We start from the raw sequence: 288,358 nt of genomic DNA on the forward strand, positions 1-288,358 counted from the left end.
AATTGCTTTTTAAAAACCCAGGTCCAAAAGTGATCACCCTACTTCTGTTCCAGTTCCATTGATGAAAGTCATTTCACCTGGATGCAAAATGTCTAGGAAATGTTATCTCTGGCTCTGTATAGCTCCCAGAAACAACTTATGCTATGAAAATGGAAGATAGAGCTTAGCTATATCTGTCACAGAGATATAGCTATACATAATGACAAAATGGAGTGAGCCCAGGATGGGGAAAAAGTGTAGAGTATAGTCTGGTGTGAAACCAGCCATTCCCAAGGCTCCACTTAGAACTCTGGGAGTTCCAAAGTGAAGTGAATGAAAGTTGCTCAGTCGTGTCTGACTCTTTGGGACACCATGGACTATACAGTTCATGGAATTCTCCAGGCCAGAATACTGGAGTGGGTAGCCTTTCCCTTCTCCAGGGGATCTTCCCAACCCAGGGATCCAACCCAGGTGTCCCACATTACAGGTGGATTCTTTACCAGCTCAGCCACAAGGGAAGCCCAAGAATACTGGAGTGGGTAGACTATCCCTTCTCCAGGGGATCTTCCAAACCCATGAATCAAACCAGGGTCTCCTGCATTGCAGGCAGATTTTTTACCAGCTGAACTACCAGGGAAACCCCAAGCCACTTTCAAATCCACTGTTTGTTGTATAATCAACAGAAGAAAATCCTACTTGGTGATAGAGGCAGAAGAGAAATAAAAGTGAAAAGAATACTAGTAAAATCTATTTCAGGCATGTAATTAAAATTATAGGATTCCAAAGCAGTATTCTAAAGAAAGAATTTAAACTTATAGGTTGAAGAGTTTTGACATAATTTTATTTCTGCTCCCCCCTGCTCATTCAGTAAATAAGAATGAATATAATTACTCTGTGTGACTATTCTTGAATAATATATATGAATCCATATATGTGTTGGGTCTGATTTTTATGAATTATGATTGAGTTTTCTGATTTTCATTAGATTACTTAATGTGTGCATGCATGCTTAGTCCCTGAGTCATGTCTGACTCTTTGTGACCTTTGGACTGTAGCCCGTCAGGCTCCGTAGTCCATGGGCATTGTCCAGGCAAAAATACTGGAGTGGGTTTCCTATGCCCTCCTCCAGGGGATCTTCCTGACCTAAGGATTGAACCCATGTCTTCTGTGTCTTGCATTGCAGATGGTTTCTTTACCCACTGAGCCATCGGAGAAGCCCTATCTTGCTTAACAGAAGCTCAATAAAACAAACGTAGCTTTCAGTTAGCAGCACTTGGCTTTTCAGAAGACCTTTTCCCCAAACTAGCTAGGTCAGCAGGATTACTATACAGTTTGCTGTTGCACAGTAAGAGATTCCAAATTCTAATGCTGAGAATGCCATTCAGTGAGATGCAATGCATGGTGTGCAGATATGTTAGAAAGCTTCCAGATTGTTAAAGCATTTCTAAGACCTAATAAACCCAAGCAAATGGCTTATGCCTGGTCTCAGGGTGAAAAAAAAAAAAAAAAAAGGTTAGCCAAAGGGAAATGTGCACCGACCAGCATTAATTTATCTGTGAGCCAGCTCTTCCGTTTTAAAGGGAGTAACTACAAAATGCTAGGACTTAGACTTGGATTCAATTTGAAAATAATTCATTACATTATCTTACTAAAATGATGTCACAGCAGAAGGATAGAGTTTACTCTTATTTCATGAGGAAAGTTTTTAAATTGCATGATTTAACAACATAAAGTTGTTTCTTTTCAAATATCCTTAACAAGTGATGAAATCACATTATGGCATACACTTGCTCTGGCTGCAGTGCTTTCTCATTTATATTCTCTAAATCATTATATTTTTGAGTAATGATTAAAACAAAGATGTCTGAAATTTTATCAGCAAATATTAAGCTTAGGGTCAAATTTTACTCAAAGAGCATGTGAAATTTCTGTGTCTTACATTTGCTTTACAAAATATTTTCTTACTTAATGGTAGTCCTCCTTGATATATGCCATATTGAATCACATTCTTAAACTGCCTAAATATTCCATTAAAGTTCACCGAATAAAAATATGAGCACTATCAGTTCAGTTCACATCAGTCGCTCAGTCGTGTCCGACTCTTGGCGACCCCATGAACTGCAGCACGCCAGGCTTCCCTGTCCATCACCAACTCCTGGAGTTCACTCAGAGTCACGTCCATCGAGTCAGTGATGCCATCCAGCCATCTCATCCTCTGTCATTCCTTTCTCCTCCTGCCCCCAATCCCTCCCAACATCAGAGGCTTTTCCAATGAGTCAACTCTTTGCATGAGGTGGCCAAAGTGCTGGAGTTTCAGCTTTAGCATCATTCCTTCCAAAGAAATCCCAGGGCTGATCCCCTTCAAAATGGTCTGGTTGGATCTCCTTGCAGTCCAAGGGACTCTCAAGAGTGTTCTCCAGCACCACAGTTCAAAAGCATCAATTCTTCGGGGCTCAGCCTTCTTCACAGTCCAACTCTCACATCCGTACATGACCACAGGAAAAACCATAGCCTTGACTAGATGGACCTTTGTTGGCAAAGTAATGTCTCTGTTTTTGAATATGCTATCTAGGTTGGTCATAACTTTCCTTCCAAGGAGTAAGCGTCTTTTAATTTCATGGCTGCAGTACCATCTGTAGTGATTTTGGAGCCCAGAAAAATAAAGTCTGACACTGTTTCCACTGTTTCCCCATCTATTTCCCATGAAGTGATGAGACCAGATGCCATGATTTTCGTTTTCTGAATGTTGAGCTTCAAGCCAACTTTTTCACTCTCCATTTTCACTTCCATCAAGAGGCTTTTTAGTTCCTCTTCCTTTCTGCCATAAGGGTGGTGTCATCTGCATATCTGAGGTTATTGATATTTCTCCCGGCAATCTTGATTCCAGCTTGTGTTTCTTCCAGTCCAGCATTTCTCATGATGTACTCTGCATATAAGTTAAATAAGCAGGATGACAATATACAGTCTTGACGTACTCCTTTTCCTATTTGGAACCAGTCTGTTGTTCCATGTCCAGTTCTAACTGTTGCTTCCTGACCTGCATATGGGTTTCTCAAGAGGCAGGTCAGGTGGTTTTCTATTCCCATCTCTTTCAGAATTTTCCACAGTTTATTGTGATCCACACAGTCAAAGGCTTTGGCATAGTCAATAAAGCAGAAATAGATGTTTTCTTGGAACTCTCTTGCTTTTTCCATGATCCAGCAGATGTTGGCAATTTGATCTCTGGTTCCTCTGCCTTTTCTAAAACCAGCTTGAACATCAGGAAATTCACAGTTCACGTATTGCTGAAGTCTGGCTTGGAGAATCTTGAGCATTACTTTACTAGCATGTGAGATGAATGCAATTGTGCGGTAGTTTGAGCATTCTTTGGCATTGCCTTTCTTTGGGATTGGAATGAGAACTGACCTTTTCCAGTCCTGTGGCCACTAGTGCATTTCCCAAATTTGCTGGCATATTGAGTGCAGCACTTGCACAGCATCACCTTTCAGGATTTGAAATAGCTCCACTGGAATTCCATCACCTTCACTAGCTTTGTTCATAGAGATGCTTTCTAAGGCCCACTTGACTTCACATTCCAGGATGTCTGGCTCTTGGTCAGTGATCACACCATCATGATTATCTGGGTCGTGAAGATCTTTTTTGGTACAGTTCTTCTGTGTATTCTTGCCACCTCTTCTTAATATCTTCTGCTTCTCTTAGGTCCATACCATTTCTGTCCTTTATCAAGCCCATCTTTGCATGAAATGTTCCCTTGGTATCTCTAATTTTCTTGAAGAGATCTCTAGTCTTTCCCATTCTGTTGTTTTCCTCTATTTCTTTGCATTGATCACTAAGGAACGCTTTCTTATCTCTTCTTGCTATTCTTTGGAACTCTGCATTAAGATGCTTGTATCTTTCCTTTTCTCCTTTGCTTTTTGCTTCTCTTCTTTTCACAGCTATTTGTAAGGCCTCCCCAGACAGCCATTTTGCTTTTTTGCATTTCTTTTCCATGGGGATGGTCTTGATCCCTGTCTCCTGTACGATGCCACAAACCTCAGTCCATAGTTCATCAGGTACTTTATCTATCAGATCTAGTCCCTTAAATCTATTTCTCACTTCCACTGTATAATCATAAGGGATTTGATTTAGGTCATACCTGAATGGTCTAGTGGTTTTCCCTACTTTCTTCAATTTCAGTCTGAATTTGGTAATAAGCAGTTCATGATCTGAGCCACAGTCAGTTCCCGGTCTTGTTTTTGTTGACTGTATTGAGCTTCTCCATCTTTGGCTGCAAAGAATATAATCAATCTGATTTCAGTGTTGACCATCTGGTGATGTCCATGTGTAGAGTTTTCTCTTGTGTTTTTGGAAGAGGGTGTTTGCTATGACCAGTGCATTTTCTTGGCAAAACTCTATTAGCCTTTGCCCTGCTCATTCTGTATTCCAAGGCCAAATTTGCCTCTTACTCCAGGTATTTCTTGACTTCCTACTTTTGCATTCCAGTCCCCTATAATGAAAAGGACATCTTTTTGGGTGTTTGTTCTAAAAGGTCTTGTAGGTCTTCATAGAACCATTCAACTTCAGCTTCTTCAGCATTACTGGTTGGGGCATAGACTTGGATTACCATTATATTGAATGATTTGCCTTGGAAATGAACGGAGATCATTCTCTCATTTTTGAGATTGCATCCAAGTACTGCATTTTGGGCTCTTTTGTTGACCATGATGGTTACTCCATTTCTTCTGAGGGATTCCTGCCCGCAGTAATAGATACAATGGTCATCTGAGTTAAATTCACCCGTCCCAGTCCATTTTAGTTTGCTAATTCCTAGAATGCCGACATTCACTCTTGCCATCTCTTGTTTGACCACTTCCAATTTGCCTTGATTCATGGACCTGACAGTCCAGGTTCCTATGCAATATTGCTCTTTACAGCATTGGACCTTGCTTCTATCACCAGTCACATCCACAGCTGGGTATTCTTTTTGCTTTGGCTCCATCCCTTCATTCTTTCTGGAGTTATTTCTCCACTGATCTCCAGTAGCATAATGGGCACCTACTCACCTGGGGAGTTCCTCTTTCAGTATCCTATCATTTTGCCTTTTCATACTGTTCATGGGGTTCTCAAGGCAAGAATACTGAAGTGGTTTGCCATTCCCTTCTCCAGTGGACCACATTCTGTCAGATCTCTCCACCATAACCCACCCATCTTGGGTTGCCCCACGGGCATGGCTTAGTTTCATTGAGTTAGACAAGGCTGTGGTCCTAGTGTGATTAGATTGACTAGTTTTCTGTGAGTATGGTTTCAGTGTGTCTGCCCTCTGATGCCCTCTTGCAACACCTACCGTCTTACTTGGATTTCTCTTACCTTGGATGTGGGGTATCTCTTCACGGCTGCTCCAGCAAATCTCAGCCGCTGCTCCTTACCTTGGACGAGGGGTATCTCCTCACCACCGCCCTTCCTGACTTTCAATGTGGGATAGCTCCTCCAGGCCCTACTGCGCCCGTGCAGCTACCACTCCTTGGACGCAGGGTAGCTCCTCCCGGCCGCCGTCCCTGACCTCGGACTTGGGTAGCTCCTCTGGGCTGTTCCTGCGCTGTTGCAGCCTGGCACTCTCGGCTGCTGCCCCTGGCCTCTGACCTGGGGTAACTCCTCTTGGCCACCGCCCTTCGGGTATGGGGTCCTCCCGGCTTCTGCCCCTGACCTCGGATGTGGGGTAGCTCCTCTCGGTCGCGCTTAGTGTGCCGGTCGCAGCCGCCGTACAAAAAGGTAGCTAGTAATACATGCGAATTATCATATCAAAATAATTATAATGAGAGAGTTGCTAATTGGAGATAATAGTTTATGGTGCTGCTGCTGCTGCTAAGTCACTTCATCGTGTCTGACTCTGTGCGACCCCATAGATGGCAGCCCACCAGGCTCCCCCATCCCTGGGATTCTCCAGGCAAGAACACTGGAGTGGGTTGCCATTTCCTTCTCTAATGCATGAAAGTAAAAAGTGAAAGTGAAGTCGCTTAGTCGTGTCGGACTCTTAGCGACCCCATGGCCTGCAGCCTACCAGGCTCCTCCGTCCATGGGATTTTCTAGGCAAGAGTACTGGAGTGGGATGCCATTGCCTTCTCCGATAATAGTTTATAAGTTACATCAAATGGCTAGCTCTTCTATTTGTTAGTTCAAAAGAGATAATTCAATTTATTTAATGCTCTTTGTCTCTAATGCAACTAAAGTCTTATGTATTTAGGAAGATACAGATTCAGGCAATACAGCAGGAGCCTACCTAAATGGGCCCAGACATTTAGTGGAAGTCTACCATATCCAGGGGCTTTCCTGGTGGCTCAGTGGTAGAGAATCCACTTGCCAATGCAGGAGACATGGGTTCAATCCCTGGGTCAGGAAGATCCAGTGGAGAAGGAAATGGCTACTCACTCTAGTAATCTTTCCTGGGAAATCTGATGGACAGAGGAGCCTGGTGGGCTACAGTCCATGGGGTCGCAAAAGAATTGGACACGACTTAGTGGCTCAACGGCAACAACAAACCATACCCATGGCAGGAAGAAGATGACCTGTTATCAACAGGGAACATCTATATGATATATTATACATGACAAGGATGAAAACTTAAGGTCTGAGAATGATTCCTCTGTCCAGTAGTAAAAGGAGATACAAAACGTACAAAAGTCATTATCACAATCAGGAAAGCTTTAACCAGTCATTTATCCCAAGAGTTCCAAATATTCAACATATTTCATTCCTGGGTGTTAGTAATCAAAAGTAATACCAAAAAATGAGTCTAATAGCTCACAGTCATCCCACTTTATAGTACTGACTTACCTCATTGCTTTAATCTTTGTATGGAAACAGAAGAGTTCAATGGAGAAGGGATTCATTGCTGATCTGAAGATATACAACAGGTGACTTTAGAAAAAAACAGTTATGCACTCTTGGACTCCATGACTGGAGAGGTAGAACAAAAGCTTTAAGTTGAATTACTCTAATCTTTCTTTTGCTCCAGTATTCTGAGGCTCTGTATTTCATTATTCTAGCACTAGGGTTTCCAGTTCAATGACATAAAGAGGGAAGAGCCACCTCTTTCAGGCTAGGTTTGGTACAGCCATCTGAGGCTTCCCAGAGATGCCATATTTATAGTCCAGAAATGAAAGGAAAGAAGTATAAGCTTGTAGCAAAGCAATCACTGAAGCAGGGCCTTTAAAAAAAAAATTGGGGTATAGCTGTTTTATAAAGTTGTTAGTTTCTACCGTACAATGAAGGGAATCAGATATACATATACATATATCACCTCTCTCTTGGACCTCCCTCCCACCCCCATGTCCTGCCCATATAGGTCATCACAAAGCACTAGGCTGAGGTCCCTGTGCTATACAGGAGGTTCCCACTAGCTGTCTATTTCACAGATGTGTGTGAGCTATGTCGCATCAGTCATGTCTGACTCTTAGTTACTCTATGGACTGTAGCCCCCCCAGGCTCCTCTGTCTATGGAATTCTCCAGGCAAGAATACTGGAGTGGGTTGCTGTGCCCTTCTCCAGGTATAGTCCCCATCCAAGGATCGAACCCGTGTCTCCTGCATTACCGAGCAGGTTCTTTACCACTGAACCACTAGGGAAGCCCTATTTTACATGTAGCAGTGTAACAATTCATCCCATCCCCTTCTTCCCTGCCATCCACATCCACATGTCTGTTCTCTGTACCTGTGTCTCTATTCCAACCCTGCAAATAGGTTCATCTGAGCCATTTTTCTAGATTCCACACACATATATGTGTTAATATAGGGTATTTGCTTTCTTTTTCTGACTTACTGTATGACAGTCTCTACAAATAACCCAATTGCATTCCTTTTATAAAAGTATATGGTGCCTGAAACACAACCTCAAAAACAGGTAGGTATGTGGCTCTATCACTGTGGTTTGGATTCAAACAAGACCTTTTAGTTCAGAGCAAGAAAAATTAACCAAATGTTGAGAGGAAACTATTTATTACAGAGAACAGATGATGCTTTACAGAGTTGATTGATTGCTTATATTACATCTCATTTACTATTGCACACAATCATAAAATAACAGTTTTCATACATATTTCCTGGGGATAAGCCATTAGTTTCTGACTCAATTAGGAGACCTGTTTGAAAAATGACTCTGAGAACTATTTGAGGTTATATAAATTTTTTCTTGCATGATAGAGTAATATGGCTTCATATTTACCCAATGTATTATTATATCAGAGCCAAGAGAACTGAACAAATGAATTTTTATTTTATTACAAAATTCAGCTTGAATGAATGAATCTAGGTAGTCTTAAATAAGCATTTTCCCAGGCCTCATTCCAAAATAAATGGTGAAGTTCAAGATAAAGACTAAGTTTAAGGATCCCACCTCTCCTTTACTAATTCAACATGTTTCAAGAGGCTGAAGTAAACTGAATGAAAACTACACATCTGTAGCTTTCATTGTTTCTGCTGGCACTCAGCCCATGCTCTGTTATAAGATGAAATGAATTTTGCAGAGAGAAAACAAATTTGCAAAAGTTTCAGAGAGTTCAATTTTTTTCTCTTATGCTTGACTGCGTGTGCATGTGCTCAGTCGTGGTATAGTGCCCTAGTCTTTGCAACTCCATGGCCTGTAGCCTGCAAGGCTCCTCTGTTCATGAGATTGCCCAGATAAGAATATTGGAGTGGGTTGTCATGCCCTCCTCGATCCAGAGATTGAACCCACATCTCTTGTGTCTCCTGCTTTGGCAGGCAGATTGTTTACCACTGTGCCACCTGCCTGTTTGCTGGAACTTCACTAGGCTGTCAACCAAAGAGCATATAATGGACCCTCCAGCTGAGCGGTCTAACAGTAACAGGACTTATTTTGTGGCTGTTCAAATCCCCAAGCATGAGTGTACCAGTGAACACAACAGAAGCTGTGTCACATTTTCTGATTTAGCCTTGGATGTCATGCAGTCGCTTCTGCATTCTATTAGTTACAAATGAGGCACAAGCTTCCCCAGATCCAAGGAGAGAAGATACTCCAGTATTCTTGCCTGGAGAATCCCATGGACAGATGAACCTGGTAGGGTACAGTGCATAACGTGGCAAAGAGTTGGACATTACTGAAGCAACTTAGTACAGCACAGCACAGAATGATAGCTCTATATTTCCACCTAAATCTGCTCCATAGTTCAATGTAGATGAACTAACAAGTAGTTTATTCTTCCATCCCTCAGAAAATGTTGAACCAAAAGGACACATTTATATTAATTCCTCTGAAATCCCAACCACCTGTCTCCAGCTACTGAATTAATTATGAATACTGTAGTTATTAGGTGAAAATATTAAGAGAGATTATAAGAGTACAACAACATTGATCTCAACTTTTAGATGAAATCTAAACCTCTCAAAATATTGTCTACTCAGCCTAGAATCTGCTGGATCTCTATGGATTTCAACAATTCAAGTCAAAACAAAACAATAAATTTCTTTTATTCATTTACTTTCTGTTTATCTGTGGCTCTTTTTTTTTTTTTTTAATGAATGGAAATTCTTTAACACAACTCCTAAGAAGAACTGTGCTCTTATGTCTTCTCTCCCTGAATCTGGCTAAGCTTGTGCCCCATTTGTAACTAATAGAATGCAGAAGTGACTGCATGACATCCAAGGCTAAGTCAGAAAATGTGACACAGCTTCTGTTGTGTTCACTGGTACACTCATGCTTGGAGATCTAATCAGCCATTTAAGAAGTCCTATTACTGTTAGACCACCATGCTGGAGAGGCCATTATAGACTCTCACTGTGAAGTCCCAGCAAACAGCCAGCAAGTCATTTTCATACTAGTGAACCACATTGGACATCAAGCCCAGGTAGTCCCTCAGATGACTCCAATTACAGCCCACATCTGGATGCACCGACATCAGACAAGGATGACCCCACACAAGAACTACCCTGATGAATCCTCAAATTCATGACCCACAAAATTATGACCAAAATGAAAATGATTGTTTTAATATAGAAATGTTCAGTGTAATTTGTTATGTAGCACTTGTAACTGGAAAATATCTTTTCCTGAAAAAATTTAAGGCAATTTACAAAGATATTTCCTTGAGAAGGAAATGGCAACCCACTCCAGTACTCTTGCCTGGAAAATCCCATGGACAGAGGAGCATGGTAGGCTACAGTCCATGGGGTTGCAAAGAGTCGGACATGACTGAGTGACTTCAGTGACTTCACAAAGATATAAAGGCTTCCCAGGGGGCACTAGTGGTAAACAACCTGCCTGCCAATGCAGGAGACATTAAAAGGCCTAGGTTCAATCCCTGGGTTGTGAAGATCCCCTGGAGAAGGAAATGGCAACCCACTCCAGTATGCTTGCCAGGAGAATCTTATGGACAAAGGAGCCTGGCGGGCTGCAGTCCATGGAGTTGGACACTACTGAAGAGACTTAGCACTAGCACAAAGATATAAAAACAGTAGGTGAGATACATTAAAATTTTTTTTCATTATGCCATGCTTTTTTTTCTTGGACTTAATATTCATGTAACTTTTAGAAATTTGAATGAAAATATTTTGCTTGTCACTGAATGTACAGCCTTGACGCATTTCTTTCCCAGTTTGGCACCAGATCTTTGTTCCATGTTTGATTCTAACTGTTGCTTCTTGACCAGCATGCAGATTTCTCAGGAGGCAGGTAAGGTGGTCTGGTATTCCCATCTCTTGAAGAATTTTCCACAGTTTGCTGTGATCCACACAGTCAAAAGCTTTAGCATAGTCAATGAAGCAGAAGTAGATATTTTTTCTGGAATTATCTTGCTTTTTCTTTGATCCAACAGATGTTGGCAATTTGATCTCTGGTTCTTCTGCCTTTTATAAATTCAGCTTGAACATCTGGATGTTCTCGGTTCACATTCTGTTGAAGCCTAGCTTGGAGAATTCTGAGCATTACTTTGCTAGTGTGTGAGATGAGTGCAGTTGTGTGGTAGTTTGAGCATTCTTTTTTAGCATTGCCTTTCTTCGGGATTAGGATGAAAACTGACCTTTTCCAGTCCTGTGGCCAGTGCTGTTTTCCAAATTTGCTGGCATATTGAGTGCAGCACTTTCACAACATCATCTTTTAGGATGATGCTATTTAGGATTGTCTAACAATCATACTGCCTGAAAACAAAAATTGTATTACTTATTCACTTCTAATATTTTGTACTGCATTTCTTTTTTGTGGCTTTTTGTTGGCTAGGATCCCTTTTTTTTCTTTTTCTCAATTTTGAAGGGAAAAATTTTTATAATTCTCAATTAAGTAGTATAATATTAGTTGTAGAGTTTTCATAGATATCCTTTACCAGATTAAGAAAATTCCTTTCTAGTCCTAGCTTGCTGAGAATGTTTTAAATATAATGAAAATGTGTTGAAGTTTTCAAAATTATTTTTCTGCAATAATTGAAATTTATTATGTTTCTTAATCTGTTAATATGGTGAAACATACTGTTTGGTGTTTTAATGTAGTTTAATCTTATGTTCTTGAAATTAAGGAACTCAATCTCACTTTTTTGTGATTTATTACCTCTTATAAATATGCTTGGACTTAATTTATTAATACGTTGATAAGAAATTTTGAACATATATCTTTTTTTTCTTTTTGATTTTTTTTAATTGAAGGATAAGTGCTTTAAGGATTTTGATGTTTTCTGTCAAACTTCAACGTGAATCAGCCATAGGTATACATATACCCCTCCATATGAAACTCCTTCCCATCTTCCTCCCCATCCCACCCCTCTAGGTTGATACAGAGCCCCTGTTTGAGTTTCCTGAGACATACAGCAAATTGCCATTGGCTATCTATTTTAATATGGTAATGTAAGTTTCCATGTTACTCTTTCCATACATCTCACCTTCTCCTTCCCTCTCCCCATGACCATAAGTCTATTCTCTTGTGTCTGTTTCTCCATTGCTGCCTTGTAAACAAATTCTTCAATACCATGTTTCTAGATTCTGCATACGTGCATTAGAATATGATATTTATCTTTCTCTTTATGACTCATTTCACTCTTTTGTATAATAGTTTTTAAGTTCATCTACCCCATCAGAACTGACTCAAATGTATTCGTTTTTTATGGCTAAGCAATATTCCCATTTGTATATATACCAAATCTTGTTTATCCATTTATCTGTTGATGGACACCTAGGTTGCTTCCATGTCCTGGCTATTGCAGATAGTGCTGCAATGAACAATGGGATACATGTGTCTTTTTCAATTTTGGTCTCCTCAGGGTACATGCCTAGGACTGGGATTGCTGGGTCATATGGTACTTTTATTCCTAGTTTCTTAAGGAATCTCCATACCATCTTCCATAGTGGCTGTATCAATTTACATTCCCACCAACAGTACAAAAGCATTCCCTTTTCTCCACACCCTTTCCAGCATTTGTTTGTAGACTTTTTGATGATGGCGGCTGCGACAGCTCACATAGCGTGGCCAAGAGGAGTTACCCCACGTCCTAGGTCAGGGGCAGCAGCCGAGAGTGCCAGGCTGCAATGGCGCAGGAGCGGCTGAGAGGAGCTACCAACATCCAAGGTCAGGGGCGGCAGCTGAGAGGAGCTACCCAGTGTCCGAAGTCAGGGGCGACGGCCGAGAGTTCCAGGCTGCGACAGCACAGGAGCAGCGGAGAGGAGCTACCGCACGCCCGAGGCCAGGGGTTTCAGCCGGGAGGAGCAACCCCACATCCAAGGAGCGGTGGCTGCGCAAGTGCAGAAGGGCCTAGAGGAGCTATTCCATGTTCAAGGTCAGGAGGGACAGCAGTGAGGAGATACCCCTCGTCCAAGGTAAGAGAAACCCAAGTAGACAGTAGGTATTGCAAGAGGGCATCAGATGGCAGACACACTGAAACCATACTCACAGAAAACTAGTCAATCTAATCACACTAGGACCACAGCCTTGTCTAACTCAATGAAACAAAGCCATGCCTGTGGGGCCACCCAAGATGGGTGGGTCATGGTGGAGAGATCAGACAGAATGTGGTCCACTGGAGAAGGGAATGGCAAACCACTTCAGTATTCTTGCCTTGAGAACCCCATGAACAGTATGAAAAGGCAAAATGATAGGATACTGAAAGAGGAACTCCCCAGGTCAGTAGGGGCCCAATATGCTACTAGAGATCAGTGGAGAAATAACTCCAGAAAGAATGAAGGGATGGAGCCAAAGCAAAAACAATACCAAGTTGTGGATGTGACTGGTGATAGAAGCAAGGTCCAATGCTGTAAAGAGCAATATTGCATAGGAACCTGGAATGTCAGGTCCATGAATCAAGGCAAATTGGAAGTGGTCAAACAAGAGATGGCAAGAGTGAATGTCGACATTCTAGAAATCAGTGAACTGAAATGGACTGAAATGGGTGAATTTAACTCAGATGACTATTATATCTACTACTGAGGGCAGGAATCTCTTAGAAGAAATGGAGTAGCCATGATGGACAAAAAAGGAGGCCGAAATGCAGTACTTAGATGTAATCTCAAAAACGACAGAATGATCTCTATTCGTTTCCAAGGCAAACCATTCAATATCACAGTAATCCAAGTCTATGGCACAACCAGTAATGCTGAAGAAGCTGAAGTTGAATGGTTCTATGAAGACCTACAAGACCTTTTAGAACAAACACCCAAAAAAGATATCCTTTTCATTATAGGGGACTGGAATGCAAAAGTAGGAAGTCAAGAAACACCTAGAGTAACAGAGAAATTTGGCCTAGGAATATGGAATGAAGCAGGGCAAAGACTAATAGAGCTTTGCCAAGAAAACGCACTGGTCATAGCAAACACTCTCTTCCAATAACACAGGAGAAAACTCTACACATGGACATTACCAGATGGTCAACACCGAAATCAGATTGATTATAATCTTTGCAGCCAAAGATGGAGAAGCTCTATACAGTCAACAAAAACAAGACTAGGAGCTTACTGGGCTTGGATCATGAACTCCTTATTGCCAAATTCAGACTGAAATTGAAGAAAGTAGGGAAAACCACTAGACCATTCAGGTATGATCTAAATCAAATCCCTTATGATTATACGGTAGAAGGGAGAAATAGATTTAAGGGACTAGATCTGATAGATAGAGTGCCTGATGAACTATGGACTGAGGTTTGTGGCATTGTACAGAAGACAGGGATCAAGACCATCCCCATGGAAAAGAAATGCAAAAAAGCAAAATGGCTGTCTGGGGAGGCCTTACAAATAGCTGTGAAAAGAAGAGAAGTGAAAAGCAAAGGAGAAAAGGAAATGAATGCAGAGTTCCAAAGAATAGCAAGAAGAGATAAGAAAGCGTTCCTTAGTGATCAATGCAAAGAAATAGAGAAAAACAACAGAATGGGAAAGACTAGAGATCTCTTCAAGAAAATTAGAGATACCAAGGGAACATTTCATGCAAAGATGGGCTCGATAAAGGACAGAAATGGTATGGACCTAACAGAAGCAGAAGATATTAAGAAGAGGTGGCAAGAATACACATAAGAACTGTACAAGAAAGATCTTCATGACCCAGATAATCATGATGGTGTGATCACTGACCTAGAGCCAGACATCCTGGAATATGAAGTCAAGTGGGCCTTAGAAAGCATCACTATTAACAAAGCTAGTGGAGGTGATGGAATTCCAGTGGAGCTATTTCAAATCCTGAAAGATGATGCTGTAAAAGTGCTGCACTCAATATACCAGCAAATTTGGAAAATGCACTAGTGGCCACAGGACTGGAAAAGGTCAGTTCTCATTCCAATCCAATGCCAAAGAATGCTCAAACTACCTTACAATTGCACTCATCTCACACGTTAGCAAAGTAATGCTCAAAATTCTCCAAGCCAGGCTTCAGCAATATGTGAACCGTGAACTTTCTGATGTTCAAGCTGGTTTTAGAAAAGGCAGAGGAACCAGAGATCAAATTGCCAACATCTGCTGGATCATCGAAAAAGCAAGAGAATTCCATAAAAACATCTATTTCTGCTTTATTGACTATGCCAAAGCTTTTGACTGTGTGGATCACAATAAACTGGGGAAAATTCTGAAAGAGACTGGAATAGAAGACCACCTGACCTGCCTCTTGAGAAACCCATATGCAGGTCAGGAAGCAACAGTCAGAACTGGACATGGAACAACAGACTGTTTCCAAATAGGAAAAGGAGTACGTCAAGGCTGTATATTGTCACCCTGCTTATTTAACTTCTATGCAGAGTACATCATGAGAAACGCTGGGCTGGAAGAAGCGCAAAATGGAATCAAGATTGCTGGGAGAAATATCAATAACCTCAGATATGCAGATGACACCACCTTTAGGGCAGAAAGTGAAGAGGAACTAAAAAGCCTCTTGATGAAACTGAAAGTGGAGAGTGAAAAAGTTGGCTTAAAGCTCAAGATTCAGAAAACGAAGATCATGGCATGTGGTCCCATCACTTCATGGGAAATAGATGGGGAAACAGTGGAAACAGTGTCAGACTTTATTTTTTTGGGCTCCAAAATCACTGCAGATTGTTACTGCAGCCATGAAATTAAAAGACGCTTACTCCTTGGAAGGAAAGTTATGACCAACCTAGACAGCATATTCAAAAGCAGAGACATTATTTTGCCAACAAAGGTCCATGTAGTCAAGGCTATGGTTTTTTCAGTGGTCATGTATGGATGTGAGAGTTGGACTGTGAAGAAAGCTGAGCACCGAAGAATTGATGCTCTTGAACTGTGGTGTTGGAGAAGACACTTGAGAGTCCCTTGGACTGAAAGGAGATCCAACCAGTCCATTCTAAAGGAGATCAACCCTGGGATTTCTTTGGAAGGAATGATGCTAAAGCTGAAACTTCAGTACTTTGGCCAGTTCATGCGAAGAGTTGAGTCATTGGAAAAGACTCTGATCCTGGGAGGGATTGGGGGCAGGAGGCGAAGGGGAGGACAGAGGATGAGATGGCTGGATGGCATCATTGCCTCGATGGACGTGAGTCTGAGTGAACTCTGGGATTTGGTGATGGACAGGGAGGCCTGGTGTGCTGTGATTCATGGGGTTGCAAAGAGTCAGACACGACTGAGTGGCTGAACTGAACTGAATTCTGACCTGTGAGGTGATATCTCATTGTAGTTTTGATTTGCATTTCTCTAATAATGAGTGACGGAGAAGGCAATGGCACCCCATTCCAGTACTCTTCCCTGGAAAATCCCATGGACGGAGGACCCTGGTGGGCTGCAGTCTATGAGGTCGCTAAGAGTCTGACACGACTGAGTGACTTCACTGTCACTTTTCACTTTCATACATTGGAGAAGGAAATGGCAACTCACTCTAGTATTCTTGCCTGGAGAATCCCAGTGATGGGTGAGCTGGTGGGTGGCCGTCCATGGGGTCACACAGAGTCAAACACGACTGAAACGATTTAGCAGCAGCAGCAGCAATAATGAGTGATGTTGAACACCTTTTCGTGTGTTTGTTAGCCATCTGTATGTCTTCTTTGGAGAAATGTCTGTTTAGGTCTTTTTCCCACTTTTTGATTGGGTTGTTAGTTTTCCCAGCATTGAGCTGTATTATCAGCTTATACATTTGGGAAATTAATCCTTTGTCAGCTATTCATTTGCTATTATTTTTTTCCCGTTCTGATGATTTGTCTTTTCACCTTGCTTATAGTTTCCTTTGCTGTGAAAAAGCTTTTAAGTATAATCAGGTCTCACTTGTTTGCTTCTGTTTTTATTTCCATTACTCTAGGAGGTGGTCAGAGAAGGCAATGGCACCCCACTCCAGTACTTTTGCCTGGAAAATCCCATGGATGGAGGAGCCTGGTAGGCTGCAGTCCATGGGGTTGCTACGAGTTGGACACGACTGAGCAACTTCACATTCACTTTTCACTTTCATACATTGGAGAAGGAAATGACAACCCACTCCAGTGTTCTTGCCTGGAGAATCCCAGGGATGGGGGAGCCTGGTGGGCTGCCATCTATGGGGTCACATAGAGTCGGACACAACTGAAGTGACTTAGCAGCAGTAGCAACAGCAGGAGGTGGGTCCTAGAGGATCTTGCTTTGATTTATGTCATTGAGTGTTCTGCCCATGTTTTCCTCTAAGACTTCTATAGTTTCTGGTCTTACATCTAGGTCTTTAATCCATCTTGTGTTTGTCTTTGTGTGTGGTGTTAGAAAGTGTTCTAATTTCATTCTTTTACATGTAGCTGTCCAGTTTTCCCAGCAACATTTATTGAAGAGGCTGTCTTCTCACCATTGTATATTCTTGCTTCCTTTGTCAAAAATAAGGTAACCATAGGTGAATGGGTTTATTTCTGGGCTTTCCATCTTGTTCCATTGGTCTATATTTCTGTTTTTGTGCCAGTACCATACTGTCTTGATGATTTTGTAATATAATCCAAAGTCAGGAAGGCTGATTCCTCCAGCTCCATTCTTTCTCAAGACTGTTTTGGCTATTCAGGATCTTTTGTGTTTCCATATGATTTGTGAATTTTTTTCTTCTAGTTCTGTGAAAAATGTCATTGGTAATTTGACAGGGATCACATCAAATCTGTAGATTGCACTTGGTAGTATAGTAATTTACACAATATTGATTCCTCCTACACAGGAACATGGAATATCTCTCCATTAATGTTGTCTTTGATTTCTTTCATCAGTGTCATAATTTTCTATGTACAGTTCTTTTGTCTCCTTCAGTTCAGTTCAGTTCAGTCACTCAGTCATGTCCGACTCTTTGTGACCCCATGAATCACAGCACACCAGGCCTCCCTGTCCATCACCAACTCCTGGAGTTCACTCAAACTCATGTCCATTGAGTCAGTGATGCTATGCAGCCATCTCATCCTCTGTCATCCCCTTCTCCTCCTGCCCCCAATACCTCCCAGCATCAGAGTCTTTTCCAATGAGTCAACTCTTCGCATGAGGTGGCCAAAGTACTGGAGTTTCAGCTTCAGCATCAGTCCTTAAAATGAACACCCAGGGCTGATCTCCTTCAGAATGGACTGGTTGGATCTCCTTGCAGTCCAAGGGACTCTCAAGAGTCTTCTCCAACACCATAGTTCAAAAGCATCAATTCTTTGGCTCTCAGCTTTCTTCACAGTCCAACTCTCACATGCATACATGACCACTGGAAAAACCATAGCCTTGACTAGACGGACCTTTGTTGGCAAAGAATATCTCTGCTTTTCAATATGCTATCTAAGTTGGTCATAACTTTCCTTCCAAGGAGTAAGCGTCTTTTAATTTCATGGCTGCAATCACTATCTGCAGTGATTTTGAAGCCTCAAAAAATAAAGTCTGACACTGTTTCCACTGTTTCCCCATCTATTCCCCATGAAGTAATGGGACCAGATACCATGATCTTAGTTTTCTGAATGTTGAGCTTCAAGCCAACTTTTCAGTCTCCTCTTTCACTTTCATCAAGAGGCTTTTTAGTTCCTCTTCACTTTCTGCCTTAAAGGTGGTGTCATCTACATATCTGAGGTTACTGATATTTCTCCCAGCAATCTTGATTCCATTTTGTGCTTCTTCCAGCCCAGCGTTTCTCATGATGTACTCTGCATAGAAGTTAAATAAGCAGGGTGACAATATGCAGCCTTAACGTACTCCTTTTCCTATTTGGAACCAGTCTGTTGTTCCATGTCCAGTTCTAACTGTTGCTTCCTGACCTGCATATGGGTTTCTCAAGAGGCAGGTCAGGTGGTCTGGTATTCCCATCTCTTTCAGAATTTCCCACAGTTTATTGTGATCCACACAGTCAAAGGCTTTGGCATAGTCAATAAAGCAGAAATAGATGTTTTTCCAGAACTCTCTTGTTTTTTCGATGATACCTTCTTAGGTAAGTTTATTCCTAGATATTTAATTCTTTTTGTTGCAATGGTGAACGGGATTTATTCCTTAATTTCTCTTTCTGATTTTTGATTGTTAGTATATAGAAATGCAAGTGATTTCTGTGCATTGATTTTGTATCTGGCAACTTTGTTAAATTCACTGATTAGCTCTAGAAATTTTCTGATGCTATCTTAGGGATTTCTATGTACAATATCATGTCATTTGCACAATGAGAGCTTTACTTCTTCTTTCCAATCTGGATTTGTTTTATTTTTTTTTTTTTCTTCTCTGTTTGCTATAGCTAGGATTTCCAGAACTATGTTGAATAATAGTGGTGAAAGTGGATACCCTTGTCTTGCTCCTGATCTTAGGGGGAATGCTTTCAGTTTTTCACCATTGTGAATAATGTTTGCTGTAGGCTTATCATAAATGGCCTTTATTAGATTGAGGTAGGTTCCTTCTATGAGTATTCTTTGAAGAGTTTTAATCATAAATGGGTGCTGAATTCTGTCAAAGGTTTTTCTGCATCTTTTCAGATTATCATATGGTTTTTATCTTTCACTTTGTTAATATGGTATATCACATTGGCTGATTTGTGTATAGAGAAGAATCCTTGCATTCTTGGGATAAACCCAACTTGATCATGGTGTATGAGCCTTTTGATGTGTTGCTGAATTGTGTTTGCTAAAATTTTGTTGAGGATTTTTGCATCTATATTCATCAGTGATATTGGCCTGTAGTTTTCTTTTTGTGTGTTGTTTTTGTCTGGTTTTGGCATCAAGGCAATGGTGGCCTCATAAAATGAGTTTGGAAGTGTTTCTTCCTCTGCAGTTATTTGAAAGAGTTTTAGAAGGATAGGAATCAGCTCTTCTATAATTTTTGAAAGATTCTCCTGTGAAGTCTCCTGGTGCTGGGCTTCTGTTTTTTGGGAGTTTTTTTTATTATAGCTTCAGTTTCAGTGCTAGTAATTAGGTTGTTCATAATTTCTATTTCTTCCTGGTTCAGTCTTGGAAAATTGAACCTTTCTAAGAATCTGTCCTAAATCAAATCCCTTAAGACTATACAGTGGAAGTGAGAAATAGATTTAAGGGACTAGATCTGATAGACAGAGTGCCTGATGAACTATGGACGGAGGTTTGTGACATTGTACAGGAGACAGGAATCAAGACAATCCCCAAGAAAAAGAAATGCAAAAAGCAAAATGGCTGTCTGAGGAGGCCTTACAAATAGAAAAGAAGGGAAGCGAAAAGCAAAGGAGAAAAAGAAAGATATACTCTTTTGAATGCAGAGTTTCAAAGAATAGCAAGGAGAGATAAGGAAGCCTTCCTCAGTGATCAATGCAAAGAAATAGAGGAACACAATAGAATGGGAAAGACTAGAGATCTCTTCAAGAAAATTAGAGATACCAAGGGAACATTTCATGCAAAGATGAGCTCGATAAAGGACAGAAATGGTATGGACCTAACAGAAGTAGAATATATTAAGAAAAGGTGGCAAGAATACACAGAAGAACTGTACAAAAAAGATCTTCATGACCCAGATAATCACGATGGTGTGATCACTGACCTAGAGCCAGACATCCTGGAATGTGAAGTCAAGTGGGCCTCAGAAAGCATCACTACAAACAAAGTTAGTGGAGGTGATGGAATTCCAGTTGAACTCTTTCAAATCCTGAAAGATGATGCTGTGAAAGTGCTGCACTCAATATGTCAGCAAATTTGGAAAACTCAGCAGTGGCCACAGGACTGAAAAGGTCAGTTTTCATTCCAATCCCAAAGAAAGGCAATGCCAAAGAATGCTCAAACTACCGCACAATTGCACTCATCTCACACACTAGTAAAGTAATGCTTAAAATTCTCCAAGCCAGGCTTCAGCAATACATGAACCATGAACTTCCAGATGTATAAGCTGGTTTTAGAAAAGGCAGAGGAACCAGAGATCAAATTGCCAACATCTGCTGGATCATGGAAAAAGTGAGAGAGTTCCAGAAAAGCATCTATTTCTGCTTTATTGACTATGCCAAAGCCTTTGACTGTGTGGATCACAATAAACTTGGGAAAAATCTGAAAGAGATGGGAATACCAGACCACCTGACCTGCCTCTTGAGAAATCTGTATGCAGGTCAGGAAGCAACAGTTAGAACTGGACATGAAACAACAGACTGGTTCCAAATAGGAAAAGGAGTATGTCAAGGCTGTATATTGTAACCCTGCTTATTTAACTTATATGCAGAGTACATCATGATAAATGCTGGGCTGGATGAAGCACAAGCTGGAATCAAGATTGCCAGGAGAAATATCAATAACCTCAGATATGCAGATGACACCACCCTTATGGCAGAAAGTGAAGAGGAACTAAAAGCCTCTTGATGAAAGTGAAAGAGGAGTGATAAGTTGGCTTAAAGCTCAACATTCAGAAAACTAAGATCATGGCATCTGGTCCCATCACTTCATGGGAAATAGATGGGGAAACAGTGGAAACAGTGTCAGACTTTATTTTTCTGGGCTCCAAAATCACTGCAGATGGAGATTGCAGCCATGAAATTAAAAAACGCTTACTCCTTGGAAGGAAAGTTATGACCAACCTAGAGAGCATATTAAAAACAGAGACATTACTTTGCCAACAAAGGTCTGTCATAGTCAAGGGTATGGTTTTTCCAGTGATCATGTATGGATGTGACAGTTGGACTATAAAGAAAGCTAGTGCCAAAGAACTGATGCTTTTGAACTGTGGTGTTGGAGAAGGCTCTTGAGTGTCCCTTCGACTGCAAGGAGGGCCAACCAGTCCATCCTAAAAGGTCTTAGTTCTGGGTATCTATCCATTGGTAGGACTGATTTTGAAGCTGAAACTTCAATACTTTGGCCACCTGATGCAAAGAGCTGACTCATTGGAAAAGACCCTGATGCTGGGAAAGATTGAGGGCAGGAGGAGAAGGGGATGACAGAGGATGAGATGGTTGGATGGCCTCACTGACTCAATGGACATGGGTTTGGGTGGACTCCGGGAGTTGGTGATGGACAGGGAGGCCTGGCGTGCTGCAGTTGATGGGGTCACCAGGAGTCAGACACGACTGAGCAGCTGAACTGAACTGAACTGAAGAATCTGTCCATTTCTTCCAGGTTATCCATTTTTTTTGCCATATAGTTGTCATAATAGTCTCTTATAATCCTTTGTATTTCTGCATTGTCTGTTGTAACTTCTCCTTTTTAATTTCTAATTTTGTTGATTTGACTCTTCTCTCTTTTTTTCTTGATGAGCCTGGCTAAAGGTTTGCCAATTTTTTTTTATCTTCTCAAAGAACCAGCTTTTAGTTTTATTAATCTTTACTATTGTTTCTTTCACTTCTTTTTCAGTTATTTCTGCTTGAATCTTTATGATTTCTTTCCTTTTACTAATTTGGGTATTTTGTTGTTGTTGTTGTTCTTATTTTTCCAGTTGTCTTAGGTAAAGTTAGGTTGTCTATTCGATGTTTTTCCTGTTTCTTGAGGTAGGATTGTATTGCTACAATCTTTCCTCTTAGAACTGCTTTTATGCATCCCACAGGTTTTGAGTTGTCCTTTTCATTGTCATTTGTTTCTAGAAATTTTTTTGATTTCCCTCTTAATTTTTTCAGTAACCAGTTGGTTATTTCGAAACATGTTGTTTAATCTCCATGTCTTTGTGTTTCTTACAGTTTTTTTCTTGTAACTGATTCTAGTTTCATAGTATTGTGGTCAGAGAAGATACTTGATATGATTTCAATTTTTTTAAATTTATTGAGATTTGATTTGTGACTCAAGATGTGGTCTATCCTGGAAAATGTTCCTGTGCTCTTGAGAAGAAGGTATATTCTTCTGCATTTGGATAGAATGTCCTGATGATATCAATGAGATCCATCTCTTCTAATGTATCATTTAAGACTTGTGTTTCCTTATTAATTTTCTGTTTTGATGATCTGTCCATCGGTGTGAGTGGGGTGTTAAAGTCTCCTACTATTATTATGTTATTGTCAGTTTCTCCTTTTATGTCTGTTAGTATTTGTCTTATATATTGAGGTGCTCCTATGCTGGATGCATAGATATTTACAATTGTTATGTCTTCCCCTTGGATTGATCCCTTGATCATTATATAGTGTCCTTCCTTATCTCTCATAATCTTCTTTATTTTATGATATATTTTGGCTGATATGAGGATCATTATTCCAGCTTTTTTTTTTTTTTGCTTCCCATTTGCATGGAATATATTTTTCCATCCTCTCACTTTCAGTCTATATGTGTCTTGAGGTCTGAAGTGGATTTCTTGTAGACAGCCTATACATGGGTCTTGTTTTTGTATCCATTCAGCCAGTCTTTTTTCAGTTGTTTACATTTAAACTAATTATTGATATATATGTTCCTATTGCCATTTTCTTTATTGTTTGAGGTTGATTTTATAGATTTTTTTCTTCTCTTGTATTTCTTGACTATATAAGTCCATTTAACATTTGTTGTAAAGCTGGTTTGGTGGTACTGAATTCTCTTAACTTTTGCTTGTCTGAAAATCTTTTTATTTTTCCATCAAAATGAATGAAATCTTTGCCTGGTACAGTAATCTTGGTTGTAGATTTTCCCCTTTCAGTACTATATATATATATATATATATATATATATATATATATATAATCTCCTGCCATTTCCTTCTGGCCAGCAGAGTTTCTTCTGAAAAATCAGCTGTTAAGCATATGGAGTTTCCCTTGTATGTTACTTGTTGCTTCTCCCTTGCTGCTTTTAATATTCTTTCTTTGTGTTTAGTCTTTGGTAGTTTCATTAGTATGTGTCTTGGCATATTTCTCCTTGGGTTTATCCTATATGGGACTCTGTGCCTCTTGGACTTGGTTGGCTATATTCTTTTCCATGTTGGGGAGATTTTCAACTATAACCTCTTCAAAAATTTTCTCATACCCTTTCTTTTTCTCTTCTTCTTCTGGGACCCTTATAATTCAAATGTTGGTGCATTTTATTGTCCCAGAGGTATCTGAGACCATCCTCAGTTCTTTTCATTCTTTTTACTTTATTCTGCTCTTCAGAAGTTATTTCCACCACTTTATCTTCCAGCGCACTGATTCGTTCTTCTGCTTCAGATATTCCACTATAGATTCCTTCTAGAGTATTTTTCATTTCAGTAATTGTGTTGTTTGTCTCTGCATGTTTATTATTTAATTCTTCTAGGTCTTTTTTAATTGATTCTTGCATTTTCTCCATTTTGTTTTCAAGGTTTTTGATCATCTTTACAATCATTATTCTGGATTCTTTTTCAGGTAGTCTGCCTATTTCCCCTTCATTTATTTGGACTTCTGTGCTTCTAGTCTGTTCCTTCATTTGTGTAGTATTTCTCTGCCTTTTCATTATTTTTTTTAGCTAATTGTGTTTAAGATCTCCTTTTCCCAGGCCTTAAGGTTGAATTCTTTCTTCCTTTCAGTTTCTGCCCACCTAAGGTTGGTTCAGTGGTTTGTGTAAGCTTCATATAAGGTGAGATTTGTGCTGAGTTTTTGTTTGCTTGTTTATCCTCTGATGGGCAAGGCTGAGTGAGGTGGTAATCCTATATACTGATGATTTGGTTTGTATTTTTGTTTTGTTTGTTGTTTAGATGGGCGTCCTGCACAGGGTGCTACTGGTGGTTGGGTGATGCCGGGTCTTGTATTCAAGTGGTCTCCTTTGGTGAGTTCTCACTATTTGATACTCCCTAGGGTTAGTTCTCTGGTAGTCTAGGGTCTTGGAGTCAGTGCTCCCACTCCAAAGGCTCAGGGCTTGATCTCGAGTTTTACGTGGGTCTATATATTCTTTTCCGGTGGTCAAGTATTCCTGTCCACTTTCAATTGGTATTCTGCATGTACTTGTGTCGGAAGGTGTATTCCTGATGTATCTGTGGAAAGACAGGTACTTCACATCCACCTGCTACTCCACCATCTTGTTCTCTCCTGTACATATTTCCAATGGGTAATGTTATGATAGTTATCCCATAAATTATTTATGAATTAGTTATTCAATTTCTAAATTCTTAGATGCTTTTCTAGATGCCTTACCATTATTGATTTTAATTTATTCTATTAAAGTCAGAAAACACATCCTGTGAAAGATTTAAATCATTTCAAACTTCTTTAAACTTATTTTACTATTTTGGAGAATAGTCTATGTGCATTAGAAAAGAGTTGATCTCTTGAAGTTATTACTGTAATGTTCTATAATTGGGCATGTTGCTCAAGTCTTCATTTCCTTACTAATTTTTTAGTCTACTTGTTCATCAATTATTAAGTCTACATCTGTAACTGTGGATTTGTCTGTTCTTATTTCAGTTTGATCACTTTTGGTTTCAAGTGTTTGGAAATTTTATTAGGTGCTCTGAAATCCTAATCCATCAGACCCAAAACTCACAGTCATCCTGGGTTAGTGTCATTATCTAATTTCACACATCAAATTGTCAATTCTGTTTGTTCTAACTTCAAAATATATCCAGAATCCAATTATTTCTCAATACCTACAGTGTTTTCACTGTGGTTTAAATTACAGTATGTGTCACCTGGATCTTTGTAAAGCCTTCTGTTGAACCTTCAATTTATGTCTTGGCCACCTTAACATCTATTCTACACACAGTAATCCTTTTAAAATGAAAATCAGACTTGTCACTCTCCTGCTTGAACTACTCCATTGGATTTCTGTCTTTCTTATATAAAACCCACATTCCTTAAAAGGTTCACAAGCCCTCCATAATCTGTCCCCTCTTTCTACCTCATCTCCTATCACTTTCGCTGTCACTAAATCAGCCCTAAGAGTCTCCTTCCTGTTCCTAGAGTACATCAGGCACAGTCTTGCTTTAAACCTTTTGTGTTTGCTTTTCTTTCTCTCCAGAAAGCTTGATTCAAAAGTAACACCTCCTCCCTTCTCCACTCAACTCAAACCTGTCTCCTTCATGTCTGCTTATGTTCTGTTCTGTTTAAACTGGCAATGTCTATCTCCTTCTCTTTGGACCCAGTGGGCATGAATTTGAGCAAACTCCAGGAGACAGTGAAGGACAGAGGAGCCCGGCATGCTGAAGCTCATGGGGTCGCAAAGAGTTGGACATGACTGAGTGACTGAACAGCCACAATTCCTCTCCTTTGCTTTCAGTTTTTTTGTTTGCTTGTTTTCCATTTTATTTATCATCATTTTCAATATTCTATTTGTTATTTGTCTCTCCAACTGGAATGTAAAATATAATGAGAAAAGATAGTTTTGTGGTATTCACTGTTGCATGTTTAGCAATTAAGACCATGCTTGACACATAACAAGCATTCAATAAATATTTGTCAAATGAACAAACATACATTTTTCTTATAGCACAGTGGCTCTCAATCTGATTCTACATAGAATCATTGGGGGACCCTTTAAACATACTGTTTAACATTCTAAATCTGGCTTTTTAGGGATGTAGCCAGAGTATGGATGAGAGTTAAAATCATCTCAGGTGATTTTGATATGTAGCAGAGTGAGAAACTACCTACCTGACAAAGTGCCTGCTGCTGCTGCTGCTAAGTTGCTTCAGTCGTGTCCAACTCTGTGTGACCCCACAGATGGCAGCCCACTAGGCTCCCCCGTCCCTGGGATTCTCCAGGCAAGAACACTGGAGTGGGTTGCCATTTCCCTTCTCCAATGCATGAAAGTGAAAAGTGAAAATGAAATCACTCAGTCACATCCTACTCTTAGCGACCCCATGGACTGCAGCCTACCAGGCTTCTCCGTTCATGGGATTTTCCAGGCAAGAGTACTGGAGTGGGGTGCCATTGCCATGTTAATTGTTCAGTAGACAAATTAAATATTAACTTCAGTCTATGCACTGGAACTTCCAGTAAACTTATTTATAAAGAATCTGAGCCTCAGTTTCTATGTAAAATAAAATATTACATCCTCTTTACCTGAAAGGGTTACATGAAATACATTTAAAAACACCATTGAAACTGTAAAGCATCCCCAAAAGGCAAGTTATTTGATCAACTGTTATTTTATTTCTTGAATGAATTTGAGCTTGGTGACCAAGAGACCAAGATTCTGTTCCTATTTCTCTGGTTATGTGATTTTGGACAAATTATTCTCTTTGAGAATTCTTTCTCTTTGAGAATTCTCTTTGAGAATTCTTACTTCTTGCAAAAAGTAAGAAGATTGGATTTGAAGATAGACCTATAAGGCCCTTCTGGTTTAGAAACCCTATGATTCTATAAATACATCAGTTGACTATTAAAGCATTCTATCCTTCTCTAAGTTTGGTTGACAAGACTTTATTTAGAACTTTTTAACACATGTATGTAAAGTCCATGCTGGCTCAGAGAGTGTACCACATTCAACCAAAATGAACAAGAAAAAAAAAAAATGGCTATAAAGCAGAACAAGGCCCTGTTACAAACTTTCAAGTTGTTATGTATCAGTTCAGTTCAGTTCAGTCGCTCAGTGGTGTCCAACTCTTTGCAACCCCATGAATCACAGCACACCAGGCCTCCCTGTCCATCACCAACTCCCAGATTTCACTCAGACTCACATCCATCGAGTCAGTGATGCCATCCAGCCATCTCATCCTCTGTCATCCCCTTCTCCTCCTGCCCCCAAATCCCTCCCAGCATCAGAGTCTTTTCCAATGAGTCAACTCTTCACATGAATTGGCCAAAGTACTGGAGTTTCACCTTCAGCATCATTCCCTCCAAAGAAATCCCAGGGCTGATCTCCTTCAGAATGGACTGGTTGGATCTCCTTGCAGTCCAAGGGACTCTCAAGAGTCTTCTCCAACACCACAGTTCAAAAGCATCAATTCTTCAGCACTCAGCTTTCCTCACAGTCCAACTCTCGCATCCATACGTGACCACTGGAAAAACCATAGCCTTGACTAGACGGACCTTTGTTGGCAAAATAATGTCTCTGCTTTTGAATATGCTCTCTAGGTTGGTCATAACTTTTCTTCCAAGGAGTAAGCGTCTTTTAATTTCATGGCTGCAGTCACCATCGGCAGTGATTTCGGAGCCCAAAAAAATAAAGTCTGACATTGTTTCCACTGTTTCCCCATCTATTTCCCATGAAGTGATGGAACCAGATGCCATGATCTTTGTTTTCTGAATGTTGAGTTTTAAGCCAACTTTTTCACTCTCCTCTTTCACTTTCATCAAGAGGTTTTTTAGTTCCTCTTCACTTTCTGCCATAAGGTGGTGTCATCTGCATATCTGAAGTAATTGATATTTCTCCCGGCAATCTTGATTCCATTTTGTGCTTCTTCCAGCCCAGCGTTTCTCATGATATACTCTGCATATAAGTTAAATAAGCAGGGTGACAATACAGTGTTATTAAAGCCTATGTACTAGTCAAAAATGTCTAGGGGTTTTGCAGTATAATGTGTTTATCTCAAGTCATGTAAACATATACTGCTCTTGTATATCAATTACACCAAATATTTGTTTTGCCAGATGGTATTCCCTTACAGGTTACTTCCCTGTTGGCTTGGTGGTAAAGAATCCACCGGCCAATGAAGAAGACTCGAGTTCAATCCCTGGGTCAGGAAAATACCCTGAAAAATGAAATGGCAACCCACTTCAGTACACTTGCCTGTAAAATTCCATGGATAGAGAAGCCTGGTAGGCTACAGTTTTGGGGTCTGCAAAAGAGTTAGACACAACTTAGTGACTAAATAACAAACAACAAATTCCTTTACAAGGAGCATGACAAAGGAGAACCAATTAGAAAGTTGAGAAAAATTTGCTTTCATTGATTTCCAGGTGGAGCTCAATTTTGATTAGCAAAGGTCAGAATTTTTGAATACTGCTTGTTGACAACAGAATGGATCCCTTCAGTTCAGTTCAGTTCAGTTCAGTTCAGTCGCTCTGTCGTGTCTGACTCTTTGAGATCCCATGGACTGCATCACACCAGGCTTCCCTATCCATCACCAACTCCCAGAGTTTACTTAGACTCATGTCCATTGAGTTGGTGATGCCATCCAATCATCTCATCCTCTGTCATCCCCTTCTCCTCATGCCTTCAATCATTCCCAGCATCAGGGTCTTTTTTAATGAGTCAGTTCTTCGCATCAGGGGGCCAAATATTGGAGTTTCAGCTTCAGCATCAGTCCTTCCAATGAATATTCAGGACTGATTTCCTTTAGGATGGACTGGTTGGATCTCCTTGCAGTCCAAGGGACTCTCAAGAGTCTTCTCCAACACCACAGTTCAAAAGCATCAATTCTTCAGCACTCAGCTTTCTTTATAGTCCAACTCTCACATCAATACCTGACTACTGGAAAAACCATAGCCTTGACTAGACAGACCTTTGTTGGCAAAGTAATGTTTCTGCTTTTCAATATGCTGTCTAGGTTGGTCATAACTTTTCTTCCAAGGAATAAGCATCTTTAATTTCATGGCTGTAGTAACCATCTGCAGTGATTTTGGAGCCCCCCCAAAATAAAGTCTGTCAGTGTTTCCACTGTTTCCCCATCTATTTGCATCTATTTCCCATGAAGTGATGGGACCAGATGCCATGATCTTAGTTTTCTGAATGTTAAGCTTTAAGCCAGTTTTTTTCACTCTCCTTTTTCACTTTCATCAAGAGACTCTATAGTTTTTCTTCATTTTCTGCCATAAGGGTGGTGTCATCTGCATGTCTGAGGTTATTGATATTTCTCCCAGAAATATTGATTCCAGCTTGTGCTTCATCCAGCCTAATGTTTCTCATGACGTACTCTGCATATAAGTTAAATAAGCAAGGTGACAATATACAGCCTTGATGTACACCTTTCCCGATTTGGAACCAGTCTGTTGTTCAGTGTCCATTTCTAACTGTTGCTTCCTGACCTGCATACAGATTTCTTAAGAGGCAGGTCAGGTGGTCTGATTTTCCCATTTATGAGAATATGACCTTATTCTCTGGGGGAAAATGCCAGATAGTGTCAGGCCAATCCACTCCCCACCTCCAATTAGGAGACATCTTTTATAAGTTGCTATGATTCATGATTCTCAGTTAGAAAATAACACTGGATTTTTATCTAGATTTTTACTTTGGAACACATTTTCTCATTCATTCTCTCATTTCATCTTGGAAGATATTTTAACGATGGCTTTTTATAGTTATGGTTTTTAGTCTCCACATTGGCAAATTCAAGTTAATCATATATGTACCTTCTAAATATATTCATGCACACTTGTATTTTTTAATCCTTATATTTTTTCTCTTATTTTCTGGTCTTAACTCTTTCACACTCATAAGCGTTAGTACTTATGATATTTCAATCAAGCTTTTGCACAGGAAAAATGATGTTAATAAACACTTCTAAGCTTTTCAAAATATTTAATATTTTTGGCTGATACTAAAAATAAACACACTTTTATTTTTTTTTTAATTGAGAACACAGATTATAGAAAAAAGTGAGGACTTCCCTGGTGGCATACCAGATGGAAATTTACCTGCCAATGCAGTGGACACAAGTTCAGTCCCTAGGCCTGAAAGATTTCACATGCCATGGAGCAACTAGTCCCATGCACCTCAATTACTGAGCTCATGCTCTAGAGCCTGTGAGCTTCAAATACTGAGCCCATGCTTCACAACTAATGAAGCCTGCAGACCCCAGGGCCCCCATCCACAACTACTGAGCCCATGTGCTGCAACTACTGAGGTTTTCATCTTTCCATTCTTTAATAAAGGAAGAAAAATAAAGAGGAGAAAGATGAGGGGAAAGGAAGAGAAGAAGAAGAGGAGGAGGAGGAGGAAGAAGGAAGAGCTTGAAGATTATGTCTCTCCCAGTTTAAAGACCATGTATCTGTAATACACCATTTGAATATTTCAGCATCATAGTCCCACTCGGAGAAGGCAATGGCACCCCACTCCAGTACTCTTGCCTGGAAAATCCCACGGATGGAGGAGCCTGGTGGGCTGCAGTCCATGGGGTCGCTAAGAGTCGGACACGACTAAGCGACTTCACTTTCTCTTTTCACTTTCATGCATTGGAGAAGGAAATGGCAACCCACTCCAGTGTTCTTGCCTGGAGAATCCCAGGGATGGGGAGCCTGGTGGGCTGCCGTCTATGGGGTCGCACAGAGTCGGACATGACTGAGGTGACTTAGCATAGCATAGCACAGCATAGTCCCACTTGCCTCAGTTTGATTGGTAAGACCTCATTTCGGATTTTCTGACACACACCTGTAGAGTCTATTGTGTCTGACTTTATTCAATCAACTTAATATTTTGAGATTCATTACCCAAATCTTGAAGAATTCCAGTAGTTCATTCCTTTTTATTGGTGTGCTATATTACACATTATGAACATACTACAGTTTGTTTATTCATTCTTCTATAAATTGATATTTGGGTTGTTTCTGTATTCTTTAATATGATGAGTAACACTGCCATGAATATTTGAATATGTGCCTTTTTGTAGAGAAATTTTGATTTTTCCTGTTTTTTGATGAAGACCTGTATTGCTATGAACTTTTTAAAAACTGCTTTCGTATTCATAGTGAGTGGGGGCCACTCTCCAGCTGTGGTGTGTGGGCTTTTTACTGTGGTGGCTTCTCTCCTTGTGGAGCACATGGGCATGCAGGCTGCAGTAGTTGCAGCAGGTAGACTCAGCAGTTGTAACTCCTGGGCTCCAGTGCACTGGCTCAGTAGTTGTGGTACACGGGCTTAGCTTCTCCAAGGCATGTGGAATCTTCTGGAGTAGGGATCAAAACTGTCTCCTGCATTGGCAGGCTAATTCTTTATCACTGAGCTACCAGGGAAGCCCCCGAGTGACTTTGGGTGAGCTCCTGGATGACTCAGCCATCGTGAACTATATGCCAAACAGAAATAATCATATACTGTTCACAGTTGGTCCCAAGGGTGGTGGTAGCAGTAGTAAAGATAATAATGAAGATAAAAATGGTGTACAGCTTTTACTTTAAAGTCTATTTTGTCTTCTCTGATTACTGCAACTTCCACTTTCTTGTCATTTCCGTTTGCATCAAGTATCTTTTTTCATCCTCTCACATTCAATCTATATGTGTCTGGATATAGAATTCTAAGTTGACAGATTTGTTTTTTTTCACTATCATCTTGTTAAGAATATTGTCTTGTCTTCTAAGTTTCTATTGTTTCTGACAAAAATTCAGCGTTTTCCTCTCCATGTCACTTTTAATTTTTTTCTCTTTATTTCCTTTTTAACAATTTGGCTTTGAAGTGCCTAAATGTAACTTTCCTTTTGTATTTATCTCAGCTTCCTGACTTTGTAGGGCTTTTTTACTGATCAAATCTGGACATTTGTCACCTAGTATTTTTTGCCTCAACTATTTTTTTCCTCCTCCTTTCTGTCCATATTTTTAAACTACATGTACATGATGAAGCTTGATGCTATCCACAGTATATTAAGGCTTCTTTCATTTTTTCTAGATTTTTTTTCTGTCTGTCTTCAATTTAATGATTTGTATTGATCTGTCTACAGGTTTACTGGCACTTTTGTCTGTTTTCTCTCATTGTATTGTTAATTCCAGCTAGTAGATTAAAAAAAAATAGATATTGAATTTTTTCAATCCTGAGATTTTCATTTACTTTTTTTAAATAGTCTGTCTCTTCTGGTATTTTCATTTATTCACTATTTATACTTTTTTGGTAGATTCTTTAAGACACATTTACCACAGCTATTTTAAAGTCCCTATCTGCTAATTTCAACATCTACAGGTTTATGTCTATTGACTGACTCTTTCTAAATTATGTGTTATATTTTTCTGTTTTTTTAATGTTTATGTGTTTAGAAATTTTATATTGGACACTGTAAATGATACTTATGGAGAGTGTGAGTTCTGTTAAACAGCTATTTGTTAAACAAATAGTACTGAGATTTGCCTGAAAATACAGTTAAATTATTGCCAGATTACCTTGATTGAATGGAGGCTCATTTTATACTTTGTTAGGAAAGAACTCTTTTAGTTTGCCCTTTAATCTTATGATGATTAGTTCTGGTCATGCTCTTTTTTTCTAGTCTGTGGCCTCTATAGCATTTCACTGGAAATCCCAAAGAGTTTAACAAGAATATCAGGAACCCAGGCACAGCTTAGCTGGTTGAATCTGGCGTAAGATCTCTGATGAGGTAGCTGTTGGCCAGAGCTGTGGTCTCTTCTGAAGTTTCAGCTGTGTGGATGTGGGGGACACCCATTTCCAAACTCACTTGTGTCAGATTATTGTCACTCATTTGTGTCTGATACTCTTCCCTGGTGGTTCAGATGGTATAGTGTCTACCTGCAATGCGGGAGACCTGGGTTCAATCCCTGGATTGGAAAATCCCCTGGAGAAGGAAATGGCAACCCACTCCAGTACTCTTGCCTGGAAAATCCCATGGAAGGAGGAGCCTGGTAGGCTACAGTCCATGGGGTCATGAAGAGTCGGACACAACTGAGCAACTTCACGTTCTTTATTTCTTTGTGCCTGATAACTGTCAGAGTTTCCCTCCCTATCACATGGACCTCTCCATAAAGCCACCTCATCACACAGCAGCTGGCTTTCCCCAAGGTCAGGAATTCAGAAAGAGGGTGAGAGAAAGCCAAGCCCCAATACAGGAGTCCCAGTCTTTTTATCACTTTGATTTTGGAAATGACATCCCTTCATTTCTGCCATATTCTATCTTTACAAGTGAGTCAATTAATCTAGGTCATACTTGAGGATAAGAATGAATAAATACCAGGAAGTGGGAATCTTTCCAGTCTCCATCTTAATAGTTGCCTACCACATCATATAAGCTTTTATAATAAAACATATAGTAACAGCTTGTCACTGAGTACCTATCTTTAGTTTTTTAGTCTCAGACATCCTTATCCCACAATCATCCTATCAGGATACAAAACCAGTTTCAGAGAAGAGAAAAATCAATACACAAGGAGCTTAAGTGAATTGTCAGTTGAAATCGCAGCTTTGATTTCCTAAAATTCTTTATTGTAAAGTCAAAGAGTGGCACATCAAATGTTCAACTCTTGCTCTTTTTTTTCAGATCTCAGTTTAATCATTATTTTCTCCAAAATAGTTCCCCAGTTCTATAAGACTGAATTTGGTACAAACTTTCGGCATTGTTTAGGTCTCTGTTGTATTTGTAATTAGCATCCTGTACTGTAACTTTAGTTGTACTTCTCTATATAATAACTGCTAACACAAGCTCTTTGAGGGCAGATAGCGTGCCTGATTCATGGTTGCATGGGATTTTTTTCTAACAATCTACTGGAAAGTACCTACCTCAGGATCAAAAATAATTGTTTCCCTTTTTCAAAGCAAAGAAAACAGACTTTAATTGAAATATGGGAAATTGAGCAGAGGCTGGAGGAGAAATGAAAGTGACACTAGGTTCATCCGATGCCTTTGCAGACCATACACAGAGGAAGAGGCTCCAGAATAGGATTTATAAATGTCCCAGAGAGCGTTCTACTTATTTCTAAATAAAAATAAAACTTATGTTGATGTTTCATGAGAGAGGAAAAAAACAGCCAGTGAGAGGTATAAAAAAAGAAGAAGGTGGGGGAAAAAAGAAGAAAGACAAGTCTTTCCTTTGTAACACTTGTTTCCAGATTTGTTCACTCGCTGGACTAAGGATGATTTAGTCTTAAAATATATCTCCAAAAATGAAATAGAAATAAAAATGTTAGGGACAGGTTGCACATTAGCAGGGCAGTGAATTGCTATACCGTGGTTTTCCCTCAGTTCCTGGGCCTTCCTGCTGGGTAATTTGAGAAGCTATGACAGGCATCGTTGGATACTCCAAGAAGGTCATTTTTGACAGTCAGTCGTTAATTTTCTGACTTATGGAGCTTGCTTTTTTTTTTTCCTTCTAAATTTGGAGATGATGTTTCTTTGGTGTACTTTGGCTTTTCACTCATTAGATTCTCCAGGATTGCCAGGGAGGATTGTAGAAAGTCTTTTGAGTGACATTTCAGCACTTTTTCTGAGCCTTGAAGAATTCTGTTGCCGGGGCTTTTGGAGGATGGATTATTTTCTTGGCAGGTAGTGTGGCCTCCGCAGAGCTCATTAGGCTTTCGGTTGAGTCGATCTAAAGTGCACAGTTGAATACTGTCATAAAAAAGAAAGTAGTTTGGGTCTAATTCCTAATGGAGCTGCAAAGACTACAGCTCCTTTTTGATCTCTGAATTCCGAAGTCTTTTACAGTTGTCATATTACTGACTGCTCATTCTAGAACCAGGATTCTTTTTCTTTCTAAGTCTTTTATGCTCAGAATGTTATTTTGATGCTTAGTATACATGAGCAGATTTGGCACCCTGGTGTATTTAATAATATCAACATTTCCTTCTTACCAGCTCTGTGTGTGTGTGTTTCTCACAAAAGAGCTCTTCTTTGCAGAACCTAGTTTCTCCAGGTTAAGCTGTCATGCATCAAAGTCAATTGTCCTTTCTCACTATTCCTGTGTAACCATTAGGTGGTAATATGCCTCATTTGATAACTGACATAAAGTTTTTAATGTATGATGTTCTTTTGGTGATTTGGGGTGGAGGGAACAATTTATCAATTCTGGTGTAATTTGTAAATTTTCTTAAGAATGAAGGCTCAGGGCAAACTCATGTTCTGTATAATGGCAGGACTATACTATTGCCTAAAAGTAAAAACCTGCAATCTGGATAAGAAAGCAGAAAAAAATGACAAGGTCACTTTACACGTAAAGCTTTTATTTATGTTCCATTATGGATATTTCATGCTGTTTTAGAAACTATATAATTTTAAGAAACAGTTTTATTTACTTGTGAAATAAATCATGTGTCCATTATTAATTTTTCTCTTGGTTGCCAATAATATGTATGTATTGAGCACCATATGACATGAGTTTAAGTTTAATAATCACAAAACATTATAATTTTTGTCTGTGTAACCAATTAATAAGTAAAATATGAGTATAAACATTGTAAAATGTGAAGTTTTAAAATGAGAAATATGACTTGGGGAAGAAGTTTTACAATAATTTCAAACTGTCATTTAGTATTTACTTAGATAAATAGATATGAGTGTGACTATTTCTTTTCCCTTTTGCTAATAATTATTTCTCTCTCAGTCTTTAGTATGTCTGAACATCTATAATACATAGCTTATTTTTGTTTTAGAATTATTAAAAATTAGGCACTTCTGAATTTAATAGTCATAACATGAATGAAAACATTTGCTTTTTAATAAGAAGACAAATGTGGTATAAACTGAAGGCCCATACTAGGAACACAGAATCATCTTTCTGTCCTATAAGGACACTAAATGTATTGACTTACCTTTGCCAAAAGAAAAATAAAATGTTGCAACAGTTTTGAGTATAATTTTATAAAAGGAAAAATAGTTACCTCTAATCCTGAGCCTTCACTAGCAATTTTAATTTTTGCGCAACAACTTCCAATCCTTTATCTATTTGCATCTATATTTTTATATAACATATATTCCCCTAAACATTATATCTTCTATCCCTCTACATGTTCTTGAATAATCTCCTAGATTACCATTTTCAGGTCTGTATAACTTTTCAAAGAAGACTACTATTTATTTTAATAGCTAAGAGTTTTATATTTCCTTTTCTAATGCTTAAAGCAAAGAAACATACAAAGTTAATGCCCATTTGCTACCAAATCACTGATGCCAACCTGCCAGCATGATGAAGATTTAGGCAGAATTTAACATGCTGCGTTGTCTGTGTGGAATTGGATCCTTTCTTCCATCAGTGCCGAAAACTATAGATGCCACATTCCTGTTTTCTCATGTCCCCAAAGTAAATATTGCAATGAAAGCCTGAGGCCTGTGAAGGTCAAAGGAGATCCGATTACCTAAATTCTCTTTATAATATTTAAAAATCTATGGAAATATGTTGAATACATGTTTTGAATTATGACATTGGGTTATTTTGTGAACAGCTAAAGTATGAATCAATAACAAAAAATAGTAACATTTTCCTTGAACATGTTATCTTAAAACATTAAATGAAGAGGCTTTTTGAAGGACTTAGTTTTATTAAAAATTTATTGAAACAAAAATGTGTAGGCTTTTGTAACCAACTTTACAAATATTCAAAATTAAAATAATTTGTTATAGTCTACTGATTATGAAACATAATGTTAGCCTTACAAACCTAGTTTTAACTAGAATAAAATTATCATAAAACTAGCAATTGAATGCTAGAGGTCTCTAGGAGACAAAAAAGTACAGTGGAATTAACATAAGTCATTCATTCCTATATTCACGCTATGATTATTTACTGAACACTTTCTCTGAACTTGGCAAGACTCTAAGAAAGACCAAAACTGTCTAGATCCTTCCCCTCGTGAAGCTTAAATTTCCTTTTTTAAAAATAATTTTTAGTGTAGTATAGTTTTTTATAATGTTGTATTAGTTTCTGCTGTAGAGCAAAATGAATCAGCTATACATATACATATATCCCCTCCCTTTGGACTTCCTTCCCGTTGAGGCCACCCTACCACATTAAGTAGAGTTCCCATGTGATATAGTATGTTCTCACTAGTTATAAATTTATACACAGAATTAACAGTGTATATGTGTCAATCTCAGTCTCTCAATTCCTCCCACTTCCCTCTGTCCCCCTTGGTATCCATACATTTGTTCTCTATGTCTGTGTTTCTATTTCTGCTTTGCAAATAGCAGCTTAATTCATAAAGCTTAAATTTTCAAACTGAAACTCTTTGGAAATTGAAGCCTGTTAGAAATATTAGTGACCATGTTGTTCTGTTATTTATTAAATGATTTAGGTGGAAAGAAGAAAGGAATACAGTAAGTATTTAATTGCCTTGTTTTCTGGTAGCAAATTCAGTCTTTCTTACTAAGGCCTGTCTGGAAAATTAAGAGCTTGGAGTGTAAATATGTAAATGGATTATCCTCCTCAGTGGGGTTGGGTAATCTTAATTTAACAAGACTTTCAACTCTGTGGTGGTGCTCAGCTCCCACTAAGATATTCATTTCTGTGCCAGAGTGATCAACTCTAACTATGCAACCATGGCGTGGCTCTACTTCGGGCAGATGGTGAACGGATCTCATCTGCAGGTATGTGTTGAAGAGGCTGCTTTGCTTGCATGCCACAGCTGCACTTTGCAGTTTTAACTAATATTCTCCTATGAATGTATCAACATTGACACTGCAACTATGAGCAAGAAAGCTCCATAGTGATAGAGTGCATGCTCAGTCATGTCCGACTCTGCGACCCGTATGGATTGTAGCTCGCCAGGCTTCTCTGTCCATGGGATTTCCCAGGCAAGAATACTGGAGTGGGTTGCCATTTCCTCCTCCAGGGGATCTTCCCTACCCAAGGATTGAACTTGGGTCTCCTGTGTCTCCTGCATTGCAGGCAGATTCTTTACCATCTGAGCCGCCAGAGAAGCCCCAAAGACTGATGTGTGTGTGAAAGTGGGATCTTTCCAGGGGATCTTCCTGACCCAGGGATCAAACCCTCCTATCCTTCATTGGCAAGCAGATTCTTTACCCGTGAGCCACCTAGGAAGCCCAAGAAAGCTCCATATTTGTAGTAAAGGTGGAGTCAACAATATCTTCTTTTTAGATGTTATCACCTTCTGCCTTTAGCTCTGGGGATCAGCATAAACTTTTGTTTTCATTCCCTACTCCTGTCAAAAAAGACACTGTGCTATTAGTGGTATTTCCTATAATAAATGTCCTTCACTTACTTCCAAATATGTAACTTTTAGTCTGTCTTCCAAAGATGAATATAATTTATTATTTTGAATATTTTTTATCAGATCAGTAGCTTAAAGAGATAATCACATGAAAATCTTCCTCCAAACAAAGTCACTGTTGGGGGATCCCTTCATCCATTTAACCCATATTATTGTTATTTTTCTTCTTGCTGGTAAGTAAAGACATTCAACTGTAAATATATTCCAAAGCACTGTTATAAGATTGAGGAATTACTGGATAGATCATCTGAGAGACGGTAGATGTGTTTGTAATAATAATGACTTCGAAGTTTTATTTATACATTATGCTGTACCTGTTTTTAAATTAAGTTATTATATACCTAGAAATCCAGACAGAGATAAAATGAAGTACAAAATAAGCCCAAATTTTAGTTGAGAGAAAGATAAATATACACCTATCCATGTGTCATATTTAAACCCAAATTGAAGTTTGGTTACTTGCAGGATTAGGGGGTTGAAAACATCCAGTTGGTTGTGATTCCTTTGACTTAGAAATCCCAGTGGAGATGAGTTCTAGATGGGGCAGGTGGAAGAGATCTTGAAAGCTATCTTCTAACATCTCCAGTATCTCTGACTTCACCCTTAGTGTTACACATTTCCATTGGGATTATTACAAAACTCATATAATTTTCTGCTTCTAAATTCATCCGATTCTAGTCTGAATTTGATACCTCTACACTGAAGCCAAAACAATCTCTCTAAAATACTTCTGATTCTTGTGTGCCCCTGCTTAAAAACATCAGTGAATCCCATTGTTTTTACAATAAAGTCAAAACCCTGAGTATAGATCATGGGTCTCTGAATGTCTGGGCAATGCCTGTGTCTCAGCTCATCCCTGTCATGCCCGCCTTCACATCCCACCTTCCAGTAGAAAGGAACACCTGGCAGTCCAGTGAATGCATCATGCTCACTGTTGTATTGGGCCTTTGACTTCCCACATGCTCTCTGTCCTGACACACCCACCTTCAGTTCTTTCCCTCTGCCTGCGTACATGAGTGCTAAGTTGCTTTAGTCGTGTCCTACTCTTTCCAACCGCATGGACTATAGCCCGCCAGGGTCCTCTGTCCATGGGATTCTCCAGCCAAGAATACTGGAGTGGGTTGTCATTGCCCTCCTCCAGGAGATCTTCCCCACCCAGGGATCAAACCCTTGACTCTTACATCTCCTGGTTTGGCAGATGTGTTCTTTACTACTAGCACCACCTTGGAATCCCTTGCTCCTACCTGGTTGACACCAATTAATTACTGGGAACTCAAATTAGACATCTCTTCATTCAGGAAAGGTCTGGGTTAGGTAAACCTTCTGTGTGCGGCTATAAATTCTGTATTTACATAAGCAGCACACTTCTCACATTTTGTTTTAGTATTCTATTCAGCTGTGTACAAGTCTCTCAGCTTTGTGTGGGAAAGGTGTCTGGATACAATGATGGTCAGAAAAAAATGACCATACAGGGAGTGTAGCACAGCTGATGAATGATATAGTTGTAGGTGATGAGGGTACTTCAAGTTCTGTCTTATAAGAAATAACTGAAAATAAAAAAAAGAAGAGTCAAACGCTGTAGGAGATATAGCTAGTCAAAAAGTTTAAAACACTGGGAGCAGCATGTAGCAGATAACACAGAGTTTACCAAATATCCTTGTGCTCTCCTAAATTTCCCAGCATCCCTTGCAGTTCAGTTATGGTCACATAACTAAGCTGGGTCAGTGGGTTGAGTGACGTGTGTCACTTCAGTGGCTTTGCCCCTTTCAGATTTCTTTTCCTTTGGCAAAGTGATCCAGAAGGCCCCATGTTTCAGAGAGCATAGTTACAAGGTTCAGAAAGACATCCTGACCAACAAGAAAAAGAAATAAGCCTTCACTGTGTTAAGCCACTTAGATTTCAGGGTTTGTCTGAAATGGCCACCAGAGTTAACCACCCTGAGTACTCCAGGGAATAATGACTTCCTTTAAGTCATCTTGGACATGAACTTGGGCAAACTCCAGGAGATAGTGAGGGACAGGAAAGCCTGGAATGCTACAGTCCATGGGTTCGTAAAGAATCACACAACTTAGTGACTGAACAGCAAGTCATCTTGAGAACCCAGTCATATGAAGAAATAACAAGGAATTCTGTTCCCTAAGGAATAGAATTTAAGCCAAAGATAAAACATAGAAACAAATATTAAAATAAATATTAAAACAAAATCAGAACTATACAAAGATGAATTTGTATCTTTTCAAACTATACAAAGATGATTCTTTTAAAAAATAAGTACTGCTTGTGAAAATTGTTAAATCTTAATTATGTTGAATTGGTTCATAGTGCTTTTCAGGTCTATGATCTCCTTCTACTTTGTATATTCATTTTATTAATTTTTTAGTTTGATATTGAAACTCCAACTAAAAAATCTTAACTATCTACTTTAAAAAAAGATTTGGAACATATAGTGGAAATACATGTACCTTTATTCCATATTTTCCAAGTCTCCTGTAAATGTGCTGTCATATTTTCATAATTTAAGGAATAAAAAACACTGTTTGTGTTTGGACACTGGGAACATTGGAGAGGGATTGGAGTATTTCACAGATTATTAGACCAGGACTCTAACAGGGAGATGCATCATTCTGGGAGAAACAATAGTTTTTAAGAAGAGGAATGACCCCTAGCAAGGCTGCCTGGGAAGACCTGTGCTACTTCTCTCTAATGGCGGTGAGAATACATGTACAGCCACCTCTCTAGAAAGCTGCCACTCCAAGAGGTTTAACTTCTGTCTCATCAAAACCTTTGATGAACTGGTAAAATTCCCCAGGGTTCCAAACATCCCTACAATGGTCCCTCCAGGCACCAGTATTTGTGGCTCCTGACTTTGGCTTTTCTCAGTTCAGTTCAGTCATTAATCATGTCCGACTCTTTGTGACCCTATGGACTATAGCATGCCAGGCTTCCCTGTCTATCACCAACTCCCGAAGTTTGCTCAAACTCATACAAAGTCAGTGATGCTATCCAATCATCTGTTGTCTCCTTCTCCTGTCTTCAATCTTTCCCGGCATCAGGGTCTTTTCCAGTGAGTCAGTTCTTCTCATCAGGTGGCCAAAATATTAGAGCTTCAGCTTCAGCATCAGTCCTTCTAATGAATATTCAGGGATGATTTCCTTTAGGATTGACTGGTTGGATCTCCTTGCAGTCCAAGGGACTCTCAAGAGTCTTCTCCAACACCACAGTTTCAAAGCATCAAGTCTTTGGCACTCAGCTTTCTTTATGGTCCAACTCGCACATCCACACATGACTACTGGAAAAACCATAGCTTTGACTAAATGCACCTTTGTCAGCAAAGTAATGTCTCTGCTTTTTAATATGCTGTCTAGATTGTTCAAAGCTTTTCTTCCAAGGAGCAAGCATCTTTTAATTTCATGGCTGCAGTCACCATCTGCAGTGATTTTCGAGCCCAAGAAAATAAAAATATGTCACTGTTTCCATTGTTTCCCCATCTATTTGCCATGAAGTGATGGGACTGGATGCCATAATCTTCATTTTTTTAATGTTGAGTTTTAAGCTAGCTTTTTCACTCTCCTCTTTCACTTTCATCAAGAGGCTCTTTAGTTCTTCTTTGCTTTTCACCATAAGGGTGGTATCATCTGAGGTTATTGCATATCCAAGGTTATTGACATTTCTCCCAGCATTTTCTAATCAGCAGCTTTTCTCCTACATTTCTGCCATCGCTGGATCCCTTTCTCTTTTTTATTTTGGACCTTAAGCAATGTGACCTATATCTTCCAGCCTCAAACTCAGATTGACTTGGGCACTACCTGACAGAAGCAGGAAGTGAGAGAATTCAGTGCTTCTGATTTATTTACTTTTGACTCTCTGTCTGTTACAGTGACAGGGGAAGAACTGTTCTGAGGCACATATGAAGCTATCTTTCCAGGCAACATTTTCTTGAGAAGGCAGGCTCAGTTCTTGCCAATTTCATTGATTATTAACTCAATATATTTAAAAATGGATGGACTCAATAGGCAGCAAGATGATATTCACTCAACTCTTCAAAATGTACTTATTGAACAACTATTATGTACCAAGTAGGCTGAAAGTATGCTTGCACAGAAGAAATAATAGGGCTCTCACCTTCTTGGAACTTGCATTTTAATGGGACTATAGAAAATAAGTCTGTGCATGCTAAATTGTTTCAGTCACATCTGACTCTTTGCAACCCCATGGACTGTAGCCCACCAAACTCCTCTGTCCATGGGATTATCCAGGCAAAAATACTGGAGTGGGTTGCCATACCCTCCTCCAGGGGATCTTCCTGACCTAGGGATTGAACCCATGTCTCCTGTGGCTCCTGCACTGCAGACAAATTCTTTACCACTGAGCCACCAGGGAAGCTCTAGAAAATAAGTAAGTATAGGGAAAATACAAGAAGTACAGATAAGCCATGTGGAGGAGATAAAATATCTGCTTTATTCTGGGTGGGTTACTAATATCCTAGAGTAGATTTTGATTTATCTAGAAAGATTAAAAATTATACTCTATGTCCTCCAAAATCTATCTTACAAGCTGCCATATTTCATCAGAGAATTACCACCCAAACCCCAAACGCTTTCATCCATATCGTTGGCTCACAACCAACAAGAACAGCAGTCTGGAAAGCAAGAGAAAATGCAACATCTCTCTTGAATGAGGAAAGCAGAACTTTTGCCAATGCAACAGCCAAGATTTAAAATTCAAGAAACTTTCAGAAAAGGAAGGCCCAAGCAGAGTTGTTCAACCATAACAGCTTATCCCAGACCGAGGAAGGACACAGATGGACAAGGGATTACTGCCATGTGCTACCCAATGCCACCACCCGTGCTCTGGGCCGGCGTGCAGAACACCAAACGCCATCCACTACGAGGAGCCATATGAAAGCCCCCGCTGAAAGGCCGGCTGGTTGTCTCTTTACTTTTAAAACTGGCATTTAAATCACTCTGGCAGATGGGAGAAAAGTATGTAATAAAAGTTGACATTTCATTTTTACTCTGTATGTTTGTTAAGTTAATTCTATTATCATTCACTGGGAGATCAGTACTGAATAGTAATCAGACTGTGGCAGCTTGCAGCTAATGTAAAGAGAGGATAGTTTCTAAGGGCCAAATTGACCCTAAGTGATAAGCAACAATTAATCACATGTCATTACCTTAGGAGGTCCCAGGATGACATAAAAGGTAAAAGCAAAGGTTTCATAGTAAGGCTAAGCCTATATTTGGTCATAGCTATTTTTAACAATATTCCTCTTGGACTTGTACATTCTAAAGAAGGAATGCAAACAAGGGAGGGAGAGAGAGAAAATATCTGTTAGATTTTGCACTTTCTCTTTGTTTCAAAACTCTCATATCTTTCTTTTGGTATTAGAGCATCATTCTCTTTTCTAATATACTTAAAGCGCTACCTTATAAGCAAATAATTCTCACCCAAAGTCTGTTACTTTTGATTCAGAAATGTACCACTTCAACACATTCATCTCAGATAAACTTTGAAATTGACTTAAAGTTCTCACTTATATTATTTGACCTCCAAAGTAACTGGTTTTGCATCCTTCTTAGGAGCTGTAAGAGAATTAATTTTTCTTCCACAAGTAGAAATCCCTTCTTTCTTGTTCCATTTCTGTTAGTCCATCTTTACAGGTTTTCTTTTCTTTTTCCCTTTATCCAATATATCACTATAGTAAATGTTGCCAGAGGCCCACCTGAATATCGGCCCCTACCACAGAGGGTAACTGTGCCTTGGCATGCACTTCTTGTGCGGGTCAATGGCTTTTTATCTCAAGCACCTGCATTCAGAGAGGGCTGGAACTGTCACAGGCAAATGCTCCCAGAATTAACACTCAAACCACAGGCACTAGCATTGATAGCCTGACATTGCAGTATCCTTTGCCTCCTGGTGGGATTATTCTGAAGTGTGTTCCTAATAGCCTTTTAAAGAGTCCCAGATAGATTAAGTCTTTTTTTGTCTATACTCAGAAACTCATCATAGCACCATCCTCTCTTTGGTTACTGAACTCCCTTCCCAAATAAAATACTCAGGGATTGCGTTTGGGAGAGCACAAACTAAGCCTATCCCTGATGGAAGGAAACTAGTCATTAAGCAAGCATTAAACAAGCACCTATGTGCTAGGTACTGTCCAGTGTTTGCATATAAGAGATATATTTTAATTTCTTACTCTAGGAAGTTCTTCCCTTTAAATACCTCACTAGCATAGGATTGTTCCCATCAGCCATAGGACAAATATAATATTCTTATTTTTACTTTATAAATTTTTGCTTTCTTCTATTTTTATTTTCATAGGTGTAGCAAATGAGAGCCCAGAGGACTTGAGTATGCCTGTGCACCTCCACCACAGCACACTTCCGGCGTGGATGCTGGGGTGGCGACACCAGTGTGGTCCATTTAAAAAGCTATTGGACCATAACAAGGAATGTTCTGAAGTAAAAATACTGTCAATGGATATGATAGACACCAAAATTCTCAATGTACAAAGAACATATATAAATCAATAAGTCAAATATGAAGATTGAAAACTAGACAAAAAATAGCTCACAAATAGCCCATCAACGGGAAGACTTTTTCAACAATCCTAGTTGGGGCTGTTTTTTTCCAAAATTTGTTGTAACAATAATTCCCTTTCCATATGACCTTGACACTTCTCAACCAGTAGACTTCAGCTGAAGTGGTGCTATATGACTTTGGAGGCTAGGCCAGAAAAATGCCATGCATTTCTACCTTGTTTTCTTGGAATGCTCAACCCTGGAACTCAGTCACCATGATGTGAGCAGGTCCAAGAAACCCATGGAGAGGCTCACATGAATAGGAATCAAGGCCCCTGGCTAAAAGCCCTGGTTGAACTCCAGTCAACAGATTTCAGTGAGTGAACCATCCTGAAAACGGGTCATCCAGACCACAACATGCTGTCCTGTTTGACACTGGATGGAGCAAAAATGAGCTATCCCCACTGAGCCCTGCCCAAGTTGCACAGTTTTGAACAAAATAAATGATTGTTATTGTTTTAAGCCACTATGATTTGCAGTGATTTGCTATAAAACAATAGACGCCTGACACATAATTTGATATTCCAAAATGAGTGAGGCCATAACAAAAACCTAAATATGAGATTTTGGTTTAGGGATACAGTAGTGGGTAGAAGCTGGAAGGAGCTTAAGACTGTGAAAGCTAGAAGGGACATGAAGGGAATGTTACAGATATATAAAGGATCTCAAAGCCCGAAGGCTATGGGTGAGAAATTAAAGAAAAATAAGAAAAATGTTACTGGAAGCTACAGAAATGGGTTTCTTGTTATGCAGAGGCAGAAAACTTGCCAACACTATTGCCTGCTCTAATGTGAAAAAATAGAAAATGTATTATCATGGAAATAATGATATAGTTAAGATTTCCAGGCAAAATATTAAAATTGCCACCTGGCTTCTTTTCCTAGGTTTTGATAAAATATGAAAGGAACAAGTTGAGCTAAAGGAAAAAACTGTTAAATATCAAAGTCGGAACTTGCTGGGCTCAAAAATAAAACTATTTCTCATATCTAGTCTCTCCAAATGGCACATGATTCTCAAATTAAGTGTCACAACAAAGATCAAATCCTGGAAGAGATTATAGGCTCTTTTCTTGACTTTATAAAGTTCGAATAGAGGTCTTATAAGAACTTCTGGACAAGTCAAAAGCACTTTAAATATCTTAGAGAATGCCTTGCAGATTCTACCATAAATTGGGATTCATAAGAATATTAAGCATTTTGTCATTTAGCTTCCTTTCAGGAAGGCCAAAATAGAAACGGTGGCCGGTCTTAAAGACACTTGTACTTGTGGCTTTGTCAGTGGGAGTGAACCCCAATAAGATTCATAGAAAAGTCATATTTTTATTTTTATTTTTTTTAGAAAAGTCATATTTTTAAAAAGAACTGCTTTGTCACACGGAGAAGGCAATGGCACCCCACTCCAGGACTCTTGCCTGGAAAATCCCATGGATGGAGGAGCCTGGAAGGCTACAGTCCATGCGGTCACTAAGAGTCGGACACGACTGAGCGACTTCACTTTCACCTTTCACTTTCATGCACTGGAGAAGGAAATGGCAACCCACTCCAGTGTTCTTGCCTGGAGAATCCCAGGGACGGGGAGCCTGGTTGGCTGCCGTCTCTGGGGTCGCACAGAGTCGGACACGACTGAAGCGACTTAGCAGCAGCAGCAGCTTTGTCACAAGTACTGTCATCATAGATCGAAAGAAGTAGAGACAGTACAAAATTAAAAGAAACATTTGCACTTAAAAATTTTTGCAGGCAGGAAGCAGACTGGGAAGGCTTCTCAACCGAAACCACAGGCTTCTTGGAGGTGGGGGGAGGAAGAACTCAGAGTACAGAATCAAGTGCTACCAAGAATTCCCATATAGTAAGATTGAACCCTAATCAGAGAACTGGTGAAATGTGTCCCACTGGATTTCAGAACTGCTCTGAGCCAATGAATGTATGTTTTTCATATACTCCTCATTTTGAGCAGTTATTTTATTCATGTACCAGAATTTGCATTTTGGGGTCAGGGAGCTGAAAGCCAGACAATTTATCTCTTTTAATTTACATGTCTTTAGATTGAGAGGAACTGTACTAAACTTGATAAATTTGAAAACTCTTATGAGGAGACCAAATCCAATTCAAATGATGAAATACTGAATTTTGAGCATGTGCTGTAATGAGATGAAACTCTGGAAATCTTGAGGCAAAGGCAGACACATCTGGCATACAAAAGCAATGTGAATTGCTGTAGACAGAGAATAGGCTGTGGCAGATTGTATTTTGCAAAGATGACCATCATCAACATATCTTGTCCCATATGAGATAGGACATCTTATGATGTCGTCTTGATGCTCCTCTCATTGAGTGGTGAGATTTATGTCCCCTCCTAGTGAAGATGGACAGACCTTTGTGATTGTCTCAACAAATGGAGACTGTTGAAGTGACATCCAAGTCTGAGTGAAAAAAATCAATCTAAAGAAAAAGAAATAGAGATATCTTCAAAGATCACACACAAACAAACAGAAAGCAGAAATGAGTTTGGTAGTATTTCTCCATTACTTTCTAAAGAAAGTAGACATGAAGTCTGACAATTTTTTTTTTTTTTATTAGAAAGGGGCAAATCTGTTGTGAAGGGAAGGTTTGTGGGATCTCATCATGATCAGTAAAACCATTTTCAAAATGTTCTACTTTTCATTTATCTGATTTGGTGCCTGCCAAGGAACATTCTGGGGCTTTCCAGGTGGCACTAGTGGTAAAGAACCCACCTGCCAATGCAGGAGATGTGAGAGACGCAGGTTGGATCCCTGGGTAGGGAAGATCCCCTGAAGGAGGACATAGCAACCCACTCCAGTGCTCCTGCATGGAGAATCTCATGAACAGAAGAGCCTGGCAGGCTATAGTCCATGGGGTCACAAAGAGTCGACACAACTGAAGCAACTTAGCATGCACAAGGAATATTCTGGTTGTCAATTTAATACCCCAGACTCTGTGTCTGGGGAGGGATCGACTTGGGTGGAAGAAGGTTATTTGGTTGCTGGAAATGAATATCCGTCAGTCTCAAGCAGTGAAATAGCCATTCAGTTTATTGAAATTTGGTTAGTATGAGTTAGTCCTTATGATCAATGAATCGTGATTATGTTACTGAGTCACTAGACCTCCAAAGGTAAGGAAAATAATAGAATGTGGGGGGAAAGTACCTGGGAAAGCCAATCTGAAGGCTTTCTGTCTTTCTTTTCCATCTTTTCATTTAAACATTATTCAGTGTTTAGACTTCAGGAAATCGTTTTGGAAAATGTACTGTTTATAGAACAGGGTGGGTTGAGATGACAGGCAGTGGTAGATACAAGCCAACTAACAGGCATTTATGATATCAGAGACCTTCAATAATGGTTTAAATATTTTCTCCAAAAGCTTTTGCAGTAAAAATAAGCATCTAAGTATGTAAACTGTATTTATTATATTCACCACCAAAACCTGTCAGATTTATCATTCCAGTATTCTTTTGGTTGGACATTTCTCATAATCTTTGGCATGTGAAAACCGTCTTTGAACATCTGCTAGGAAAAAATTAATTAAACCCATATGGTTTGAAACCCCATGAAAACTTTCAGGATTTAGAAAATAACACCTAGATCTAGGAAACATAATCCCTGCAAATTTTATTTTCTTATTTTGTGATCCTATTCTTTCCTTTTTGCCTTTCTGCCCTCAGAATTTTATATACCCATACCTTAGTAAATGGTCATTAACTATCATTCCAAAATTTCCAATTCAAACCCCAGAATCAGACATTCAGTAAGAATACTTGACAGAAGAAAGCCACAAATTTGCACATCAGCCAAGAGGAGCACATCTCTAGCATCACGTATACCCTCACCCCATGCTCCACAGCAGCCGCCCTACATTCATCAGGCACAACAAGTTGTCTCCTTTCTCTGTGCCTGGGGAAACCCTGCTACCTTGTGGTCTGTTTAATACTTATTCCCCCAAAAAGAGATAATCATAAAAATATCTTGTAGAAACTTCTCATTTACAAGTTAATACCTAACTTTTTTTTAATCTCTCAAAGTGAAAAAAAATATTCTTTAAGAAATATCTAAAGAATTGCCATTCACATTAAAACTTTATGAAAACATCATACCACCACTCTCCAAATATCAAGATTAAAATAATTCCTTCTTTACATATAACCATAATACCCTTTAGGGTTTCATTGGTGGCTCTAGTGGTAAAGAATCTGCTGGCCAATGTGGAAGACATAAGAGACTCGGGTTCCATTCCTGGGTTGGGAAGATCCCCTGGAGAAGGAAACGGCAACCCACTCCAGAGGAGTGGACAGAGGAGCCTAGCATTCTACAGTCCATAGGGTTACAGAGAGTCAGACATGACTGAAGTGACTTAGCATGCATGCATGTATAATACCCTTAATCGAAGTATCAATATTATTTAATTACTGTTTATTAATTCTCTTTGTTTTCTGCAAACTGAAAGGTTCTTAAAGGTAGGAACTCTGTCTTATTTGTCTCTGTTTTCCAGCCTGCAGGATATTTGATATTATTAAATATTTTTTGAAGTAATGGAAATGGAGACAAGGGAAAATAACATAAAGATAGAGTGGAACTAATTTTTTTCTATGTTCTAGATCTTATATTGCAGCCTATAAACAGTGCTTAAAATTACTTCAGCTTTGCATTAATATGGAATACTATGTCAGTTTCCAGAATATCTTAGAGAAACAGCAGCCTGAAGACTGGTTGATTTCTGGGTCACTCGGAACTGTTGCTCACTCTGGATGAGTTTACAGTTGTTTTCTGTCTGAACTACTGATGGTGCCTAATCTGAACACCTTCCAATGGTGGAACTTTCCAACTGAATGTCTCTTTTCAGGTGAAATCTTAAGGTGAAACAATAGCATTTAATGAAGAATAAACACCTACTATGTGGGAGACACTGAAGTAGAAGCTGGGATTTTATAAAGATAATAAGCTCCACTCTTAGTGTTGCCTAGAATTGTTTGCTTAATGATGTTAATGAACATATTAGGAAAGTAAGGGGAAAGCCAGAATCTCATACTCCTTGTCCACATAGCCCTAAGAGCCTCACTGTTGAAAATTTATGAGTTAGTGAGACAGAGGCCTACCAGAAATGTTAGGGTCATCAGACAAAAGTAAGACATATATTCACCATTCAATATGTCAAACTGCAGTTTATTTGAAAGAACCTGTTTTCTGTTACTTAAGCAACAATAATGACTCTACAACTTTCAAATGAAACAAAAACCAAATCTGTGTTTGAATATCTTGGAATGGATTACAAATGACACTATATTTTCTCATTAAATATGGTTTCTGGGTACCATATAAGACAGCAGAAAGCCCCAGATTATCACACACCATTAGGAAAGAATGTCTCCTAACTCACAAAAGGAGGCCAAGCCTATAATCAGGGAACTGCAAATTTGAGAGAATAGCATTGAAACATGTATATTACCATATGTGAAATAGATGACCAGTCTGAGTTCAATGCATGAAAAAGGACACTCAAAGCCAGCGCACTGGGACAACCCAGAGGGGTGGGATGGGGAGGGAGGTTGGAGGCGGGGTTCAGGGAGAGGGGGACACATGTACACCCGTGGCTGATTCAAATCAATGTATGGCAAAAACCCACCACAATGTGACCCCATGGACTGTATAGTCTGCTAGACTCCTCTGTCCATGGGGATTCTCCAGGCAAGAATACTGGAGTGGGTTGCCATTTCCTTCTCCAGGGGATCTTCTCAACCTAGGAATTGAATCCAGGTTTCCTGCATTGCAGGCAGATTCTTTACTGACTGAGCACCACCACAATATTGTAAAGTAATTAGCCTCCAATTATAATTTAATTTTTTTTAAAGTCAGCCCCTTCATTTTTCAGCTTTCAGCTTGACATGGAATTTTCTTCTGAGTGGTAAAGGCCTTGTTTGTTTATGTCTTTAGAGAATAAGAAAGCAGATACATACCAAAAAATAAAAACTCTTTGAAAGAATTTAATATTTCAGAAAATATCAAAGTTGTCATCAGCACGTTGATGGACTTTGCCACATGTATTTTAATGATTATTGTTGTTTTCACCTTGAATTACCATGCTAAGGGCTTTGAGATCTCAGCTGTACTCTGGGTAGTGAAGAGTATAGAGCCTTGTTTCCTCATCTGTAAAGGGAATGTATTTTGACACACTGGTGGTTGGGTGTCTAGCCTACTCTATCTCCTCTAAGCTGCCCCCACCCACGATGAGTTACCCCTAGATAGCCTGTGGCCCCACCTCTTGCTTCACCTTGTCCATACAGGACACTTCAGCTTCTCTGCTCCCTACTCCCATCCCAATGTCCCCCAGAATTTTCAAATTGGAATACAGGGATTCTGGTCATTAGCTGGATCTGCCAGAAGTAGGACAAACATGTGAGATCCAGGGTTAAGGATGAAAACTGGAGGCAGACACAATGACCTCTCTGCAAGGAAAGAGGAAGTTGGAAGACAGACAGGCAGACACTGAAAACTAGGAGACACTTGCAGACCAAGAGAGCAGTGGAGAAGTGCCTGGGTTACCAAGGGCTTTCCTGCTCTGACTCGATACAGTGGGAGCCCTCCCAAACCACCTATCTTTTGGTTTTGTTAGAACTCCTTTCTCTTAGTAACAGATGTTCCTTTAGTTAATCTAGCTTGAGTACATCAGATCTCTTCCTATCAAACAATACCTAATTAGAGATAAAACTATCCACTAAACACACAGTTATGAGACTCAAAGGAAATAATGCTTGGTAAAAGATAAAAGCATGACTGAAAATGTTATTAAACATATTTATTATTACTATTATTATGGCAGTTTCATGCTCAGTGTCACCTCTTTTCTTAAAACAAAAATGGTGGATTTTTACTATTGTTCCTATATGATTAGCTGGTCCTATCAAAAAGAAGGAAGTTCATATGCTTTAAATGATCTTTTTTTCTTTAAAAAAAAAGTATGTGATAATATACAAACACAAACACACAGATACACACAAACACACTCTTTAGTTTAATCCAGTTCATTGCCAGAGTACCCAAGAAAGGGCCTAAGTGAAATAATATCATAAAACCAGAAAACTTAAACCTCATTTAATGGGTCATTCATATATTTCTCTCTTTTTTTAAAGCTTCACTTAGCCAACAAAGAAAGTTTAAAGAATATAAGAATCCCATAATTTCTTTTTTAAGTGTCTCTAGAGAAGATGAGGGGCTTCCCTCATAGCTCAGTAGGTAAAAAATTTACCTGCAATGCAGGAGACCCGGGTTCAATTCCTGGGTCAGGAAGATCCCCTGGAGAAGGGAATAGCAACCCACTCCAGTATTCTTGCTTGGAGAATCCCATGGACAGAGGAGCCTAGTAGGCTACAGTCCATGGGGTGGCAAGAGTTGGACATGACTTAGCGACTAAACCACACACCACCACCAGAGAAGATGAGGCCATCGTATTTCTTAATAAAGATTTAAGATTCTTATACTGAATCAACATCTCTCAAATATGTTGAAAACTTTTTTTTTAATTGTAATCAATACCACCAGTTTGTGCCTACATTTTCTGTTATTTCTAGAATAGATTGAGTGTAAATCATCTATATGGTTATTTTAGTAACCATGAAATTCAAATTCAAATGTCAATATAACAATGTACTTCTTTCTTTCTCTCTCTCCCTTTTTCTTTTATCATTGTGTGTGTGTGTTAAAGCCCTTCACCCTTCATTCTAATGGTCCAAATAATTCAAATCCTTTTATAATTCTCATTTGCCAGTTCTCTGTGCATTTCAATGAAATGTACCATTGAATTAATCATTATTTTTCAAATCTGCCCACTGTGTCAGGCTCAAGGACAGAGCACTTTCATTTTAGATCACAAGCAGAATAGAAAAGAAGTGTGCTCTTGAAGTAGCCCACAACACACTCTACAACACAGAACCAAAGGTAGATGACATACATTTTGAAAAACAAGCAAACCGATCTTGAATGGAACTCAGAAGACTATCTAGGAGAAGGAGTACATACAAAGGTGTTCCACAGCCAGAGATGAAAAACCAGGATAAGTAATCAACTTGAATGAAGACCATATACGATGTTGTTCTTGTTTGGTCCCTCAGTCTTGTCCGACTCTTTGTGACCCCGTGGACTGCAGCATGCCGGGTTTCCTATCCTTCACTATCTCCTGGAGTTTGCTTAAATTCATGTCCATAGAGTCAATGATGCCATCCAGTCATCTCATCTGTCGCCCCCTTTTCCTCCTGCCGTCAATCCTTCCAGGCATCAGGGTCCTTTCCAATGAGTTGGCTCTTCCCATCAGATGGCCCAAGTATTGGAGCTTCAGTTTCAGCATCAGTCCTTCCAATGAATATTCAAGGTTGATTTCCTTTAGGATGGACTGGTTGGATCTCCTTGCAGTCCAAGGGACTCTCAAGAGTCTTCTCCAACACCACAGTTCAAAAGCATCAATTCTTTAGTGTTCAGCCTTCTTTGTGGTCCAACTCTCACATCTGTACATGACTATTGGAAAAACCATAGCTTTGACTAGATGGACATTTGTCAGCAAAGTGATGTCTCTACTTTTTAATATGCTGTTTAGGTTTGTCATAGCTTTTCTTCCAAGGAGTAAGCATCTCTTAATTTCATGGCTGTAGTCACCATCTGCAGTGATTTTCGAGCCCAAGAAAATAAAAATCTGACACTGTTTCCATTGTTTCCCCATCTATTTGCCATGAAGTGATGAGACTGGATGTCATGATCTTCGTTTTTGAATGTTGAGTTTTAACCCGCCTTTTCACTCTTCTCTTTCACTTTCATCAAGAGGCTCTTTAGTTTCTCTTTGCTTTCTGCCTTAAGGTTGGTGTCATCTGCATATCTGACATGACTGATATTTCTCCTGGCCATCTTGATTCCAGCTTGTGCTTCATCTAGCCCAGCATTTCACATGATGTACTCCAAATAGAAGTTAAATAAGCAGGGTGATGGCATACAGCCTTGATGTACTCCTTTCCCAAACTGGAACCCGTCCATTGTTTCATGTCCTGTTTTAACTGTTGCTTCTTGACTTGCATACAGGTTTCCCAGGAGGCAGGTAAGTTGGTCTGGTATTCCCATCTCTTGAAGAATTTTCCACAGTTTGTTCTGATCCACACAGTCAAAAGCTTTAGCATAGTCAATGAAGCAGATGTTTTTCTGGAATCCCTTTGCTTTTTCTGTGATCCAACAGATGTTGGTGATTTGATATCTGGTTCCTCTAAGATGTTAGGAAGTTTAAGACCTGCACTCAGGACACTGCCTGGCACATAAAATATGTTCAATATATGTCTTTTAGTTAAAGAGAGCCCCTATTCTTTCTTTTTTTTTTTTCCAACATATTTAACATGTTCATTTACAATTCTGTCTTGATCCTTCCAGCATATGCCTTTTTTTGAGCCTTTAATTTTGTAGACCATAGGTTCTGTTGTCTCCCAGTTGTGATGACTTGACTTGCATGTTTAGGGAAGCTTCACTGTGCGATCTTTCTGTGCAGAGAAAATTCATGTTTACCTCCGTTAGGTGCCTGGGGCAATGCTAACCATGACCACCATAAAATAAGTCTTTGCTTAGTATGTGGGGAGTCATGCAAGAGTTTCATGCAATGAACCCACCTCTATGATTCAGAATTGTTAAGGGAAACTTCTTTTCCAATGTACCCAGATATCACGAGTACTCTTGCTTTCAAGACTTTGTACCAGCCATTTTCTCTGCTCTAGATTTTCACATTTGGTCTTTTTTATCCTTAACTTCTTAGCTCAAATGTCACCTCCTCAAAGAAGCAATTCTTTACCACCTGACAGAAATGAATCCTCCATTCCATTCATTCCATGAATCCATAGAAACATGCAGTATAGGTCCTCAGAACATATTTGTTTGACTCCCTAAACCAAATAAATGAAATAAAATTCCTGTCTGTGATCACATCCCTCAAAAACAGTCACAAGGATTTTCACCAAATAGAGGGTATATTGAAAAAGGATGAATCAATATTTCTGGATGTGATGTAAGCAAAACAAATTTGGTGGAGTACAGTGTTGCTAACTTTTCCACTTAGTTTCTCTTTTCCTTTTTCCCAGGATTGACTATCAGCATCTGTGTTAGTGGACATGTTAAATAATTTATTTCATATCAAACTTAAAATTAAAAGCAAAGGCCATTTATCTAACTAGGCTAGTATCTAAGAATATTTTGAACATCCTGCCAGCACCATACCTTGACCATGGATGTTAGACCAGCTTATAATTTCATGTACATTTGAACCAATATTTCAAAAATATCTGTCCAATAATTACTTATTGAAGAAAGAGAAAAGTGCCTTTTTATACTTTGTAAATTGTATTTAAGATAATGTAATCAGATGCACTCAAGGTAATATAATATTCTAACATAATATGGAATCATCTTTTCTTCTGTAGTTTTTCCTCACTCATAATTTACACATAGCAACATAAAAGTAAAGATGTTACAAAGTCCTGTTCACAATATCACTGAAAGTTGTAGGGTTCTTTCCTGTCCTTTATGTCAGCAAAAATATTTTCACCTTCTCAGTAGCTCTTTCTCACATTTTAGTTTCTCTCGTGCTTTTCTAATTCAGAAAATACCATTGCAAGTATGTTAAAGGGTTTAAAGTTTAGTAGGAAATTTTTAATTCTCACTAAGCAGCACTATCACATGCATTTTTCGTTTTCAGCTCAAACTGTTGACTTCAGGCACCTGTCAACTGGTTGTTCTCAGAGTGCTTGTCACCCATTGAAAAAATGTTCAAGAGACATCCATCAGTGGTGGCAAGGAAAGTTTTGTTTTAATTTTTTCTCCAAGGTACGATTTGGCAGAAGTCAAGCTATGAAAGAAGCCAACTACAAAAAGGAGTCATGTGCAGAAACCTGAATAAAATGACACTGCATCTTGAATGTGTTCTAGAGTTGTTTTAGAGTTCCTTATACATCTTTCTATGGCTTCTCTAGTGGCTCAGATGGTAAAGAATCTGCCTGCAAAGCAGGAGACCTGGGTTCGATCCCTGGGTCAGGAGGATCTCCTGGAGGAAGAAATGGCAAACCACTCCAGTATACTTGCCCAGAGAATCCCATGGATAGAGGGCTACATTCCATGGGGTAGCAAAGAGTCAGACATGACTGAGCGAGTAAGCACATACTATACATCTTTCTGCTTGACCCTGACTATCAGTCCTTGGGTCCACAGGTTACCTTCCTAGTCTGACAGAATCCTCATGCTGGACTTTCTCCAGAATCTGAGCAATGCATTTAGCTACTGTTGACTCTTCCCCCATCACAGGAAAAAAAAAAAAGCATCAGTGAACAATACAAGAGGCACCAAGTTATGATTGCATACTTTATATCTGGTTGATTTGGAATTGGGTCTAGTAGCATGGAAAGGGAGAAATAAGAATGGACAAAGAAAGAAAACATCTACGCTGAAAGGAGGAAGAGAAAGGATTCTATAAAAGTGAAAGTCCAGACCCTGTCCTCTGACAAGGTAAGTTCTAGATCATGGAGCCCAGCTGCAGTTGGATGGTACGGCTCCCTCTGCTCCAACACTCTCTCATCTCTTGCAGCAGTCTGGCTTGTTCACTGACTTCCTGTCATGTGCCAGGCACTGTACTTTATTTTCAAAAGCACATTTTAAATGCAATGTCAAAACTTAGATATTTCTTATTCCCATTTTAAGGATGAAGAAACTCATGTTAAAAGAGATTCTTTCTCAAAACATCACATCTAGCTGATTTTCAAATCCAGGAATATTTTTGGACTTCCTGGTGATCCAGTGGCTAAAACTCTATGCTCCCAGTGCAGGGGACCCAGGTTTGATCTCTGGTCAGGGAACTAGATCCCACAAGCCGCAACAAAGGAGATCCATATACTGCAATGAAGACTGAAGACCCCTGGTGGGACAACTAAAGCCCTGGAGAGCCAAATTCTCCAGGTAAGAACACTGGGAGGGATTGCCATGCTCTCCTCCAGGGGATCTTCCCCACCCCAGGGATCAAACCTGTGTCTCTTGTGCTTCCCACATTGCAAGCAGATTCTTTACCCACTGAGCTACCTGGGAAGCCCAACTAAAACCCAGTGTGGCCAAATTAAAAATCCAGGAATATTTATCTAAAATAATGAACCATCTAAGACTAAGAGAATAAAGGCCATATCCTTTGAAACCAAAGTCTATCATCTCAAATTGACTGAGATAAATTTACCATCAGAATCAAAGTTGTAAGTAGAAGGAATATGAGTTCAGTAGAAATGAGAAGACTCACTTGTCCAGTTAAAAAAAAATCTCCTATGACCAGTGAGATGTTGAATAGTGCTTGACAGAGGCTGGCAAGTGGAGGAAATGGAGAAGATATTGGTCAAAAGGTAGAAACATTCATGTATATAAGGTATAAACTTTCAGGTATGAGATGAATAAGCTTTGGGGACCTGATGTACAGCATGGTGACTATAGTTAACAATTCTGTATTATATACTTGAACGTTGCTAAGAGTAAATCTTAGGTGTTCTCACTACAAAGGAAAAAAAAGTAATTATGTACGTTGATGGAAGGGTTGACTAAACCTATTACATGTAATCATGTCACAGTATATTTGTATCAAATTGCCATGTTGTACCTTAAATTTACCTGGTTTTATGTGTCAGTTGTATCTCAATAAAGCAGGAAAAAATAAAGATCATTAAACTGAGGTTTAACAAAGTTAAATAAACTTCCCAAGGTCACAGACTTATTGAATGTCTAAACCAGGACTCTAATCCAATTCTTTATGACTCCAGACTTAGTGTTTCAAATATCCAGGTAAACTACTTCTAGAAAGGGAATTATAGCCTAGGTAACCTAAGTCGTCATTCACCTTAGCTGGAAGACAAGCTCCACAATCAGATAATAGTATCAAAAATAAATAAAATTTATGGAGCAGCATTTAGGTTGTACCAGACACTAAGCTAAATTCTTTATTTGGAGAATTTTAATTTTTTCTCACAACGAATCTAAAAGACAGATACTAATATTATCCTTACACTAAAGTTGAAGAAATCGAGACTCAGAGTTTTGTTAATGGTTTGCCAGGACTTAAGTCCTAGCCTCTGGGAACTATGCACTCACAGTCACTTTACTGTATTTCAAGCCATATCTCCATAGGCTGGGAGTTTTAATTCCATCTTTCATAGTACTTACTCCTTAGCTCCCGAGTACCTGAATGAAGCCTTTTACATCTGCACCAGTCTTGGGTGATACAAAGCAAAGTGGATGGAGTAGCCTCTAGCTCCTCCTAGTGGCCAGAATGGCTATTAACATTTACTAAAGGATCGAAGTATTGTCAATCAGTGCTAACCAGGAAACACCAATTTCTGGGTTTATCTAAAGGCCTGGCAAGCATTAAACACCTGCAATCCAATCCATCCTGAGCCTCCGAGGCATCATTAAATGTCTGACATCTGGTATACACCAGGGTACTTTAGCAACTGGGGAAGAACATCAAGCAGATTAAAATGATAAAATTACCCCCAAATTAGTTTGGCAGATGTGGAGCAGAGACACCAGGAGTTTTGTTTTTCAGCTTCTTCTTTGCATCCCATCACAATAAATATCAGTGCTTGTTATCCCAGTTAATTATACAGTTCTCCGGCACCAAGGAAACTCCATTTTCCTTTCTTTTCTGACACACAGCTTTTAGACACATCCCTTCTAATGACCTGCTTCCTCCTCTTTTAAGAACAGTGCAGCAGCCATCCAGCTAGCAATTCAAAACTGAAAGCTACTCCATCCTCCAACCTTTATTTTTTTTTTTTTAGGGTTAATTTTTAAGGCATACCCTAATTACAGGAATTTTCAGTCTTTAAAAAGCAGCTATTTTCAGACCTGTTTACAAGACCATGATCTGAAACATCAGTCAAAAACAGCTTGAACTGATTGCATCCTTCTCTGGAACAGAACATGTAGCAGTAGAATGTCCATTTGTAGCTGGTTCATCTGCCCTGTAATTAAGGTTGCTTTGCAGCCCTGCTCCAAACGTATTTCTGCAAGGGAACAGCTGAGATTGCCCTAGATAAGATGTCAGAAAATGTGCTATCCAAATTCATTGGTTAACATTCTTGGAGCCAATTTAGTGCTGAATTTAAATCACCAGCAAAGTTGGTGATAGAGCAACATATATCCACAGAAGCTCTTGTAAAGTCAGTAATGATGGCCTTGTAAAGTCAAAATGCAGCACCACTTGAAAATATTCTTCATAAGACCCATTCAAAGCTCAGTGAAGGAAACATCTTGCTGTTGAATAAAAAATAAAGAGACTCATTATGCACATCAACTCAGTTTTATGCACTTAAAAGCTATAGAAACCAACCTTTCCAAATCATAAGTGATTTTTAACGGTGAGTTCATTCTTATGCTATTATTCACACAGATGGATGATGTCTTTTGCATTTTAAAAATGAGAAACCAACTTTGGGGATCAGGTGAGTCAAGGATAAGAATAGGCCCAAAGACTTCAAGGCCTCCTCTCAGAGTGAAGAGAGAAACTCTAAAAACGAGAACATCAATATCAGGGGCAAACCTTGAAAACATGTCTTTATTTTTCCTTCCTAAAGCAGGTTTTATGAAAACAAAAACAGTAAGTGTTCTCAGAGGCTGGTATATTTATCTTATGCAAACCACATATGGCTAATATGTTTTCAAGCTCATTTCTCCCCAAAGTATAATTATTAAACAGACCAAAACATTCCTCAAAGAATATAGACTATAAAAGACTGATATTTGCTAGAATTTACTATCTGCAAAACACTGTTTTGCTCTGAGGTGCATAGTGGTGCAGAAAATTTGGCACCAACCACCTGCCCCTCTCTGTCTACTCCTGGAAAATTCTCTCTCTTAAAATGTGGCATCTCTGCTTTCCTCCAGCTGATAGCTTTACACTATCACAGGGTCTCACAGCCTTGGTATTTGGAGTCATGTGTTCAAGTAGCTTAGTGTTCTGAGGGAGAGGCAGGTGAAATAGATCAATCTCATGCTAGTACTCAGGGACACGTCTCTTTGTCACACACACACACACACACACACACACACAAGATTTTATGGCATCAGTCCAAAAGCCATCTCTTAGGATAGTCAAAAAATTAGCTTTCCCTGTTAGCTCCCTCTCTTGAAAAATACATTAAGAATCTAGCCCCATCCAAAAATCCTCTTTGTTTTTTCTCAAATGCAGAACCTGTGAATGAGCATGATTTTAAGTCAATACGGCATACATAATTTATAAAGAGAATTTTTTTTAAAAATCGCATTTCTAAACACGGTTGTTAAGGTTACAGCAAGTAATAAAAAATGCAGAGAGCATCTTGCTGGAGAGACAGGAGGTGGGAACCCCCTACTGGCTTAGCCAGAGGAAAACGACCCCACAGGTTCACCCAGCAACAGCTGTGGGATCCAGATTACAAATTTCTCTCAAGGCAGTATGAACATGAGCGTGAAATAGTCATCTCTTCTTCCAAAACAAATTTGCCAGGGCGTTGCTGTCTCAATATTTCTGTAAACTAAAATGCACCACTTTCGGAGTGGAGTGAGTTGAATCCTAAATTCTTAGGAAATAAAGCGCACAATACTCAAGAGGACACATACGGAAATATTTTTTTTTTGGAATCTCAAAATCAGTTGGCGGTTGGTAGCAAGGCTGAACAAAGACACAGTCAAAGATTCTATCACTATTTTAGGTCCTTGAATCTCAGAAAGTGAACATATTTGTAGCTGGATTAATACTTATCTTTTGGGAACCATCTCCAGCACAATGCAAGCACATTATTACATAATTTAGAAGAATATCATATGTGTTGGCTTATAAATATCACAGCAGAATTGGGCGAAGACATCCAGACTAAACTATTTAAAATCCAAGCTCACAGTGGCTGGAAAATGCCTAATGTAGATGGAAGGTAAAACTCTGAATTGCTGGCCTCATCTGAGATTGTAATAAAAGTGAATGGCGAGTTTGAATTATCTAGCTTTATATTCTAATTTTAGCTCAACAAGCATTGAGCATATTCTATATTTTTAATGTTATACCAAGTCCCAGAAATACAAAGATGAAAGACACGTACTCTGCCCTGCCCCTGGGAAGCACACTGTATAATGGAAAACACATGTGCAATAGAGTTACTGTGACTCTAACCAAAAAGTCTGCCTACAGGAAGGGCTTCTAGGCTGTAGGTAAAGGCATTTAGCTTGTTTGTGCATTAGCCACATTTTTATAACCATAAACAAATAATTATCCTAGCTGTCATTTCTGCATTAACAGTTTATAGCATTTTATTAACAATGTACTTTAACATGAACTATTTGATGTATCCTTCACAAGAGTTCTATCAAATAAGCAGGTAAGGAGAAAACTGAAACATCAATATATCTCAGATTTGGAAGCCATATTAAATAGCTTTAAAGCCCATCTGTGGGTAGTGAACACACGTGTGGTATTACATTAAAAAGGATTCCGAGCTCCTCTTAGGTTTAATGGGGAAAAGCTCACAATTGATTGAGAATGTCTGTTAGGGCTGATAGGGGATGGAGTGGCAGAACCAGTGTCTGTATTTATGAATCATTTTCTATCTTATTCACAGCTGCTTTTAGAAGACTAATGGTAGTAACGACCCCTTAGCAGTTTCCTGCTGAATTCTGAATACTGAAGACTAGATGGCCGTATGTCCCTCCGTCCAGATAATTCCAGGCCTTCACTACAGTCCAGAATAGAATAAGTTCCAGTATTTTTGCTTAGCTCCATTATGTGTGTGTGTGCTAAGTCGCTTCACTCCGGTCCAACTCTTTGAGACCCTGTGGACTGTAGCCCGCCAGGCTCCTCTGTCCATGGGATTTCCAGGCAAGAATACAATACTGGAGTGGGTTGTGATGCCCATCTCCAGGGGATCTTCCCGATCCAGAGATTGAACCTAATCTTTTATGTCTCCTGAATTGGCAGGTGGATTCTCTACCACTAGCACCACCTGGGAAGCCCAGCTCCATTATTCCCTTCTCTAAATAATCAGACATTATTCACAAAGTCCATTGTTATCAAAATTCTCTGAGCATTTCAAAGTGAACGATCCATTTTTAAGCATTTTCAAATGTTTCACAATAGTGAACCAAATAACCCTCAACGTACATTTTAATATTTGTCTTTTCATTGACATCAATATAACATTATTACTGATACTGTGCTTATTCAGCCAGGATTTTAATTTGCCTCTGACTGCTCTTTTTCTTTTTTTTTGTCCTTTACTATATGGTTCATTCTTGCCTACCCAACACCACTAATGACTTTGCAAATATTTCCAACAGCACACTTTCCAATAAAATGTGTTTATAATAAAATCTGAATTCTGTGGAAGTAAGTTTATATACACATTGAAAAAATAAAAATACATCATTTTAATTTTATGAAATTCTCTAATTTTTGAAGTTTATATGGATTTTTTTTTTTTTTGCATACTAACACTGAGCTCAAAAACTGTCATCTTGGTATCATTTCTATGAACATTAAAATCAGCAAGGTAGACATTAAGTCAGGCTTCCTTAGTGGTGCAGAAGTAAAGAGCCTGCCTGCCAATGTAGGAGATGAGGGTTCGATCCCTGGGTCAGGAAGATTGGAGAAGGAAATGGCAACCCACTTCAGTATTCTTCCCTGGGAAACCCCATGGTCAGAGGAGCCTGGCAGGCTACAGTCCATGGGATCACAGCAACAACAACAATAAAAACAAAACCGCAGCCATACTGAGAAGTAATTTTTATTTAGCATATGAATCTATGATTCTAGTTACACTGATGCTAATGGGGACTACTAGGGAAACCCACTCCAGTGCTCTTGCCTGGAAAATCCCATGGACGGAGGAGCCTGGTGGGCTGCAGCCCAAGGGGTCACTGAGAGTCGGACACGACCAAGTGACTTCCTACTTTCACTTTCCACTTTCATGCATTGGAGAAGGAAATGGGTTCTTGCCTGGAGAATCCCAGGGACGGGGGAGCCTGGTAGGCTGCCATCTATGGGGTCGCACAGAGTTAGACACGACTGAAGCGACTTAGCAGCAGCAGCAGCAGCAGGGAAACACCCAAACAGAGAGCATAGAATTCCTGCAGAAGAAAAGATATACAGCACACTCCACCATTCTTCTTCCAATACCATATTTGGTATTTTTAAAATACTGTTTAAGAGATTTCAAATTCAAATTTAAACTTGTTACTTTGAAACTCCTATGGTCATCTCTTCTTCCTTTAGCTTCTGTAGGACTTGACTGCATTCAGGCCCTTATCCTCTACTATATGGTATCTTGCATGGTAAATGCTCAGTAGATAATAATGAATTCTTGAACCAGAAAGAGGAATTTTTAGATTATGGATGTGCTTAAGAAGAGAATGCCATTTCAGAGAATTTTCCCCAAGAAAACAGTTATATGCAAAATGTGAATGATGCAATGTTATCTATAGTAGTAAACCATTTAAAACTACATAAATGTCTAAACACTGGAGATAGGTGAAAAATCATGGTATATCTAAATTACTGAATTTATGACAGCCATTAAAATGTTTAGTATAAAAAATGTCATTTCATATCAAGTGAAAAAAGCCAGTTATATAATTTTATAGAGCATTCTTATATAAATATGATTTTTCATAAAATAGCACTTATAACTATATAGTGTACTTAAAATTCGGGGGAGGGGTATTTTGTAAAATTTTCTATAAGAAATATGAATTTTTTTTTTAATGACAAAAATGTTTCCACAAAAAGTTTTAAACTTCCCAAAGAACAGTTTCTCTGGCAAGTAGCATGGAATAAATTATTCCAGTGCTGAAGAGTTAGCTGCATAATGAAATTTGATTGGTGAGTCATCACAGAGGACGCTTTTCTTCCTTTGGCTTCCAGGGCTAAGACCAGGAGAGGCCAGATACGTTATGCCAGTAACATAAAAAAATAGCAGCTCCAATAGAAACATTCCATTGAAGAAGTTTCCAAGATGATTAAAATGTGTATGCATGTGTGATAAGTGGGTTCAGTCACGTCCGACTCTGTGTGACCCTCTGGACTGTGGCCTGCCAGGCTCCTCTGTCCATGACATTCTCCAGGCAAGAATGCTGGAGTGGGTTGCCATATCCTTTTCAGGGGATCTTCCCCATCCAGGGATTGAACCTGTGTCTCTTACATTTCCTACATTGGTACCACTAGTGCCACCCGGGAAGGCCCTAAAATGTATATATAGAAAGATATTTAACCAATCATCTGTAACATTGAATAAGACAATAGCAATGTTAGGGCTTTGCAGATGGCTCAGTGGTGAAGTATCTGCCTGCCAATGCAGTAGACACGGGAGACGTGGGTTTGATCCCTAGGTCAGGAAGATCCCCTGGAGTAGGAAATGGCAACCCACTCCAGTATTCTCGCCTGGAAAATTTCACGGGCAGAGGAGTCTGGCAGGCTATAGTCCATGGGGTCACAAAGAGTCGGAGAAGACTGAGCACCCACACAAAAATGTCAAAGGAAAACACATATCTTTTATTTTGCCACTGTTACCACTTACAGTTTGCCATCCAAGACAGCACATTCTAAGAGTGTTAACAGGGGTAGTGAGGGATAGAAAAGCTAGGTATTCCTAAGTATACTTATTTTTTTAACTTCTTTATTGATGTTATATTAGCATACAGCAAACACCACATATTTTAAGTGTACAGTTTGATGAATTTTGACGTATGTTTACACCCATGAAACCATTAATATGATCAAAGTAATGAACATGTCCATCATTCCCAAAGCTTTCCTTATGTTTTTATTAATGCTCTCTCCAACCTCTCCTCACTCCACCCACATACCCTGTCCCCAAAGCAATTTGTCACTTTAGATTACAGACTAATTTGTCACTCTGGATTCATTTGCACTTCCTAGAATTTTATATAAATAGAATTATGTTGAGTATACTCTATTTTTACTTGCTTCATTCACTCAGCATAATTATTTGGAGATTAATTCATGGTGTAGAATATACCAACAGTTCATTCATTTTTATTGCTGAGCAGAATTCCATTATATAAATTTTTGCATAGAATAATTATATTAATGTTATACACATTGTAAAATTATATTAATTTTTATAAATATTTATTATATAAAATAATATGTATATAAAATTATATGGCAAACATATAAAATACAAGTTTATCTGTTCACTTGTTTGATTTGTTTAGAGATTTTGGCAATTAAACATAAAGCTTTTTTGAACAGTACTTTTACAAGTCTTTGTGTGGAAAGACTTTTATTGCCCTTTAATGAATACTTTGGAGTGTACTATCTGGATCACATGGCAGAGGTGGGTGTAATTTTTTAAGAAACTGCCAAACTCTCGAAGTAATTGTACTATTTTATATCCTCTTCAGCATTATACGGGGACTTCCCACGTGGTGCTAGTGGTAAAGAATCTGCTTGCCAATGCAGGAGACACAAGAGACACGGGTTTTATCCCTGGTCCAGAAGATCCCGTGGAGCAGGATATGGCAACCCACTCCAGTATTCTGGCCTGGAAAATCCCAAGGATAGAGTAGTCTGGTGGGCTACAGTCCATGGAGTTGCAAGGAGTTGGACACAACTGAGCACTCGGCATTATATAAGAGTTCTAGCTACTCTACATTCACTTGGAATGTTCATTCTTTATAAATTTAGCCATCCTCATAGATATGTGGTGGTTCCTCATTGCAATTTTAATTTGCATTTCTTTAATGATGAATTGTGCTGTGTGTTGCTTCATTTGCTTATTTGCCTCAATAGTATATCTGTTTTGGTCTATTCAAACCTTCTGCCCATTTTTTAAAAATAAGTTATCTTTTTTATTGAGTTTCAGAGGTTTTTATATATTCTGAATATAAATATGAATCATATTTTAGATCATATGAATGATTTAAAAATTTTCTCTTTACCATTAGTTTTCAACAAATGCATCATTAGACAAGCTGTAGTTTTATTCTTGTTTCTTGTACTTGGGATTCATTGATATTATTGATCTGTGGAATCATAGACTTCACTGAATTTGGAATTTTTCAGCCTTTATTTCTTCAAATATTTTTTTAGTCCTTGTCTTCTGTGAGCACTCCATTAAATGTATTAGCCACATAACATTGTTCTACATCTCACTGATTCTCTATCCATTTTTAAAAATTCTCCTTTATTTCTGTTTCTGCTTTATTTCTGTAAATAGACATATTCCCAAGTCTTCATGCTTGCAAATTTTTACATCTGGGATGTTGCTTTTTCACAAACCCCATCCAGTGTGTTATTCTTATCCAACATTTTAACTTATAGAAATGAAATTTTTCTTTTTAATATCTTCTACTTCTATACTTTTTGAACATATAGAATAGGGTTTTGAGAACTATTTAAATGTTTTTATTTGCTAATTATAACATTTATAACATCAGACTTTTAACTGATTGATTTTTTCCCTCTCATTATGAGTCATATTTTTCTATTATTTTGTTCAATCATTTTTTATTGAATTCCAACATTGTGAGCATCACTTTGATAGATGCTGGATATTTTTGTATTGTCGTAAATATTCTTGAGCTTTGTTCTGGGTCACAATTAATTTACTTGGGTACTGTTTGTTCTTTTAAGATTTGTTAGGTGAAGCTGGAGAAGTGTTTTAGATCAATGATATCCTATAATTGATGAAGACACCAGTGAGCCCACCATGATGCCCTACGAATCGGGAGGTTTTTCAGTCTGGAGAGAAGAAAGGCTATAATCAGCCCTATATCCCTGCCAGGGACTGTCATCTTTAACCCATTCAGGTGATTCTTTCCATGGCCTTGGGTAGTTTCCTCACCCCTGTTCACTCATCACCACTCTGCTAAAGAAACAAAGAGATGGGCTCAGATCTCCGGGTTCTCTTTCTGTGCAGCTCTCTCCTCTGCAGCCCTTTGGGTAGGTAAACTCTGGGCAGCTGTTTTTCCTCAAACTCCCAGCTTTGTCTCTTCAACTCAGGATGTTGGCCAGACTCTGTCTTCATATTCTATGGCCTGGAAGCCCTCTCAACATAGAAATATAGGGAAATTCATAGAGCATACCACATTTCTCCCCACTTTTCAGGCATCACTGTCCTCCATTCCCTGATAGTAATACCTTGAAAACCCTTATTCCATATATACTGTCTATTTTTTTTCAGGTTCAGTGATAATTCTGTTCCCAGAAATTACATCTTAGTTGGAAATCAGATCAGATCAGTCAGATCAGTCGCTCAGTCGTGTCCGACTCTTTGCAACACGCCAGGCCTCCCTGTCCATCACCAACTCCCAGAGTTCACTCAGACTCACGTCCATTGAGTCAGTGATGCCATCCAGCCATCTCATCCTTTGCCGTCCCCTTCTCCTCTTGCCCCCAATCCCTCCCAGCATCAGAGTCTTTTCCAATGAGTCAACTCTTCGCATGAGGTGGCCAAAGTACTGGAGTTTCAGCTTTAGCATCATTCCTTCCAAAGAAATCCCAGGGCTGATCTCCTTCAGAATGAACTGGTTGGATCTCCTTGCAGTCCAAGGGACTCTCAAGAGTCTTCTCCAACACCACAGTTCAAAAGCATCAATTCTTCGGTGCTCAGCCTTCTTCACAGTCCAACTCTCACATCCATACATGACCACAGGAAAAACCATAGCCTTGACTAGACGAACCCTTGTTGGCAAAGTAATGTCTCTGCTTTTCAATATGCTATCTAGGTTGGTCATAACTTTCCTTCCAAGGAGTAAGCGTCTTTTAATTTCATGCCTGCCGTCACTATCTGTAGTGATTTTGGAGCCCAGAAAAACAAAGTCTGACACTGTTTCCCCATCTATTTCCCATGAAGTGATGGGACTGGATGCCATGATCTTCATTTTCTGAATGTTGAGCTTTAAGCCAACTTTTTCACTCTCCACTTTCACTTTCATCAAGAGACTTTTTAGTTCCTCTTCACTTTCTGCCATAAGAGTGGTGTCATCTGCATATCTGAGTTTATTGATATTTCTCCCGGCAATCTTGATTCCAGCTTGTGTTTCTTCCAGTCCAGCGTTTCTCATGATGTACTCTGCATATAAGTTAAATAAACAGGGTGACAATATATAGCCTTGACGAACTCCTATTCCTATTTGGAACCAGTCTGTTGTTCCATGTCCAGTTCTAACTGTTGTTTCCTGACCTGCATATGATTTCTCAAGATGCAGGTCAGGTGGTCTGGTATTCCCGTCTCTTTCAGAATTTTCCACAGTTTATTGTGATCCACACAGTCAAAGGCTTTGGCATAGTCAATAAAGCAGAAATAGATGTTTTTCTGGAACTCTCTTGCTTTTTCCATGATCCAGTGGATGTTGGCAATTTGATCTCTGGTTCCTCTGCCCTTTCTAAAACCAGCTTGAACATCAGGAAGTTCACGGTTCACATGTTGCTGAAGCCTGGCTTGGAGAATTTTGAGCATTTCTTTACTAGCGTGTGAGATGAGTGCAATTGTGTAGTAGTTTGAGCATTCTTTGGCATTGCCTTTCTTTGGGATTGGAATGAAAACTGAACTTTTCTAGTCCTGTGGCCACTGCTGAGTTTTCCAAATTTGCTGGCATATTGAGTGCAGCACTTTCACAGCATCATCTTTCAGGATTTGGAATAGCTCAACTGGAATTCCATCATCTCCACTAGCTTTGTTCATAGTGATGCTTTCTAAGGCCCTCTTGACTTCACATTCCAGGATGTCTGGCTTAGGTCAGTGATCACACCATCATGATTATCTGGGTCGTGAAGATCTTTTTTGTACAGTTCTTCTGTGTATTCTTGCCATCTCTTCTTAATATCTTCTGCTTCAGTTAGGTCCATACCATTTCTGTCCTTTATCGAGCCCATCTTTGCATGAAATGTTCCTTTGGTATCTCTGATTTTTCTTGAAGAGATCCCTAGTCTTTCCCATTCTGTTGTTTTCCTCTATTTCTTTGCACTGATCACTGAAGAAGCCTTTCTTATCTCTCCTTGCTATTCTTTGGAACTCTGCATTCAGATGTTTATATCTATCCTTTTCTCCTTTGCTTTTCACTTCTCTTCTTTTCACAGCTATTTGTAAGGCCTCCCCAGACAGCCATTTTGCTTTTTTGCATTTCTTTTCCATGGGGATGGTCTTGATCCCTGTCTCCTGCACAATGTCATGAACCTCATTCCATAGTTCATCAGGCACTCTATCTATCAGATCTAGGCCCTTAAATCTATTTCTGACTTCCACTGTATAATCATAAGGGATTTGATTTAGGTCGTACCTGAATGGTCTAGTGGTTTTCCCTACTTTCTTCAATTTAAGTCTGAATTTGGCAATAAGGAGTTCAATGTCTGAGCCACAGTCAGCTCCTGGTCTTGTTTTTGCTGACTGTATAGAGCATAGGGGACTGGAATGCAAAAGTAGGAAGTCAAGAAACACCTGGCATAACAAGCAAATTTGGCCTTGGAAGCAGGGCAAAGACTAATAGAATTTTGCTAAGAAAATGCACTGGTCATAACAAACACGCTCTTCCAACAACACAAGAGAAGACTCTATACATGGACATAGTTGGAAATGGCTATCCCTAAATGTATTCATTCTTACTTGGAGTGACAACCTATAAGCCTCAGCATTCTGAATAGTGAATAAGCAACCGTAACGTTCAGATGATCACATACAGTCACGGAGTCTCAACTATTCCTCTGTGAAATAACTCATACAAAAAGAAAAGAAAAACATAGATGGCTTTGACCTGAACTGTTGTTTAGTGGGTACTGTTTTCAGTAAATACTTTATACTTTATCTTTTTAAAATTAATACTTTTCATACTGTTCTTGAGTAGTGATATCTATTAAAGTACTGTGTATTAATTTTGGTTTTTACTGCCAAATTAGAGTCCTTTTCAATAGACTATTGGAGTAGGAAATGGCAACCCATTCCAGTATTCTGGCCTGGAAAATCCCATGGACAGAAGAGCCTAGTGGTCTGTCATCCATGGGATCACAAAAGTGGGACACAACTTAGTGACTAAACCAACCACAAAGATAAATTTAGAAATTCTTTATTTTACATCTGTTTTTTCTTAAAATTCAGGATGGGCCTGGGTGCCTTGGAGCCCCTGTCATCAGGCCACAGCCCAGAGTCCCCAGTCATGTGCGAGGCAAGATGTTGAGACTCAGCTTGGGAAACCAGGACGTTCAAACCCAACAATTACAAGATGCTGCCACAAATGTGCAAAAGCATCTTGGAGAGCTGTGCCAAATCTCTGCTGCTTACGTGCAGAAAACTGCCAGACTGTGACACAAAGCAGAACTCCTGGTGAATGACATCAATGTGTATGTCTCTACAGAGACCCCAAATTTAAAGAGGGTTCTGAAGAACTTTGCTGATGAGTTTGCCAGACTTCAGGATTATTGACAGGCAGAAGTTGAAAGATTTGAAGTCAAAGTATTAGCTGAACCTTTGAAAGCTTATGGAACCATTGTAAAAATAAAATAAAATGACTCAAAGCAATATTAACAGCAAGGAATCAAGAAGCTAAACAGTTAACTCACTTAGAAAGAACACATCAGAGAAACCCATCTGATTGACATGTTATTTCACAGGCAGAAACTGAATTACGAAGAGCTACCGTGGATGCTGTCTGAACAACTCTTCATCTGGAGGAAACTACTGACAATTTTCAAAAGCAGAAAATAAAGGATATAAAGACTATATTTTCAGAATCTATCACTATTGAAATGTTATTTCACAGTGAAGCTGTAGAGGTCTACACTGCTATCTACCAAAATAAACAAAAGACTAATGAAGACTTGGAGGTTTTCCGAAATTCTCTGTATCCACCAGATGATTTACCTTGTTTAGATATCGTAAGAGCAAATCAAAGGCATCTCTTCAGAAATCCTGTCAGCTAAATGTTTATCTGGAACAGGACAGCTATCTACCTATCGACTAAGAAATGATAGACAAGCAGAAGATGATTGATGAAGAGGAGGAAGACAGACATTACAGAAGAAAAAATTAAATTTCTTAAGTAAACTTTGCATTTCCATTTTCTATCTTAAATAACTGGGAAGCCAGATCTACTAAAACTGTAAAACTTTATACTGGTTTGATATGTTAAACCTCAAAATGAAATCCTACCGGAAATGGAGAAATTATTAAAGGAAATTTATGCTGACCAATGAAAATATAAATAAATAAAGAATAAAATTCAGGATGTTTCTATGTAAAGTTAACTTTAGAAGAATATACAGGCTAAAACAATAGGGATATTTTATAATAAAGAAAACATAATTTTTGTGTAGATAAAGCATACCAACTTACAGCACTTCATATCAAATGCTCAGACTGTACCTATAGGTAAAATCACTTTAACTGCTTTGCCTGGGTTGATTGCTTGGTTGCTTCAAACTCCCTAGCAATTCAGTTAAATTGGTTAGACCATTATATAATATGAAACTGACAGTTTGTTTCACTGAACTGACTCACAAAGTCAATCAAAAGTTGAACTGGTTTTATATGGAGTCACAGACAATCTGGGAATAATCTCATGTAGAGTGCTGTGGGGTTTGGAGAGCACTGAAAAAACACTTGTGAATCCCTTCTTTTCTTCTAATGTTTTTATCAAAGGATTTTGAAGATACAGTATTTAAGCTCCTTAGAGCTAAAGTGTCTTTGGTATTTGAAGAAATAATCTGTGATTGCAAATAGTCTATGAAATGTATTTTTGCATCACAATATCAAGTGAGGAATCACATTTAGAACTTAGAATAACAAACCCCCTGTTGGTATCATGAATAGAACACTCATATTAACTAAATAAAACAAACACCAGTAGGAAAGTGGTCTGCTGCTGTTGCTAAGTCGCTTAAGTCGTGTCTGACTCTGTGTGACCCCATAGACGGCAGCCCACCAGGCTCTTCTGTCCCTGGGATTCTCCAGGCAAGAATATTAGAGTGGGTTGCCATTTCCTTCTCCAATGTGTGCATGCATGCTAAGTCGCTTCAGCTGTGTCCGACCCTGTGCGACCCCATGGACAGCAGCACACCAGGCTACTCTGTCCACGGGATTCTCCAGGCAAGAATACTGGAGTGGGTTGCCATTTCCTTCTCCAATAGAAGAGTGGTCTGCTGCTGCTGCTGCTGCTAAGTCGCTTCAGTCGTGTCCGACTCTGTGCGACCCCATAGACGGCAGCCCACCAGGCTCCCCAGTCCATGGGATTCTCCAGGCAAGAACATTGGAGTGGGTTGTCATTTCCTTCTCCAAGTCATGAAAGTGAAAAGTGAAAGTGAATTCGCATACGACTAAGTGACTCTTAGTGACCCCATGAACTGCAGCCTGCCAGGCCCCTCCGTTCATGGGATTTTCCAGGCAAGAGTACTGGAGTGGGGTGCCATTGCCTTCTCCGAGGAAAGTGGTCTAATATTTACCAAAGGACCATGGCAAAGCTGGAGTAGAAATCTTGGGTGGCATTCAATAAATAGGTTAGTACATGTATGCTGGATTTACAAAGTATATCTTGGCACTCCTTGTCATTGAAAGGTCAGTAAGCACAACAGTACTAATAGGCCTGCTTCAAACTTCTTCCTAATAGCCAGAATTGAGGTTTTTTCTCAGAATGTCATTTTGTACATTAAGAGACTTTGAAAAAGACTAACTTGGAAGAACAGCACAGTTTCTCTGAAATCTTGTAGTTTTGAGTGGTATTGATAATTGTACCTTCCCTATCCCCATTTCCCTTCTAACTGCATTTTTTTTTCATTAAGAAAAAACACAGGCTGAACTGAGTATTAGAAAGGAAGCAACATGGTCTAAGATGGGGGCTGGGTTAAAAGTAAGACAAAACTACTGGGTTGGTCAAAATGTTCATTTGGGTTTTTCCATAAGATCTTAAATTAAAACCCCAATGAATATTTTCAATTATTGAAAATATTCCAACCCAATACAATCTAAATACCATGTTTCATAGACTCACATAATTTAACATTCAGCTAACACATTGCCTAATTGTACATATGTTTTAGGAAGTGAAGAAACTTTACACAGCCACAAGATAAAAGCCTATCCAAGCACATCTATTGTAAGTTAGTTCTCAGTCCTACCTGGTAGATCACCAAATTCAGTTCAGTTCAGTCACTCAGTCATCTCCGACTCTTTGCAACCCCATGAACCGCAGCATGCCAGGCCTCCCTATCCATCACCAACTCCCGGAGTCCACCCAAACCCATGTCCTTGAGTCGGTGATGCCATCCAACCATCTTTCATCCCCTTGTCCTCCTGCCCTCAATCTTTCCCAGCATCAGAGTCTTTTCCAATGAGTCAGCTCTTCACATCAGGTGGCCAAAGTATGGAGTTTCAGCTTTAACATCAGACCTTCCAGTGAACACCCAGGGCTGATCTCCTTTAGGATGGACTGGTTGGATCACCAAACTGGTTGACATGAAATTTCCTCCTCCTTCCACTCAGCAGGGTTTCTAAAGGGGAAAGATCCTGGCTATGGCCGGCAGCATTGCCTCTTCCTCCTACTGCCTGACACCCTCATCCTTTTCCAAGGCATTTAGCTGGAGAATGCCAAGGCTCCCCACCACTGTAGACCCAATGCTTCAGGGAAATGCCCAGTAACTTGTGCTTATCAAAAACAAAGACCTGGAATTCTCTATAGGGAAGGCACTTTAGAGGAGGGGGCTTCTCTGGTGGCTCAGATGATAAAGAATCTGCCTGCAATGCAGGAGACCTGGGTTCTTTCCCTGGGTAGGGAAGATCTGCTGGAGAAAGGAATGGCTATCCACTTCAGTACTGTTGCCTAGAGAATTCCATGGACAGAGGAGTCTGGAGGGCTATAGTCCATGGGATTGCAAAAGTCAGACATGACTAAGAGCACAGACTTTGGTGTGAATCACACTGATTGCTATGTGAGATAACACACAGAATTTCACTTTTCTGCTTATTTAAAAGTAATAATAATAATTGCTTTGGTCTCATCAAGTGAAGACTTTTATGTGTATAAATTTATTGACACATTAACATTTTTATCCATTATTTAAAATATTATCCATTGTTACTAATAAAATCAACCAGGGTTACCTAACCCTAACATTTTTTTTCCTGAAAGAGGACTGTGATCTCATAGCCTTTGATTTTACTCAAGATTCACAATGGGAAAAAAAAAAGGCCAACAAATTTGTTGAGGCAACCAGGCTTCCAAGGATCAAGTATACAGTATTTAAAACACATAATTTCAGAATCAATATTATATTGTTATCAAAGTTCTATATCAGACTTATTGGGGCCATAAGCCCAAAGAATTATGGGCTTGAAAAATAGCAGTGATGGAACTCTGCAGCCTGTATGCTGGCGAGAGCAGTGACCCGTAAACATCTGGAGTTAGTGGATGACTTTCTCCACCTCTTCACCCTCTGTACAGCATTCTGTTTGATTGTTTCAAGCAAATTGGATTCAAAAGACTGAGAGCCATATGTCTAGTTGATAACAGCTCTTGAAAGTGCAACATAGCAGTTGAGTCAAGAAAAGTTGAGTGGTAAGAGAGAAGAGTCTGATAATCACTGAATCAATCAATGTCCAGTGTCTTTGCTTCCTGTACTGAAACCAGAGAAATATTGTCGGAATAGTATATCAGTAAATTATTTTCCTTTCATATATTTTTAAAGCTCTTTTGATCAATGAATTATTAAATTCCTGAATGAAGGTAAGGAAGGTGGAACAAATTTATTCTTCTCTGTAAGATTTGTTTGGACGTACTGCAAAATGAACGGCTCTCAGCCTTCAGAAAGTGTGTTCTTCCCCCATGGTGTGCCTCCCCTTTGCTGTGGTGCCACATGTGACACAAAACACAATTAGCCTTTCAGTTAGACTTTGCATTTTTCTGATCTTCTAACAACTGGGTGTCAGATATCTCAATGTATTACCACCCACTCACAACAAGATTATACATTAGAGTCTGTGCCATCTACTTTTATGAAATATTTCTGAAAGCTAAAAGGAATAAATTAACTCTACCAAATTTGGGATAAAGTTTCTTTCTCTGATTGTTACTATTTCCATGACTGTACTGTATTTTTTATTTGAAGTAACATTGACCTACAACATTATGTAGGTTTTCATTTTAATGAGCATACACACACACACACACACACACATGTGGAAATGAAGTCACCCAGTCATGTCTGACTCTTTGCAACCCCATGGACTGTAGACTACCAGGCTCCTCTGTCCATGGGATTTTCCAGGCAAGAGTACTGGAGTGGACTGCCATTGCCTTCTCCAGGGGATCTTCCCAACCCAGGGATCAGATCGAACCTGGGTCTCCTGCACTGCAGACAGACACTTTACCATCTGAGCCACCAGGGAAGCCTATATATATACATGCTCACCACCCAAAATTTAGTTTCCATCGGTCATCATATAGTTGAATTCCTTTACCCATTTACTAGTGGTTAACCACTACACTAGTGGGTAACCCTACACTATTCTCTGTATCTACTTATTTGTTTTCATTTGGTTTATTCATTTATTTTATTTTTATTATTTTTCATATTCTACATATGAGTGAAATCATACAGCAATTGCTTTTCTCCATTTATTTCACATGATATAATACCCTCAAGGTCCATCCATGTTGTGACAAATGGCACGATTTCATCTTTTTTATGGTAATATATATATACCTGTACAACACCACCTTTATCCATTCATCCCATAATGGGCATTTAAGTTGTTTCCATATCTTGATATCATAAATACTGCCTAGATGAACATGGGGGTGCAAATATCTTTTTTGATTACTGTTTTCATATTCTTCGAAAACATATTCTTTCATACTCATTTTTTATATTCATTAATATCCCAGAAATGTGACAGGTGAATCATATGGTACTTCTATTCTTAATCTAAGGAGACATCTCCATTCCATCTTCCATGCTGGCTGGACCAATTCAGGTTCCCACCAACGGTGCATAAGGGTTCCTTTCTCCACCTCCTCACCAACATTTGTCATTTCTTGCCTCTTTGAAAATAGTCTTTCTGATAGGTTTGAGGTACTATCTCATTTGGTTTTGATTTGCATTTTTCTAATAATTAATAATGATGAAGACACTGTCCTTTATCCATTGTATGTTCTTAATGTAAATTAATTGTTCATATAAGGGTGGGTTTATTTTTAGACTGTCAATTTAGTTCCACTGATATATATATATATTTGTTTTTCTGTCAATATCATGTTATTTTGATTACTATGACTTTGTGATATAGTTTGAAGTCAGGAGGTGTTATACCTGCAGCTTTGCTCTTTTTTGTCTTTGAGAGCTTTGGCTATTCAGGTCTTCTGTGGTTCCATATATGTTTTAGAATTTTTGGTTCTGTTTCTGTGAAAAATGTCCTTGGGATTTTGATAAGGATTCCATTGAATCAGTAGATTGCTTTAGGCAACATGGACACTTGACAATGTTAATTCTTCCAACTCATGAGCACAGAATATCTTTTTTTTTTTTTTTTTGGTGTCTTCTTCAATTTCTTTCAACAATGTCTTATAATTTCAGATTATAGGTCTTTCACTTCCTTGGTTAAATGTATTTCTAGGTATTTTATTCCTTTTGTAAATGGGACTATTTTTTGCCATTTTAGTTTTTTAATTGAAGGATATTTGCTTTGCAAAATTTTGTGGTTTTCTGTCATGCATCAAGATTTAGTCATAGGTACACCCATGTCCCCTCCCTCCCAAAACTCCCTTCCATCTCCCTCCCCATCCCACCCTTCTAGATTGTCACAGAGCCCCTGTTTGAGTTCCCTGAGTCATACAGCATATTCCCTTTGGCTATCTATTTTACATATGGTATTGTTAATTTCCATGTTACTCTCTCCATACATCTCACCCTGTCCCTCCTCCCCTCCCCGTGTGTCCTTAGGTCTGTTTTCTATGTCTGTTTCTCCATTGCTGCACTGAAAATAAATACATCAGTATTATCTTTCTAGATACCATATACATATGCATCAATACATGATATTTACATTTCTCTTTCTGACTCACTTCACTCTTTTGTATAATAGATTTTAGGTTCATCCAGCTCATAAGAACTGACTCAAATACATTCCTTTTAATGGCTCAGTAGTATTCCATTGCATATATGTGCCACAGTTTCTTTATCCATTCATCTGTCAATGGACATCTAGATTGCTTCCATGTTCTAGCTATTGTAAACAGTGCAGCAATGACCACTGGGGTACATGTGTCTTTTTCCTCAGGGTATATGCCTAGGAGTGGGATTACTGGGTCATATGGTGGTTTTATTCCTAGTTTTTTAAGGACTCTCCACACTGCCTTCCATAGTGGCTGCATTAATTCACATTTCCACCAGCAATGCAAGAGGGTTCCCTTTTCTCCATACCCTCTCCAGCATTTATTGTTTATAGACTTTTTGATAATGGCCATTCTGACTGGTGTGAGGTGGTATCTCATTATAGTTTTGATTTGCATGTCTCCAATAACAAGTGATGCTGAGCACTTTTTCATGTGTTTGTTAGCTATCTGTATGTCTTCTTTGGAGGAATGTCTGTTTAGGTCTTTTCCCCACTTTTTGATTGGGTTGTTTTTCTGTTATTGAGTTGTATGAGCTGCTTGTATATTTTGGAAATTAATTCTTTGTCAGTTGTTTCCATTTGGTATTATTTTCTCTCATTATGAGGGTTGTCTTTTTACTCTGATAGAAGGCAATGGCACCCCACTCCAGTACCCTTGCCAGGAAAATCCCATGGATGGAGGAGCCTGGAAGGCTGCAGTCCATGGGGTCGCTAGGAGTCGGACAGGACTGAGAGATTTCACTTTCACTTTTCACTTTCATGCATTGGAGAAGGAAATGGCAACCCACTCCAGTGTTCTTGCCTGGAGAATCCCAGGGACGGGCGAGCCTGGTGGGCTGCCGTCTATGGGGTTGCACAGAGTCGGACACGACTGATGCGACTTAGCAGCAGCAGCAGCAGCTTGTTAGCACATAAAAATGTTACAAATTTTTGTATATTGATATTGTATCCTACAACTCAACTGTACTTGTTTTTTACTTCTAATAGCTTTTTGGTGGAGTCTTTAGGGTTTTCTATACATAAAATCATGTCATCTGCAAATAGGAATAGTTTTACATCTTCTTTTTCAACGTGGATGCCTTTTATTTATTTTTCTTGCCTAACTGCTCTGACTAGTACTGCCAATACTATGTTGAATAGGAGTGGAAAGAGTGGGCATCCTTGTCTTGGTCCTGATCTTAAAGGAATAACTTTCAAATTTTCACCATTGAGTGTGATGTTAGCTGTGTGTTTTCATACATGGCCTTTATCATACTGAGGTACGTTCCTTCTATACTCTTTATTGAGAGTTTTTATCAAATGTATATTGAATCTTGTCAAATTTTTCTGCATCTTTTGAGATTGCTTTTTACCATATGCTTTTTTATCCTTTATTTTATTAATGCAGTGTCACATGTTGATTGGTTTGAACCATCTTTGCATCCTTAAAATAAATTCTACTTGATCATGGTATATGATCCTTTTCTCATATTGTTGAATTTGGTGTGTTAATATGTTGTTGAGGATTTTTGCATCTGTGTTCATCAGAGACATTGACCTGTAATGTGTGTGTGCACATGTGTTCATGTGTGTGTGTGTGTGTGTGTGTGTGTGTGTGTGTTGTCCTTGTTTGGTTTTGGTATGATGGTGACGTTGGCTTCAAAAAATGAGTTAAGAAGTGTTCACTCCCCTTCATGTCTGGTAGCATTCACTGGTAAAGTCCTGCACTTTTGGTTTGGAGGAACTTTTTGATTACTATTTCAATCTCTGTACTTGTAGTTGATTCAGATTTTCTATTTCTTCAGTCTTAGAAAGTTGTTATGATTCCAAGATCCATCTATTTCTTCTAGGCTGTCCAATTTGTTATACACTTCAGTCATGTCCAGCTCTTTGTGACCCTATGAACTGTAGCTCACCAGGCTCTTCTGTCCATGGGATTCTCCAGGCAAGAATATTGGACTGGGTTGCCATGCTCTTCTCCAGGGGATCTTCCCGACCCAGGAATTGAACCTGCATCTTCTTATATTTACCTGTATTGGCAAGCTGGTTCTTCACCACTAGCACCATCTGGGAAGCCCCAATTTGTTATACAGCTGTTTACAATATTCTCTTACAATCTTTTGTGTTTCTGTGGTCCAACCAGGTTGACTCAAAATCAGCCATCACGAGTCCACTTTTGGTCATCTGTAACCCCTCATCTATCTCCTAAACCATACTTAAGTCCCAATAAAGACAATAACCACATCCTACTTTTGCCTGTCATGATACAAGTATCCTGTGTAGAACAAACAGCATGTTCATCCTTTCCCTAGAAGATGCAAAGCCTTTGGATAATGCTTACTATTCTCCTTGCTATCTTGTAACTTAAACATTTTAATTTAAGTCTAACAATATTTAAATACTGTAATATAGATTCAATACATCCGATGGGACATGGTAAAAGATAAAAGAGGGAAGAAAACAAAGATATTTGCTTTAAATACAGATACACAAACATTAATAACAAAATAAGGAAGTAATACTCTTGACAACGACAGTCCTCATTTTGGTAACTGGTTACATGGTTGTGGTTGTACCTGGTATTTATAACCACCTTCTTCCATTACCTATTCTGTATTCTCTTTACCTTCAGCAAGCAACTTGACTGGTTGAAGTTTTTACCTGGTAGGTGACTGAAAACTTCATTCTTAAAGGGTCTGGGCCATTGGTATCCCTCCTTGAATGGGACTGTCATAGTTTTCCATTGCCATGTCACAGGACATGGTACTATTGAGAGGGTAACAGGCAGGAAGGCCAGAGGTCTCCAAACAGAGGAAATAGGCTGCAAGTGTCAGATATTTTTTATCTCTCTCTTAAGCAGCAGGAGGAAACAACCTAGTGTTATATTTTTTCCCCTTCTCTATACACATTTAAAAAGAGGTTTCTCTTAAAATTCTGTGTTGCCATATTGACACCTGGTTCCATCTGAACTTAACTTTTCTCAAACTTTGAGCTAACCAATGCATTTTTCTTAAGGAAATGTTTGTCTTAAGCTATGTTAATGTACTATGCATTTACCCTAGACTCTATCTTCAAGTCAGTTCTGTCTCAGTTCAGTTAAGTTCAGTTCAGTTGCTCAGTCATGTCCAACTCTTTGCGACCCCATGAATCACAGCACACCAGGCCTCCCTGTCCATCACCAACTCCCAGAGTTCACTCAAACTCATGTCCATTGAGTCAGTGATGCCATCCAGCCATCTCATCCTCTGTCGTCCCCTTCTCCTCCTGCCCCCAATCCCTCCCACCATCAGGGTCTTTTCCAATGAGTCAACTCTTCACATCAGGTGGCCAAAGTACTGGAGTTTCAGTTTCAGCATCAGTCCTTCCAATGAACACCCAGGACTGATCTCCTTTAGGATGGACTGGTTGGATCTCCTTGCAGTCCAAGGGACTCTCAAGAGTCTTCTCCAACACCACAGTTCAAAAGCATCAATTCTTTGGCACTCAGCTTTCTTCACAGTCCAACTCTCACATCCATACATGACCACTGGAAAAACCACAGCCTTGACTAGATGGACCTTTGTTGGCAAAATAATATCTCTGCTTTTCAATATACTGTCTAGGTTGGTCATAACTTTCCTTCCAAGGAGTAAATGTCTTTTAATTTCATGGCTGCAGTCATCATCTGCAGTGATTTTGGAGCCCAGTTCTGCCTACAGGCTCAGATTTAGGCTCAGAACCAATTTGACAAACCAGTATGTCATACTCATATATTGTTTTCCTAATCTATACAAAACTATATATTTGTATAGAAATCTGTCTTTCTTCAAGATACATGTCAATCCTGTTATGGCCCAGGATGACTCACCTAGTGCCATTCTCTGAGTTTTGAGACATTTCTTTTCTTTAATTAGCAGACTGCTGGTAGCTATATAACATCCAGCTAAACACTAGCAGAGGGGCACTCTTTCTGCCCCCTTCTGATGTCTATGTCAGAAGCTTTCTCTATCTCTTTTATATTTTAATAAAACTTGATTACAAAAAAGCTCTGAGCAATCAAGCCTTGCCTCTGGCCCCGGATTGAATTCTTCTCCTCTGGAGGCCAAGAATCCCTGTGTCTTTCATGGTTCAGCAACAACCTTTCACTATCAAGATGTCCTAAGGCATCTTCTATGTTCCAGAGGTGCTCTTTCTTATCTCTATTAAAGTCCACTTTCCCCTTCATAGTCAGACAGCAAGCATAGTAACCCTCTGCTTTGTCTATTGATTCAAAGGCATGAGGAGCCCAAAGTGGTCAGGCAACAGTCTAAAATTCCAGTTCAATGGAATTATTGTTGTGTCTCCTGATGGAAAATTTTCCTCCCTTTGTAACTAACCCCTCTAAGCCAGTAGAGCATGAAGCTGTGAGAACAGAAAGCAAAAATTTTGCTTGTGGGTCACTAGGAGTAGCGAGCAGTGCCATCTCTATTTCTGTCACTTGATTCTTGGACCTGTGAATCCTGGCTATGGGTGAAATAGCACCCTGTATTGGATACTAATTTAGAGCTGGTCCTGACTGAGACCCTGGTTCACAGTTTCTTCATAAACTCAGAGACTAAGTTAAATTTTCTCTACAGCTTTTAGGGCCCTATGTCATGACTATATAATATATTATGCTTCTTAGTTGAAAAAGATTATAAAGTTTACCTATAGCACAGTTTGGGGATTTTTTCAAAAAATGAATTGCCCCCAAATCTTCAAGTATTTGCAGCCTTGCCTTCAAGAGGAGAAAAATACTGACTTCCTAAATGGAATTCTTCGTGGTTTTCATCATATCACTAATGGAACATTCAACTAATGTCACCTGTTAGAGAAAAGGGATCAGTATAAGACCTTCATTAAAAAAAAAAAAAGAAAATGCAGCTATTATATATTTTTCAGTCTTAAAGTTTAGCAGTGGGTAATTATAGTTCTTTGGCTTACATTTTCCATTTTAGTCCTTTCAAGTTTACTGGATGATACGAATTATGCCATCAAGCCATCTTGAGTTCTTTAGGGCTTTGTGATAAACAAAAAAGTTTTCTCTCCAAAAACATATTGATTATTGCACACAATTTTCCTTTCCTTTAAGTGTCAGAATCTGAATTCCTTAGAGTGGAATGCACTCCAATATGACAGAAATACATAAGAGCATGAAACTTCAAAAAAATAATGAGTTTAAGAAAGGATGATAATAAAGAGGAAAAGAGGAAGAAGGGAAAGGGAAAAGATAAGTTACTGTGATGTTTCTCTAGACAATATTCATATTTTATAATAATTTCAAAAAATAAAATTAATTGACTACAATGATAATTTAGAAGAAACAAATAATGGGGAAAGAAACCATATGTCCTTCAAGAGTGACTCTGGTCAAGGCGTGAAGTCTGGGATCAAGCTTGCAAACATTTCAGAACACTTCTTTCAGTCTATGATCTACTGCAGCAAATTCCTGGTGATAGAAAATGGAATTTATTGTAGTATTGCTAGTAATCTACCTCATATCTAGTCTTCCCTTTTTCTTAGTAATGGAACTTTGATATTATTCTATGGAAACTGCATATACAAATAAATATTATATTCTCCAGTTTTCCTTGAAGCTAAGTATGTTATGTGACCAGCTACTGAGTTGCAGTAAATTACAGCCATTGAGTTATAAGCAAAACTGTTTATTATATATGTGTGTGTGTTAATCACTCAGTTGTGTCTAACTCTTTGTGACCCCACCTGGGCTACAGGCTCCTCTGTCCATGGAATTCTCCAGGCAAGAACACTGAAGTGGGTAGCCATTCCCTTCTCCAGGGGATTTTCCCAACCCAGGGATCAAACCCAGGTCACTTTCATTGTAAGCAGTTTCTTTACTGTCTGAGACACCAGGGAAGCCCCTTTCATCATAGTTAGCATTAACTTCCTAGTTGCCAAGTTCAGTAGGTCCATTCCTACATGTTGGCTCTGAAGCAATTCATGTTATTTTGTTTTTAATTTATTCTGAAACTCGGTCCTTCCTTTTGCTTTCAAAACAAAACTGACTTCTTTTTCCTAACATTTTAGCAACTCCTTTCAAATTCTACTGCTACTACTTTAGTTAAGATCTGAGTAATCTCTAATCTGTGCTATGGCAACAAATTCTTAATTAATCTTGCAGTCTCCAATTCAAATGTAACTTCAGTTTGTTATGCACAGAATCACCTTATTTTCTCTAAACACTTTATTAGCACAGTTTGAGGTTGAAAATATGAGGCAGAGAGTTAGAGAATAATTATTATTACTGTGATTGTATTCTCAGGATGACATAGACAAGCAGATTTCAGGAACAGTGGAACAGGACAAGAAATAAACCTTTAAATGCACGCATATATGGTTAATTAACCTTTGACAAAGAAGTCAAGAATGTACAATGGGGAAATGATAATCTCTCCAATAAATGGTGTTGGGAAAACTGAAGAGCCAGGTGCAAAAGAATAACAATGACTACCTATCTTATATGATATACAGAAATCAACTCAGAATAGATTACAGAATTGAATATAAGACCCTAGACAGTAAAACTCCTAGAAGAAAACATGAAACATAGGTTCCTTGCCATTGGTCTTGGCAATGACTTTTTGGATCTGACATCAAAAGCAAAGACAACAAAGGCAAAAATAACCAAATGGGATTGCATCAAACTAAAAAGCCTCTGTACAAAAAAGGAATACACAAAATGAAAAGACAGCCTATAGAATAAAATATTTGCAAGCTACATATCTGATAAGGTGTTAATATCCAAAAATATATAAGAAATTCATACAACTCAATAGCCAAAATCCAAACTATGTGATTAAAAAATAGGGAAAAGACCTGAATAGAAATTTTTCCAAAGAAGACATATGGATGGTCAACAGATATATGAAAAGATGCTCATTATTACTAATTATCAGGGGAATGCAAGTCAAAAACAAAACAAAATATCACTTCACACTTGTCAGGATATCTAATCAAAAAGACAAGAGATAACTACTGCTGGCAAGGAGAAAATGGGGTGTTTGTACTGTTGGTGGGAACATAAACTGGTACAGTCACTATAGAAAACAGTATAAAGTTCCTCACACACACACACAAAAAATAGAACTCCCATGCTGCTGCTGCTGCTAAGTCGCTTCAGTCGTGTCTGACTCTGTGTGACCCCATAGACGGCAGCCCACCAGGCTCCCCCATCCCTGGGATTCTCCAGGCAAGAACACTGGAGTGGGTTGCCATTTCCTTCTCCAATGCATGAAAGTGAAAAGTGAAAGCGAAGTCACTCAGTTGTGTCCGACTCTTCACGACCCCATGGACTGCAGACTACCAGGCTCCTCCGTCCATGGGATTTTCCAGACAAGAGTACTGGAGTGGGGTGCCATTGCCTTCTCCCAGAACTCCCATAGGATCTAGCAATTTCACTTCTGGGTTTATATCCGTAAGAAGCAAAATCACTATCTGGAAATTTAAATGTGTATCTCTATGTTCGTTGTAGCATTACTCACAATAGCCTAAGTGTCGATTGATGGATGAATAGATTTACGATAGAACATTATTCAGCCTTAAAAAATAAATAAATAATAAATACAGGAAATCCTGCCATTTGCGAAAACAAGAATGAATCTTAAGGGCATTATACTAAGTGAAATAAGCCAGGGAATCTTTTCTTTTTTTTTTTTTTTTTTGAATTTTTTTTTGAATTTTATTTTATTTTTAAACTTTACATAATTGTATTAGTTTTGCCAAATATCAAAATGAATCCATCACAGGTATACATGTGCTCCCCATCCTGAACCCTCCTCCCTCCTCCCTCCCCATACCATCTCCCTGGGCCGTCCCAGTGCACCAGCCCCAAGCATCCAGTATCGTGCATTGAACCTGGACTGGCATCTCGTTTCATACATGATATTCTACATGTTTCAATGCCACTCTCCCAAATCTTCCCACCCTCTCCCTCTTTTTCAAATGTACACATATATCAAATCATCAAATGCACTAAAATAGCTTTAATTTTATGTGTAAATCATACCTTAATAAAGTTGAAAAAATTTCAATAAATAAACAAACTCTAGATATAATGTGTCATGGGTGGGTGGAAGGAAATCTGACTCTTGGTGATGATAGGAAAATTCATCAAAAATTGAGTAACATTGAGGTCAGTCTTAAAGGTCGAGTATGAGTTTGAAAGGCAGGAGGAAATAATTCATTAGTAGAAAGAAAAACGAGCAAAATCACAGGGGCAATTTTTGTTGTTATTTGGGCATTAAGTCGTGTCTGATTCTTTGCAACCCCATGGGCTGTAGCAAGTCAGGCTTCCCTGTCCTTCACTATCTCCCAGAGTTTCCTAAAACTCAAGTCCATTGAGTCAGTGATGTTATCTAACCATCTCGTCCTCTGTCGCCCCCTTCTCCTCCTGCCCTCAATCTTTACCAGCATCACGGTCTTTTCCAATGAGTTGGCTCTTTGCATCAGGTGGCCAAAGTATTGGAGCTTCAGCTTAAGCATCAGTGCTTCCAATGAATATTCAGGGTTGATTTCCTTTAGGATTGACTAGTTTGATCTCCTTGTTGTCCAGGGGACTCTCAAGAGTCTTCTCCAGCACCGCAAATCAAAACCATCAATTCTTCAGCGCTCAGCCTTCTTTACAGTCCACCTCTCACATCCATACATAGCTACTAGAAAAACAATAGCTTTGACTAATCAAGCCTTGGTCGGTCAAGTGATATCTCTGCTTTTTATTATGCTGTCTAGGTTTGTCATAGCTTTCCATCCAAAGAGCAAGCACCTTTTAATTTTGTGGCTGCAGTCACACTGCTCCATGTGCAATGATTTTGGAGCCCAAGAAAATAAAATCTGTCTCTGTCTCCACTTTTGCCCCATTCTTGCCATGAAATGATGGGAACAGAAGCTATGATCTTCGTTATATTGAGTTTAAGCCAGCTTTTTCACTCTCCTCTTTCAATATCATCAAGACGCTCTTTAGTTCCTCTTTACTTTCTGCCATTAAAGTGGTATCATCTGCATATGCACCTGAGGTTGTTGATATTTCTCCCAGTAATCTTGATTGCAGCTTGTGATGCCTCTGGCCAGGCATTTTGCATGATGCACTTTGCATGTAAGTTAAATAAGCAGGGTGACAATATACAGCCTTGACGTACTCCTTTCCCAGTTTTGAACCAGTCCATTGTTCTATCCCTGGTCTAACTGTTGCTTCTTGACTTGCATACAGGTTTCTCAGGAGGCAGATAAGGTGATCTGGTATTCCCACCCCTTTCAAAATTTTGCACCATTTGTTGTGATCCACAGTCAAAGGCTTTAGAGTAGTCAATAAAGCAGAAGGAGATGTTTTCCTGGAATTCCCTTGCTTTCTCTGTGATCCAATGGATGTTGGCAATTTGATCTCTGGTTCCTCTGCCTTTTCTAAATCCAGCTTGAACATCTGAAAGTTCTTGGTTCACGTACTGTTGAAGCCTAGCTTGAAGGATTTTGAGTATTACCTTGCTAGCATGTGAGATGAGTGCAATTGTACGGTAGTTTTTGGTGTACTAATATTTGGAGACTACCAAACAAGTCCATGGGACTTCTAAAACTCCTCGAGAAGTTCCCTTAATGGTTTCACCCCAGATATTCCTGTATACTAACAAAATAACATTGTACTGCAGAGTTTTACATACTAATGTTTTTCATTTAATGTCATAGCACAGTATATTAAAATACACTCTTTATAAATACTCATTAGAGTGGCAAAGTAGTCCATGATATATAAACCAAAAATGACTGTACTGATGTTCTATCATTAAACTTTTCTAATAACATTGATAAATAAAAATGATCATTTTTTGAGGGGAAAAAAAAGAACTTTTCTAGAAGTCAGGCCCACTTTTTTTTTTTTTCTCATCTCCCTTTTACAGTTGATCTTGTCCCACTTTACAAAGAAGATGTATATCTCTTACAAAACTGAATTTTACTATGGTTAATTTCCCAGGGGTACAAATCCACTAGTTACTAAACAGTCTATATATGTATAACAATGCATGCAATCTAAAATACTGTATTCTTGTCAATGCAGAGATGTTCAGAATGTTGGGTGAGGTGGAATTACTTAAGTTTTACTTCATGACCTCATCTTATCCATCTCTGGATGATCATGAAAGAAAGCACTGCTCCAGTGTCTATATCACATGAAAAGTCATGTCTGACTTTGTGACCCCATGGACTGTAATCCACCAGGTCCCTCTGCCCATGAGATTCTCCAAGCAAGAATACTGCAGTGGGTAGCTATTCCCATCACCAGGGGATCTTTCTGACCCAGGGATTGAACCTGGGTCTCCCACACTGCAGGCTGATTCTTTATCATGAGCCACCAGGGAAAGCAAAGCAAATAATTTATTATAAGAAATATTGAAAGTTGAGATTTTTACTTTATCCAAATAACAAACTGGTAGCAAGACCAATCTGTTTATCTATCTGTGGACCCATCCTTCCATCTATTGCGTATCTCTCATGTACCTATCTTAGGATTCAGAAAGAAGATGATTACCATAAAAATACAAACAAAACATACAAACATATAAACATATGTTTCTATGTTTCTGTGAATTGAAAGGATTTTTTACAGAAAGTCTAACTGATTTGACCATGAGGGCTGGTTTTGCCAGTTAGATCATATGACAGACATTTACATAAATTGAATGAACTAAGTCTTAACTCCAAACTTATGACAAAGATATGATTAATGCACTTAATCAAAATTTATTGTAAGGGCCAAGTTTTATTAAAATTAGCAATAGTTAAATTTTCCCAAATCTTTCTGTTTAACAAGGTGCCTCTAAGTGAAAGAGTAAGAGAATTAATCATTGCCACTGAATAAGTTTTGGTAAAATCTTATTTTTTATATGTCGCAGAAACTGAAAAGTGAAGGACTCTGCATGACAGTCCTTTACACAGCAGCTAAGTGTGTCACATCGATCTCCTTCCGAAAGCTGATCTGCTATCAGAAGCCTAGTTAGCAGACATCTCCAGATGCTTTCCCTGGGCTGCTCACAGCCAGTGACTGAGCCTGGCAGAGGGACTAGAGCTGGGCTATTTCTGCCCACACAAGACTCTCCAAACAATTGTCTCTGCCCTGGGCTCCCTTCTGGCCTGACTTTTTCAGGGCTGAACTGTGTCCTGAGATCCGTTTCCTTTCCTGCCCCCTCTTAGGTTTAGAGCCACATTGCACTCTGAAGCCTTTCTCTGTTCCTCAACCCTTTATCTCTTATAGGTATATCCTACATAAATCTTTGATGTTTCTAATATTGTCTTGGTGTCTGCATCTCTATCTTTTTTAAATTAATTAATTTAATTGGAGGAGAATTACTTTACAATATTGTAGTGGTTTTTGCCATACATTGACATGAATCAGCCATGGGTGTACATGTGCCCCCATCCTGAACCCCCCTCTCACCTTCCTCCCCATCCCATCCCTCAGGGTCATCCCAGTGCATCAGCCCTGAGCGCCCTGTCTCATGCATTGAAGCTGGACTGGCGATCTATTTCACATATGGTAATATACATATTTGAATGCTATTCTCTCAAATCATCCCACCCTCACCTTCTCCCACAGAGTCCAAAAGTCTGTTCTTTACATCTGGGTCTCTTTGCTGTCTTCCATATAGGGTCATCATTAACATCTTTCTAAATTCCATATGTATGCATTAATATACTGTATTGGTGTTTTCCTTTCTGACTTACTTTGTATAATAGGCTCCAGTTTCATCTACCTCATTAGAACTGATTCAAATGCATTCTTTTTAATAGCTGAGAAATATTCCATTGTGTATATGTACCACAGCTTTCTTATCCATTTGTCTGCTGATGGACATCTAGGTTGCTTCCATGTCCTGGTTATTATAAACAGTGCTGCGATGAACATTGGAATACATGTGTCTCTTTCAATTCTGGTTTCCTCAGTATATATGCCCAGCAGTGGGATTGCTGGGTCATATGGCAGTTCTATTTCGAGTTTTTTAAGGACTCTCCACACTGTTCTCCATAGTGGCTATACTAGTTTGCATTTCCACCAACAGGGTAAGAGGGTTCCCTTTTCTCCACACCCTCTCCTGTATTTACTGTTTATAGACTTTTGGATAGCAGCCATTCTGACCAGCATGAGATGGTACCTCATTGTGTTTTGATTTGCATTTCTCTGATAATGAGTGATGTTGAGCATCTTTTCATGTGTTTGTTAGCCATCTGTATGTCTTCCTTGGAGAAATGTCTGTTTAGTTCTTTGGCCCATTTTTTAATTTATTTTTCTGGAATTGAGCTGCATGAGCTGCTTGTATATTTTTGAGATTAATTCTTTGTCAGTTGTTTAGTTTGCTATTATTTTCTCAGATTCTGAAGGCTGTCTTTTCACCTTGTTTATAGTTTCCTTCATTGTGCAAAAGGTTTTAAGTTTAATTAGGTTCCATCAGTGGCTTAGACGGTAAAGCATCTGTCTACAATGTGGGAGACCTGGGTTCAATCCCTGGGTCGGGAAGATCCCCTGGAAAGGAAATGGCAACCCACTACAGTATGCTTGCCTAGAAAATCTCATGGACAGAGGAGTCTGGTGTCCATGGGGTCACAAAGAATCAGACATGACTGAGCGATTTCACTTTCTTTCTTGTTTATTTTTGCTTTTATTTCCATTACTCTGGGAGGTGGGTCATAGAGGATCCTGCCGTGGTTTATGTCAGAGAGTGTTTTGCCTATGCTTTCCTCTAGGAGTTTTATCATTTCTGGTCTTACATTTAGATCTTTAATCCATTTGAGTTTATTTTTGTGTATGGTGTTAGAAAGTGTTCTAGTTTCATTCTTTTACAGTGGTGACCAGTTTTCCAAGCACCACTCATTGAAGAGATTGTCTTTTCTCCATTGTATGTTCTTGGCTCCTTTGTCAAAGATAAGGTGTCCATAGGTGTGGTGCATCTCTCTCCAACACACCCTAGTACTAGGGCACCAAATCCTTTTCTGATTCTTCACTTTCAAAGATACTTGAGAGAGGACCTAATCAAATGGCCCACTCCCAAATAATTTAAAAATAGCTTTGGTAATAAAGCTGGGAGTGGACTAAATGGATTTAAAAGTAATCTCATTCCCTGTTTGGGATGAATTCAGGAACTCAAACCAAGGCCAATTTTGCATTACTAAACGGACACAGGGATTGGTTCAAGATGGGCATACCTTCCAAACTAGAAAAATGATACACAAGGAGGAGTTTGCTGGGCATTCTGGGAAAATTTTCCTGTTCTTAAAAGTAGACAACCACTGGAAGGCAGCTTCCACTACATATGTGGATATGAATCCAAAAGTCATCATTTTCACCCGCTGAGGAAAGCAGGCAGAGGAAAAGGCCAGCAGGCAAAGTGCTCACCAGCAAGGGGTGAGAACAGGTGGCAGAGGTGGGGGTTATCTGAGTAAGCTGATGCTAAAGCTCTACCCTTCTTCTGAACCTCTTAGTTAAGTGAGGGTATATTTCCTCTCTGTTTAAACCTGTTAGAGTCTATTATTTCCCTGTTTATTACAGTCACTGTGTCCTACTTTATTTGTCAGTGTAAGCCTACCACTCCTCTACTTACATCAGGACCTCTCCTGAGTCCAGCATGGGCCAGTCCCTCCCATATGGAGTGGATCTTGTTTCTCATCCCTGGGATGCTCTCCTGTAAATGGTATGCAATTATTTTTCTCACCTTTGGGCACTACCTCTGTCTGAAGCCTCCAACTTCTAATCTTTTTCTATGGAATGAGGCCAATTTGGATGTGGATTACCTGCCTGAATCAAGGTTAGCAACTGCTGGATTTTCTGCTGCAGGGCTTATTTCCCCTGATACAACTATCTCTAGCCTCTACAACTTTCCAGTCAGTCAACTCTTGAGCTTTAGTGAATGGCTAAGATTTCAGATTATGGCTCCAACAGGCATATAAAAATAAATAAATTTTAAGCTTACCCTCCTAGTTAATTTTTATAATTATATGGGTGTGTATAAACACATATACTGTGCACTTCTAGCTGTATATGCACATAAGTATGTATCTCTCTATAATTATCACATGTAAACTTTTCTTGTGATGATATGCCCAGTGCATTATGGGTAGGTCAATCAGAATGGAGAATAGCAAGCAACAGAGTGAATGCAGGTAACTTACAGCCCCCAGCTATTTCTTAAGCTCACACTTTCAATTCTGAAATTTGGGGGCAGTCTAGGAAAGGTTCCAGGAGAGGTGCCAGCAAAGTGACTGGAGGCCTATGGCCGGGGTTATTTACCAATTGTCATCAACATTATTAAATATTATAAAGACAACTATGACTGGATTAGCTTAAATCACCTTGAATAGCACACTGGTTATGAAAATTTGCAACCTGTTTCTTCAAGCCGTTAATGATTCCACTGATATTGTCATTGATATGCCAGCTTTTTCCTTCTCCCTGTTCTTTTGCAGTTACTAGCTTGGAAATATCCTCTAGTGTTCTCATCTTTTACACATACTATCAAGGAAGTCATCAAACTATACTGATTATATCCCTTATAAGTTATGCTATCCTACCTCAGTATTTTCTGCTAATTACTTAGTTACTAAAAAAAATTAAAAATTCAGATAGAGTTAAAAGTTTGTCTTGAGACTCCTTTTCTCTCATTCACTACACTCTAAGACACGCAGGTTGTGTTTCAGTTCTGTCTGTGCATCAAGCTTTTTCAGACCTCAGGACCTTTGCCTATTTGTTGTTGTTGTTTAGTCGCTAAGTCATGTGACCCTATGGAGCCTACCAGGCTCCTCTGTCCATGGGATTTCCCATGGAAGAATACTGGAGTGGGCTGACATTTCCTATTCCAGAGGATCATCCCAATCCAAGGATCCAACTCACGTCTCCTGCATTGGCGGACGGATTCTTTACCACTAGCACCAGCTGGAAAGCCCTTTACCTATTTGGCTAATTCTTATTTTCTGATTCCTCAGTAGTCCTTCCCTGTTTACTCAACTTAAAATAGATGCTTCATATCATTCTGTTAGTGGTCAGACTACATCATAGCACTTGTCACTGTTCGTAATTGTGCATTGTTATGGGTTGAATTGTGCCCCCTAAAGAACATACGTTGAAGTTCTATCCCCAGTATCCCATACTGTGCCCTCATTTTAAAATGGGGTCATTATACAGGTAATGAAGTTAAAATGAGGTCATTAGAGTGGGCCCTAATATATTATGACTAGTGTCCTTGTGAAAAGAGGATATTTGGACAAAGACAGTAATGAGGGAAAGCAGTATGAAGACACAGAGAAGACTGCCCAGTGAATGGAGTGGACACCTACAATCCCAGGAGCCCCAAGGCCTGCCAGCAAACAGCAGCAGCTGGAAGAGGCAAGGAAGGATTTTCCCCTAGAACCTCAGACTTCTAACCTCCAGAAGTGAAAGACAATCAATTTCTGTTGTTTTAAGCCACCTAGTTTTTGATACTTTATTACAGCAGCCCTAGAGCCTAATACATTCATGAAATTGAGATTTAATTTTTATTTATATATGGTGTCTTTCTCCTCATTAGACTTTAACTTACTGAAGGCAAGTTATGTTTATTTTATTTACCATTACCATTTACAATACTTTGGCCACCTGATGCAAAGAGCAGACTCATTAGAAAAGACCTTGATGCTGAGAAAGACTGAAGGCAAAAGGAGAAGGGAGCGGCACGGGAGGAGATGGTTAGATAGTATCACCAACTCAATGGACATGAATGTGAGCAAACTCCGGGAGATAGTGGAGGACAGGGAAGCCTAGTGGGTTGCAGTTCATGAAGTCACAAAAAGTTGGACATGACTTAGTGAATGAACAACAATTTACAGCAGCACAGATAATGGTATCTGGTCCCTGTTAGCAGTGGAATCTTTGTGGAATTGGTGAACAACAGTATGAGTGGATGCATGGTTGATGGATATTTGAATGCAAAGTATTTCAAAAGGTTTTAGAATCTCAGATTGCTTAAATAAACCACTTAGAAGCAATATTAATTTAATCTTAAAATTAGTAATCATAATACTTCAAGTAGGAAGAGAAGATTGTTTATGCATAATTAACAAATGCCTCATTTCACCAGCTCTGATTAGCTGTTTAATTGCATATTCTGGAAAGACTTCCCTTAAAATGAGAGAGCATTTTTCTTCTGATCTTACCCAAAGATTACCCTAACTGTAATGTTTAGAATAAAAAATATAAACAATGTCTTCAATCTCCATGACTTATATTAAAAGAAATATAAACAGGAACTGTGGAAGTTCAATTTTTCTGTTTTGAACATATGTAAGTACAGCTTTAAAGAAATGCACTAGCCAAAGTGCTGGCAAACACACACAAATAGCTGTCCTATTTTAAAGGATATCATTGCTCAAGAAACTTATGAACATGAACATAAATACATTTTCAAACCTGGAAAAACTGTAACACATAGAAAGATGGGAGGAAGATAAGCAACAGTATGCATGCTGTTGACTTCTGCTCCAATAATTTTTTTCTTTTTTTGGCCATGCCATGTGGCAAGCAGGATCTTAGTTCTCGATCATGGATTGAACCCATATCCCCTGCCTTAGGTGTGTGGACCACCAAGGAAGGCCCATGCTCCATTCATTTTTAACTCACATCATTCCACTAATTACTATACACATTCACATACCACGTACCCATATGCATACATACACACACATCTATGTATATAAATAAAAGCTTAAATGTGTATCTATATCTATCTATATTCACACACATGAATCTTTCTTAATGTAATGCACCTTAGTAACTATGACCATTACCTTGTTTTATCTCAGGATACCCTGAATTCACGGATGGACTGAAAGTCTCAGTGTTTGGATGAGTAACGAAGGAAAGCTAATATAGAATTTTTTTAAGTAGTCAAAGTCAGCTGTGTATAATTTATTCTAATACTTCCTAGCAATGTAAATTTGGCAGATTAATTCCCCCTTTCCACAGATGGGAAATTGGGGCCTAGAACAGTTAACTAACAGGCTCAGAATTTTAAATGTTAAATGCCTTTTTTTTTTACAGTGTGCTCAGAACTTAATTCTACATCTAACAACTCTAAGAGTTTATCCAAAGCCATTATTAAATGCGAAGGAACATTATTTCTACATTTATAAACTGGATGTCAGGACTGAGTTGCCAGGAAAAAATCTGTTTCTGGACAACTTCTGTTTCCCTCTGAGGTTAGGCTGTTCACAGTACACATTGATATAATCCTACATCTGGCTTTTAAAAAGCTAGAAATTAGGAAAGCTTTCTTGATCATTATGTTACCTATGAGTTGGTCAGAACCTAATAGTTGCATGTTTCTGTTTCAGATTAGGTAGCAATCAAAGTGATTTTTTCATTTAGGAAAGATGCCTATGCTGTAAGGTAGGTCTCTCTGGGAAAACTTCTAAGATCCTGTTTTTACCTTTTATGTTTAACCTGTGCCCTTAATATGTACAGCCCTTTACATATATTATTTTGTTTACTACTACATTAATAAAGTACTATTATTAGTCTTTTGATAGAACAGATAAAGCAAGGGGCATGGGTTCAGTCCCTGGTCTGGGAAGATTCCACACGCCAAGGTCAACTAAAGTCTGTGGGCAACAACTACTGAAGCCCATGAGCTTAGAGTCTGTGCTCCACAAGAGAAGCCACCGCAATGAGAAGCCCATCACTGCAACAAAAAGTAGCCTATGCTAGCCGCCCTAGAAAAAGCTGATGCAGCAGTGAAGACCCATTGCAACCAAATAAATAAATAATCTCCAAAAATAAAAAAAAATAAAAATTACTTTAAATAAGATACAATTTCAAAATAACTCATCATGAGAATTAAATTTGGCTATAGAAAAATTATAGTAACTATCCTTCATTTTCTCATTTTAATATGGACCAAATAAAGCTGCCAGGATGAAATGAGTCAGAAAATTGAGGTTTGGAGGCTCCAGGAAGAGTAGGCAAGGGAGTGGAATACTGAAGAGCGTGTCCACTGAAATCCAGTGCTAGTGTGACCAAAGACTTGCTTTTCTGCCACTGAGATTATGAAAGGAGTGATGAGATGGAGAGGGCAACCGAATAAGAGTCATCGTGCCCCTTGGAGCTTTGCTTTTCTCATATGACAAAGGCTGACTGAGACACTATTAAGAACTGGTTGTCAAATGCCATGATTCTGGATGTTCAAGCTAAGTAGATCTGTGAAATGACAGAAATAAAACAACTTGTCAAGAGCTTATACCTCAGAGATCTGGTGAAATACAGTGCAGTGGACAGAAAAATTGGAAGTCATACCATGCCTACCAGGTGGCTCGAGTCATTCGACAGTTCTAAGAAATTCATGATTTGTTCATTTTCAGAAGAAAAAAAGGACTAATTCTATTTAAAAACAAAGCCACATAAAATAAAACAGCAAATTAAATCTAAAATACCCTCTAAAATGCCTGTGAAGAAGGAAACAAATGGGCCTGATTCTACTGTTTTATCTGTGAATGCTTATTCGGTACTGTATGTATGTAAAAATTTCACTTGAGATGTTATGAAAAAATAGCTGCTTTCACATGAACATTTTCTGTGACAGGTGCCAGAATTAGGAGGTTCACTGCTAAAGGGGGTCAGATTATAACATGGTAGAGGAATCGAAGAACAGACTGATTAGTTACAAGATCAATCATGAACACAGTCACTTCAATTTAAATTAAAGGTGTTTATAAGCCATATTTCATTTGCTAACCTAGCTTAAGAGACATGGAAATCTCCACATAATAGACTAGTTTCATTATTCTTAATTTTCAAATCTCCATGAAACAGTGAGAATGCTGAGCTTGATCTTTAGTGAAATTCGGTGCAGCAATCCTTCATTACATCATTCATGTTACAATAATCATGTAGTTGGTTGAATGTATTTGTAAAAGAAAGGATCATAGCTTTGTCATTCAATATATCCTTCACATCAGTGCTTTGATGGGATCTCAATATAGTATTTCAATATAGGAATATATTTTATCCACTGAGCTCAATCAAATCTAATGTAAAGACTATATTTTCAATATATGAGTACTCTCATAACTCTTAATTTCCCAGTCTTGTGCTATTTGTTAGCCAATAAAATTATGACTGACTTCCTATGTAATTACATGTGCTGGACTAATGGTCTATTTATACTTGCAATTTCTAATCCATGTTCCCTGTAGAGCTATTTTTACATTAGTCCTTTCTTGTTGAGGAATTTAGGTGTAAGTACAGAATATTGTTAATTATATGAGGGTATAGAACTTATCCAATTCTAAATGAATAAAAATGTATGCTCATTTTAAAATTATAGTGTGGACATAATTTGTGTTCCCTCAACCTCTTCTTTCTTTTGCTTAAAGCATCCCTTTTCTTTTCGAGGGTGCACATCTAGCATGAGGTCTGAATGAAAGCTGCATGTTCCCTTGACCATAATAATCCCCTTGCCTGCTGTTCTTTGTATAAAAACAAGAACTTAACCTAGGATTTATTGATAATGGCACCCTGGCTTTCAGCCCCAGACTGGCCTGAGACCAGGATGTGGGGAAGAGGGAGAGTTGGCTATATCCTAAGCCACTTTTCTGATTGAAGCTGGAAAAGAAGAGCTCTTTCTTTCCCAGCAGCAAAGCTAGGAACTCATGAGCCAGGAGTTACTAGGAAACACCAGTCTAGCCCAGGATTCTCAGCTTAGGCAATCATGGCATTTTGGGTCAGATAGTTCTTTGTTGTGGGGGTTAGGATGCTTAGCAGCATCCCTGATCTCTATCAACTATATGCCTGTATTTCCTCCCATAATGTGGTTTCAAAAACTATCTCCAGACTCTGTTAAATGGGCCCCCATTTGAGAACCACAGAATAAACCTCATGAAAAGGTTAGGCTGGGCTTCCCCGGTGGCTCAGATGGTAAAGAATCCACCTGCATGCAGGAGACCCAGGTTTGATCCCTGGGTCAGGAAGATCCCCTGGAGAAGGAAATGGCTACCCACTCCAGTATTCTTGCCTGGAGAATTCCATGGGCAGAGAAGCCTGGTGGGCTATAGTCTATGGAGTCACAAAGAGTCAGACACAAATGACTGACTAACACTTTCACTTTTTCACTTTCAAAGGCAGGACTAGGTGGAAGGGAGGTCAACCCATTCGAGCAAAGTAGGAAATAGAAAGAGAAATACACCTATTCAGAACACCCTTTTCCTTCTGGGTTATGTAAGCCCATTATTTCCCATTTTTTTCTAAAGTAGTTTCTTTGGTCAGTTAGAATAAGAATTCTGAAACAATATCACAAAAAGACTTAAGGAGAAACTGGGCCAAAAGCAAAAAAAAAAAAAAAAAAACCCACAATCAATAATAGCTTAATCAAAGCACAGAATCAACTGTGAGTTTTGGGGAAAAATATAAGAACTTAAAAACCTGTTTAAGGCAAAGACAAAGAAATTGATTATAAAATAGATGGTCAACAGCATGAGTAGAAATCCAAGTTTCCAGAGTAATATAAAACTAGTCGAAGTAGTAATCTTGGGATGAGGTGTAAGAAAGTGGAAAAATACTTTTATTTGTATATTCTGGGGATCATACACATGTCCAGTGATAATTTCTTATTTTAAGTGTGTGTCTGTGTGTGCTTGTAGTTCTCTAAAAAAGAAGCAAATAATGTTTTCTAGTCAATCAACTGCCAACAATTTTTAAAAAAGAGTAGGGAAAGTACAAACTAGGAACCAAACAAGTAACATTCTCAAATCATATCTTAAACCTGAGCTCACTGACTCCAAAATTCACAGGAGTCAAACTCTATGATGATGACTTTCATCCATGTACAACACAGGAAATGTTTTTTCCTTCCTAGGACCTTAGGTCAAAACAACAGAGAAATTCACCATGAATGTTTCTGCTTTAAATATCCAGTTGAGGTTAAAAGATTTTAAATTTCCCTCCATGTAACTAGAATGAAAGGAGGGGGTGGAATCCTTAGAAAGAAAGAAACAGAATTACCTGGCCGGAAGCAATTATACAAGATGGACTTAAACCACTTTCAAAATATGCCACGTCTATCTCCAGTTCCATACAAAGGCTACTGGCCTGTCCCACTTGAAATCCTTGCCTTTTTTTTGAAGGCTATGTGCTAGGTGGAAAAATAACTGAACAAGAATTGTTTTCTTCGAGAAGCAGTTGTTGAAAGAGGGCATGAGTGCAATGAAAAGTACCTATAGACTTTAGGGTAGATTTTTTTAAGTAAGAGTCAAATGTCTCATTTTGCTGTTTTTAAAAATTGTTTTTATGATGAGGTATCCAGTAATCATATTTCCATATGCTAACAACAGCCACCACAGTACACATCACACTGGCCAGTTCAAAACTACACTAGGAGTTCCACTTCCAGGATGACAATACAAGGAGCTCCAACTCCATGTTCCTCAGTAGTGAAAATTATGACACAGTCTCTTCAGCAAATAGTGCTAAGACAACTGTATATCCTCTTGTAAAAGAATAATATTGGGCCCTTATCACACATTATATGCAATGACTGACTCAAAGTGGCTATCAAAAGCCTAAAATCTAAAAGTTACAGCTCTTTTTACAAGAAAACTTAGAGGTAGATCTGCATGACTGCAGTTTTGGCAGTGACTTCTTAGTTATGACACCAAAAGGATAAGCAAAAAAGAGAAAAATATATACTGAACTTCATCAAAATTTAAAATTTCTGTGACTCAAAGTGCATTATCAAGAAAGTAAAAAAGAAATATTTGCAAATATAATCTGATAAGAGATTTGCATCTAGAATTATACAAATAACTTTTACAACTCAATAACTAAAATGGGCAAAGGATCTGAACAGATATTTTCCCAAAGAATATATATAAATCACTAACAGGCCCACAATAAAAGATGCAACAGGAAATGCAAGTCAAAACAAGATACCATTCCATCCATTGGGATGGCTATAATAAAACTAAATTTTAAAAATAAATGCTGATGCGGATGTAAAGTAATTGGAACTCTCATACACTAATGGTAGGAATGTAAAATGGTACAGCCACTTTGAAAAACATTCTGGTAGCTCCTTAAATGGTCAAATATAGTTGTGGTATGAACCAGCAATTCCACTCTTAGGTACAAACCCAAAAGAAATGAAACGTATGTTCACACAAACACTTACATACCAATATTTATGGCAGCTGTATTCATAATAGCCAAAGCTGAAAACAAACTAAATGTCTATCAATGAAAGAAAAAACAAATAGAATGAATAAACCAAAATGTATATGTCTACACATATATATGTGTGTGTGTAAATATATATCTGTTCTTGTCACCCTGCTTATTAAACTTATATGCAGAGTATATCATGCGAAATGCTGGGCTGAAAGGCTCATAAGCTGGAATCAAGAATGCTGGGAGAAATATCAATCACCTCAGATATGCAGATGATACCACCCTAATGACAGAAAGTAAAAAAGAACTGAAGAACTTCGTGACAGGAGTGAAAGACGAAAGTGAAAGAGCTGGCTTAAAATAAAACATTCAAAAAACTAAGATGATGGCATTCAGTCCCATCACTTCATGGCAAATAGATGGGGAAAAATGGAAACAGTGACAAATTTTATTTTCTTGGGCTCCAAAATCACTGCAGACAGTGACTGCAGCCATGAAATTAAAAGATGCTTGCTCCTTGGAAGAAAACCTATGACAAACCTAGACAGCATATTAGAAAGCAGTCATCATTTTGCCTAAAAAGGTCTGTATACTCAAAGCTATGGTTTTTCTAGTAGATATGTATAGATGTGAGAGTTGGACTATTAAGAAGGCCTAGTGCTGAACTGATGCTTTCAAACTGTGGTGCTGGAAAAAACTTTTGAGAGTTCCTTGGGCAGCAAGGAGATCAAATCAGTCAATCCTAAAGGAAATCAACCCTGAATATCCATTGGAAGGACTGATGCTGAAGCTGAAGCTAAAACAGTTTGGCCACCTGATGTCAAGAGCCAACTCACTAGAAAAGAAAAACTGAGGACAAGAGGAGAAAAGGGTGACGGAGGATGAGATGGTTGGATGGCATCATCAACTCAACAGACATGAGTTTGAACAAACTCTAGGTGATGGTAAAGGACAGGGAAGCCTGGTGTGCTTCAGTCCATAGAGTTGGACGTGACTTAGTGAGTAAAAAACAACAACCTGGGTTTGATCCCTGGGTCGGGAAGATACCCTGGAGAAGGAAATGGCAACCCACTCTAGTACTCTTGCCTAGAAAATCCCATGGACGGAGGAGCCTGGTGCAGGCTACTGCCCATGGGGTCACAAAGAGTTGGACATGACTGAGTGACTTCACTTTCACTTAGTGAGTAAAAAATAACAACACACTTGCACACACACATATACAATAGAATGTTTTTGGCCATAAAAAAAGAACAAAGTACTGATCAATGCTACAACATGAATGAAACTTGAAAATATTATGTTAAATGATAGAAGCCAGTCACAAAAAAAGAATCACATATTATATGTTCCATTAACATGAAATATCTTGAACAAGCAAATCTGTAAAGACAGAAGACAGATTAGACGTTCCTTAGGCCTGGAGAAATGGGGAGAGGGGCTATAGATATGAAGTGGCAACCAAATGTATAGTGTTTCTTTTTGCGGTGAGATAATAAATTAGAAGCAAAGTAAGTAATTCTAATCAACAAAATGGCTCACGAATCACTACAGATTCACACCATGACATACTGTGCGGCCATTTAAAAAGTGCATAAGAGCTTTCCACAAGATACTGTGAAATGAGAAACAGAAGGCAAAATAGTATCATATGACTTCATTTTTATAAGACAAACCTAAAAACTGCCTGTGAGGGAGTGTTTGTAAGTGTGTGAAGTCTGTACAGGATACTGTAAGTATAGAGCAACGTATGGAAAGATATACACAAATTAACAGATGTAACCTCTGTGGGCATGTGGTGTGTATGTGGGATGTCACTCATGGATAGAATGAGGGACAGAAGAGAGGAAAGATATGTAGAGCTAAAGGTTTATTGAGGTATAATTGATAAATATTAAGTTTAAGACTACCACATAATGATCTATTTATACAGTGTAAAATGACTAACACAATAAGATTAGTTAACATGCATTACCTCACACTTGCAACCAAAACCTTGATGAGAATTTTTAAGATCTACTTCTCCTGTCAATTTCAAATACACAATACTTTATTAACGACTGTCATGCTGTGCATTACATCCCCAGGCCTTATTTATAATTGGAAGTGTGTACCTTCTGACCACTTTCACCTAATTCCCCCACCCCTACTTCCCTCTGGCAGGTGTTCTAAGTTTTCTGTGTCATTTAACAGGCTGTTAGTTGGAGATTATTCCCTCCATTTGAGTTCTAGATTATTATCTCTGGATGGGGAAATGAAGTTTGGGGTGGCTAAATGGTTTGCAAAACAATACAGTTGGAGTCATCCTGATAAATAGGAAGGCTTCTCAACCCAAATTTGTTTTGGATGTCCAGACCAGTGGTGGCACGAACACACAAACAGGGTATGAAAAGAGTTATCACATGATGAGGCTTCCCCATTACAGTTATCACGTAACAGGGCCAACAGGGCAGTCCTCTCTGAAAGTGTCCTGAGACCTGGGAAAGACACTGGCTTGAGGTTTTTATGATAGTTAGAGATGAGTCCCTGTACACAGGGAGGAGGTTGAATGGTTTGAACGTCCTGAGTGCTGAAAGAGGGAACATTCTTTTGGGTTTCTTAGCAGCTTGTCCAGACATGGGGCAGGAGAGGAAAAAGCAGGTGAAGCTTAAAAGCTATCAGCAGCCAAATGTGAAAAAATGAAGGCAGATTCTTCACTACAAATGGTTTAAAAACTGTACATGTCAGTATTTAAGAAAAAATATTTAGTTTTATATTCGTGTGTGTGATTGTGTATCTCTTGTTTTAGTTTGTTGTTGCTGTTCAGTTGCCCAGTTGTGTCCGACTCTTTGCAACCCCATGGATTGCAGTACATCAGGCCTCCCTGTCCCTCACCACTCACCATCTCCCAAAGTTTGCCCAAGTTCATGTCCATGCCATTGGTGATGCCATCCAGCCTTATCCTCTGACACCCTCTTTTCCTCCTGACCTCAATCTTTCCAACATCAGGGACTTTCCAATGAGTCGGCTGTTCACATCAGATTTACAAAATACTGGAGCTTCAGCTTCCTTGCTTTAGTTAAGATGATTTAAATGTCTACTTTGTGTGTGAGAGACACTTATTTACATGCTAATAACCAAATGATTAAAAATAATAAGCAAAGTCTGGGATACAGTGAAGGACAGAGAAGCCTGGCAAGCTGCAGTCCCTGGGTTGCAAAGAGTCAGACATGAGTGCCTGAACAACAACCACCACCACAGGGTACAAGTCATCCATGTAAGGTAATATGCATGACTAAATACCTCACACTTTATTCCAAGTCTTGAGAAATATCTATTTCCAAAAATTGGCAAATGTTAGATAATATATTCAATTTTTACATAGCTATAAAATGAATATAAAATCACTTGTATGATAAATATTACTAGACTGTGAGCCTGGAAAATGAATTGAGGTGTAATGTGTCTCTATTCCTGTTATTGTAACTTGTGTCTTTATCTCTGTTACCATAAGTCACCTGCACTTGTGACTTACAACAAATAAAATGGGAGAACAAATTTGATAAACACTGTGTACATTAAAAAATAAAGCTAGATGTGAGTTGCAAAGAGTATGTAAAAAAAATCCCCCAAACATAAAGTTACTAGTAGGAAAATGACTGTATGAGTATTTCTAAATAATAACTCAAAAATAATTTATATTTATCTTGGTAGCCTTTAAACAATTTTTTAGCTTTTAGCAAACCAACTTTCAAAGTTATCTTTAATTGTTAAAAAATATTTAATCCAGTTTTGCATATTTACTTTGAATTCCTAATATCAAAGTAAATAGTATTTCAGAGAAAATTATGATGAAATAAAGGTGAATACACAGCATACTTATTAATATACACTGGATTCATATTAGAATCCTATTCAGAGCCTTGAGCTACTAATAGGAAAAGAATGCACAATAGTCAGTCATTTCATATTAAACTTTTTATTAAAACTGAGTCTTTACAATATATTTAAAATGACATATTCCACAGACAAATACTTAAGAAAAAAACCTTTTTATGTATAATTATTGGCATACAAATTTAAGAACATAGTTAAAACTAAGCTACATATTTATATGTATGTATATGTATTGTGTACATATATATATATATCCAAATTTATATCAATGATCTGGAACACCTGAGCTTTAAGTTGTTGGTTTTCCAGATAGTGTGAAATACTTTTCATCCACTTTAGAAAGGATCCAGCCCATTGAGAAAGAATAACTTTGGTTAACAGACATTATCTTCCAAAGATCACATAGAGGTCTTCAATGAGATTACAATTTATCTTCAGAGGCTTCTTCCAAGTGGAGATCTGTCTGTGATGTAAGGAAGGATTCCCATGTAGCAAGGCACTAAATAATGGAAACACACCATCAGGAGATCAACAGTAGTTCACTTTCACTGTTAGAAAAATTAGTAAATCCTTATATAACTGTTCCAATAGCAATCTGTCCAACTCCCCTTTCCCATCGGCTTGCCAGGGTCCCTGTCGTTTTTTACATATTTTAACTCTTAATGAGGGAAATTATTGCTAAATAAGATGAAAAGATAAAGGTTAAAAAATTAGCATGGATTAGTTTGCTGAAATAATCTACTATGTCCCCACTGTCAGGGCAGAAACAGATCTAAATTATAGAGGAAATGATGGACCATTTGGATATGAGGCAGGCATAAAGCATCTAGACAGAGGAGTGGTGATACAAGCATGGTTTAATCAGATCTGAATCCTACTATATCATATATGTTTGTGCAAGTTGATTAATCTCTGTTATGGTTTCTTCAGCTATAAATTAGGTTAATGATAATACCACAAAGCAATTGTGAAAATTAAATTTACATAATCTGTATAAATCTCTATGCAGAATGCCTGGCTCAAAGTAAATATTCAAACATCAGCAATTATTATATTATAATGGTCTACCAAGACTAAGTAGTGAGTGAAAGTGAAGTGAAGTCGCTCAGTCGTGTCAGACTCTTTGTGACCCCATGGACTGTAGCCTACCAGGTTCCATCGTCCATGGGATTTTCCAGGCAAGAGTACTGGAGTGGGTTGCCATTGCCTTCTCCAGGAGATCTTCCTGACCCAGGGATTGAACCTGGGTCTCCCAAATTGTAGGTAGACGCTTTACCATCTAGCCACCATTAATGTGTCCAGGAAATGAATCAAGGTGATCTAATTGAGAACTATAGAACAAAAGAGAATACATATTTTTTTTTAATGTGGACATAAAACATACACCAAAACTCACCATATTCCAGGTTATACAATAAGTCTCAATATACTTAAAAAGAATAAATCATATGAAGTTTGTTCTCTGAGCATAGTGAAATTAACTTAAGAATCAGCAATTGAAAGGTATCTGAAAAATCCCCAAATATTTGAAATCTAAAGAAGAAATAACAAGGTAATCTAGAAAGTATTTTATTTTAAACTGAATGAAAATGAAAACACAATATATAAAAAAAATTTGGGATGCCACTTAAGAAGTACATAAAGAGAAATTTATAGCACTAAACACCTATATAAGAAAAGAAAAAGGTCTTAAATGACTTCAATTTCCATCTTAAAAACTAAAAAAGAACAAATTATACTGAAAGTAAGCAGTAGAAGGAAAAAACCAGAAAAGATAGCAGTGTGAATCAATGAAAGAAGAATCACTAGATCTTTGAAAAGATTAACAAAATTAGATAAACTTTTAGCCAGACTGTTCATAAAAGAAGAGAGATGATATAAACTACCAACTGTTAGGGGTTAAGAGAGGTGCTGCTAAGTCACTTCAGTTGTGTCTGACTCTGTGCGACCCCATAGACAGCATCCCACCAGGCTTCCCCGTCCCTGGGATTCTCCAGGCAAGAACACTGGAGTGGGTTGCCATTTCCTTCTCCAATGCATGAGAGTGAAAAGTGAAAGTGAAGTTGCTCAGTCGTGTCCTGACTCTGTGTGATCCCCTGGACTGCCGCCTACCAGGCTCCTCCATCCATGGGATTTTCCAGGCAAGAGTACTGGAGTGGGGTGCCATTGCCTTCTCCATAAGAAAGGTGACATCAGTCTAAATTCTACTGAAGGAAAATAAAATCTTACTGAAAACTTTATACTTATACATTTGAGAACTTGAATAAAACCAATGAAAAGACACACACTACCAAAATTACCAAAACTCACTCTAGAAAAAATAAATAATCCAAATAAATCTGAATTTTTTGTTAAATATCTTTCCATAAAGAATACTCCAGGTATAAATGGCTTCCCTAGCAAATTGTATCAAAAATTTAATGAAGAATCATATTAATTCTACACAAACTTTCAGGGAACTGAAGAGAAAGGAAAGGTTTCCATCATACCAGAGATATTACAAGGGAAGAAAACTACAGATCACTACCCCTCATAAATACAGATGTAAAAATTCTAAACAAAATTTTAGCAAATCAAATGCAGAAATCTATAGAAAGAATTATACGTCATGACCAAATGGAGTTTATCCCAAGAATGTAAGATTGGGTTAATGTTCAAATCAATCAGTGTAACTGACTATATTCAATGTAGTACCATCTCAATTGACATGAAAAGACATCTGTCAAATTACAAATGTCCATTTCTTAGTTTAAAAAAAATTCTCAGCAAACTAGAAACAGATGGGAACTTCCACAACTTGAGAAAGAACATCTTCAAAAAACTTACAGTTAACATCATATGGACAAATGTATTAACTATTTGCTGTTATTAGTATTTTATTTCTTTTGAATGCCAAGAAAAAAATTTAATTCAGCTTTATGGATACTTAAAAATCCTCCCCAAATTTTGAACATAAGAAAGGAAATAAGAAATACCTAAATACATATAATGTTTAAAAATCTATCCACAATGTATACAAAAGTATGGAACAAAAGGGCTAATAGATTGTAGAATCATAGTTCACCTTTGTAAAAAGTCCTGTTTCCTGTGTGAAACTCATTTCTGGCCTCTTCTGCAAATTCATACATAATCTACTATCTGGTAACCCTGCAGGGTAGCCCAAAGCAATTACTGCTTTCAGGAGATATCATATCTTTTCGATAACTCTGCCAAACTATTATTTAAATAAACTTCTGAACATACTCAAGGCAAAACTCAATGAAAATGTGAGCAGTCTGCTCTATTTAGAATTCCTGTCAAATAGATCCAAACTGCACCAAAAATTGTATTAATCCTAATGTGAAGAAGCTTCTATCATTGTCATATTCTTCAACTATCCTAGTTTAATAAATGTCTAAGGGAGATCAGCCCTCCCCGCTGATTATTGCTGTGAATTAATATTTCCATTTCTAAAGAAAATCCTCAGAAGGACAGTGAAATGTGGTAAAAGAAACAAACTAGCTATTTAACCATTTCCTTATCATCCACCATATGAAAGGCAGAAAAACAATTTATGTATTTTGAAATATAGATTATAGAACACTAGCATAGAAAAACAAGTATCATGACAGCTGCTAAATATCTATATGAATACTCGGTGAGGCATCATTATGGTTGTTACCACATATTGGGCTTCCCTTGTGGCTCAGCTAGTAAAGAATCCACCTGCCATTCAGGAGATGTAGATTCAATCCCTGGGTTGGGAAGATCCCTGGAGAAAGGAAAGGCTACCCACTCCAGTATTCTGGCCTGGAGAATTCCATGGACTGTAGAGTCCATGGGGTCGCAAAGAGTTGGACACGACTGAGTGACTTTCACACTTGACTATCACATATTACTTTCTTTAAACTTCACAGTGATGATTATGAATCTTCTTTTACAGATGAGAAAGCTGAGGATCAATGGTTAAATATGTTTGTGATATTACAAATCTGAGAAGAGGTACAGACATTTAATAGGAAATGGGAAATAATTAATATCTTGAATGACCACCAGAGTACATTTAATAAGTCACTGGGCCATCAAGATGAGATAACTTTCTTTTATACAGTGTAAGAAGAACCATTTTGGAGGAGAAGAGGGTAAAAAAAATGCATGATTGCAGGTGGATCAACTTTTAGGAAACAGTATAAATGCAGGTTGAGTGTAGAAACTGATTTTTTACGTATCTTTTGGAAGTTTTTAAGTATTTCCAGCTGTATGTATACTCTTTGAAGATGACTGAGTTAATAACATGCCAGGCAGAAAGTAAGTGTTCAATAAATGCTGAGAGCATAGGGAAGGAATGTACTGAACTGCTGATGCAAATACACTGATCATCAGAAACACTGCACTTTTCAATCTTAATATTAATCAACTGACATCCTGGCTTCTATTAATCACTAAATGTGTTAATGTTAAGTTTTGCCATAAAAACCTGATCCCCAGTCAGGGTGCTGACCAATCAGTTTTCTGGGTCTACAAAGCTGAGACATGGTCCTGAACTGTATAACTCCTGATGCTACCAGTCATCTTTTGGAATTTTGATAGCAGATATTTTTACTAACTAAATATGCTAATTTCCCCCTCCTGCCAATGTTTAATATTAACCTGTTGATATTGATATGTTGCATATTTATCCAGTCAATGTACATAAGTCTAGTTTTAAATAATCAAAGATAACCTCTAACGCTCTTTAAATCTCTTTATCTTTTTTTTGAGTATGAAAAACTAAGTGAAAACTCAAGAAATGGATTTTTTATACCATAAGCAATTGGGATAATTGAATGATACAAAGAATCATCAAAACAACAACTAAAATCTCAAAACCCAGTGTGAGACTTGCTCATAACTGTAAATTATATATATATTTTAAAGTATTTCTATTATTTGGCTTCTCACTGTTTTCTATCAAGGAACTGATTTATTCCCATTTTTAAATCATTATAATTAGTAAAGCAAGCTAATATCTATTAAAATTAAAGTAACAATCAAAAATATCTAGTGTCACAGTTGACTTGACCTTTAATTGTACCCCTTAGCTCATCAATGGCACCCCACTTCAGTACTCTTGCATGGAAAATCCCATGGATGGAGGAGCCTGGTGGGCTGCAGTCCATGGGGTCGCTAGAAATCGGACACGACTGAGCGACTTTACTTTCACTTTTCACTTTCATGCATTGGAGAAGGAAATGGCAACCGACTCCAGTGTTCTTGCCTGGAGAATCCCAGGGATGGGGGAGCCTGGTGGGCTGCCATCTATGGGGTCGCACAGAGTTGGACACGACTGAAGTGACTTAGCAGCAGCAGCAGCAGCAGCTTAGCTCATTCTAGTTTGATTATCATACTGTCATAGAGGATCAATAACAATTCCACATTTAGTTGAATAATGTGCATATTTTTGTACATTTTATTTGCTACAACAATACTCTGAGAAACTGAAGTAATTGCATCTTATAGGTAAGAGAACTGATCTACTGAGTCCAGTACTCTTTTCTATTGCCCTATGCTTCTCACTGCAGTAAAAGAAAGCCCATAAACATGTTGAACATGCTTTTAGGCAAGATGTGGGGTGACTGGAAAGCAAGTATATCACAGATCCTCAATAATTGAGAACCCAGTGCACTTTTTTTTTTTTCCCTAGGTGGCTCCAATTTGTAGCCAAAGACCAAAATCTGTAGCTTCTCTTTGAAGGCACGACTGGGAAAGACTGTACAGTTAGGAAAGTGAGCCAGAACTAGGGCAAAAAGACCCAAAAGGTAAATAAAAGCCCTTTTGTTCTGACACATACTTAATGACTTCTTAAATAGAATATGTAGAAAGTAAGTTTTAATTATAAAATTAGTCTTGAAAGTAAATTTCTTGCTACCTCAGTAAAAACAGTGATGACATTTTGCCCTACGAAAAGGCAAATGTCTCATTAGCTCTCAAAAGTGACAGTGATCCACAAGTAGATGTGATTAAATTTTCTAAAGAATGAATGATGACAAAAATGGGCTTTCTGTTGGTATAATATAGCTTCCAATGAAAGCTTCCACATTTAAGAATCACTGTTTTCTCAAAATGGTGGGATAGAAGGAGGTTCTGTCCCACAGTCTGAAAACATTCAAGCGAATGTTTTCACTTTTCTGGGCCTATTTACCCATTCACAGAAGAGGGGGCTTGAACCACGTGCATGCGTCAACTTTCATCCGAGAGCCTAAAATGGCCAACACAAAAATAAACAAACGCAACCTAGTTATTAACTTAAAAGCTTTTGCACAGCAGAGGAAACCATAAAGAAAATGAAACGACAACTTACAGAATGGGAGAAAATATTTGCAAATGTCGTGACCAACAAGAGACTACTTTCTAAAATACAAAAACAGCTCATACAGCCTAACATAAAGGAAAAAATGGAAAATGAGCAGAAGGTCTAAACAGACATTTCTCCAAAGAAGACAGACAGATGGCCACATGAAAAGATACTCAACATTGCTAATTATCAGAGAAATGTAAATCAAAGTTACAGTGAGGAGTGACTGAGCACATACACATCACCTCACACAGCTCAGAATGGCCATCATCAAAAAATCTAAAGCAATAAATGCTGGAAAGGGTGTGGAGAAATGGGAACCCTCTTACACTGTATAGCCACCATGGAGAACAGTATGGAAGTTTCTTAAAAAACTAGAAATAGAAGTACCATATGATCCTACAATCCCACGCCTGGGCATAGATCCAGAGAAAATCATAGTTCAAAAAGATACATGCACTCCAATGTTCACCGCTGTACTACTTGGAAGAACTAAGGCATGGGAGCAACCTAAATGACCACTGATGAAAGAATAAGAGGTATATATACACAATGGAATATTACTCAGCCAAAAATGAATGAAAAAATGCCATATGCAGCAACATGGATGGACCTAGAGACTATCATACAAAGTGAAGTAAGTCAGACAAAGACAAGTATCTGAGCAATCTAAAAATAAAAAAATACAAGCAAACTTACATACAAAACAGAAATAGGCCCAAAGACATGGAAGACCAACTTATGGTTACCAAAGGGGAAAGCAGTGGGAAGGGAGGGTAAATTAGGAGTTTGGGAATAACATATATATATTACTATATATTTAATAGATAACCAAGAAGGACCTACTGTATAACCCAGGGAGCTATACTCAATATTCTGTAATAACCTATAAGGAAAAAGAATCTGGAAAAAATAGATATATATGTATGTACAAGTGAATCACATTGCTATACACCTGAAACTAACACTGTAAATCAACTTTACTTAAATAAAATGTTTTTAAATTGGCAAATGAGATTGCATATTAATTGATAAATATGCCTTGTTCTATTTGGCTTAACAGAGTATGGAAAGGCATCGAATATAAAATTTTACCTCTGCCCTCAGTATTTGATATTTATAAGTTTTTTGCCTCTAAGACTTTTCTTTGCCTCTGAAAAATAAAATTAGTTATTTTATTATGTACATATGGACATGTATATTTTAATACCAAATAAAATTTGTGATGTGTATACCATTATTTTCAGCACTTTACAGAATAGGATACTGAGGCTCACTGAAATAATGAAAGGTGTCTGAACTTAAAGTCACAAGTTATGCCTATCCAAAGCCCATGTTCTTAGTCACCAGGTGACAGTGCCAACATAAAGTTTTATATCTCCATAGGTAATGCTATGACCCTGATCATGGAACAGCCAGTGGAAAACCTAGTCTCATGCAAATTATCACAAGAATCAAATTAAGAAAACATTATCTATATATCTCTGCTAATGAAGTAAAATAACCACAAATTTGCCTAAAACAATAACAATGATATCTACTAATATAAAATGTGATAAAAGCCAAACCTTACCATGTACTTTTTTTTTAAACCAGAAATTTCCATATTAAGTCAAAAGCTGTGCTTCCAGTTTTCCTATTAACCCCAATGACATAATAACTGCATCTCTCTTAATAAATTAAAACAGAAATATGACTGAGCATCTGTTGGGGGCCAGAGTGAGGTACTCCGCCCGTGGCAAAGGTCATGAGGAAGGAGGCTCGACATACGCAAAGGCGGGATCGAGCCTCAGGAGTCCCCCTGGAAATCCTTGAGCATCTACCCCCATAACCAGAGCCTGCCTACTTTACTACTTTGTGCTCTCCCCTACACCTCTGACTTTACGGGGGGCTGTCTCCCACCATCTCTTTCGGAGAAGAAGTTAACTTAGAGCTCCAGTTAATAATAACTCCTGGGCGTGACAAGAGTGTTTCAACCTACAGACTCCTCTGAAGGTTCTCTAGCCTGCCTGACGGGCTTGTCCGGCCACATGTGATTGCTCACAGCCTCCCAACCATGAGAGGCACGAGATGCTTTAAACCTTCTAAAAACAGGTTCCTTAAGAAAAGTTAGAAAACTATTAGTATAAGTATAATGGGCTGATTAAAAATTGTATTGGTGAAGCGTTTTTCATTTGTTGAGCCAATGTTTGTTGCTAAGACTCCACATCCCCTGCCTTTACACACATTAATGAATATATAGAAGAAATAAGTATTAACCTTTGATATTAATCACGTTAGACCTTAGGCTAAGTAAATTCTTTCCTTAACTAAAACCCACTACACCCTCACCCTATAGGAATGTAACTTTATTTGGGTGGCGTCCGTTTTAAGAATAATCACCCTTGGAGAAAAAAGTGTTCTGGTTGACTGACCACTGTCACAATGAGAGGGTCATAAATTGTCAGCAGGCCCCCTGGCCAGAAGATGATGTAACACCCCTAAGACCTCTGTATACATTTGTATGAAGCACCTGACTTTAATAAAAGTCAGGACTGCTGTCCCCACGTGACTTTTGTATAACATCTCAGTGTATAAAAACAGACTCTGGAAAATAAAGAATTGGGATCAGTTCCTCGAAATACTGGTCTCCCCATGTCTCTCTCTCTCTCATTGTGGCTGAGTCCCATCTGGAGCGCGGAACCCGCCATGCTTACTTTTTATGCCTGGGCTTCTAAGATCCGACCGGGGAGGCCTCAGTGTCTCCTTTCCTTCGGGAAAACGGAAGGATGCCTGCGGCCTACATAAGTGGTGCAAGCTTCTTGTCTTGAAGTTTTATTGGTCTCCCGCGTAAACCAAGCTACTCAGCCTCTTTTCTCCACTGAATTTTCCTACTGAGCTATCCTCATTCTATTACTCTTTATATCTTTGATGAATATTTAAATAGTCGCCTAAGCCGTCTCCCCTTCGAATACCCTGGATCAGCCGGGGCTGGAACCCAGCAAGCATCCTTTACATATTTTAATGCTATCTCAACTATCTCGGGCACAGATGACATCACCTACATGTGAGGAAACACTGAAGCTCAAATACGTAAACATCGCCATACTAGGCCAATATCATTGCAAAATAAATTACATTGTAAAAATTGTAGGTCATACCTAAAATGAGGGCAATGGGGTGTGTAACATTTTAGTAACTGCTTTTTAAATCACCTAGACCTAAGATCCAAATAGTAATGAAAACTTATAGGGGCTGCATATTTAAACATTTTCCTGAAATATAACCAATCTAGAAAAAAAATTAGAGATGATGTTATAAAAGGAAATCAACTTCTATTATTTTGCAATGGCTCAAAATTATTCAATAAATTTCATTTTTGGAAAAGTCTAAATTCAGAATAAACTGCTAATTTATAATTTGAGAAATATCAGTAACTTCAAAATGACAAGATTTGCATTTTTTTCTAAAATTAGTTTTACATATTCCTCAAGAATATAAGTAATAAGTTTGCATTTGTAAATACTGCAAATGTTAATACTGTTAAATGACTGCAACAGTTAACACAAAAAAACTCATTAGCTACAAACGCCATCTTGTGGTCCTTTTAAAAATTATTTTGTAGTTTGCAGATCTCTAACTCAAGATCTTCTAAAGATAGAAAGAGCCTTAGATACAACCAATTCCATTTCTCTCATTTTTACATGTGGAACAATTGAGGCTCCAAAGATCTAATACACTGGAAATCTATAGAGAGAATACAAGAGCCAAAATTTTCATATTTTCTACTCATACTTTTATATATGATATCATCATTCTCTTCTTTTTTTTTTAACTAGTAAAAAGCCAATTACATGAAGTTTGTCCAGTTTAGTACCAGACACTTCAAACTCTGAGCTGATCTTGTTTATCATACATGAAAATACAATAAACTAAAAGAAAAGCACATTTACTTTTGGATTACTGGATGAAGGCACAGCTATGATAAAGCACATTATTTTAAAGCATTTCACACACTTTCTAATTTTATTCTTCTAAAAACCTGTGAGGGATGTGTGTGGATAGGGGGCAGGGGCATAGGAAGACCATTGGTTGCACCTTTTGACAGATTAGAAAGCTAGGTATAGAGAAGATATGACCAAGATTTTACATTTAGTAGCAGGCATCCTGATATCCAAGCTTAATTTGCTTCATTAGGAAATCCACCTTTTTTCTTCAAAGTTTTACAACATGCAGTGTGTGCGTGTTTGTTTTAAGTCATTTCTTCCTTTTCTTTACAGGAACTATTGTATTGGTCCATAGCATACAATCTGTCCTTTATGAAGCACAGTGAGATGTAAGTTCTTGATTCAGAGTCTAGATAATTTTAGAAATGATTTCATTATAAAATGTAATCACCTATTTAAATGTTTGATTAACTTAACTACAGAGAAACTCACCTAATTCAAAGGTTGGGAAAAGACAGACTGTCGATGCTATGGTGTAACTGTCACTTATACACCTAAATTCAACTTGGCTTGTATAAATAATTGAAAAATAACTATATCTCAGAATATAAGAGATTAATGAAAATGTTTTAACATAAGTTTTTAAGAAAGCAGAAACCTATAAAACAACAAAAACTTTAAAACTTACATGAACTATAATAAAAAATGTTCATAGTTATTTGGAAACATGAACTATAGCTTTGGAATATGCAATTTAGAATAGAACTCATCATTTAATAAATAAAATACAGTTACATGATACTTTTGAATTCTAAAAATGATAAATACTTCATTTTTAAGGTTTCCTTCAGTTCAGTTCAGTCGCTCAATCGTGTCCGACTCTTTGCGACCCCATGAATAGCAGCACGCCAGGCCTCCCTGTCCATCACCAACTCCCGGAGTTCACTCAGACTCATGTCCATCGAGTCAGTGACGCCATCCAGCCATCTCTGTCATCCCCTTCTCCTCCTGCCCCCAATCCCTCCCAGCATCAGAGTCTTTTCCGATGAGTCAACACTTCGCATGAGGTGGCCAAAGTACTGGAGTTTCAGCTTTAGCATCATTCCTTCCAAAGAACACCCAGGACTGATCTCCTTCAGAATGGACTGGTTGGATCTCCTTGCAGTCCAAGGGACTCTCAAGAGTCTTCTCCAACACCACAGTTCAAAAGCATCAATTCTTTGGCGCTCAGCTTTCTTCACAGTCCAACTCTCACATCCATATGACTACTGGAAAAACCACAGCCTTGACTAGACGGACCTTTGTTGGCAAAGTAATATCTCTGCTTTTTAATATGCTATCTAGGTTGGTCATAAATTTCCTTCCAAGGAGTACACATCTTTTAATTTCATGGCTGTAATCACTTAATAAATAAAAAAACACAGTTACATGATATTTTGAATTCTAAAAATGATAAATACTTCATTTTTAAGGTTTCCTTAGAAGTATATAAAAATCAGACCTTGGTGCCTTTAAACTGAATTCTATAATTAATCATGCTTTATATACATTATAATACTTGAATATCAGCCAGATTATAAATTTTTAAATGAGAAAAAACACTACCTATGTTAATTTGAAGAGATGAACAAACTCCTAGAAAATAGAAGGAACTTTAGAGCAGTGTTTCTCAAACTATCTGTGGTGAAGAACACATCTTTTGTTGGCTAAGAACCATTAGATCCTACTGAGCTGACTAGTTCACACTTCATGCCACAAGAAATCATCACAAAAGCTGGACAATACCCCATCTGGCCTATACTTGATTCAACAAAAGAAGTCTAATAATCACCTGGACATCATGACAATGTCTAATTGCCCTAGAATATTTCAATTGGTTATATTCTATTTCTGAAATTATGTTATAAATCTGTAATAAACAATTTATGAATTAGGCATTAGTCCACACTTTAAGTGACATAACTTTAGAGACCAATTACCCAAGGTTTCCTAAATTGTGTTCCATGACAGGCTAATGCTATAAGAAGAAATGCTAACCTAGTCAAAGTTATGTCTTAGATTCATAAACCATATAAGAACATGTGTTAAATCACTTTAGTCATGTCTGACCCTTTGTGACCCCATGGACTGAAGCCCTCCAGGTGCCTCTTTCCATGGGATTCTCCAAGCAAGAATACTGGAGTGAGTTGCTGTGCCTTCCTCCAGGGGATCTTCCCAACACAGGGACTGAACTCCTGTTTTTATGTCTTCTGCATTGGCAACTGGGTTCTTCACCACTAGCGCTACCTGGGAAGCCCATATAAGCACATAAAAGGTTCTAAGAACTTCTTTAGTAAACATGCTTGTTTAATTCAAACTTATTTGACTACAGATTCTATCTTTTCTATCAAGATAAACACCCATTAACATTACAAAAATTAATTTCCTATAAAATGCCTAGAGAAATTCTACTTTAAACAGAATTGCTGATGTACATTATTCAACAACTGCTTTAAAATTCCCAGTGGCAGAGAACTAATTTCTTTGCAATGCAATTTAATATAGAGAATACATAGGATATAATTCTTATTTTGTGAATTCAAATTATTCAACTTCCAAAAGTTAATTCTAGATATGCTTTCTTTTTAAAAAAAATTTCATTGGTGTATAGTTGCTCAGAACTATGTAGTTTTCCCAGTAGTCATGTACAGATGTGAGAGTTGAACCATAAAGAAGGCTGAGTGCCAAAGAATTGATGCTTTTGAACTGTGGTACTGAAGAAGACTTTTGAGAGTCCCTTGGACTGCAAGGTTAAACCAATAAATCCTAAAGGAAATAAATCCTGAATACTCATTGGAAGGACTGATGCTGAAGATGAAGCTCTGATACTTCGGCCACTTGATGCAAAGAGCCAACTCATTGGAAAAGACCCTTATGCTAGGAAAGATTGAGGGCAGGAGGAGAAGGGGACGACGGAGGATGAGATGGTTGGATGGCATCACCAACTCAATGGACATGAGTTTGAGCAGGCTCTGGGAGTTGGTGATGGAAAGGGAAACCTGGTGTGCTACAGTCCATGGGGTTAAAAGGGTCAGACACCACTGAGTGACTGAACAACGACAAGAAGGGTGGCAGGAATTTTTTTTTTTTTAAAGTGTCTTCTAACATAACAAGACCTCATAAATCTTATAAAACTTCAATTTTGAAAGAAGCAAATTTCAATGTGGTGATCAAGACAAAGACCTAGTAAATTAAATGACTTAAACTTGACAAAGTGTACTTTCATTCTACATGCTGAAAATAATCTTTTTGCAAAGTACTTTTGGTTTGAGTATAAAGATTCCTTGGTGCTAGGGTTTGGGGTGGGGAGAACCAGTTAGAAGTAGATTTACAACTTGGAGTATGAAAGGACTTTGTCATCAATATAGAGGATAACATTTACCTTATTTGCTATGAGAGAAAAGAATTCCTTTGAATCACTGAAAAGCTGTATCAAATTATTGAGGTGAAACTTTAAAAAGGTAGTTGGCTACAACTGAGCAATTTTTTTTTTTTTTTTTTTAAGACAAGTGGAACTGAAATTTACTCTGTCAAGAGTTCATAGCTACTAAACATTTTCAGATGGTTTTACAATAAAGGCTTTAATGAACATTAGAAGTCTTACATTTTTATCAGTTTCTTAAGTATTTTCTAGACAATAGCTCCATAAATATTTCAGACATGAATTCCATAAATGACTTCTGTGAACAAATAAATCTGAGATCTTAAAAAAGCTGAACATAGTTCTTTCCTAAGGAGTTTCTTAGGAACTTTAAGGTGTTAAGATGCATTGCAACATTCTTCAATAAAATGAAACAGCATAACTTAAGAGGAAGGCACTTGGCTATGAAGTTGGCATACCCAATGACAGCAAAACTAAAATAAATGGGAGCAAATGATTGTGTGATCAAATATGTCCTCAAATAAACAATTAGAGACTCAAAAACTATGCCCAGGGACTTCCTCCAGCATTTCTACGAATTGATTTTTAAAATTTATAAAATGTCTTTAATGTAGCATTCCCTCAGCTCAGTTTATAATTTCATCTCTTCACTCATCCAAGATTCCTGGTACAATCTATCAAGCTGAGAAGGCAGCTTCCCAGCCTCTGTGGTTGGTATTCTCCATGGATGCCTCTTCCACAATCAATCAACTAATAACAGAGGACCATAACAGCATCCCCATGAACAGCTCAAGCAAGAGTTTATTGAAGATTTTGTTTCTATAAGCAGTGGTGAAGCCTCTCATCTGAGAGTAAGAATAAAAAATTTTTAAGTCTTAGGATGCACAAGGTTATTTCCTCTTTGCTTCCCTTGTTTTAAGCATTATTATTATGTACCTTTAGATTCTATTTCAAATAGGAATTGATTGCTTACAAAAAAAAAAAATTTCGATAGCATAAATGGTAAAAAGGACAAGATTAATCATTAAATAATCAATAGTGTTGGTCTCTTTACTAAAAATACAAAGGGAAAAGTTCCTAGGCATTCAATGGAGCATTATGGCATTAAGAAGATGAAAACTTGGTGTTCTGATGAAGATGACTATACCTAAATAAACTGGATGGTCCCTAAATGTGCAGTGTACTGTAGCCCGAATTTGTTAATCTTGACATCAGGTTTCTAATGAGTACCTTCAAGTCAATAACGTGGACAAAAGAATGTAATGAATTGGAAATTCTAACTGGCACAAAAATGGTCAAGTTGAGTAAATATCTAAGCATCTTAGCCTCTCAAGCTGGTCATGTTTACTTTTCAGGAAATCTATCCTATGCATTAATGGAAATCTACTGAATTCACTAGGGTGTATAATGTAGTTTTGAAACATTCTTCCAACAGTTCCAAATAGAAACTGTTCTTTTCTGAAGGGTTGTTTAAACACCATCAGGAGATCTGTCTTCCTGAGTTCTAGAGATTAGGTAAGATATGAGTTTAAGTAAATGCTATGAGGCATGATTGTAAAAAGAAAAGTACCCTGATATGGATTCCAAAATCCCTGTCCTAGATAACACTGACTTATTCTAGCTTTTTGTTCTTATGATTTTCAAAGGGAGTTGAGACACACATTAACCTTAAAGAAATTATCTATTTACTCCATTTCATCTTAAGAGACTGTCAATATAAAAATATAATTTAAATTGCTCAACATAGAGCAACTATTATGCCTCTTTCCCAACATTTAAAAGGAAAACTAAGAAACTGCACGTTATTCTTTGTGACATGATACTAAACAACTATAGCTGAGTAAACCTTCAATCACTTCCATCCTCTCTACAAGAAAGACATAATACTGATGCTGAAATTAAACTTTTTTGTAATTTTTCAAATCACTTTAGTAAATTCTAGGGAATATGACTAGATGGCCAGGGTTTCCTTCCTTTCCTTTTCTTTGACTCCCAGATTTTCAAAATAGTACTTTGTCATCAAGTTTCTGTCTTGTTACATAACAGCTCCTCTTTGTTGGCTGGAGTTAGATCTTGGGAAAGTTATTCTTCCTCACTGCTCCTTTCAATTAATGTAGATGAACAGCAAGTCCATAATTTATCTGAGACCCAATTTTTTAAAAAATTATGAAATTTCAGACAGATACATAAATTCCACTCATCAGAATCTTCTTAGCTGGCAGTTTTATTATCATTATCAACACAGATTAACCTCTTAAAGTCACACTGTTTGGGAGATACCTTTATTTGGATAACGGTGTTTTAAATATTCATGAAAATTTTAAAAAATGTTCCAATATATATAGCACATCACTGAATGTAAAACAAAAAACTCTTTTGCTACAATTTATTTTACTATTCCCCAATATAACAAGGAATATATTTCTAAATAAAAACAACTATACCTGAAAACTTCTAGGAGATTCAATGCTTCTCTGTTACTTACTTTGTAAAAGAACTTCTATGATGTGTATTTTTAAAATTTTCTCTGCTTTTTGAATGGTCCATATATAGCTGGACTTAGATTTTAGGGAAGCATTAGTTGTGTTATTGATTTGGCTAGACTGTGAACTCTTGAAATGATTTTTTTTTTGCTTCTTTTATCTCAGAGAAAACATCCTATACTAGATGCTTTTCTGCTTCCTAGATACCCATGTAGATATAAATATTTTTATTATTCAATAATGATAGAACCCTTCTACTAAGTCAGTTTATTACGATTCAACTAAACAAATTCAAATACTCTTCCATTAAAAAAGTAATATATTGTAAAGCTGTATCAATCAAATGAAACATACATATACTTATTATTCTTCCCTAAGGGGAAGTTTGAATTTGAATGCTGCTTAGCATAAGGTTTTGATGTTAATAGAATCTAAAAGAATGATTTTACATGAGGCAACTAACATTCTTAAATAAGACTGATAGCATTTGAAATGAAGTGACCTCTGTCTTGGCTATTTCTTGAATACCTTATCAAGAAAGATCTTAAGTCTAATGTTCATAATTATTTTAAATAGTATTGTTTATGAGAGCATAAAAATTTACATAAATGTTCAATTATTAGTAGTATTCTTCACTAATAAAGATATATGAACATTATGTACTATATAAAGATCAAGTTATACAGAAAAATGTTTAAACAAATGAAAAATATAGAACTCAAAATAACACATGTCCACTGTAGTCATCATAACACAAATAAGTAATCATGCTTTTATGTTGACATATGTGGAAATGCAGAAATTTTAAAATATTTTGATCAGCACAGAGCAAATTATTTTTCTATAAATGCATTTCAATATACCCCTCTCTAGGAGATAAGGTTATGGGTATTCTTTATTTCCTCTTTATACATTTGTGTGGTTAACTTTTGTAGTTTTTGTACATGTATTAATTCTAAAACCAGAAAATGAGGCCAAAAAGACTTCCATATATTAACTCTAAAATAAACTATGCAAAGAAATAAATTTTACTACTTCAAGTATTCTATTCAGTTAACTACAAATGATTTTATTTGGCAATAATTAATATTATGTGATCTTTTCATGATTATTATATTAAACTTTAAAGAGCATATTACTTCAGTTTATGATATCTACCAAGGATTCCTTCCTTTTAAATTTCTTCACTATCATCATAATTATCAGCATCAGCATCATCAACAATAAAAACATACTATTTTGTACCTTGTGTTTTTGTTTATTCACTAAGTTATGTCTGACTCTTGCAACCCCATGGACTGTAGCCTGCCAGGCTTCTCTGTCCATGGGATTTCCCAGGCAAGAATACTGGAATGGATTACCATTTCCTTCTCCATGGGATCTTCCCAACCCAGGAACTGAACCTGCATTTCCTGCACTGCAAGCAGATTTTTACCACTGAGCCACCTGGGCAGTCTTATTTTGTACCTACTAAAGAACAATTAGAAAATGTCTGTGCACTTTATCCAACATGTCATAGTTTATAGTTTTAGCATCCCTTCACGTTTTAGTAAGAAATAACTTTCTTTGGTTATTTGGATACTAATATACTTTGAAATTATTCACCTATGGTTAATGGGATTTTTTATTTTATTGCTTTGTTCTTATTTTTTCAAAAAAGATTCAAGTTTATTCTTAGTTACTGTCCATACAGAACACAATTGGGAATAGCTTCATTTTACCTATTCAGAGTTTATTTCAGATCCTTGTTTTATATTTGAGGTCAACTGTCTCTAAGTAAATTCACACATCTAAGTACAATATTTCAGTTAGACAATAATGGGCCTTTGATACAGACATATCTCATATTTACAAACTGATTTTCCTCTGTCATTTTAATAGTTAAATTATAAGTTATAAACAAGTTGTAACCATTTAACTTCATAAAAGTCCAAAGACAAATGTTTATACTCTATTTTTTCTATCACACTAGGAGCAAACCCCTTTGGGGGTTTATTATTATTATTTTTTTTTTACAAATGTTGATGAAAAAAGAAGTATTTTCATAATAATGTGATTAAATTAAAAAGGAACTGGAAAGATTCTGCAACACTTTACTTCCTTATATATTTGACATATTCTGAAGTTAACAGATAACAGCAGACTGTTGCTGTTTCAGGCCATACAGTCTGTGTGTTAATTAGGAAGCCTTGATTATATAAGGGCTTCAATTTCCGATTATGCCTGGAATCATGTGCCAAATCAGTTAAAAGTTATTCACTCAGGAAAAAACTCAATAAATAACTTGAGCTGCAGAGACCCTATGAAGTTATAATAAAGAAAACCAATGATTCCTCCAAATATCTCCATCTAAAATGCCGTACACTTGATATAATTTTAGTAAGATTTAGAAATACAATCACTTGGAGGAACGAGTTAAAAACATAGATATAAACTACTGCGAGGGACAAAATTTGCAATACGGCAATATGGCACAGTGATGCTAATTTAACTATTTCTAAGAAGATGGTATTTTGTATAAACTGAGTGCAATCTATCAGAATAAAAAAAAGTGTGCATTTATGTGAGAGGTATAGTCAAAATCCGAACATTTCAGTTGAAGTTCAATGGAACTACTATGAACATTTTCTCGTAAGAAAATTAAAAACCCAAACTTAGAACTAAGTTTTGCAGACATTATCATGAGAACACAACATAGTATTGAGTGTTTGTCACATGATTTTTATAACCTAATATGTTTTATAATCATAATCACTTATAGTATAATGTATATTCTAATTTTCTTAAAAAATTATTTCAATTATTAATTGTCATAGCACTCCTATAACGTCAGTGTGGCCATGTTCTATCATTAAGGAGAGATAAAGTTATTTCTGTGGTTTTAAAACAGTTAAAGTTGTAAAAAAAAAAAAGCATATAGTGACAAATCTGCTTTATCCAAGAGAAATATTTTAAATCATTTCAAAATCTGAGACTTATGGGGAGTTCCTTTTAGATATTTTAATTTACTTAAGGTTGTTAATGTAGAATAAAAAAGGAGGGGAGGCAGAAAACGATCTTTCCAATCCCACTTGCTAAAAAGAAAATCACTTAAATCTGTCCTCCAATCTGTAGCCTGCTGCCACGAAACCTCTATGTCAGTTTACCTCTCTGTCTCTGTTGCTACAGTTTCTAACCAGGCTCAATATGTTTAGTTTTGTTCCACTATGACCCATATATAGCCTGCGTGATCATTCTAAAAGGCAAGTCCAAATTGTCTCTTCCCTGCTGAAAACTCTTTAATGGCATTTCCCATTTCCCTTAGAATGAGAAATAAAAAACAAATCTTATTAAGGCCTTCTTCAGACTTCCGTGGTGGCTCAGATGGTAAAGCGTCTGCCTACAATGTGGGAGACCCGGGTTCAATCCCTGGGTCGGGAAGATCTCCTGGAGAAGGAAATGGCAACCCACTCCAGTATTCTTGCCTGGAAAATCCCATGGAAGGAAGATCCTGGTAGGCTACAGTCCATGGGGTCGCAAAGAGTCGGACACGACTGAGCGACTTCACTTTCACTTTCAGCCTAATAGTGTTCAGGACATACTAACACAAAATATGACACACTATCATATAAGACGAATGAGTTTGAGAAATAGAAGCGGAAGGTCACTCTGACCTTCTTCCAACCCTTATCTCCTGAGGCAAGTCATAAAATCCTCAAGTAAGAGGTGGGATCCTCATCCCCAGAGGAAAGGTGCATCTTTACCTCTGAAGCCAAGGACATGAAAAGACACCTCCGAAGCCAAGGACATGAGAAGACTCTTAACAAAAAGGCCCTGCTAAGTCTCCCTCAGTTTACTGGGCTTACGTTATACTCCTTAACCTATCCCTCTCTACACGACAACCCAATCTTCATCAAACCTAGCATAAAAATACTCAGATCTGTTTCTTCTGATCTTGATTTGTTGATGAAGGCTCCTGTGCCACAAAGAACTTATATTCATTCAACTTGTATGCTTTTTCTCCTATGAATTTATCTTTGTCAGTTTCATTTTCAGACCCAGCCAGGGATCCTATGAGGGTTGAGGGAAACATTTTCCTCCTCTACAAGCCTCATTTTTCAATTCAACACTATCTCTACTCCACCATTCTCCCAAAAGGAACCTCAGTAATTTGAACATGTTCTCTCTCACCTCTCTGCTTTTGTGCATGTCTTCTCTTCCTGGAACTCTCTTTTTCACATCTGAATCTCACTACCTCTCATTCATTATTCAGGACTCAGCTTAAATATATCCTCTGAGGAATCGTCCTCTTTCCTTCTAGATTAGGTTAGATGCCTCTGCAAAGTCTTCCTATCCTGGATCTTATTATACTTTTTATTATAATATTTTGTTTTAATTGTAACCACATGAGAAAGAGATTGTGTTTGTCTTGCACACTGTGGTCTCTCCAGGACCCAGCACAGTGGGTGGTGGTAGTAGGGGCTCAAGTATTTCTTGCTGAATGAAAATATCAGTATTAGTTAGATAATCTTGCAAAATATAAAATATTTTAAAGTACCTTTAACCTGGCAAGCACTACAGAATACAAAATATAATTTTCTTAATGTATCAATTTCATATAGTCATATATTCAGACAGAGATAAGGTTAAAGATGTATTTTAATATATACCTTCTAGGAAAAGTATGTTCAAATAAGCTAGATGAAGCAAGCAATAGCATAAAATTCACTGAAAATAAATACTACTGTGTTCAAAAAAGACAATCATTTGAAAAGCAAAATGTTGATTAGGCATTTTTCCTAGGGTAAACAAAGAAAGAAACAAACAAAACCAACCAAACTAAACTAGAGGGAACCAATGCTCTTTTTTGACCTTTTGAATAGCTACAGAGGAAAGGTGGGGATGGAAGGGACAGAAGGTATAAGATCTGAAGTAAATTCCTGCTCATTCAAACTTCTGTTTCTTTTCTGACTTTGCAAACAATACAAGAAAAGGAGCATGCATGCTCAGTGGCTGTCATATGCAACTCTTGGTGACCCCATGGACTGTAACCAGTCAGGCTCATCTGTCCACGGAATTTTCCAGGCAAGAATACTGGAGTGGGTTGCCATTTCCTTCTCCAGGGGATCTTCCTGACCCAAGGATAGAACCCGTGTTTCCAGTGTCTCCTGAACTGGCAGGAGGATTCTTTACCACTGAACCACCTGGGAAGCCCAGGTAAGAAAAGGAGAGGAAACGAAATTTTAACCAGATAGGAGAATCATTAGGAAGCCTGATCAAATGATTTTTGAAGATGTCAGATCCTGCCAAAACAAGAAACTGAAGGGAATACAAACAAAACAAAATGGTAGCATTTAATTTTTTTTCATATATATGATTCTGTTCAGTTTATTTGTATTGTTTAAAATTAGGGAAATAATAGACAAGAAACCGAAGGGAAGACAAACAAAACAAAATGACAGTATTTAATTTTTTTTTCATATATAAGATTCTGTTCAGTTTATTGGTATTGTTTAAAATTAGGGAATAGGAAAATATGAAAATAAAAAAATCATCAGTGTTTAAATAAGCTCAGTTGTAACATATAAAATATTTGTAGCTTTTTATATAATATATTATGAAACCATTTCAATTTGGCACTGGTCAAAACAACTTCAGTATAACTGCTAAAAGTCATGAATACAACTCATGGTGGTTTTGTCATTTCTTGTCTGCTTCATTAATAAATATTACATTCGGGTTTTTCTTATGGCTACTTCTTAAATCGCTTCCTGTCATCCTGAGTCTTATCTTAAAGTGAAAGTGAAAGTGAAGTTGCCCAGTTGTGTCCGACTCTTTGCGACCCCATGGGCTGTAGCCCACCAGGCTCCTCCGTCCATGGGATTCTCCAGGCAAGAGTACTGGAGTGGGGTGCCATTTGTGCAAAATGGCACTTACTTCTTTTCCCTTCCCCTATATTCTGAGTTTTACATGAAGATAGCAGAATTCTCTCTCACAGCAAGCTCAGCTCAAATTAGGCACTTGGGCATGCTGTGGAGGAAGGAAAGCTCATCACCTTCTTACAGGGAAACACATTTGTGTTGATGGGTGGGTTTAGTGATGCTCTATTAACTGGCAGCTCCACTGGCACTGAGCCACCAAAGAGGATTTTGAATGTGACACTTGGTTCCTGAACAGACTCCTTTAACACAAGACAAACAGAAAGTAAGAGAGAGGATAACTTTTTTAAAAGAAAGCAATACTGTATATCACTAATTACCTGTTCATAATACAGGATGTTTTCCTCAGCCATATTTGTAAATGCTGACTTGATATCATTTTGCATGTTTTGTTTCCATCTTTCCCAATCTGCTTTCAGGGCATTATTAGCGCACTCCACTTTATCTTCCAGTTTTCCAATCTCTTCCGTAAGCTGAATTAGATCACAACGAGAGATCAGCTGATCTATGCATTCCTGCCACTAAGTGAATTCTTTGAATCTAAGATGAATATTATATATCTTTAAAAAGCACAAGAATATTTTTTTTGGAGAGTCGCCAGTATAGTCAGAGATATCATGTAGAGTTCTAAGGTCTGCGACCAATAGCACTTGACTTTGGATAAATCTCTCAAACCTTGGGCCTCAGTTTCACTATTTATAAATCAAAGGAAAATGAACTACAAGTAATCTCAAAATTCTTTTGCAATAACTCTCTCATTACCACTGTTTGTGGTGATAATATTTATGTTAAAAGATACGGTTTCACATCTTCAGCTTGTCTTTCCTGCTTCTCACTTTTCAACTGTTTTGACCAGAATGCTCAATTAACTGACGTGTTATAACATCCATATAGATTATTCAGTCCAACCTGGAGGCCCAGGGGATTAACTAGCTACATTCCATTCAGCTGGTAACAGAGGCAGGTTTATATCTCAGGACATGTGACACCTAGTCCACACGCCATTAGACAAGCTGTGTGTGACAGTCACACCTCCTCCTCAAATCACCCAGCAACATTTGAGCATGGAACCCACCAATGTATTGCTTAAATCTAACACATTATATTTATATAAATTTTAATATATTTATCCATATTTTGTTTATTCCAATATTCAGCATACATATATTTATTAAGTGCCTTCTATGTATCAGGCATTCTTCAAGGGCCTGGAGATTCAATAATGAAGACAACAGACAAAAATTCCTGCTTGTACCAGAACTTATATTCCATCAGGAAAGACAAAGCATAAGCAAGACAAATGAAATATCTATCATTTGATAATAAGTGCCAAAAAGAAAAATGAAGGAGAAAGGTAGATAAGGAGTATAAGAACAATGCAATTTTAGATAAGATGGCTGGGGAAAATCTAAATAAGAAAGTGTCATATCTAAAGCTGATCTTAGAGTGAATCATGCAGTTCTTAGCAGGAAAAGCATTCCTGGCAGAGAAAACACAGGGCATCAGTCTAGAGATAGAAGCATGTCTGGATGGCCCAAGAAGAGCAAGGGGACCAGTACGACTGTAGCAGGTGGCAGAGTTAAAAAAGAGGGAAGGTCCTAGGACACGCAGGCAGAGAAGCAGCTGGGTGACCAGATCTTACTATGCAGTCCACGGTAAAGGCTCTAGGTTTTATTGAGTGAGACCAAAGGCAGGGACAGTTAAGCAGAAATAACACCATTTCTCCCATGTTTTATTAATAAAAGGCGCATTATACATTACTACTATTCCTTGAATCCAAGTATTCAAAAGAGGCTGTCATTAAGAAGGTCCCCATTACAGACATGCTAAAAGGTAATAATGTATGTCTTAGAATAAAAAAAAAAAAATTATTTTACTTTCAATGCTTGCTTAAAATATCACTTTTTATTCATTCATTTTGCTATGAAATTTCACTCTGACTCTATTTCATCGCAGCCATATTTGCTTTTATTTCCCTCAGACTAGATGTTTGGTATTATATAAATCTTTTATTATCTGTAAAATGTAAAGTGTTAATTGCTCAGTCGTGTCTGACTCTTTATTACCTATGGGAGATCTATTTCATATGTAGGGTTGGTTTTCATGGTTTGTGTATGGTGGGAATATGTTTTTTTTTTTTTTTTCCCTTAACTTTCTTGTTTTGTTTGTAAACTATCTCAGTGAGGCCATTTATTACTTTTATGGGTACCTATGAACTGTGGTGCTGGAGAAGACTCTTGTGAGTCCCTTGGACTGCAAGGAGATCCAACCAGTCCATCCTAAAGGAGACCAGTCCTGGGTGTTCATTGGAAGGACTGATGCTGAGGCTGAAACTTCAATACTTTGGCCACCTCATGCGAAGAGCTGACTCATTGGAAAAGACCCTGATGCTATGAGGGATTGGGGGCAGGAAGAGAAGGGGATGGCAGAGGATGAGATGACTGGATGGCATCACCGACTCGATGCACCTGAGTTTAGGTGAACTCCGGGAGTTGGTGATGGACAGGGAGGCCTGGCGTGCTGCGATTCATGGGGTCGCAAAGAGTCGGACATGACTGAGTGACTGAACTGAACTGAACTAATGACTCTATGGGGTGATTATTTTGCTAAATCATAGAGGATGTCTAAAAGGGGGTTGTGTGGGTATATATGCTCAGTTGCTTAGTCATGTCTGACTCTTTACAACCTAATGGACTGTAGCCCACTAGGCTCCTCTGTCTATGGAATTTTCCAGGTAAGAATACTGGAGCAGGTTGCCATTTCCTACTCCAGGGGATCTTCCCAACTCAGAGATCAAACCCGTGTCTCTTACATTTCCTGCATTGGCAGATGGATTCTTCACCACTGTGCCACCTGGAAACCCAACAGGAAATTAATGGAAAGTCTAATAGTGGACTTTGGATGCTGGCGAATAAGCTAAGGTAAAATTACTGACAGGCCAAACTCAAACAGGATCCATAGAAAGCTCATGCGCTGGTTACAAAACCTCATTTCCCTGGGTTGTTGGAGCAAATCTTCCCATTTTCACAGCCAGATGGAAATGATTAGAAAAATGTCTTTTTTATATCTAGGATCAAGAGGTAACTATACCAACTGTAACTACACTTTTTCTCTTCCGCTTAGGTTCTGCAGTCTAAAATTGCTCTGTACTAGAGTGGGATGACCTGCAAAATTCTTTACTGAAAGTAGTTTCAGGAAACAGTATCTAAATCATATGTTCATTTTGCTTCCCCTCTTGATAGAGCTTAAAATGGTGTCACTGCCATAAGGGCTTTACAACAGTCTTCTCTTTACCAACCTGCAACTCCCCATCTTGCTAGCCCTTGTTAGGGTGCCTAGGCTGGCTGGTGCTTCTGCTCTGGCCCAGAGCTACTGCATTCTTAAAGAAGGCCTGTCCTGAAACATGTAAAATATCATGTATGAAACGAGTTGCCAGGCCAGGTTCAATGCACGATACTGGATGCTTGGGGCTAGTGCACTGGGACGACCCAGAGGGATGGTATGGGGAAGGAGGAGGGAGGAGGGTTCAGGATGGGGAACACATGTATACCTGTGGCGGATTCATTTTGATATTTGGCAAAACTAATACAATTATGTAAAGTTAAAAAAAAAAAAAAAAGGCCTGTCCTGTTCTCTGACTTCACTCCAATCCACAGAAAGGTTTGTAGCCTTATCAGCATGGCACTGAGATTATATGACTAATGATAGGTTGAACTGATCTCAGACTCCATACTGGTCTTTCACAAGCTGTATGACCTTGGGTAGACTACTTTTTGAAAGCTTAGATTCTTCATCTACAAAATGAACATAAAAATAATGATACCTATCCCAAAGAAATTTTTATTTAAAATTGCCTGAGATAATGAACAGATTAACTGATGTTCACAGTATCTGACAATTTGCCTACTAAATGTTATCTATCACAAGCATCACCAGCTGGTGAAATGGGAGCTGACTGCCTCTCCTCTTCCAGTATTTTAGTCTCTGGAAATATTCTATTCCTCTGCCAGGATCTAGGTATTAATTTCCAGTGCAATTTCTTGATTTATTCTCACCAATGTAGATGATAATCTATCCAATTCTATACAATTCATTCTAAATATATATTACCAATTCTTATTTTTGCTGCTATATATATATATATATATACCATTTTTATTGATGACTCCATCATGACTTTAGTTTGAAAAACAGGAAAGTGACATTAGGTATTTCCTCACACTGAATCATCTTCCCGTAATTTTAACTTTTAGGAAACTCTAACTGATAATAAGCACAAAATACTTAATTCTGGGCTATAATAATCTGGGCTATATCTTTCCTACCAATTTATAAGGACATATTATTAGATCTCCCTTCCCTTAGTTGACTGCAATTTTAGCAAGTTCTTGCTAAAATATGGACGGTACAAGAAACTGTCCATACAGATGGCACAGTCAAGGTTATGAATATAAATACTCAATATAATTTCACCTAAGTGGGAGAATAACATGTTAGGTGCCTGGCACACCAAAGAAGCTCCTCTAACCACATGGCAAAGTTTCAATAACTCTAAAAGTAGGAAATTCAATTCATAGTTTCTATCGCAAAACAACATAAAGACTGAGTTTTAAAAGATTAAAGTCTGAATCATTCATTTCACAAATACTGGAAAATTGGCCCTCTGTTGGTGGAAAAACTGAAGAAGTAAACAATCCTTTTTGCCAGGAAAATGTTGAAATATCAGAATAAGTAATAAAAGAATGTAACATAGTGAAAATAATGATTTAGATTTAACCACAGGCTAATGTGGTAATCTCTAGCTTCAGTTATATTCAGCTAAAAAGGAGTCACACGATTAAATGAAAACCATTAATACTAAGAGCTCAGGAAAACAAAACAATATCCTTCTTCAATACTTTAGTACTAGGAACAGCAACAATAATAATGAGCATTTATTGTATTTCTGCTACAGGCCACCGTATTAAGCTATAGGCTTTACATACATTATTTCATTTAATCTGCATTATAATGCTGCAAACTTTGTAATATTGTCTAGCTTTTGGGAGACATATACAAAGGAGAAACTGTGAGAAATATACAAAGGAGATCACATAACTTTCTGTGGCATCATAGAGATTCAAACCAAGTCAAAACACATGTTCTTTCCAGAGTGACTAAATAGCCCCAAGCTACCTTGCCTGTAGCTACGTGTAGCAGAAAAGCTCCAAGTTACCATGCCTGTATGCCAAAGGCTTTGACTATGTCTATCACAACAAACTGTGAAAAATTCTTAAAGAGATGGAAATACTAGACCACCTGACCTGCCTCCTGGGAAATCTGCATGCAGGTCAAGAAGCAATAGTTAGAACTGGACATGGAACAACAGACTGGTTCTAAATTGGGAAAGGAGCATGTCAAGACTGTATATTGTCACCCTGCTTATTTAACTTATATGCAGAGTACCTCATGAGAAATGCTGGGCTAGATGAAGCACAAGCTGTATAAATCAAGATTGCCAGGAGAAATATCAATAACCTCAGATATGCAGATGACACCACCCTTATGGCAGAAAGCAAAGAAGAACTAAAGAGCCTCTTGATGAAAGTGAAAGAGGAGAGTGAAAAAGTTGGCTTAAAATTCGACATTCGGAAAACTAAGATGATAGCATCTGGTCCCATCACTTCATGGCAAATAGATGGGGAAACTGTAACAGACTTTATTTTGGGAGGCTCCAAAATCACTACAGATGGTGACTGTAGCCATGAAATTAAAAGATGCTTGCTCCTTGGAATACAAGCTATGAACAACCTAGACAGCATATTAAAAGCAGAGACATTACTTTAACCAACAAATGTCCATCTAGTCAAAGCTATGGTTTTTCCAGTGGTCATGTATGGATGTGAAGGTTGGACTATAAAGAAAGCTGAGCACCGAAGAATTGATGCTTTTGAACTGTGGTGTTGGAGAAGACTCTTGAGAATCCCTTGGACTGCAAGGAGATCCAACCAGTCAATCCTAAAGGAAATCAGCCCTGAATATTCATTGGAAGGACTGATGCTGAAGCTGAAACTCCAATACTTTGGCCACCTGATGCAAAGAACTGACTCATTGGAAAAGACCCTGATACTGACAAAGATTGAAGGCAGGAGGAGAAGGGGATAAGAAAGGATGAGATGGTTGGATGGCATCACCGACTCAATGGACATGAGTTTAAGTAAACTCTGAGAGTTGGTATTGGATAAGGAGTCCTGGCTTGCTGCTGTCCATGGGTTTGCAAAGAGTTGGACATGACTGAGTGAATGAACTGAACTGAACCCTATGGCTTTCAGCTTTAAACTAATTCAGCTCTTACCTCAAAGAGTTGTTATCTAATAGAATGTTGTTGTTGTTGTTTATCCAACTCTTTTGTGACCCCATGGATTATAGTCCCCCAGGCTCCTCTGTCCACAGGATTTCTCAGGCAATACTGGAGTGGGTTGCCATTTCCTTCTCAAGGGGATCTTCCCAACCCAGGGATCGAACCCACATCTTCTGCATTGGCAGCTGGATTCTCTACCAGTGAGCCACCAGAGAAGCCATTCTAACAGAAAATAGATATGCAAAAATAAAACAAAAACCAAAGGCAATCATTCAAAGCAGAATGTGATATATATAATAATGGAGGAAAAAAATTAAATTAGAATATAGAAAGATACAGAATGGAGGATTGATTCTAACAGGGGTAGGGGACATTCCAAGTGTTAAACTGCTAGGCAATGAATGGATGAGGGTGTGGCATGAATAAAACCACAAAGATGTTATGGTATAAAGCATGATAAAAGAATGGATAAGAAATAGGTTTGGAGGTAGTTAAGAAGAAACATGGGCTTCCCTGGAGGTTCAGATGGTAAAGAAGCTGCCTGCAATGTGGGAGACCCAGGTTTGATCCCTGGATCGGGAAGCTCCCATGGAGAATGGAACGGCTACCCACTCCAGTATTCTTGCCTGGAGAATTCCATGGACAGAGATGCCTGGTGGGCTATACAGTCCATGGTGTTGAAGAGCTGGACGTGACTGAGTGGCTAACACATGCATAAGATGAAATATGGGAAATATAGTTGGACAGGCCAACTGAAGACTGACGACTAGAGGGTATAAATGATAATGAGCATAAAATGAATTCTATAGGAAAAAGTAAGCCACTGAAAGATTCTGGCCAGTAGGAAAGGAAGGAGGACAGGAAGAAAGAAACCAATTAATCTGCACAGGGACTGTGGAAACAGCAAGAAAAATTATGAGGATTTGGCTCACTCCCTTTCACTCATCCAGCAGCACTCACTCAGCATCCATCCTTACTTCCTATGTTAAGAACTAAGATGAAGGGTGAAAAACTGAGTCTGTCCCAAGAACTCATGCCTAAGGGGAAAAATAAAAACAACTAGATAAAATGTGATATACATTTCATGTAAAGCAAATAGGGTGTATAGTCCTAGAAGCAAGTTTACTTTGAAGTTTCTAAAAACTGCAAGTGGTTTGTCAAGGTTGGTACCTGGAGTGTGAGTGGGAAAAGAGCAAAAGAAGAAAAAAGAGATACTACTTTGCTTACACAGGTCCATATAGTCAAAGCTATAGTTTTTCCAGTGGTCATGTATGGATGTGAGAGTTGGACCATAAAGAAAGCTGAGCGCCAAAGAATCGATGCTTTTGAACTGTGGTGTTGGAGAAGACTCTTGAGAGTCCCTTGGACTGCAGGGAGATCCAACCAGTCAATCCTAAAGGAAATCAGTCCTGAATATTCATTGGAAGAACTGATGCTGAAGCTGAAACTCCAATACTTTGGCCACCTGATTCAAAGAACTGACTCATTTGCTGAGAAAGACTAAAGCCAGGAGGAGAAGGGGACGACAAAAGATGAGATGGTTGGATGGCATCACCGACTTGATGGATATGAGTTTGATCAAGCTTAGGAGGGAGTTAACGATGGACAGGGAAGCCTGGAGTACTGCAATCCAGGGGGTCACAAAGAGTGTCAGACACCAGTGAGCATCTGAACTGAACTGAAAAGAGGAAAAAGAGACATGCAACTGCCAGATACTAAAAGAATTTCCCAGGGGGAGGGGGAATCTGGATTTTTAATTAAAGAAAAAAACAAGTGGAATCACTGAAGAATTTTAGGGAAGAGGACCAGGAAGGGACCATAACAATCAGGTTCCAGATATGAGGGGATCTGAGAGGAGAAGACCCTGAGACAAAATCAGTAGTGGGTTGACAAGTGATTTATTAAGTGTGGGCACTGGAAGAAAAGATCATCTGGTCTTTTAAACTGGATAACATTCACTGGAAGAACACGTCAGGTAGGGTAAGAGGAAATGAAGGCCTAAAGACAACAGTAATAGTCATGCAGAGTAAGGTATACATCAAACAACTTTTGGGGGTCAACCCGGTGACATATTTCACTAAAAATTTACTCCAATTCTTACAAAGTGTAAAAAAAAAAAAAAAAATCCCTGAGAAGGGACGGGGGTCACAGAGGAAAAAATAATTAAATAACAATGGGAAAAAAAAAGATCATGCTAAAAATAATCCACCATTAATATCAAGCCTTCAACAAGGGCTTCCCAGGTGGCACTAGTGGTAAAGAATCTGCCTGCCAATGTAGGAGATGTTTAAGACACAATCCCTGAGTCTGAAAGATCCCCTGGAGGAGGAAATGGCAACCCACTCCAGTATTCATGCCTGGAGAATCCCATGGATGGAGCCTGCCGGAATACAATCCATTGCAAAGAGGGGTTGCAAAGAGTCAGATACGACTGAAGCAACTTAGCACGCACACAGTATCAACATATTACATAATTACTATACTTCATTGGAAGGAATGATGCTAAAGCTGAAACTCCAGTACTTTGGCCACCTCATGCGAAGAGTTGACTCATTGGAAAAGACTCTGATGCTGGGAGGGATTGGGGGCAAGAGAAGAAGGGGATGACAGAGGATGAGATGGCTGGATGGCATCACTGACTCGATGGATGTAGGTCTCAGTGAACTCCGGGAGCTGGTGATGGACAGGGAGGCCTGGCGTGCTGCGATTCATGGGGTCGCAAAGAGTCAGACAAGACTGAGTGACTGATCTGATTTGATCTGATACTTCATTATTTCTCAACCAGTTAAGTACAGTCTAAGAGGTGGGTGTCAAACCAAAGAATAAAAGATACATGAGGTTCATGTCATATCCCATCAACTTGGAGGTATCCTAGATTTCAGGTGAAGGGTGTTGCTTCTTGTTTTGTTTCTTTGATTAAGTTCAAAGATATCTAGAGAAAGACCTGATGGCTAAGGAGCCAAGAACAGATGTACTTGTTCCATTCACGTCACTTATAGCTCTGAACCGTGGTTATATCATACTGTGTATGTTTGTCACGAGTCAAGGGAACGTGGGTAAAATGATTTGGACGAATCCACCCGGATCATTCATTATTGCTAGCAAAAAAAGCTACATTCTAAGGGATAGCCCTGGGAACCATTAAACAGGTATAAACCATTCCACTCTTTTTAATAGTTACTCAGTGTATGAAGTACATGTCTGCCAAGGCATGCGTCAGCTAAGGCAATCACAGGTGCAGAGTCCCTCAAACCCAATTAACCACCTTGGACTTTTCCTCCTTATTCCCTCAAAGCTGACTTTAGAAAGTGAAATGAAAAAACCTCATAGAATTTTCATAATTTTTGTTAAAATAGGCCTTTTGTATATTTTATTGTTCTATTACATTTAAATTTGTAAGAATATACTTTCCTACAACCATCAGAAATAGATCTAATTTTATAGAAAAGTTATATAAATCCATGCAAATATAGTTTATTACCTTTAACAAATGATTAAAATTTTTCACAGAAAATTAGTATTTTATTAACTTAATAAAAAAGATATGTGATAGAACATTTTAGAATCCTAAAATAAAGATAATTTTTTTCTTTGTGATAAACTGTGGCCCTGAAAATTATATCAGAAATATCTATTTATAAATAAAATAATATAGATAAGAACTGTATGATCAGTTAGGCTAATGAATGAAATAGGATATAATCAAAGTTAGGGTAGTGAATAAAATAGGATTGCAAATAAAATGAAAAATATTTTAAAATATTGCTGAAAAGAGCATATTTCACACAAATAAATTGCCAAAAATATTTTATAATAAAGCTTGGACACAAATTTTATAAAATGGGATCACCTCTGCAGCCATGAAATTAAAAGTTGCTTACTCCTTGGAAGGAAAGTTATGACCAACCTAGACAGCATATTAAAAAGCAGAGACATTACTTTGTCAACAGAGGTCCGTCTAGTGAAGCCTATGATTTTTCCAGTGGTCATGTATGGATGTGAGAGTTGGACTATAAAGAAAGCTGAGTGCTGAAGAATTGATGCCTTTGAACTGTGGTGTTGGAGAAGACTCTTGAGAGTCCCTTGGAGTGCAAGGAGATCCAACCAGTCCATCTTAAAGATCAGTCCTGGGTGTTCATTGGTAGGTCTGATGTTGAAGCTGAAACTCCAGTACTTTGGCCACCTGATGTGAAGAGCTAACTCATTTGAAAAGACCCTGATGCTGGGAAAAATTGGGGGCAGGAGGAGAAGGGGACAACAGAGGATAAGATAGTTGGATGGCATCACGGACTCAATGGACATGGCTTTGGGTAGACTCCGGGAGTTGGTGATGGACAGGGAGGCCTGGTGTGCTGCAGTCCATAGGGTTGCAAAGAGTCGGACACCACTGAGCAACTAAACTGAACTGAACTGATATGCTCATAAGCTATATAAGAGGTATTTACAATGCATCAGTGAGTATGTGCTCAGTCGTTTCAGTCATGTCTGACTCTTCAAGATGCCATGGACTATAGCCCACCAGGCTCCTCTGTCCATGGGATTTCCCAGGCAAGAATACTGGCATGGGTTCCCATTTCCTCCTCCAGGAGATTTTCCTTACTCAGGAATAAATCTGCATCTCCTGCCTGTGTCTCTTGCATTGGCTGGGGGATTCTTTACCACCTCAGCCACCTGGTAACCCTCCATGTATCCAGAGTGTATATATTTGATCTAATACTAAACGTTCAAAAATAATTAGGCTTTTCTTCTAAAAGAATAAAGTGTGCTTAAAGATGATTAAGTAGGACTTTTGCTCTTAAGATTTAAGGTTGATCTTTTAATGCTATTTCTTTCAAAGTTTTTCCAATACAGAGGCAAGAACTTTTATATTTACCAATGGAGACAAGAATTATTTCACTGTATTTGCTTGGCTATACCATGGTCCAACATTTTGCCAATAAAGGTCCATCTAGTCAAAGCTATGGTTTTTCCAGTGGTCATGTATGGATGTAAGAGTTGGACTCTAAGGAAAACTGAGTCCTGAAGAATTTATGCTTTTGAACTGTGGTGTTGGAGAAGACTCTTGAGAGTCCCTTGGATTGCAAGGAGATCCAACCAGTCAATCGTAAAGGAAATCAGTCCTGAATATTCATTGGAAGGACTGATGCTGAAGCTGAAACTGCAATACTTTGGCCATCTGATGTGAAGAGCAGACTCATTAGAAAAGACCCATATGCTGGGAAAGATTGAAGGCAGGAGGGGAAGGGGATGACAGAGGATGAGATGGTTGGATGGCATCACCAACTCAATGGACATGAGTTTGAATAAGCTCTGGGAGTTGGTGATGGACAGGGAAGCCTGGCGTGCTGCAGTCCATGGGGTTGCAAAGAGTCAGACACAACAGACTGAACTGCACTGAACTGAACCATGCAAATGGACTTTTCCCTCCTACCTTTGAACCATTTCCTCATCTGTAAAATGAGGAGAAAGAAAGTACTCACTTCATAGGACTGTTTTGAATAATGTGTTAGCAAAGTGCCTGGGACTTAAGCACTGAATACATGTTAGGGTTAAAGTGGCACTCTGAAGTGATTATGAAAGGACTATTGTAGGGTTCAGAAATGTCCTGACTGAATCTGCCAGTTTACTTATACTACGTTGTTGCTGCTGCTGCTAATTCGCTTCAGTCGTGTCTGACTCTGTGCGACCCCATAGACGGCAGCCCACCAGGCTCCCCCATCCCTGGGATTCTCCAGGCAAGAACACTGGAATGGGTCGCCATTTCCTTCTCCACTGCATGAAAGTGAAAAGTGAAAGTGAAGTCGCTCAGTCGTGTCCGACTCCTAGCGACCCCATGGACTGCAGCCTACCAGGCTCCTCCATCCATGGGATTTTCCAGGCAAGAGTACTGGAGTGGGTTGCCATTGCCTTCTCCTCTACTAAGTTAGGGAATCCTTACTGAGGGCATGCATGTAAAAAGAACAACTTTGGGGAAACAAAGAGATGGTAATAGGTCAGAAAGCTCCCCAAATGCCCCCAAGATGTCTGGGAGTGCTGGTGACTGAAACGGAAAATGTAGTCAGGTTATATAGTCCATGTAAGGCCATGCCATTAGGCCCTCCTCCAAATCAGATGAGCAAGACCAAAAAGACCAGAAATTACCTCTATTTTGAGGAACTAGGTTATCACATCACATCAACACATTATTTCTCTCTAATACAAGAGATATTAGTGTCTTGCTGATTATGGAATGATAAATCCTAAGATAAAAAATGCAGGTGGACCTTAGCCTAACTGACCTTAAAAGTATACTTCCTCATAACTAAAAAAAACCTGTCCAGCAACTTAAGAAGACCCCCTATACTTCCAAACATTCTCTTAAGCCTTTAGTTTTTCTTATTTACCAGAGATTAATTTTTAGAAAATATATTAGTTCATTTAAGAACTATTTGTTGAAATCTGCTGTGTGTCAAGAGTACCTACTAGGCACAGTGCCCCTATGTGAAATATTTTTTTTTCTCACTCAATTTTTGGCATACTGATGTCACAGAGGTAAATCTTCCCTTCAATTGGAAATTCCTCCCAATTCAGATACAGTTTCATGATGAGACAAGTTACAGAATGCCTTGATGGGTGTTTCTTAAATTGGGATTTCTATATCCACATCAATACTCAGTGATAATCTAGAGGATCATCAATGTCATAAAAAAACATGGCATAATCTTGATACAGATATTTTATGGCGATCAGAGAAAAATATTTAAATTAACATAAATATAAATATATTATGGAGTAGTGATATTTATATGAAACTTTAAAACAAGAGATCTTAAAGAAACGTTGAGCTTGCATTGGTCATAGATGTGTCTCTAAGACTACTGGGGTATACATTCCAACTTCCCTGTACCAAAGAAAATAAACACTTTTGATAAAAATGTTTGACCTACACATTGCATTACAATGTGTTAGAAGTAAATCTCCTTGGTTGCTGAACTACATACTTAATAAGGAATTAATACACGTTGGCACAATAATTCTAGGTGAGTTAATTTCCAAGGTTACCAAGTTTTATCAAAGTATCATTTATAAAAATTACAGATTGAAAAAGAAGTTTCCTCACTGTCTATTTCTTCAGGAATAACGGCCAGGATGATAGAAGAAAAGTCAAACTTTTTTCAACTACTTTGATCTATTACTTCTGAACAGCAATTTAGGGAAAATTTCACTTACCTCTCTAAGAAAAAACCACCTTACTATTAAATCACTCACCCTTCATCACTTATGCTTGATTTACTAGTATAGCAAGTAAGCATCCCTCTTCCTCACCCTGTGATTGTCTCTATCCAATACTATGATGGAGCTCCTAACATCTGAACACTTACAAGGGTCTGCTCCTAATGCATTATTGGAAGAGTTCTTTTCCTAATAAATAGTCACAATGTCACACAAATTACTCTAGCATGTTGAAATTAAGGAGGATAGCATGACCTTGATACAAAAACTGACATTTCTAATACAAACAATGGTAATTACAAATCATTCTTTCCCCTGTCCCCCAGCTTTATTAGGGGATGGAAGAAATAACCGGGGTATAATTGACCCCAGAAAATGTATAAGTTTGAAATATACAACATGATGACCAATCATTCTTATTCAGAAATGTAAACACAAAAGTCCTAAATTTTAAGTTGAACTAGCCAAATCAAACAAGGGCCAAGTTGAATTTATCTCAGTGATCCAAGGATGGTTAAAATGAGAAAATGTCTTAGTATAAATCATCAAATTAAGTGAATAATGGAGAAAATCATACTACATTAGCTGGTACAGGAAACCATTCAATAAATTTCAACACCCACTTATGAATCAACCTGTCATCACATAGGAGTAAATAAAAACTGCCTTAGCCTGATTAAAAATATGTAATTTTAAAAGTTTAGCAAGCATCATTACTAATGAAAAAAATCCCCCCAAAATTTACTTTAGCATCAGTAAACCAGTTAATTCTAAAGGAAATCAACCCTGAATATTCATTAGAAGGACTGATGATGAAACTGAAGCTTCAGAATTTTGGCCACCTGATGTGAAAAGCCAACTCACTGGAAAAGACCCTGATGCCGGGGAAGATTGAAGCCAAAAGGAGAAAGGAGCAGAAGAGGATGAAATGGTTAGATAGCATCACTGACTCAGTGGACATGAATATGTGCAGCTCCAGGAGATAGTGAAGGACAAAAGGGTCTGGTGTGCTGCAGTCCATGGGAGTCGCAAAAAGTCGGACATGACTTAGCAACTGAACAACAGAAACAGCATCAGGGATAATACAAGGATGTCCCATCACTAATAACTTTATAATGCATCTTTTAGCCAGATCAATAAGAATGAAAAAATAAATACAAGGTATAAAGATTGAATAAATAAGACAAAACTATTAATATACACCCAAAAGATTTTCTACATAAAAAATTTCAAATATTATATAAAGAAGTTATAAAAATTATTTTTAAATGATTTAGAAGATTGCTGATAAAAGATAAATATGAAAAAGTAAATTATATTTCTATACTCCAGCACAACAAAAGTTAGAAAGAAAACATTTTAAATATGTAGTAATAATTTATGACAAATACAAACAAAATATAAAATACTCTGGAATAAACTTATGAAAAAGTATAGAAGACCTTTATGGAAAAAAACATTCTAAAACTTTTTTATCAAGAGATTATCAAAGAAGACAAATAAAGTATGGTTTCTAAAAATTATTCTACCTTAAATCTTCTATGTAGTACCTCCTTCAATTTCAGATTAAGTACCAGTTCCTCAGATAGTTCTTATCAGAATAGCATTTATGTACAGTGTAGGTATTTTTTCACTATTCTCTCCCTCTCAGTCTGCTGTTCCTCTCCTTAACATTCATTAGGACAATCATTTTATGTATGTTTATGCAATTTCCTGTTACAATATAAGTTGTAACATGAGCCATGTTACATGTTTGACCATTCTATCCTTAGTACTTACTACTTAGAAATGTGATAAGTATTTGTAGAATAAATTAATGATTTCAGAAAGGTGAAATATTAGTAACAAATCTAGTCTTGTTTCACCACTCCTTTCCAAGGACTGTTTTATTACACTGTGAAACACCACAGAAACTTACAAGCTGCCTGTACCTTATCCTAAAGGTGTGTATCACCAAAATTTCGGAGCAAAATAATACAACTTGAGGATAACAGCTATTCTTACTTAAGAATATCTTCACTTTTTTCTTTTTAAATAGTTTCTCTATTATTGCCTTTTACGGAAAAAAATAACCATTCAATCTATTTATTCAAATGCTAAAAATTTCTCTTCATAATCAGAATAGCTGAGGAATTATCATTTTGAAAGTCCTTGAAATAATATACCTAAATAAAAAGGTTTAGATTGCTACTCCATCAAAAGACAATAGAAAATTCTAAAATTCAGTTCTAATCTGACAGCTACCTCTTCTTAACAAGTATTAATTAAATTGCAGGGGAGGGAGAAGAGGGCTCTTAACAATAAAATTACATTATTTTCTGATTTGTGAGAGAGGTAAGATGTGTCTGAAAAATTAGATGCTTGATTATACAATGCTGCTCAAGCATACATGTGATTACCACACGTGCGTACCTTTTTTATATACTTTATAATACACACTTTTCTTTAAAAGTAGAAACCTCTCTTCCTGAAATTCACTGCCAATTTTATTATCCAAATGTAACTTGTTCAGTAAAACACAATGCTTTTTCTTAAAATGACAAATTAAGTCATAAAACACCCACAAACGGAGTTGACACATCACCTTTCAAGTCAGTACCTCCAACACCATTAACATCCTTCAAATAAGGAAGAATCATGACACTGGAGGCAACAGAAAGCCAATTATTTAAACAGCCCCATTTTAGGAAGTATAGTGATCTCCTCTGCACAACAGAAGCACAGTAAAAACATACAAGACAGAAGAGGATTAATTTTTCCTACTGTTTCCCTGAGCCCTATTAATATAAACCTTTAAAAAAGAAATGATATGGCTCCTGAAAAAAAAATTTTAATCAAGTCTTTTAATTCTTTAGGTATAATTTCCTATATTTGTTTCGGAAGAACATAATTGAAGCCTAGAAAAATGATATGCCATACTATCATTAGGTTTCAATAAAGTTAAAAATTATTTCAAAGCCAAATCTAAACATTTCTTTTATAGACCTTCACAGATCAGTTTTCTGCCATTAAATATTTTATTCACTACTTAACCAAACAATATCTCTCATATTATTCAATTCTCACTACATATCCATTAATATAAATATTATTTTCCCATTTTACTAACAAGAAAAAGGAATGCTTATTGCAGTTTGTTACTTTTTTATAACTTTCTCCCAGAGTTACCACGTCCCCTAATTTGTTATCCTACTCTACTATATTACAAAATTCCATAAGGGGTCTATGAATTTCAGGACATACATTATTAGACAGCTCATAGGCTACATGAAGGAACTTCCATTTATATTTAACTCTTTTTTATTGGGGGCTTCCAGGTGGCTCAGTGGTAAAGAATCTGCCTGCAGGAGACACAAGAGATGCAGGTTTGATCCCTGAGTTGGGAAGATCCCCTGAAGAAGGAAATGGGGAACCATTCCAGTATTCTTGCATGAGAAATCCCATGAACAGGGGAGCCAGTTGACAAAAAACATTATATTAGTTTCAAGTGTCCAACAAAATTATTTGATATATGTACATATTGAGAAATGATTACCATAACATGGATGTCTAGCTAACATCCATCACCACACATATTTACCGTATTTCTTTCTTGTGATGAGATCTATTGAACTTTTAAGATTTGCTCTCTTAGCAATTCAAATATACAATAGAGTATTATTAATTATAGTTACCACCCTATACATTACATTCCCATCACTTATTTGATAACTGGAAGTTTGTACCTTTTGACCACCTTCTATTTAACTCATGTAATGTTTTTAACTTACATGCATAGTTTATAATAAAGATAAAATATATAAATATAGTAGTGTAAGTAGAGATAATTTGTAAATTTAAAATATACACATGTGGGGAGATGTGCTCAAAAATATTTAGGTGATAGATCAAAAAGTCTAGTGACTGAAATGTTATCTTTGCTGACGTAGTGTGTACATTAGACTTTTAATCAAGTGAATTCTTGAGTTTTTTTCAGACATTAATCTCTTTTCTGTCTGAATCCCTATCAAAGATAAGAAACAAAGTTGACAAGAAATTAGCTAACTTGTCCAAGACTGAACAATTAATAATGAACTATCAAAACTGAATAGCCTCTGGTTCGGCAATTTCATTTTTAGGTATTTATTCCACAGATCTACTGGCACATTCACAAAATAATGCATGCACAAGGTATTCACTGAAGCACTGCTTATAGTAGCAAAAGGTTAAAAATAAATTTTCACCAGTAGGAGTCAGATTAAATAAATTCTGGTACACGCATATATCAGAAGATCATATAGCTATAAAAGACTAATAACTGAAATTATCTAAGATGTGTTACATTAATAAAGAAAAGTACAGAAATATTTATAGCATATTATTACATTCATTAAAAGTAAAATCAGAATGTATATTTGTATTTGTTGCACATCCATACAGTAACTTGGAAGGCTACAAAAGTAACTAACGGCAGCATGCACATAAGTGGGAGTGGGAATTGGGGAGATAGCATATAAGATGGGAAGGAGACTTCATTAAATGTGTGTTTTAAAATTTATGAATATTGAACCATGTGAATTTATTATGGGCTTTCCAGGTGCCTCAGTGGTAAAGAATCTGCCTGCCAAAGCAGGAGACGCAGATTTGATCCCTGGATCAGGAAGAATCCCTGGAGCAGGAAATGGCAATCCACCCCAGTATTCTTGCCTGGAAAATTCCATGGACAGAGTTGCAGGGTAGGCTAATAGTCCATGGGGACGCAAAGAGACGGACATGACTGAGCGCACACACACACACACACACATTCAAATAAATCATTTTGGTGGGTTTTAAGCAACATGCTAATTGCTTATGTTAGAGATCAAGAAATATATTTCTGGGAACACTGAAATGTTGACATTTTAATATTCTATAAATGAGCACTGGTGGTTGGAGATAACATTTGAGGGACACATACAGGGACTAAAAATGAGACACAGACACAGAGACTCTGAGCTCCCTCTTTCTGGTTGTTGAACTGTATAACTATATCACTTCTTCCAATGAAAAAGAATATTAGATGACTTAAAAGAGTGTTGAAGATGCATGTGGAAGTGCAAAAGGTGATATGTCTACATTAGTAAGTCATTTAATGTATATATTGAAGAATCACACATTCATATATGTATGTGATCTTAAATGTATATAAGTAAATTAATCTAAACATCATAACTAAAAAATTGACATTGGATGAAAATCTTGTCTGCTGGTGTGGGATCATCTTTGGGAAATTTATGCCAGGGTAACCCTACATGTGCATTTCTACATGTGACAGTGATGACCATATGTGGCATACATGCATGCCCCTGTTGCATCCTCATTAATGGGATATGAAGAATGTGTCCAGCATTTTCCTGGTGCCAGGGGCTGTGATAGGTCTTTTAATGCATTAGAGATTTGTTCTGAACCCATTTTTTGTCCTTTCTCTTACTCATTTTAGATTAAAAGCTTCTCCATCAAAGGGTTTTAGTAGCAACAGAACCTGCCTCCAGGAAGGACAGAATCTGCAAGTTTGCAGTTTATTTTGAAACTGCACCTGGGGATCCAAAACTCTTACCCTGCTGCCCAGCCATGCTGCTACTGAGAACCACTGACATACACTGTGCCTCCTTAACTCATTTCACATTCTCTTTTTTTTTTTTTTTTTTTACTGAGAGATAAGCAAGCCAGGTCAATTTACTCTAAAATTCATACCATTAAAACTGCCAACTCACTATCACAGAATATTTCAAATCACCAATAATGTCCTGTGGCAGGCATGGCAACAAGACTTTACATTGAGTAAAAACTCTAAATGATCCATAATAGTCATCTGAAGCATGTTGATAAGGATCTTTTCAGATGTTACCTTAGAATATAGTTTTCAAGTTACTGGCACAATTTCTGGAGTCCTGCTTCAACAACCTCTACACATGCAATATTGAGCCAATAACTTTTCTCTGTACCTCAGTTTTCACATTTGTAAAATGAGGAAAGTTATACTATCTACCTCAATGTATTGTGTGAGACTTAAATAAGGCATTTAGAGTACTTAGAATCCTGCCCAGCAGATGGTAAGTGCTTAAAGAATATTAGCTCTTATTATCATCATCATCATCCATTAGTTTTAGTTTAACATACTGACCTGGTTAAAATAAAATTCTATATAATAATTCCCTGAAAGAAGGAAAGAAACTTCAGCTTTCTGAAATCACAGCTCTACATGCTCCAAATGTGCTTCCAAGTTGCAATTTCTGATTTATTGTGATTCTAAATACATATATTTTGGAAGGGATTTTTTTAAAAATAGCTAGATTCTTATAATTCCTTTTTTGTTTTGATCTTCGTAGGCTATAATTATTATCTATATTCATAGTCTTATACCCTAATAGACTTCAAACTCATCTATTGGGGGGAAAAAGTATTTATAAGAGACCAGGGAGTACAGTGCCAGGTTATAGTTCTGGTTCTATTATTTAACTAACTGTATCACTGTGGACAAATTACTTAACTTTTCTGATCAAAATCTCCCTACTAGCACCTTGGTTTATGCCACTCTCATCTCCTTCCTATCGCACTGGACTCAACAGTCTTTTTGCTTCCCATGCAGAAACAAAGTGAGCACTTGAAAGCAGCTGTCAGTTCTTCCTTTCCCCTTTCACTTCCCGAACAATTCAGTCCTAAAGCTTATTTGGTAATGCAGAGCAAGGATGGTGTCCATGCTGGTGGAGGAAGAGAGGCAAAGGCAAGGCGGCCCAGAGCAGGATGTGAAGGTCTTGGCAAGATGATAAGGTCATCCCTGCAAAGAGTGGTCCAGAATGGGAAGTAACAACCCAGTCAGAGGGAGAAAGTGCATAGTCCATGGGCAGCATGGGGGAGCCAAGGCCAGCATGGAACAAGATCCTAGAGCAGAAAAGAGGATGCCCCTCTCCCCCGTGGTTGCGGTCCAGTGGGGTGAGGTGAGGAGTACCTCCACTTAGGAAGGAAGATGACATGAGTTATGCAAGATGGTTTACAAACAGAAAATCAATCAAATAAGTTGATATGTAAAGGATAATGAGAGTCTGTTTCTCATAGTCAGAAAAGGAACTAACTACAAATATGGAAAGAAAGAAAACTAGAATGAACTCTCATGGTACCAGGTTTAAGTTAGAGGTGTTGGTATGAAATTGTTGTTTTTAATATATATAAATAGACAATTCAATATAGATAGAAAAACATGTGATTATACAGAAACGTTTTGTATCTATGTCCACTCAGATCTCAGAATAATGATATCCAAAAAGCAACGAATATATCTAATGCCAAGATATTAATACTATGCCCTAAACATACTTTTTTCCACAAATACTAACCAGGGCTTGTTAGAGAAATGGCTGATTCCAGGGCTCAGGCAAGAAAAGTGCAAGAAGAGACCAGATTGTCTTGTTGTACCAGAAAGAAACAAAGAATGATGGGAATGTGTCAAAAGGTAATAAAAATGTTTGAAGATGGTGCCATTTGCCAAACTGGTCCTACTAGTAAAACAGGCAATTAATATATCAAAATACATAGGCATAGTAATGGACTAAAATCCACTGACTGAAATAGAAAACCACACACACATACTCACACAAACATATTAATTTAAATTTTAATGTAAGGTAAGGAATCAAGTAATTATACAGCCTCAAAGGTGCACCTGAAAAAATGTTTACTACTTATAAAGAGAAAGGAGTGATTTTACAATGGAGAAGCTGGGCACACACCATCTTAACCAAGTGGAACCAAAGAGTATATTGTTCAGTTCAGTTGCTCAGTCGTGTCTGGACTCTTTGCAATCCCATGGAAGGCCTCCCTGTCCATAACCAACTCCTGGAGTTCACCCAAACTCATGTCCATTGAGTCAGTGATGCCATCCAAACAACTCATCCTCTGTCGTCCCCTTCTCCTGCCCTCAATCTTTCCCAGCATCAGGGTCTTTTCCAATGAGTCAGCTCTTCACATCAGGTGGCCAAATATAAGTTTGGAGTTTCAGCTTCAACATTAGTCCTACCAATGAACACCAATGAACACCATCTCCTTTAGGATGGACTGGTAGGATCTCCTTGCAGTCCAAGGGACTCTCAAGAGTCTTCTCCAACACCACAGTTCAAAAGCATCAATTCTTTGGTGCTCAGCCTTCTTCACAGTCCAACTCTCACATCCATACATGACCACAGGAAAAACCATAACCTTGACTAGATGAACCTTTGTTGGCAAAGTAATGTCTCTGCTTTTGAATATGCTATCTAGGTTGGTTATAACTTTCCTTCCAAGGAGTAAGCATCTTTTAATTTCATGGCTGCAATTACCATCTTTCAATGATTTTAGAGCCCAAAAAAATAAAGTCTGCCACCGTTTCCACTGTTCCCCAATCTATTTGCCATGAAGTGATGGGACCGGATGCCATGTCTTAGTTTTCTGAATGTTGAGCTTTAAGCCAACTTTTTCACTCTCCTCTTTCACTTTCATCAAGAGGCTTTTTAGTTCCTCTTCACTTTCTGCCATAAGGGTGGTGTCATCTGCATATCTGAGGTCATTGATATTTCTCCCTGCAATCTTGATTCCATCTTGTGCCTTCTTCCAGCCTAGCATTTCTCATGATGTACTCTGCATAGAAGTTAAATAAGCAGGGTGACAATATACAGCCTTGACATACTCCTTTTCCTATTTGGAACCAGTCTGTTGTTCCATGTTTAACAGTTCTAACTGTTGCTTCCTGACCTGCAGAAATGGTATGGACCTAACAGAAGCAGAAGATATTAAGAAGAGATGGCAAGAAAACACAGAAGAACTCTACAAAAAATATCTTCATGACCAAGATAATCATGATGGTGTGATCACTGACCTAGAGCCAGACATCCTGGAATGTGAAGTCAAGTGGGCCTTAGAAAGCATCACTACTGACAAAGCTAGTGGAGGTGACAGAATTCCAGTTGAGCTATTCCAAATCCTGAAAGATGATGCTGTGAAAGTGCTGCACTCAATATGCCAGCAAATTTGGAAAACTCAGCAGTGGCCACAGGCTGGAAAAGGTCAGTTTTCATTCCAATCCCAAAGAAAGGCAATGCCAAAGAATGCTCAAACTACTGCACAATTGCACTCTTCTCACACGCTAGTAAACTAATGCTCAAAATTCTCCAAGCCAGGCTTCAGCAATATGTGAAGCGTGAACTTCCAGATGTTCAAGCTGGTTTTAGAAAAGGCAGAGGAACCAGAGATCAAACTGCCAACATCTGCTGGATCATGGAAAAAGCAAGAGAGTTCCAGAAAAACATCTATTCCTGCTTTATTGACTATGCCAAAGCCTTTGACTGTGTGGATCACAATCAACTGTGGACAATTCTGAAAGGGATGGGAATACCAACCACCTGACCTGCCTACTTATAGTATTACGCATTGTATGCATGCTAATTTGCTTCAGTGAGTTTGACTCTGCAACCGTACGGACCAGGCACCTCTGTCCATGAGATTCTCCAGGCAAGAATACTGTAGTTAGTTTTCATTTCCTCTTTCAAGGGATAGTAAATGTAAGCTATTGGCACAGTGCCTGTCATATAATAGGGACTAAACAAATGCTAAATATGCTTCAGAAAGGAAAGCAAGAGAGAGAGTCTAGAACCTCTTTGAAAATTGAACGGAACTTTGGGGCATTCCCCACTAAGTTTTTTTCCCTACTGACTAAGATTTAGTAGGAAGAAAAAGTTTACTTTCCAAAACCAAGAAATATAGTAAATCAAAATGCAGTTAATTTAGTCATATGGCACTGTACTAGAAGAGAATTTCTAGTTCTTTGTAGAAATAGGCTTTTTTTAATTTTTAGAAGTAATATTTAGAAATGATTCATACTTTAAATAATGTTTTATGATACCATTACATATTTTATAGAATATTAGTCTTTTATACTTTCTTCTTCTAACTTACCAAAATTTTTACTGACACAAACTCTAGAATTATAAACATTAATTCATCTTCAAAAAAAGTTTCTTCAAAGTAAGCGTTATTTCTGCATGTTCATGGGTAAAGAATACTAAATGTCTGATTAAAGTCACAAGTTAAGTAAAAGCAAATCAAAGCCCTCTCCAGGCTTCAGACTCCCAGTGTGTTCCTGCTCTAAGCATAATCAAATATTTATTGAGCGCCCAGGCAGGGCTGGGAGTGAAAGAGATATGTAAGATGGACCCTTAGGACACATTTCCTATTAACAAAAAGTCTAAATTAAAAGAAATTGAATCTATTTTGAGTTTCTATATGGGACAGCTGTTTAAACTATTATATCTATGATAGGCAGACCTCCACAAACCAAGTCACGAGTCCACAAGGACACTATAAGTAGAATTTCTTAAATCCTGAGAAGAAATGACTGGAATTTTAAACTATTCCTTTTACTTATCCATCTGTTATTTTTCTGTTGCAGTCAAGACAGTGGGGAGAAAAAAAAAAAAGTTCCTACAAAAAGACACAGAGCTCACAACCCTCCCTTAGAAAGCCGTTTACCATAATGTTCCACTGCCTCTCCTATGGCACAGTATTTCATTTTCTCCTCCACCAACTTCATCCACCCTCACCCACCACAAAGGTACACAGGCCTTATTCATCAAGACCGTAAGTTTATATGTTCCGTTTTCGAATCAGTAAACTTTAATAAAGCACTAACTTCGTTAGCAAATTTTACGGGTAAAAATTTTGGAAGTAGTACAATATTTTCACTTCACCATCAGACATCTCCTGACTATATTTCTGGGTTAATACAGTTAACACAAGTAGTTTGATGTTCAAGTTTGTGTTCACATCAGATATGCTCGGGTTGGAGGATTCTTTAAAAAATAAGAACACATTTTGGAGGTGGGAGGTCAAAAATATGTTTGAAAAAGTGTGATCTTTGAAATTATCTGGAACATTTTACTTCAGTCATTAAATTTATTATTTCTGCTCCATTTTAGATTTAAGATGGCCTCCCAAACTAGATCCTACAACTACTTTAAAGGAGCAGTGAGCTGCAGTTGAGCGGCGCTGGAGCCACTGGAGCGGCAGATAGGAGATACCCCATGTCCAAGGTCAGGAGCAGAAGCCATGAGATACCGAACATCGAAATTCAGGAGCGGTGGATGTGCTTCGCTGGACTGGCTATGAGGAGATACCCCACATCCAAAGTCAGAGAAACCCCAGTAAGATGAGAGTACGGGCGAATTTGCATTTAGAGTGAAACTCGATTCCTACCAGAGATGCTCAGAGGGCTCAAACAAACCTTGTGCTCACCAGGACCCAGGGACCCCACAGAGACTGAGACAGAACTGTGTTTGAGTGTCTCCTGTGGCAGTACGGGTCAGCAGTGGACTGCCACAGGGACAGGGGCTCTGGGTGTAGCAGACGTGGGACGTGGGTATGGCAGAAGCCCTCTTGAAGGAAGCCGCCATTAACGCGAAATAGACTCTTGGAGGGTACAAACAGAACTTTGTGCACCAGGATCCAGGAGAAAGGAGCAATGATCCCACAAGAGACTGACCCAGACTTGCCTGTAAGTATCCAGGACTCTCCAGCGGAGGCCTGGGTTGGTGGCGTAGCAGTATATGCATGGGATCTTTTGAAGGAGGTCACCATTATCTTCATTACCTCCACCATAGTTTGACCCCAGTTAAATAGCAAGGAGAGAACTCCATGAACAGTATGAAAAGGCAAAATGGTAGGATACTGAAACAGGAATTCTCCAGGTTGGTAAGGGCCCAATATACTACTGGAGATCAGTGGAGAAAAAACTCCAGAAAGAATGAAGGGATGGAGCCAAAGTAAAAACAATACCCAGTTGTGGATGTGACTGGTGATACAAGCAAGGTCCCATGCTGTAAAGAGCAATATTGCATAGGAACCTGGAATGTTAGGTCCATGAATCAAGGCAAATTGGAAGTGGTCAACAGGAGATGGCAAGAGTGAATACTGACATTCTAGGTATCAGCAAACAAAAATTGACTGGAATGGGTGAATTTAACTCAGGTGACCATTATATCTACTACAGTGGGCAGGAATCCCTTACAAGAAAGGAGTAGCCATCATGGTCAACAAAAGAGTCTGAAATGCAGTACTTGGATGCAATCTCAAAAATGACAGAATGATCTCTGTTCGTTTCCAAGGCAAACCATTCAGTATCACAGTAATCCAAGCCTATGTCCCAATCAGTAATGCTGAAAAAACTGAAGTTGAACAGTTCTATGAAGACCTACAAGACCTTTTAGAACTAACACCCAAAAAAGATGTCCTTTTCATTATAGGGGACTGGAATGCAAAAGTAGCAACTCAAGAAACACCTGGAGTAACAGGCAAATTTGGCCTTGGAATAAGGAATGAAGCAGGGCAAAGGCTAATAGAGTTTTGCCAAGAGAACTCACTGGTCATAGCAAACACCCTCCTCCAACAACACAAGAGAAGACTCTATACATGGACATCACCAGATGGTCAACACCGAAATTAGATTGATTATATTCTTTGCAGCCAAAGATGGAGAAGTTCTACACAGTCAGCAAAAACAAGACCTGGAGCTGACTGTGGCTCAGATCATGAACTCCTTATTGCCAAATTCAGTCTTAAATTGAAGAAAGTAGGGAAAACCACTAGACCATTCAGGTATGACTTAAATCAAATCCCTTATGATTATACAATGGAAGTGAGAAATATATTTAAGGGACTAGATCTGATAGACAGAGTGCCTGATGAACTATGGACAGAGGTTCAGACATTGTACAGGAGACAGGGATCAAGACCATCCCCCTGGAAAAGAAATGCAAAAAACCAAATGGCTGTCTAAGGAGGCCTTACAAATAGCTGTGAAAAGAAGAGAAGTGAAAAGCAAAGGAGAAAAGGAAAGATAGAAGCATCTGAATGCAGAGTTCCAAAGAACAGCAAGGAGAGATAAGAAAGCCTTCCTCGGTAATCAACGCAAAGAAATAGAGGAAAACAAAACAATGGGAAAGACTAGAGACGTCTTCAAGAAAATTAGAGATACCAAGGGAACATTTCATGCAAAGATGGGCTCGATAAAGGACAGAAATGGTATGGACCTAACTGAAGCAGAAGATATTAAGAAGAGATGGCAAGAATACACAGAAGAACTCTACAAAAAATATCTTCATGACCAAGATAATCACGATAGTGTGATCACTCATCTAGAGCCAGACATCCTGGAATGTGAAGTCAAGTGGGCCTTAGAAAGCATCACTACTGACAAAGCTAGTGGAGGTGATGGAATTCCAGTGGAGCTATTCCAAATCCTGGAAGATGATGCTGTGGAAGTGCTGCACTCAATATGCCAGCAAATTTGGAAAACTCAGCAGTGGCCACAGGCTGGAAAAGGTCAGTTTTCATTCCAATCCCAAAGAAAGGCAATGCCAATGCTCAAACTACTACACAATTGCACTCATCTCACATGCTAGTAAAGTAATGCTTAAAATTCTCCACGCCAGGCTTCAGCAATACATGAACTGTGACCTTCCAGATGTTCAAGCTGGTTTTAGAAAAGGCAGAGGAACCAGAGATCAAATTGCCAACATCTGCTGGATCATCGAAAAAGCAAGAGAGTTCCAGAAAAACATCTATTTCTGCTTTATTGACTACGCCAAAGCCTTTGACTGTGTGAACCACAGCAAACTGTGGAAAATTCTGAAGGAGATGGGAATAGCAGACCACCTGACTTGCCTCTTGAGAAATCTGTATGCAGGTCAGGAAGCAACAGATAGAACTTGACATGGAACAACAGACTGGTTACAAATAGGAAAAGGAGTACATCAAGGTTGCATATTGTCATCCTGCTTATTTAACTTATATGCAGAGTACATCATGAGAAACGCTGGGCTGGAAGAAGCACAAGCTGGAATCAAGATTGGCCTGAGAACTATCAATAACCTCAGATATGCAAATGACATGACCCTTATGGCAGAAAATGAAGAAGAACTAAAGAGCCTCTTGATGAAAGTGAAAGAGGAGAGTGAAAAAGTTGGCTTAAAGCTCAACATTCAGAAAACTTAAGATCATTACATCCGTCCCATCACTTCATGGCAAATAGATGGGGAAACAATGGAAGCAGTGACAGACTTTATATTCTTGGGCTCCAAAAGTACTGCAGATGGTGACTGCAGCCATGAAGTTAAAAGACACTTACTCCTTGGAATAAAAACTGTGCCCAACCTAGACAGCATATTAAAAAGCAAAGACATTACTTTGCCAACAAAGGTTCGTCTAGTCAAGGTTATGGTTTTTCCAGTAATAATGTATGGATGGGAGAGTTGGACTATAAAGAAAGCTGAGTACCGAAGAACTGACACTTTTGAACTGTGGTGTTGAAGAAGACTCTTGAGAGTTTTTGGACTGCAAGGAGATCCAACCAGTCCATCCTAAAAGAGATCAGTCCTGAGTATTCCTTGGAAGGACTGATGTTGAAGCTGAAACTCCAATATTTTGGCCACCTGATGCAAAGAGCTAACTCATCTGAAAAGACCCTGATGCTGAGAAAGATTGAAGGTGGAAGAAGAAGGGAACGACAGAGGATGAGATGGTTGGATGGCATCACCAACTCAATGGACATGAGTTTGGGTAAACTCCGGGAGTTGGTGATGGACAGGGAGCCCTGGTGTGCTGCAGTCCATGGGCTCACAAAGTGTTGGACATGACTGAGCAACTGAACTGAACTGAACTGAAGTAGATAAAGACAATAGCACAAAGGGAAAACAAAAGTAGGGGGAAAACAAGGTAAATCCAGGGGTGAGTTAGAAACAAAAAACACATCAGCCAGATAGAAGTGGATCAGAATTGGGGTTCTCAACATTCTAGAAACTAATGTAAAGAGTGGGATAAAGAGTGTGCTAGGAATAGGTATAAAACTGAAGATGTGCACACACTGAAAACAAGTTAATGGCTCCAGAGAAATTAAATCCTATTGCTGGTGCTGATAAATAAATGAATCATTTCTCAGGGGTCCTCATAAAGAAAAACTTAATTAGTAAGTATACAGTGATGCTGATGCTTATAATAAAGAGATTAATGTTTCTCTTTTTTAAAATGTCCTTTATTACAAATCAATGGTACAATGCCAAATGCAGTTTAGTAAAACAACTGTTGGAGTAAAAATCACAAACTTTTTAAGGGTCAGTATATATTCATATACATTTTAAATTATATATTCAATTGCCCAGTGATCAGGTGGGGCAACGGGAGCAGTCACTATTTAACTCAAGATAATTACTACGTCATTTTTTTTTTAAGCAGTGTAATGATCTAACAAGCAGGATTACAGTTACCACTTTCCAAACTTTGAATGAGACATCAATATATATTTCAAATACACAATATTTACAATCTACCTAGTTAGGTACTAAACTCATAGTATTCACGGGCTGACTTAACTACACTCTAAGGAAGGTATTACCCACAACTTTTATAGTTGAGAAAACTAAAGCAAGGAGAATGTAAGTAACTTGTCCTAAACTATAAAGGCACACACTGCTATGGCTAAAATCACATGCAAGTCTACAACTGGGTTTAAGATCTTTTATTAAACACTTTTCAGATACTGCTCTACTTGCAATCCCGTGAGATAAATAACAGAGGAGAAAAGTAACCTGATAAAATTCCCAATAAAGATCTCAGGCTCAACAGGCTCTTATTCATAGAACTGACATGATTTTTGCTTTTTAATCAAATACTTATTATTACCCTCTACAAGTTTATATAAATAGCAGCACATGGACTTTTTTTTCCAACCATTTGAACCAATGATGCCCTGAATGAGAGGCCTGCCAGTGGTGGTTCAGAGGGAGAGGGATTCTAGGCACTGCCTGGAACTTTGTTCTGGGAGGAGAGGCTACTGAGGGCTTTCATCACTCATTCACCCGGATTCCCAACCAGTAGTGTGTCTACAACTCCAATGTACAGCTACACTGTGTATGTGAGGCACATATTTATTAACTATTTACTTCAAATCCATTCCCCATTCTCCCTCTTACTACATGTAAGAGCCCCAGTTTGTTTGTTTTTATTGTTTAGGTTTTTGCATCAGAGGGCAGCTTCGAGCTGGTCCAATTCAGTACTGATGGTCACATTTCTACTCCAAAGTACTAGTTTGATCATGGTCTCACCATAAGATATGAGAAAAAGTCTGCTGGATATCTTCTAGGATAAACTGATAAAACGAAACATACACAAAGAAAGTCCTTTCTTCTTTCACTGGATAGCACCATGTCTTTCATGGCTGTGTGAGTGTGTATATATGTACCTATGCATATCATCTGTGTTCATGAGAAACCCATGTAGAAGCAAATAGACACAAAAGAAGCGGAGAGAGAAAAATAGACACTAGAAAATGAGGCCTATAGAAAGGAATCAATTTGTTAAAAAATCAGGGGAGAGAAGTGAAATAACAAATATCCAAGAAAAGGTAGAGCCAACCTCTGCCCTGACTACCAAAAAAAAAAAGAAAACTATGTCAATGTTATTTCTTCAAAGTTTAAAAAGCATTGAGTACAGTATCAAGAACATTTCAAGATTAATAACCACAATTTGAGATGGGAGTAAAAAACTGGTTCAAAAATAGCAACTCACAAGAAGCAAGGACCAGATTAAATAAATTTGGTGTCTGTTTGTATCTTCTGAATGTGGCTATATGCAAATCCAAACTGTAACGATCTTATGAAAATGCATTTTTTATTTTTGTTCACATAAATATACTGCTAAACGGCTATGGCATTATATCTAGATCCAACTCTCAGATTCCATGCACATATTGCTAAATGTCAAATGTATTCATATTCATTTATATTTGAATGCTGCTTTGAGTGGCAAATTATAAATCATCCATTCAAAAATAAAAATAAAAATAAAATGGATATGCAGCATTATTTAGCAGCACAGATGAACCTTATTTATCTTACAGTTAAACAGTGAAATGAATAAGCATTTTCAAACAGAAGCTCTGACTCTGAAAACTTATAACTAAACTGCAAAAACCACAAGTTCCTCCAAATATTTGAGTTTTCCTCAAAATCTCAGTACTGTTATACCTTCATCTTCACAGGCAGAGTTTTCCTTACTTTGACTGAATATCTGTTCTTCAATATCTTCTTTATCAGAGCATATATGTCTCAATGTCTATTAAAATATCTTATTATCTACATTTACCTTATTCTGTATCAAATTGTTTTACAAATACCTCATAAACAGAGAAGTCATTAAAAAAGTTGAATGACCCTAAGTAAATCTGTTTGAAAGTGAAAATGCAAGTCGCTCAGTCATGTCTGACTCTTTTGCAACTCCATGGACTATACAGTCCATGGAATTCTCCAGGCCAGAATACTGGAGGGGGTAGATTTTCCCTTCTCCAGGGGATCTTCCCAACCCAGGGATCGAACCAAGGTCTCCCACATTGCAGGTGGATTCATTACCAGCTGAGCCACAAGGGAAGCCCAAGTAAATCTGTTTAGTTCTTCTTATCGGTCAAATTACCTACCTCCAGCCAAAGCTATATAAATTCCCTTTCCTTCTCATAGCTAGCCATCTCATCTCTGATTTTTTTTTTGTTGGAATATATCATGGCTCAATCCTATGAAGTCCTGGGGCCTCTTTTTCTCATCCTTTAGTGATCTGAACAAATGTCATAGCTTTAACTACAACTTATCTGCTAGTAATTTCCAGCTGGGTCCTCCTTGACCTCTGGATTTTTATACAGATTTCCATACGTCCCTGCTCAACACCTCACTTGGTTATCTCCAGGCACACCAACTTCATACACTCAGATCTGATTTACTCACCTTCTCCATGTTCTTCCCAAAGTCTTTGCCATTTCAGTGCCAACACTTAACTCCCACTTGCTTGGTTTGAAAACCGTGGTATAATCCTTGTTCACTCACAATTCATAGTGCACCAAATAGCAACAGCTGTATCTGCAAAATATCCTCAGAATCTGACCACTCCACACTACTTCTGCCCGGGTTCAAGCTAGGGTGTGCCCTGGGATTGGAAGAGCTAGTCTCCAGCTCTGGCCTCCCGTTCCATGCACACCCAACATATGCATTACCTTTCGTCTTTCCCAAGCATGGTAGTCATTTTAGAACAAGTCTTACCATGTCACTCCTCCTTTCCACTGTCATCTTCCTAACTTATTGAGACCAAATCTTATAATCTTACACTATCTGACCCCTGCTTACCACTCCAACCTCGTTTCCCACAGCTCTTCTGCATCCTCATTCCACTCCAGCAACACTGGTCTCCTTGCTTTGCAAGAAACATACAGGCATAACTCCACTTTGCATGTACTGTCCCCACTGCCTGACATGTTCTGCCAGGTATTTACGGAGCTCAAGACCTCAACTTTCTGGGGTTTTACATAAACAGCTTCCTGGTAAGACCTTTCCTGACCCCTAAATTTAAATCACACTGCTCCCCAACATTGCCTCTTCTCCATACTTATCATATGTGACAATACACTATAAATTTTATTTGTTGCTTTTGTCTCTGTCTCCAGAATTTAGGACTCACTAGGGTCTTTCTTGACCATTTTCTCCCTAGTGCCTGGATTAGTGTCTCTTATATGTTAAGTACCCAACAACATTTGATAAAATGTTTCACTGAATATTCTGCCTTAAATGTTGTCTCATCATGACATAAAGTTGCACATCTCCAATTTTCTTCTTCCCTTACATGCTACAGTTCAGTTTATTGAGCCACAATCTGCTTTCCTTACAAGCTAGAAATGTCAAGGGTCACTAAGAACTTGAAACAAGGGCCACTCTCATTCTTTACATGCTTCACATTCTATCTCCCACCTCTCTCAAATTTCTCTTCTCAGCAACTCTGCAACCACTGCTTCAGTTCAGGCACTTGCTGGAACCACACAGTCCAAAGGATAAAGCCCATATGCTTCATCCTGACAAATAAGGCTCCTTTCTGATCTGACTGCAACCCACCTTTAGAGCTACATCCTGCAACAGGATTCTTCTGCACCACATTCTTCAGCATCCTGCTCACTACACATCAAACAAGGTTCCTCACATTGTTTCAGCTTTTACTACTTTTCATAATAGCCACTCACTAGTCTTCAAGGAACAATTCCTTACTCGTTTTACAGGACCCAACTCAAGTGTTAAACTTTTGTAAAGCCATCAAAATAACCACAGCTAACAACCACTGAGTGCTTTCTATTCATATGATCCAAATAACTGACTTGCATTTTATCACTAAATCCTTAACAAGGCTATTAGAAAAGCACTAATAATCTCCCCCTTTATACAAGATAAAATGAGGCTTTAAAATGTTAGGAAACGTGTCTTAAGATTTAATAAGCAAATAAGACAGGATTTGATCCTACATCTATCTAACCCCAAAGTCTAAATGACAAAACACTAAATGAACAGCTGAACTGACCTCCACATGAGTATTCTAGTCTTTATTAAGTTGAGGTCATTTTGAAACCATTAATTTTATTGTTGTGAGACAAGAAGTACAAACCACAACTCTAAGAAGCAGCCACTTTGCAGCTACCCAGGTAATAAATCAAGGAATTCACTCTAAAACAATTATTTTGGTTTGCAGGAAAGCATATAATTTTTGTGGGCATATTTATGTGATGAGAAAAACTAATAATAATGCCAGAATTGCCAGTTTACAGCACATACAAAGTTATAGGCAAGATAAAAGATAAGAGCCTTGCATTCACATGGCACGTAGCCCACATAAAGATCATCTGATATGTCTAACATGATCTCTGGAATGTTAGTCACATCAGGGCTCTATTTCCACCCAATAATTATAATTCCTCTAGTCTTTGCCCTCCTTGGCAGAGCTTCATTTCACTGTCCTTTGCATTATGAGCTGCTTTGTCGGGTTTGCATATAACATCCCACCCAAAGGTGACTTTGATGAGCCTCTGAAGGCATCCCCAGCAGGTCTCCATAGAAATGGCCCCAGGGTTGTCTCCAAAGTGGCCCTGCTTGAGTTGCCATGGTAAACAACCAGGATAGATTGCTCTATTCAGTTCTCTGCCAGGGTCGCCATGGTGACTGCAAAGGAGGGCTCCTTAGAAGGACCTCACAAGGGCACGTTTCCATGGTGACCCTATCCTGCATATTTCTAAGCAACTTCCCTTTGGTTGTTCTGTGACCAATCACAGCAGGTTCATTTTGAGAGTAACCCTGGAAGGTTGCCTCCAAAGATATCATCATAACATAGGTATTTCAAAGTGAGGTCTATAAATAAATAAACGACATGAAAATGTAAGTGGAACCATTCACAAATCATCAAATTAGTGCCTGTGCATTTTAGGATCTGTTTTTGATAGGTAACAAAAAAATACTTGTAATGTCTTTGTTAAACATCTCTGTTTCAAATCTTAATAAAAATTATCTTACAGAATAATGCAGATAATTAAAGTTCTAAATTTCTCCCATCTCACAGCATAGAATCTAACTAGGTAAAAAAATACTTTATAGTGGACATGTCTCTCTCTCACACACACACAATGAAAGCAAAAATACAGATGGCTCATCAGGTTATAACGGGATATCAAGGAAATTTTTATAGAGCAAAAAGACAAAATATTTGCAAGTCAAATGAAAAGAAAAAACGTGTTTTTTAGTTGAGTTGGGAAAGCCTAGCCATATTTGGGCCTAAGCTATGTTTTCCTGTATTTCTGTGGTTGGAACAATCCCAACTACTCTTCCTTTCAATTTAAAATACGAATATAAGCCATTCTGAACAGATGCTTGGTTTTTAAGCCATTTTACTATTCTCCTGAAACTTTAAAATACTGTACTTTTTTCTAGTATCTAGTCAAGGGCAAATTTTTATCTAATCACAAACTTCAACATCTCATGAATTTATATATCTTTAAAAACTATTTAACAAGTTAAAAAATTCTACAGTTCCAATGATACAATTATAATTTTGTATTACATGTGCTCACCCATTTTTGTTCCTTCCAGTTGATCCTTTAAGCTAAAAAATATATATGTACATATATACATATATATATATATATTGCTTATTGTAGAGTTTCCCAAGTGGTGCAGTGGTAAACAATCACCTTACCAATGTATCACATGCAAGAGATGAGTGTTCAATCCCTGGGTTGGGAAGATCCCCTGGAGCAGGAAATGGCAACCCACTCCAGTATTCTTGCCTGGAAAACTTCAAGGACAGAGGAGCCTTGTGGGCTGCAGACCATGGGGTGGCAAAGGGTCAGACATGACTGAGCAGCTGAGCACATCCCTTATTATATTGAAAAGGTTAATCTTGGTTTTCCTCTTTTTTCTCCTTTACTGAGGTTAAAGGAAATGATTTTCCCCTCAAGCACTGGTTTCATTTATTCTACATTTTGTTTCTCTCTTTCACAGATTCCATTCTCCTACTCTGTCCATAACAGCGTACCACTCCCCACTCATGTTCCATTCAGGAGAATAAACTTAAGTTTGAAAAATAAATATAGTTAAGAAAGATGAGGATAATTCATAATCATTATTTAGTGAAATCTCAACATTTAACACAAACTCTGATTTTGTAGAGACATTGTCTCAAGCCTTCAATGTTTTATGAATCAGAGCAATCATTGCAATTCTTATTCATTCACAATTATTTATTCATTGTCCACCATGTACCAGGCATTGTTCTTTGGGCTGAGAATGCTTCAGGAAACAATTAAAAAATTCCTACCCTTAGAGTATTTAGGTTATGGACAGGGAAAACCGAAAGAAAGAGAAGATAAAAGGAAAATCAGTAAGACTATCATCTTTTGTGTCAGAAAATTATTAAAGCTAGAGAGAAAATTAGAGCAGGGAAGAGAGAGGTTAAGCCCCAAGCCAAGTTGGGATGGGCAGTAATAGTACTATGGATTAACAGAGGGGGGGGGGGCGGATTTTAAGGATTCACCCATTCAGATGACATAAGTGTACTCTAACTTCTTAAATTAAAAATAAAATTAGGGAAATCTCTTCCATAGAGAATTCAATGAGCAATTTTTCCTACACTTATACTTGCTCTGAGAAGCAGCATGGTCTGAGGCAGGCAAGTGATCCCATCACCTCCAGTGCTACCACTGTTTCAAGAACTGTACAAATTTGGGCAAGTTACTCTACCTTTCAACCCTCCTCCTCAATTTTAAAATGATAATAACAATTCTGATCAGATAGTGTTACTCTGAAAATACACAAAGACAATAAAATATATATACTAACCTATTCCGGGTGAAAAATATAATGTCTGAAAATTGCTTTCAAATATTTCAGGAAAAAAAATGAGTAAAGAGGTAAAAAAAAAAAAACTGGGTAAAATGTTGGGAATTAATGAAACCCAGTGATAAATATATGAGTTTATTATATTATTAGATCTTTTTCTATGTTTAAAAATTTCCATAAAAACGTATTTTATGGAAAGAATTAAACTTGAAAACAAATATACTTCCTTTGTAAAGATGTTTATAATAACTAGAAAGTAATAAGAATACCAATTTAGCTTATAAAATTTTCTTATAAAACTAGTAAAAAATAGATTTATGTACTGAGTACTTACTAATCATCTGGAACAATGTTAAGTTCTTTTTTCCATACCTTATTCAAACATTTTAATTTTACAAAATTAACTTCATATTTTACTCACTGTAAGAAAAAATGTAAGACAGAAAGGCAGAAAAGCATCTTAAGTTTACAGACTCACATGGTACGCAACGTATAATCAATTTTCAGAAGGAATTTTAGCATCAGTTACTGAATGCTTAAAACAAGCATGTAATAGAGCTAATAAAAATCTTAGACAATGAATTCTACATGATTATAACAAGAAAATTAAAAACTTACCAGATCAGTATCTGCCTTTTTGGACGTCAAAGCTTCAACTTTGGAATCCAGTTCTGCCTGTATTTGGTCTCTTCTTTTCATGACAGCCTTTGTATTAAAACACAGGAAGGAAATAGGCTGTACTTTGTTTTAATAATCTTTGCATAGCAAAAATATACATTTGAGAATACAAGTAGCGTCTCTTCCCCAGGCCATCAGTCCATCTGGGGGTATAATGCCTTAAAATGTTTTTAATCTCTAAAAGCTAAACAGATAGCAAGTACTTAAAAGAAACTTGTTCATAAATCTTCTATTAGTTTTCCCAATGTACATCTTACTGATTTAAGTATTTTATGTACAAAATACAAATGTTTTGGTGGTGTACTCTAGGCACGCACAGTTCTTCAAAAAGACCAAAGAACAAAATAAATTAACAACAACAAAAAAATCAGTAGAAGCACTGGAAATTCATGCTGTGGTGTAAACTAGTTGCAGCTGTGAATGCATATGCACCACACATCTCAAAGTACCTACAATCAGCCTTCTTACCGGACTCCAAAAGCTAATAGCTAAACAAAGTCAGTTACAGTGGGGAATCAAAATGGAAGTATGCATTCACATCTTAAGATTTTATTTTAGCTTAAAATATATGTGTTAACCAATTAGCCAAGCTTTTAAGGAAGAAAGATGGCCTCTACTCTGACTGATAGGAGTTCCACCTTATTTACTTGAATAATCATGATTTTATGTTTCAGTTAAAACACCCCTGTGAAGACATTTAAGTACAGAATTCATCTACATCTTTTACGATGTTTTCCAGCATTTTACAATGTCTTTCCCTTGGTGACTCACTTTTCTTCTAGACAGTCTACCTGGGCTTTGCAGATGCAAAGACTATTTGTACCCATATTTCACTGGTTTTCACAGTATTAATTAAATAGTGAAATTGTAATAATGAACACAAGTGGCCTAAACAGTTCAAGGCAAAAATAAAACTAACCCTGAGTAAGCAAACAGTTCAACCAGGAAGAGTGGAGTTGTAGGACGTATAAGAGAAGAACCTTAACGTGGTACAGGTCTTTTGGGTGTTTTCAGAGGAAGAAAAGAACCTAAACCGCAAATCAGTTAAATGGAACCAAACAAGCTGGCTATATAGTATTTGTGTGAAAATTGAGTCATTAAGGATAGAAAGCTGACTTTCCAAGTGGTGCTGGTGGTAAAGAATGTGCCTGCCAATGCAGGAGATGTAGAGATGAGGGTTTGATCCCTAGGTCAGGAAAATCCCTTGGAGGAGGACATGGCAACCCACTCCAGTATTCTTGCCTAGAGAATCCCTTGGACAGAGGAGCTTGGTGGGCTACAGCCCAAGGGGTTGCAGAGAGTTGGACATGACTGAAGTGACTGAGCACAGCACAGCACACAAGGATAAAAAGCATCCTGAAAATAACTCACCCGACTTTTGTGCCTGGTGGAATCACTCTTAATATGTTCAAAAGAGATTAACATCTCTCTTGTGTTCAAAGAAATGAATAGAAAATTCAACTAATTGTCACAAATTCTTTTATATTTACTTCAATGTTTAATTGCCATTAATGGCAGGAATTCCTTCCTTTTTCTAACCCAAATGGCACATGCAATAATTTAGTCCCATTAAGATCTGTTTCCATCAATATGAAATATTGTGCTTCATATAGATAGAAATATTTTAAGTAAGAGGTGGCTTCAGAAGACAACTAGTAAAAACAGCAAAAATTTAATCCTTTTGTCAAATCATATACTTTTCATTATTTTAGCTCACACTGAAGAAAATATTCAATATAAAACAGAAACAGATCTGCAATGTAAGTGCTACTGATTATACCCTGGGAACCTACAAAATAATACAATCAAATGGGGACTTATAAAATAATTCAATTCTGGTTGCTATTATCATTTTTTCCACACCTTTAATGATACATGATTTAAACTGCATAATTTCCATCTTGACATAATAAAGAGCAAAACACATCTAATTAAGGGAAAATAATATTATATTTTTCATGAAAAAAATCAGATCTCTTTGAATAGCCACACAAGAGGGAGATCAATAATGAAGTAAACCAATGGAATGTAGCCAAGGGAAATTGATGGAGGCAAAGAGGAGGTGCCTCAACAGTGAAACACTAGAGGACTTTGGGAAGCAGGGAGGATGTGCTTATAGGAGGACCCCGACAAAGTCAAATAACAGCAGAAGCCTGAAATACCTACAAAATATTTAATGATTCTGTGAAGGAAAATCTGAACATAATAAACATGAAAGAGGCAGATATTATGCTGAAAGGTTGAGACCTTTTTTCTTACCAAGACAGAAGCAAAAAAAATTTTAAATCCTCCCAAATCAAGAGTACATGAAACCAGAAACCATAGATTCAAGCATAAATGGCAGAAAAAAACAGACCACCAGTGAATGCAAACTGACTTCTTCCACCTCTGTCACCTACAACACCAGAAAGCTGAGGGTGTCAGTTCAACTGTGTGAGGTATTATGCACAGAGAATACAGGATGAAAAACATTAGCTTTGCAGATAACATCACAAAATCCCAAATATCTAGAGACCTAAACTTAACTTAGGAGGTTACATGTAAAACTTTGATATAAAAGGAATAAAAGCCTTTTCAAGCCATGAAAGAAAAACATGGTAATTTGGAGGATTTCTTTTTAGAAGCATCCAGAAGACAGAACAAACATCAAGATCCTACTCAAGCACTTTCTACATAATGATACAAACAAAACAAAACATACAATATCCCCATATTATAGGGATTTTCATATATTATAGGGATTTTCATACAAATATGAAAACAAAATGTAACACAAATGTATATTCATATAAATCCCTATATTATAGACAATAAGAAAAGACCTTATTTTTCCTCATTGTGCACATGTTCCTGTACATGAACATTAAGAATGTGGATATCATCTTTCAAATGTACCTAGAAGCAAGAAAGCAACTTGTCCATGAAAAGAAATTTCTAAAGTGCTGAAAATTCTTAAAGTAAAATTTTAAAACGCTGGAAAAACTAATCATACTCTCTATGTAAATCTTGACTGAGGATGCTTCAAACCTATGTTATAAACTGCTGTTACTACTGTTGAATATGCCTGTCTTTTATTAACATATTCTTCCACTCATCAGTCCATTCATGCAGTAAACAAATATTTATGAGCATCTACATGCAAAGCATCTTTCTACGAGAGGAAGACAGTGGTGAACAAACAGAAACAGAAATGCCTTTATAAAGCTTATAAGCAAGTCAGGGACTCAGGTGGAAGTATAGTTCGGAGTCCTTACCATTAACATTTCACTATAAAGCACATACTCATGTACAACAGGAAGCAGGGCCTCTGAGAATCCAGACATCCGTTTTTCAGTGGCCTTACAGCATTTGTCAATGCAGCTGGCAACACTTTTCAGAGTATCAGCCAGATCTTCTTCCGATGCCGACCACAGAATATGAATTGGGCCATATTCTTTCATTTCATCTAAATATTCTAAAAAATAATAAGTTCTTCAATTTATAATATGCTCTTTCAATATATACTTCAACATAACTTCAATTATATACTTAAAATACATTAAAATTATGTATTTATAAGTTTCACAATCCCTATATTATAGACAATAAGAAAAGACCTTATTTTTCTCATTGTGCACATGTTCTTGTACATGAACATTAAGAATGCAGATACCGTCTTTCATTAAATTGACCTGTCCTCCCAGTCTGCTCAGACCATCCCTTGAATAAAAGCTTTCCAGGTGTAATCAATAATAACATGCTTTTTCATTGTCAAAAGTATCCTGGCTTGGGCGATAAATAAATCACTGTATCTATTGTATCGTGGACTTCTGCCTACCAAACTATACCTGAGTATCTCATTGGCAACATGATGTAAACAAAACATGTCTTCTTTTCCTCTTCTCCTGTTTACATATCCTACCTTGGAAGGAAAGTTATGACCAACCTAGATAGCATATTCAAAAGCAGAGACATTACTTGCCAACAAAGATCCGTCTAGTCAAGGCTATGGTTTTTCCAGTGGTCATGTATGGATGTGAGAATTGGACTGTGAAGAAAGCTGAGTGCCGAAGAATTGATGCTTTTGAACTGTGGTCTTGAGAAGACTCTTGAGAGTCCCTTGGACTGCACGGAGATCCAACCAGTCCATCCTAAAGGAGATCAGCCCTGGGTGTTCTTTGGAAGGAATGATGCTAAAGCTGAAACTCCAGTACTTTGGCCACCTCATGAGAAGAGCTGACTCATTGGAAAAGACTCTGATGCTGGGAGGGATTGGGGGCAGGAGGAGAAGGGGACGACAGAGGATGAGATGGCTGGATGGCATCACCGACTCGATGGACGTGAGTCTGAGTGAACTCCAGGAGTTGGTGATGGACAGGGAGGCCTGGCGTGCTGTGATTCATGGGGTCGCAAAGAGTCGGACACGACTGAGCAACTGAACTGACTGACTGACTGACTGGTAATTGCTTCCAGAGATCTAAGCAAAAAACGTGGTGTCATCCTAGACCCTAAACTGACACCTACAAAGAGACAGTCAATCACTAATTCCAATCTTTCTAAATCTGTATCTATTTATCTCCCCACCCATCCATCCATCTCCCCACCCATCCACCTATCCTCACTTGTACTGTCATCAGCATCCCTAACCTGCGCTCCTGCAAGAGACTTCTAACAATTCTCCCTCTCAATTTTTGTCACAGTATATGAACATTAAAACCTCTTAGCTGAATTAGAAAGTGCTTTAAGTCCTTCAGTCCCTACCTTGCCTCTCCAGGTCTAACTCCTGAAAATCTCCCTCACAGATATTTTAATTCAAGCCAAAATAACAGCTCATTCATGAATCTCATGATTTCTCCTAACTTAAACACTGCACATGTCTTTTAGTTGCCCTCTACCATTTCTATCATCTGACAAACTACTTCTAACACTTTAAGTCGTAACACAAGTAAATCTCTGTTTCTGTTCCAAAGGATTTGCAGATGCTTTGTCCTCAATGAGTGTCATAATTTAATAGTTCTATTAAAGCCTATCATAATTTAATACTATTATCTCACTCTATTATAACTGCTTGCATAACTCACATACTCTGAGGCCATATGCTCATTACAATAGGGCAAAGTCATTATTTTTTTAATCTCAAAGCCTAATACATAATGTATTCAATAAATATTTTCATATCAATGAAAGAATGAACAAAAGACTATTCAATGCTTGATAAGCCATTTATCCAAAAATTTGGATTTCATTTTAAAATCTGAATATTTTTATACATTTCCTTTACACTATCAATGTTTAATGACAGATGGCTTTTTATGGTAGAGGATGCATGAATAGTGAGAATTTTGGGTCTAATATCCACATAAGTATAATTAAATTCCCTATATTTAATCATCTTATTAGTCATTGGGGTTAGTTGAAAAATGTCATATTGCTCTAAATTAAACTTTTTTATTAAACTATTAAATTTTTCAAAAGTTTATATGATCAGGTAAACTAAAAAAGACTTTAAAGATTTAAAAACAATAGAAATACTAGTTGTCACCTAAAGAAGATACTATGTTTGATGACCACTAAGATCCTTCCAAATTGCATCCTTCTGATCTAGGCCTATCTTTTATTTTAGATAATGGCCATGTGACACCATCCCTTTTCCAGGGGATCTTCCCTTTGGACCAAACCCCAGTCTCCTGCATTGCAGGTAGATTCTTTACTGTCTGAGCCACCAGGGAGGCTCCAATATTTCTAGAAAAGAAAACATTCTCCTTTATTTCTTTTCTTAATTTCTGCATATATCAAAGTGTGTTATTTACCCTGTAAAGTATTTATTTTAATATAAAGAGCTTCCTTGAAATTCTAAACTGTGCTTATATAGCACTCAAATTGCATCTGTATGGAAACACTTAATGAGCTGCACTGTAATTTGTCTGTTAATATATCTGTTTCCCCAACTAGACTGTGAACTCAGGGACAGATACTATTTTAACCCTCCTTCAATCTTTAGCACAAAGCGTTAGCACATGATGTGGTCAATACAAATTTGCCTAATTAATTAGGGAACACAAAACAAATGGTAAATACAAAGACCAAGAAGGCATAAATCAAATTATTGTCAGACTTAGCCATCTATTTTAAATGTAGGTGAATGCAATTTTAAAAAGTTGGCAAAAACTCATCATAGAATTTATAGAATTCATAGAACCATGAAATAAAATCTAACTTGAAAATAGGAAAAGAGATCTATTTTAAATCTCTCTGCCATTGCTTGGACAGGTCTAATATAGAGTTCTTGCACCTCCTCCCCAACCCCCACCCAAGCAAATGTGGAAACCCTATTTCCTGAAACATCACTTCTTTGATTAAAATTATGGTCCATGTTGGACATTTGAGACTGACTACACCCAAAATATTAAGCTCTTTATCCTTATTATTTATAAATGGAAATAAGAATGTGTGTGTGTGCTCAGTCATGTCCGACTCAATGCAACACTATGGGTTGTAGCCTGCCACGTTCCTCTGTCCGTGGGATTCTCCAGATAAGAAGGCAAGAACAGTGGGGCAGGCTGCCATTGCCTCCTCCAGGGGATCGTCCCAACCCAGGGATCAAACCTGGGCCAGGTCTCTTCCATCTCCTGCACTGGCAGGCAGGTTCTTCACCACTAGTGCCACCGGGGAAGCCCTGTGTGCTCTACGTCACGTCAGTCATGTCTGACTCCACAGCCCCAGGGACCGTAGCTTTCCAGGCTCCTCTGTGCATCGGATTCTCCAGGCAAGAATACTGGAGTGGGTTGCCATTTTCTCCTCCAGGGGATCTTCCCAACCCAGGGACTGAACCTGCATCTTTCACGTCTCCTGCATTGGCAGGCAGGTTCTTTACCACTGGCATACCTGGGTATACTCCAATAAAAATTTTTAAAAACAAAAAAGAGAGAGGAATACCCAGTCAATGCCCAGGTTGGGAAACTGAAGCTGTCAATGATGAATTGCTGGAGTCTCAGTGTGGACAATTCCAGGAGTTAAAAACTCCAGAGAAACCAGCCATGGGTGAAATCCCACAATATTGTGAGATTTACCTCCAAAAGCCTGCACAGTAAATATCAGGCAAAAATTACTTCTGCTTCCTGCAGGAGATGAGAAAATAAGCCATTCTGTAATAGCCAGGGTACTCTACCTAATAGCCAGGGTTCTTCTTAACAAGGCCTTCCCTTTTGGGAAACTGGTTACCCAGAGCATAACCTGCTGGGGTATTATCAGAGCCTAACTGACCTGGTAGCTTCCCTGGTGGCTCAGTGGGCAAAGAACCTGCCTGCAATGTGGGAGAGCTGGGGTCGATCCCTGGGTTGGGAAGATCCCCTGGAGGAGGGCATGGCAACTCACTCCAGTATTCTTGCCTGGAGAATCCCCATGAACTGAGGATCCTGGTGGGCTACAGTCCATGTGGTCACAAGGAGTCAGACACGACTGAGCGACTAAGCACTCTGAGCTACTGCTGCTGCTGCTAAGTCGCTTCAGTCGTGTCCAACTCTGTGCGACCCCATAGACGGCAGCCCACCAGGTTCCCCCATCCCTGGGGTTCTCAAGGCAAGAAAACTAGAGTCGGTTGCCATTTCCTTCTCCAATGTGTCAAAGTGAAAAGTGAAAGTGAAGTCTCTCGGTTGTGTCCGACTCTTCGCGACCCCATGGACTGCAGCCTACCAGGCTCCTCCATCCATGGGATTTTCCAGGCAAGAGTACTGGAGTGGGTTGCCATTGCCTTCTCTGGAGGAGGGGAAATACCCAACTTGAGCCCACTCTGGTCATCCTGTCTCAACTAAAACGGGGAAGGAAAAACCCTGAACTTCTGTGAGGCTTACAGTGGTCCAGAAGCACAGACTCATGAAAGGACTGAGACCTAACCACAGGTCTCCAGAACACTTCCCCTCCCCACACCTCGCCACCACATTACTAAAGGCCTATTTACTTTTATGTGTACATCATGTCTGGCTACCAGGGGCAAAAAGAAAATTATAAGACATACTAAAAGGCAAAAAACATAATTTAAAGAGAGAGCAAGCATCAGAACCAGATGTGGCGGAGACGTTGGAATTAGAACATGATTTTAAAACAACTATGATGAATATGCTAAGGGCCCTAATTAGATACAGTAAACAGCATGCAATAACAGATGGGCACTGTAAGCAGAGACAGAAATCCTAAGAATGACCAAAAAGAAATGCTAAGTTGATGCTGCCTTACCACACCAGCAAATGGAAAAAGATTCATCAGAAATGCAACAACTTTGAGATCACAGTTCAGCAGTTCTACATACCCCGTTCTTCCTTGTAGATTCTCTGAGATATTTTATCTATCAAATTTATTTTCTGGCTAAATATTTCAATGAAGTTATTCATTTCCATGAACTCCTCGGGGCGACTTTTAACTCCTCTCATTGACAATGCAACCGCTCTGACTGACTGTCCCATCCTGCTGAGTAATCCAGGCCCTTGCTTCTTGTGAGAAGAGAATTCCTAGGAACAAAAAAAATAAAACATCGGTGATGAAGCAAACAATGATATTCTAAGATCCAACAACAAAAAAAGAAATCTAATCAGAAGAATAAAGATGATAAAAAGGTTCCATACACATCTTTTTAATTTCATGTTAATTTGAAGCATATGAGTTAGGGTACACAGTCCTTTCTCTAAGCCTCAACCTCCTTGATAACATTCTTTTCCAAAGTGCTTCTGTGAAACATGTAATCATGTTTTCTCAGAGCATGGCTCCTTCAAAGAACAAGGTGTAACAGAGGGAACTGCACTTATAGAGATACTGGAGAAGATATGAAAATGATATGAGATGAAACCTGTATTTTATTAACAGAAATTTAGAAAAATGATTGAGAAAAAGATCTCTCAGGGTCTAATCTACATCCTAGGAAGAAAAATTGGGAAACTTTGTTAATCCTTTAGTTATAATAGTGGCTAGCATTTATTGAGAGCTTAATGTTATTGGCACTATACTTGCATTTTTATACACATCACTCACAATAACACTGTGAAACAGGTTCTATTATTACTCTCATTGTACAGAAGAAAACGGAAGCAAAGGAAGGTTAAAGAAGCTTGCTCAAGGTCCAAGAGCAAGGAATTGGTGGGTAGGGATCAAAGTCCTGGCAGTCTGACCCCAAGGGCTTCACTGCTAAGCACTAACTGGTCTGCTTTCTTAAAGTCACTGGAATAGTTGGTAAATAAACTCCCTGACCATAGCTCTGCAACCAACTTAATTGGATAAACTTATACTGTCTCCACTGACTGGCTGTCTTTGGAGAAAGATTTTTCATAAAATATGTAATAGATGGTTCACAGTTAATTTAGGAGAGTTAGCTACAGATTTGCAAAGTAGAAATGTTATAAAAGGATACATTGCACGGAAGTATCCCTTCAGAAGTATGGCCTACTAAAAAGAAACACCAAGAAGGACAAAGGATTCTGACAATGGGTACAGCACTTATTGAAACACAGGTTTGAGATCAAAGACGATCTGGAGAAAGATAATGTTATTTAATATTTGGATAAATAATACATAATAATATTTTTATCTGTGGATTTGGCAGTCAGAGTAACAATGTCAAAGAGTAATATAAACATTCATACACCTACAAAAATAACAATGCTGACTACCAGATCTATAGATAAAAACATTATTATGTATTATTTACCCACATATGAAATAATATGTTATCTTTCTAAGATCTTCTTTCTTAAAGGTCTTACCCAAAATAACATATAAACTTGTTAATTTCCAAATCAGTATGATTTTGTGTGCAAAGAATATAATAACAAATGCCACCCTTGACCAGGCAGTACATCTATTCACAAGGGCTACTGCATTTGATAGAGTAAATATTATCAGAAAGAGCACAAGTCACAACTAGCAAGCTGTTATTGCAACTGCTGACTGCAGAGAATGTTTCTAACAGCTTCTAAGGGTCTGGAGTCAGGCCACAAATTCTTCTCACATAAGTCACACAGGGCTTCCAGACACCAAGTACTGTCAAAATTGAGATGAATGGCTTCTTTAGCTTCAATCACTTTGGCAACAATCACTTTGGCAACAACTGAGAGACAGAAAATTCAACATTGGTCAGTAAGTATTTGGTATTGACCAAATATCATCATCTTTCCTGGTGAATTATATCTTAATAGAAGAAAAGAAAAAAATAAAATAAAAGGAATATAAAAGGAATCTGTATTAGAAATTAGAACCTCTAAAATTAGGTAAATGAAGGAAAACTGAGAAAAATATCTTATCTATCAACCCATTCATCCATGCATCTATCTATTAATAAAAAACTTTTATCTTAACTTGAAAAGCCCTGACTCACTATTACTCAAAACAGTGTCAATTTAAAAATGTTTTTATATTTTCAGTATTAGCTATATGAAAGGAGTACCCAGGCATTTTAAAAATGTATCAGCTACCAAGAGAAATATGAGGATGTATATGTGAGAAAGGTACATGATTTTCATAACGTTCATGTGTAGACTTGATACAGGGTTGTATCCGAAGGATAGTTCTTAAATGTCTAAAACTCCATCTTAATTCAAGGTTACTACTACCTGATTTAAAAAGGTAAATAGAGAAAGCATACAACCTACTACATGTACAAATACTGAAGGATTATATGAGTATAAATTAAAATTTTTTACCAAAGCTTGTGCAGTAAGAAAAATTTTAAAGTCTTCATTAAATGTTAGAGTTGGATGGTCAGCAATTCGGTTCAAAAATTTGTGCAATGCCTTCCTTCGTGTCTCAATGAAGTCATCATTAAAGCGTTCCACCATTCCTTTCACTATAAACTTTTCTGGCAATGGCTAGGGCAAAAAAATAAAAAGGAATCTGAGCATTCTGTGGCACGGGATTATAAGGAATTCTACACTTCTTCTTTCTGGAAGACTATTTGAACATGTGATCATTTCTTATAAAAATAATTTTTCAAAATTCACAATGTTAGAGCCAAGTACCAGAAAATCTTAACACATTACAATAGTTTTAAAAAACAAATCTGTACATAGATTGAAAAGTTTAAAAACAAATGTTTCCCAGATAAATGAATTGCATTGAATCAAAGGTCTGAAATTGGGTGTTAAGACATTCTAATGATTCACAAGACAAAATGGCAGCTATTCTGTGGGAAAAAAAAAAAAAAGTAAACGTACTGGAATAATCAGAGTGGGGTGAGCTTCTTCAAGTTTTTCTTTCAACCAAAGGAAATCTTGATAACGTCTCCTAACTTCAAATTCACTGGAGTCAAATTCCCCACGAGATGTCTGAAGAAAGTAGGAAAAAATAACAGCACATGCAATATAAGACAGAAGACATTTGCCTAATGTTATTTTAGACATTCTGAAATAAATGGGTCTCTAAGAAAAACTAACAAATTCTAATTATTCAGTGTTTGTCAGCCTGTACATTTTTTTTTCCTTTGCAGTCATCAATTCATGTAGCAGAAGAAACAAAGCAAACTTTCCAGTATTCCCAGAAAGAAAGCAAACATCATGCTCAAATTTAAAATCCAAACTGAAAAATCTGTCTCAGAGCAACCATCTGTCTTCCACAAGATTTTAACTACTATTATCTTTGGCATGACTTTCTTGCTAACAAGAAAGTGTGTTCTGACTTTAGGTTTCAAATATATTTCATTTCTCAAGATGATCAAAATTCAGAATTTGAGGAAAGTCCTATTTTTGCAACTTGGAAAAATAACCTGAACATAACTGAGAAAAAAAATGTTTCCTTGGAATCTGCTCAAACGAATTGCTTTGCTAAAATTTGCTTTTAGTATTTGAAAATTCTAACATTAACCAGAGTGATTTTACCACTGTTTAAAAATGTTATTAATGGAAATTTAATGTGAAAAGCAAATCTTTCTGTCATTTCTCAAGGAATTTTGAACTATATGCCTAAACTCCTAAAAGTTAAGCAAACACATTAAAATATCTGTTCTCAACAAACTAGAATCTATTCCAAAACATATGACAAGAAGAACATGGGTACAATATCAACCTCACCTCTATTACCTGAATTACAAGCCAAACACAAAAATAGCTTAGACAATGCACACTCACCTCTTATAAGAAAAAAAGTCACTTAAATAGTTTTTAAGAAAATTATACAGAAATATTGTTTGATATTTTCCTGGAGGAGTAAATATGGAATAAATAACACATTATTTCACACTCACCAGAAATATCAATCACCCACACAGATGAACACAATTATAAAATTAAGCAGTTCCAGTCAAAATAAGATGCAATCTTAATTGTCATAAAATAAGGTTCACAAAATCTACACTTGCCAAGGTTTATTCTCATAAAGTGAATGTTTAGAATATCATAAAATATATCTTAGCAAAACACTCCCTTTTTAGTGGGAAAAAGTAGAGGTAAATGAGATGCAGAAGTCTAAGGAACTACATGTTCAAAAAAAACTACAAAATCTATTATGCAAAATGGTACAAATTGTGGAAGTGGTAAAAATAGGCCAACTAAATCTAGTGGAAACACAGTTTAACAATATATATACAAGTTGGTATGTGTACATATATATGCAAATACACACACATGCATACATACATATACACACAAAACATAAAGTGACTCGTTAAACAATACTCACTGACACCTCTACATCCCAGGTACATGTGTACAGGTTTACTACCAATTTCCAAGAAAAAATAAGTTGCCATACTTAACAATAAAAACACTTAAACACTGTGAAGTTAAAATAAGACTGAACATTACATGTCCTTAAGAATTCCCAAAACTTCAAATTGACACAAAAGAAACTTGTATAAATTCCAGCAACAGGAAGACATAAAATCAAGTCAAATAATTGGTTGCTTCTGTCCTCATCACCCTGCCAGTGACTTAAGAGTTCTCTAACATACCACAATAAAGAGAAGAAAGCAGAGAATAAGTGCAAACCTTAAGGACAGCGCATTTGTTCTTCCTACTCTAAGACTTCATTGGCCTTCAAAGGGTTATAAGTTACATATTATTTGTCCTCCAAAATAACTTTTTAGAACACAAGTCCTTCTAAGTTGGAAATCTGTCATCAAATTTTCCTATTGTTTGGAGGCTTTATCTCTTTTCTAGTCTAGAATACATTTTCCTATAGAAGGTAAACCATAAATGGTGTTCAGTTTTTCATGTCTGACCATAAGAGCCTGGGTACTTGAAGTTTAGGACTAAAAGACAATACCTCAAAATGCATTTATTTAGCAAATACTGACCTTCAGTCATGGGCAAGTAGTTACTCTAAAATTTGAAGATTTAGAAAACTGTTTTTCTGAGGGAAATGAATTTAGAATCAAGAACATACTTTTATCACCAACTACTGACACATACTGGCAGGCATTTATGAGTCTGTCTTCATGATGAGGATGTGAGAGGACAAATGTTCATTAAACCTCGTGAGTTCTTACTCCCTCATGTCCTAAGGCAAGGCACACCTCTAGATCTCTGAAACTGAAAGTATTTCTTCAGAGCAGTCACTTCGGATGTTTCAACCTGGAGAATCAGGGTAATTTCTCATAAGGGGAACAGGTGCCAAGAATGTGGGCTTCCTGACACAATTATTTACAGTCACACACTCTTAAGTATTCCTAAGTAGGGATGGCCAGTGTACCTGTAGGCAAGAGAGTATGTGCATTTATCCTTATAATCTTAGTGTCCATGAATATAAATGTTTATAAAACTAAAACTTTCCCAGGGTAGCCATCCCTGAATCTCCTAATTAGATGGAGTTTTTCACCTGCTGTGAAAAACAACCACCATGCTCATAAAATTCTGTATTTTTCTGTCATAATATTTATAACTATAATTAACCAATAAGAAATACAATTGTTTAATACCCATCATCAACACCCCGCGCCCCCATACTGAAAACTCCACGAAGGCAGAGGGTCTGTCTCAATCGCTGGCATAGTCTCAACATACAACATGGTGCCTGAACATACTGGCACTCAATAGAACTTTATTAAATATATCAGTAAATAAATGATACTAAGTAATAACAAAGAAAAGACTGTGTTTGCTAATGTGATATACATCTACTAAAAGTTTATATTTTTGTATCTGTAATACATATTTTAATATATATAGGTACGGTTTATATACTCAGTTCAGTTCAGTTCAGTCGCTCAATCGTGTCCAACTCTTTGTGACCCCATGAACTGCAGCACGCCAGGCCCCCCTGTCCATCAGCCACTCTCAGAGTTTACACAAACTCATGTCCATTGAGTTGGTGATGCCATCCAGCCATCTCATCCTCTGTAGTCCCCTTCTCCTCCCACCTTCAATCTTTCCCAGCATCAGGGTCTTTTCAGATGAGTCAGCTCTTCTCATCAGGTGACCAAAGTATTGGAGTTTCAGCTTCAACATCAGTCCTTCCAATGAACACTCAGGACTGATCTCCTTGAGGATGGACTGGTTGGATCGCCTTGCAGTCCAAGGGACTCTCAAGAGTCTTCTCCGACACCACAGTTCAAAAGCATCAATTCTTCAGCGCTCAGCTTTCTTCACAGTCCAACTCTCACATCCATACATGACCACTGGAAAAACCATAGCCTTGACTAGACGGACCTTTGTTGACAAAGTAATGTCTCTGCTTTTTAATATGCTGTCTAGGTTGGTCATAGTTTTTATTTCATGGAGTAAGTGTCTTTTAATTTCATGGCTGCAGTCACTATCTGCAGTAATTTTGGAGCCCAAGAATATAAAGTCTGACACTGCTTCCATTGTTTCCCCATCTATTTGCCATGAAGTGATGGGACCAGATGCCATGATCTTCGTTTTCTGAATGTTGAACTTTAGGCCAACTTTTTCACTCTCCTCTTTCACTTTCATCAAGAGGCTCTTTAGTTCTTCTTCACCTTATTCCATAAGGATCGTGTCATCTGCATATCTGAGGTTATTGATATTTCTCCTGGCAATCTTCATTCCCGCTTGTGCTTCTTCCAGCCCAGCATTTCTCATGAGGTACTCCACATAGAAGTTAAATAAGCAGGGTGACAATATACAGCCTTGACATACTCCTTTTCCTATTTGGAACCAGTCTGTTGTTCCATGTCCAGTTCTATCTGTTGCTTCCTGACCTGCATACAGATTTCTCAAGAGGCAGGTCAGGTGCTCTGCTATTGCCATCTCTTTCAGAATTTTCCACAGTTTGCTGTGATCCACACAGTCAAAGGCTTTGGCATAGTCAATACAGCAGAAATAGGTGTTTTTCTGGAACTCTCTTGCTTTTTTGATGATCCAGCAGATGTTGGCAATTTGATCTCTGGTTCCTCTGCCTTTTCTAAAACCAGCTTGAACATTTGGAAGTTCACAGTTCACATATTGCTGAAGCCTGGCTTGGAGAATTTTGAGCATTACTTTACTAGCATGTGAGATGAGTGCAGTTGTCCAATAGTTTGAGCATTCTTTGGCATTGCCTTTATTTGAGATTGGAATGAACACTGACCTTTTCCAGTCTTGTGGCCACTGGATGCAGTAAAAGTAGCCAAATATAAAACAAAGGTACATACTTTATAACAGTTAAGCTGAAAGATAGTCTGCCACAACCACGTATGGATGCACAAAAGTATAATGAAAATATATAGTTTTGTTGTTACTGTTGTTTAGTCATTAAGTCATGTCTGACTCTTTGCGACCCTGTGGACTGCAGCCTGTCAAGCTCCGCTGTCCACGGGATTGCCCAGGCAAGAATACTGGAGTGGGTTGCCATTTCCCCCTTCAGGGGATCTTCCTGCCCCAGGGACTGAGCCTGCATTATCTGCACTACAGTCGGATTCTTTACTGTTGAGCCACCAGGGAAGCTCTCTATATAGTGTAAAAATAAACTGTCTAGATTGAAAGCTCAGCTAATGACTATGTTGTGTAACCTTTGGCAAGTTTTAAGTTTCAGTGTCCTCACCCACAAAATGGGGGTAAATCACAAGATCTAGGATTGCTATAAGCTTCAAATGAGTTAATATTATTATGTATCAAGTGGTTAGAACACTGCCTGGCACAAAAAAGTCCCACAATAAAAGTTAGTTTAACACACTATAATATTATCACTATCACTACTACTATTATTACTATAACAGCAGCACATTTAAAGCATGATGCAATACAGATAACTCATAAGAGTTGTGTGTCTATGATCAGAATGAAATCCATGGGATGGCTTATAAAGTGTCTTACTGAAAGAAATAAATGAGGGGAAAATAATTCAGTCACAAAATCTTTGCTGGAAAGGATAATGAAAATGGATGATTATGATTATAATAGCAGTAACAGGAGAAATATGGTTCTGTTCTTAGCAGTGTGTCTGTATTAACACACGGAATATTCACAAAGATCCTATTAGGTTAGTATTATTATCTTATTTACAAATGAGGAAACCAAGCACACAGAGGTTAATTAAATAGCAAGGAAAGGGAACAACAAAGACTCTACTTCATGCTGTTTTGCTCTGCAGCCTTTGACAGGACTCTGACACTATAAATTTCTTCACTCACCCACTCACCGAAAGGTTAAATGACTTAGGAGCTATATCCCAAGGATTGTGTTCAGAATTATGGATAATTTAAGATACAATTACCTACCTTGAGAAGCTCACAGACTCAGTGGGAATAAATAAAAAACACACGTAGTTACTGACACACACACAGGTAGGTAGCAGATACTGAATACTTATCATATGTCAGGCACCCTGGTAAGTGTTTTACATTGATTACCCATCCTAAATTAATTCTTACAGCAACTGTACAAAACCAGGTCCTATTTTCAGTTCAGTTTTAAAGATTAAAAAATAACCTGAGGCTTAGAAGGATTAAGCATAGGCTTTTAATTTCTTTGCTGCACTGTCATATCTCATTTTCTTTAGGAGTTCAGTTAGAACAGTGTGAGCAAACAGTAGAAAGAGGATTTTTAGCTTGTGGGAGCAGAGGAGGTGAGCGTCGTTTCGAATTGCATCTTGAAAAATAAACAGTAGTTTTCTGTCTGAAAGTGGGAAGGGCATACCAGACAGAAGAAGCAGCATATGCAAAGTTATGAGAGCAAGAAATACCCTAGAATATTCAGATAAAAGAGGCAGTTCTATGCGAGTGAAGAGCAGGAGTATTAAAAGTAGGCAGTAAGAGGCAAGTCGTGTACAGTAGGCTGGCTCCAGACTGAGAGGGGCTCTGAATGTCATACAAAGGAGTCTGCACCTTGTTCTGTAGGAAATGAGGAGCCAAGGGAGGATTTTAAGAATCTGAGTGAAGAGCTGAGATACACACATCTTAGTGCAACATAATTAGCAGGCCATACTGAAGGAAGTGCTTGTATGTGGAGAGTCCAAAAGATTTTCAGCTACAAAAGGGATGCACTTCCAGAGAGTGAGATTTCACAAACAAAATGTTATAAACAGAATTCTTAAAGGCTGCTGTTACACAAAGATTATCATCGTAAAAAGGATTATACTATTTGGCTCTTTTGTTAGTGTAAGCCGTCATTTTACAGAGCCTTGTCTAAGGATTAAGGAGACTTGGATTCCAGATCTGTTCTGCCTTTGCATCACTAAACAACTAAAAGCATCTCATACAGAAGATAAAGAGATAAAGTAACCATTTGCTTTTTTTTTTTTTTTTTGACCTTGCTGGGTCTTTGCTGTGGTGCACCGACTCTCTAGTTGCAGAGCATGGGCCTAGGTGCCCCCACCACATGTGGGATCCTAGTTCCCTGACCAGGGATTGAACCCATGTCCCTCTGCATTGGAAGGTGGTTTCTTAACCACTGGACCACCAGGGAAATCCCACCATGTGCTCTTATTTGGAAAACAAATGAAAAAACATTTTTGTAATCTTCAGAAGAAATGTGAATACAGAATACTGCATTATGTTTTGAACCAGTTGTTTTCTTTATTAGCGAAACTTCTTTCCCAGATAAGTTTATCATCTTTAAACTAAAACATTAAAATGTTCTTATTTTAAGAAGCACAATGGCTAAAATACAAGTGACTGGTACTCAAGTTAATCCAAATTCATATAGGACAAGTGAAGGTTAGATAAGATGCAATGTCTTATTCAAAATGGCTGAAAGACCAGCACTTAATTCTACTAAAATTCTCTAACGTGAATATCAAAGTGAACAAAAAGTAGTTCCAAAAGTTCAAAGAAGCAATTGTAGTCAAGAAAATGTTCATTAAATACTTACCTTAGTAATAATCCTATAAGTAATAAAAGTTTCAATTGTAGTAACATGGCTTTCAGGTTCATCGACTGTAATAAAAAGATCTTTCAAATCTGGCTCATCTTCAAACTTGACTTGGTTTATCATTGATAAAGGGGACGTCGGCATCAGAGGGCTAAAGGAATTCATGTCCATCAATGAGGCATCCTATGAATAAAACATTCAAAATTAATGTTTAGGGGGGAAAAGAGTTGAAACCCTCTTTTTCTTAGACAATACAAATACTAATCATATATGTTAAGAACAAAAAGGATAACTGGACTCCTACTTAAATAAAGTATGTGGAAATATATGCTTATTTCTGTTTCATGACAAAATCCCACTTTAAAAATGACAGTAAAGAAAGAAACAAAAACAAGACAAAAATCATAAAAAGGTACAAACCCTCAAAGTAAAAAAAAATAGGCTAAGCATGAAGTAGTCATCATGGTCAACAAAAGAGTCTGAAATGCAGTACTTGGATGCAGTCTCAAAAATTACAGAATGATCTCTGTTCCTTTCCAAGGCAAACCATTCAATATCACAGTAATCCAATCTATGCCCCGACCAGTAACGCTGAAGAAGCTGAAGTTGAACAGTTCTATGAAGACCTACAAGACCTTCTAGATCTAACACCCTAAAAAGATGTCCTTTTCATTTTAGAGGACTGGAATGCAAAAGTAGGAAGTCAAGAAACACCTGGAGTACAGGCAAACTTGGCCTCGGAGTACAGAATGAAGCAGAGCAAAGGCTGAGAGTTCTGCCAAGAGAACGCACTGGTCATAGCAAACACCCTCTTCCAACAACACAAGAGAAGACTCTACGCATGGACATCACCAGATGGTCGACACGGATCAGATTGATTATATTATTTGCAGCCAAAGATGGAGAAGATCTATACAGTCAGCAAAACAAGACTGGGAGCTGAATGTGGCTCAGATCATGAACTTCTTATTGCCAAATTAAGACTGAATTTGAAGAAAGTGGAGAAAACCACTAGACCATTAAAGTACGACCTAAATCAAATCCCTTATGACTATAAAGTGGAAGTGAGAAATAGATTTAAGGGACTAGATCTGATAGACAAAATACCTGATAAGCTATGGACGGAGGTTCATGGACATTGTACAGGAGACAGGGATCAAGACCATCCCCCAAAAATAGAAATGCAAAAAAGCAAAATGGCTGTCTGGGGAGGCCTTACAAATAGCTGTGAAAAGAAGGGAAGTGAAAAGCAAAGGAGAAAAGGAAAGATATACCCATTTGAATGCAGAGTTCCAAAGAATAGCAAGGAGAGATAAGAAAGCCTTCCTCAGTGATCAATGCAAAGTAATACAGGAAAGCAATAGAATGGGAAAGACTAGAGATCACTTCAAGAAAATTAGAGATACCAAGGGAACACTTCATGCAAAGATGGGCTCGATAAAGGACAGAAATGGTATGGACCTAACAGAAGCAGAAAATATTAAGAAGAGGTGGCAAGAATACACAAAAGAACTGTACAAAAAAGATCTCCATGACCCAGATAATCATGATGGTGTGATCACTCACCTAGAGCCAGACATCCTGGAATGTGAAGTCAAGTGGGCATTAGCAAGCATCACTATGAACAAAGCTAATGGCGGTGATGGAATTCCAGTTGAGCTACTTCAAATTCTGAAAGATGATCCTGTGAAAGTGCTGCACTTAATATGCCAGCAAATTTGGAAAACTCAGCAGTGGCCACAGGACTGGAAGAGGTCAGTTTTCACTCCAATCCCAAAGAAAGGCAATGCTAAAAAAGAATGCTCAAACTACCACACAACTGCACTCATCTCACATGCTAGTAAAGTAATGCTCAAAATTCTCCAAGCCAGGCTTCAGCAATATGTGAACCGTGAACTTCCAAATGTTCAAGCTGGTTTTAGAAAAGGCAGAGGAACCAGAGATCAAATTGCCAACATCTGCTGGATCATCAAAAAAGCAAGAGAGTTCCAGAAAAACACCTATTTCTGCTGTATTGACTATGCCAAAGCCTTTGACTGTGTGGATCACAGCAAACTGTGGAAAATTCTGAAAGAGATGGCAATAGCAGAGCACCTGACCTGCCTCTTGAGAAATCTGTATGCAGGTCAGGAAGCAACAGATAGAACTGGACATGGAACAACAGACTGGTTCCAAATAGGAAAAGGAGTATGTCAAGGCTGTATATTGTCACCCTACTTATTTAACCTATATGTAGAATACATCATTTGAAATGCTGGGCTGGATGAAGTACAAGCTGGAATTAAGATTGCCAGGAGAAATAGCAATAACCTCAGATATGCAGGTGACACCACCCTTATGGCATAAAGTGAAGAAGAACTAAAGAGCCTCTTGATGTAAGTGAAAGAGGAGACTGAAAAAGTTGGCTTAAAGCTCAACATTCAGAAAACTAAGATCATGGCTTCCAGCCCCGTCACTTCATGGCAAATAGATGTGGAAACAGTGGCTGACTTTATTTTTCTGGGCTCCAAAATCACTGCAGATGTTGTAGCCATGAAATTAAAAGACGCTTACTCCTTGGAAGGAAAGTTATGACCAACCTAGACAGCATATTAAAAAGCAGAGACATTACTTTGCCAACAAAGGTCCATCTAGTCAAGTCTATGGTTTTCCAGTGGTCAGGTATGGATGTGAGAGTTGGACTATAAAGAAAGGTGAGCACCGAAGAATTGATGCTTTTGAACTGTGGTGTTGGAGAAGACTCTTGAGAGTCCCTTGGACTGCAAGGAGATCCAACCAGTCCATCCTAAAGGAGATCAGTCCTGGGTATTCATTGGAAGGACTGATGTAGAAGCTGAAACTCCAAAACTTTGGCCACCTGATGTGAAGAGCTGACTCACTGGAGAAGACCCTGATGCTGGGAAAGATTGAGGGCAGGAGGAGAAGGGGACAACAGAGGATGAGATTGTTGGATGGCATCACTGACTCAATGGACATGGGTTTGGGTGGAGTCCGGGAGTTGGTGATGGACAGGGAGGCCTGGCGTGCTGCGGTTCATGGGGTCACAGAGTCGGACACGACTGAGCGACTGAACTGAACTGAACTGAACTGAAGCATGAAGTAAACTATCTTTTGGAAACTGAAACTCTGATGGTTGAGTGGTAACTGAAAAGCTACCACTAAAAAAAAAGCTAAAGTAAACCAAGGACAGGATGGTTAACTGGGAAGAAGGAGGCACACAGAGACAGAGGCTCACAGAGAGACGCGAGAGGCAGAGGTTCCAGAAACCTGCAGACTCAGAAAGCTGATAGAGCTAAATAAGGGGATTGGTTGAAAAGCTCATAAAACAAAAGAGATTTGGTACCTCAGATTCCCTCACATACCCCATGCAATCAGGTGACTTTTCTTTCCCAGCTTTGCAGAAAACTGGAAATTTCCTGGAGTGCCTCTGAATTCAAGGACACCAGGTAGGGTGGAGGGAGAGACAGGCCCTATGAAAATACAGATATCAAGGGACAGTCCTACATACTAGATGGAAAGATATCCTGTCCTTTCTCATCATTTGACCCCAAGAAAGTGGCAGCAAGATGGAAAACTGCACATAATAGTTGGAGATTTCCTCTCTGAGCTGACCATTCCAAGAAAACACTGACAGCTGCAGTGCCCTGGGGAATCAGCCAAGCCTCTGCATACTAACACTACAGGGAAGCCCCTTCCTGGCAAAACACTGACTGTCAACGTGGCTTTTCGTTACCTGGTGCAGGAACCACCAAACATCTCAACATGTGGGAAGGCTCGGAGGTGAAAGATTCACAAAGAGAATATGAGAGGCAGACAGAATAGAGAATAGAATGCTTACCAAGAGAGGAAAGCATGAGAGATAAGAATGAAATCAAATTCATAAATGAAAACAGGTGTTATATTTTTTAAGAATTCAGAGAACAGCAGAGACACCAAAAATATAAGAGGTTCATGAAAACTGAAATATGATGAAAGGATAAAAACTCAACAGAAAGTTCCAAAGACAGAACTCAGGAACTAAGCTGGACCAAAAGAATATGAGAAGGAAAAGAAGATATTTTTTAAAAATTAATGATCCAGGTAGACAGAACCTGACTGAAAATAATTCCAGAAAATTGAAGAAGGTAAATCCAAACGGAAATATTTCCAGATTGACAGGGTCTATCAGATCTCCTCAAAATGAACAAGACAATGGTGGGGGTGGGGAGTGCTTCCACAAGCTTCCATTACCATGACATTTCATAATCATAGAGGTTTTTAAATTCCTAAAAGCTTAGGAAAAAAATTTAGGAAAGCCTAAATTCCAGAGAGAATATAAACAGGCAAAATACAACAGGAATGTCAGGAATCAGAATGCCTTCAGATTTCTCAAAATGATAATAAATTAGTATCTTCAAAATTTTTAAAGGAAAGTATTTTCTACCTAGAACTATTTACAGCCAGATAAACAGTCATTCAAGTACACAGGAAAAATAAAGCCATTTCAGGTGTGAAAGATTTCAAAATCTGACTTCCCATGCATCCATTCTTTGGAGGACTTCACTTTTCCAAAATAAGGGCATATACCAAGAAAGAAGAAATAGGACCTAAAAGCAGGAGATTCAACAGAGAAGAGAATTAAAGGAAATTCCTGGGATGACAGTGGAAGAATGTTCCAGGTTGACAGTTCTGCAGCAGACTTAGAGAACAACCTATACAGAGAGGAGCTGAAAGACTTCAGAGAGGCAAAGTTATAAAGAGGAAATAATAACAGAGGGAGAAAGGAAAGAGAAAGAGCAAAGTAAGCAGGGAAAGAGAAAGAGGAAAAGAAGGAAGGAAGGAGACTGACAGAATATCTGATACCTCTAAGCATAATGAATGGAAGCATGCCATGTTAGACTTTGTAAATGAATTAAGATTGATGCAAAAAAAGTGAAAAGGAAGAGAAAACAAGACAGGGAGAAAGGGAGGGCCTTAAAAAAATGAATAAATGAATGAATGATGAACTCTAAGGAAAACAAAAAGAACAAGAATGAAAATGTAATCACAGGTCATCACATCCCTTGACTGTGAATAAAAATAAATTGCTCTTAATACCAAATTTAACTAAAAATGGTGATATAGTTAAATTAAGATAGTAAGAAGAAAAACATTAGTATGTCTGAGACGAGGAGACATGCTAATACCATGATGGAAAAAAAAACGAACCGTTCCAGACTGCTGACAACCATCTAAGAGACAACCACCACGCAACACGTGATCCTAGACTGGATTCTGTACCAAAGGAGGAGAACCTTTGAGAACATTTGTTTTTTTTCTCTCTAAGAGATATGTTTGGTACAACTGGAAAATTTTGAAAGGGTCTGTGGATTAGAATATATTAATAGTATTATGTCAATGTTAATTTCCTGAGTAAGATACTTACACTGTAATTATGTAGGAGAGTGTCCTTGTTTTCAAAAATACACAGAGATTTAATTATGAGAAATATGTTTCCAATTTACTCAATTTACAGAGAGGCAGAAAGCAAATGTTGTGAAATGGTAAATAACCAGCAGACCTAGATTCTTTGTGGCATTCTTGCAAGACTTCAAGTCTGAAATTATTTCAAAATTAAAAAAAAATTATTTCAAAAAAAAAAAAATTAGTTTTCAAAAGTCAAGTTATTCAATAAGGCTTAAAATAAAATGAAACAAATTAAAAATAAAAATGCAGCATCCCATGTTCTGGTATTCGTATTATCAGTTCGTACTCCTTAGAAGTAAATTCAGAACTCTTAGCTATATTTGTTTCTTGTTACATTCTTTACTTCAAAATAACACATATACTCTTTTCCTAATTTTTCAATTTTGATATTATCAGTAGATTTCCTACTAAGGAGAATAAAGAGTATTTATTTAGCCAATTAATTATAAGTATAGTATAACCTATTTTACTCAATGGGTTATAATTCATTAATATAATTCATTTTGATGTTCTAAGTGTCCAAAACTTGCCTAGTAGGAGTCCCTTAAAACTGGCATCTGTATGTTTTTGATGTCTTCATTACCCCTTGAGCACTTTATTTTCAGGCATATCAAAGATATTTCAGATTTACCTTATACTTATTTTCCCTGCCCCCAGTCATGGAATCAGACATTTATCGAAAGAGCTCTGGTTCCTTTAAGAGAAGACTGGTATTTATAATATAAGATATAAATGTTAGAAAATATATGCATGTTAGGCATGATTTAGACCTAGGAATAGAAAACAAATCACAGTTGGGTTGATCAGACACGCAAAAAACATGGAGATAAATGTCTTGCAACAAAAGTTCAGTGAGATAAACTACAGTATATCCTTATGACAGAATACAATAAAGTCTATCCATATAATGGAATACAGTAAAGTGATTAATGTATTAGAAGAATATATAGAAACTTGGGAAAAGGTTCATAGTGTGTTACTAAGAGAAAACGGCAGCTTATAAAATTTGTATTTAACTAGATTCTAATGCATGTATGTGTGCTTGTGTGTTTATGACAGAGGGGGTTCAGAGGGTATGAGAGAAAAAGTAACAAAGAGCGACTCATAATATGCATGTGCTCATGAACTTGGAAGTTATACCAAAAAGTTAACAGAAGTTATTTCAAGTGTCAGGATTCCTCTTGAGTTTAATATTTTCCTGTCTGAGTTTCTGTGTTTACAAATACTCTAAAATAAATGTGTATTATTTTGTAGAAAGACTTTTAATTGTTTAGAGTCAACACTGTATCTAATGTGTTCATAAACAGTAAGAACCATTGTAATAAGTTAAAAGAATATCTAGGGCCATTTTGGCAGAAGAGCTTGGATTACACATTTGATTGCTTGATTTTTTTTCTGAACTCATCAAAGTTGTATAGTTCAAAAGGAAATTTAAAAATATGCCCAGAATCACAAGAAAATGGGATTGTCAAAATTATGGGATGCTAACACAATGGAATTCTAAGCAGTTATTACAACAGAATTTAGAGGTTCCGAATAAACATGCAATCAGCAAGTACAAAAATCTCTCTCAATGTTCATTTCATATAAATAATAGTTTTCTAAGCTGACAAATTTTAATTTGATGGGCAAATGTGCATTAAATTTCACTGACAGTGCATGCAACCACGTGCTCTGGCATTCTTTGTAGTCACCCTTTTGACTTACCACAACCCACTTCTTTTACCTACTACATAATTTAGCATTCTATTTCTTCTGCTTAAAATGCATCCTTTTGTACAGTGGGAAAGATCTGCATGAATTTACAAAGGCTCACAATTCCAATGAGTGTAGTGTGGTGTCATAAAAATATGCTTCAATATCTAGCAAAGGAAGAAAATTACAGGCTGAAATTTAGCAACCTCCAAGATTTCAGTAGAAAGATTTAAATTACTATGAATCACTCAGAAACATTCTTAAAACCTCAATAAAACTGACTATTCAAAGAGTTTTATATTCACTTCAAAGAAAAAGGAAAAGAAAATACACTGACGATACTTAAAAGATTTACATTTGGACATGAATAAGTGAAGAAAATAAGTGTTTGAGAAGATCCAAAGAAGTAATTAACCAAAGAGAACTCCATTTAACCTTTTGTGGTTGATGCTTTTCAGGAGAAATGGATCGTTAAAATTTGTTCTTTCCAAAGGTCTCACCTCCACGATAATGCATGCCTCTTTCTCCTCTAGTTCTCTCTCTTCCTTCCCCTGCCCTCAACTTCATTTATACATTTGTTCATTCTTTGTATTTGGTTATATGTCCATTATCTTATGATATTTCAGACAGTGAAAATACATCTTTTCATTTTTTTTTTCCTTTCAAGAGATTAAAGCAGAGGGGAAATTATTTGCATGCTTAACCTTCTTAAACAACACTGAATACTTATAGCGAGCATAGTGAGCACACAGACACACACTGAGGCATACACCAAAACATCTAGGGATGGTTTCAGGTGAAAATCTGAATATGCACAATAGAGAAGGAAGCCACATTGCTGCAGGAAGTCAGTGCCTGTTTTCTCTTTCTTTTTTGATAGGTCCCCCCCTCCTTTGGAGGATAACTGCTTTACAGTATCATGTTGGTCTCTGCCATACATCAACATGAAATCAGCCCCAGGTACACTTATATGCCCTCCCTCCTGAACTGCCCTCCCACCACCCACCTCTCTAGGTTGTCACAGAGCTCAAAAAATGGGTGGAAGACCTAAACAGACAATTCTCTAAAGAAGACATACACATGGCCAACAAACACAGGAAAAGATGCTCAACATCACTCATGATTAGAGAAATGCAAACAAAAACTACAATGAGGTATCACCTCACATCAGTCAGAATGGCCACCATTAAAAAAATCTACAAACGGATGCAGAGAAAAGGGAACCCTCTTGTACCGTTGGTGGGAATGTAAATTGACACAGCTGCTATGGAGAACAGTATGGAGATTCCTTAAAAAACTGAAAGAGAATTACCATATGACCCAAAAATCTCACTAATGGGCATATGCCCTGAGAAAACCATAATTCAAACAGACACATGCACCCTAATATTCGTGGCAGCATTGTTTACAATAGCTAAGACATGGAAACAACCAAGATGGCACTGTCTTTTATTCTGATTCCAAATTAGCACATTCACTATAAGAAAAACCATGTAGATGACTTTCCCAAAATAAATGGACATTAGCACTGTGCTAGCCTGGAAAATCCCATGGATGGAGGAGCCTGGTAGGCTGCAGTCCATGGGGTCTCTAGGAGTCAGACACGACTGAGCGACTTCACTTTCACTTTTCACTTTCATGCATTGGAGAAGGAAATGGCAACCCACTCCAGTGTTCTTGCCTGGAGAATCCCAGGGACAGGGGAGCCTTGTGGGCTGCTGTCTATGGGGTCGCACAGAGTCGGACACAACTGAAGTGACTTAGCAGCAGCAGCAGCATGCTGCAATTTATTGACAAACTCACTTATGAAATAAGGGTAAGTTTTCCTTGTTTTACTTTTATTTTATTATAAGTATCTGCTGTGGGTTGAACCATGTCCTCCCAAAATTGATATGTTGAACTCTGAACCCTGCCACCTCAAAATGTGACCTTATCTGGGGATAGGAGCTTCACAAAAAAAATCAAGTTAAAATGAGGTCACTGAAGTGGGTCCTAATGCAATATGACTGGGATCTTTACAAAAAGGGGGGAATTTGGACGAAGACATGCATGTTATGAGACACAGGGAGAAGACAGCCATCTACCAGCCAAGCAGAGAGGCAGGAAGAGATCCTTCCCTCACACATTCAGAAGGAACCAACCCTGCTGACACCTTCATTTCAGACTTCTAGCTTCCAGAACTGTGAGAAAATTGTTTATTTCAGACACTTAGTCTGGGTTCTTCACCATGGCAGCCCTAGCAAATGAGCACTTCTGTATACAGAATGGCACAGAATAAATGTGTAGAGAAGAAAGTAAGGGTAGAAAGGAAGGAAGGAATTATAATTAAAACATTCAATCTTTGATCCATTCATTTTTTTTAACCAGTTAACAATCAACTTCAATAATTTCTGAAAAATGCTTTTGCCTCCCTCCTTTAATGCTATTTGATGGTTCCAAAGTTCTACTACTGAAATAAATAAAATACACAGCTGAAATTTAAAACAAACAATGACCTGCCAATATCTGGGTGCTCAGGAGATAAACTCCGTAAGAAACAGGTTGAAAGGTAAGATATGACCTCTCTGAGAAGTGCCCTTCCTTAACATCCCTCCCTAAGATTCGACTCCAGAACATCTCATAAATATAACATGAATTACTCTGATAATACTAAATTGCATCCACCATCTGTGCACAAACAGCTATTTTCTTTTTACAAGCAGAGAGGGGAAAAAATCAATGTGAGAAGTGTGATAAATCAGAATACTGGCATGAAAAGGCCATGCAAATAAAATTGCTGATGTACAAGAAACACGTATACCAAGAGACATCTGGTAAAATGCAACTTACCATGGAAGGAGTTTGAGAAACCATGTTGTTATGAGGGACACTCATCTTGATGGGCCTAAATTTAGACTTACCAGCTGTGTTTTGGTTTACAACTCCTTCCAATCTGCCTGCTTATAATAATAATAAAAATTAGAAAGGCTTTCTGTGGAGCACTGTTGAAAATGTGATTGGGGGAAAAGCCAGCCTGTGTCGGGTTCTATAAAGGGGCATACAACACTCAATAATCTTGTTTGACATAATTTCCAGTGTGATGCAGTATATATACTCTTGTATGCATATATCATAATTTATTTATCCTTTTTTTTTTTTCTATTTTCTAACAGTGTTGCCTTGAATATACTTGGGCTTTTTCAGGGGTTTTGCACTATAAAGTTAGAGACTAACCATAGAAATGTCACAAATAATTTTATTTGATAAAATCTTCCCCTCTGGACAAAAAGAAAAGTGGTAAAAGAAAAACATTAGGCAGTCAAGGTGTTAGTCACTCAGCTGTGTCTGACTCTTTGTGACGGCATAGACTATAGCCCACCAGGCTCCTCTGCCCATAGGATTCTTCAAGCAAGAAAACTGGAGTGGGATGCCATTTCCTCTTCAGGTCTTCAGGGAATCTTCCTGATCCAGGGCTCAAACCTCAGTCTCCTGTACTGTAGGCAGATTGTTTACTCAAGTTTAGACATACACTAGCCATGTGAACCAAGTCAAGTCATGTTACTTTTCTGAGATTCAGTTTTCTCCTTTGTAACCTCAGAGACGTCATATTTCACCTTGGATTTCAGATGATTAAGAAGAGGATAAAAAGAGACAAATGTGATGTATATAGACACTGTCTGCTTGAAGGCTTTATGTGAATTATGCAAATATTACCATGACCCTGTAGAATATGTTCTACTTCTTCCCCTTTTGTAAACTAGGTAATAATACTACTGAGTAGCTGCTAATTTACCTGTTTTCAAATGAGGAACCAGGTTAAATCACTTGTTCAAACTCTAACTGCTATTTTAATAAGTAGAGGAGACAGCATTTGACCACCACCTAACTGCCAGTAGGCTGATCTTAAGGGAGATCAACCCTGAATATTCACTGAAAGGACCGATGCTGATGCTGAAGCTGAAGCTCCAGTATTTTGGTTATCTGAATTTCTGCTTTATTGACTATGCCAAAGCCTTTGACTGTGTGGATCACAATAAACTGTGGAAAATTCTGAAAGAGATGGGAATACCAACCAGACCACCTGATCGGCCTCTTGAGACACCTATATGCAGGTCAGGAAGCAACAGTTAGAATTGGACATGGAACAACAGACTGGTTCCAAACAGGAAAAGGAGTACGTCAAGGTTGTATATTGTCACCCTGCTTATTTAACTTATATGCAGAGTACATCATGAGAAATGCTGGGCTGGAAGAAGTACAAGCTGGAATCAAGACTGCCAGGAGAAATATCAGTAACCTCACATATGCAGATGACACCACCCTTATAGCAGAAAATGAAGAGAAACTAAAAAGCCTGTTGATGAAAGTGAAAGAGGAGAGTGAAAAAGTTGGCTTAAAGCTCAACATTCAGAAAACGAAGATCATGGCATCTGGTCCCATCACTATATGGCAAATAGATGGGGAAACAGTGTCAGACTTTATTTTTCTGGGCTCCAAAATCACTGCAGATGGTGACTGCAGCCATGGAATTAAAAGATGCTTACTCCTTGGAAGGAAAGTTATGACCAACCTAGATAGCATACTGAAAAGCAGAGACATTACTTTACCAACAAAGGTCCGTCTAGTTAAGGCTATGGTTTTTCCAGTGGTCAAGTATGGATGTGAAAGTTGGACTGTGAAGAAAGCTGAACGCCGAAGAATTGATGCTTTTGAACTGTGGTGTTGGAGAAGACTCTTGAGAGTCCCTTGGACTGCAAGGAGATCCAACCAGTCCATTCTAACGGAGATCAGCCCTGGGATTTCTTTGGAAGAACTGATGCTGACGTTGAAACTCCAATACTTTGGCCACCTCATGCAAAGAGTTGACTCACTGGAAAAGACTCTGATGCTGGGAGGGATTGGGGACAGGAGGAGAAGGGGACGACAGAGGATGAGATGGCTGGATGGCATCACTGACTCAATGCACTTGAGTTTGGGTGAACTCTGTGAGTCGGTGATGGACAGGGAGGCCTGGCGTGCTGCAATTCATGGGGTCGCAGAGTCGGACATGACTGAATGACTGAACTGAACTGAACTGATGCGAACAAAGGATTCTGGAAAAAGTCTCTGACACTGGGAAAGATTGAGGGCAGAAGGAGAACAGGGCATCAGAGAATAAGATGGCTGGATGGTGTCACCGATGCAGTGAACATGAACTTGGGCAAACTCAGGGAGATGGTGAAGGACAAGGAGGCCTGGAAAGCTACAGTCCATGGGGTTGCAAAGAGTCAGACACAACTGGGGGACAACAGCAACAACAATAGCCAGTAAGTCATATGTACTGGGCATTATCACGGAATTCACTTTTTCAGTTTCCCATGAAATTAAATAGAAATCTAAAACAAGAATACAACAATTTCTATGGTCAAAACATTGTCATGTAGTAGATACAACCTAAGGCACTACAAAAACATTCAGAGCAGCCCAGAATAGATAGATAAATTGTGGTACACGCACACAAGGTTACGTATACTACACAGCAATGAAAACCAACCACAGGGACTTCCCTGGTAGTCCAGGGGTTAAGAATCTGCCTTGCAATTCAGGGTACATGGGTTCAGTCCTTGGTTAGCAAACTAAGATCCCATGCAGCACAACTAGAGAATCCTTGCTCCACAATGAAAGAACCTATATGATGCAACAAAGATCCCGTTGCCATAACTGAGACCCAATCCAGCCAAATAAATAAAAGAAATCTTTTAAAGAAAATAGGAAATCAACTACAACTTCATATAAGGCCATTGATAAATATAAGCTAAATTATAAGCTAAATATTAGGGGAAAAAGCAAATAAGAGAAGAATTCACACAGGGCAACATCATTTTTTAAAGTCCTAAACATACAATATCAAAATTCAGAAAAATCTTCAACAGATATTGCTTCAAATACATACACAGATCTTCCTGTTACAGTGGGGTTACATCCCTATAAACCCACTGAAAATTGAAAATACTGTAATTCAAAAAGTATTTAATACACCTAACCTCCTGAACATGACAGCTTATCCTGCTGCTGCTGCTAAGTCACTTCAGTCGTGTCCGACTCTGGGTGACCCCATAGACGGCAGCCCACCAGGCTCCCCCATCCCTGGGATTCTCCAGGCAAGAACACTGGAGTGGGTTGCCATTTCCTTCTCCAATGCATGAAAGTGAAAAGTGAAAGGGAAGTCGCTCAGTTATGTCCAACTCTTAGCGACCCCATAGACTGCAGCCTACCAGGCTCCTCCATCCATGGGATTCTCCAGGCAAGAGTACTGGAGTGGGATACCATTGCCTTCTCTGGACAGCTTATCTTAAATATGATCGGAACATTTACATTAGTCTACAGTTGGGCAAAATCATCTAATACAAAGCCAATCTTGATGAAAGTGAAAGAGGAGAGTGAAAAAGTTGGCTTAAAACTCAACATTCAGAAAAGTAAGATCATGGCATCTGGTCCCATCACTTCACAGCAAATATATGGGGAAATAATGGAAACAGTGAGAGACTTTATTTTTGGGGGCTCTAAAATCACTGCAGACGGCGACTGCAGCCATGAAATTAAAAGATGCTTGCTCCTTGGAAGAAAAGTTATGACCAACCTAGACAGCATATTAAAAAGCAGAGACATTACTTTGCCAACAAAGGTGAGTCAAAGCTATGGTTTTTCCAGCAGTCATGTATGGATTTGAGAGTTGGACTATAAAGAAAGCTGAGCGCCAAAGAACTGATGCTTCTAAACTGTGGTGCTGGAGAAGACTCTTGAGAGCCCCTTGGACTGCAAGGAGATAAAACCAGTCAATCCTAAAGGAATCAGTCCTGAATAGTCATTGGAAGGACTGATGCTGAAGCTGAAACTCCAATACTTTGGCCACCTGATGCAAAGAACTGAATCGCTGGAAAAGACCCATATGCTGGGAAAGATTGAAGCCAGAAAGAGAAGGGGATGACAGAGGATGAGATGGTTGGATGGCATCACCGACTCAATGGACATGAGTCTGAGTAAGCTCTGGAGTTGGTGATGGACAGGGAAGCCTGGTGTGCTGTAGTCCATGGGGTCTCAAAAAGTCAGACAAGACTGAGCAACTGAACTGAACTGAATCTTACAGTATTGAGTATCTCATGTACTTTATTGAATGTTGCCTGAAAAAGAAAAACAGAATGTCTGTCCAGGCACAGAATGTTTGTAAGTGTATGGTTGTTTCCACTCGTGATGGTGTGGCTGGCTGGGAGCTGTGGCTTGCTGCTGCTACCCAGCTCCAGGAAAGCTTATCTCCTACTACCCAAGAATAGATCAAAATTCACAGTATGGTTTTTACTGAATGTGTAACACTTTTGCACTGTGAAGTCTAAATATCATACGTCAAACCATTCTTCATTTAGGACCATCACTTTTATGAAAACCAAATGAATGAAAAAAACAAAACCCAAATTATTATTTTCTTTTAAGCAAGAGAGAGAGAGCATCTTGGGAGGACCACACAGAGAATGCAGGTATGCCTCATTTTATCCAGCTTCATTTTACTGTACCTCACAGATACCATGTTTTTCACAAATTGAAGGGTTTTGGCAAGTCTGCATTGAACAAGTCTATACGTACCATTTTTCCCAACAGCATTTGCTCACTTCATGTCTCTGTGTCACATTTGGGTAATTCCTGCAATTCTATTTCAAATGTTTTCATTATTACTATATGTTATGGTAATCTGTGATCAGTGATCTCTTATTGTAATTGTTTCGGGAAGCCACAAACCACGTCCATATAAGATATGAACTTGATAAAAGTTTCCATTCTAACTGCTCCACCCTCTGGTTGCCCCCCCATTTCTCTCCCTCACCTTGAGCCTCCCTATTCCGAGATTCAATACTGAAACAGGTCAAGTAATAATCCTACCATGGGCTTCCCTGATGGCTCAGCAGTAAAGAATCTGCCTACAAGCAGGAAATGTGGGTTCAATCCCACATTTGATCCCAGGGTCAGGAAAATCCCCTGGAGAAGGAAATAGCAACCCAGTCCAGTATTCTTGCCTGGGAAATCCCATGGACGGAGAAGTCTGGAGGGCAACAGTCCATGGGGTCACAAAGAGTCGGACACAACTCAGTGCCAAAAGCCATTAGTCCTTTTCAAGTGAAAGGATGAGACTCAAGACTCAATTTAAATAAAAAACCAGGAATAATCAAGCTTAGTGAGGAAAGCATGCTGAAAATCAAGATAGACTGAAAGCTAGGTCTCCTGTGCCAGTTAGCCACGTTGTGAATGCAAAGAAAAAGTTCTTGAAGGAAATTTAAAGGGCTACTTTAGTGAACACATAGATGATAAGAATGCGAAACAGCCTTATGACTGATATGGAGAAAATATTAGAGATCTGGATAGAAGATCCAGCCACAACATTCTCTTCAGCCAAAAACTAATCCAGAACAAGGCCTTAACTCTCTTTTAATTCCATGAAGGCTGAAAGAGGTGAGGAAGCTGAAGAAGAAAAGTATGAAGTTAGCAGAGGCTGGTTTATGAGCTTTAAGAAAAGAAGCCATCTCTGTAACATAAAAATACAGGGTGAAGCATCAACTTGCTAAAGTAGAAGCTGCAGCAAACTATCCAGAAGACCTAGCTAAGTTCATTAATGAAGGTGGCAACACTAAACAACGGATTGTCAATGAAGATGAAACAGCCTTCTATTGGAAGAAGATGCCATCTAAGACTTTCATAGCTAGAGCAGAGAAGTCAACGTCTGGCTTTAAAGCGCTTCTTAGCAGCTAATGCTGGTGATAACTTTAAGTTGAGGGTCAATGCTCATTTACTATTCTGAATAGCTTAGGGCCCTTAAGAATGATTCTTAAGAATCAATAAATTGATTCTGCCTATGCTCTATAAAAGAGGTTTTTCCCAGTAGCTCAGTGGTAAAGAATCTGCCTTCAATGCAAGAGACACAGGAGACAAGGGTTCAATTCTTGGGTCGGGAAGAGCCCCTGGAGAAGGGCATGGCAACCCACTCCAATATTCTTGCCTGGAGAATCCCATGGGCAGAGGAGCCTGGTGGGCTACATACAGTCCATGGGGTCACAAAGAGTCACGACTGAAGCAACTGAGTATGCACATGCTCTATAAATGGAACCACAAAGCCTAAATGAGAGCCAATCTGTTTACAACATGGTTTACTGAATATTGTAAGCCCACTGTTGAGACCTACTGCTCAGAAAAAAAAGTTCTTTTTAAAATATTACTGCTCATTGACAATGCACCTGGACACCCAAGAGCTCTGATGAAGATGTGTAAGGAGATTAATGTTTTCATTCTTACCAATACAACATCCATTATTCAGGTCATAGATTAAAGACTTCCAAGACTTATTTTCAGACTTATTACTGAAGTACATTACTGAAGCACATGTACTGAAGCACATTCAGTACTGAAGTCTACATTTCACAAGGCGATAGCTGCCATAGACAGGGATTTCTCTGATGGATCTGGGCAAAGGAAAGTGAAAGCCTTCTGGAACAATTTCACCATTCTAGATGCCACTAGGAACATCTGTGATTCATGAGAAGCAGTGAAAACATAAACATTCACAGAATTTGGAAAAAGTTAATTCCAATCCTCATGGATGACTTTGAGAGGTTCAAGACTTCAGTGGAGGAAATAATTGAAAATGTGGTATATACAGATAGAAAACTGGAATTAGAAATGGAGCCTGAAGATGTAACTGAAATGCTACAATGCCATGATTAAACATGAGTAGATGAGAAGTTGTTTCTTATGGATAAGCAAAGAAGTGGTTTCCTGAGATGGAATCTACTCCTGGTGAAAATGCTGAGAAGACTGTTGAAATGACAACAAAGGATTTAGACTATTACATAAATTGATACACTTAGTGATAAACCAGAGGCAGGGTTTGAAAGGACTGACTCCAGCACTGAAAGAAGTTCTTCTATGAGTAAAATGCTACCAAACAGGATTGCATGCTACAGAGACATCATTTGTGAAAGGAGGAGTCAATTGATATGGCAAACCTCATTCGGTTGTCTATTTTAAGAAATTGCCATAGTCACCCCAACTGTCAGCAACCACTACTCTGATCAGTAAGCAGCCACCAAAACTGAGGCAGGCCCCTTAAGCAGTAAAAGGATTATGGTTCATTGAAAACTTAGATTAGGGTTAACATAATTTTTAGCAATAAAGTATTTTTAAATTAAGGTATGTATATTTTTTGCACACGTAACTGCAGCATAAACATAACTGTCATATGCACTGAAAAAAATGAAAACTGGGTGACTCATTTCATGGCAATATTGGCTTTATTGTGACGGTCTGAAATGGAACCTGCAATATCTCTGAGGCATATTTGTACCAAAATTTGAGGTTATGCTTTATTTCCTAAGCTAGTGGTGGATGCAATATTATTATTCTATTACTAAGAGTCTGTAAATATTTTCCATAAAGGGCCAGATAATAAATTTGGGTCTTACAGGCCATCTGGTCTCTGTGATAATTACTTACCTTGGGCACTACACTGTGAAAGTAGTCACAGACAATATGTAAATCAATGGGTGTGGTTACATGCCAATAACCTTTATTTGCGAACAAAATGCAGACCAGATTTGGCCACACAGATTGTTTGCCCCTGTAGATATCATATAGTTATAGATATTATTACATCAATAGTTATATTACCTATAGTGATAGATGTAATATGGATATATATGTATATATACATATTCTTTTGTATACATGAAAATATTCTATATTAAAAATAATTTTTAAAGTTTTATAAAAGGCAGTTCAAATAGGATAAGGATATATTCTTGATTATTGAAAACAGTCCACTAATTTTCTTTCCACAATTTTCTCATGAAGCTTAAAACTAAAAATTAAATCCTCTTCACTTTTGGTATACATATGCTAAGTCGCTTCAGTCATGTTTGACTCTTTGAGACCCCATGGACTGTAGACTGCCAGGCTCCTCTATCCATGGAATTCTCCAGGCAAGAATACTGGAATGGGTTGCCATTGTCTACCCCAAGGGGTCTTCCCAACCCAGGGATCATACCTGTGTCTTTCGCGTTTCCTGCATTGGTAGGCAGATTTTTTACCACTGCGCCACCTGTGAAGCCCACTGCATAGCGGACACACCAAAAAATTTTAGTGAGATTTTTTTCTTGAAAACAGCCATACAACCCAGGGATTGAACCCACATCTCTTAGGTCTCCTGCATTTGCAAACAGGTTCTTTACCACTAGCACCACCTGGGAAGCCCTTTGGTTGGTACATAGAAGTCAAAATAAGTTTCAGATTTTTAGCATCTGCATAACTTTTAGGGATTTTTTCTTAACACTTGGATATGTATACAAATATACTCACAAAATAATATTTTTATCACCTCAGTAATGATTACTACATATGAAACAAGGACAAGTAAAAAAGAAAGAAAAAAATAAGTAAAACATGAAGACTGAAAGACCGTTGAGAATCTGCCACTGTGTCCTTCAAATCATAGATGCATTTATATGTATGGCTTCGAGATCTGTCACATCATTCCACGTAAAAGACATTTAAAGCCATAAATGTCAAATCCATAAATGATAAGTCTACTAAATTTGTTTTAAAATAAGTCTGTGGTAATGGATACATATATGAAACATAGTATCAGCCAACTATTGCTACTACTAATCTACTATTGTTCTACTATTGTAGATTCCTGTGATGACTAACTGGAAGCAGAGCAAGCCAAGAAAAAGCTATTATACTAATCAGAACTCCCAAAGAGGTTGAAAATATGTCCCATGGGGAGATAACACTGCACACCCAACTCAGGGATATAATAAAAAATGATTCCCAAGAAGTACAGTTGCTTCAGTCACATATGACTCTGTGCAACCCCATGGACTGTAGATCTCCAGGCTCCTCTGTCCATGGGATTCTCCAGGCAAGAAAACTGGAGTGGGTTGCCATGCCCTCCTCCAGGAGATCTTCCCTACCCAGGGATCGAACCTGAGTCTCCAAGGTCTCCTGTATTGGCTGGCAGGTTCTTTACCACTAGTGCCACCTGGCAAGCCCAGTTTGTAGTATAGGGATAATCACTTATTTCTTAACTGGAAGAGCCAAGATTCGGCTACCACTACCCATATGCACACATAAAAAGCACCTAGCATAGCAGTTTTATTTCCTTTAACAAAGGTTCATTGAATGTCAACAATGTGTTAAGCGCTGGGCTGGGGATTCTATAGTGGTCAAGACTGGCTGCCATGATGCCTTCTCTCATGAAGCTTACACTGTAATTAGCAGAGAGGGTAACAGATAATAAACAAATAAAACTACAGAAAAATAAGATAAGTCCAGATACAAAGAAAGAGAGTAAATTCTGGAGAAAGTAGAGTGATTTGCTGGAGTGTTTAAGGCAAGGAGTGAAAAGAATGCTTTTGAAAGAGCTATCAGGGAAGGTGTCTTTAAAGAAGTGAAGTGAGAAGGAGTCAGCCATGAAATACACCGAGGAAAGTGGATTCCGGTCCAGGAAACCAATAATGCCTACAGCAGGAAAGCACTTAGGATGCTGAGGGACCAGAAAGGAGGCAAACAGGTAGAACAGAGGCTTTGATGAAGGTATAACCAACAAAATTTATATTGACATTTACTGTGGCAGAATTTGAAGTATTCACATTTTCATCTGATAGGTCTTGAAAAGAAGGGAATGGAGAACTCCACGATAAATGAACGCTGCACCTGAAATCCAAAGTAAGGCGCCAGTTGCACAGCTAGAGGTTGTTAAGGATCTGTATGATCTTCCTCAGATTATTCATGAGCATTAACCAATTGCAGGTTATTAATCATGACTAATGTCTTTCCATTCATCTCAATTATGGTTGAGTAATTTCTTATCTAGTGGAAAATTGTCTTGCTTGTATTTAATACGCTATAGAAAAAAATTAGCTTTCCTTATTCAGAAAGGTTCAACACGCCATTTACACTAGATTTGCCACAAAACCTTTGTGGAGATGGCATGATTGTTCCCAATGATCTCTTGTCTTTCTGTGAAAGGGATATATCTCCTGGTCAATTGCCAGGTAACTTTCAGTGCCTCCTTATGAAAGCAAAATTGTTCCCCATCCCAGTGAATCTGTGGATGGTGTCATGTGTCTGGACAGAAGATCCGGAAGCCACTGCCTGCTTCCGCCAGTCCTCGTATTCTTTTCCCTCTGACACAGGAATGACTTGACCTAATTAGCATCACTTCTTCAGTCTTTATCCCCAGATGAAGTAGACCCAAAGCCTGGACCAGACTCACAGTCAGACACAGTTGACATATACACGAGGAAGAAAGAAGTCTTTACTGCAGATAAGCCACTAAGAACTTGAGGCTGTTTGTACTAGAGCATTTTCTAGTGGAACCTGACCAAAAATACCATTCAACCTTCATTCAGGTTAAATACAGATGTATTCAAGAACATATGTATTATGTATGTATGCACACAGATGCACACACCTAACCTTCTCAGCATTAATACGAAAGAATGAATGAGGGACTTTTTTCCCCCAATTTTGAAAACCCATATACCAAGAGTTTACCTTTTGTTTTTGGTCACACATAATAAGGTTTCCATTTTAATTCTAAACAGGATTTCTATTCCTAATGTTTTATTTTAAATGAACAAGCTCTGATTCTCATTTTAGAATAAAATTTTTATCTTATAGCAAAAATATTCAAATAATTAAAAAAATAAAATATTATGCTAAATAAAAGAAACCAGACACACACAAAAATGTATGATTCTTTTTATGTGAAACATCCTAAAAAGGCAAATTTATAGAGACAGAAAATAGGAGATTAGTAGTTGTCTATGGCTGGGAGTAAAAATGGGTACTAACTGAAAATGGAATGACAGATTTTGGGTAGAAGATGAAAATGTTCTAAAACTAGTTGACAGTGATGGTTGTACAACTCAGTAAATTTACTTAAAAAAAAATCATTTACCCAAAATGGATGAATTTTGTGGTATATAATTATATCTCAATAAAGTTAGTTAAAAATAATTTTCAAAGGGTATGTCATACCAAAGAATTTCTCAAGGTCAAAAAAAATCATTTCAGTATCAGTTTTAAAAACTGCCAATTTAACCTTCTGTTCTATTTTATCATAGGTGTGTTTTACTGATTTTTATATCAGTATTTGCTAATAATTTTGGTTGTCTGACATCCTTTTTTATTAATACTACAAGTAACACTGCATTATCCAGGGTGACTAGATATAGGTAGAGTCAGAGTTAATAAAATATTCTGTTTAAAACAGACAAAACCAGGGGAGGAGCTAAGATGGCGGAGGAGTAGGACGGGGAGAACACTTTCTCCCCCACAAATTCATCAAAAGAACATTTAAACGCCGAGTAAATTCCACAAAACAACTTCTGAAAGCCAGCAGAGGACATCAGGCACCCAGAAAAGCAACCCAAGTCTTCGAAAGGAGAGAGAAGAAATACAGCTCCACTCACCAGAACACCGACACAAGCTTCCCTAACCAAGAAACCTTGACAAGCCACCTGTACAAACCCACACAGAGCGAGGAAACGCCACAATAAAGACAACTCCACAAACTGCCAGAATACAGAAAGGACACCCCAAGCTCAGCAATTTAAACAAGATGAAGAGACAGAGGAATACCCAGCAGACAAAGGAACAGGATAAAAGCCCACCAAACCAAACAAAAGAGGAAGAGACAGGAATCTACCTGATAAAGAATTCGAATAATGATAGTGAAATTGATCCAAAATCTTGAAATCAAAATGGAATCACAGATAAATAGCTTGGAGACAAAGATTGAGAAGATGGAAGAAAGGTTTAACAAGGACCTAGAAGAAATAAAAGAGAGTCAATATAAAATGAATAATGCAATAAATGAAATTAAAAACACTCTGGAGGCAACAAATAGTAGAATAACAGAGGCAGAAGATAGGATTAGTGAATTAGAAGATAGAATGGTAGAAATAAATGAATCAGAGAGGATAAAAGAAAAACGAATTAAAAGAAATGAGGACAATCTCAGAGACCTCCAGGACAATATTAAATGCTACAACATTTGAATCATAGGGGTCCCAGAAGAAGAAGACAAAAAGAAAGACCATGAGAAAATACTTGAGGAGATAATAGTGGAAAACTTCCCTAAAATGGGGAAGGAAATAATCACCCAAGTCCAAGAAACCCAGAGAGTCCCAAACAGGATAAACCCAAGGCAAAACACCCCAAGACACATATTAATCAAATTAACAAAGATCAAACACAAAGAACAAATGTTAAAAGCAGCAAGGGAAAAACAACAAATAACACACAAGGGAATTCCCATTAGGATAACAGCTGATCTTTCAATAGAAACTCTTCAAGCCAGGAGGGAATGGCAAGACATACTTAAAGTGATGAAAGAAAATAACCTACAGCCCAGATTATTGTACCCAGCAAGGATCTCATTCAAATATGAAGGAGAAATCAAAAGCTTCTCAGACAAGCAAAAGCTGAGAGAATTCTGCACCACCAAACCAGCTCTCCAACAAATACTAAACGATATTCTCTAGACAGGAAACACAAAAACAGTGTATAAACTCGAACCCAAAACAATAAAGTAAATGGCAACGGGATCATACTTATCAGTAATTACCTTAAATGTAAATGGGTTGAATGCCCCGACCAAAAGACAAAGACTGGCTGAATGGATACAAAAACAAGACCCCTACATATGTTGTCTACAAGAGACCCACCTCAAAACAGGGGACACATACAGACTGAAAGTGAAGGGCTGGAAAAAGATTTTCCATGCAAATAGGGACCAAAAGAAAGCAGGAGTAGCAATACTTATATCAGATAAAATAGACTTTAAAACAAAGGCTGTGAAAAGAGACAAAGATGGTCACTACCTAATGATCAAAGGATCAATCCAAGAAGAAGATATAACAATTATAAATATATATGCACCCAACACGGGAGCGCTGCAATATGTAAGACAAATGCTAACACGTATGAAAGGAGAAATTAACAATAAAACAATAATAGTGGGAGACTTTAATACCCCACTCACACCCATGGATAGATAACTAAACAGAAAATTAACAAGGAAACACAATCTTTAAATGATACAATAGACCAGTTAGACCTAATTGATATCTATAGGACATTTCATCCCAAAACAATGAATTTCACCTTTTTCTCAAGCGCACATGGAACCTTCTCCAGGATAGATCACATCCTGGGCCATAAATCTAGCCTTGGTAAATTCAAAAAAATAGAAATCATTCCAAGCATCTTTTCTGACCACAATGCAGTAAGATTAGATCTCAATTACAGGAGAAAAACTATTAAAAATTCCAACATATGGAGGCTGAACAACACCCTGCTGAATAACCAACAAATCACAGAAGAAATCAAAAAAGAAATCAAAATTTGCATAGAAACTAATGAAAATGAAAACACAACAACTCAAAACCTGTGGGACACTTTAAAAGCAGTCCTAAGGGGAAAGTTCATAGCAATACAGGCATACCTAAAGAAACAAGAAAAAACTCAAATAAATAACCTAACCCTACACCTAAAGCAACTAGAAAAGGAAGAAATGAAGAACCCCAGGGTTAGTAGAAGGAAAGAAATCTTAAGGGCAGAAATAAATGCAAAAGAAACAAAAGAGACCATAGCAAAAATCAACAAAGCCAAAAGCTGGTTCTTTGAAAGGATAAATAAAATTGACAAACCATTAGCCAGACTCATCAAGAAACAAAGGGAGAAAAATCAAATCAATAAAATTAGAAATGAAAATGGAGAGATCACAACAGACAACACAGAAATACAAAGGATCATAAGAGACTACTATCAACAATTATATGCTAATAAAATGGACAATGTGGAAGAAATGGACAAATTCTTAGAAAAGTACAACTTTCCAAAACTGGACCAGGAAGAAATAGAAAATCTTAACAGACCCATCACAAGCACGGAAATTGAAACTGTAATCAAAAATCTTCCAGCAAACAAAAGCCCAGGTCCAGACGGCTTCACAGCTGAATTCTACCAAAAATTTAGAGAGGAGCTAACATCTATCCTGCTCAAACTCTTCCAGAAAATTGCAGAGGAAGGTAAACTTCTAAACTCATTCTATGAGGCCACCATCACCCTAATACCAAAACCTGACAAAGATCCCACAAAAAAAGAAAACTACAGGCCAATATCACTGATGAACATAGATGCAAAAATCCTTAACAAAATTCTAGCAATCAGAATCCAACAATACATTAAAAAGATCATACACCATGACCAAGTGGGCTTTATCCCAGGGATGCAAGGATTCTTCAATATCTGCAAATCAATCAATGTTATACACCACATTAACAAATTGAAAAACAAAAACCATATGATTATCTCAATAGATGCAGAGAAAGCCTTTGACAAAATTCAACATCCATTCATGATAAGAACTCTCCAGAAAGCAGGAATAGAAGGAACATACCTCAACATAATAAAAGCTATATATGACAAACCCACAGCAAACATTATCCTCAATGGTGAAAAATTGAAAGCATTTCCTCTAAAGTCAGGAACAAGACAAGGGTGCCCACTTTCACCATTACTATTCAACATAGTTTTGGAAGTTTTGGCCACAGCAATCAGAGCAGAAAAAGAAATAAAAGGAATCCAAATTGGAAAAGAAGAAGTAAAACTCTCACTGTTTGCAGATGACATGATCCTTTACATAGAAAACCCTAAAGACTCCACCAGAAAATTACTAGAACTAATCAACGGTTATAGTAAAGTTGCAGGATATAAAATCAACACACAGAAATCCCTTGCATTCCTATACACTAATAATGAGAGAACTGAAAGAGAAATTAAGGAAACAATTCCATTCACCATTGCAACGGAAAGAATAAAATACTTAGGAATATATCTACCTAAAGAAACTAAAGACCTATATATAGAAAACTGTAAAACACTGGTGAAAGAAATCAAAGAGGACACTAATAGATGGAGAAATATACCATGTTCATGGATTGGAAGAATCAATATAGTGAAAATGAGTATACTACCCAAAGCAATTTATAGATTCAATGCAATCCCCATCAAGGTACCAATGGTATTCTTCACAGAGCTAGAACAAATAATTTCACAATTTGTATGGAAATACAAAAAACCTCGAATAGCCAAAGCTATCTTGAGAAAGAAGAATGGAACTGGAGGAATCAACCTACCTGACTTCAGACTCTATTACAAAGCCACAGTTATCAAGACAGTATGGTACTGGCACAAAGACAGAAATATTGATCAATGGAACAAAATAGAAAGCCCAGAGATAAATCCACGCACATATGGACACCTTATCTTTGACAAAGGAGGCAAGAATATACAATGGATTAAAGACAATCTCTTTAACAAGTGGTGCTGGGAAAACTGGTCAACCACTTGTAAAAGCATGAAACTAGAACACTTTCTAACACCATACACAAAAATAAACTCAAAATGGATTAAAGATCTCAATGTAAGACCAGAAACTATAAAACTCCTAGAGGAGAACATAGGCAAAACACTCTCCAACATACGTCACAGCAGGATCCTCTATGACCCACCTCCCAGAATATTGGAAATAAAAGCAAAAATAAACAAATGGGACCTAATTAAACTTAAAAGCTTCTGCACAACAAAGGAAACTATTAGCAAGGTGAAAAGACAGCCTTCAGAATGGGAGAAAATAATAGCAAATGAAGCAACCGACAAACAACTAATCTCAAAAATATACAAGCAACTCCTACAGCTCAACTCCAGAAAAATAAACGACCCAATCAAAAAATGGGCCCAAGAACTAAATAGACATTTCTCCAAAGAAGACATACAGATGGCTAACAAACACATGAAAAGATGCTCAACATCACTCATTATCAGAGAAATGCAAATCAAAACCACTATGAGGTACCATTTCACGCCAGTCAGAATGGCTGCGATCCAAAAGTCTACAAGCAATAAATGCTGGAGAGGGTGTGGAGAAAAGGGAACTCTCTTACACTGTTGGTGGGAATGCAAACTAGTACAGCCACTATGGAGAACAGTGTGGAGATTCCTTAAAAAACTGGAAATAGAACTGCCTTATGATCCAGCAATCCCACTGCTGGGCATACACACTGAGGAAACCAGAAGGGAAAGAGACATGAGTACCCCAATGTTCATCGCAGCACTGTTTATAATAGCCAGGACATGGAAGCAACCTAGATGCCCATCAGCAGATGAATGGATAAGAAAGCAGTGGTACATATACACAATGGAGTATTACTCAGCCATTAAAAAGAATACATTTGAATCAGTTCTAATGAGATGGATGAAACTGGAACCTATTATACAGAGTGAAGTAGGCCAGAAAGAAAAACACCAATACAGTATACTAACACATACATATGGAATTTAGAAAGATGGTAACAATAACCCTGTGTAAGAGACAGCAAAAGAGACACCTACGTATAGATCAGTCTTATGGACTCTGTGGGAGAGGGAGAGGGTGGGGAGATTTGGGAGAATAGCACTGAAACATGTATAATATCATGTATGAAATGAGTCGCCAGTCCAGGTTCGATGCACGGTACTGGATGCTTGGGGCTGGTGCACTGGGACGACCCAGAGGGAGGGTAGGGGAGGGAGGAGGGAGGTGGGTTCAGGATGGGGAACACGGGTATACCTGTGGCGGATTCATTTCGATATTTGGCAAAACTAATACAATATTGTAAAGTTTAAAAATAAAATAAAATTTTAAAAAAATTAAAAAAATAAAATAAAATAAAACAGACAAAACCGTTCCTGCCTATAAATTTTTATTTGTTCATTGAGACAAATTTAAAGTATCTTCTTAAAGTAATTGTAAATGTTTAACTTTTAGTCTAATATCCTCTTTGAAAAGTGTGTGATACAGTTTTAAAATGCATTAAAAAATAAATTTTGAACACTACAACTACATAACTGTTCAATCTGTGTTTCATTTTGACCACACTAGCCACTTGTAAAAACTAGCAGGCTATCAGGGTTACACTAGAACATCCTATCAGAACCCCCGAACTGCAAAAATAAAACACCACCTTCAAAACTCAATGGAATAAAGTATATTAAATTCAAATCTGGTCTTCTAATATTATTTTCCTAAAATACTTGTAATAATTTTCCCCAGTGCCACTGACCAATAAACAAAATATTGTTATCTGCACAAAAGAACTATATAGTTCTTCTCCTAAAGGTTCTCGTGGATTTTATTTTCTTTTAGCTACACAACATTCAATCTTATTTCCAAATATAAAACTGGGTATAGATTCTGCTGTTTCCCTGGTTGCTCAGCGATAAAGAATTTACCTGCAATGCAAAGGATGCAGGTTCAATCCCTGAGTCGGGAAGATCACCTGGAGAAAAAAATGGTAACCCATGTTAACTCTTGCCTGGGTAATTCCACGGACAGAGAAGCCTGGCAGGCTACAGTCCATGGAGTTGCAAAAGAGTTGGACATGACTTAGTAGCTCAACAACATAGATACTGCTAGAGCATGTCCTTTTCTGCATCTGCATTTCCAGCCTTCAAATCTACTCTGTGAACTACTATTTCATTCTTCCTGCCAGAGTTGATTTCCATTGCTTGCAACTAAGCCCCCTGATTGAGACAGGTGTTATTGGCTTAACAGGATTTATTTTCCCAAATAAAAGGTTTCTAAATGATTTCTTTGGGTTTTTAAATTCTTTGTGTTTATCTCTCCTAATGAAATCTAAATAGGAGATTTTGTTAGGATTGATGCTCAACACAGCTCTGTGTCATCCATCAATAACATTTACTCACCATTTATCAAGACAAATTTATTTTAAATTCTATTTGGTCTAGTAACCTGACTGGAAAGACCAATACAATACAAACCAAATTTACTGAAAACAGATCAGTGGCAAATTATTGTGATAACTGTGTCTGTATGTATGAAAAAAAATGCACAGGCCATATAATTCATTAATGTATTTATTCCATTAATATTTAGAGTTCCTACTCTTCTACCTTCAAGGAGTTTAATTTATTGAAGCTAGAGAGACAATCAAGATTTTAGAGAAGAGAAATAAAAATACTTCTTTATAAGGCAAAACATATTAGGTATTATGAGATTCAAAACACTATTATGGGAAGCCCAGAATGGGAAGAAATTAATTCTAGCTGGAGAACAAAAATGTCCTTAGGAAAGAGGTCGCTTTACAATGGGCCATAAATAACAGAAAGGATTTTGGTTTGTTGAGACCCAACAGTAAATTGTAAGGTGCAAGATGAGGAATCCAGTTATAATACTGATTCTGATTCATTTGGTCTGGAGTGGGTTCTGAAACTGCACTTCTAACAAGCTCCCAGGTGATCCAACAGACTCATGCAACATATTTTGAGTGCTAAGGTGAGAGACAGAAAGGTAGGAGGGTGAGGGAAGAGGCAAGGAAAGCCAGGGTTGTAGCCTAATCACCAAGAGCCTGGATGATACAATGGGACAATATATTCAGTATGTTCAGAGCTGTGTGTTCTGGAAACATCAGTTCTCTGTGAGGATGTAGGTCAGCCTACAGGCAAAAAACATCAGAAGAATGAAGACCTTCTGAGGCTATATAATGGTTCTCAAAGGCAACCACAATTCTACTTAGGGTTGGAACAATGGGAGTAAGAAGAAGGCACTAATTCCAGAGATACCAAGAAGATAAAACCAAATGGGACTTCTAAGATATGTAAAGAACAGAGAGAGTGAGTGAAAGGCATAAATAGAAGGGAAGACATAGCACTGATATTTTATCCTATAGCTAAGAAACTGCCACACCATTAACAGAGAACTAAATGAAAAAAATAACAGCTGTGGGAAGAGAAATATTAGAATTAGGGAATTGTAAAACATAATTTAGTTTGGAAATTAAGCTGCAGTGATTAGCTGAAGGGATGAGTAGGAACACCTATGTGAGGTTTCCTGTTGCTCTCATGGTTAAGTCTGGCAATTTAAAATTCCATTTGTAACAGCCTCTTAATAGTGGAAGGGACTGTGCAACCGTCCCATGCTCTGAGACAGTTAATCATTCAGTTTGTCCTAGAGCAATTACAGTGACAGGATTTATGGCCTAGCTGAGGATAACTTTTATTCTGGAAACTTCAATTAGAAAACTATTCCATCAACTGACCTGAAACTGATCTCCATATACTTTGACCTAGGTTCTAATTCTGCCCTTCAGAACTATACACATTTAAATCCACTGGAAGAACTCTTCATAAAGTTTGTTTAAAAAATCAGCCCAAGTCTTTTGCCAAACTAAACTACATTTTGTTCTTCCCAGCCTTTCTTCAGAGGCCATGGTTGCCAGAACATATCATCAGTGAAACGCCTTAGTTTATTCTCCTTCACGATGGCAAATGTACAGTGAGGCTGTTACTACTGCAGCAGCCCTCCCCACTCCTTGTGCCAGTGAAAGACAGTGCTGTTGGATCCAAACTCTCATTCTGCCAAGTCCAGACTCGATCTAAGACTCTCTCGCAAAACAGTATTCCAAACAATCAGGTCACTGGTATCCACAGAAGACATAATATCCCTTTAAAATACAGAAGGTAGAATGGAACTTCAGCTGCATAGACAGTTCAAATTACAGTACAATTAATACTCCATATGACCTTGAAAATACATTATTTGTTCAGAAACTGTGTCATTTGGATATATTATCATTCAGTTACTTCAAACCACTAGGAATGCTTGTACATAAAATGGATCTATACACAATCTATCCAAATTTACCCTGCAAGTTCCTCATTTGTTTTAATTTTACTGTTGACCATATATGCTCACTCATAAGGAGAACTTGAGGATTTTTCATCTTTCTACTTTATTCACCTACTCTTCCTCCTCTGGGAGGAATATAAAAGTACTTAACATATAAGAAGGCTGAGCTGGTAGGCAGTGGAGTGTCCAGAGGGAGGAACAGAAATAGTCCTGGATCAGCCCTATTTTCCTTTATCGGTTCCTCTTTATTTAACCATCAAAATGCTAAGACTCATGCAGGCAGGATCAAGATGAGGGTCAGAGAAAGGGGAACACATGACTTGCCTGCTGTAATCCTGTATTTATCAAAAGATCCAAAAGACCGATTATGTTTTACAGGCTATTAGCTTTTGTTACAGTTTCTACTACTGAATAACAAAACAACCCAAGATATTTTGTTTTTATATTTTATTATGCTCAGTGATTTATTAGGTCAAGAATTCTGACAGGATACAGCAGAAATGGGATGTCTCACCCGCATTATATGCGGGGCCTTGGCTGAGAAGATAACATGCCTCAATGCTAAGGACTGACATCATGCTAGACATCTTTACTCACAAGCTAGTCATTTAATGCTGGATGTTGCCTGGAACTTTAGCTGAGGCTAAAGTGATTTTACCCACACACAAACACACATACACACACATATCAAAGCTGGATTTCTCAACAACTATAGCTTTTGGAAAGCTAATTCTCTCCAAAATAACCTTTTCAACCAAAATGTGAGTGATTTCTTCAATTGCTTGTTCAAATAAATATATACACTGTTACATTTCCTCCCTGCTTTGGAATCACACCTCAGGCAGTGGCATGTTTCTAGCTTCATCTCCGTGTCAACACAGCTCATGTGGAAGTGGCCCCTTCTCCACAGCTCCAAGTATCCTTGACTTCCAGCAACACTATTTCCATTTCTCTCCCCTTTAGAACTACGGGTTCTAATGGCTTTTTATTACTGCAAGTCTCTAAATGCCTCAGTATCCTTTCTTTGTTCCTGAAACTTGCCCAAAATGCTATAAATAGTCCTTGCATTAAACTCTCTTCATTTAAATCAATGGAGAGAATTCTGATTATCATGATCATGACTAATAGAGGCAAACAATAGGAGTTAAATAAAAATGGTTCCAAGAACAAATGTGAAAAATTAATAACCAGATTTCCAATATCTTCTAAGTATTTGATAGAACTGTTAAATAGTATAATTCTCCCTCCATTGACAAAGATTAAACACACACACACACATATACACATACAAACACACACACATATCAGAAATGGAGTTTCAACAATAGAGCTAATTATTCTTTCAAAAATAACCTTTTCCACAAAAATATGAATGTTTCTTTCAAGCTTTTGAAATAATATATACATTGTTATATATATAACATATACATTGTTATATACATAACATATAATAGTGTTATATATATAATATATACATATATATACTGCTGCTGCTGCTGCTAAGTCGCTTCAGTCGTGTCTGACTCTGTGCGACCCCATAGAAGGCAGCCCACCAGGTTCCCCCGTCCCTGGGATTCTCCAGGCAAGAACACTGGAGTGGGTTGCCATTTCCTTCTCCAATGCATGAAAGTGAAAAGTGAAAGTGAAGTCGCTCAGTCGTGTCCGACTCTCAGCGACCCCATGGACTGCAGCCCACCAAGCTCCTCTGTCTATGGGATTTTCCAGGCAAAAGTACTGGAGTGGGGTGCCATTGCCTTCCCATATATATGTGTACATAATACATAATATATGTGTGTGTGTATATATATATATATATGTATGTGTATATATATATATATATATGTATATATATTATATGTATATATATTATGTATATATTAATATATGTACATAATATATACATATATTATGTACATATAATAATATATGTATATATTGTACATCAGATCAGATCAGATCAGTCGCTCAGTCGTGTCCGACTCTTTGCGACCCCATGAATCGCAGCATGCCAGGCCTCCCTGTCCATCACCAACTCCTGGAGTTCACTCAGACTCACGTCCATTGAGTCAGTGATGCCATCCAGCCATCTCATCCTCTGTCATCCCCTTCTCCTCCTGCCCCCAATCCCTCCCAGCATCAGAGTCTTTTCCAATGAGTCAGCTCTTCGCATGAGGTAGCCAAAGTACTGGAGTTTCAGCTTTAGCATCATTCCTTCCAAAGAAATCCCAGGGCTGATCTCCTTCAGAATGGACTGGTTGGATCTCCTTGCAGTCCAAGGGACTCTCAAGAGTCTTCTCCAACACCACAGTTCTAAAGCATCAATTCTTCGGTGCTCAGCCTTCTTCACAGTCCAACTCTCACATCCATACAAGACCACTGGAAAAACCATAGCCTTGACTAGATGAACCTTTGTTGTCAAAGTAATGTCTCTGCTTTTGAATATGCTATCTAGGTTGGTCATAACTTTCCTTCCAAGGAGTAAGTGTCTTTTAATTTCATGGCTGCAGTCACCATCTGCAGTGATTTTGGAGCCCAGAAAAAGAAAGTCTGACACTGTTTCCACTGTTTCCCCATCTATTTCCCATGAAGTAATGGGACCGGATGCCATGATCTTCGTTTTCTGAATGTTGAGCTTTAAGCCAACTTTTTCACTCTCCACTTTCACTTTCATCAAGAGGCTTTTGAGTTCCTCTTCACTTTCTGCCATAAGGGTGGTGTCATCTGCATATCTGAGGTTATTGATATATGTATAATATATACGTGTATATACTATATGTATAATACATACATTGTACATATAATATATAATATATACATTGTTATATTTCTAATTTACTATAAAAATCTTAGTTATCCACCATTCTCATTAAAAATGATCATCTCCTTCTTTTCAAAGTGTTTATACTAAATATACTAAATAGTTCTGTTGCTTTTAAAGCTTTGTCAGAGCTTGAAATTAATTCTGTTTGTCTGTACCTTCCAGATGGAGAAGGAAATGGAAACCCAATCCAGTATTCCTGCCCGGAAAATCCCATGGACAGGGAAGCCTGATGGGCTACAGTCCACGTGGTTGGAAAGAATGGGACACGACTGAGGAAACATGCACATACCTTGCAGAACCTTTTTTCTGCCCCATTATTTTTAAAAAGAATTTTTACCTCAGAAGCTCCAGCTTCTGAGCACTAAGCCTACATATCATGACTTCTTGAGGTCAACTAGTGGTGATGACAATAATTACATCTGTAAATTCCCTGATTATCCTAAATAATATAGACCTTCATTTTATTGGCTATTATTTACTGAGCTATTATTTACTGAGTAACACATAAATATCTGTGTTTCACTGTGACATATTTGCCTATGCTCTGTTTCAACTACTATTTCTTCTATACATTACAGTATTTAATAAAAACAAAAGCAACTTATTTTAATATATTCTTTTCCCTCCAAAGAACTTTTTATGTTATATATGGACAAGTTTGTCCCTATTCTCTAGGTAAATTTTTTGCAAGTCTCATTTTACTTTGCCCCTGTTCTAAAATTATTACTACACTTTTTATCCTTTACAAATTATCATTTATGTTCTCCTATCTTCCACATCTATTCTTGTCCTTCTAAGTCAATATCCTCTGCATTCTCTGTGTTTTATTGAGAGCTGATATCATTTTCTCCTAACTGGATTATTTGAAAACTCAGAACAATACTTTGTTTTACTTTCCTATCTCTCTTGATGTATACTGTCATTTAGAGTTTCTGTCACATCTTCCAGCTGAACTCCAAGACTGTGATAACAAGACATGAATCTTGCATTTCTTTGTTCCAAAGAATGTTTAGCATAGCATCTTACACAAAAATATTTAACAGCTATTTAACAGGTACTTACTTGTAATGGACTGTGCAAAAAAAAATAAATGATTATAAGCCAAAGAACTTACTCTTTAAAAAGCTTCTGATCTGCAAATGTATCCCAATAAACCAAATTAGAGTTCCTCAATGACTCAGCAGTAAACACTCTGCCTGCAATGTAGAAGCCCCAGGAGACAAGGGTTCAATCCCTGGGATGGGAAGTTCCCTTGGAGAAGGGCATGGCAACCCATTCCAGTATTCTTGCCTAGAGAATCCCATGGATGGAGGAGCCTGGTGGGCTGCAGTATATGGGAAAACAAAGAGTCGGACACGACTGAAGCAACTGAACACACACACAAACCACATTAAAAAAATGAAGAAGGAAAATCCTATGATCAGCTCAAGAGATAAAGAAAAAGCATTTGACAAAATTAAACATCAATTTATAAGAAAAATTCTCAACAAAGTGGGAATACCTCAACATAACAAAGGCCATGTATGACAAACTCACAGCTAACATATACGGCGGTGAAAAACTGAAAGCTTTTCCTCTACAATCAAGAACAAAATGAGGTTGTCCACAACAACGCAAGACAAGACTCTACACATGGTCATCACCAGATGGTGGACACCGAAATCAGATTGATTATATTCTTTGCAGCCAAAGATGGAGAAGCTCTATACAGTCAACAAAAACAAGACCCAGAGCTGACTGCGGCTCAGATCATGAACTCCTTATTGCCAAATTCATACTAAAATTGAAGAAAGTGGAGAAAACCACTAGACCATTCAGGTATAACCTAAATCAAATCCCTTATGATTATACAGTGGAAGTGAGAAATAGATTTAAGGGAATAGATCTGATAGACAGAGTGCCTGATGGAACTATGGACTGAGGTTCGCGACATTGTACAGGAGACAGGAATCAAGACCATCCCCCAAAGAAAGAAATGCAAAAAAACAAAATGGCTGTCTGAGGAGGCCTTACAAATAGCTGTGAAAAAAAGGGAAATGAAAAGGAAAGGAGAAGAGGAAAGATACACCCATTTGAATGCAGAGTTCCAAAGAATAGCAAAGAGAGATAAGAAAGCCTTCCTCAGTGATCAGTGCGAAGAAATAGAGGAAAACAATAGAATGGGAAAGACGAGAGATCTCTTTGAGAATTAGAGATACCAAGGGAACAATTCATGCAAAGACGGGCTCCATAAAGGACAGAAATGGTAGGGACCTAAAAGAAGCAGAAGATATTAAGAAGAGGTGCCAAGAATACACAGAAGAACTGTACAAAAAAGATCTTCACGATCCAGATAATCACGATGGTGTTATCACTCATCTAGACCCAGACATCCTGGAATGTGAAGTCAAGTGGGACTTAGAAAGCATCGCTACAAACAAAGTTAGTGGAGGTGATGGAATTCCAGTTAAGCTATTTCAAATTCTGAAAGATGATGCTGTGAAAGTGCTGCACTCAATATGCCAGCAAATTTGGAAAACTCAGCAGTGGCCACAGGACTGGAAAAGGTCAGTTTTCATTCCAATCCCAAAGAAAGGCAATGCTAAAGAATGCTCAAACTACCGCACAATTGCACTCATCTCACACGCTAGTAAAGTAATGCTCAAAATTCTCCAAGCCAGGCTTCAGCAATACGTGAACTGTGAACTTCAGATGTTCAAGCTGGTTTTAGAAAAGGCAGAGGAACCAGAGATCAAATTGCCAACATCCGCTGGATCATCGAAAAAGCAAGAGAGTTCCAGAAAAACATCTATTTCTGCTTTATTAACTATGCCAAAGCCTTTGACTGTGTGGATAACATTAAACCGTGGAAAATTCTGAAAGAGATGGGAATACCAGACCACCTGTCCTGCCTCTTTAGAAACCTATATGCAGGTCAGGAAGCAACAGTTAGAACTGGTCATGGAACAACAGACTGGTTCCAAATAGGAAAAGGTGTACATCAAGGCTGTATATTGTCACCCTGCTTATTTAACTTATATGCAGAGTACACCATGAGAAACGCTGGGCTGGAAGAAGCACAAGCTGGAATCAAGATTGCCGGCAGAAATAACAATGAACTCAGATATGCAGATGACACCACCCTTATGGCAGAAAGTAAAGAAGAACTAAAGAGCCTCTTGATGAAAGTGAAAAAGGAGAGTGAAAAAGTTGGCTTAAAGCTCAACATTCAGAAAACTAAGATCATGGCATCCGGTACCATCACTTCATGGCAAATAGATGGGGAAACAGTGGAAACAGTGGCTGACTTTATTTTTCTGGGCTTCAAAATCACTGCAGATGGTGATTGCAGCCCTAAAATTAAAAGACGCTTACTCCTTGGAAGGAAAGTTATGAGCAACCTAGAGAGCATATTAAAAAGCAGAGACATTACTTTGTCCACAAAGGTCCGTCTAGTCAAAGCTATGGTTTTTCCAGTAGTCGTGTATGGATATGAGAGTTGGACTATAAAGAAAGCTGAGCACAGAAGAATTGATGCTTTTGAACTGTGGTGTTGGAGAAGACTCTTGAGAGTCCCTTGACTGCAAGGAGATCCAGCCAGTCCATCCTAAAGGAGATCAGACCTGGGTGCTCATTGGAAGGACTGATGTTGAAGCTGAAACTCCAATACTTTGGCCACCTGATGCGAAGAGCTGACTCACTGGAAAAGACCCTGATGCAGGGAAAGATTGAGGGCAGGAGGAGAAGGGGATGACAGAGAATGACATGGTTGGATGGCATCACTGACTCAATGCACATGGGTTTGGGTGGACTCGGGGAGTTGGTCCTGGACAGGGAGGCCTGGTGTGCGTTGTTCATGGGGTCGCAAAGCTAAGAAGCTTTTGCATAGCAAAGAAAGCCATCAACAAAATGAAAAGGCAACCTACTAAATGGAAGAGTTATCTGCAAGTTATATATCTGATAAGGGTGTTATATCCAAAATATATAAAGAACTCCATCAACTCAATATAAAATGAATAATCATGAAAAAGAAAATAAGCAAAACAAAAGAAACAACCCAATTTAAACATGAGTAGAAGACCTGAATAGACAGTTTTCCAAGGAAGAAGACATAAAGATGGTCAGAAGACAAAGGAAAAGAATGTTCAATGTCACTAATCACTGCTGCTACTGCTGTTAAGTCACTTCAGTCGTGTCCCTGGGATTCTCCAGGCAAGAACACTGGAGTCGGTTGCCATTTCCTTCTCCAATGCATGAAAGTGAAAAGTGAAAGTGAAATCGCTCAGTCATGTCCTACTCTTAGCAACCCCATGGACTGCAGCCTACTAGGCACCTCCGTCCATGGGGTTTTCTAGGCAAAAGTACTGGAGTGGGGTGCCATTGCCTTCTCCGTCACGCAATGCAAATCCAAACATAATATGGCAGATATCACCTCATACCTGTCTGGATGGTTTTTTTTTTTTTTTTAATGAACAACAAAAAACAAGTATTGGTAAAAATTTGGAGAAAAGGAAACCCTCGTGCACTATTGGTGGGAATATAAATTGATGCAGTCACTACGGAAAACAGTATGAAGATGTCTCAAAAAATTAAGAATGATCATATGATCCAGTAATCCCACTTCTGAGTATTTATCTGAAGAAACAAAAACACTAATTTGAACAGATATACACACACCCCTATATATCTTTGGGCTTCCCAGTTTGTGCTAGTGATAAAGATTATGCCTGCCAATGCAGGAGACATAAGAGATGTGGGTTCGATCCCTGGGTTAGGTAGATCCCCTGGAGAAGGGAATGGCAAACCACTTCAGCATTCTTGCCTGGAGAATCCCAAGGACAGAGGAGCCTGGTGAGCTATGGTCCACAGGATCGCAAAGAGGTGGACACAACTAAAGCAACTTAGCACGCATGCATGCACCCCAGCGCTCACGTGCTTCCCTAGTGGCTCAGACAGTAAAGAATCTGTCAGTGCAGTGTCAGAATCTCCTGCAGTGCAGGAGACCCAAGTTTGATCCCTGGGTCAGGAAGATCCTTTGGAGCAGGGAATGGCTATCCACTCCAATGTTCTTACCTGGAAAATTCCATGGACAGAGGAGCTTGGCAGGTTACAGTCCATGGGTTTGCTAAGAGTGGCACACAACTGAGCAACTAACACTTTCACTCCTTTTTTCATTCTCACAGTAGCATCATTTGCAACAGCCAGCTTATGGAAGCAATCTAAGTGTCTATCAGTAGATGAATAGACAAAGATGCTGTGTATATATGTACACAACTGAATATATTACTCAGCCATAAAAAAGAATAAAATTTTGCCACCTGCAACAACATGGATGGACCTAGAGGGTATTATGAAGTGAAATAAGTCAGACAAATGTTTTATCATTTCATTTATATGTAGAATATAAAAAACAGAACAAATGAACAAATAAAACAGAAACAAGATCCATAGATACAAACTAGTAGTTTGGAAAAGGGAGGGAGAAATAGGTTAAAGGGATTAAAAAGTGCAAACTTTCAGTTATAAAACAACTAAGTCACAGGTATGTAATGCACATGTAGAGAATATAGTCGATAATATTGCAGTAACTTTATGATGGTTACTAGACTTATCATGGTGATCAGTTCATAATGCATATAAATGTCAAATCATTACATCATACAGCAGAAACTACTATCCTATTGTATATCAACTCTTCTTCCATTATAAAAAGATTAAAAGAAAAAGCACCTGGACAGGGGTACGGTATATATACTCATAAACAATCTAAGGAAATAAGAGATACAATTGTAAATATAAACTGAATATGAAAATCGTCAGTCTCAAAGTTCTGAAGGGTAAAGTTAGTACACTTCAAAAGCAATAGCTGATACCAGCTTAGGGTATGCTGGACAGTGGTAGGGTTCTACAGAGACACAAGCTAAAAAGGGAGCAGCAGAGAAGGCAGGCCAAATGAAGACGAGTTTCTTAAATTTGCTTGTCGAACTGCAGTTAATGGTTGCAAAATTCAACTTAGTAAAATATAATCAAGCAGGATTCATACACTTGGATCCACCCTGCTTGCTAGTGTTGAATTGGAGCCATAGAAAAGTTAAAGCCCTCTTCTATAGAAGCCAGCCACATAGGTTAAGGTAAAGATACAATATTGCACCTTACTAAATGCACTGCTTAATAAAGCAGTGGTTAAGTATGTTGCTGAAACTTACATTCTTTTAAAACAGAATACACAATTACAAAACAAACTTAGGAAAAACAACTGTTTTATTTGGAATGAGAAAAGAAAGCTCAACAGCTCATTGTAGTCACAGAGTTCCAGATTCCTTTCTTCTGAGATGGCTTTAAGCAATTCACCAGAAATGCTTACTTAGAAATGCTTCTGGCCCCCAGCATCTTGTATCATGCATCGAAACTGGACTGGCGATTCATTTCACAAACAGGATGCTGGGGCTGATGCACTGGGACTATGGACCCAAAGGGATAGGATGGGGAGGGAGGTGGGAAGGGGGTTCAGGATGGGGAACACATGCATACCCATGGCAGATTCATGTCAATGTATGGTAAAACCAATACAATATTGTAATTAGCCTCCAATTAAAATAAATAAATTTATATTATATAAAAAAAAGAAACGTTTCTGGCTACAATCTGTCATTCCTTTCCCACCTAGAACCTGTACTACTCCCAGTATCTTACATTTTCCAGAGACCCAGGCAAAAAAACAGCCCAAACTCAAATTTCATTAGCTTCATCTAAGATTGGCCTCAGACTACAAGAGGCTCATTAAAACAGTGATTCTTGGTGGAGGCCAGGACACTTAGAATCTGGGGAAAGAGAAAGCACATGACAAATTTAAACCATCCCAGATGATCCTGATACGCGCTTGCCACTCTCTACATACTCCCTGTACACATCCTCCCCACCCCAAGCTTCACAGTGCAGAGCCCCAAAGGCTAATGCTCATAGTCTGGTGGCTCCAGTGGTAAACAATCTTCCTGCCAATGCAAGAGACACAGGTTCGATCCCTGGATTAGGAAGGTCCCCTGGAGAAGGAAATGGCAACTTACTCCAGTTTTCTTGCCTGGGAAAACCCATGGACAGAGAAGCCTGGTGGGCTACAATCCACCAGGTCCCAAAGAGTCAGATATGATTTAGTGACTAAACAACAATGGTATCTTAGAAGGCAATAAATAAGAACTGATCAACTGTCCTTGATCTGAACATAAAGTATGTGTGGAACAACAACAAGTAAACAAAAAATAATTCCACTGTTTTACAATTTAAACACACTGAAAGGTCATGTGATTTCATCAAGTGTATAAACCAGATACTCTGTCTGAACTTCCCCAATACACCTGTGCCTACCACTTCACTTAATCCTATAGGGAAAAAAGGCGGGGAGTTTTGCATATTCCTCTTTGTGGTCTGAGTATGCTTGTCCACTTTATAACTTCTCTCCCAGAATAAAGCAGTGGTGAAGTCTGTTGCTTTGCTTAACACCTCAAGGTAACACACCTACTGAACAGGCTTCTTAGTAATGAAAATACAATGTTCCTATCTCAACTCTTCTACCAGCAGCAACTGAGAGAAGCTGCAGTGGCATTGAATGGCCTCCCAAGAATGGTATTTTTTCTTTTCCAAAACAAAATTACAACCATCAGCCTACGGGCACCACAAGTCTGCCAGCGACCGAGTCAATTTCTCTCCAACAATCCTGAAAGTTCAGAGGGCCCTTTGGTCTCTAGGTTTCCCTGGGTTAGGTTTAAAAATGAAAGCGCCGGTGGTGAGTTGGGTGGCAGGAGCTATCTAAAAAATCCTGAGCTCCGCAGCGCAGGAGCTTCCTAGTTGGACACACCAACTGTTTTCTCCTGAAGAGGGATTCCCTAACGCCTCTTCCCACTAGACTTAAGACTAACCTCCGGCGCCACCCAAGTCTCCAATCCAAAACCAGCAACAACACTAAATCAAGAATAATTTCCCTAGACTCGGGTGATTTCGCTCCCAGGGTTCAGGGCTGGCTGCGCCCTAAAAGCTGCCAGGGGCGGGGGCACTTTCGGGCCACCGCCTCCCCGGTTCCAGCACTGTCCCTGGAAATACCCGCGTCAGAGAAGGAAAGAAGAGAAAAGTGGGAAATGGCACAACTTTGCAGATTCCACGAAGCCATGGCCCTGCCGAACGCAAGGTCAAAGTGCAGAAGAGAGAACTGCTGCAATTCGGGACGTGCTGGGAGTCAGCCACGGGGGCGGCGAGCAGCCAGGCAGGATCAGGCGGCCTGGGAAGACCCACCCACCCTCGGCTCCGAGCCTCCGGCGGGGCCGGGTGAGCGCGCTAGGGCGGCCGCCGCACGGCGGGGCCAACTCTGGGAGTTGACTTGGAACTTTCCCGGGACGCGCCGCCGCGCAGCCCTCACCTTACTGAACACCTCCAGGTCGTCCTCGTCCTCGTCCAGATCCAGCACCTCGGCCTGCAGCAGGGAGGAGGAGCTGATGCTGCCGGGGAGGGGGGCGTCACCCCCCGGGCTGTCCCCGCCGGCGCCCCCAGCCGGGAGGCCCCAGGAGCGCGCCTGAGACGCCCGGCACTCGCCCTCCATCCCGAGAGTGCGCGCCGGTCCGGCCGTCGCCGCCAGCCCGGCTTCCCCGAGCTTGCCCATTGGCTCCCGCGCATCCTGCGCCTCCCCGGCCGGCCCCGCTCCAGCCCCACGTCCGCTGCGCAGACGCGGAACTGGGAGCAAACGCCCGGCCTGGGTTCGTCCCCACCTGGCTTGGGGCCTGCCGGAGGCGAAAGAGTGGGACTCTGGGGCTCTGGCTAGGGTGGGGCCTGGGACGCGGTCCCCTGAAGGTAGGGAGTGGGACCTGGCTGCAGGGCTACCCTGCGAAGGCTTCTATGGCGGCGGGGATCTGGGCAGAAGAGACAGAGCGAACCGTGAACTTCAGAGGAGCCACAGCGGGGCTGTGAAAGCAGTCGACCCATCTCGCCAAGAGGAAAAAACCAATACTGTATTTCCTGTAGTTTAATGGTTGCTTTATTTTTTTCCCCGGTTGTGGTTTTCGAGTCCGTCTTTTACTAAGGCTAATGCAAAAACTCTTCTGTTTTGTAATTGATTTTTGACCCAGTGACCAGACTGTGTGGTCATTTCACTATCAAGCCAGGGAAGTTGGATTTTAAAACTATTTTCAGCCACTTTCAAATGTATCTTTACTCCTGGAAGTCTTTCTGAAGTCAGTGAGCAAGAATGGTACTAAGGGTCAAGGACAGCAAGCATGACTGTCCGGACGTTGCCATTGAGAAATAGTCTTCAGTCTTTACACTGCCAATGCAAAGCCGTAACTGTTTAGTTGTTGGCTGCTTATTATTAATATTAAAAATAATTTTAAAAAAGAAATTCCAAAAATAAAGGAAAATGGAATGTAAATCGATATATTTGGAACTATTTTCAGGTTGTATTACTTACTCACCTCCGCCCCAACTCTCTTCTCCCATCAGCCAGGAAAGAACAGCTAAGAAGTTTGCACATAGAGCAAAGGCTAATTCAAACGTGGCTTCTAAAATGTCTGCGGCAAAATGTTTAGCCTAATGTTTAACATGTTTAACTTCAGAAAAAGACGTGTAAGAGAATTTCTTTCTGATTAGAAGACAAGGCCTTAGTGATATGTGCCTCTTAACCAGTCAAATTGGTTTCAGTTCATAAACACACTTCTTCAATCAAGCATGTCTCCCTGCTGGTTGAATATCCAAGCTCCTGCCTATGCTTTATGGTTCCTGTACCCAAAATGCCATCTCCTGCCCATCCTTCAGGAGTTAACTGTAATCCCATGTCCTTGAGGAAGATTTTCTGATTGACACAGTCTGTTCCCAATTTAGCATTTACTTTTATTTCATGTAATAGATTGCATTTATTTCATGTAAATGCCTTACATTCTTTATTAAATTATAACATTTTAAGATTAGAGATCACATTATTTATTAATAAATCACAGTAGCAGATGTACCCACCCAAAAAAGCTCTCTGCTAAGAGAAAACAAAGGATACAAGTTATTAAAAGACTTTTTCCTCTCTAAGCTCATATTGGCTAGTGAGAAAGATTCAAGTTTTTCGAATTGCAGTCTGAACCAGGAAATTCTTAAGGATACTGTGACTCAGAGAATTGCCAGAAAGCATAGAGACGAGCTCAGAAAATGGACAGAACAAACCAAGCTTGTATCACAGCCGAACTCATACCACGGAACTAATACGGCAGACATTGCCACCACCAGTACTGAGCATCAGATATCACACCCCCTCCACACACTACCACTGACAGTGATATCACTGAACTCCAGGTGCTGATACCCACATCAGTACCACAGCTATCTCTGAGAACTTCCTTTGCTGTTATACCACAAAAGTGCCCACAGTCCTGTTTCTCTGTTAATTATTCTACTTTCAAAACCCTGAAAGGGGGTTAAAAGACAAATTAGACATTTAAAAGACAAATTAGATTTCTAAGCATATTAAGTCCAGATTGATACTGGTCAGCCAAAAGAAAAAAAAGAAAAGAAAAAAAAAATCCCTACTACAACTCATTCCTTTGGCCAACCAACATTAAAATCACAATTCCTCACATACTTTCTATTTTTTCCCCAATTTCTGCTAAATATACTTCAGCTATTCTTCAAACTCCTGGGAATATAGTCCCTGGCTCCCCAAAGGAGGAAAATCCAAACCTGCTCACATCTGGGGTAGCTCTAAGTCTAAAGGGCTTCCCAAGTAGCGCAGTGATAAAGAATCCACCTGCCAATGCAGGAAACACAAGGTTTGATCCCTGGGTATGGAAGAGGTCCTGGAGAAGGAAATGCCAACCCACTCCAGTATTCTTGCCTGGAAAATCCCAAGGACAGAGGAGTCAGGTGGTCTAAAGTCCATGGGGTCACAAAGAGTTGGACACCACTGAGCGCATACATACACACACACACACGCTTCTAACATGTCTATTCCTCCTGTGGTTCTGCTGTAACTCTGTTGATATTTTGTACCTGATGGACTACATTTTAGAGTTTAATTACCAACATGCCATGTTTATGTATTCAGTGGTATAAAAAGTACTAAACTGCCACATGCTGCTGCTGCTAAGTCGCTTCAGTCATGTCCGACTCTGTACGACCCCATAGATGGCAGCCCATGAGGCTCCCCCGTCCCTGGGATTCTCCAGGCAAGAACACTGGAGTGGGTTGCCATTTCCTTCTCCAATGCATGAAAGTGAAAAGTGAAAGTAAAGTTGCTCAGTCGTGTCCGACTCTTAGCAACCCCATGGACAGCAGCCTACCGGCTCCTCCGTCCATGGGATTTTCCAGGCAAGAGTACCGGGGTAGGTTGCCATTGCCTTCTCCAAATTGCCAAATAACAGTCCCAATTTCTCATTAAATAGGATCATCACTAGGTCCTTTAATGGAAAAGTTCTTAGTTGGGTACTAAATTCTCTCAATCACTATAATCGGAGAAGGCAATGGCACCCCACTCCAATGCTCTTGCCTGGGAAATCCCATGGATGGAGGAGCCTCTCAGGCTACAGTCCATGGGGTCACTATAATACAAAACCTTAAATACAGATATAGTATTAAGAGATGTCCTACCCAGTTTTGTCCCTTGGTTTTGGGGCTCTTATTCTGGTTAATATATATTAATTTTTGGTTCTGAGAAAATACATTTTGTCAAAAAGCTCCCTCTTTCTCATATTTTCCAGGTAGGATCTCCTGAGACCATAACTGCCTGTTAATATGCCATTCAACCATTCATAAAGTCAGCTGTTTCTGGTAATGAGACCCATGATAAGACAGGTCACCCCATAAGCATTACTTGTTTTGCTGGAGGTGATTTAATTGATCAGGAAAAAATGTGATATGCAAAATCTGATGGGAAATAAAGCAGTCAGTAAGTTCATGGATGATTGTGTTGGGAGGAAAGCAGGAGAAGCAAACCCAATTTATCTTTTCCACAAAGGACAAATAATGAGTTCTGCTAGATCTTGGGGCTTCAGGAGGACCAGGAGTAGTAGCTGCCATGGCAAGTTGAGGTTTAATAACTTACCCAAGGTAAATAATAACTGGTAAATAAGACTCGCTGAAAGAAAGTGTTATGCATGTTGCCTTAAAAAATAGAGGAGAGGACTTATAAGGATGTTTGGGGACTGTTGGTTCTTGGATTGTAGCAAAATATATAATTTTACAATCCTTCCGCTAAATATCCTAACAAACTATAACAAGAATCTTTTTAAGTGCACGGATGAGCTTTCAAGGAAGTAATTGACTTCTAGCATGGAGAAACAAAGAAAGCTTAAGTGAGAGAATGAGACTAAACACTTGAATGATACTCTGCCAGCTCCCAAGGGTGGGGTGCTAGGATTGGCCTAAAGAATCTAAAGGTATGAATCTGAATTGTCATGAGAGAATAATGGAAACGGAAATTTGTAAAATATTCTCTCAATAACAAAACTCTTCTGGATCAGCCTAGGCTCAAAGTGGGAGAGACCTCTCCCCCTGAAATCCTGACTATGGTTCAGGAAGCCACAATTCAAAAACTACAAGAAACCCTGGTTGAGTAATATATCCCTGGAATCTCTGGCACAAACAAATGAAAAACCTCTTTTCAGTTCACTTCTAGCACAGCCACTTCAGAAAAGCAATACTGCAGATTAGATCACAATCCAAATCAAATACTTGAAGAAAATGATCTACCATGTACCAGGGTTACTATACAAAACAGGATTAGAGCTTCCCAGGTGGCACAATGGTGAAGAATTCACTTGCCAATGCAGGAGATACAAAAGACATGGGTTCAATCCCTGGGTCAGAAAGATCTCCTGGAGTACGAAATAGCAACCTGCTCCAGTATTCTTGTCTGGAAAGTTCCATGGACAGAGGAGCCTGGAGGGTTACAGTCTATGAAATCACAAAGAGTTAGATAGGACTGAGCACTGAGCACATACACCCATTAAAATAATTAAAGGATTAGAGCCCCAAAGAATTTTAAACAATACACCAAAAATAAATAAATATAATAAATAAAAGGAATAAAAATAACTACAGGATGCTACCAAAAAAAACTAAAAATCCAAGAATGAAAAACAGTTATCATGAACTGATGGTTGATTTTTAACCTGTTCACTTAAATTCACTCTTGTTGCCTGCTTTGTAATAATGGTGTGTGCGTGCTGAGTTGCTTCAGCTATGTCCGACTCCTTGTGACCCCAAGGACTATAGCCCACCAGACTCTTCTGTCCATAGGATTCTCCAGGCGAAAATGCTGGAGTGGGTTACCATGCTCTCCTGCAGGGGATCTTCCAGAACCTGGGATTGAACTCATGTCTCTTACGTCTCCTGCATTGGTGGGTGGGTTCTTGAAAGCTCAGTTGGTAAAGAATCCTCCTGCAATGCAGGATACCTGGGTTCAATCCCTGGGTTGGAAAGATCTTCTGGAGAAGGGAAAGGCTACCCACTCCAGTATTCTGGCCTGGAGAATTCCATGGACGGTGTCGTCCATGGGGTCACAAAGAGTTGCAAACAACTGAGCGACTTTCACTTTTACTTTCTTTACCACTAGCACCACCTGGGAAGCCCCGTAATACTGGTGTTGGGCCTTACAAATATTTCTACTTTGCACCCTAGCATAATGTTAAGCTTTGTCAGTAGAGGGCTTGGGAGGGCACTAGAGGAGAAAGCATTTTCTTTTCCTGTTTTGGGTGTGCTCTCTTAGCCAGTGACCTGCAGAAAGCTTTTTTCCTCCTCTGTTCAGCCCCTGCATAGTTTCTAGAATGTAAAGTTCCTGCAGGACACACGGTTTCACTATGTTCGCTCAGACACATGCAGCTGCAGAGGCCGAGTCTAGAAATCCCAATACTGTGGCAGTCTCAGCCCAGATTGCTACACCCCATATCCTCTCCGCAGTCCCAGCCCTGGACACACACCAGGTGCACTGGAGGTCAGCCATTCCCTAACCTTTGTCCTGCAGAGCCAGCCCGGAACTGACCAGTCTGTGCTGTACCTGAGAGTGCACTTACCTCCAGGAGACCGAGACCTACCAGCCCCTGGCTGACAGTGTCTAGTAGTTTTTCCTGATGCCTAACAAGTTCTGAGGCTCAGCACCTCCCAGAGGCTGGACTTCCAACAGGTTCCACTAACGAGTGAATTCACTGACTTACCATTCAGGAAACCAAGGTGGTGTTCTTTCTGATGACATCTGCATCTCAACCACAGCAACAAGGCTTTTTCTTAGGTACTTATTTCAGCCATAGGTGTAGAGACCACATCTTATATCTGCTATTCCTGGATTCTTTAGAATTCTTTTTAACTCTCAGTAGCCAATTCCTCCTTACTCCAATCCCCTGTTAATAAAGCTTTATATTAAACTTTCCCTGTTCAAATGACTCTATGGTGTTATCTCCTTACTGGACGGCAAACAATACAGGAATTATTCCAGGGGAAAAAAGAAAAACAAACCCTGCAAAAATGGCATTCTGGATTTCTTCTTAGAAAGAAGAAAACCCCTGAGCCTGTTTTGCAGACCGGTCTGTATTAATTTATGGGTAGTTGCAAATGGTTTGGTTGGACTGGTCAGGGATTTGAAAGGACCAATATTGGAAAATTGATGGAAAGTAAGCTTACGGAAGAATAAATATGTGGATGGACTTTAGAATGGGCACAGACTGCAGAGGTATTAGTGAATGTGAAATGTCCGCCAGAGGACCACTATTGCAGAGGAGGTTCTTAGTGATCAGGTGAACAAAATGATCAACTCTGGGGAAGTCAGTCATCCTTTCCTCCCAGCTGTCACATCTCTTGCTTAATGGGCCCATGAACTAAGTGATTGTGGTGGCCAGAGATGGAATCAATGCACAGGCTCGATCGTTGTTTTTCTGAGAAGCAGGTCTGTGGATCTCCTCATGTAGCCATTCTGGAAATTGTTGCTGATGCTCACTTTCTGTAAATACAAACCATCTAAAAAATTGCTCAGAGCTAGAGTAGTTTTTACTTCCTTTCATTATGATGCGGAGTTTGAAAGATACAATTTTTGTAATATGGCATGATCCCAGGGAAATCTTTCATTTCTTTTTCTTAAAATTGCATTTTTGTTTCAAAAAGAAACTTGTCAAGAAATTTCCTTAGCATCAGAACTTAGTATAAACACTTTGGCCTGGGGAAATATTTTTATATGACCTACATTAGATACAGTTTCTTAAAATTAAAGAGTGTTTGTTTGAAAAATCAACTCTTTAATATACCTGGGCCGTGAAAAATGATGATGTCAAATAAATGCATAAAAGAGGGATAAATAAATAAGTACATTAAAACTCTCACATTTAATAGCTCTAGGAAAAAAGAGAAAAAATTGCAGTGAATTATTAATATTCTTTGAGAACAGAAGCAACACTATTGAATATTTATAAGTATTAAACAACAATTTTAACCTTGACCTTATCTTTTTGAAAAAAATTGCAGTTATTATCATGAGACTGAATATTGCTTTAAATATGTTATGTAAATGTTTGATCTTATATGGTAGAACTATTTTTTTAAAGATAAGAATAATTTTATGTGTAGAAGTCTCAGATAAGAATATTTCTCTTTTGAATGGTTGTATCAAAAGAGTGATTTAATTGTGACAATACTGGTAAATGCTCTGACTACATACTCTTTGAAGGCAGAAACCTTGGCATATAGTCTTTCATATGAATCTAGAGAGTATTTGTTAGCTGGGTGAACCTGCATATCAAAAGCCATTCAGGCATAGGGCATGGGGATAGAGCGTACTCCTCCCATTCTTGGTAATGCCATCCATTTACTTATCTATCTCTTCCCTAAAGACATGATTTTGGCTTTAGGTCTACAGTTTTTCCTTATATTCAAAATCCTACAGCCATCCTGAGCAAATGTGTTCTTCATGATTATTTCTAAGTTCTTTATCTTCTATAACACTGAAGACTTTCTGACCATTTCAACTCAATTATTTTGTCAGAAAAATGTGTATATGTAAATATATGTGTGTGTGTGTGTGTGTGAATGGACTTTAAGTATTTAAAAAGATACTCAAACATAATAATTAAAAAAATAGATAAAGTTCATTTTTTATCTATGTAATTATCTAAGATCTCAAAGTTTTTAAAATTTTTCAAACATTGTTGTTTAGAGAGTTTGATATATTTGACTCAATTTGATAGTAATTAGAAAAAAGAAACCTAGAAATAATTGGCAAATAAAAATTTTACATATATAATATGGGCTGAATTGCCTTTATCCAAAAATCCATACATTGAAGCCCAAATCCCCAATATGACAATATTTGGAAATAGAGCCTATCAAGAAGTAATAATTCAGACACGACTGAGCGACTTAACTTTCACTTTTCACTTTCATGCATTGGAGAAGGAAATGGCAACCCACTCCAGTGTTCTTGCCTGGAGAATCCCAGGGACGGGGGAGCCTGGTGGGCTGCTGTCTATGGGGTCGCACAGAGTCGGACACGACTGAAGCGACTTAGCAGCAGCAAGAGGTAATAAAGGTTAAATGAGGTCACAAGGATTAGGGCCCTAATCCTATAAGACTGATGGCCTTATAATAAAAGTCCTTCTAATAAAGAGACCCCAAATGATTGTCTGCGTCCTCCTGTGCACAGAAGAAAGACCTTGTTTGAATACAATGAGAATATGGCTCTCTGTAATCTGGGCACAGAGATCTCATAAGAAGCTTGCCCGGACAGCATCTTGACCTTGGACTTCTGGCCTTCAGGACCACGAGAAAATACATATCTGATATTTAAGTCATCCGGTCTGTGTTATTTTGCTATAGCAAGCTGAGCTGATTAATGTGATACTTTTGACTCAGAAATTCCAGTTAAGTCTTTTCTCTAGATAAAAACACAGAGACACATACAGGTATGCTCATTATAGAATTTTTATAATTGAAAAGAATTGGAAGTAATCTGAGTAACCTTCTTCTGTGTTGTATATTGTGGATCAGCTTATTCAAATTTTGTTTACCTCCTATTCTTTGAAATCAGAAAGCTAACTAGACACTACTGCAGCTAGAACTTTGAGCGCAAATTGGTTTCATTACTTAGATGTGTTCACATGGGGTTTGGAAGTGAGGTGGAAACCATCTTTCTGCTTTTACTTGGTAATTTCTAAAAGGAAGCGAAGCAGTGAAAATGTACAGGTTTTGCCTACTGCTGTTGTTGTTTGACTGACTGTCTCTACAGTAGTATTACTCCAGGATCTATTCCCTGGCTTCCTAGGTGTTGAGAAAGTTGGGGTGGAAGCAGTAGAAACAGTGTTGGCAAACTGATTTGGGTACAGCTTCAGAAGTGGTCTCAAGGTAGTGTCTACCTTAGTTGGCCAATTTCATATTGTTTTGGAAGATATTTCTGAAATACCTGATGAGAACTTTCTCTTTTTAGCTTTTCTAATGGTTTTGTAAGCCCCAATTCCCTATATGTTATTTGTACATGCTTAATATACATATAGCTATTTGTTTCCTGTACTGAACCCCGACTGATGCACATCCAAGAAAGAAATGATTCAATAAATTATGATATATTCCTGTAATGAAATGATCTATGGTAGTTAAAGAAATGAACAGCAGCTCCATTTATCAACAAAGTCAGATATGATGGTTAAATAAAACATCAAATAAAAATAGCAAGTAGCAGTCGTGTCCTACTCTTTGCGACCCCATGAACCACAGCACGCCAGGCCTCCCTGTCCATCACCAACCCCTGGAGCCTACCCAAAATCATGTCCATTGAGTCAGTGATACCATCCAACCATCTCATCCTCTGTCGTCCCCTTCTCCTCCTGCCTCAATCTTTCCCAGCATCAGGGTCTTTTCAAATGAGTCAGCTCTTCACATCAGGTGGCCAAAGTATTGGAGTTTCAGTTCAACATCAGTCCTTCCAATGAACACCCAGGACTGATCTCCTTTAGGACCGACCGGTTGGATCGCCTTGCAGTCCAAGGGACCCTCAAGAGTCTTCTCCAACACCACAGTTCAAAAGCATCAATTCTTCTGTGCTCAGCTTTCTTTACAGTCCAACTCTCATATCCATATATGATCACTGGAAAAACCATAGCCTTGACTAGACGAACCTTTGTGGACAATGTCTCTGCTTTCTAATATGCTGTCTACGTTGGTCATAACTTTCCTTCCAAGGAGTAAGCGTCTTTTAATTTCGTGGCTGCAATCACCATCTGCAGTGATTTTGGAGCCCAGAAAAATAAAGTCTACCACTGTTTCCCCATCTATTTGCCATGAAATGATGGGACCAGATGCCGTGATCTTTGTTTTCTGAATGTTGAGCTTTAAGCCAACTTTTTCACTCTCCTCTTTCACTTTAATCAAGAGGATTTTTAGTTCCTCTTCACTTTCTGCCATAAGGGTGGTGTCATCTGCATATCTGAGGTTATTGGTATTTCTCCCAGCAATCTTGATTTCTGCTTGTGCTTCTTCTAGTTCAGCGTTTCTCATGAGGTACTCTGCATATAAGCTAAATAAGCAGGGTGACAATATACACTCTTGACATACTCCTTTTCCTATTTGGAACCAGTCTGTTGTTCCATGTCCAGTTCTATCTATTGCTTCTTGACCTACATACAGATTTCTCAAGAGGCAGGTCAGGTGGTCTGGTATTCCCATCTTTTGAAGAATTTTCCACAGTTTATTGTGATCCACACAGTCAAAGGTTTTGGCATAGTCAATAAAGCAGAAATAGATGTTTTTCTGGAACTCTCTCACTTTTTAGTAATAAATCTATATACATATACACAAATCAATAATATGTTGTGTGGGTACTTGTGTATGTATGTGAAATAAACATCAAACCAAGATCATGAATCACCTTTTTGGAGAGGAGGAGAGGATGTGAGTGGCCAAAGGTGATTTAGCCTTTATGTAAATGCATGTAAGAATTTAGGCTTTTCTCCAAAATTTAAAAGAGAATGCCTTCATGTTGTCATGCTTTATAAAGAATTAAGTTTTTCAAAACAAGTAACATATGATTGAAGTATAGTTGGTTTACAATGCTGTGTTAGTTTCAGATATACAACAAAATGATTTAGATGTATATATAGATATATCTATATGTATATATAAAATCTTTTCCAGATTCTTTTTTTCCATTATAAGTTATTACAAGATATTTAATGTAGTTCCCTGTGCTATACAATAGGTCCTTGTTGGTTACTTATTTTATATATAGAAACTGGTATCTCTTAATCCCAAACTCCCAATTTTTCCCTTCCCCCTTTCCCCTAAAATATTTAATTTTTTAAAAAGCTTCTCTGCTACCAAAAACACTGTGCTTTAAACATTGTGCTTCCTGGATACAACCTTCTATTAATCTAGCTTATTCTTTCTACTATCTCATGACCATTATTGTGTCTCACTGAACCATCAGGATAGTCATCTCTTTACTTCTCTCTAATATATCATCATTCAGCTTGGATTTCCTGATCCTTTATTTCTGTTACTCTAGCAATCTGTCCTCTTGTCCCTTTTTTCTTCTTTTGTATGTGCCTCTAATACAACCTGGAATGCTGCAGTCCATGGGAGCACAGAGTCAGACACGACTGACAACTTAACTAACACCTTCACCAGGTGATGCTAGTGACAAAGAACCCCCCTGCTGCTTCTCTGGTGGCCCAGGTGGTAAAGAATCTGCTTGCAATGCGGGACACCTGGGTTCCATCCCTGGGTTGGGAAGATCCCCTAGAGGAAAACACGGCAAACCCCACTCCAGTATTCTTGCCTAGAGAATCCCCATGGACAGAGGATCCTGGTGGGCTACAATCCGTGGAGTCACAAAGAGTCGGACACGACTGAGTGACTAAGCACAGCACAGCACAGACAAAGCAGGAGACACAGGAGAGAAGGGTTCCATCCTTGGATTGGGAAGATCCCCTGGAAGAGGGCATGGCAACCCACTCCAGTATTCTTGCCTGGAGAATTCCATGGATAGAGGAGCCTTACAGGCTACAGTCCAGAGGGTCGCAAAGAGTCAAACATGACGGAAGTGACTTAGAACGCACAGGTGCTGATACCCTCACTGTGACAATTACAACTGGTTATTTTCTCAGTATTCACACCTGAGTACTATTGAAAGAGAGAAATATTGAACGTGTTTTTAGCAACTTCATAATTACCCATCTCAACTGTGTTCTCACCAATGCTCAGTTATTCTAGTGTTTCTTTATTCAGTTTTCCTTCTTACTCACTGCATTGGTTATTTCAAAAGTCAGAGGTCACTTAAAAGTTCAGAGAAGATTCTGAACCCAGCTTGCATAAACTCCTTCCTCACTTTCAACAGATGACTTTATCTCTTAGTTTACAAATAAAAAATAAAGAAACAAAAGCCTCCAGTTTTCAAACACAGACCCACTCACTTCTGCCTGCATGCAATTCTTCTTCCCTTTATTAGGAATCTTGGGCTTCCTTGGTGGCTCAGTGATAAAGAATCCACCTGCAATGCAGGACACCTGTGTACAATTCTTTATTACCCATGGACTGTAGCCCACCACACTCCTCTGTCCATGGAATTCTCCATGGAACAAGAACACTGGAGTGGTTGCCATTTCCTTCTCCAGAGGATCTTCCTGACCCAGGGATCGAACCCACATCTTTTATGTCTCCTGAATTAGCAGGTGGATTCTTTACCACTGGTGCCACATGGGAAGCCTTTCCAAGGTATAATTAACATTCAATAAATTTCACCAAATTTAAATATACAAATAGATGAATTTTTATAATTATATACAACTGTATAATCCCAACCAAAATCATGATATAGAATATTTCCATCAGAATAGTTAGTTGGTAGCCATTTGTCATATATAAAACCTGGACTCACAAATTTTAGCTTGAAACCATAATACTTTCTTCTTATGTATATATTCTTTAAATTTATTATGTTTGTAAAGGAATTTAAACAAAATTAGTTTTGTTTACTCTCTTTTACCCTCTTCTTTTCTATGTACTTTAAAAATTATATTAATTTTGTGATTGGTTAAGTGAAGGAATGAAAAGGGCTCACATATAGAGGAGCATGTTGAATTCAGTATAAAGGTGGATCCCTTAAATGAACGTGTGAGCAGATGCTTGTGTTAATTGAAGGAGAGGCTGCATGTTAGGAAAGGAAGAGGACTAACATTCTTGAGAGTCTACTGTGGTAGGCATTGCATATATCATCCCTTTGTGTACTCACAAATAACCCATAAGATAGTTTTAAATCATTATACTAATTAATATATAGAAGCTCAAAAAAAATAGGTAAATTCCCCCAAGTCACAGGGGTATGAGTGATAAATCTGAAATGTAGACCCAGCTATAATTACAAAACATCTCCTTTACTATTTCACATATCTTTCAGTATACTTGAAATTTAAAACACAAAAGTTCTTTAAAGACAGAAACTTCCCAAGGCACCATTTGTTGTTTGTATGTGAGTATGTATGCATGTATATATTAATATGTTTATATATTTTCATTCATTCACTCCATGAACAGTGTTCAGTATATACTATGAGCCATATAATATACTTGGTTTGGGGGATACAAAGGGAAACAAAACTGACAGGACTGCCCTTGAAGAGTTTGCTGTCTAGACAGGGTGGCAGAGAAGTAAGCAAGTGATGACAATATAGTGTGATCAGGATCATAGAGGATAGGTAGAAGGTACTCAGGGAACACGTAAAGGAGGTGCCCATCCTAGATATGTTAGTTCTGAGAAGGCTTCTTGGACAAAGTATCTAAGTAGAAAGTTATGTAGAAAACAGAGATTACCTAGGTGAGGTAACTGTGATGTAGAGCTGAGGAGTGAGTTCTAGGAAGAGAAGATTGAATTTGCAAAGGCATGGAAATAAAGAGCAGCATTCTCCAGAAATTTGGGGGAATAGAGATAATGAGAGAAAAAGCTAGAAAGTCATGTTAGTCAAGTTGGGGTCATGACAACAGATACCACTTGCATGAGAGTATCTTGAATATTTTGTCTGTTAAATTGTGTTTAGGCTGTATATATTGTCTATAGTGGTTGTATAGTGTCTAGAGTAACTTTAATGAGTAAGGAGTTACTATTATTATTAACATTTTTAGACTATAAGAAGTCCATGGAAGCATTCCAAATTTTAGGTGGCTAGATCAGAAGATTCTTCTAACTGTCTGCTTGGCAGTCTTATCATGTAGCTTCTATTTTCATCATTTCATAATGGCAACTTTACTTCTGTGCATTGAGTCTACATTCCAACTAGGAAGAAGTGATAAAGACAAAGAATAAACTGTGAATGTCATCAGTCTATCTTTTTTATTTTAATCAGGAAAAGACATAGTATTTTTGGAAGCCCCAACAAGCAGCCATCAACTTACACATTGTTAGCTAGATCAGTGTCACAAGGTCATCTCTAGCTGCAGAGTAGTCTGGAAATTTTAGCTTTTAATCTGGAAACATCTGGATTGGTTGGCAAGATAGTGAATGAACACTAGGAGTGTTCTCCATACCTACCGTATGAATCCTTGATCCAAGGATTGTTGAAAATTTCTTCAGAGAACACTGCAAATATGTTAGTTTTAGAAAAACAGGGGAAATACGATATCCAGAGAAAGGAAGGAGTGGACCTTACTCATTGGGTAAGGCTAGGTATTTGAGGGAGCCCTTGGCATAGACTATGTTATAGCAAACACAGTGTTATATAATAAACTGATCCCAAGACAACTTGTATTACTGAGTGGTAAGAAATAATCATCCATAAAAAGCAATTCAACCAAAAAGATGAACCTTCTAGTTCACTCAAGTTTAAAATTCCTGGTAGATAGTGTCTGATCCATCATGTGTCACATTTTGCAGATAGTGTAGGGGACCTACACTAGTGTGCAGGATGACAAGGAATAAGGATGGAGGCAGCTCATTCATTAATTTATTAAGTATTTACTAAGTAGATGGCATCATCATGGCTGGTAGATGGGATCATGGCTGGTAACTAGGATCATGGCTGGTTGATCACGGCTACAGTCATTCTCCCCTTTGTTGTATTCCAGTCCATTGCAGGATTTTGTTTGTTTTATTTGCATTAGAAAAATATTTGGTTTATTCATGAGTATCCATGATCTGCATTGCAGTTTTATTCAACCTTCTTTTCCCACCGAAAAATTGATGCTTTTGAACTCTGGTGTTGGAGAAGACTCTTGAGAGTCCCTTGGACTTCAGGGAGATCCAACCAGTCCATCCTAAAGGAAATCAGTCCTGAATATTCAATTGGAAGGATTGATGTGAAGCCGAGGCTCCAATATTTTGGCCACCTGATACAAAGAACTGACTCATTGGAAAAGACTCTGATGCTGGGAAAGATTGAAGGCAAGAGGAGAATGGAACGACAGAGGATGAGATGGTTGGATGGCATCACTGACTCGATGGACAGGAGTCTGAGGAAGCTCCAGGCATTGGTGATGGACAGGGAGGCCTGGCATGCTGCATTCCATGGGGTCACAAAGAGTCGGACATGACCGAGTGAGTGAACTGATCCCACAAGTTTCCATCTCTGTTTCCTTCATGAAAGGACCTATTTGCCTGGATTTTGTGGACTATGCTCCTGATTTTCCCTTCACTTTCTCAGTGAGCCTTTCTATTCTCTTTGAGGCACTTCCTCAGCTCATTGTTATGAGTCAGTACTACTCAGAATTTTATCTTTACTCTGTTTATACACTCTTCCTAGGTCACGTTATTCAGTCAAAGTGCTTCAATTTCTTTTATATACCAATAATTATTAAACCTTATACTTTCAGATTTTTTTCTTCTAAGCTTCAGATGAATAAATCTAAGTTGTTTGTAGGACACCTTTCTGTTTTAAAACCTTGAAAATTTCCTGAGTAAAACCCAAATGGGCCATACACACAGAGAGGAAGGAGAGACCCAAGAAAGAAGTAGATCACTCCATGTTGGTAATGGCAGGTTTAATAAGTAAGAGAATTTACATAGGAGGTTTGTCTTGGGCAGCTGCAAAATGAGTAGATCTCTGTACCCACACAGCATAATCTTAAAAGTGTATATAGAGATCTTAACTGGGTTCAGTCCCATGTACTGTCCAGATTATCACAAGAACACATTGTTTTCTCAAGGCTACATCCTTAAAGACAGTTCCCACTGTGAGAATGGTGGGTGGTATGTACATTCCAAGTACAGTAGAGGGGTAAAGAGTCTCTGATTGTCCAGGTCCAGTTCTAGGGTCAATAGGAAGTCATGTCCTCTTGATGACTTCCTCTAATGCCTTCTTTTTCAGAATCCTCAAAGGTAGCATATCTAAAGTTGAATTTAGAGATACTTAGAGATCTGTAGTCAAAGAATTCTCCCTATTACAAAAGTCCCCTTCCCTGTATTGCAGTAGTCATTTCTTCTACCTTGTAATAATCCTTTTAAATAAAATCTCTCTTTACTAAAGAGTTGTATATCATTTGGCAGTTAATGGTGCCATGCTTCAGATGTAGTGTTGACTGCCCCTTGGACCCCCTTGCCTTCATCCTGGTATTCCTAGTGGCTTCTCAGGCCCACTGTGTCTTTTTCTAGTTAGAGAAATCAGGATCCCTGGTGAAGAATCACAACTCCTAATCCAATCCAGTGCTCAGGAAATTTGTTTGTTGTAGCATGGTATTGAAGAGTTACTTTTATTCTTTTTGGCAAGCAGATTTTTCTTTGCCCCCTTTTGGGAGCTTCTTTTGTTTTCCCTTGGATCCTCTAAACTGGGATTGGAATGCGGGAATTTCCTCAGACACAACTGAAGTGACTTGGCAGCAGCAGCAGCAGAACCAAGAAGATTGTGTGTGTGTGTGTGTGTGTGTGTGTGTGTGCTGGGGGTGAGGGTTCCCTCAAACTCTGTTCCTCTGTTAATACCATGTATAACTCTCATTCTATAAGGCCCATTTTTTCCCTCTTATTCTCTGTTGACAGCATGAGACTACATGCTTTCTACTCCAGCAGTGATTCAGTTTAATATCTTAAGAAAGAGCCAAATTTCCCAAAAGGCTATTTAGAACTTCAGTTGCCTCTTGGGAGAACTTGACAACCTTCAAACTGGCTTATCTAAGCGATCATCCCTGTTCTTCATTCTTCCTTTTTAACACCTTTTAATGTTTCTGATTTTCTCAGAAATTATTGAAACTGAACTTATTCTTGAAAAAACTTTATTTTAACAATAATTAGTTTCTACATGTAGTGTGCCAACTTGAAGGTAGTTTCTACTGTCTTTTGGTAACTTAAAACCCTAGGTTTATGCTAAATTAATTATGCAAAATATGTAGGTTGTGTTTCTGTTTAAAAAAAAGATAATTTTACACTAAAGTAAAATTATTAGTTGCTTCAGAATGAGGAATAAGAAAGGGCTAGATAAAGTCTGAATGAACATAGAAAGTTAGAAAGCTTATAGGAAAGGAATTTTATTTCTGTGGTAAAAACCTGGCTAAGATTATGGGCTTATTTATAAGATTTTAAAAAGAAATTTTAGTATCAGTTATTACATTGATATAAAACTAGAATTTGGTTTTCTCTCTGTGAAAATGACAAAATTTTCTTAGATGATTGTTCTGCCCTTAATAAGAGGTAACAAAGGAATTTTCTTTACCTTCTGAATATTTGCCCAGAAATAAAAATTATTTTACTAAAATATTTTCCCATGCTTTATGTTAACTTTGAATTTTAATTTATTATCTTCTCCATTATATTTTCTTCTAGTTTCTTTATCACAGCAAATGGCATGTCTATCAAACTAGTTACCCAAATCAGAAATCCAGATGCAATGCCCTTTCTTTCCTCCCATCCCATCATCCAACATACCAAAAGATTCAATTGATTCTATCCTTAAATATATTTGGACACTGTCCTAAAATACACATTTTACCATGGTCAGCACATTCTCTCCCTGAAGTGAAGCAGCAGAAGATTCCAAATTACAATAAGACGCAATTGTATTGATTTACTATAAGATCTGTCTCTCATGGCAGTGGAGTCTGTCCATGTTGGCAGACCAATACAGATATGAGAAAGTGAGTTTTGAAGTTGAAATTAGATTACAGGAAGTTAGAAATAATTTGTTTAATAGCATTAGGCTAAGAAAGACACTCTAATATATTCAGTTTATAATAAGGTAGTGTTTCCCAGGCAACTGAAAAGTTTGAAGTCATTAACTATAACTTGATACATTTGTCTCAGCAAGGTTAGCTCACCATTGAAATTTAACATACTCAAAGCTCAATGGCTGAGACTCTCTATTCCCTAGAAAGTACTTGGATAGTCATAACTAATATTTGTTTCTCTCACTCAGATTTTTTTTTTTTTTAATACAGCTGACCCATCTCTTCGACCAACATGTAGCGTTGCTGACAAGGAGGATGTTTAAAATGATTGCAATTGACCATGAATTGTGAAATGAACAATTCCATTCTTAAAGGAATATCTGTTTTCCTCATTAGATTAGAATTTTTTAACTTTTAAAAGTTTTCTTTAAAAAAAAATGTCATTTTAAATCCTGACATTATAGTTATCTAAATACCAACACTTAATAAATTGTGGCTACTTGTGAAGGATTTGGGCTTTTCCCTTTTTCCTATTTTTAAATTAAAAATTTTTTAAAGCATACATTATGTAAGAACTAAAGTGAGACATGGTTATTTTCCAAAAACAAGTATTCAGTTAAATTGTCAGGTAATTACCCTTCTTGATTTCTCACTCATAGAAGCAATTATTTCATGTTTTCCCTTTTCTTTTGAAACCTCTAGGGCTGACAGCCTACCCTTAACAGAAACAACAACAACAAAAACCTAACTGGTATCATATTTCATTAAAAAAAAAAAAGGAAACTATCTGATGGAAATTTAACCATCCTCCACCAGCAGATACATGATGCTGTATGTTGTGAAGAAACAGCCTTCCTCTTACAAAGAGCTAGTTCCTCCTCATATGCTTCTGTCTCCCAGCCTTCTCACGGTCTCACTGGCTTTAATTTAACATTGTTATTAGCTTGTGAGGGCTGCCATAATAAATACCACAGACTAGGTGGCTTAAACAATAGAAACTTATTTTCTCACAGTTCTGGAGGCAAGACACCTTAGATAGAATGTGAGCAAGGTTTGAGACCTCTCTCTTTCTCTTATAGATCGTCCTCGTCTCCCTTTGTCTCTACCTGGTCTTTTCTCTGTACCTGTGTCATAATCTCTTCTTCTTATAAGGACATCAGTCATATTAGATTAGGGCCCATCCTAATTATCTCATTATAACTTAATGACCTCTCTAAAGACCTTAACCCCAAGTACGGTTATGTTCTGAGGTTCTGGGTCTAAGGGTTCAGCATATGAATTTGGACCATAACAATCAGTTATGGTCTTTTTCTTTCAGCTTTATCAGGTTTTTTTTTTTTTTTTCCTTTTTCTCTCATAACTAGATCATTCCCCAAAGTGTAAAACGTGCGTAAAGCTTCCTATTCTAAAAAAAAATCATCCATTGATCCTATACGCTATTACAACTACAGTTGCATTGCTATGCTCCCATCCAAACCATGTTAGTATAATCACCTGTACACACCATCCTTCTTCTGTACCACACTTCACACCTCTGTCCTCTCCAGTAGGATTTCTGCCCATCCAACTCCATAAAATTAAATATAGTTGATAACTTCTTCATTCTTGATACAGTTACCTACCCTGATACCCATGACAACTGCAAAAGACATTTTGGTTGTATGGTATCCACTCCATCCCTCTCTCATCATATAGCATAGGTGAAGTTTAGGTAGGACTAAACCAACCCAGTTTTAGGAGTGGGTATGTATTAGTCTCCTTGCTCTTGCCACAGTAATTTATTCAGTACTGGCTATGGATCTGAGATCTGAGACCTATGCCCATAGTGACATTCACATGGTCACACTGAAGAAGCGATCCCTATAAGTGGTCTTCTCTCTCCCTCAGAAGTAAATGGAGAAGGACACAGTCTGTGTTCTGATGAACTTCATTTAGCATAGAAGTGAAACAATCCCGTGGAAACAGTACCATGAGAGAATCTCCAAGAAACAGAATGAGAATCCTGATAGAACCATGCCTGAAGCTTTCTGTACATCTGGACTTTTAACTCAAGAGAGTCAGTCAAACTAACCACTGCTTGTTAGTTTGAGCTAGGTTTTCGCCTTCTACTGGAAAGCATAACTGAATCAACACCGGACTTGCCTGATCCTCTCATTCATCTTTTTCTTTGTTTCTCATTCTCTGTCACAGTCTTCATCTCCTCAAGCTGGCCGTGAAATATTTTAGTCTTAGTTCTCAAGGACATGGTTCTGGGCCTTGTTTACTTCTTTGCAGACACTCTTCCGGCAGAGTGCTGATTGAGAAACAGATTACGTGTGCAGTGGGCCCCAGGGGGATCTGGTGGGATGACAGGACAGAACAAAAGGAAGAGCTGCCGTAACCTCTCAGGGATGGGCCGTCTCTCAGGAATCAATATAATTTTTGCTTGTCTGTGTTGAGGGAATAAAAAAATGGGAAGTTAGCTAAAGAACAAATGACTTGAGTGTAGTTAATTATTTAAAAAAGAATTTCCTTACTGTAATTATATTATTTATTGAATCAAAAGTAATTTCTATCCAAGTTTTGAATTCCAAACCTGGAGTTGAGTAACCAAATCATATTTGATTTTCGCCTGTGCTTAATCTGTTTTCATGTACACTTATAAGAATTCCTAGAATTACTTAATTTAATTATTGATGATTAACAATTCTGAACAGAATTCTAATGTTCTAATATTTAAATTTTATTAAATTAAAATTTGGGAAGTTAAAAAAACTGATTTTTTTTCCTTTGATAAGAAGGCAAATTTAAAATGTAGAAATACTATTTTAGGCTTTGTTCAAGGTGATATCAAGGAAAGACAACATTTCAAAATATCTCTATGGTAGCACTTGGTGTGTTTTCTGTTGAAAATAAGAAAGAACCCAACAAATACTGATGAATAAAAAAGGGGATTTATTAGTTCTTTTAACTGAAAAGTATAGTAGTTCTTACTGTAGATAAAAGTTAACAATTCTTGCTTGTTTGATGGCTGTGAAACACAGTGAGTGAAAAATATGCTGAATTGTTAACTCTAAAATATAAACCATATTAAAATGTTTCTGAGGAAGACCCCAAAACTCTATAGCCCCTAAGCCTATTTACCCTAAGTTAGCACTGTCCACTGTATTCCACAGAGCATGAGTTTCTTGCAAGGTCTTGAGAGAAAGAAATTCATAGTCGAATGCATTCTTGGGAGTATGGAGTGTTTAGCCACATGGGTGGGAGAGAACACTTGGGTTGAAATTCTAGCTCAAACAGAGACATATTGCTCACTGTTTCCAAGTTTCATTCTCTCCTACACAAACAGAATGGATGTCATGGAATTATAAGCACTGCATGAGGTAATATATCACAGTATCTAGTACTTATAGCATACAACTCTGTGACAGACACATCTCTAAAAACTTCACACATAATAACTTATTTAATTCTAGCAACAGCCCTGAGGTAAGTAATACTATTATCTCCATTTTACAGATGAGTCAGTTGAGGAATATCAGATCAGATTGGATCAGTTGCTCAGTCGTGTCCGACTCTTTGCAACCCCATGATTCACAGCACACCAGGCCTCCTTGTCCATCACCAACTCCCGGAGTTCACTCAGACTCACATCCATCGAGTCAGTGATGCCATCCAGCCATCTCATCCTCTGTCGTCCCCTTCTCCTCCTGCCCCCAATCCCTCCCAGCATCAGTCTTTTCCAATGAGTCAACTCTTCCCATGAGGTGGCCAAAGTACTGGAGTTTCAGCTTTAGCATCATTCCTTCCAAAGAAATCCCAGGGCTGATCTCCTTCAGAATGGACTGGTTGTATCTCCTTGCAGTCCAAGGGACTCTCAAGAGTCTTCTCCAACACCACAGTTCAAAACCATCAATTCTTCGGAGCTCAGCCTTCTTCACAGTCCAACTCTCACATCCATACATGACCACAGGAAAAACCATAGCCTTGACTAGACGGACCTTTGTTGTCAAAGTAATGTCTCTGCTTTTGAATATGCTGTCTAGCTTGGTCATAACTTTCCTTCCAAGGAGTAAGCGTCTTTTAATTTCATGGCTGCAGTCACCATCTGCAGTGATTTTGGAGCCCAGAAAAAGAAAGTCTGACACTGTTTCCACTGTTTCCCCATCTATTTCCCATGAAGTGATGGGACCGGATGCCATGATTCTTGTGTTCTGAATGTTGAGCTTTAAGCCAACTTTTTCACTCTCCACTTTCACTTTCATCAAGAGGCTTTTGAGTTCCTCTTCACTTTCTGCCATAAGGGTGGTGTCATCTGCATATCTGAGGTTATTGATACTTCTCCTGGCAATCTTGATTCCAGCTTGTGTTTCATCCAGTCCAGCGTTTCTCATGATGTACTCTGCATAGAAGTTAAATAAACAGGGTGACAATGTACAGCCTTGACGAACTCCTTTTCCTATTTGGAACCAGTCTGTTGTTCCATGTCCAGTTCTAACTGTTGCTTCCTGACCTGCATACAAATTTCTCAAGAGGCAGGTCAGGTGTTCTGGTATTCCCATCTCTTTCAGAATTTTCCACAGTTTATTGTGATCCACACAGTCAAAGGCTTTGGCATAGTCAAGAAAGCAGAAATAGATGTTTTTCTGGAACTCTCTTGCTTTTTCCATGATCCAGTGGATGTTGGCAATTTGATCTCTGGTTCCTCTGCCTTTTCTAAAACCAGCTTGAACGTCAGGAAGTTCACGGTTCACATATTGCTGAAGCCTGGCTTGGAGAATTTTGAGCATTACTTTACTAGCGTGTAAGATGAGTGCAATTGTGCGGTAGTTTGAGCATTCTTTGGCATTGCCTTTCTCTGGGATTGGAATGAACACTGACCTTTTCCAGTCCTGTGGCCACTGCTGAGTGTTCCAAATTTGCTGGCATATTGAGTGTAGCACTTTCATAGCATCATCTTTCAGGATTTGGAATAGCTCCACTGGAATTCCATCACCTCCACTAGCTTTGTTCATAGTGATGCTTTCTAAGGCCCACTTGACTTCACATTCCAGGATGTCTGGCTCTATGTCAGTGATCACACCATCATGATTATCTGGGTCATAAAGATCTTTTTTGTACAGTTCTTCTGTGTATTCTTGCCATCTCTTCTTAATATCTTCTGCTTCTGTTAGGTCCATACCATTTCTGTCCTTTATCGAGCCCATCTAGGAATCAGTGAACTGAAATGGATTGGAATGGGTGAATTTAACTCAGATGACCATTATATTTACTACTGTGGGCAGGAATCCCTCAGAAGAAATGGAGTGGCCAACATGGTCAACAAAAAAGTCTGAAATGCAGGACTTGGATGCAATCTCAAAAACGACGGAATGATCTCTTTTCTTTTCCAAGGCAAACCACTCAATATCACAGTAATCCAAGTCTGTGTCCCAACCAGTAATGCTGAAGAAGCTGAAGTTGAACGGTTCTATGAAGACCTACAAGACCTTTTAGAACTAACACCCAAAAAAGATGTCTTTTTCATATAGGGGACTGGAATGCAAAAGTAGGAAGTCAAGAAACACCTGGAGTAACAGGCAAATTTGGCCTTGGAATACGGAAGGAAGCAGGGCAAAGACTAATAGAGTTTTGCCAAGAAAATGCACTGGTCATAACAAACACCCTCTTCCAACAACACAAGAGAAGACTCTACACATGGACATCACCAGATGGTCAACACCAAAATCAGATTGATTATATTCTTTGCAGCCAAAGATGGAGAAGCTCTATACAGTAAGCAAAAACAAGACCAGGAGCTGACTGTGGCTCAGACCATGAATTCCTTTTTGCCAAATTCAGACTTAAATTGAAGAAAGTGGGGAAGACCACTAGACCATTCAGGTATGACCTAAATCACATCCCTTATGATTATACGGTGGAAGGGAGAAATAGATTTAAGGACCTAGATCTGATAGATAGAGTGCCTGATGAACTATGGAATGAGGTTCGTGACATTGTACAGGAGACAGGGATCAAGACCATTCCCATGGAAAAGAAATGCAAAAAACAAAATGGCTGTCTGGGGAGGCCTTACAAATAGCTGTGAGAAAAAGAGAAGCAAAAAGCAAAGGAGAAAAATAAAGATATAAACATCTGAATGCAGAGTTCCAAAAAATAGCAAGAAGAGATAAGAAAGCCTTCTTCAGCGATCAATGCAAAGAAATAGAGGAAAACAACAGAATGGGAAAGACTAGGGATCTCTTGAGGAATATAAGATTGATTAATTCCCCAAGATTACCCAGCTAGTAAATAGCAGAGTCAGGATTCATTCCAGGGCAGAATGCATCAAAAATCCCTGCTTTTAACTAATGTGCTATACTTCTTATTTGGTGGTAAAGAAATGTATTTTATAATTCTCAATTGATAGTAAAGAAAATTCTAGAAAAGCCTAGAATTTCCTCAATAAATTTGGTCACTAAACAGTTTGTGATGCTTGTTAACATGTTTAATTTAAAAATATTACTGTTATAAATGCACTTGGAGAGATGAATAAACAAAGAAGACCATCTCAGTAAGTAGGTCCCAATGCTTCCAAGTCAGAATACAGTCAGCCTCAGAAAGAGTTGTATTAAGTGTCCGTAATCATCCTGGAGATGACAGGAGCTTTATTAGCTCAATACCTCTGACTGTTATCTTCTTCTAGACTCTGTGAAGTGTACAAGCTTGTTACTTACTCTTCACTCAAAGTGAATCTCAATTTCAGAATTTCCAAAAGAGGTCTCTTTGGGATGATTTGCCAGTTTCTGAGTATCAAGACATAATTTCCTGATAACCTTCTTAATGTCAACCCTGTTTATCCTTTATTCACTGTTTACCTTCAGCAGAATCTCCGACCCTATTAGTTGTGGCCTGGGAGAGAAAATCCTGTGACCCAAGGCTTGGCACATTTATTTGGAAGGAGTGGCTTGTGGTTGTTTCCTTCAGAAGAGAATTTTAGGCTTAGGATTCATGAAATATTTAGTACTAAGCCTAAGAATAGTTTTCTTGTTAATACTATAACTATCATATATATGTTTTAAAGTTTTTATCATTGATGTGTATGTGTGTGGTAGTCACATCTGACTTTTTGTGACCCCATGGACTGTAGCTCACTAGGCTCCTCTATCCATGGAATTCTCCAGGCAAGAACACTGGAGTTGAATTGCCATTCCCTTCTCCAGGGGAGCTTTCCAACGCAGGGATCAAATCTGGGTCTCCTGCATTATAGGAAGATTCTTTATGGTCTGAGCCACACTGAGAAGCAGCTGATAGTATTCATTATATTAACATATAGTAAAAATAAAATCAATTTTACTTACTTTTAAATTATTGCAATTTTAATAATTACTTGTTGAGCATCTATAACTAGAAAGACTGAAGTTTTAGTGCTGGGATTACTGCATCAGACAAAACAGAGACATAAAAGCTCCACCTTTTTGCAGCTTCTATTTTAGTAGATGGAATCAAACAATTAAAAAAGAATAAATGCAAAGTATATCAAGTGATTGTATGCACAAGAAAAGAAATGAAGTTTGATGAGGGAATTAATGTTGAGGAATTTACTGTTTTGTAGGATAATCAGGGAAGCCCTTTCTGATAAAGTAATATTTGAGCAGAGACCTTAAAGACAGGAGAAATGACACACTTGGAGAGTAGCATTCCAGGTGGAAGGAATAGTAATATGAAAACCTGTGGCAGCTTAGTTCTAGACAATGTCATGGAGGTAAGTAAGGGGAAGATTGATAAATATGAGATTAAAGAAGTGGTCAGGGATCAGATCACCTAGGCTTTTGGTTTTTAATCTGGGGATGATGGAAAAATATCAAGAGACTGATTTGAGCAAAAGAATCTGTTACATTTTGAAGAATCACTGTAACTATTGTGTGAAGAAATACGTATGCAGGTCATGAAGCAACAGTTAGAACTGGACATGGAACAACAGACTGGATTCCAAATAGGAAAAGGAGTTCATCAAGGCTGTATATTGTCACCCTGTTTATTTAACTTATATGCAGAGTACCTCATGAGAAATGCTGAACTGGAAGAAACACAAGCTGGAATCAAGATTGCCAGGAGAAATATCAATAACCTCAGATATGCAGATGACACCACCCTTATGGCAGAAAATGAAGAGGAACTCAAAAGCCTCTTGATGAAAGTGAAAGTGGAGAGTGAAAATGTTGGCTTAAAGCTCAACATTCAGAAAACAAAGATCATGGCATCCGGTTCCATCACTTCATGGGAAATAGATGGGGAAACAGTGGAAACAGTGTCAGACTTTCTTTTTCTGGGCTCCAAAATCACTACAGATGGTGACTGCAGCCATGAAATTAAAAGACGCTTACTCCTTGGAAGGAAAGTTATGACCAACCTAGATAGCATATTCAAAAGCAGAGACATTCCTTTGCCAACAAAAGTTCGTCTAGTCAAGGCTATGGTTTTTCCTGTGGTCATGTATGGATGTGAGAGTTGGACTGTGAAGAAGGCTGAGCGCCGAAGAATTGATGCTTTTGAACTGTGGTGTTGGAGAAGACTCTTGAGAGTCCCTTGGACTGCAAGGAGATCCAACCAGTCCATTCTGAAGGAGATCAGCCCTGGGATTTCTTTGGAGGAAATGATGCTAAAGCTGAAACTCCAGTACTTTGGCTACCTCATGCGAAGAGTTGACTCATTGGAAAAGACTCTGATGCTAGAAGGGATTGGGGGTGAGAGGAGAAGGGGACGACAGAGGATGAGATGGCTGGATGACATCGTCGACTTGATGGACGTGAGTCTCAGTGAACTCCGGGAGTTGGTGATGGACAGGGAGGCCTGGCGTGCTGCAATTCATGGAGTCGCAAAGAGTTGGACACGACTGACTGACAGATCTGATCTGATTGTGCGAAGAGAAGACTTTAGGATGGTGAAGATGGAAACTGAAACACCAGTAAGGAGACTTTTGCAGTGGCAAAGAGTCCACCTGCCAATTCAGGAGACACAGGAGACCCTGGTTTGATCCCTGGGTAAGGAAGATTCCCTGAAATAGAAATGGAAACCCACGTCAGTATTCTTGCCTGGAGAATTCCATAGACAGTGGAGCCTGGTGTGCTATAGTCCATGGGGTCGCAAAGAGTCAAACAAGACTGAGTGCATGCACACACACACACACACACACACACACACACAGAGGCAAAAGATGATGGCTGCTGAGAACAGTGAGGAAGTGGTGGATTGCTGAATAAATCCTGAAGATTTAACCAACTGGATTTTCCATCCAATTAGATCTTAGGACTTGGGTTATGTAGTCCTTCTTTCCAGAATACAATCGAATGGGCCATGGATTCATGCCCAAGAAAAAGCTGGCTGTAAAGGTTTTGGGGATAAGTAGTTGGAGGAATGGCATTGCTATTTACTGAGATGAGAAAATATGTAATAAGTATGTTTGAGGAAGGGTAGAAATCAGGAGTTCAAATTTTGGCATGTTAAATTTGAGAGAATTATTAGATATCACAGTGGGAATGTTGAGTAGGCAGTTAGATATTGTGGCTAAAATTTCAAGGAAAGTCTAGTCAGGAGATAAAAAAATGTGAGTCACAAGCATAGGGATGGCATTTAAAGCTCTAAGATTTAATGAGCTTGCCAAATGTGTAAAATAAAAGAAATCTGAAGATTGAATCTATGGTACTCCAATGTTTAGTTTAGGGAGATGAAGGAGAATTAACAAAAAAAGAAAGAGCAACCAGTGAATTAAAAGGTAATAATTTTTAAAGGTTTACCATTTTCAAACACGGATATGCTCTGTGAGGATAACTAATCTCTATGCTAAAATTATGCAATGTTCAATATTAGAGTCAGTAGAATAACAAGTATTTTAGTTTTATAAAAGGAAAAAGTCTATCCTACATCTGTATATTTGCTTCTGTGAAAACAAAAATAAGCTGATTGCTTTGGATAAGTTAATAAAATATGTGAAGTAGCTTTAAGGCAAATTTGAATGTCTTTCAAACTAACACTAAAATAAAATAAAAGTCTCAAAGTCTAAAATGAAGTCCAAAATAAAATAAATGTAAAAGTCAGACAACCTGATATTAAAACAAAGCTTAACAAGGGCTTCCACATTTCCCTTTCCTGAAAGAAACTTGATTTTCTTTAACTTTTCTGCTCAATATATTCACCAAGGAGATGTTTATGAGCAATTCCAGGTTCTCAGGTTTTTCAATTCTGATTTCACCTAGATGTATTATCAGAATGATAGTGGAAACAACAAAGAAACCATAATTGCAGCCTTGTACAAAACCAATTTGGTTTGGATTGTCACTTACAAAGATGTCTTTCATTCAAAGATAAAACATTAGAAACATTTCATCCCAGAAAATGAAAGTAGACTTGGGATGTTTTGATGTCAGAACTAGAGAAAGGTTTTTCTGAGTGCTGGGCAGAATTCTTATTTTCTCTTAAGTTTTAGAGTTAATGTAATATACACCCAGATGTGAACACACTGCCATTCGCTCTATTCAAATTCCTTCAATGTGTTATCTTCTTTTTTATTTTTTTCAGTTTCAAAGTTAATACACACAGCCAAATATATACATAGCAGATTGAAATACTCTACGTATCCCAATACACTTATTTAACTGTATTGGCATGTATTTGCCTTTGTCAAAAATGTTTTACATTTATTATCTATTGTGTGAGTGCATTCTTTGCTACAGTGGACACAAAAATAAATAACAGAAAGTCAAAGAAATCACTATTATTGAGAAAGACATTTGGATCTGTAGCATGATGCAAACACATGTTAGTAATAAAATTACAGCACTTATAACTTCTGTGGGTGCAGCAACTTTGATGCTTTGAGATTTTTCAAATAAGTCTCATCTCCTAGTGTACTACCAGGCATTCAGAACATTTTTGTTGAATCCTTTAAGTAAGAAATAATTCTGACTAGTGGAAATGGAGAAAGTTCTAGTGGAGGTATTATTACTAGCTAGTTCTTAAACACAAGGGGTCTTCCCTGGTGGCTCAGTGGTAAAGAATTTGCCTGCAATACAGGAGATGTAGGTTCAATTCCTGGGTAAGGAAGATCCCCTGGAGAAGGAAATGGCAACCCACTCCAGGATTCTTGCCTGGAAAATCCCATGGACCGAGGAGTCTGGTGGGTTACAGTCCATGGGATTGCAAAAGAGTTGGACATGATTTAGTGACTAAACAATAACAACTAAACGTGAGGGACATTTCTAAGTGAAGAAGTGGGGGTCTAGCACCTAGGCAGAGAAAACAAGCTCTTAGAGGGATTTGAAAGTACAGAGACCTCTTGGGAGCTATGGGTCTCATACAGGGTCCTTCTCCAAAGATATAAAGCACTGCTGAGGATAAATGTTGGTACTAAGACCAATGCCAGTGCTTCAGTGTTTGCACCCCGCCCCCTTTTCTAGCATGTGTATTCACTTTCCCTGGCCTCAGGCCAATTCCCAACCTACTTGTCATAATGCGAATGTTAACAGCCCAGCTTACAGAGTTCTGAAGCAGACACCATATTCACAAGAGAAAATGTGTGGTAAAGAATTAACTTAGAAGGCCTGGGACTATCAGTATTAGAAAAGCCTGATAGCAAGGGTGGCCCTTTACTGGCATCTGGGAAATTGGCTCTCAGAGTGTTTTTGGTCAATAGTTACCTGATAAGGGTGGTTCACTGTGCCTGAACTTTATGAACAATGCAGTTTATGCTGTCTGTCTTTTCCCCTGAGAGTCTGGAATTGTGGAACAGTTAGCAGAGTATGCTATGTGACCATATTCCAATAAAAATTTAGGGTGCTAAGTCTCTATTGAGATTTCCTGAGAGACATTGAAAATGTTGTCTCAAATCATTTTTGGAAAAATTAACTGTCATGTGACTCCTCTTGCAAGTTTGTGCCTGATTTCTTCTAGACATCTCCCCATGTGCCTTTTCCCTTTTCTGATTTTGCTCTGTATCGTTTTACCATAGTGAACTGTATCTGTGAATATGGCCACATGCTAAATTCTGTGATTAACTCTATTGAATTACCAAACCTGAATGTATTACTTTGTCAAGAAAGGTCCGTCTAGTCAAGGCTATGGTTTTTCCAGTAGTCATGTACGGATGTGAGAGTTAGACTATAAAGGAAGCTGAGCGCCAAAGAATTGATGCTTCTGAACTGTGGTGTTGGAGAAGACTCTTGAGAGTCCCTTGGACTGCAAGGAGATCCAACCAGTCCATCCTAAAGGAGATTAGTCCTGGGTGTTCACTGGAAGGACTGACATTGAAGCTGAAACTCCAACACTTTGGCCACCTGATGTGAAGAGCTGACTCATTTGCAAAGACCCTGATACTGGGAAAGATTGAGGGCTGGAGGAGAAGGGGACGACAGAGGATGAGATGGTTGGATGGCATCACTGACTCAATGGACATGGGTGTGGGTAGACTCTGGCAGTTGGTGATGGATAGGGAGGCCTGGCGTGCTGTGATTCATGAGGTCACAAAGAGTTGGACACTAATGAGCGACTGAACTGAACTGAACTGAACTGAATGTGTCTTTAGGGACCCCTCAACACAGGGACCTGAGAGAAAAGAACAAGCCTACAAATATAACCCATATCAGCTATTCAGAAAAGTCAACTGAGTTTTGCCAAATATACAAATAGTGAATTATAGTATTGTACACTTGAAACGAATATAATGTTGCATGCCAATTTTGTTGTTGTTGTTTAGTCACTGATTGTGTCCAATTCTCTTGTGACCCCATGGACTGTAGCATACCTGGCTCCTCCCTCCATGGGATTTCCCAGGCAAGAATACTGGAGTGGGTTGCCATTTCCTTCTCTACAGGATCTTCCCCACCCAGGGATCAAACATGCATCATCTGCATTGGCAGGTGGGTTCTTTATCACTGAGCCAACTTGGAAGTCCTAAGTCAATTATACATCAAAAAATGAAAAACAAAAATCAAGTCCTCCATTAAAAAATATACATTGAAATAATATAATGGCTTAAAGAATGAATATAATAGCTTAAAAGAGAAGACATACTAGCAAAGCAAATTACTTAATAAAAATATCTAGATAACACAGAGAAAAATAAGAAAAAATATAAAATAAAAACAAAACTACTCTAACTGACTTGAAAATATTTGAGAAGGTATTTTATCAAAAAAATCTTCAAAATAGATAATCAGAGGGAAAAAAAGCTCTCAGAAAGTAAACATGTAATTGAATAATTTAAAAAATGCTTATTTTGAAAGTATGTTAAAAATGACTATGTTAAGTCATTATTTCTTAACATAGAGAAAATAACAAAGAAATTTGGAGGAAGTAATCAGACATAAATAATAAATGCAGGTGGTTCTAAGTCTTATAAATTCCAAAATGAGAGAGAGGAAAAATAGAGAGGAATAAATTTTCAGGGAAAATGGAAACAAAGTTTCCAGGGTAGAAAAGAATCATGGATCTTCATATTAAGATGTTCATAGTGAACATAATAAAAGAAATCCAGAGACAGACATACTATCATGAAATTTCAGAGCACCAAGGATGAAGAAATAGTGTTAAAAGGTAGCAGAGAGGAAGAAAAAGTGCCAGCTATACAAGAATGTGATTTAGACTGGCATCTAATATCTCATCAGCAAAATTAAATTCTAGAAGGCAAAAAAGCAGATCTCCCAAATTTTTAATTAAAATTATTTTTAACCTTGAATTCTATACCCAAACTATTAATAAAATAAGTAGACAAATTATGTCTTCCCTGAAATGAAAGAATCAATTAACTATTTGGGGATTAGTCTGAACAAAAGGAAGCAGAAAAACAAGAAAAGGAAAATACTCACTGAAACAAATGATGAAACTAACCCAAGAATCCAGTAAAAAGGATCCCAGAGATGGCACTTTTATAAAGTACCTGCCATAATTAGATTAGAAAATCACTGGATTAAAAAAATTTTTTAAGGTGATCTGGAAGAACAGTGATCTGGGTAAGTAAGGTCATCTGGACTTCCCAGGTGGCTCAGAGGTTAAAGCGTCTGCCTGGAATGCGGGAGACCCGCGTTCGATCCCTGGGTCAGGAAGATCCCCTGGAGAAGGAAATGGCAACCCACTCCAGTACTCTTGCTTGGAGAATCCCATGGAGGGAGGAGCCAGGTAGGCTACAGTCCATGGGGTCGCAAAGAGTCGGACACGACTGAGCGACTTCACCAAAACTAAAGGAAGAACAGTGAAGTAGATGGCAAGAAACATAGAGTATGAGTAAAACTTTCGGTACAGATGTTATGAGCAGTAAGGCATATATTTTTTCTCCCAATAAGAAGAAACACAAGAGAAAATGTAAAACTGTATAAGGTACTTGTGGTACAGATTCCCAGAAAAGTAAAATATAGTAAAGTATTTGAAAATGAATAATGTATAAGGAAAGAAAATCCTTTTGGTCTGGAGTGTCTTCTTATATTGGAATTTTGCTGGTTTCAGCATACGAGCTTGCTTTGAGGTAAATCACATTTCTATGGCCCTAGTATGTAAATATCATATATTGTTCTTCAAATTTTGGAATAGACCTAGAAACAAAGCATGAGAGATTTCAAAATGATTATAGGATAAACAGTAGTGGGATTGCATAGTGAATCTGTTCACTGATGAATTTCTTTCTGGTCATATAGTAGCTACACAGTAAGCATTTCTGATTGAATGAGTAAAACTAGATATAAAAGAAATATACAAAAACCATAATTGCTTACAAATTAGAACACTGTACAATATTTTGATAAATGGGATTTAAAAGAAAACAGCAAACTATCTAGAAAGCAATTGCTGTGGATTGAATGTTTGTGTACTCCCAAAATTTGTGTGTTGAAATTCTAAACCCCAATTTGATGGTAATAGTAGATGGGCCATTGGGAGGTGATTAGGTCATTGAAGGGAAATCTTCATAAATGGGATTTTTATCTTGTAAGAAGAGAAACAAAGAGCCTCCCAGCATTAGAACTATGAGGATAAATGTTTGTTGTTTAAGCCACCCAGTCTATGGTATGGGCTTCCCTGGTGGCTCGTTGGTAAAGAATCCACCTGCAATGCAGAGATGTGGGTTCAATTCCTGGGTCAGGAAGATCCCCTGGAGAAGGAAATGGCAACCCACACCAGTATTCTTGCCTGGGAAATCCCATGGACAGAGGATCCTGGCATGCTGCAGTCCCTGAGGTCACAAACGACTTGGACACAACCTAGCAACTAAGCAACAGTCTATGATATATTTGTTATATCATCTCAAACTGACTAAGACAGCAATGAAAGAAGACATTACACCAAAATCTGCAGGCCCAGGGAAGTCTGTATTCATGAGGAAATGTTTGGCTTTGTTTACCTTTATAAGTAAAGAAGAGAGGAAAAGTAGAGAACAGAACAAAATAATTGAATACACACGTAAAGATAGTTGGATGATATGGGGTAGGGTGGGAGGAAGCTCAAGGAGGGAATACACGTATATTACAGTTGATTCATGTTCTTTGGCAGAAACGAACACGACATTGTAAAGCAATTATTCTCCAATTGAATTTAAAAGTTGAGTACACAATAAAAAATAATATTAAGAAAGTATATAATAAAATCTAAAATAGTTAAAAGCAAAACAGTAGGACAGAGTCAAAGTAAATACAAAGTCTTTGTGAAAGACTAAGGAAAACAGATACTCTCCTCACTGGAATGGTAAAAAAGAGAGAAAACCAAACACACAAGATTAAGAATGACAGGAATAGCCAGGAGGTTATATCTTAACTCAGGAGGTTAAGATAATTATAAAAGAATATTGCATGAACTTTATGACTGCACATTTGAAAAAATGCAGAAAAGAGATAGCTCCTGGCAAAACATTAATGATCAATGTTTACAAGAGAATGCCAAAGAAAACCAAAAAGGCAAAAATATACACAACTAGCATAGACACTATGACCTAAAAAGTTGACTAAATAGCTACCAATGAAAAAAGCTATATAAGACGACATGGTTACATGTGTCAGTTGCTGAATACAGATTGTAAGTGTGCAAGATACAGAACTGAGGATGTCATTCTAGAAATTCTGTCCCCACAGACGACTAAGAAAAGAAGCAAGGTTTAGCATGCGGAACATGAATTCAGAGAACTGGAGGCTGAGGAAGAGCTTCTCCTATAATCCTGATGAAAAGGGGAAAGATGCTAGTCACTCAGTTGTGTCCGACTCTGTGTAACCCCATGGATTTTAAACTCAGTAAGCTCCTCTGTCCATGGGATTCTCCAGGCAAGAATACTGGAGTGGGTTGTCATTCCCTTCTCCAGGGGATTTTTCCAACCCAGTGATCGAACTCAGGTATCCTACATTGCAGGCAGATTCTTTACTGCCTGAGCCACCAGGGAAACCCTATATTCCTGATAAAGATGGCAAAATGAAACATCTAAGAACCCTGGGCCAAAAACCCCAGCTGTTCTGTAGGAGCTTGGGAAGAAACTGCCAGATTTAGCTGCTTGAGCTTTAGACTCTTGCTCAGGAACAGTGATGACAGTTTCCAAAACCTGCTGGTTTATGGGGCTAATTCTATTCGGCTGAGTAGCTTCACTGCCACTGAGCTTAGAAGAAAAGGTAGCTGATAGCACTGAATATGGTTTGATCTAAAAGTCAACATACTGGGCTTCCCTGGTGGCTCAATGGTAAAGACTCCGCCTACTATGGCAGGAGACATGGGTTTGATCCCTGGTCTGGGAAGACCCCATATGCCGCAGAGCAACTAAACTAGTGGCTAGGAACCGCAACTACTGAAGTCAGGGCACCCTAGAACCCGTGCCCCTTCACAAGAGAAGCCACCGCAATGAGAAGCCCCAGCACCACAACTGCAGAGTAGCTCCTACTCATCACAACTAGAAAAAAGCCCTGTCTAGCAACAAAGACCCAGCACAGCCAAATATAAATAAATAAAATTATTTTAAAAATAAATAAAAGTCAACATACCAGACAGATAAAATGAATACCTTTTATTCTCATGCTCTGTAAGACTAATTTTTAAAGTTTTTCACATCAACATACTCCAAATATGACAATTTCCATTTGTGACTATTAAAAAAACTTTTATCAAAAACATTTTCATGACTTACATTGTTATTTGATGCAATTACTGGGCATTCATTTGTATTTCAAAAAGAAATTTTCTATAAAGGTTTTCTTTATTAGTGTTTAAAAAAATCAATTTAGACTACAAAAGCAGTGACTCATATTTTATTTTGATATTATTTGTCAGTTCAGTTGACAATTGAGTAGCTTTTAAAAAGTAATTGATGTTAGTGCTTTAGGAATTGAAATATTATGGACAGATCATGTGAGAGAAAGTGAAGTGGCATTTGCCTTTCATTAATATCTATAAATGGAAAAAGAAAAGTAGAATCTGAAGGTGGTACAAACTGTAGTATATGAGTATATAATAAAGTCAAAATCTTTTGAAAAATAATAGCAATCTTTTCAACAGAATTAACTTTTTCACATGGTATCACATTTTAAATTCACAAAAGAAAAATAATCATTCAGAATAATTATGAACGTTTATGCATTCACTTAAGTAATTAATATATAGGTAATCCCAATTTTCCAGTGATAGTAAGTTTCAGTAAAACTTTAGAAAAATGAAGCAATTTCAGTTTAGTGTAAGAATTCAATTGTTTCTTCCAACTTTAAAAATGTTCTATTATAACCAATTTGTTTCAAACTTAGTGACATGGAAATGACTGTATCAATTCTTTTTAACCCATAACATATAAACGTTTTTATTCATTTGGACCCTTAAGATGAAAATACCCTTCGCCACAATAATGCTTAACAATACTTCCTTATAGGGGATATTAGAGGCTTCCCTGGTGGCTCAGCAGGGAAATCACTGCAGATGGTGATTGCAGCCATGAAATTAAAAGACGCTTACTCCTTGGAAGAAAAGTTATGACCAACCTAGATAGCATATTGAAAAGCAGAGACATTATTTTGCCAACAAAGGTCTGTCTAGTCAAGGCTATGGTTTTTCCTGTGGTCATGTATGGATGTGAGAGTTGGACTGTGAAGAAGGCTGAGCGCCAAAGAATTGATGGTTTTGAACTGTGGTGTTGGAGAAGACTCTTGAGAGTCCCATGGACTGCAAGGAGATCCAACCAGTCCATTCTGAAGATCAGCCCTGGGATTTCTTTGAAGGGAATCATGCTGAAACTGAAACTCCAGTACTTTGGCCACCTCATGCAAAGAGTTGACTCATTGGAAAAGACTGATGCTGGGAGGGATTGGGGGCAGGAGGAGACGGGGACGACAGAGGATGAGATGGCTGGATGGCATCACTGACTCAATGGACATGAGTCTGAGTGAATTCTGGGAGTTGGTGATGGACAGGGAGGCCTGGCATGCTGCGATTCATGGGGTTGCAGGAAGTCGGACACGACTGAGCAACTGAACTGAACTGAACTGGTGGCTCAGCAGTAAAGAATCTGCCTGCAAAGCAGGAGACCTGGGTTCGATCCCTGGGTCGGGAAGATCCTCCAGAAGAGGGCATGGCAACTCAGTCCAGCAACTCTTCCCATGGATAGGGCAGCCTGATAGGCTACAGTCCATAGGGTCGTACAGAGTCGGACACAACTGGAGTGACTAAGCAGCAGCAGCAGGGGATATTAGAGTGTTGTGATTAAGTATGTGGGTTCTGGATTCAGCATGCCTGCTATAAAATTCTGACTTTGTCCCTTCCCAACTATGTGCTAATTACTTAACATCTTCAAGCTCTAGTTTTCTCATCTCTAAAGTGGAAATAATAATAGTTGGAAGAATTGAACGAAATAACCTATGAGAAACACTTAGGAAAATGCCTTGCAAACAGTAAGTACCAAATGAATACTAGTTATTACTATGTAAAGAATGCCATGCCTATGTTTAGAGGACCCCATGGGAACATGACAGGACTACAGAACTCTCTGCCTCCAAACAGCTTTTGTCTGCAATTAAAGCCCATGTGGTAGAGTGAACGATATACTGGATTTTATAATACATTGGAATCTGTCTCTTACAAACGATGTGACTTTAGAAAACTTATCTAAAATAGCTACACAGTTTACTGAAAAGATCAAAGTGGATCATACACATGAACCACATAGGTTCATATATATATATAAATAGGATTGAATATAATTGTTCCCAGTCAGGTTTACATCTTTGGATTAGGGCAATATTTCTCAAACTTTTTTTTTTTTTTTTAAGCTGAGGAATTCCCCATTCAAATGAATTTTTACAAAGCTCCAGCTGGACTTAGATCACCCTAAGACATTAGTAACTTGATTGAAGGGGACTGATTTAGCTCATTTTTTGTTTTTTGAGGTCTCTAAAGTTTTCTCTAGCTTTCTGACATATTCTTTATAAATCAGCTCTAGTACCATATTTTCTGTAAGAAGAAAGCATCTAACAAAATATATTAGTCTCAGGGTCCAGTAGAGTAAAACAAACCAAAACCCCAACCAAGCGATGTCATAAATGGAATGTAATAGAAAGAAATAGTTACCTAGGTAGTATAAGGCCAACACATGAAAACCACAGGATATGGGTTACCAAGAAATAGTATCTTCAGAAAGAAGCTACCACACAAAACCTGGGAAAACAGAGACAAAGTAGGAGTATTCAGAACCTAAAAGCATAGATGTATCGATCTATGGAACTGAGCTTGAGTCCTATGGATGGAACCCACCTGGCTGCTGATGGCTCTTATAAAGGACCAAGATGAATATGGTGTGGGAGTCTTGAAAGTAGCTAGAAGCTGAAACCAATGCCTGCTGCTGTGGCAACACTCCATTGCTAAGAAACACTGCCAAGCTCAGCAAGAAACATACAAAGGAGGAAGTCCCTTGTCTCCTCCTCCTGCTTCTCTTCTTATCTTCTTCTTCAGATGAAATACAGTCCCAGGCTGAGTTAGAGAGAAAGTATGAAAGAGTGAATCTGTAGCCAAGAGATAACAGCTAAACAATGTGCACACAGAATTAGTTACCTTTTCCTTCTTTACATTCTGGTTTTGCAATATCTTGTTTATATTTGCTACTTTGACAGATATGTTTCTATTATATTTGGAGATGTCACTCATCCACGAAACTCAGTTCAGTACAGTTGATATGAGTACAATGAACACTCATAGACTGACTGTTATTTCTAACCAGTCAGATGTTGATGTTATAAAGGTGACTATGATGCAATTTTGTTCTTGTAAACTGGGTCTGTAACCTGATGTTTTCAATACAATGAAATACAAACACAATGATTACCTGGCTACTAATAGGCCCAGAAGAGAAACAATTTGTCAAGTCTCTGGCAGGAAAGAATAATTTTTAAAAAAGACATGAGAAAAGGATGCTTGAATGGAAGTTGAGTTTAATCTTGACAGATGAGGACAGGTGCAGAGGTGATGGCCTGGACAATTAGTTCTATTAGAGCATAGAGTGTAACCTAAGGGGTGAGAAGACTGGAGATATAGACAGGGGATTGTGCCTTATTTCTACATATAACTGCAATCATTTGTGTGATGTCAGATACATATTTAAACACTCAATAAATACTTGGACAGAAAACATGGGGAGTAGTGGGTGGATGTGGAGTACATTTCTCTCCACATATACATCAGGAATACACCTTCAGACACAGAAGTGCATGCACAACACCAACTGAGAGTGGACAGGGGTACCTGACCAGTAGAAGAGGATACATACAACCATACAAAACTCGGTAGGAACTAGGGGGAAAAACAGGAGTGTTAGAAGGACTGGACCTCCTCTCAGGAGGTGGGGCAACTGAAGCACAGGTCCAACACCCACATCGGGGTAATCGTCTGAGTCAGAGGAGAAACATTTAAGGCTGAGAGTGAAACAGCAGATCTGTGGCAGCCAAATGGAATGAGCATAAGACAGTCCTTGCCACAGCCATATATACCCCGGATAGGGATGCAGGTCCTCTAGAAGGCACAGTGGCTGGGAGATTGAGTCTAGGAGTTGTGAGCAATCCCAGGGTGAGGGCAGCTGTTGACTGCTGAGAGACGAATCAAGTGAATACAAAGGAGAAGATTGTGGTGGGAAATGCCTGTGGAGGAAAGCCAGGCAGCCATGGAAGCAAGGCAATACTGCTGAGTCACACATAGGAGGTGGAGCCATCACCATAGCCTCTCTCTCCCCACATGCCAGCATTGGCACCTGAACAACAGAGAGGCTGGCCCATCAAACACCTGTAGCACTGAACTACAGAGTAGGACCCCAGGCAAGGGAGCTTTCTAAGTGCCTGAATGGAGAAAGACTGAAAGACGGAATTATGGAGAAAGACTGGCCAAAGAGGTCTTCTGATTGCCAGCTACAAGAGGCTTGAAAAAAGACTCTAATAAGGCCATAACTCCTGTCACTGAGGCAGTCTGTGTCCCTGAACGCTTGGCACCACCAGGGTCCCTGAAATCCAAGCAGCTGTGCCACCTTCACACTCAACCCTCACTGGGGCAGAGCTATCACAGGCAAAAAAAGTCTTGCATGTAAGCATGCAGGGTGCTTTGGTCATGTCCAACTCTTTGTAACCCTGTGAACTGTGGCCTGCCAGGCTTCTCTGTCAGGGGTTTCTCCAGGCAAGAATACTGGAATGTATTGGCCAGTACTGGTTGTCATACTCTCCTAGACCACTATATTTCCTTCTGCCTTAGCTACCAACTCCCCTGAGTACCTGGTGCTGCCAGAACCCCTGCAATCCAAGCAGTTTGCACCACCTCCACACCTGGCCCTCCACAGGGGCAAACCCAAGTCCACCAGAGCAGCCTCAGGAGCAAACCCCAGTGGATGACCCACATGCAGAGGTGGAAATAAAACCATAATTGAAATCCGGGAGCAGTGTGGCTAAGGAATAAGACCCAAAACCTTCCGACTAGCTGTATAAGCTGCAGATTAAATCCGCATGATCAACTAGCCAGACTCTGTGTCTATGGACTATATAAAAGGACATTGAAAGCTCTCACAAAAGAAAATGCACTAGTTCTGATAGCTGGAGATAATGGAGGCAAGAACACACAGGAGTAAGACCAGATTAGAATCTGAGCTGCCCCTATAGTAGATCCAGAGACCAGCACAGTGTTGGAGGGCATCCTATGGAGGTGAGGCGGAATGTGACTTCCAGCGAAGGAAAGGACTCTGACAGCAGTGACTCAAGAAAAACATTTATTATTCTTTCATTTTGACTTGTTCTGTGGATTCTTTTGGATTTGTTTCTATTTTCTTTTTCTCCCCTGGCCCCAACTCCCGCCACTGTAGTTGTTGATTTTATTGGCACTATGAAATCTAATTAAGGTTTTGAGTTTTTTTTTTTTCAATCACACTTTTCATTGTTGTTATAAACCCCTGCCTCCATGTTGGGCTTTTGCAGTTCTATGAGTTTTCCTTTTTTTCTTTTTCTTTCTACTTCCTGTTTTTTGTCTCTTTTTTTAATCTTAATTTTTAATTTTTTAAAAACCTATTACTATTTTGTCTACATTTATTCCTTTGTTTGCTTTTCCTTCTGTTCTTTTCCCCTTGCAGTTAATCTTTAATGTATAAAAAATCTTTATCTACCTCCATTTAACTTTGCATATCTATTCTTTCTTTCCTTTCCTCTTAACATATTTGTTAGTTTTGTTTTCATTGCTTTATTCCCCACTTGGTACCTTGTTTTAGTTTTGTTTTCCAGTTTGTGCTTTATTAGTTTTGTTCTTAACTGGTAGATATAATTTTTGGTTTCCTGTCTTGCCACATCAATTTATTGTATTTTATTTTTGTTGGACGTTTTGATTTTGCTTACAGGTGTATATGTATATGTGTACATTCCACTATTTTAATTATTATTTGCCTGATTTTGTAACTGCCATTTGTATGGGGTTCATCTTTGGTTTCCCATGGACAGAGGAGCCTGGTAGGCTGCAGTCCATGGGGTCGCGAAGAGTCAGACACGACTGAGCAACTTCACTTTCACTTTTCACTTTCATGCATTGGAGAAGGAAATGGCAACCCACTCCAGTGTTCTTGCCTGGAGAATCCCAGGGACGGGGAAGCCTGGTGGGCTGCCTTCTATGGGGTCGCACAGAGTCGGACACGACTGAAGCGACTTAGCAGCAGCAGCAGCATCTTTGGTTTCTCATTTTTGGATATTTGTTTTAATCTCACTTAATGCCATAGCAAACCACTTCTGGAATCTTCATTCTTGACTAGAGATCAAGCCCTGAGCCTTTGGAGTGGGAGCACTGATCCAAGACCCTAGACTAGGAGAGAACTAACCCTAGATGGCAGCCCACCAGGCTCCCCCGTCCCTGGGATTCTCCAGGCAAAAACAATGGAGTGGGTTGCCATTTCCTTCTCCAATGCGTGAAAGTGAAGTCACTCAGTCGTGTCTGACCCTCAACGACCCCATGGACTGCAGCCTTCCAGGCTCCTCTGTCCATGGGATTTTCCAGGCAAGAGTAAGGGAGTGGGGTGCCATTGCCTTCTCTGAAGGAAATATCAGATAGTGACAACTCACACAAAGGAAACCACTTGAATATGAGATCCAGCATCACTTGACCACCAGTATAGGATGCCTCATCTAAACAACAAACAAAACAAAAATACAAACCCAATCATCAGCAGACAGGATTACCACCTCACTCAGCCTTGCCCATGAGAGGAATAATAAACGAAAAAAAAAAAAAAAACCTCATTACAAATCTCACCCTATATGAAGCTTACACAAACCACTGGATCAAACTTAGGAGGGCAGAAACCAAAAGGAAGAAAGAATTAAACCTTGAAGCCTGGGAAAAGGAGATCTCAAACACCATAAATTAAAAAAAAATAATGAAAAGGCAGAGAAATACTACACAAATGAAAGAACAAATTAGAATCACAGAAGTCCAAATAAATGAAGAGGATATAGGCAAACTCCCTGAAAAACAATTTAGAATAATGATAGTAAAGATCAAAAACATTGAAAACAGAATGGAGAAAATGCAAGAATAAATGAACAAAGACATAGAAGAATTAAACTATAAGCATACAGAGAGAAACAACACAATTACTGAAATAAAAAATACTCTAGAAGGAATAAATAGTGGAATATCTGAAGTAGAAGAATGAATCAGTGAATGGGAAGATAAAATGGTGGAAATAACTTCTGAAGAGCAGAATAAAGTAAAAAGAATGAAAAGAACTGAGGATATTCTCAGAGACCTCTGGAACAATATCAAACGAACCAACATTCAAATTATAGGGGTCCCAGAAGAAGAAAGAAAGAAAGGGTATGAGGAAATTTTTGAAGAGATTATAGCTGAAAATTTCCCCAACATGGAACAAGAAATAGTCAATCAAGTCCAAAAGGCTCAAACAGTCCCATACAGGATAAACCCAAGGAGAAATATGCCAAAACACAAACTAATCAAACTAACAAAGACTAAACACAATGGATATTAAAAGCTGCAAGAGAAAAGCAACAAGTAGCATACAATGGAAATCCCATATGTTTATCAGCTGATCTTTCAGCAGAAACTCTGCAGGCCAGAAGGGAATGGCAGGATATATTTAAAGTACTGAAAGGGAAAAGGCTAGAACCAAGATTACTCTACCTGACAAGGATGTCATTCAAAATCGATGGAGAAATAAAAAGCTTTTCAGACAAGCAAAAGTTAAGAGAGTTCAGTAACACCAAACTAGCTTTACAACAAATGTTAAATGGACATATATAGTCAAGAAATACAAGAGAAGAAAACAGATCTACAAAATCAAACCCCAAACAATTAAGAGAATGGCAATAGAAACATATATAGCAATGATTACTTTAAATGTAAACAGAATAAATGCTGCAACCAAAAGACACAGACTGGCTGAACGGGTACAAAAACAAGACCCATATATATGCTGTCTACAAGAAACCCACTTCAGACCTCAAGACACATATAGACTGAAAGTGAGAGGATGGAAAAATATATTCCATGCAAATGGGAAGCAAAAGAAAGCTGGAGCAGTAATCCTCATGTCAAACAAAATAGACCTTAAAATAAAGAATATTACAGGTGATAAGAAAGGACACTACATAATGATCAAGCGCTCAATCCAAGAGGAAGACATAACAATTGTAAATATCTATGCCTCCAACATAGGAGCACCTCAATACATAAGACAAACACTAACAGACTTAAAAGGAGAAACTGACAGTAACACAATAATAGTAGGAGACTTTCACACCCCAAACACACCAATGGACAGATCATCAAAGCAGAAAATTAATAAGGAAACACAAGTCTTAAATGATACATTAGATGAGATGGATCTCATTGATATGTTTAGGACATTCCATCCAAATGCACGAGCAAGGCTGAGAGGAGCTACTCACACCCAAGGGCAGGGGCATTGGCCGAGAGGAGCTACCCCACATCCCAGGTAAGGAGCAGTGGCTATGCTTTGCTGGAGCAGCCATGAAGACCCCACGTCCGAGGTAAGAGAAACCCAAGAAAGACGGTAGGTACTGAGAGAGATAATCAGAGGGCAGACAGACAGAAACTATAATCACAGACAACTAGCCAATCTGATCACATGGACCACAGCCTTGTCTAACTCAGTGACACTAAGCCATGCTGTGTGGGGCCACCCAGGTGGCCAGGTCATGATGGAGAGGTCTGACAGAATGTGGTGCACTGGAGAAGGGAATGGCAAACCACTTCAGTATTTTTGCCTTGAGAACCCCATGAATAGTATGAAAAGGCAAAAAGATAGGACGCTGAAAGATGAACTCCCCAGGTCAATAGGTGCCCAATATGCTCCTGGAGATCAGTGGATAAATAACTCCAGAAAAAATGAAGGGATGAAGCCAAAAAAACAACACCCAGGTGTGAATTGGACTGGTGATAGAAGCAAGATTCAAAGATATAAAGAGCAATATTGCATAGGAACCTGGAATATTAGGTCCATGAATCAAGGCAAATTGGAAGTGGTCAAACAGGAGATGACAAGACTGAACATCGACATTCTAGGAATCAGTGAACTAAGACGGACTGGAATGGGTGAATTTAACTCAGATGACCATTATATCTACTACTGTGGGCAGGAATCCCTTAAAAGAAATGGAGTAGCCATCATAATCAACAAAAAAGCCCAAAATGCAGGACTTGGATGCAATCTCAAAAACGACAGAATGATCTCTGTTTGTTTCTAAGGCAAACCATTCAATATCACGGTTATCCAAGTCTATGCCCCAACCAGTAATGCTGAAGAAGATGAAGTTGAACAGTTCTATGAAGACCTACAAGACCTTCTAGAACTAACACCCAAATGAGTTGTCCTTTTCATTATAGGGGAATGGAATGCAAAAGGAGGAAGTCAGGAAACACCTGGAGTAACAGGTAAATTTGGCCTTGGAGTACAGAATGAAGCAGGGCAAAGGCTAATAGAGTTCTGCCAAGTGAATGCACTGGTCATAGCAAACACCCTCTTCCAACAACACAGGAGAAGACTTTACACATGGACATCACAAGAAGGTCGACACCAAAATCAGATTGATTATATTCTTTGCAGCCAGAGATGGAGAAGCTCTATACAGTGAGCAAAAACAAGACCAGGAGCTGACTGTGGCTCAGATCATGAACTCCTTATTGCCAAATACAGACTGAAATTGAAGACAGTGGAGAAAACCACTAGACCATTCAGGTATGACCTAAATCAAATCCCTTATGACTATACAGTAGAAGTGAGAAATAGATTTAAGGGCCTAGAACTGATAGATAGAGTGCCTGATGAACTATGGAATGAGGTTCGTGACATTGTGCAGGAGACAGGAATCAAGGCCATCCAAAAGAAAAGGAAATGCAAAAAAGCAAAATGGCTCACTGAGGAGGCCTTACAAATAGCTGTGAAAAAGGGGGAGCATAAAGCAAAGGAGAAAAGGAAAGATATAAGCATTTGAATGCAGAGTTCCAAAGAATAGCAAGGAGAGATAAGAAAGCCTTCCTCAGAGATCAATGCAAAGAAATAGAGGAAAACAATAGAACAGGAAAGACTAGAGATCTCTTCAAGGAAATTAGAGATACCAAGGGAATATTTCATGCAAAGACGGGCTTCATAAGGGACAGAAATGGTATAGACCTAACAGAAGCAGAAGATATTAAGAAGAGGTGGCAAGAAAACACAGAAGAACTGTACAAAAAGAGATCTTCATGACTCAGATAATCACAATGGTGTGATCACTCACCTAGAGCCAGACATCTTGGAATGTGAAGGCAAGTAGCCTTAGGAAGTATCACTACAAACAAAGCTAGTGGAGGTGATGGAATTCCAGTTGAGCTATTTCAAATCCTGAAAGATGATGCTGTGAAAGTGCTGCACTCAATATGCCAACAAATTTGGAACACTCAGCAGTGGTCACAGGACTGGAAAAGGTCAGTTCTCATTCCAAACCCAAAGAAAGGAAATGCTAAAACAATGCTCAAACTACCACACAATTGCACTCATCTCACATGCTAGTAAAGTAATGCTCATTATTCTCCAAGCCAGGCTTCAGCAATATGTGAACCTTGAACTTCCAGATGTTCAAGCTAGTTTTAGAAAAGGCAGAGGAACCAGAGATCAAATTGCCAACATCCGCTGGATCATAGAAAAAGCAAGAGAGTTCCAGAAAAACATCTATTTCTGCTTTATTGACTATGCCAAAGCCTTTGACTGTGTGGATCTCAAGAAACTGGAAAATTCTGAAAGAGATGGGAATACCAGACCATCTGACCTGCCTCTTGAGAAACCTGTATGCAGGTCAGGAAGCAACAGTTAGAACTGGACATGGAACAACAGACTGGTTCCAAATAGGAAAAGGAGTACACCAAGGCTGTATATTGTCACCCTGCTCATTTAATTTCTATGCAGAGTACATCATGAGAAACGCTGGGGCTGGAGGAAACACAATTCGGAATCAAGATTGCCAGGAGAAATATCAGTAACCTCAGATATGCAGATGACACCACCCTGATGGCAGAAAGTGAAGAAGAACTAAAGAGCCTCTTGATGAAAGTGAAAGAGGAGACTGAAAAATTTGGCTTAAAGCTCAACATTCAGAAAACTAAGATCATGACATCTGGTCCCATCACTTCATGGCAAATGGATAGGGAAATAGTGGCTGACTTCATTTTTATGGGCTCCAAAATCACTGCAGATGGTGACTGCAGCCATAAAATTAAAAGACACTTACTCCTTGGAAGGAAAGTTATGAACAACCTGATGCTGCTGCTGCTAAGTCACTTCAGTCATGTCTAACTCTTTGCGACCCCATAGACGGCAGCCCACCAGGCTCCCCCATACCTGGGATTCTCCAGGCAAGAACGCTGGAGTGGGTTGCCATCTCCTTCTCCAATGCATGAAAGTGAAAAGTGAAAGTGAAGTTGCTCGGTTGTGTCCGAACCTTAGCAACCCCATGGACTGCAGCCCACCAGGCTCCTCCATCCATGGGATTTTCCAGGCAAGAGTACTGGAGTGGGGCCATTGCTTTCTCCATGAGCAACCTAGATAGCATATTAAAAAGCAGAGACATTACTTTGCCAACAAAGGTCCATCTAGGCAAGGCTATGGTTTTTCCAGTGGTCATGTATCAATGTGAGATTTGGACTATAAATAAAACTGAGCACTGAACAACTGATACTTTTGAACTGTAGTGTTGGAGAAGACTCTTGAGAGTCCCTTGGACTCCAAGGAGATCCAACCAGTCCATCCTAAAGGAGATGAGTCCTGGGTGTTCATTGGAAGGACTGTTGTTGAAGCTGAAACTCCAATACTTTGGCCACTTGATGTGAAGAACTGCCTCATTTGAGAAGACTATGATGCTGGAAAAGATTGAGGGTAGGAGGAGAAGGGGACAACGGAGAATGAGATGGTTGGATGGCATCACCAAGTCGATGGACATGGGTTTGTGTGGACTCCGGTAGTTGGTGATGGACAGGGAAGCCTGGCGTGCTGTGGTTCATGGGGTCGTAAGGAGTTGGACACGACTGAGTGACTGAAGTGAACTGATCCAAATGTAAAATAATACACTTTCTTCTCAAGTACACATAGAATGTTCTCCAGGTTAGACCACATCTTAGGTCATAAATCAAACCTCAATAAATTTAAGATAATTGAAATCGTATGAAGCATATTCTCCAACCACAATGCTATGAGATTAGATAACAGTTACAAGTAAAAAAACTGTAAAAAACAGAAACACATGGAGATTAAGCAATATATTTCTTTTTTTTAAGCAATATATTTCTAATAACCAACAGATTACTGAAGAAATCAAAAAAGAACTAAAAAAATTTCTAGAAACAAATGACAATGAAAGCATGACAACTCAAAACCTATGGGATGCAGCAAAAGCAGTTCTAAGAGGGAAATTTGTAACAATATAATCCTACCTCAAGAAACAAGAAAAACTTTGAATATACAACCTAACTTTACACCTAAAACAACTGGAAAAGAAAAACAAACAAACAAAAACCCCAAATTAGTAGAAGGAAAGAAATCATAAAAATCCAAGCAGAAATCAATGAAAAAGAAATGAAAGAAACAATAGTAAAGATAAATAAAACCATAAGCTGGTTCTTTGAGAAGATAAATGAAATTGACAAACCTTTAGCCAGACTCATCTAGAAAAAAGAGAGAAGGATCAAATCAAGAAAATTAGAAATGAAAAAGGAGAGGTTACAATAGACAATGCAGAAATACAAAGAGACTATTATGAAAAACTGTATGTAAAAAAAATGGATAATCTGGAAGAAATGGACAGATTCTTAGAAAAGTTCAATCTTCCAACACTGAATCAGGAAGAAATAGAAATTATGAACAACCCAATTACAAACACTGAAATTGAAACTGCGATAAAAAAATCTCCCATAAAACAAAAGTCTTGGACCAGATGGCTTCACAGGAGAATTCTATCAAACATCTAGAGATGTTTGATACCTATCCTAATACCTATCCTTACAAAAGTCTTTCAAAAAATTTCAGAGGAGAGAATATTTCCAAACTCATTCAAAGAGGCCACCATCACCCAAACCAGACAAAAACAACACAAAAAAGAAAACTACAGGCCAAATCACTGATGAACATAGATGCAAAAATCCTCAACACAATTTTAGCAAACAGAATTCAGCAAGACATCAAAAAGCTCACACACCATGATCAAGTTGGGTTTATTCCAGGGATGCAAGGATTCTTCAATATAAGGAAATTGATACACCATATTAACAAATTGAAAGATAAAAACCATATGATAATCTCAATAGATGCAGAAAAAGCCTTTGACAAAATCAGCACCCATTTATGATTAAAACTCTTAAAAAAATGGGCATAGAAGGAACCTACCTCAACATAGCAAAGGCCACATATATGATAAGCCTACAGCAAACATTATCCTCAGTGGTGAAAAACTGAAAGCATTTCCCCTATGATCAGGAATAAGACAAGGGTATCCACTCTTACCACTATTAATCAACATAGTTTTGGCAGTCTAGCTATAGCAATCAGACAATAAAAAGAAACAAAAGGAATCCAAATCAGAAAAGAAGAAGTAAAGCTCTCACTGCTTGTAGATGACATGAAACTTTACATAGATAATCCTAAAGATAGTATCAGAAAATTACTAGAGCTAGTCAATGAATTTAGCAAAGTTTCAGGATACAAAATCAATACACTGGAATCACTTGCATTTCTATATAATAACAATCAAAAATCAGAAGAAGAAATTAAGGAATCAATCCCACTCACTACTGCAACAAAAAGAATAAAATATCTAGGAATAAACTTACCTAAGGAGACAAACTTTATTTTTTGGGCTCCAAAATCACTGCAGATGGTGATTGTAGCCATGAAATTAAAAGACGCTTACTCCTTGAAAGGAAAGTTATGACCAACCTAAATAGCATATTCAAAAGCAGAGACGTTACTTTGCCAACAAAGGTCCGTCTAGTCAAGGCTATGGTTTTTCCTGTGGTTATGTATGGATGTGAGAGTTGGACTGTGAAGAAGGCTGAGCACCGAAGAATTGATGCTTTTGAACTGTGGTGTTGGAGAATACTCTTGAGAGTCCCTTGGACTGCAAGGAGATCCAACCAGTCCATTCTGAAGGAGATCAGCCCTGGGATTTCTTTGGAAGGAATGATGCTAAAGCTGAAACTCCAGTACTTTGGCCACCTCATGCGAAGTGTTGACTCATTGGAAAAGACTCTGATACTGGGAGGGATTGGGGGCAGGAGGAGAAGGGGACGACAGAGGATGAGATGGCTGGATGGCATCACTGACTCGATGGACGTGAGTCTGAGTGAACTCCGGGAGTTGGTGATGGACAGGGAGGCCTGGCGTGCTGCGATTCATGTAGTCGCAGAGTTGGACACGACTCAGCCACTGAACTGAACTGAACTGAAGGAGACAAAAGAACTGTACACAGAAAATTAAAAGACACTGATGAAAGAAATAAAAGATGACATAACCAGATGAAGAGATATTCCATGTTCCTGGGTAAGAAGAATCAATATTGTGAAAATGACTATACTACCAAAGCAATCCCTATCAAATTAACAATGGCATTTTTCACAGAACTAGAACAAAAACTTTCACAATTCATATGGAAACACAAAAGACCCTGAGTAGCCAAAGCAGTCTTGAGAAAGAAGAATGGAGCTGGAGGAATCAGCCTTCCTGACTTCAGATTATACTACAAAGCTACAGTCATCAAGACAGTATTGTACTGGCACAAAACCAGAAATATAGACCAAGGGAACAAGACAGAAAGCCCAGAAATAAACCCATGTACCCATGGGTGCCCTATTTTTGACACAGTAGGCAAGAATATGCAAAGACAAAGGGGCAAAGACAGCCTCTTCAATAAATGGTGCTGGGAAAACTGGACAGCTACATGTAAATTAATGAAATTAGAACACTTCCTAACACCACACACAAAAACAAACACAAAATGGATTAAAGACCTAAATGTAAGACCAGAAAGTATAAAACTCTTAGGGGAAAACATAGGCAGAACACTCGACGACATAAATCAAAGCAAGATCCTCTATGACCCACCTCCTAGAGTAATGCAAATAACAACAAAAGTAAACAAGTGGGACCTGATTAAACTTAAAAGCTTTTGCACAGCAAAGTAAACTATAAGCAAGGTGAAAAGACAATCTTCAGAATGGGAGAAAATAATAGCAAATGAAACAACTGACAAAGGATTAATTTCCAAAATATACAAGCAGCTTATACAACTCAATACCAGAAAAACAAACAACCCAATCAAAAAGTGGGAAAAAGACCTAAACAGACATTTCTCCAAAGAAGACATACAGATGGCTAACAAACATGTGAAAAGGTGCTCATCATTGCTTATTATTAGAGAAATGTAGTCAAAACTACATTGAGATATCACCTCACACAGGTCAGAATGGCCATCACCAAAAAGCCTACAAACAATAAACGCTGGAGAGGGTGTGAAGAAAAGGGAACACTCTTGCACTGTTGGTGGGAATGTAAATTTACACAGGCACTATGGAAGATGATATGGAGATTCCTTTAAAAACTAGGAATAAAAGCACCATTTAACCCAGCAATCCCACTCTTAAGGCATATACCCTGAGGAAACCAAAATTGAAAGAGACACATGTATCCCATTGTTCATTGCAGCACTATTTACCATAGCTAGAACATGGAAGCAACCTAGATGTCCATTGACAGATGAATGGATAAAGAAGATTTGGTACATATACACAATGGAATATTATTCAGCCACAAAAAGAAATGCACTTGAGTCAGTTCTAATGAGGTGTTGAGTCAGTTAAATCAGTTCTAGAGCCTATTATACAGAGTGAAGTAAGTCAGAAAGAGAAAGATAAATATCATATTCTAAAGTATATATACAGAATCAAGAAAAATGGTACTGAAGAATTTATTTTCAGGGCAGCAATGGAGAAACAGACATAGAGAATAGACTTATGGACATGGGGAGAGGAGAGGAGAGGAGATGGTGAGGTGTGGAAGAGTAACATGGAAAGTTACATTACCTTATGCAAAATAGGTAGCCTATGGGAATTTGCTATACATCTCAGGAAATTCAAACAGGGGCTCTGTATCAACCTAGAGGGGTGGAATGGGGAGGGAGATTGGAAGAAGGATCAAAAGGGAGAGGATATATGTATACCAATGGCTGATTCATACTGAGATTTGACAGAAAACAACAAAATTCTGTAAAGCAATTATCCTTCAATTAAAAATAAATTGATTAACAATTAATAAATTAATTAATACGTGATGAACAATGGAACAAATGAGGTATCATCCAGAACACAGTATAATATGTAGATACACTGCAAGAGACTATAGGATTAGAATTTACTATCAAATACCTAGGGAGGCAGACAGATAAAAATGTAGTGGTGGAACCCCAAACGTAAACTTCACTGTCTAAAATGACAGATGTTCTTCTCATAAATGAAATGTACAAGAAATTCCTATGACCAATTTCCAGACAGTCACCAAATATTTTTGGATGGCGATTTGACATTAAATTCAACTGTCCAGGATAGGAAGGATAAATATGATAGCAAACTATATGAGAATGTAAGAATGTTCTTTTAATATTGGCTCCAAGTTTGAGGTTGCAGGTGGAGCCAGGGAATGATGCTGTTGGACTGACAGACAGCCACAGGTGCTAGCATCTAAAGAGCTGAGAGAACAGAGAAGTTAAGTTGACTTACAGCCTATGAAGCCCTGATTAGGACCTGCCTGTATTTTCCATGTAAATACATGGAAATCCTGCCTGTAACTTCCATGAAAATAAGAATGAAAATAATTTTAGGAATGTCTCCTTTAAAAATTAAGTATATTTTAATTCTCTGGCCAACTATTTGTAATATTTAAAATAAGTGAAGCAAAGACTGTGAAAAATGAGAAGGTAGTTAATACTTCCTCCATCATAAGTAGTCAGCTAATATTTTTATCATGAATGAATAAAACTGGATAACATTTTGAATTCAGTTTGTTTTAGCAACTTTTACTTTTAGTTCCAAAGCATTTCCTGTTAATTAAAATTTTGTCTCCTGATGAAACTGTTTAACCTGGTTAGCTGATCAAAGGGAATTAAATTTCCTCAATGACTAAAGTCAGAATCTCCTGAAATACATAATTAGGATATATTCAGGCTAAGAATGAAATCAATATATGAAAGTGAGAAAATTTAATTGCTTGTTTTGAAGAGTCAAAAAATGCAAATATGATAGTATCTTACTATGAATTCCATGAATATTTTTAAAGTAGTTGTAAGTCAAAGCAGATTGAATTATCAAAGATAATGCATTTTCATGGAAGTTAAATACAGAGTAATTTTTATGAAGAATTTCTCTAATGCTTATTCTGTCTCCCTTTCCAGAAAAGGCAATAAACTAAAGAAAGGACAGAAAGCTATAATCGTTATCAAGGAAAAAATGGTTATAATAAAGAAGTAAAGATGTGAGTTGATGACCCTTTTAAAAAATATATTAAAAAAAAAAAAAACTCCCTGACTTTATATTAATGATATTAACCCATTTTCTACCAGATGAGCTGCAAATATCTTTCCAAGAATGCACTGACCTTTCATTTTTGTTTTTGGTGTTCTCTGGCATGAAATTTTATTGTTTATGAAGCAAACCTTTGTTATGCCCACAATGGATGGGAATGCCCCTACTATTCACTATAATGGTTAAGAGTCTTCCTATTCTAGTTTCTCCATTTAATATCTGTATAAAGTAAAAGCTTCTTTAAAATCTGGACAATAACTCATCTTCTAGTATTCTTAAAATGTTTAATATAAATAAATACCCAATAAATGGCAGAAACAATTAAAATTATTCATAAATAAGATTTTACTATTGGTGAAAGATTTTCCTTATTTTTAAGAATACATTTAGTACTTCTTAAAACCATTTTCAAAATAAGAAATGGCTTTTGAATGATATTGAATACCTACTTAAGCAAAAGGCCATGTGTATATATATAAATAATTATGACTGATGGCTTTTCCAGGTGGTGCTAGTGGTAAAGAACCCGCCTGCCAATTCAGGAGTTGTAAGAGACGTGGATTCAATGTCATGGTCAGGAAGATCCTATGGAGTAGAAAATGGCAACCCACTGCAGAATTCTTGCCTGGAGAATCCCATGGACAGAGAAGCCTAGGGGGGTTACAAGCCCATAGGGTTGTAAAAAGTCAGATAGGACTGAACGACTGAGCATGCATGCACATCCAATAGATACTGTACAGCAAAAACCAATGTAACATCGTAGACCAATTTTCCTTCAATTAAAATAAATAAAAGTTATTGATTATAGAAAATTCTTTTTAAAATAAATTGCTGAATTTGTTTTAAAAACAATGTATTTAAAATGTCTAAATCTGTTTTTTTTTTTCTTCCAATTTTATTTTATTTTTAAACTTTAAATAAAATTGTCTACATAATTCTTTTCTTCATCCTTTGTTGATTTCAGTTTAGAATGATACTAGAATCATCAAATTAATTGGGCAGCTCATTTTCATTTTTCTTGGCCTGGAATAAATTATGCTAGGATCAGAAATAGCTATTCTTTAAAATATTGAAAGCCCACATCCACAAACCTATGTGGCACAGAACGTTTTGAGCAGTGATATTTATCAATATACAATATTTCCCCCAAATTCTTTTATATAAATAGTTTGTTTAACTAGTAAGTATATTCTAGTGTCAATTATGGCACTTTAAACATTTCTACAAAAACATCTATTCCGTTGAGATATATTAGTTTATACATATATTCTTTTAAATTAAAACAACCAACTATTGTTAACTTACTTGCTTTTTCATGCTATGTTTCATTTCTCTTTCTCTTTGTAATTGGATTTATTAGTAATTCTAATGTTTTCCTGATTTCTAGTTTTAATATGTATATTATAAATGACTTATTTTTAAATTGTTTTCCCTAGAGTTTTTTAAAAATTAAAATACTGTCTTCATAAATACGTATTTATTAATATTTTCTTTGTTAAATAAGAAAATAATTGAAGTCTCTTTATCTCTACATTATATGATATTTTATATGATTTCTGTCTTTGATCTATCTGGAATTTGTTTTGATATGATATGTGAATTAGAATCTAAATTTTTTCCCTACTAAGAGTACTTGGAGATTTACATGCTATTTATTTAATCAATCTTTCTTTCTTCACTGACTCCAAAGACCACATTTACGACAAACTAATGACATTCATAATTACGTAGCTTTTGTGTTTATGAGCTTTTTTATTTTATTCAGTTGATATATCTGACACCTATACCTCACTTGTAATATTGTGATTTAATGCTTAATATCAATATCTGGAATAAACATATCTATCCTTACCCATTTCCCTTTTTATTATCTTAACCTTTATTTTAACTTCACCGTATTGGCCAATGCATTAGTATTTTCTACAGTCTTGGATAATCTCTTGACTTCCATTATTACACATTCTCTTGGTTTTACCTCTGTCCATCCAACGATACCTTTTTAGTCACCTGCAAATGTTTTTCTCCCATAGCTAACATTTAAATATATTTTCTATAGAGACATACTTATTTCCATGAAATAAGTGGAATTTATTGCTTTTGTGTGTGTGTGTGTGTGTGTGTGTGATTACAGGAGAAATAAAGTTACCCAAATTTTAACACCTTAGAAAGACCTAATTCACAATTCTATTTTTGGCTATTAAGATTCTACTTGTGTCAAATCAATATTGTCACAGTGAATGAAAAAGCTTTATAGATAAAAATTTAAAACTGTTCATAAGCATTAGAGAATGACCAAGATGTTCAGAAACTGAGAGACCAGGATCCCTAAGGGAAAAAATTATGCATTGAGCTTAGTCTAACATTTGGTGTCACTATTTCCCTTGAAGTGTTTGTTGTTTGTAAATGATAGCTAAGAATAAGAAGTCAAGCAGAAAGCAGCAAATAAAATGCTGAGAAGCCCAGCAGAATGTCAACATTCATGGTGTGAGGAGGACAAAATTCAGTTCAGGTTCTGCCAAGGATGAAACCTCTGGAAGTTATAGTTGGGATTCCTGAAATGTTACATCCTAGGAATAATAATAAAAGGAAATTGACCATGTCTCACAAAAGATTGAAATTCAGTTTTTCAACAGCTCAGTCCATACTAGATTAAGGTGATCCATAGAAGGCTGACAGCCAGAAACAAATGTAAATCTGAAAAAAGAAGATGTCATGTAACTTCAAAGAAACTCATGTAAGCTTCAATGTGGGTGTACACACTGGCATTAAAAACAAAACAAAATTCTTATATGGTGGGACACAGTATTAAATAACTGAAAGTAAGAGAAAATAGGCAGTATAAACAGAACCACAGGTAATAAATATTTTGAACTTATTAGACTAGCACTGAAAATAACTTTGATTAATATATTTTAAAAAATGATAAAGTAGATACTTATAGTAGAACTGAAATCCATAAAAAGAACAAAATGGATAATCTAGAAAGCACAAATAAAATAATTAAAATAAGAAATCAATAGATTGATTTAATAGTATATTAAAGACATGTGAGAAGGAAATGGCAACCCACTCCAGTATTCTTGTCCGGAGAAACCCATGGACGGAGGAGCTTGGTGGGCTACAGTCCACAGGTCATAAAGAGTCAGACACGACTGAGCGACTTCACTTTCACTTTAAAGACATGTGAAGATAACATTAGTAAACTGGGGGAAAGGTTAATAGAAAATATCTGGGCTGAAACATGGAGAGGACAAACAAGATTGTAAATTAAGAAAAGAGTCTAAAAGACAGGTGGAAATGATATTTTTTAAAACCTAAAATATTTGTATTTAAAGTCTCCAAATAGAGGAAAGAAAGAGATAATGGCTAAGAATTTTAGAAGTTGAAAATCGGAGTCATCAGTGATAGATTCAAGAATTGTGACACACCCCAAAATGGTGTGATCACTCACCTAGAGCCAGATATTTTGGAGTGTGAAGTCAAGTGGGCCTTAGGAAGCATCACTAAGAATAAAGCTAGTGGAGGTGATGGAATTCCAAATGAGCTATCTCAAATCCTTAAAGACGATGCTGAGAAAGTGCTGCACTCAGTATGCCCCAAATTTGAAAAAATCAGCAGTGGCCATGGACAGGAAAAGGTCAGTTTTCATTCCAATCCCAATGAAGGGCAATGCCAAAGAATATTCAAACTACCACACAATTACACTCATTTCATATGCTAGTAAAGTAATGCTCAAATTCCTGAGCAAGCTAGGCTTAAACAGCACGTGAACCGAGAACTTCCAGATGTTCAAGCTGAATTTAGAAAAGACAGAGGAACCAGATATCAAATAGCCAACATCCACTGGATCATAGAAAGGGCAAGAGAATTCCAGAAAAACACATATTTCTGTTTCACTGACAGAAAAAGCCTTTGACTGTGTGGATCCAGCAACTGTGGACAATTCTTAAAGAGATAGGAATACCAGATCCCCTTATCTGCCTCCTGTGAAACTTGCATGCAGGTAAAGAAGCAACAGTTAGAACTGGACATAGAACAATGAACTGGTTTAAATTAGGAAAGGAGTATGTCAAGGCTGGATGTTGTCACTCTGGTTATTTAACTTATATTCAAAGTGTTGTTCAGTCATTTGGTTGTGTCCAACTCTTTGCAATCCCATGGACAGCAGCATGCCAGGCTTCCCTGTCCTTTACCATCTCCTGGATCAGAAGAGTACATCATGTGAAATGCTGGGCTGGATGAAGCACCAGCTGGAATCAAGATTGCCAGAAGTATCAATAACCTCAGATACACAGATCACACCACCCTTATGGCAGAAAGCGAAGAGGAACTAAAGAGTCTCTTGATGAAAGTGAAAGAAGGGAGTGGAAAAGTTGGCATAAAACTCAACATTCAAAAAGCTAAAATCATGGCACCCAGTTCCATCACTTCATGGCAAATAGATGGGGAAACAATGGAAACAGTGACAGACTTTATTTTCTTGGGCTCCAAAATCACTGCAAATGGTGACTACAGCTATGAAATTAAAAGATGCTTGCTCCTTGGATGAAAAGCTATGACCAACCTAGCAGCATATTAAAAAGCAGAGACATTTCTTGGCTGACAAAGGTCCCTATAGTCAAAGCTATGGTTTTTCCAGTAGTTATGTATGGATGTGACAGTTGGACCATAAAGAACGCTGAGTGCCAAAGACTTGATGCTTTAGAACTGTGGTGTTGGAGAAGTCTTTTGAGAGCTCCTTGGACTTCAAGGAGCTCAAACCAGTCAGTCCTAAAGGAAATCAGTCCTGAATGTTCACTGGCGGCTGCTGCTGCTGCGTCGCTTCAGTCGTGTCTGACTCTGTGCGACCCCATAGATGGAAGCCCACCAGGCTCCCCCGTCCCTGAGATTCTCCAGGCAAGAACACTGGAGTGGGTTGCCATTTCCTTCTCCAATGCAGAAAGTGAAAAGTGAAAGTGAAGTCGCTCAGTCATGTCTGACTCTTAGTGACCCCATGGACTATAGCCTATCAGGCTCCTCCATCCATGGGATTTTCCAGGCAAGAGTACTGGAGTGGGGTGCCATCGCTTTCTCCGATATTCACTAGAGGTGACTCCAATACTTTGGCCATCTGATGCAAAGAGCTGATGCATCGAGAAAAGACCTTGATGCTGGGAAAGATTGAAAGCAGGAAAAGGGGATGACAGACGACAAGATGGTTGCATAACAACTCAATGGCCATGAGTTTGAGGAAGCTCAGAAGATAGTGAAGGACAGGGAAATCTGGTGTGCTGCAGTCTATGGGGTTGCAGTGTTGAAACTGACTGAGTGACTGAACAACAACAATACTGGTACTATTGCCTAATGATATATGTATAAGTTTATTTATTGAAGTGTTGTTTTTAATATCTAAATCATGAATTGTTTCTTAGCTCAGATTGTTATAAGCCAAATGCCATTTATTGTTTTAAACAACAAACATGTATTTCTCCCTGTTCTGGAGGCTGAGAAGTTTGAAGGTGCCAGCATGGTCAGGTTCTGATGACGGTGCTCTTCCTGGTTTTCTTACTTGGCAGAGACAGCTACAGAACTCAGGTCTCTACATCCTTTTATAAGGGCACCAGTCCCATATTGGGGGCTCTACCTCCACTTCCATGACTTCACCCAAATTTAAATACCTCCCAAAGACTCCACTTCCAAATACCATCACACTGGTGATTAAGGCTTCAACTTATGAATTGGTATCAGGGTCTTTTCCAATGAGTCAGCTCTTCCCAACAGGTGGCCAAAGTATTGGAGCTTTAGCCTCAGCATCATTCCCGTCCATGGTGATTTTGGAGCCCAAGAACATAAAGTATACTTGCAGGTATTACTTAGTGGAACTACCTGGTAAAAGATTGTGTGCTTTTGTAATTTTAATAGACATTGCAAAATCAGTCTCTACACGGTTTATGTAATGTATGCTCCCATTGATTGTGTCTGAGGATGCCTTTTATTCCATACCCACTCTGATAGTATGATCTTTCAAATATTTTTTCATTTGTTAAAATAATAGGTGATATCTTAATTTTTATTTAGATATCTCTATAATCAAGATAAAGGAACTTTTAAAAATATTTAAACACTTAATATTTTTCATTTTCTGAGAACTGTCCTCTACCTTTTTTTAAATTGCTGATGTTTTCCTTATTGATTTGAAATGCCTCTACAAACATGAAAGAAATTAACCATTTGTCAAATATGTTGATTTTTTTTCAAAATTATTCTTTTGACTTTATGTTTTTATGTGGATATTTTAATTTTCACACAGTCAAATTTATTAATCTTTCTCTCATGGTTTTTGAGCTTTATGTATTTAAAATTTTAGTAGCTCAGTCATGTCTGACTCTTTGCAACCCCATGGACTGTAGCCCTCCAGGCTCCTCTGTGCATGGAATTCTCCAGGCAAGAATACTGGAGTAGGGTGCCATTTCCTTCTCCAGGGGATCTTCCTGACTCAGGGATCAAACCCACTTCTCCTGCATTGCAGGCAGATTCTTTACTGTCTGAGCCACCAAGGCTTTTTTATGTATTTAAAGCATTTAATTCTAAGATCACTGGGGGAAAATATTCCCATATTTAATTTAGAATTTTGGGGGGTTTAATATTTATTAAATCAATGTTATTTCAAAATACTGATATTTCAAAATTAACTGTATATTCTCACTAAATTATTTTTTCCATATAAACTTTATAATTAGTTTGCATAGTTTTCAAATTTCAAAAACTGCCATATTTACATTGTTAACTTATCTTACCCAGGAATATAATAAATCTTGGCATTTATACAAATCTTTTTGATATCCTTTAGTAACATTCAACTCCTTTTTGTTATATAAATGTACTACTTTTCTCATTAAGGTATTCCTTAGTTTCTCATATATAAGGTATTTTTTTTAAGTTTGACTTTTATTTCCATTGTATTTCATAACAGACTGCTGCTTACATATAGATATAATCAACATATATAAATCCAGCATATTTACTGAGTCCTCTCTCTGTATTTAGTAACTGAACAAATTATTCTCAAAATTTTTATGGCAAAATAATAGTTATCTGCTTTTTGAAAATATTGCATTCTCCTTTTAAATGTTTATGCCTTATGTTTCTTTCTCTTGCTAGTTATCTTGGCTAGATCTGCCAGACTAATTAATGATAGTAGCAATAATAAGCATTTTGCTTCTTTCTGGTTTTAATATGAATGCTTCTATTGCTGAAGCATTCAATCTGAGATTAGCTTTTGGATTAATGCATGTACACAATAATATACATTCATGTTAATGATTTACATTATGCATACAAATAGTTGTGTATATTTATTAACCATAATGAGGAATTTCTCTGTTTCTATTTTAATAAGAATCTTTTTTTATATAATTTTATTTTTTCATTTATTTTTGGCTGAGTTGGATTTTCAGTGCTCTGCAGGCTTTTCTCTAGTCGTGGGGAGTAGGGACTTCTCTTCTTTGCAATGTGCAGGCTTCTCACTGTGGTGGCTTCTATTGTTGCAGAGCACAGGCTCTAGGCATGTGGGATTCAGTAGTTAGGGCATGTGGGCTTGGTTGTTGCAGTTCCCGGGCTCTAGAGCACAGGCTCAATAGTTGTGGCACATGGACTTTATTGCTCCATGGCATGTGGGATCTTCCCAGACCAGGGATTGAACCAATGTTTCCAGCTTTGGAAGGCAGATTCTTTACTACTGAACTATCAGGAAAGCCCTAATGGGCATCTTTTAAATGATGGTTTTGAATTTTATCTAATACCTTTTAGTTTTATGAAGATAGTCATTTCTCTTCCCCTTGCATATATCAAACAGTAAATCATAATAATAGATTGCTTTATGTTAAATCATCTATTCTTAGCACTAACTTTTTATCATGGAAAATATATACTTTGAATTCTGTTTGCTACTACTTTATTTAGAATTTTTTGCATTGATATCCAACTGGACTGTTGATCCTTACATTTACTGTGCTAACCTGGGTTGAACAATAACAAAAAAGAGCATTTCCCCTTCCTATTTGATGGAGTTCTAACTCACAAAGAAGTCTGGTACAGCAGTTGGTTTTTGTGTGACTCAGTTTGCTCTTCAGCTTTTGTTTCCTTTAAGAAGGTGTGGGTAAAGGGGATTCCCATAAGGATAACAGTTGATCTTTTAATAGAAACTCTTCAGGCCAGAAGGGAATGGCAGGACATACTTAAAGTGATGAAAGAAAATAACCTACAGCCAAGATTACTGTACCCAGCAAGGATCTCATTCAAACATGAAGGAGAAATCAAAATCTTTACAGACAAGCAAAAGCTGAAAGAATTCAGCACCACCAAACCAGCTCTTCAACAAATGCTAAAAGATCTTCTCTAGACAGGAAACACAGAAAGAGTGTATAAACTCGAACCCAAAACAATAAAGTAAATGGCAACGGGATCATATTTATCAATAATTACCTTAAATGTAAATGGGTTGAATGCTCCAACCAAAGGACAAAGACTTGCTGAATGGATACAAAAACAAGACCCCTACATATGTTGTCTACAAGAGACCCACCTCGAAACAAGAGACACATACAGACTGAAAGTGAAAGGCTGGAAAAAGATATTCCATGCAAATAGAGACCAAAAGAAAGCAATAGTAGCAATACTCATATCAGATAAAATAGACTAAAACAAAGGCTGTGAAAAGAAGCAAAGATGGGCACTACATAATGATCAAAGGATCAATCCAAGAAGAAGATATAACAATTATAAATATATATGCACCCAATATAGGAGCACTGCAATATGTAAGACAAATGCTAACAAGTATGAAAGGGGAAATTAACAATAACACAATAATACTGAGAGACTCTAATACCCCACTCACACCTATGGATAGATCAACTAAACAGAAAATTAACAAGGAAACACAAACTTTAAATGATACAATAGACCAGTTAGACCTAATTTATATCTATAGGACATTTAACCCCCAAACAATGAATTTCACCTTTTTCTCAAGTGCACACAGAACATTCTGCAGGATAGATCACATCCTAGGCCATAAATGTAGCCTTGGTAAATTCAAAAAAATTGAAATCATTCCAAGCATCTTTTCTGACCACAATGCAGTAAGATTAGATGTCAATTATAGGGGAAAAACTATTAAAAATGCCAAAATATGGAGGCTGAACAACACGCTGCTGAATAACCAACAAATCACAGAAGAAATTAAAAAGGAAATTAAAATATGCATACAAATGAATGAAAATGAAAACACAACAACCCAAAACCTATGGGACACTGTAAAAACTGTGCTAAGGGGAAGGTTCATAGCAATACAGGCTGACCTCAATAAACAAGAAAAAAGCCAAATAAATAACCTAACTCTACACCTATAGCAACTAGAAAAGGAAGAAATGAAGAACCCCAGGGTTAGTAGAAGGAAATAAATCTTAAAAATTAGCTCATAAATAAATGCAAAAGAAACAAAAGAGACCACAGCAAAAATCAACAAAGCCAAAAGCTAGTTCTCTGAGAAGTTAAATAAAACTGACAAATCATTAGCCAGTCTCATCAAGAAACAAAGGGAGAAGAATCAAATCAACAAAATTAGAAATGAAAATGGAGAGATCACAACAGACAACACAGAAATACAAAGGATCGTAAGAGACTATTATCAGCAACTATATGCCAATAAAATGGACAACTTGGAAGAAATGGACAAATTCTTAGAAAAGTACAACTTTCCAAATCTGAACCAGTAAGAAATAGAAAGTCTTAACAGACCCATCACAAGCACAGATATTGAAACTGTAATCAGAAATCTTTCAACAAGCAAAAGCCCAGGACCAGACGGCTTCACAGCTGAATTCTACCAAAAATTTTGAGAAGAGCTAATGCCTATCCTACGCAAACACTTTCAGAAAATTGCAGAGGAAGGTAAACTTCTAAACTCATTCTATGAGGCCACCATCACCCTAACACCAAAACCATACAAAGATGTCACAAAAAAAAGAAAACTACAGGCCAATATCACTGATGAACATAGATGCAAAAATCCTTAACAAAATTCTAGCAAACAGAATCCAACAACATATTAAAAAGATCATACATCATGACCAAGTGGGCTTTATCCCAGGGATGCAAGGATTCTTCAACATCCACAAATCAATCAATGTAATACACCACATTAACAAATTGAAAAATAAAAACCATATGATTATCTCAATAGATGAAGAGAAAGCCTTTGACAAAATTCAACATCCATTTATGACAAAAACCCTCCAGAAAGAAGGAGTAGAAGGAACATACCTCAGTATAATAAAAGCTATATATGGCAAACCCACAGCAAACATTATCCTCAAAATTGAAAGCATTTCCCTAAAGTCAGGAACAAGACAAGGGTGCCCACTCTCACCACTACTATTCAACATAGTTTTGGAAGTTTTAGCCACAGCAATCAGAGCAGAAAAGGAAATAAAAGGAATCCAAATTGGAAAAGAAGAAGTAAAACTCTCACTGTTTGCAGATGACATGATCCTCTACATAGAAAACCCTAAAGACACCACCAGAAAATTACTAGAGCTAATCAATAAATATAGTAAAGTTGCAGGATATAAAATCAACATCACTTTCTAACACCATACACAAAAATAAACTCAAAATGGATTAAAGGTCTAAACGTAAGACAAGAAACTATAAAACTCCAGAGGAAAACAGGCAAAACACTCTCCAACATAAACCACAGCAGGATCCTCTATGACCCACCTTCCAGAATATTAGAAATAAAAGCAAAAATAAACAAATGGGACTAATTAAAATTAAAAGCTTCTGCACAGCAAAGGAAACTATAAGCAAGGTGAAAAGACAGCCTTCAGAATGGGAGAAAATAATAGCAAACAAAGCAACGGACAAAGAATTAATCTCAAAAAGATACAAGCAACTCCTGCAGCTCAATTCCAGAAGAATAAACGACCCAATCAAAAAATGGGCCAAAGAACTAAACAGACATTTCTCCAAAGAAGACATACAGGTGGCTAACAAACATATGAAAAGACGTTCAACATCACTCATTATCAGAGAAATGCAAATCAAAACCACAATGAGGTACCATTTCATGCCAGTCAGAATGGCTGTGATCCAAAAGCCTACAAGTAATAAATGCTGGAGAGGATGTGGACAAAAGGGAACCCTCTTACCCTGTTGGTGGGAATGCAAACTAGTACAGCCACTATGGAGAACAGTGTGGAGATTCCTTAAAAACCTAGAAATAGAACTGCTGTATGACCCAGCAATCCCACTGCTGGGCATACACACTGAGGAAACCAGAAGGGAAAGAGACACGTGTACCCCAATGTTCATCACAGCACTGTTTATAATAGCCAGGACATGGAAGCAATCTAGATGTCCATCAGCAGATGAATGGATAAGAAAGCTGTGGTACATATACACAATGGAGTATTACTCAGCCATTAAAAAGAACACATTTGAATCAGTTCTAATGAGGTGGATGAAACTGGAACCTATTATACAGAGTGAAGTAAGCCAGAAAGAAAAACACCAATACAGTATACTAATGCATATATATGGAATTTAGAAAGACGGTAACGATAACCCTGTATGTGAGACAGCAAAAGAGACACAGATATATAGAACAGTCTTTTGGACTCTGTGGGAGAGGGCGAGGGTGGGATAATATGGGAGAATGGCATTGAAACATGTAAATTATCACACGTGAAACGAATCACCAGTCCAGGTTCAATGCATGAGACAGGGTGCTCAGGGCTGGTGCACTGGGATGACCCAGAGGGATGGGATGGGGAGGGAGGTGGGAGGGGGGTTCAGGATGGGGAACACATGTACACCCATGATGGATTCATGTCAATGTATGGCAAAACCAGTAGAATATTGTAAAGAAAAAAATTAATTAAAAAAAAAAAAGAAGGTGCCGGTAGGTAGCAAGAGTCACCTTGCTACATATGATTTCACCTCCTCCCACCCATTCTGCTAGTCTCTTTCTGATGAACATGATGGCTCCTTGCATTTTCTCAATTACTTTGTCTTTCTCACCTCCCCCAATATCAGCTGTTTATTTTTATGGTGTGTCTATGTTGTTACTTGGACTTCCCAGGTGGCTCAGTAGTAAAGAATCTGTCTGCCAATGCAGGAGATGTGGTTTCGATCCCTAGGTCAGGAAGATTCCCTGGAGGAGGACATGGCAACCCACTCCAGTATTCTTTCCTGATAAATCCCATGGGCAGAGGAGCCTGGCAGGCTATGAGTCCATGGGGTCACAAAGAGTCAGAAAAAACTGAGTGGCTGAGCATGCACACATGCACATGTTGTTACTTATTTAAGTGCAGACCTAGTTCTGTAAACCCATTAGCATTTCCTTGAACGGTTTTCACATTCAGTCATATATATTTTTCACTTCTGCTATTATCTTTAACTGTCCCTTACTTTGGAGAAGGCAATGGCACCCCACTCCAGTACTCTTGCCTGGAAAATCCCATGGATGGAGGAGCCTGGGAGGCTGCAGTCCATGGGGTCGCTAAGAGTAGGACACGACTGAGCGACTTCGCTTTCACTTTTCACTTTCGTGCATTGGAGAAGGAAATGGCAACCCACTCCAGTGTTCTTGCCTGGAGAATCCCAGGGACGGGGGAGCCTGGTGGGCTTCCGTCTACGGGGTCGCACAGAGTCGGACACGACTGAAGTGACTTAGCAGAGGGTCCCTTACTTATGGTACCTTGTGAAGATGCCTATTCAAGCTTATAGAAGATATAAGATAAGTTTCAAAATTTTTCTTCTGTTTCTAGTCACTTGCAGACTTGGGATGTTTTAAATGATTTTTCCTTTCTCTTGGCATCAAAATGCTTTTCAAAGACTCAATATTGTTTTTGGGTTTTTTTGTTTGTTTGTTTTGTTTTCTCATTATTCATTTTCAAATGGAAGAGATCCATGCGGGTCCTTCAATTTGCTGTCAGACAAGGTAACTCCTTATATTCTACTTGTTCACTGGCACACTTCACCTTAGATCTAGTCCCAGAAATTAGGCTGATATTCAGCCTTAGCTAAATTTCCAATTTCAAAATACGTAGGACAAGGACTATTGAAGCAGCAGACTGAGAGATCTATAACATTTTCCTTGACTTTTCAAAGGAACGGCCTTCAGAAAACATACACACATACACACGCATGCATACACACACAGGAATCCTGCATGTATGCTTGAAAAGAAAGTAAAAATAGACCTTCCTGGGAGATATTTTTTACTAGCAGCATTTTCATTGTGGATTTTGTTTTCATAAGAATAAGCTAGTAGTATGTATGCTCTGTCTTCTGAAACAGAAAAGTATTAGGGGCCAAAAGAAGATATAACGACTTTGAATGACTTCTAGAGGCAGCATTTAACATTTGGTTGCAAAGGTCATTCTGATCAAAACATCAGATGATACTTCATACATAAATGTTTCCTTCCCTAGCCTTTACCCCTTTACCACATCAACATCTGCACTAGTATCCACTACATTTGTCTGTATATTAGGAGAGTATGATTTCCAGGATACAATGCTAGAAGTACTAGAAGGGTTGTACATTATGTTCTGCATTGTGTTCTGGAACATGCAGTCTTATTAGAATAGTGGTATTGATGGAGCTATAAGAGGAAGAATCCTTGGGAATGGATAGTTGATGTAATACACACATATACAAACACATGCACAGATATAAAAATTTAAAGGCATAATTTGGTCTTTACTTGTTAACATTTCTTCCTAAAATGCATCTTTTTTTTTTTTTTTGAGACTATACTATGCCAACATTAGAAACACTCAGACTTTAGTAGGAAGAGCACATTATACTTTAGTAAATTATAATTCAGTGAAGGAAGTTCTTAGCTTATGAAATCTAAAAATAATAAACCTACCACAACTTCTAACTTTGTGTGAGAAGTACTTTACTTAATCTCCAACCTCACATTTTCCTCATATTAAATGGAGATGAGCATTTCAATATTTGGCAAAACCAATACAATATTGTAAAGTTTAAAAATAAAATAAAATTAAAAAAAGAAAAATAAAAAAATAAAATAAAATAAAGAAAATATTGAGCTAGATTATTAGCAAGTGATGAGCAAATTTAGAAATAATTGCATAGTTCCTTAAACATGTAACTTACGTAAATGCTATGACAAGCTCAAAACAATAAATAATCAATTAAGAGTATGGAGTTTATACTTTTATTATAAAGCTGTGTTCCCTCAAACCTTGAATATTCCATGAACAATTCCATTAATCTTTTATATAGAGCAGACACAATGAAAATCACTGATATATTGCATATAAAGTACTTCTTAAAATAAGATTTTAAAAAATTACCTAAATTATATTTCAGCTCATCTTTTCATATTAAAAAAGTGATGGTAAGTGCAAAAGATCAATTATTTTTCTTGTATTATAATCAAGTATTAGTTTAATGTAACTGAGTGACAGCTGAACCCACTCTGATCTAATATATATCAAACTTTTCTTTTATATTGTCATCCAGAAGTAAAATAGTAAGCATAAGCTTTTAGTAAATGGGTTTTATAAAGAACAATCGTCATGTCAGCAATTTCAGTTACTCTCTTTTACTTTCTCTACTTCATTCCAAGTTCTTAATGATGTTCAATTATAACTTATGGATGCATTTACTCATTAGTTTTCCTTGCTGGGATTCTTTCAAGCACATGGAAAAAACCTCTGTGGTCTGGTTTATATGATGAATTTGAGGATGGAGATTATTGGGTGACTTTAGGGCAGTAAAGCTGGAAAAATTTTCTGCATTAGGTATCAATATGTTTCTGTTTCTATACTATAAATATTATCATCCATTTATTTACTTATGTAGATAAACATTAAGACAATGGTGCCCTAGAAAATCAGGAGTGGACACTTGCCAATATATTTTTACTTAAATTGTAAATGATGGTGTTAAAATACAAAAAATGCAAGCATCAAAGAAAATACTCTTCTAATTCCCCATAGATTTTTTTGATTGCCTTCTATAGAAAAAGAAGTACCACGTACTTGGGGAGTTTTAGCATTCCATGTTAAAAGAGAATTCTACATCATATCATCAGTTCAGTTCAGTTCAGTCGCTCAGTCGTGTCTGACTCTTTACGACCCCATGAATCACAGCACGCCAGGCCTCCCTGTCCATC

General features: G+C 38.2%; 1 protein-coding gene and 1 pseudogene across 5 annotated transcripts; one reads left to right on the top strand and one right to left on the bottom strand.

Moving 5' to 3' along the window:
- Positions 1 to 57,890: 57,890 nt before the first annotated feature.
- SNX7 (sorting nexin 7) lies at positions 57,891 to 221,192 on the bottom strand. 5 transcript variants are annotated; one of them, XM_070367622.1, is made up of 9 exons: positions 220,964 to 221,191; positions 179,861 to 180,043; positions 172,835 to 172,945; positions 172,325 to 172,489; positions 169,945 to 170,143; positions 164,915 to 165,114; positions 161,601 to 161,687; positions 125,528 to 125,680; positions 57,916 to 59,286 (listed from the first exon to the last, which is right to left on the bottom strand). In XM_070367622.1, exons 1-9 carry the CDS (start codon positions 221,141 to 221,143, stop codon positions 59,260 to 59,262), a joined length of 1,305 nt encoding a protein of 434 aa, XP_070223723.1. In that variant the 5' UTR covers positions 221,144 to 221,191; the 3' UTR covers positions 57,916 to 59,259. The 5 variants fall into 5 exon arrangements, with proteins under 5 accessions (XP_070223726.1, XP_070223723.1, XP_005906564.2 ...); XM_005906502.2 differs by lacking the exon at positions 57,916 to 59,286 and adding an exon at positions 103,219 to 103,645 and having other exon boundaries at positions 220,964 to 221,190; XM_070367623.1 differs by lacking the exon at positions 57,916 to 59,286 and adding an exon at positions 103,682 to 104,477.
- On the top strand, positions 70,125 to 71,056 carry LOC102272792 (CBY1-interacting BAR domain-containing protein 1 pseudogene; annotated as a pseudogene).
- Positions 221,193 to 288,358: the final 67,166 nt, after the last annotated feature.

This window comes from Bos mutus, chromosome 3 (genome assembly GCF_027580195.1).
Source record: "Bos mutus isolate GX-2022 chromosome 3, NWIPB_WYAK_1.1, whole genome shotgun sequence".
NCBI classification, from domain to species: Eukaryota; Metazoa; Chordata; class Mammalia; order Artiodactyla; family Bovidae; genus Bos; species Bos mutus.

Excerpts from the sequence above, each read along its gene's own strand:
- SNX7 (XM_005906502.2), bottom strand. The coding sequence starts at position 221,143 with ATGGAGGGCGAGTGCCGGGCGTCTCAGGCGCGCTCCTGGGGCCTCCCG. Across the intron at positions 172,946-179,860 it reads CTTATAGGATTATTACTAAG|ACATCTCGTGGGGAATTTGA; the intron begins GTAAGTATTTAA and ends TACTTTCTTCAG. Across the intron at positions 165,115-169,944 it reads AATCTACAAGGAAGAACGGG|AATATTTAGATGAAATGAAA; the intron begins GTATGTAGAACT and ends ATTATTTTTTAG.